The 288,358-nt window shown below is 38.8% G+C and overlaps 15 protein-coding genes, 2 long non-coding RNA genes, 1 other non-coding gene and 2 pseudogenes across 24 annotated transcripts in view; 8 read left to right on the plus strand and 12 right to left on the minus strand.

Annotated features, from left to right (window-relative positions):
- Nucleotides 1–7,404: 7,404 nt before the first annotated feature.
- LOC122658682 (la-related protein 1C) lies at nucleotides 7,405–39,303 on the plus strand. The gene is made up of 6 exons (XM_043853737.1): nucleotides 7,405–8,202; nucleotides 8,306–8,894; nucleotides 8,977–9,133; nucleotides 9,261–9,351; nucleotides 37,780–37,851; nucleotides 38,136–39,303. Exons 1-6 carry the CDS (start codon nucleotides 7,753–7,755, stop codon nucleotides 38,475–38,477), a joined length of 1,701 nt encoding a protein of 566 aa, XP_043709672.1. The 5' UTR covers nucleotides 7,405–7,752; the 3' UTR covers nucleotides 38,478–39,303.
- A 3,446-nt stretch (nucleotides 39,304–42,749) lies between these two features.
- LOC122658341 lies at nucleotides 42,750–47,511 on the minus strand (annotated as a pseudogene).
- Nucleotides 47,512–55,372: 7,861 nt separating this feature from the next.
- Nucleotides 55,373–56,773, plus strand: LOC122659858 (protein FD-like). Its single transcript, XM_043855006.1, has 3 exons — nucleotides 55,373–56,132; nucleotides 56,257–56,352; nucleotides 56,595–56,773. Exons 1-3 carry the CDS (start codon nucleotides 55,389–55,391, stop codon nucleotides 56,673–56,675), a joined length of 921 nt encoding a protein of 306 aa, XP_043710941.1. The 5' UTR covers nucleotides 55,373–55,388; the 3' UTR covers nucleotides 56,676–56,773.
- A 2,530-nt stretch (nucleotides 56,774–59,303) lies between these two features.
- On the plus strand, nucleotides 59,304–61,135 carry LOC122660172. Its single transcript, XR_006332640.1, has 3 exons — nucleotides 59,304–59,392; nucleotides 59,809–59,811; nucleotides 60,997–61,135. It is a non-coding gene; the product is annotated as an uncharacterized LOC122660172 (long non-coding RNA).
- TRNAE-UUC lies at nucleotides 60,673–60,744 on the plus strand. Its single transcript has one exon. It is a non-coding gene; the product is annotated as a tRNA-Glu (tRNA).
- A 3,291-nt stretch (nucleotides 61,136–64,426) lies between the features above and the next one.
- On the minus strand, nucleotides 64,427–65,561 carry LOC122659693 (UPF0434 protein Pmen_1615). The gene is made up of 3 exons (XM_043854792.1): nucleotides 65,253–65,561; nucleotides 65,117–65,171; nucleotides 64,427–64,674 (listed from the first exon to the last, which is right to left on the minus strand). Exons 1-3 carry the CDS (start codon nucleotides 65,351–65,353, stop codon nucleotides 64,513–64,515), a joined length of 318 nt encoding a protein of 105 aa, XP_043710727.1. The 5' UTR covers nucleotides 65,354–65,561; the 3' UTR covers nucleotides 64,427–64,512.
- A 7,098-nt stretch (nucleotides 65,562–72,659) lies between these two features.
- Nucleotides 72,660–107,675, minus strand: LOC122659691 (SKP1-like protein 1B). 2 transcript variants are annotated; one of them, XM_043854791.1, is made up of 5 exons: nucleotides 107,664–107,675; nucleotides 101,675–101,683; nucleotides 88,867–88,890; nucleotides 76,490–76,831; nucleotides 72,660–73,120 (listed from the first exon to the last, which is right to left on the minus strand). In XM_043854791.1, the coding sequence occupies exons 4-5, from the start codon at nucleotides 76,778–76,780 to the stop codon at nucleotides 72,947–72,949; spliced, it is 465 nt and encodes a 154-aa protein (XP_043710726.1). In that variant the 5' UTR covers nucleotides 76,781–76,831; nucleotides 88,867–88,890; nucleotides 101,675–101,683; nucleotides 107,664–107,675; the 3' UTR covers nucleotides 72,660–72,946. The 2 variants fall into 2 exon arrangements, with proteins under 2 accessions (XP_043710726.1, XP_043710725.1); XM_043854790.1 differs by lacking the exons at nucleotides 88,867–88,890; nucleotides 101,675–101,683; nucleotides 107,664–107,675 and having other exon boundaries at nucleotides 76,490–76,875.
- Nucleotides 82,359–85,783, minus strand: LOC122659690 (glycerate dehydrogenase). The gene is made up of 13 exons (XM_043854789.1): nucleotides 85,521–85,783; nucleotides 85,330–85,413; nucleotides 85,085–85,225; nucleotides 84,629–84,750; nucleotides 84,403–84,484; nucleotides 84,047–84,119; nucleotides 83,886–83,977; nucleotides 83,612–83,686; nucleotides 83,415–83,522; nucleotides 83,244–83,321; nucleotides 82,962–83,006; nucleotides 82,726–82,840; nucleotides 82,359–82,637 (listed from the first exon to the last, which is right to left on the minus strand). The coding sequence occupies exons 1-13, from the start codon at nucleotides 85,641–85,643 to the stop codon at nucleotides 82,615–82,617; spliced, it is 1,161 nt and encodes a 386-aa protein (XP_043710724.1). The 5' UTR covers nucleotides 85,644–85,783; the 3' UTR covers nucleotides 82,359–82,614.
- Nucleotides 87,576–104,237, minus strand: LOC122659689 (protein MID1-COMPLEMENTING ACTIVITY 1-like). The gene is made up of 7 exons (XM_043854788.1): nucleotides 103,762–104,237; nucleotides 102,226–102,641; nucleotides 100,659–100,768; nucleotides 90,223–90,294; nucleotides 88,928–89,034; nucleotides 88,164–88,257; nucleotides 87,576–88,035 (listed from the first exon to the last, which is right to left on the minus strand). Exons 1-7 carry the CDS (start codon nucleotides 104,170–104,172, stop codon nucleotides 87,983–87,985), a joined length of 1,263 nt encoding a protein of 420 aa, XP_043710723.1. The 5' UTR covers nucleotides 104,173–104,237; the 3' UTR covers nucleotides 87,576–87,982.
- A 10,231-nt stretch (nucleotides 107,676–117,906) lies between the features above and the next one.
- Nucleotides 117,907–125,686, minus strand: LOC122657483. The gene is made up of 3 exons (XM_043852195.1): nucleotides 125,389–125,686; nucleotides 119,666–120,133; nucleotides 117,907–118,894 (listed from the first exon to the last, which is right to left on the minus strand). Exons 1-3 carry the CDS (start codon nucleotides 125,497–125,499, stop codon nucleotides 118,199–118,201), a joined length of 1,275 nt encoding a protein of 424 aa, XP_043708130.1. The 5' UTR covers nucleotides 125,500–125,686; the 3' UTR covers nucleotides 117,907–118,198.
- Nucleotides 125,687–126,957: 1,271 nt separating this feature from the next.
- Nucleotides 126,958–138,075, plus strand: LOC122660207. The gene is made up of 2 exons (XM_043855422.1): nucleotides 126,958–127,350; nucleotides 136,955–138,075. The coding sequence occupies exons 1-2, from the start codon at nucleotides 127,033–127,035 to the stop codon at nucleotides 137,792–137,794; spliced, it is 1,158 nt and encodes a 385-aa protein (XP_043711357.1). The 5' UTR covers nucleotides 126,958–127,032; the 3' UTR covers nucleotides 137,795–138,075.
- A 1,820-nt stretch (nucleotides 138,076–139,895) lies between these two features.
- Nucleotides 139,896–157,168, minus strand: LOC122658342. The gene is made up of 10 exons (XM_043853260.1): nucleotides 156,865–157,168; nucleotides 154,219–154,349; nucleotides 153,103–153,333; nucleotides 151,160–151,415; nucleotides 150,024–150,198; nucleotides 144,730–145,004; nucleotides 142,921–143,051; nucleotides 141,737–141,967; nucleotides 140,443–140,698; nucleotides 139,896–140,112 (listed from the first exon to the last, which is right to left on the minus strand). The coding sequence occupies exons 1-10, from the start codon at nucleotides 157,166–157,168 to the stop codon at nucleotides 139,919–139,921; spliced, it is 2,184 nt and encodes a 727-aa protein (XP_043709195.1). The 3' UTR covers nucleotides 139,896–139,918.
- Nucleotides 157,169–162,728: 5,560 nt separating this feature from the next.
- On the minus strand, nucleotides 162,729–189,156 carry LOC122658071 (protein FREE1-like). 3 transcript variants are annotated; one of them, XM_043852953.1, is made up of 11 exons: nucleotides 188,073–189,156; nucleotides 184,006–184,092; nucleotides 183,775–183,903; nucleotides 179,476–179,607; nucleotides 176,941–177,006; nucleotides 176,727–176,837; nucleotides 174,626–174,718; nucleotides 173,427–173,460; nucleotides 172,995–173,065; nucleotides 172,773–172,877; nucleotides 162,729–162,741 (listed from the first exon to the last, which is right to left on the minus strand). In XM_043852953.1, exons 1-10 carry the CDS (start codon nucleotides 189,099–189,101, stop codon nucleotides 172,800–172,802), a joined length of 1,830 nt encoding a protein of 609 aa, XP_043708888.1. In that variant the 5' UTR covers nucleotides 189,102–189,156; the 3' UTR covers nucleotides 162,729–162,741; nucleotides 172,773–172,799. The 3 variants fall into 3 exon arrangements, 2 of the variants coding, with proteins under 2 accessions (XP_043708888.1, XP_043708887.1); XM_043852952.1 differs by lacking the exon at nucleotides 162,729–162,741 and having other exon boundaries at nucleotides 172,561–172,877; nucleotides 188,073–189,155; XR_006332408.1 differs by lacking the exons at nucleotides 162,729–162,741; nucleotides 172,773–172,877; nucleotides 172,995–173,065 and having other exon boundaries at nucleotides 173,425–173,460; nucleotides 174,626–174,714; nucleotides 176,723–176,837.
- Nucleotides 189,157–194,400: 5,244 nt separating this feature from the next.
- On the minus strand, nucleotides 194,401–196,722 carry LOC122658072 (probable BOI-related E3 ubiquitin-protein ligase 3). The gene is made up of 3 exons (XM_043852954.1): nucleotides 196,712–196,722; nucleotides 195,290–195,675; nucleotides 194,401–195,182 (listed from the first exon to the last, which is right to left on the minus strand). Exons 2-3 carry the CDS (start codon nucleotides 195,602–195,604, stop codon nucleotides 194,643–194,645), a joined length of 855 nt encoding a protein of 284 aa, XP_043708889.1. The 5' UTR covers nucleotides 195,605–195,675; nucleotides 196,712–196,722; the 3' UTR covers nucleotides 194,401–194,642.
- Nucleotides 196,723–214,531: 17,809 nt separating this feature from the next.
- LOC122658073 (heavy metal-associated isoprenylated plant protein 27-like) lies at nucleotides 214,532–218,379 on the plus strand. 2 transcript variants are annotated; one of them, XM_043852956.1, is made up of 2 exons: nucleotides 214,532–214,663; nucleotides 214,755–215,182. In XM_043852956.1, the coding sequence occupies exons 1-2, from the start codon at nucleotides 214,577–214,579 to the stop codon at nucleotides 215,139–215,141; spliced, it is 474 nt and encodes a 157-aa protein (XP_043708891.1). In that variant the 5' UTR covers nucleotides 214,532–214,576; the 3' UTR covers nucleotides 215,142–215,182. The 2 variants fall into 2 exon arrangements, with proteins under 2 accessions (XP_043708891.1, XP_043708890.1); XM_043852955.1 differs by lacking the exons at nucleotides 214,532–214,663; nucleotides 214,755–215,182 and adding exons at nucleotides 217,777–217,871; nucleotides 217,975–218,379.
- A 2,713-nt stretch (nucleotides 218,380–221,092) lies between these two features.
- LOC122658074 (heavy metal-associated isoprenylated plant protein 27-like) lies at nucleotides 221,093–221,754 on the plus strand. Its single transcript, XM_043852957.1, has 2 exons — nucleotides 221,093–221,245; nucleotides 221,353–221,754. The coding sequence occupies exons 1-2, from the start codon at nucleotides 221,159–221,161 to the stop codon at nucleotides 221,737–221,739; spliced, it is 474 nt and encodes a 157-aa protein (XP_043708892.1). The 5' UTR covers nucleotides 221,093–221,158; the 3' UTR covers nucleotides 221,740–221,754.
- A 3,021-nt stretch (nucleotides 221,755–224,775) lies between these two features.
- Nucleotides 224,776–230,023, plus strand: LOC122658345 (annotated as a pseudogene).
- Nucleotides 230,024–231,192: 1,169 nt separating this feature from the next.
- LOC122657349 (metal transporter Nramp5-like) lies at nucleotides 231,193–247,978 on the minus strand. 2 transcript variants are annotated; one of them, XM_043852022.1, is made up of 13 exons: nucleotides 247,821–247,978; nucleotides 247,145–247,185; nucleotides 246,978–247,056; nucleotides 246,675–246,779; nucleotides 246,061–246,170; nucleotides 244,672–244,853; nucleotides 244,471–244,540; nucleotides 243,975–244,148; nucleotides 243,781–243,885; nucleotides 243,548–243,679; nucleotides 242,758–242,853; nucleotides 242,475–242,653; nucleotides 231,193–231,283 (listed from the first exon to the last, which is right to left on the minus strand). In XM_043852022.1, the coding sequence occupies exons 1-13, from the start codon at nucleotides 247,924–247,926 to the stop codon at nucleotides 231,208–231,210; spliced, it is 1,455 nt and encodes a 484-aa protein (XP_043707957.1). In that variant the 5' UTR covers nucleotides 247,927–247,978; the 3' UTR covers nucleotides 231,193–231,207. The 2 variants fall into 2 exon arrangements, with proteins under 2 accessions (XP_043707957.1, XP_043707956.1); XM_043852021.1 differs by lacking the exon at nucleotides 231,193–231,283 and having other exon boundaries at nucleotides 242,274–242,653.
- A 6,545-nt stretch (nucleotides 247,979–254,523) lies between these two features.
- Nucleotides 254,524–268,411, minus strand: LOC122660198 (prostaglandin E synthase 2-like). 2 transcript variants are annotated; one of them, XM_043855406.1, is made up of 6 exons: nucleotides 268,018–268,411; nucleotides 265,754–265,888; nucleotides 265,539–265,626; nucleotides 265,188–265,282; nucleotides 255,035–255,202; nucleotides 254,524–254,927 (listed from the first exon to the last, which is right to left on the minus strand). In XM_043855406.1, exons 1-6 carry the CDS (start codon nucleotides 268,388–268,390, stop codon nucleotides 254,767–254,769), a joined length of 1,020 nt encoding a protein of 339 aa, XP_043711341.1. In that variant the 5' UTR covers nucleotides 268,391–268,411; the 3' UTR covers nucleotides 254,524–254,766. The 2 variants fall into 2 exon arrangements, with proteins under 2 accessions (XP_043711341.1, XP_043711342.1); XM_043855407.1 differs by lacking the exons at nucleotides 265,539–265,626; nucleotides 265,754–265,888 and having other exon boundaries at nucleotides 265,188–265,304.
- A 19,514-nt stretch (nucleotides 268,412–287,925) lies between these two features.
- Nucleotides 287,926–288,358, minus strand: part of LOC122659872 — a 2,527-nt gene continuing 2,094 nt past the window's right edge. Inside the window, exon 6 of the long non-coding RNA XR_006332569.1 lies at nucleotides 287,926–288,358. This exon is cut by the window's right edge and continues 31 nt beyond it. This is a non-coding gene — a long non-coding RNA (uncharacterized LOC122659872).

Here is a 288,358-nt window from a genome sequence, read left to right on the forward strand (position 1 = left end):
CCACCCTGATGAAGGAAAACTTTATCAAATACGGATCATATACGAATTGGATGTGATCGAATCCAAATATTTCTTACCTGGATAAGGATGCGAATCGAATTTCGATTTTCGACTATCCATTTACTTCCTTGGACTTCCATAGAGAACGACTTGATGATAAACTTCCCCATATAGGTATACTCAAGAACTAAGTTTTGCATCTCTCTTTCTCTTTCTTTGCAAGGGAGAAAGAGCAAAATAAATATTGTAACGAATATAAATTTTTGTTTTTTTTTGGTGAAAATATTGTTACATATAGTTGCAAGAGAGAGAGCGAATCTATATCTAATCCAAACTTTGATTTCAAAACTATGTGTCTCCGATCCAACTATCTTTATTTACTTAACAAAACACTATCAAATATCAAAATAATTCATTTCTCATTTTTCTTTCCTTTTCTTTTTAAAGTTGTAACTTACCCATTGTGCGTTTGCCGTGAGTTGTCTAACTAAAAATTATGGATTTGTTTTTCACAGTTAAGCATGGCATGTTTAAGTTTCATCTTTCTATATTTTTCATTTAGACCGATTTCTCTTCCACCCATGGTTTATCAAAGAGCAAAAAAAAGTATTGGGAGGGTATTTGGGGAGGGTATTTTTAGAAACATACTAAAACCCTATAGGAGTTTGTGAACCATCCTCTATGGGTGGAAGGAGACTTAGTCCTTTCATTTATTGTCCTCATATATCTTTATCTTTTAATATATAATGCCACATAGAAGCCTACGAGTGGGATATGTTGTTTTATTTGGGGGGTTGTTGGGTGAAAGTTGGTACTAGCTTTTATTTTTCAGTGGTGGGGAGAAGGCAAAATTGTACAACTCTTCACTTTTGGATTTTGTTCATTAAATTTTTTTTATAATTGTTTTTCTCTGATGACCCATTATTTAATAATAATTCATAGAAGTGTTTGATTGAATTATAGGTCTGGAATTCAATAGGCTGGCTTACCAAAAAAAAAATCAATAGGCTGGATAAATAGGTTGGTTTAGAATAGAATATTTTGCTTCTTTAAAGAGCATCTTCATTTTGGACCTGTATGGCCCATTATATATGGGGGAGGGGGAAAGGTGCAACGGAAAACAAAAGGAAAAAAGAACTCTGTCCGGGAGTGTGGTCAATACCAGCATTCCCATGAGTCTATCTCTCTCTTCCCTATATGAAAAGACATCTTTGTCCCCTTGTTTTGAGAATGAGAGAGATAGACACATCACACATGGGAGTGTTGGCGTAGTCCACACTCCCGTACATAAAACTACTTTCTGAAACAAAAATAGGGAGGGAGATCATTGCTAGGCTGTGTGGCCATGTGCTGGTATGGCCCTTGCACCAGCGCACTGGCCAATGAGAACGCATGTGGGAACATCCAATAGGGGTGGGATATTTCATTTCATGAGGGTGGGGCAATTATTTTGCCCTTCCTATATTTACGCCACACAGCCTAACAATCTTCTTTTTCCCTAAAAAATATTCCAGTACTGCCTCACCAAGAAGTTGATTAGCACACCCACTAATGATGTTGCTTCTAATTGTTGGATGTTTAGAAAATTATGTGAATGAATATGCCAAATTTAGATCTGTATTCAGTAAATCCTCTCCAAACCCTATAGTGGCAGGAGCCTTGTAAACTTGGTACCTCCTTTTTTATTCAATAAATCCTCTCATATGTATGCATACATACTCATGTATGTCCATGCACCCAATAATAGTTCCTTGGGCTTTACTCCTTTTATCACGGTTCACAAAGCTCTTTCTTTTTTGTTATGATTATATACCTATACAACGAAGATATATTGTTTTCTACATCCATTTTACAAAGATATTGCCATTTTTTTGTGTTGTTATTGTCTAGGGTTTGTTAATGGATAAAATACACGATACATGCTAGCATATTTGAATCTCAATATGATTTTAATTGTGTGATCCAAAATCTAAAGACTCAATAAATGCTAGTTATCCAAATTTTAGTGAGCAATATTCACTTTCGAAAAAAGCAATTAAATTAATTTGATATATAACTATAGGGAAAATGTTCTCTCCATTGGGGGCGTAGGATACACAATTACACATGGGGGTGGGCAAAATGATCGGCCCGACCCCCTGATTGAACAAAATGATGTACACATCCCGTTCCATGTGTCTGGGCACAACCTGCACCTCTGTGTACTCCAGGGCAGAGAACATCACCCCATAACTATATATGCTATAGTATTAAGATTGGTACTATATGTACAATCATGTAAATACTAAATATGCTAATCATACAATACATGGTGTATATGTAATATGTATTATCTATCTAGATCGCATTCAAATCTTAATTAGATCAATTCCCCTTGATCTATTTCATGTCAGTTAATAAATAGATTTGACTGAATCCGATCATACATTAAACAATAGCATAATAGAACTTAGCTTCAACCCATTTTAATTAAGGAGGACTTTGACTTGGTTTTGAATGGAGATCTAGACCATTGACAACTCTGTTTATTGGTTATTTTGTGAGTGGTTGTACAATAATGGATCCAATGAAGTGACCCTTGGGAATTCTTGTCTAAGATTTGGAGATGCTGTAAGTAGGACTGTAAATGGATAATCGAAAATCCGAATTCGATCCGCATCCGTATCCGTTTTGGAGCATCTGGATTCGTTTAGAGATATCCGAAAAAAGATTCGAATACTCTGATAAAAATCCGAATTCGAATACTTAATTATAAAAAATTAAGTAAATAATGATCTTGAGGGTTTTTTAAGATTCTGCAGGTTCTAGAATACGAGGAAAAGAGAATCATGATCTAAAACTATGGATTGAGAGTGAATTGTATCCACTAGGGGGAGGAAGGTTCGGGTTACACAAGGCAGATGTGTAAACAGATGGTCGAAAATCCAAATTCGATCCGCATTCGAATCCGTTTAGAGGTATCCGAATTCGACCAAGAAATATTCAAATCCGATTACATCTGATCCGTATCCGAGCCGTTTACAGGCCTAGCTGTAAGTACTAGTGGTGGTGAATGTCAATTTATTTGTTAATATTGTCACTAACAATAAACTCCTACCATATAGTCTATATTTTCATTGGTAATGCGTCTTTATTTTATCCAACATTAGATTAAGGGAAAAGGTTGGGCACACAGCCCGCATACCACAAGCTAGTGTCCGTTGTGTCTATCCCTCTCGTCCTCCTTTGAAATGCCCACTATCCCTCACCCCTCTTGTTTGATGTCCTATTCTACGCCCCCATTTGTGTCGATGCTAACTTACTGTATGCGGCCAATATGCTTATCCCTATCCCTTAGACTAATTATGAAAAGGGAGAGGGATCACTATCAGGCTGCATGGCCCCTTGCACCAACACAAGGCCAATGAGAGCGCACATTGGCATCCAACAGGGTGAGATTTTTCATTTCACAGGGGCGGAGGTGGGAGTAGGGCGTTCATTTTGCCCTTCCTATGTCTCAGCATAGGTACCACACAACTTGACAACATTCTTTTCCCCTTATGAAAATGTCTCTCTTCAATATATGTAGAAAAATAAAAGCTTGACCTATGTCTTCTTTTAATAATTATTTTTTCTTTATATTTCTAATAATTGTATTAGTCTACATTAAGAAGTAGATTAGCTATGGCATGAACAATTTAATAAGCATTCTTGGTACAATGTACCAACTTCCTTCCTTGCACTGTTGGTTATATGCCTAATTGGATTGTGTATATAGTTAACAGATATCTTAGGGATGCTGTAGTTTTATGTGCATCACATGTGAAACCTTCCCAATACTTTAAATATCTAATACAATATAACACTTTTATTTTGGGTACATTGAAATACAAAAGACATGTTCGGATAATAGATCTAATAAATACAAAGATGAGGTTATCAGAGGATATCAAGTAAGGAAGGCATGTCAATCTTACATGATCATCAAATTTTTTTTATTCATGTTTATATATCCAATAACTTGCTCTGGTCACATATATATTTTTTTCTTTCACCGAGGTTCTTTCTATTTGCTACTAAAGGGAAGGGAAAAGGAAATGAAATCGGATTATAAAAAAATAGAAAAGAAAACCTTATAATTTTGATCGTGTAATTTACTTAAAATTATTTCCATATTTAATAATTAGGAGGGTGTTTTCTGTCTGTAGCCAAAGCTATGCGGTCAGGAAACAATCAATCAAAATCTTCTATTAGTTCAATTAATAGGAGGCAAGGAGGTCATTTCAAAGGGGGGGGGGGGGGGAGGGACAGGTAGAGAGAGGAAGTGCTGGCGGAGGCTATGCCTTCGACATGATTCATTTAATAATTATACTTCTTAGATGTAATTTTTATTTTCCTTTTCACGAAGTAATATAAAATTTAATAACCAAATCTGAATTGTTTTTGAGTTAATTACACAATCAATCTTTTTATTTTTTGTATTAGTTTCACTTCATTTCCCTTTATTTCCATTGCAATCAATGAAACCCTAGATTATATATTGCATTTACCATAAATACGATACACAGAACACGGTGGTATTGCGGAAATAAGTCAATCACTTCTCTACTCTTTTATCTTCCTTATTTATTTTGGCACCTCAATAGTTTTTCTTTTCTCTAAGTGCCCAAAGAACACTAGTTGATCCCACTCATCATCCACTTTTCTACTCTTTGTTCTCAGTTATTTCCACACTTCAATAATTTCTCTAGATGTCCAAAGAAGAACATTAGTTAATCCCACTCAAGATTTAATGTATGACATCTAAAACGAAATCTTTATAACTTTGTGATTTTTTTTTTAACTAAAGATCAATAAAGTTGTATTAATGAAGAATGGAAATATGTACAAATGGCTGAGAATGACTAAAAGATACCAGTAACCCAAGGGAAACTGGCAACCATACAACCTTGAAAATTAATGAAATCTAAAGTTTGGCCGCCCAAGAGCTTCCCAATTGACAACATTAGTGATAATTTTGTGATCAATCATGGGAAAGCATGTTTAGAGGAATCAGAATTGGAATCGAATTGGGGAATCAAACAATTTGAATCAAAATCAATCACATGACCTTGATTTTGATTACATGTTGAACACGTGGCATCACATAATGAGTCAACAAAAATCTTTTAGAAGAACCAAGGGAGGGGGTGGGCAAACAGGACTTCAAATCTACTACACACATGGGGACGGGTGGGGACAGATCTGAACCATCCATGGAGGTGTGAGACCCATACCCCATGGAAGGGTCAGATCTATTCCCGTCCGTCCCCTTGTGAGTAGCTGATCCAAATTCGACAAGGAATTGGAGACGTTGAGGGAGCTAGGGGAGAGAGAGAAGGAGAGGGGAGGAAAGCCAGACATGGTGGCCGACTGGCCGGGGAGAGGGAGAGCCAAAGCAGATAGAGAGAGAGAGCGAGGGAGAGAGATTTTTTTGTTGGATAAATAGAGGGAGAGAGAGTATTGTTCTTAGTTCTTATAAAAAAGAAAAAATAGACATGTATGTGATTGTGAGATCTTTTGTATGCAAAATCCGTTAAGGCGTTGCTTTTTACGACCCTTTATTTTAGCATTTTTTAATAATTTAAAAAAGAAAAAGAAAAAAGAAAGGAAACACCTAACCTTCTCTTATGGGTAAAACTCGTGATTAGTGAAGACACCAAATAAGAGTTAATTTTGTTTTGAGACTAGGTTTCTAACATAATCCCTTCGTTTGCGTGAAACCCTAATGCGTATGGCAATCAGGTGAGAGATACTCTATTCCATATATATGTACCCCTTATTTTGGTGGTGAAAAGACAGACAAGACACTTTCTTTCTCTTTTTCAAAGCTTAAAATGCCAAAATTGTAGAGTATGCGATGGGCTCCTATTTAGTTTTTTTCAATGATAGCCCCAAAAAATAATATTAAAACCAAATATCTGTCCCTTGCAGTACAAAATTCCATTTTTTTTCAAGCCATAAGAAACGACCTTTTTGACTAAGAGAATTACATTTTGAGTCCTTAATAAAATAGAAATTCTATTTAAGCTGTCAGTGATCATCAAAAAATATGTGATGAGAGGCCACGATTATGCTATTTGAGTTGGAGCAGGGAGGAAGCCTGAAATTTCGTTGTTACTGCACCAAAAACTATTTCACTTTGCCACCCAATTGAGAAACATGTACGAAACCTTTCATTACCCTAAGAACCTCAGGCTCAAAAAAAATGACTTGGTCTAAAAAAACCTGCAATAATCAAAATACAATATCGTCTTAATAAAATACAATACGTCCAACCAGAGATGTTTAGGATTGGATTAGAAACTCTTGTGCACATTAAAACAGGGAAATTTAAGTTAAGGTTGCATAGTGGATGATAAGTCATAAATGTAATGGCCAATCAATGTGTGACAAGTGGCCAGTCTAGGAAATGAGTGGAAGAATCTAGTCCGAGGAAGAGCCAAGATGCCGATTTATTGGTGATAGTGGATCCATTGAAGGGCCTCAAAATTTAACACTCTGCGGTCGGACAAGACGAGTCCTCCACGGTCGACAGACATGCCGAGTGCTCCACAGTCGGAAGGCAGGGCGAGTCCTCCATGGTCGGCAGGCAGGACAAGTCCTCCGCAGTCGGCAGGTAGGATGAGCCCACCATGGTTCCTAGGCAGGATGAGTCCTCCACGGCCGGCAGACATGCCGAGTCCTCCACAGTCGACAGACATGCCAAGTCCTCCATAGTCGGACAACAAGTCAATTCTCGGGATTAGCTGAGTCAATCAAATCAGACCGTTATTCGTTGACGAGATCGTGTCACACTCAAATAGGGTCTCTTATCAACCGTAGAGTCATCCTCCCATTATCACTTTGCTCAGAGGACTCCTACAAAAAATAGGACCCTTGCCATATGAGGACTCTTCACCATCGTCCTTTATTGCTCTATAAATACCTAGGTATGAAGCTTAAACACTAGATTACTTTTTTAGGAAGTTGAACTGCTGCTGTTTTGGAGACCTGACTTAGGCAACGGAGAGTCCTTGGTTGGAGTCACATCGACTCTTGTGTTAACTCGGTTGGAGTCACATCGACTCTTGTGCTAACTCAGTTTTTACTGGTTCATCCGTGAGCGGACCGAGCAACGAAGGTTTCTAGACGCAGTAGTGGACAAGGAATGGAAAAGTTTTGTGGCTCCTCTTCAGTTGTTTAGAGGGAATTACAGTCGAGGGTAAAACGGTAACTGTAACAAAAGAATGAAAAGGCCTGGGGGCATTATAGAGAGTGACAAGTGACTGTGGCATCATGGGGGTGGGCCGGTGGGGTATTACCGTCGAGGGTAAAAACGTAAATGTGTAAAATAAGAGACGACTCGTAAAAGAATGAAAATAAGGGGCATTTCAGAGAAATTTAATATCAAAAACCTTGAGACCGAAGGAGTCTTCTGAGAGCTGTGCAAGGAAGTTAAGAATAGGAGGAGAGCGCAGGCTGTGAGAGAGATCCCTCGTCTCGACCGCTGCTCGTGCTGTCACGCGCGTGATCGGATCCTCGGAGAGATCCGTGCCACCAATATTTGGATCAACATGCATTGTTGAGAGAAATCTAAACCCCCTCTTGCCTTTTAATCCCCATTTCTTCTCCATCTCAAAATTTTGTTTATTGAATCTTTTTTATTTTCTTCAGTTCTTCGTTCGTTAATCCATTGTTCAATCGCTGCAATTTGGGGGAAGAAAAAAGAAAAAACCATTATCTTTGTTTTCGATGGCTACAACTGCGGATTCTGCTTCTAGTAATCACTCTCCTCGTTCATCTGGGCTATCTGGGGATGGCCAAAATAGTCCCCAACAAATCCGTCGAAGGAATCTATCATCGCCATGGGCACATGTTGTTCGGGGTGAATCGGAAGCTGTCCCTGCTGCTCCTTCTTCTCCTATGTCTCCGTTGGCGACTTCTACACCGGAGCAAACCCCTGATTGCTCCCCGGCGAAGTCTTCTCCTGAAAATTCTGGATTGGAGGTTCAGTCGGATAACAACAATGCTGCTAGGACTAAGAAACCTGCCTGGAATAAGCCTTCCAATGGCGTAGTCGATATTGGTCCTGTTATGGGAGCTGTCTCTTGGCCTGCTCTCTCCGAGTCTACGAGGGCTTCCCCAAAATCATCATCCGATTCATTGAAGGCTCTCTCTGATGGATCCGCTGCAATCTCTCAGGTTTGATTTCCTTCTTTTCCATAGATTTAATATTTGAATTCCCTGTTTACCATTGTTATTTATGTCTGCATGCATGTCTTTGCATCTCTTCTGTTTGCATTAGGTACCTGTCATTGCATCTTCTCCGCAAAAACAATCTACTAATAATGCAAACCCTAATTCGGCTCCAAACCATGCATTTCCTGCCCGTCAGAAATCAATGAAACGTGGCGGTGGTGGGGGTGGGCCGGCTAATGGCGGCTTTACTCAGCCGCCACCACCACCACCGCCGCCACAACCTGTAGAAATGCCTCCGAACAACTCTGGTAGATTGGCGATAGTGATTCCAGATTCTTCTCCAAGAGAACCCCCGCACAAGAATAGTAATAATTGGGAAACTGGACCTAGGGGAGGAGGTTTTGGTTCACAGCCCGATCACCCTCAGCGTAGTTCATTCAGGAGGGGCAATGGGGGACCCCATCTTCGTGGAGATGGTCCTTACCATAACAACAACAACTTTGGAGGCAGGCGAGACCAAGATCGTGGGAACTATGAGTGGAATCCTCATCGAAGTTTTAACGGTAGAGATGTCCACGTGCAGCACCAGGGAGTTGTTCCAAGGGCGGCCTTCATAAGACCTCCGTCGCCTAGTTCTGCCCCATTTGTTAGTCCCCCGCCAGTTCGACCGTTTGGGAATCCAATGGGTTTCCCTGGTAAGTTGAAATTGTAATGCAGTTATAGTTATATATGTTTATCTGTGGCGTGATTTGCTGATAATATCTCGGTTTCATTCAGACATGACATCTCCAGTATATTATGTTCCTGCGCCGCATCCGGATTCTCTCAGGGGTGTGCCATTTATTGCTCATGTGCCACCTCCTGCAATATTTTTCCCTGCACCAGATCCTCAGTTGCGTGCCGTTCTAGTGAAACAAATAGATTATTATTTCAGGTATTTGTGATTCTTGGTCTGTTTTAAGTGGTAATCTTGTTTATTGAAGCTCTCTCCCCCCTACACGTGTGTTCTGTAGCTTTTTGGGTACTGAGCATACAATGCACCAATTTGCTTATTGTTGCAGTTCCGAGAACTTATGTAAAGATATTTTCTTGCGACAAAATATGGATGAACAGGGTTGGGTTTCTGTTTCTTTAATAGCCGGCTTCAACCGAGTGAGTTGTTTGGGGACAAATGGACCCTTTCTTTTCTTGGTTTTGCTTTTCATGATTAAACATGCAAGAATACCCTGCTTGTTTGTGTTAACACATGAAATTATCTCCGCAGGTGCACAAGCAACTTAAATAAGGTTTAATGGGTTGAGTGCACTGTATACTTATGTTTTGATTATAATCATTTTTTTTTTGAGACGTGTCAATAATTCTAATATTCACACTGGAATGAGGTTTTATTGAGCATCAAAGCTATATGGTGATTCTTAGAAATTTGAGTAATTTATCGAAGTAATAGAAACATGACATTCATATTTTGGCCCATGTAAACTGATTTAGTAGAAATTTTCTGGTTTCTGTTAGATTTACCTTACCCTAGTATGTTATTCCACCCATTTAGGGGCAAAATTATTATAATGGTCTTTGTTTTGCATGCATGCTTGCGAAATGGTAAATTCCTTGCCTTTTTTTTAATATTTGTTAGTGGTGCGAGAAATTTTAGTCTTGACTTGCCAAGAATATATTCTCTTGGCAACACCATGAAGCTCTCTACCTATCTTTTATTGTTATCTACTCTCTCAATTATTATGACTGTTCTAGTGATTCTTTTGCCTGGTCATGAAAATCCACCAGTCAGAATGAGATACTGTAGTCAATTTTAAATATTGGATGCCGAGGCCCATCACATTTTGCTGTTATGGACATCTCATCCTTCTAGAAAAAACAGGCCCAAGTGTAATTAAAATCTGGGAAGCAAAATTTTCTCTTTTAAGTACAATGATAAATTTAAAGAGTTTCTATCCTCCCATATTTGTGATTCAAAAAATATTTTAGTTGGGAAAGTTGTTTTAGTATGCCTTAAGTTCTTGGGTTTTAATTAGAGGGCGTGGCACCATGGCTAGGAAGTATTCATGAATTTATATTCTTGTTAGTTGTATTCTAAAGCTGGAAACAGCCTCTCTGCAAAAGCAGGGGGGTAAGGCTGCGTACATTACGACCCTCCACAGATCCCTCAGTGGCGGGAGCCTCGTGCACTGGGTACACCTTTTTTTTTTTAATTGTATTCTAAAGGACATTTACTAAGTGTTTGGTTGATTTGATGATTGGTTTGTTTGTTGAGGTAGGGAGTTCTCGAGTGTCATCTCCTCTTGTAGCTTATTTTTTCCATGAGAATTCCAGATATTCCTCTCTCAAGCATTTTTTTGGGGTCTTCCTGATGCAGGCTCCATCCAAAAATTGGTCTTATTTTGATATCTATAGGGTATGGGCTTTTAATTTTTTGGGTTTTATTTGTAATGTGCTGGACTATTAGGCCCAAAAGTTTTTTTTTTGGGGGGGGGGGGGTCTAAAAGGGTGTGCGAAAATAGGTATTTAATCGGTAAGGGGGTCCATTAGGTAATGTAATTGGCTTTAGTTTAGTCATTAAAGAGTCCTCTTTTGGCTAGTTGTGTGGGGCCCAAGTTATCTAGAAGACTTAGGCTTCAAAATTCTAATTAGTTAAGTATTTGAGAGCCTTTTTTAGTTTAGTTAGTCTAGCTACCTAAGAGTTTTAAATTTAGGAGTGTTTCTTTTGTTTTTTGTTTTTTAAAATATATGTAACCACCCACCCATGATGATGGTTATTGGTTAATGAAATGGAATACAGAATTTGGATTTGAATTGTGTAGTCAAGAATGCTTCATCTTTTCCCTCACTTCTCCCTTATCTCTCTCTTCTCTCTCATCCTTTTCTTCAGTTACTGTTCATGGGTACTGTTCACAGTCCCATAACAGCTCCTATCTGTTGTCTCTTTCTTTCTCCAAGTCAAGCTACTGAAACAAGGAAATCAGCAAGCCTTTTTCAACCCTATTTTATCAGGAAATAGTTCAGATTTGGTCCTGTGGAGCAGCTGATCTGACCTTTTATTCCTTGACTAGAATCTAGGATTGCCTTGGCTACATCACTTCCTTTTCCTTCTATTTGGCCTAGATACTTATAGAAATCTGGCCTGAATCTCTAAAATTTGATGCAATATATTTGTGTATATAAAATGACTGTTTGCTCTCTTGGTTTGAAGTTGGATTCCGTTGTTTTGTGATCTCTTTGCATCTCTAAACTTCGGAAAATTTTTTAATGTCATAAGAGAATCATACTTTATTACTTTTTCACTTGCACCGAATAGAAAATACATGTAGTGCAAAGGAACTTTTCTAAATTTTCGTGTATACATTTTCCCCCTTTAAAGATGAATGCTTATTTTTATATAATTTTTTTTGAAACATGATCATTCATTCATATTTATCTAACTTATTATCTTTGCCGTAGTTTTCTTTGATGTGTTTCCTTGTTTATGGGAGTGTCTAAGCTTCAACATAGTTGAATTTATGGTTGATGTGAATCTATAGTCATGAATTCTACCTCCCCCCAAACCCCCCCCCCAAAAAAAAAAAAAAAAAAAAAAAAGAATCTATAATCATGAATGATGATATTTATTAAAAAAAGTAATGAATGGTGGAGCTATTTTCTTTTGGACTTGTAAGTTTTAGACTCCCTTCCACTTTCTTCATCCAGTGTATAAGAAAATCTATTACTTGCAGACTTTGTGTAGCATTAAGGGATCAAAAGTACCCAAGACGTACTATATGGTGATCCAAATTTTTTTTATGTTGTGGGGGAACTTCACAGCAGACGAGCAAACTTAATTATTCTTCCCTTCCTTCCTTCCCTCCCACCCCCCACTGACTGAAACTTTTTTTTTTTTTCTTTCTTTTCTAATTAACGTGCCTTTGCTTCCAAGCTGACGAGCAAACTTAATAAGTCTTATATGTTGCTTGCCTTGATGAAGCCCAAATACCTGCCAGGTGGGAGCTCCCTTGGGCTCAAATTTTGCACACATGTTGTCCATGCCACCATTTAGCAGTGTAGATAGTATAAACCAAATCTGATGAAGAGATATAAGGCTTTGGAAATTGGTTTGAATTTCAGCCTTCAGTTCAACCCTTAGGAGTACAAATGTAGGATTTAACATGATGGGCCATACACTGGAGATGGGAGTTGAAACTTGACACTTGACCATTTTCTTAGGAAGGTGGGGGTTGCTTCCCATTCAACGGTTGATTTGACCTGGGGAGACATCCATGTGGCAGATATTAAGTGGAATTGTCAAGGCAAGCTTGCCTTAATAGGTCGGAACTAAAACTCCATATGATACTGAACTTGACGCTTTCCAGGTGCCAGAAATCCAGTTCCTTTGCTATTCTTGTAATCCGATTCAAGGGTTCATTGATTCATTTTATTTGTCCTTCAAAAACACTGTTTGAAAGACGCACAATGTAGCTTCTGGTGGTAAATTCCAAAATCTTGTTTTCCCTACTGTTGAATCTTATTTGTTTCAAGCATTTCAAAAGACATTGTAAATAGAGGCTTTGACCGAATGATGCCAACATCTAAGGAGGTCCATCCTTGCTTCATGGACAGATGAATATGTTAGGATGCTAACAGACTTGCCAGTGTCCAGGCAGAATATGCGCACCTTTGGCAATAGGAATCAGGTGGTCTAGGTTAGCATTGTCTTTCTTGCTGCAGTCCAAACAAAATATTGGACCTTGGTAGGAACCCTTTTACCTGGCTTCCTTGGTGAGGGGGATTCAGGTATTTCTAAATTCCAAATGACCTCATTTTGACTGTGAAGGAGCCTCTGAGCCTTCTAAAACTCAGGTTATTCTGTTTTCTATCTTCCAAAATGATAGCTCTCTCTCTTCTTCTTTTTTTTTAAAAAAAAGGGGGAGGGGGAGGGGGAGAAAAAAAGAAATGGTAGCTCTGTTAAGGACTTTCTAGTAGGTTAACAAACGAATTTGCCTTCAAGTTGTTCAGTTTCCTGCCTAGCACTGGAGTCTCTGATCTCACTGAACCTTGAGAACGCCAGATAGTCCTAATGCATTGCATCCTTGTTTCTGGCTTATGGATACAACTTTTGAATTTGTATTTCTCGAGGCTTATCTGAACAATTCTTCAAGTGAGATGATTCAAAATTTGATCAGATAAGGAGAGTCCACCTTGCAGATATACTGTTACAGTTTAATTTTTATCTTCTTATTTATAGATTAATTTCTGAAAACAACAAGAGTGATATGCTTCCCTTCTCTATAAGAAAGAGAAGAAAAAGGTGGTGGGTGAGAAAGAATCTTGGGTCAGATACATTAGATGTCACTGTACTCTGACTAAATTTGAGATCTTGTAGGTGCATATTCAATTGAATTTGATTACATTCAGATTCAATTCATTTTTCTTTTACCCTATTTTGAAATTATTTCCTTTTTCCCCCTACCATTTCATCATGCTTAGAATGAGGTTAAAGGACATAGTTTCACTTTAGTGGATGAAACTCCATCAGAATTTTATACTTCATTCTTTGCACTGAATTGTAGCATTTTGCAATTAGTGGACGAGCACTTGCTAAATTTCCACCGTCAAATTATGCGCCTCATTTGTTTTTTCCTTAAACCTTTTTAGGTAAAGTTTTTCTATATATATATTTTTCTAAATAATGCTATATGAATGTTCTGTTATTACTATTACTAATTTTAATAAAAAGTTTGCCTATGTGACTGTGTCTTGAACCCTCTATAATCTAGGCAGCTTTGCCTCCTGAAATTAGGTCCTTTGGTGGCTTCTGGTATCAATGCAAGCTTTTGTTTGGGGGTGGGGGGGGGGGAAATGGTGTATGATTTTTATGAAATTTTTGGTTTCTTGGTTTATTCATGATGAGGGAGAGATTGAAGAAGTTGTCACCATAAGAATTAGAGCAGGGTGGATGAAATGAAGAGTGGTACAAGGGCAAGCGGCTCTATTTGATTTGTTGAAGTCATGAACAAAAGCATGAGTCTTTCAAATTAAACGAAGGACAGTGCCTGGACAAAGTGGAATGGCGGAACATGCTTGTTATTAATTGACACCGGGTAGTTGGGATAAGGCTTAGTTGAATTCCATTGAGCAATATTTACTGATGTTTGTCTGAACTTACGGCTTAATTCGTACATGCACAATAGTGGTCAGAGTACCATAGGTATATATTGGGAAGTATTTGATTGAATTTGAGTCAAGTGGGGAGAAAGGAATCATGGCGATGCAGATCAAAAGAAGGATCTGCTATGAGGCTTTAGAGAGAGAATAAAAGGAGAAGAAGGGAAGATAGGGGGCTGTTCCGGGGCTGTGAACAGTACTCGTGAACAGTGACGTGAACATTAATTTTATTATAAGAAAAGAGAGGAAAGAAGAGAGAGAAAGGAGAGGAAATTCCAAGTCGTGGGGGGTGGAAGGAAATAGAGGCGACAACCTCAATTCTCAAAACAAAGTATTTCCCATTCATTCAAAATCGTAGGGCTTGTGAGCCTTTACAATATATTTATGAGGCAGTCGATAAAAGAAAACAAAAAATAATACTAATTGGCTGAGTTGGCAGTCCTTTATTGACTGAAAAACTGACTTTTAATTCCTGCTTTGGAAGATATTTATCTTCACTCAACCGCCAAATAGTAACCTAATAAATAAGGTAACCTCTTGCTAAAAAAAGGAGTAGTCCTAAACTGGAATACAGGCTAACATCTAGACTCTAATTAACAATAAAATATAAGGAAAGAAACTTCTTAAGATAACCCATGGTATGGAGGAGATCTTGAAGCCTCAAGCTGTTCAAACTGGCCCCTACAAGACAAGGTTCTTGCAATTCAGGAAACCTACAACCGCAGGCCATAAAAACCTCTCCAAATAACTCCAAAAGAAATCTAGTATATGGAAAAACCAGATCTGAACCAAGTCTTGAACTGCAAGATTTGGTTTGAGCCATATGAACCGAACCAAACCATTCCTGCATTCTATTGCAGCAGAACAAATTCAACTTGTCTGATCTCTGAAGGTCGATCATGATTGTTTCCGCTTCAACAGACTTTTTTGTAGAAGGCCCTTGATGATGCAATGTTCTAGCCTGGCTGGACAGACATGATCCACTTTGGATGCCTAAACCTTAGTAAGTTCAGGAACGGCAATAAAATGGGGACGGATATATACGGCAATTAAACGGGTTTGACCGTAATATTACTTTTAAAAAATCCGGAGTAATAAAACACGTACGACAATGATACTGTACGTGTTTAATACTGCTGCTCTGTAAGCAAAAATACGGGCATATATTCACTATGTCAGATAAACAAAATAATAGCATATAGATAATGATTTCATTTCTTTGTCTAATCATATTTTCCTAGTGTCCTAATAAATAAATGAATATAAGAAAATGAACATTCTATAATACCTAACCATAAATATAAATGATCAAAACAACAAAATATAGAGTAGGAAAAAAAAAAACTCAAAACAATACGTCAATCTCCAACATGACAATCCAACAAAATATACTAAAATTTTCAATGCGAGATAAAAGTTAAAACAGTTGATGTTGAACAATTCCAGCAATAAAATAAATGAACAATATCCACTTTCAGTTCTTTTCAACCCACATCTTTGTAGGTAAATGGAAAGACTAGTATAACAGCAAGTAGCCAATAAAGAATTGCAGCACAAGTAACCGATAAGGAATAGCAGCATAAGTAACCTTCCAAGATTACATAAACTATTTCAATTTGTTACAGATAACATGGGCTGGTGTAATGAGTAATCAGTTGGATCTGCAGAAGCTCATGATTAAATTTCAGAAGTATCCATTCAACCATTCTACATAAGTGGAAGGTCATGTGATAGTCTACAGTCCTCAATTCGATTAACGCATGCTGTATCCTCACTTGGATTGCCATGCTGATGTTCACCAGGATGTATATGATTCAGGATTAGTTTTTAATCTATACAGAGGTTCTCATTTCATTGACCCATGCTGTATTCTCACAAGGATTATTCATTCCTTGGCAATGGCTCTAGCAATAGTACTCGTAGAACCATCAAATCAATGCCAAGATTTATTCCTTTGGACTAGATGTCCATGCTACGAAAAGTGCAAAACTAAGTGGACTCCATAAAATAAGATCATGTATACTCTAAAATCTGATCAAACAAAGAGAATTCAAAACCATTCTGATATAGAAACAAAACCCTTTAGAGAGATTTATCTGTAAATAATAGATGAGTTCGATTAATTATTTCTGATGAACAACCCTGTGCTTCCCTATACCTTGAAATAGTCTGAGAAATGACTTCCAATGGAGACGGAGAAGAAAGACTTGCTGGCCGAATAGAGATGGAGACGAGAGAGCTCAGATGGAGTGTTCCTGCCACTGGAATTGCTGCTGCAACCGTTCAGCGAACGGAGACGGAGAAGAAGAAAAGGAACAATGCTTGTCCGCCGCTGCAATCGTCCCGCTGCAATTAACTGTGAACGGAGAAGGAGAATAGGAAGGGGGCAGGAGATATTGAGCCTTATAGGAAGTCTCGCGTGCCGCCGTTGAACTAAAATGGGAATGGAGACGAAGAAGATGAATGGGGCTGACGGCGGCTAGGATTCGAAGACAAGAGCTGTTTTTTCCTTTTTGCGAGTTGTGAACTTGTGACTTATGAGGGTTTTTTTCTGTGTTTTTCTTTTTAGTTTTGATTTTTTTTTTACATACACAAGCTTTTAAGTAAAAAGTATTATATGAGTTTAATACGTATTTATACGGGTATTACGGTACCACATAAAATATGCATTTTTACCATATATATGGATATATGGATATATATGGTTAAATAGTTTTTTTTGAATCAAACGTTTGGGTACGTGTATTTACTAACTAAGGCCTAAACCAAGAACCAGTCCTCGTAAACCAGTTTTCTGGTCTGGCAGCCACTACTTCATTCATGGCCTATTGATTTGTTTGATTTATCTCCCTCATTCGACCTGAGGCAAAAGAGAAGTCGTACAAAGAAAGGTTCTATCATGCAATGCATAACGGGCGGGCCTCCTATGGATTCCTCCAACTTAATGAATGACGGGGGAGTATGAGGTAACGTAGTTCTATATGGAGATTCAAAAAGGAAAAGGGTCAAACGATATCGTACTGAAAAGTCAATATTTTTTTTGCAAAGAAAGAGGCACCCTTCTTTTTTGACAAATCTTTCAAAGATGAATTAATAACTCAACTTCTTCTCGATCCTGTGAGAATTGAAAGTTTCGATGGGATCCAGCCCCTCTTCTAAGTTTGCCCGTTGCTCGTCCAAAAAATCTTTTATCGCTTCAACTGGATTTATGTAAAATCTCCGGTAATCTTTAAGGGTTTTTTTTAAAAAAAAAAAATAAAAATATGGGTGGGTATATTATGTAGGGATTACTTTGGTAGTTTCCTTTTCTTAGATATGGCTTAGTTTGTTAGTTTCTTCTTTGAGTTGGTTTCCATTAATATGTTTTTCTTTTTCTTTATATTGTCAATTTAATAAGGTAGGAGGAGATTAGAATGAATTGAAAAGTAAATTGGATTTCATTTACTTGTGTGTGGTTTGTTGGGGGACTTTTTGGCCAACTGTGCGTCTATCATCTTTCCTTTCTCTTCTCAGGTATCTTCTTTTAATCCTTCTCCATTCTTCTTTTCTCCTCTATTTTCGTTACATTCTGTTTTTCCTCTTACTTGGGAGTACCCTGTTCTAGCGGTAATCATTTCCACCCATAACTTGGACCTAATCTCCCGTGTCACGCATCTGTTTTCCCATATTTTGGGTAGTTATCATCACTCTAGAGTGTCCTATATTGTAGAGTTTGAGGTTGAAACACCATCTGAGATGAGAACCGTACATCAGATTTCAAATCTGATTTCTGCTCTTCTGCTGAGGTGAGTTGCAGACTAAATACTTCACCACTGCAATCTGTTGGAGTTCTTACTTGCATTCATGAGAGCCGTGAACTGGGGTACCATATGAAGTTTCAAGTCGGTTGATGCTGGAATGAAGGACTTCATTCGATACATGCCGTGATGCAATATCATTCGACTGGTTGGACCAGCATGATAGGCTTTGGAGACCCAAACCCAGATGGAACCGGTCCAACCTGGGATTTTGGTCTACAAGGGTTGTAAGTAGTTATTTTAGTTATCTAGTAGTTTATTTATTTCCGTCTTTTATTTGTTTGAGTTGCATACGTAGGCATAGTTGTCACGGCGTCACGGCGATCCAAGTTGGCGGAGGGGTGTCTGATTGATATATCGACACGTTGCCCGCCATGGCAACGCCATGGCGATCATGTCGACCATGGCAGAATTGTAATTAAATCCAAAGTTGAATAGCAAAGTTGAATGACAAACTAATAGATAAATCAAGATTTATAAGAGCAATGGCAGAATTGTAATTAATCTGAAGTTGTAAAGGAGTGGCAGAACTGTAATTTAATGGAGTTAAAGAGAAAACTGAATGGACTAAACAGAATAGCAATAGAGAATATAGGGGGTTTTATATAAATAATATAAGTTGTCCTTACTTGCAATTTTAAAGACTTAATATGTCTTCAACCTTGCAATAACACAATAGAAAGAGAGGCGGTGAACTGGAGTAGTTCCAGCAGAGGAAACTCCTCCTTATGAAGGCGATTCTCCCTGCAATTTCTGAAACAAAATCATAGCGCCAAGGTCTGCTGATCCCAACGAGAAATAGCCCCAAAATTCTGTTGGCAACCGAATGGTGAGATCTGAAATCAGATCTGGCGGATGTCTTAGTTGCAGGTTACTTCGAAAATTTGAATCTCATAGAAAGAGAGACTTCTGGATATGAAACTTCCAGTAATGGATCGCCCAAGAGAAAAGAACTTATGGATCAAATCTCAGAACCAGTCGATGTGTGTGTAAGGATCCTATGATGGCTTTCCAGAATCTGGTAGTACCGCCCAGAAAGAAAAACTCAGAAACCAAGGCTAAAATAGGAGATTTAGGGAAACAGGGATGCCATGGCGTTGGTCGATATGCACACTTCTCCAGCGCTAGGACGCCATGGCGACGCCATGACAACTATGTACCTAGGATTAATTTCAGTTTCATAGTGTCTAACTACGAGTCTTGTTATTTCTCTCTTTAAATACTTGCATGTACATTGGAGATAGTGAATTGAATAGAAGTTTATTGGTTTTGCTCCGTGAGAGTGTGATTGTGTGTACTCTTTCCCCTCCACTGCAACTCTGAAATCCTATCTCAGGGTTTTCCCTTCTCCTATCCTGCCCCCCACCAATTTGGTATCTGAGCCCAAAGATCCCTCTCTTCCTTGCCTTGTGATCTCTCTCCCCTTTTCTTTCTGTTCTTCTTCTCATCCCTGTGATTCCCACAACACCATCACCACAACCCCTCCCAACCTCAGCAGGAAACCATCTCTCCCTTCCTTCCCCCGTTGTAACAGGGAACTAAAGAAAAAAAACTCTCCCCACCCCAGCCCTACATTCCCCCCTTTCTCCTCTGAAAACTCGATTGAACCTTTGATCGACCCCCTCCTCTTGCCTAGGGCTCTATCGCTGCAAGCCATCTCTCCCATCTCCCATTGAAACCCTAACCCCAACCCACCGCCCACTGAAACCCAGCCCCATCCTTCCTGATTCCCCTTAGCATATCCCCCCTGCCTTCCATTCCCCTTGTGAACCGATCAAACCTTCCCACCTGATGCAGAATTATCACCAAATTGGGCTTCTTTTATTAGGAATAAGTCTAGGGGTGGAATATATATATGTTGGGCCTTTGATCCCAAGGGTTTTCTATGTAATAGGCCACTTTAATGAGCCTAAACTAGGGGTATATAGGTTGCATACGGGATTAGCCCAATACTTAGTTTATTTTTATGTTTTTTAATTGAACCGGTTCAAATTGTTTGCATCCAATTGGTTCAATTTAAGTGATCATGTGACTTGGTTAAGTGGTCATGTGATGTAAGTTGGGCTGGATTAGGACTCTATAAGTCCAGCCATGTTTTGAGTCTATTTCCTTTAGTATTTTAGTTTCCTAGTTAGTTTAAGTTACCTAATAGGTTAGGGATAGGGTTAGGCCTTTTCTTTTTAGAGTAGAAGTCTAATTTTGAGTCTTTTATATAAGGTTGTAAGGAGGCAAAGCCTTGAACACGAATTTGATTAATAAAAATTAGCTTTATGCTTGCTGCCATTGCTGCTGCTCTTTGTGAGTATATCCTTGTGGATCTCAAGGTGGGTAGGGTGGGTGGACTCTTGCGACTCCTTGCGTCTGTCCAGTACCGGGAGGTTCTTCTTCTTCTTCAATCGAGCTTCTTCAAGCTGCTGCTGCTGCCTTTGAAGGAGATCAAACCAGTAAGTAATTTTAGTTTCCTGCATATATCCTTCCCCTCCATCCATCAAACCCTAACCTCCATTAAACCTGCAACTCATACCTTAACTAGGACTCCCTCATAACTTCAGATCTGTGCATCAGTTTCAAACCAAACTTCCAGTATACAACCCCCACTCCCTACACTCGATCCTAAACCCAGCTCATAACTCCCACTCTATCCCCGCCATTCCTCCACTCCATTAAAACCCAAAACCTGCAACTCAATTCTGTCCTGAATTGCAGAATTTTAAAACCTTCCCAAGTCCTATTATTTATATGCCATAAAAGCACCCTAGACCTGCATATTAAAGCCATATAAGACCCATTCCCAAATTCCCATCCTAAACCGTAGAGAAGCTATACCTGATTCCAACGGCTTATCAAACTCCATCTCTTGCATTAACCTTGCTTGCCAGAGGTCGACTTTGGCACATCTTCCTTCCAGTGGCTTCCTCGGTGTGTTGCCTCACTAGTTCTATACTAACACTCCTAAGTCGCAGGTTTCCCGCACGGTAGAACTCCTCCTTGAAGTTTAATTCCTCCATTCTCCATTATTTGCTGGGAGAATACCACTACGACTCCTCAATTTAGCGATAAGTCTTTTATATTTTAATCCCACTTTTCCCATCTTGCCCCAGTCTTTACACAACTTATATTTGCTTTTTTATTTTGTTATTCCCTATATTACCCCTGTCGGTAGCCTTTATTCTTTTAAAAATTTTTATTTGTTATCCCAAGAGTACCCTCCCGACCATACATGTTATCCCATTGCTATTTGTTTTCTTGGATTTCATTATTTATAGTTGTGGCATTCTCTCCCAAGCTTCTATTTAATTATTGTTTTGCCATTACTCTTTAAGTGCACTCTTGCTTATCTTAACTATGGTACCCAACAGTGAGATTCTCCAGCAGCTCAGCTCTTATAAAGGTAAGACTGATCCAAAGATTGATACTCTCATTGAATGTGTCGATACCCTCACTGCATCTGTAAGTTGCCTCCATACCATGATGACAACCATGCAAGCTTCTATTGATTGGCTAGTGGCTTCTGATAAAGGAAAGAGTCCCATGCGGTTTGGGGATTCTTCCAACTTTGTCCCATAGAACCCATCTCATGATATGCCACCACCATATTTTACACCACTACCACATAATACTCGACCACCGCCACCACTACCACCCTCGTAAGTTGGTCAATATGATGATTATGGAGCTGAAAGAGCAGCAAAACTGGACATCCTCTATTTTTATGGGGATAACAATCCAAAACAATACCTTGACTGGATATGCACAGTTTGGAGACCTTTTTTAGATGGTGCAGATTGACTAAATCCAGAAAAGTCTTGTTTGTAGAGGCCTAGTTGAAAGGTACAGCTTGAGTCTGATGGATCAAGCAACAACAACAAAATCGAACCTGAGTTATTGGTCTAGTCACTACTTGGGCTGAAATGAGTGAAGCCATGAACAAGTGATTCTTGCCTACCGACTACAAGCAGCGCATGCACCTTAGGTTTGCACAGTTGAAACAGGAAAACCTAACAGTTGAGGAGTTTGTTGACAAATTCTATTATTATGCCACTCGATTTGATTTTTCAGTGGGATGAAGAAGAATTGGTGGCATAGTTCTGCAATGGTTTGCACACTCAAATTAGTGTTGCACTTGCATCCAGTCGACTGCCTACAATGGAAGATGCTGTACAGGTTGCATATCAGGTAGAACAAAGTTTGAAACAGCCTTACACTCGAAGGAATTTTCCACACTTTTCCTAGGGGTAATAATTACAGTCAACAACAGTCTTCCCCCCAGGAAAAGGCATTCACCAAACCACAAGCTACTGGTTCATCTATGCCATCTTCACGCCCTAGCTGGCCATATTCTCCGCATTAGCATGGTTTCGACAGACCTCTTGTGATGCAAAAGGCTGCCCATTAGTGTTTCACGTGCAAAGGATATGGACATTTTAGTGCTCAGTGTCCCAATCGCTTGGTAGCTTATATTGACAATAATTTTTTTATACGTTGTGGCCCAGAAGACCGCCTTGGTGTTGAGACACTTGATTTAGCACTAGAGTGTGAACCAGGTGAAGTCAACGACAATGGCAGTGATGAGGAGCGACATACTTGTTATGTTCTTTGTCTTGTTTTGGCCACTCTCAAAGTCACTGAGAATGAATATTGGCGCCACTGTAGTATCTTTCAGACCCGTATAAAGTGCAATGATCAATTATGTAGTCTAGTGATCGCTGGAGGTAGTTGCACTAATGTTGTCTCGGAAGACGCTGTTCGTAAGTTGGAATTGTAGATAGAGTCACACCCACCTCCCTATAAAGTCGCATGGGTGAACTATACTAATCTAAAGGTTATAGATAAGTGTTTACTCACCTACTCAATTGGTGGATTCGTGGATACAATACAGTGTGACGTCCTCCCTCTGAAAGTGTGTCATATTCTTCTTGGTCGACCATGGTTATTTGATAAGAGGAGGCATACTATTGTGGGTATTCGAATGCCTACTCTTTCAAGCACGGCAACAAAACATGAGGTTTCTTCCCGCTAAGGAACTCTCTGACATTAAACTAAAAGAAGTAGCGGCATTGTTCTTCCTCCAGCGTGTTGACTTAGACGGCTTCCTTGGTCCTTTTCCAAACTTGACAGAGTCGAGTTCTTTTCAGAGGAGGAGAATTGATGGAGTATCACTTGACTGTTTGGACCAACATGATAGGCTTTGGAGACGCAAACCCAAACGTAACCGTTCCAACCCAGGATTTTGGTCCAACAAGGGTTGGAAGTAGTTATTTTAGTTATCTAGTGGTTTATTTATTTTTGTCTTTTATTTGTTTGAGTTGCATTCGCGGGATTAGTTTCAGTTTCATAGTCTAACTAGGAGTCTTTTTATTTCTTTCTTTAAATACTTGCATGTAACCCAACATCAGAGACAATGAATTGAATCGAAGTTTATTGGGTTTTGCTCCGTGAGAGTGTGATTGTGTGAACTCTTTCCCCTCCTCTGCAACTCTGAAATCTTATCTCAGGGTTTTCCCTTCTCCTATTCTGCCCCCCACCATGCCGATTCCTTTTTCCTCCTCTGGTTTCGTCTGGAAGTAGAAGACAACCATCCTCCTTCCAATGATTTGACACCCTTTGAATTAAATGACCTAATTGTCCTCCCTCTTTTTTTGTTTTTAATTCCAAGAGTACCCCTACCATTAACCTTGCCACTCTCTTGTGAACTTCAACCTATTAACAGAATTGCCACTCTCTTTGTAAATATTGATTTATTTACTGTTTTGCCACTTAACTTTGGATTTGTGTTTCCTTGTATGGGTGGGCCCACAAGCGACCCAATAAGGGTTATTCCAACCCAGATTTGCACCACTTGATCTTCGATCATTTTATCAATCAATTTATCTTTGATTCTGATCACAGGCTCACTGGGTACAGCCTTTGCTTTTCTGATCACAGGCTCATCTTGAGGAACTTCATCATCAAGGACTTCCTTGGCCAACTGGCCTTCAACTTGTGGTTGATGAACTTCAAGTATAATTTCCAATTTTTTGGTTGAATTCTTCAGAGGCTTGTCATTGATACTCTCTTTGGGCATGCACACTTTCTTTGAGTTTAAGTAATAGATCGTAAATATAAGCATCAACCTGCATGCTGGAAAACTTCTTCAGGTTCGGCTTTGATACCAAACTGATGCAGATCAAAAGAAGGATCTGCTATGGTGGGCTTGAGAGAGAGAATAAAAGGAGGAGAAAGGAAAGATAGGGGCTGTTCCGGGGCTGTGAACAGTACCCGTGAACAGTGATATGAACAGTAATTTTATTAGAAAAGAGAGGAGAGAGAAAGGAGAGGAAATTCCAATCCGTGGGGGGTGGGTGGGAAGGAAATAGAGGCAACAACCTCAATTCTTAAAACAAACTATTTCCCATTCATTCAAAATCGTGGGGCTTGTGAACCTTTACAATATATTCATTAGGCAGTAAATAAAAGAAAATACAAAATAAAACTAATTGGCTGAGTTGGCAGTCCTTTATTGTCTAAAAACCTGACCCTTAATTCCTGCTTGGGAAGGTATTTTATCTTCACTCAGCCACTAAATAGCAATCTAATAGTAAGATAACGTCTTGCTAAAAAAAGAAGTCCTAAACTAGAATAAAGACTAACATCTAGGCTCTAATTAATAATAAAATAGAAGGAAAGAAACTTCTTAAGATAACCCACAATATGGAGAAGATCTTGAAGCCGCAAGCAGGGCCCCACAAGATAAGGTTCTTGAAATTCAGTAAACCTACAACTGCAGGCCATAAAAACTTCTCCAAATAACTTCACGAAATCTGGTATGTAGAATAACCAGATCTTAACCAAGTCTTGAACCACATGAGTTGGTTTGAGCCATTATGAACCAAATTAAACCAACCCAAACCAAACTAATCCTGCATTACATGGCTAGGAAGTTTGTCAACCTTTTATATATATGAGGACATAAAATGTCAAGGGTTGGGGAGGGGCTATTGCCCTTGAATCTGCCTTTGTGGGGAGGTCCATGTGATTGAGATTCCACACCCATCTCATTGGTAAAATTTCAGCCTAATTAAGCAAGGAAAATGGTTCAAAGTTCAACTTGATGTTTAAAATATTATGAAGTTGCCACAAGAAGGAAATATGTATAAAAATTTAAAATGACATCTTTGAAATATGAATCAAATCTTATTTAATCGAGGAATTAGGCACACATGTTCTGTGAGCTCCATGTGAATACATGATTTAAATGCTGGCCAAGGGCCCAAGGTCACTAATTCCTGTAAGATGAGTCTGCTATTTATTTTTGTTGGGATTCTATTCCTCTACAATTAGGTGGTTCTTATGGCATATTGCAAACTTCTTTTGTACTCTTTTTTAAATTTTTTGAAGAAAAAAGTCATTGAGAGAAAAAAATTGTTCATATTAGAAAATAGAAATTTATTGGTTTGATTCAAATTCCTGGTGTTGGGTCGGATCTTGCCTTAGTCGTTTTTCACGACCCAAACCCATAAGGTCTAAGATCGGTGATCTCATTCCTTGAGCCATTATCCCAAAGATTCACATTAATTAAAAACCACAAACCTTCCATGCATAAATCCTCATAATCGAAATTCCAAATTCCAATGTCTAGCGGAAAGCTTGAATAAATCAAAACATCCTCTACTTAAACGGCTACTCAAAACAAACAACAACTCACCCTTATCCTAACTAAATGGGGTCGGCTACATGGATCCTTTCAAAACAAAGTAGGGAAAAACTGAGGTCCTCACAAAGAGAAAGGAAAGTAAGAGGAATGCAGAATAAAAAGAAGAAATGGGATGCGAAAAGTGAGGAATGGAAAATGAAAAATGAAAAATGAAAAATGAAAGATGAAAGTAAGAGGAAAGAGGATAGCCCATGAAATGAGGAAATATCAGCTAAACGGCTACTCAAAACATTAAAACTAAATAAAGTCTCAACCCTACAACAAATAGGAACTTTAGGAAGAAACTGCAACACCGCCGATCTGCCTGTCCTCCACCATTCCTCCCAAAAAAGTCAATTAATCTCTTCTACCGATCTGTAAGATTAGAGGGGTGAGCTATACAGCCCAGCAAGTAGGAACCAAGCACAACCACAAATACATAGGCATGCATGACAATAAAATATTACACATGCATACTTTCCACGAAAACATGAAAATCAATTTTCCATTTATAAACAGCAAGTCCTCATTGAAAAGATTGGGACAAGCTGCCATATGCGCAAAAATAGTGGTGAGAGCACTCCGTTGATCAAATGTTTTCAGCCACATCGCACTAGTCGGCACGTAGCTTCCCAGAATGTTTCAGCCATAGTGCACTAGTCGGCATGTAGCTTCCTAGGCAGCAGTCTAACTAATGTAGTCCTAGGTAGTAGTAATCCCACTAGGAGCCAGGGTAATGGGGTCACACACAAGGGCTGGCCGATTGGGTTAGGGTTTACTAATTTAGGGCAAAACTAGGGTTAGGGTTAGATATTGAGAAAGGGGTTTATAGGGTATTAATGGGCAGGTCTAGAGGGCTATTGTGGTATAAAAAGGTTAGCATTTGGATGAGTTTTGAAATTCTGCAATTTTGGGCAGAATTGAATTTTAGGTCAAAATTAGGGTTAAGTTAGGTTTAGGTTAGGGTTGTCTTTTATGGTAATGATAGGCAGGTGTAGGGAAGTCTAATGGTATAGGTTTTATGATGTTTGAGTGAATGGAAGTAGGTTAGATGAGTTGGACAGCAAGATAAGGTTATTGGAGACAATTCCTAATGGAGGTAGGAGTAGGGGATTCTAGGGTTTAGGGTGGTGGGGGTTTGATGAAACTTGGATCGAGTGTCAATAATGATGTAAGGGACATATGCTGAAAGTTTGGTTTGAAACTAATGGACAGATTTGAAGTTATGGAGGAATCCTAGTTAGGGTAGGAGTGAGAAGAAGAAGGTTTAAACAAAGTTCAGATTCAAACTTACTGGATTTGAAGAGATCTTCAATGGCAGCAGCTTTGAAGATGAACAATGGGGTCTCCCGATCTACAAGATGCAAGGAGATAAGTAGCAGCCCTCTCGATCTTCACGATGCAAGGAGTCAATTGGAGATCCACCAATCCCTTCACCTTGATATTACTCACAATGCACACTCACGATGGAGCAAAGACAGCAACAAAGGCAGCAAGCATAAAACTAAGTTTTATTAATCAAATTCATGTTCAATACTTGGCCCCCTTATAACCTTATATAAAAGACTCAAAATTAGACTTCTATACTAAAAAGGAAAGGCCTAACCTAATCCTTAACCTATTAGGTAACTTAAACTAACTAGGAAACTAAAATACTAAGAAAAATGGACTCAAAACATGGCTGGACTTATAGAGTCCTAATCCAGCCCGACTTACATCACATGACCACTTAGATAAGTCACATGATCACTTAAATTGAACCAATTGGATGCAACCAATTTGAACCGGTTCAATTAAAAAAACATAAAAATAAACAAAGTATTGGGCTAATCCCGTATGCAACCTATGTATCCCTAGTTTAGGCTCATTAAAGTGGCCTAATACATAGAAAAACCTTGAGAACAAAGGCCCAACATGTATATAACCCAACCCTAGTCCTATTTCTAAAGAAATAAGCCAATTTCTATGATGAACCTGCATCACTAACATCACATCCCAATCACTCACACGGGTATCTAACTGGGTAGGCCAGACATCTCGCGGCCAAGTGAGGAACACATAACAGTCATAGTGTGCCTCATCCTGATGCAGGAGCTGTTCCATGGCTGGGCCAAACCCGTTTGAGAACCCAAACCAAGATGAACCGGGTCCGAACCTTGTTCTGGTTCAGTAGGATATTTAGGATTTATTTGTTTTGGGTTTAAGATATGTAATCTTTTATTTTGGGTAGCTATTTGACATGTATGGAAATTTTCAATTTGAGTTTTATTGAATTTCTATTTTTATTACTCTAAGTTTTAGGAAGTAATTAGGATTTAGGAGATGGATTTTAATTCTATTGCTGTTTGAGATTTCAATTAGAAAACTCTTAATTTGTTTCTTATATATATATGCTTGTAACACGATTTGTTGGGCAGATTTGAAAAGATGAATTGGTTGTGCCTGCGTGGCTTGTGGTGTTTGTTCGAGCTTCCTCCCCGGCTCCCCCCCCCTTCTTCCTGCGATCTCTCTCTCTGTCTCTACTTTTCATCCTCCACAGTGAGACCCCTTCCCCTCTTCTCTTTCTTCTTCTGTGCGTGTCCTCTCTCCTTCATTCTTCTTCTTTTTGTCTTCCTCCTTAGTTCTGTCCAGCGGTACCCTAGCCTTCCAGGAGTGTTATCGATATCCCTCCTCCCCCTCTCTATCTTTTAAATACTTTGGGTGTGAGCTCTCCTACTTCAGGCGACCCAAACCCCAGTTTCTTGCCCCTTATTTATTTCCCCATCGTGAGGCTTAAACCAGAGATCAGATTTGATATTGTGTTGCCGCTAAGTTTGACTTTCAGAAATTGTATCTCCGCCTTCACATCCTATTTGGGCAACCAGTGGTAGCGATCGATAGGGCTGAGAGGTACGGTCCTTCGCTTGGAATTACAGGCCAAATCGAAGTCTGTTGAAGGAGTTCAAACAATTTGAAGCCTGCTGGTTTTCCGCCACGGTTATGTTGTGGGAGGTTGAAGACTTCCCTCACGATTCCCCTTTTTTCTCTTACTTTTGTTGCCCTACTTTCCATATTACCCGTCACTTTCTCATTATGTACTACTTACCCTTATGCTACATTTGCTTCCAAGTCTACCCGACCAATAATTATAAGACCCTCTTGTGTCCTCTCCCTCATTAGCTCCAACAGCCCTTTCATATTTGGTTAACTACATCCCTGTCACTTCCCCTTGACAGCCTTAGTTCATTACACACTATTGCCATCACTTCTTTGTAACTTGGGTATTTGTGCTTGGGTGGGCCCACAAGCGATCCAATAAGGGTTAACCCAACCCGGATTGCACCACATCCAACACCTAACCCCTGTTGGAAAGGGTTGCAGACATGTCCAAACCATAAAACATAGAACCTTTTGTCCTTTCATTCCTTTAATCTATTCTCACATAACACAAGAGCAGGCATAAATATTCACCTGAAAATCAACATTTTAGTCTGAAAACATCATTGTTTAAACATGTGCATGTGCATTCAAAACCATCAAAACAGTAAAGAGAAAACATTTACATAGGTGGTTAATGCCAAGTCCCACACAGCTCGATGTCTCGCTCAAAGTAATGCTTCCGTTACCGTTCAAGGGACGACAACCTCAACTACCTATATACACATACATGTATCCAACCTTTGTACTTTCTCTCATAAATTCCTTTATAATTAAATATGCTTCCCCTCTCCAAAAAAAATTCCTATACCATTCCTGCAAAATTCTGCTCATAGGTTCTGCTGTACCAGTCTGGGAATCCTATTAACCAACTCCTATGTCAACCAAAATTTGGAGGGAATCAACATAACCTTACATCATGGTTCTACCAAAAACCATAGTCAAAATCCCTCATCTCAGACTTATTTCATCAACCACAAATCTGAAGTACGGATTCTGTCAGAATCTGTGCGTCAAACGAAAACAGTATGGAAATATCTCTTCTGGCGTCCAAAATGTTCCCAATTTTTTGCAGGATTAAACTAGACTCAAAATTGGTTTTTCAAACCAAATTTCACATCCAAACTCCAAGTCTAGGTATGGTTTTCATCTCCCCTAAGTTCAGGATAAGATTCTGTCCTGACAACAGACCAGACCCGAGCTTGCATATAGTAGGCATACCAAACCAACTTGGATGGAGCCCTAATTTGGTACAGCCATCTATCTACATGCAATTCACGCTCATATTAAATTTGGGGTTCAAAATCCTTCCCCATTAGGAGATCTACATGTTCTTCGATCAGCGGACAGAGTCTGTCCTCGACAATCAAAAGGTTTCAGATACTGATACATGTACCTGAGTTCTTGAATTCTATTCTAACATCAGAAATATAATCATTAATGATAGCTATGGTAACCTCAATATAATGATAATAATCTCAACTTAATCTCAGATTGGCAACTAAATCTGAAATCGGGAACTTCAACTCTATTTACCTGAATTCCTGAACCAAAAATAATAAACTGAACTTCCTTCTTAATCACTGTACTCGACCTGATCTCTTCTTTTTCACATTCAGCAGGGGCAAGCAATGAAGATCTGAAACTGCAACTTTGAATTGTGATCAATTTCTGAACACCACCAACACCTGATCTGTAAAACCAGATTTCTAGAAAGTTGAATTTGAATTTGCTGAACCTAATGCATTCCCTGTGATATGTTCGACCTGAACTCCTGAAACAGTCTGCTCTTCATCCTTTTATTCGTTTCATATTTCTGCAAATTCTTAGAATGGAACTTCATGAACATAGGTATGCAGCTTCAGCATGTCTTTCGTCATTCTTTCTTTTAAATATTCCAGCAAACATCTCAATGACAAGGATACAACCAAACGGAAGTCTCTCGTCTCTAACTCTCTCTACTTCAACCTACCGCAGCACCTCCGAATAGAGAAGTCTTCAGATCATGAGTGCAGTAGGATATAGTGTCTTCTTCCTCTTCCTCAAATCAACATTGATAGCACACAAGGGAATCATGAAGAGGTGCAGCCGGTAAGCTTTCTCTCGCTCTTTTTGCTCTCCTCCCCAGATCTCTCTCTACATTTTCTCCAGGGAGGCAACACGCACAATAACACTCTCTCCCCTTTCTTTCTTTTTTCTCTAGGACTCTGTCTCACATCTCCTTTTCCTCTGTCTTCCTCTCACTTTCTCTCTATCTTTTCTTCTTTTCCTATCTTATCACTCTTTGTTTTTTCAACGTGAGGAGGTTTCTCTCTTGTCAAAACGTCCAACCCCTCCTTTTAACCGTCCAGCCCCTACTCCGTTTCCTATGTTCTCTCCACTTCTATCTTCTCTCCTTAATTAGAGGCTCGCTTATCCCCTTCTTTTTCTCACCTTCTATTTCACAAAAAGAAAAATCCAAAGACTGTTCACGCATAGGAGAAAGTCCTCTCCTACTTTCTCTCAAACCTGGATACTCTCTCTCTCTCTTATATTTTCTTTTAGCTCCTATTTTGTCTCTATTGAAAAGGCTGAATCCTTCTCTCAAAACCGTCCAGACCTTCCCGGCCTTTTCTCTTTTATTTATTTATTTAAAAAAAAAAAACTCTAATTCAATAATTCCACGCATGAGATGAAGAATCCACACAGCTTAGGATTTTAACCATCTCATAGATAAAGCGTCCTAACTGTAGTTGAAGTCACTCATCATTGAATCTGAATCATGAAACAACTTAAGCTTGGACTGCCCAATTTCTTGCTGTCTAATTCAGTTCATGGGTTGTCCATGCATTACTTAAGAGCTTGAGGTTAAGTTGCTGAATCTTTATCCTTCTTTAAATGAAACTCTATCTCAGCAGAATGTGTTGTACACACATGTATCAAAACTCCCATTCCACCTTGACAGTAATTTAAGAGTCCTATATAGTTTTGGATCTTAGTAAACACGCAATATAAGAGTCCCTTCTTAATTGGATGCTGTAACATTAACTCTAATGCTGTCTAATATCGTATTTGATAAATTCTCTTTTCCTCTTCGCTCAAACCTTGTTGAAACATGACTCTTTACTAGTCAATACATCTCTTAAAAACTTGCTGAATTTTTGTTGGTCGTCAATATCTCTCAAGGATGTGTTGGGCTTACGGACTGAAACAATAATGAATTATTATCCATGATAGCTGAATCGGTAACTGATGAGCTGTTATCCTTGTCTTACAAGGACTGAGCCCACAAGAGCTGTTGCTCGAACTCTTAAGAAGACTTGCTGAAATAATATCATTTCCTCCTCTGAGACATCACTAAAGCTGCTCAATCTGTTGGCAGAAACATATCTAAATTGGCTGGGCCTGATCGACATCCTAACCTTTTGAGGTGTTCTAACCATTGTTCACCATTGTCAACTCAAACTTCTTGCTGGCCGAATTAGGCCGAAAATATAATCTACATGGCTATTTTGAAATACCCAAAATTACTGTGATTCTTGGTTGAACCAACCACCTAGTCCCTCAACTCTTGCACTACTCAAGTTGAACAATTCCACCTCTCTTGTATGTAGCCTACATACATGCAAATACTGCCTTTTATAATTTAATAATTTGCCGGATCATATACCAACATTAGGGTCTCTAAGAGTGTGGGGTATTAAATGTTTAGTCCTGTGTTCAGCTTTATTGGGCTTGTAGGTTGTCGGTCTTACAGTCATGAGTTGGGCTTAGGCTGGATCCAGCTAGCATAATCCTGGTCTCTATCCAAGCATAACAATACGGCCAAATCTTTTTATTTACATGTAGGACCTTTAATTATTAATTAGTAAATAATTATTTCTGTCCCAATATTTTTTCTTGGCTTGTGATGATGTCTAAATTTCTCAAGTATTCATCTTGATGCTGCTTATTGTTTGTTTATTAGTGTGCTTTCTTTTATCATCCCCTCTGATGCAGTTCAAGGAAGAACACTATTCACATGGTACTGTTCACGTGGACTTGGTGTGGACCCCATGAAGCCAGTGCGTGTGGGAGAGATTTGGTGTTGCAAAGATCTTTTAGTTACTATTTTGTTTTAGGTTTTATTATTGTAATAGGCTCATAGTCATGAAAAGTAGTAGCAACTAAGAGTCTCTTTTATTTTGTAGTAAGTTTCTAATTTTTGTAATAGCATAGGATCTTCTTTCTAGAATTTCCTAAAGATATTGTGGCCATTGGTTAATATACATAAAGAGGAAGGGGCAGCTAGTGCACAGATGTGATGTTCGAGAAAACTATGCTCTATGTGAGTGTGTACACTGGTGAATCAGTCACAGCCCTTGTGGTGAAGTAAGTAGGAAGTGGCAACTGGCAACCAAGGTGATGCAATTAAATTACCTAAGCCCTGGGTTGGGTTATATATGTGTTGGGTCTTTGATCCCATGTGGTTTCAATGTAATGGGCCACTTTAATGGGCCTATAATATGGGTATAGGCTAGGCATACAAGATCTTAGTTAAGTGTCTTTATTTCTTTATTTCAAGTGTTAAGTGTTTTTTTTTTGAATTGTTATTAAGTGATTTAGTTAGGCTGGGTTAGGATTCTTTAAGTCCAGTCCTGTTTGAGTTAGTTTCTTTATTATTTCAGTTTCCTAACCAGTTTAGGTTACCTTTAATTAGGGATTGGGTTAGGAGTCAGTTTTTGAGTATTCTATATAAGTTTGTGAGGGAGGTTAGCATTGTACACGAATTTTGAGTAATGAAAAGCTTTCGCTGCTCTTCTTCTCCATTGAATACCTCTTTTGTTTGATCAAGGTAGATTGGTGTCTGATCCAATCAAACACATTTTCTATTGCTGGATTTTGTTGATTCTTCTACTTTTTATTCTGTCATTAACAAATAAGATGAGTTCTTGAATTCTCTGCAACTTCAGTTCTATCCAGAATTCATATGCAAGGCTATTTTTTGCACGAATTCTGAATAGAAGAATCCAGCCGTTAGAATTTGCCCATATTTTGACCTAATGCTTTGCAATCCAAAAGAAGAACTCGATTCAATTTTTGCAAGGTGCTGACCTGCCGATCTGGAATTATCTTTGTTCTCCAGTTCCGCCCCTGTTTCTTCTTAAGCTACTGTTTATACCCTGATATGCTGATGTTGATTCTTATTTTCTGTTGTATTTTATTTACTGATGTCAGATTCATATGCAGGGTTGATTGGTAGTTCAAACTCTAAAATTCTGATATCTATTTAACCTCTGAAAGTACTGTTTTACCCTTTTCCTATTATTACTGGGATTACCTCTTTATTTTCTGATTTAACCACCTGATTGATCCCCAACTTTCAGTAACCATTCACCCTCCTAAATGCTGATATCGATAGGAGTTTCAGACTCATCCCACCATCTGATTTTGTTATCTGGAGTTCTCTTAAATATGGAAACTATTATTTGTGAAAAGATCTTGTCTTGGTATTGTTTTGTTCCTTCAATTTCAATACTACATTACAAGGTGGTGAAGCCTCGGAGGGGAGGGTGGTGATGCCCAACCGCGGGTATTAGGTGATGATACCTATTGGTCATATCCGTTTCTTCTTTCCTCCCTTTTTTTTTTTGACGACCATAATCCATTGTTCTCGCAAGCATTCCAGCACTCAAACTCTTACTGTGGGCATCCCTTGGTGAGTTATAATCTTCTTCTTTGTTCTTATTTGATTTCTTAACACTGTTCTGAGTTCCGTCATATTCTGTCAGTTTTTTTCCAGCATTTTTATGATGTCTGTTGTATCCTGTTGCACAACAACCTAGTTTAAACTTCAGCCAATGAATTCTAAGAATCTGTCCATTAGTTAGGGCCTGTACTAAACCATGTTACTATCCTCCATCCCTACTCCAGCAACTACAACACTAACATAGCCTTATCTTAACTAAATGGGGTTGGCCATATGGATCCTTGTTCTCCAATCAGCTCTATTCGAAGTCATACATGATTACATGAAACGAGGCCTAAGCGAAGCATATCTTTCCTCACCACTTCTCCTATGGTTAATTTAGGTTTGCCCCTAGTTCTTTTAGTTCCCTCAATCTGAATCAAATCACTCCTCCGTACTAGGGCATCCCAAGACCATTGTTGGACATGGCCATGCCACCTCAAACGACTCTCTCTAAGCTTATCATGAATCGGAGCTACTGCCAACCTAGTTCTAATATGGTCATTCCTTATTTCATCCTTCCTAGTTTACCCACACATCCATCTCAACATCCTCATCTCCGCTACACATAGTTTATTTATATGATACATCTTTACAGCCCAACATTCTTCACCATACGTCGTAGCTGGTTGAATGACCGTCCTATAAAATTTTCCTTTATTCTTTAAAGGAATACGCTGATCATACAACACTCCGGATGCACCTCTTCACTTCATCCAACCCTATTTTAATCCTTTGGGCAATATCATGTTATATGTTATCTTCTTTATTTACGATAAAACCTAGGTATCTAAGAAAATCACTTTGTGGAATCTCCCTCACATCAATATTCACCACTTCATTATCCGTCCTAGTGTGGCTAAAGTTAACACCATATATTCCATCTTAGTTCTACTTATCTTCAGACCTTTTGAGTCCAAAGTTGATCTCCATAGCTCCAACTTGGCAATAATCCTTGCTTTTGTCTCATCCACCAAAACAATATCATCCGTAAAAGCATACACCTAGGAACCTCATCTTGTATGCCTCTGGTTAGGTCATTCATGTTAGTGCAAACCAATAAGGGCTTAAGGCCGATACATGATGTAACCTAATTGTAATTGGGAATTTGTTGCCTTGACCCCCCTCAATCCTGATGCCAATCACCACACCATCATACATATCTTTAATTATGCCCACATATTTACATGACACCCTTCTCTTCTCTAGTATAATCCTGATTAACTCTCTAGGGACTCTGTCGTAGGCTTTTTCTAGGTCAATAAAGACCATATGGAGATCCCTCTTGCCCTCTCTATATCTTTCCATGAGTCTTCGTTTCACTCTTCTTCCTTCCCTCCACTTGCTGTCTTCCTAGGTCAATAAAGAGTAAAGACCATATGGAGGTCCCTCTTGCCCTCTCTATATCTTTCCACGAGTCTCCTAAGTGCATTTTCTTTGTATCCATAATCCTGTTAAACGACTTGGTTAACCAGGATAAACTTCATATTCTTAAGCTCTTCCACATTTCTATTGAAACTCTGTTTGGGCCTGTTTCCTGTCTACTTTTTTTTCTTAAAGCTTCTTTTACTTCAAACACCCTAATTTTGCGTATATATCTATGACATGTGGTGTCTAGATGAGTACTGCAGCCTTATGGGACAATATTACTCGAAGGGTCTTCATTTAGTAGTCTGTCGAATACTCTTTCCATCTCTCGTTGATGTCTTCATGCTTTATTAGTACTCTACCATCTTCACTTTTTATGCATCTAACATCACTACTCCATTCAACATACATCTTGTGTTCATCAGATGTCTGGTTAGTGAGTTATATCAGTTTACTTACTACTTTTCCGTTTTTGTGACTTATTGTTTCTGTTCATGCCAGTTTTTCATCATCCAACCATTAACTTATTTTGATATTTTTGCCACTTAAGCATCCCCATAGGTTCTCTAGGATATCTTATTTTCACCTTCATCAGGTTCATCGTTTTGGAGTTCTATTTAGTAAAAAATTTTGCTATGTTTTGGATTACTGTGATTCTGTTTTCTGTAAGTTTGTTAGTGTTGATTTATTTCAGCATATCTTACCACATCATCCTTCTTCTCTTTTCAGTTTTTTTCTTGTTGTCTTTCACGTACCTGTAGGGAGAGATAACTTTTTGTTTTTTTTAATGATCTTAACTGTCTATCAAATATAGGTTTTTTATTACGTTTGTGTCTTTGGATGAATTGTTGTCTGTTCATGTCAGTTTAAAGTTGAATATCCATGTTTATGATTTATAAAGCTTTCTTAGACTGAGGAGGAGATATGGCACACTTTTGTAATAATTCTTTTAACATGGTATGCAGCAATTGTTGTATGTGTTTTTCACTTTTTTAAAATTATTATGACTTGTATGTTTTCTTGTTAATGTTTACTTGTGACCATGCTTGTGTTTATGGTTATGGGCTTTTGCGAGTACTTAAACTAAGCAAGATTTTGTCCCCCCCACTCCTTCAAACTGATTCTATGAGTTACATGATGGAATTCCTAGAGCTGCTTGTATGTATTATTGGATTGCTTTTCTTTGGTGCAAATTGGTACTTCCAGAGATGCAGCATTGGCATAGTTAAAGATGACCTGCCAACTATACCCATCTTGAGTTTTTTGTTTGTCATCTCTGTGTACATCATGACATTGCATAGTGGAGCTCCCACTCTTCAAAAGAATGTTAAAGATTTTTGTTCTTACTATGGAGGATTTGATTTGAAGTGCTCCTTTTTTTCCAAGTTGATTTATCATTTACAGCTGGAGTGTTAAGAAGAATAGATGAAAGTCTCTCTCATATGTTTTGGTATAGATTATGTTATGTGCCTAATGGGGCTCGATCTAGTGTATGAGCGTTAGATTGGGTCAGCCTAGTATGGGATAGGTTAGAGGGCTTGATTTAGCGCATTCCATCAGCTCTGGATCTTTTGGCGTATCGGTCAAGTACCTAACATTTGGTATCAGAGACAGGTTCGACGTCACGGAAGGGCTACCTAGGAGAGGGCAACCCATAATAAAGCTATAATGCAATATTTTGGTTGGGTGGGGGGGGGGGGGAGGAGAAACCTTGGGGCAAAGTGGAGCCGCTTGGAAAGGGTACCTACCGTCAGAGTGAGCCACCGAGGACGACGGCTGCCGAAGCATGGTGGTCTGTTATGTGCCTAATGGAGCTCAATCTAGTGTCAAAATGAGAATGTGATCTTTCCACTCTACATAATGCATTATTTGTACTTATTTTGAAGCTTTTTTTTTTTCTTTTTTTTTTTTTGGGAATATGGTTTTATTGATGGGGAGATTAAATTAATTTTTTGTCCATGTTTTTGCAGGTTAAGCAGTTGACAAACAATGTCCCATTTATATTGGATGCAGTACGCAGTTCAACTGTTGTGGAAATACAGGTATTGGTTTACATATACTTGTCCTAGTCTACAATTGCCAATTTAATTTCTTTTTTGAATGGCCTTCTTGGTCCTAGCACTATGGGTCTATATCCAAGTGATTCGATCATGTTGGTGTTAGCATCCCATATGTAATCCATCTCCCTTCAATCATGTGGATGGAGTTCCTATAGGGATACTCAAGTGATGATCTTGTTTCTTTTTATGGGCTACGGTTTTATTTCTTTACATTTATTTACCTCTAGATGTTTACAAGTTTCACATTGCCTTGATTTTTGTTGTAGGGTGACAAAATAAGGAAGCGGAATGATTGGATGAATTGGCCACTCCCACCATCTAGTCAGTTCACCACCACCTCAGGTCCATCATCCCCAGGGATATCTAGTTATGATATGTTAGCAACTCGAATCCAGAGCGTGGGACTCGAGGATGGGAAGACTAGTAACCATTATGGGACAAGAAGTCCTGCAGAAACTCGGAAGGAATCAGTCCTAAGTCGATCGTCATCTGGAGAGTTGAATAGCCAGTCGACGATGTCCGGTGGGGAGCAGACAGGACAAGCCATGGTCCAAGTAGGTTCTGATCGATCATCGGTGGTAAGTACTGGCAAGGGGGAGTCATGCTAGGGCAGGGCCTTTTTTTTTTTTTTAAATTAAGAGGAAGTTGGGGATTGCCATGGGGAGGCTGAGGAAGGCTTTCCCTGGGTCTTCCTGCAGAATATGGTCTTGTCAAAGAATGGCAGTGGCAGGGTTCAAGAGGCCAAAATAGGAAAAAGAATGAAAGCAAAAAAATTAAAAAAAATAAAAAATAAAAAAAGGGTAGAGGGGGAATGGGGTGAAGGGAGACTAGAAGGAAAAAGCTTAGGTTATGAGTGACGAGCCAATACTGATGAGGTTATTGGGATGTATAGTTTATTTGTTATGGACCAATGGTTTTTTTTTTTCCTCATAATTTTATTATGGCTTGGTTGGGGTTTGGAGGGGAGCAAATTTTGAGGGTATTTCCCCAGCCATCCCTCAGCATTTTTGTTGAAAATTTTGAGTTACATTACCTCCATGGGGGGAGGATTGGAAATGGAGCGTCACTGGAAGAAAAAGGGGTGGATATGGCTTGATGATGTTGCTACAACTGCTACTACACTTCCCTAGGCCTCTTCGTTTCTTGTTATTTTGTCATATACACAATATTTCAGTATTTATCCTTATATATACCTTTTTCTTCAAGACCATTGAAGATTTTACAGCATAAAAGTGCCCTTGATATTCAAGGGTTGGTGACAAACCTTATGGTTTGAGTAGTGGATAGAGATGGAAGATTGGAACAGTATGCTAGTTTGGACGTTAAATAACTGGTGGGATTAGTTTCACTGATTCTTGAATATTGGTACCAAACATTTATTTATGATTATTTAGATATTTGACATTTGATTAGAAGTATTAATTTGTTTAGCAATATTGGTATCTTTGGGTGGTGATGTCATGAAGAATGTATTGCCACTGCTTTTTGTTTTCTGTATCTGACCGGATTTTTGTTAGTTATTGCTTTTGGTTTATTTTATTTTTTTTTGTTATTCTTGATTGATTAGTACCTCCTGCATACCTGGAGTTAATGCATCTGCATTATTTCAGGTTTAGGTGGTGAAAGTGGTTTCTTTGTGAGATTTGCAACAACAAAAAATTATGGTGTGTTGTATTGTGGTTCTTGTGGTCACACCTATCGCACATATTAAAGAGTTGTTTTGAAGTTGTACACAACAGCACTGTAGTTTCAGTTTGGTAGGTAGATGTCTGAGACATATATAAAGTTCTTAGCTTGTTAATTATCAGGCACTGTGCTATTGTGAATAAACCAGAAGTTGCTGTTCTACTTGGTAGTTAATATTGGTGTTTTACTTTTTCCAAGTAAATCATTAGTTACTAGGTGTTCTCTTTTGGTTGTGGTAGTTACTGACTTGAAATCTGTCGAGTAAATCAACTACAAATAGCACAGTGCTAAAAAGCTTTGTTGAGGGGCATTTCAACTGGTGTTGAAATAGATAGATCATAGGCAACTAGAGTTTAAACAAGATTCAAAACACTTTACACAGAGTAGCTGGATTGAGGATGTTGAGATTGTCGGCTATGCCTAGTGATGATAGAATGAATGATCAAGAGATTGGTAAGATTAATTAGCTTAGTTGTGGGGAAAGCTAAAACAATGTCTCTTCATTAAGAATTCGACATAGAAATATCTGGACAACTAAAGGATTGTAAGGTGTTCAGTCATCACTTGGTGGTTGGTTGGTAGGTCTGAAAGTATGTCTTTTGATCAGACAGTAAGGGATGTTTGGTAATGTGTCCTAACTTTATTTTACTCATGGATTTCCCCCTCCCCAAAAATTAAGTCTATATTGATGAATACTCGAATCTAGATTTAAACCATTATAGTCGGTTTTGAGATAATGCAAAAAATTAGCAAGTAGGAGAAGATAACGGGCTAAAAATTTAATATATGGCTTATGTTGAATGGATTATGGTCCCCCATGAATTCCAGTAAGGGGGAAAAAAAACTGTATTTTTAAGGTTAGGAAAATTAGGGTCTTATGGTTTTTGTGTTTCCAAATGGTCTGCAAGTGTATGAATTATCAATTTAACAGGTGGATTATATACTTGCATCTTGAAGAATGTCCTGTTGTACAGAATTTGAAATTTGTAATAATTTTGTTACCAAAAAAAAATTGTAATAATTTTGGACAAATCATAAAATTATAAATTTTTATACTATGTAGGATAGGATAGGAGTAAGGGAAAATATCTTCCCTTATTATACGGAGGAGAAAGCACGAATGAGTCATCCAATATTGGGGGTGGGGTGGTCATTTTGCTAACCATGTGCTTAAGTGTAGGCAGCGCAATCAAGCAGCCTTCTTTTTCCCATTTTGTTATTTGATGGCCTAAGGTGGCTAAGTAGCTCAACACTAACTGCGGCTCAACCAATCACTTGTCCTTATGGCTTGGGAGCGCATGCCCAAGCATCCAATATGGGTGGGGGGGGGGGAGAAGGGAGAGTGGCAGGGTGATTATTCGGCACCCATGTGTAGCGTAGGGGCGCAACCAAGCAGCTTTCTTTTTCCTGTTTTGTTATTTGATGCTACAACATAATCAGCAAGCCAATGGTAGATGAGACCTCAAAATTTTTGAAAGAAGGCTGGAGGAAAACCATCCATGCCTGGTGCCTTCAAAGGACTCGTATCAAAAAGAATTTCTTGATTTTATCAAGTTAGAGGGGTTACACAACGCTTCTAAATCAACATCCGATGAAGTAAAATGCATCTTGGAAGTGGTTCTTAATCTCAGTGTGCATTTCCTCTTCATTTACAGTCCAACATCCATCATCAAGCTTCAATTTCATAGTCTTATTTTGTCGTCTGCACTGCATTGTAGCAGCATGGAAATACTTTGTGTTCCTGCTCTGAATCTAGCTGATCCGTGACTTTTGATACCATAACTCTTCCTCTTTATCTATCTCCTCTGTCAGCAATTTATAGATTTCATTCACCTTTCTCTATGAAAAAGCTGAAGCTGGAAGATTTTGTAAACTTGCAAGCTCCACCTTTAAGCTTCTAATTTTAGCCTGGACATTACCAAAGACTTAAGTACTCTATTTGCGGAAGATCTTCTTGCTATTCTCAAGCTTTTGTTGGATGCAATGTGTGGCAACACTTGGTGTGGGTAATGACCAGCCTGCGTCAACTGTTGATCTGCAATTAGGATGTCGAAACCACATAGTTTCGAATCAAAATGGATGCAGGCCTTTCACCCCCATTTGTATCAATCAACGGGGGGGGGGGGGGGGAATGGTCCAACCCAGTCGTCAATCGAACAAATATCGCCGAGTTCTCGTAAGTAGATTGTCAAGCTGCATTTGCGAGAGCCTTATCTAGCTGAATTCTTATGTTTCCTCACTCCAGTCGTTTATTACTCAATGTGAACTTTGCAATACGTTAAGAGATTTTTCGTTGATATCATGAAAAAACTGAACCTTAGAAACTCTAAAATCTGATGGAAGCCCCAAGTATTTTTTCGGGCCATCACCATACGGTGTCTTTAGCACCCGAGAGAACCGACGTTTGAATCGTGCCGCAGTTTTTGGCCGAACATAAGTGAAGATTTCTTTAGATTGAGGGCATAGCTGATCGATGTTTGCCTCTGAAAACATGAGCTAATCATTCGTAAATAGGAGATGTGTGATTGGAATACATCCATTATGCCTTATCCCTAGAGTCACAAACCTTAAAATAGGAGACCAGTTGAGGCCAATAAGTCTATGCAATGTTGGAAACCAAGATCATCACAAAAATCATGGCCACCCGTTTAAAGTTGATCCTTCCGAACATCATAGCTTCTAACCCATCGGTGTTTGTACCTAGGAGAGTTATATCGGATAACTTATGTATGGTTTATGAGGTGATCCATTACATCAAAAATAGGAAGAACGGGAGGAAAATGCTAGTTCCTCTTAAACTAGACATGAAGAAAGCATACGATCGGCTTTAGTGGCAGTTTATTAAGGAGATGCTCCTAAAGCTTTGCTTCTGTGATCGATGGGTTCAGTTGGTTATGGCCTGTGTAACCTCTATCCCCAATGTTTTTTTGGGGTAATTTACACATATCACCTCTGAGGTTTAACGAAAGTATAATTTTATCCCCCAGTTTTGAATAATTCTACGTACCTCCTGAGGTTTACAAACGTTAACATATACACATATTCTGTCAGTTTATGACTAGCAACGTTAAAAAAAACCTTACAAGAAATAAAAAAAAAACCTGCAACTCTCTTAGGGGAAGATGAGTAGCAGGTTTTTTATATCAATTCCTTTAATTGAAATAAAAAAAAAAACCTGCAACTCATTTATCCAAGGACATTTATTATACAAGGGCACAATTTTGGAGAAAGTTACAAGAACTTCCAACAATTACTAGTCATGGATCATTTTCTGATGAGCTTTTAGAATTCAAACTGAAAAGAACATGAACTTATCTTTCATGGCTTCACCCTCAGTCCTATACTCCTTGAATTTATAATCTTCCTGCTTGAATGCAGAAGGTACCTACCTACCTTCCCTTCACAATAGCATTGACTACACAACTGAAATGCAGTTTCATCTCCTTGAAACGAGACCCAATAATAGGGTAGCGGCACAGAGAGCAAGAATAGCGACCATGGCGTGTTCTGTCCCCAGTTTCAAGCTTTAACAGAGTAGACATTGTTCCAAAACCCCAATCTCGGTCATCAAACATCTCGAGGAACTCTGAAAAGGAGACTGGTGAAACATCCGCTTCTCCATGAAGTTCCAGCAGTTTACTGACCCCATTAGAAGGAATATAGATAGCTCTCAGCAATTTGATGTACCTAACTGCGTCTGCTTTCTTGATATAGATTTCATCTTCGTTCACAGGTCGCCACAGGAGTGCATCAAAGACAACCCTCTTGCATCTTTCAGGAAGGCCACTACAAATGGGAGCAAGAACAGCATAGAACTTGCCCAGATCCACCCAACCAGAGCCTGAAACATCCAATACAGAAAGAATCCTCTCATTGATTGCTTTTACAGCTCCTTGGAAGGACTCGGGTTTCTAAAAATTAAGCAATCTACGGCGAATTTCCTCCAAGGTAGCCTTGCGGATTGATTTCTCAGGAATACCGTTACCAGAATAGGACATTGGAACTTCTGTTTCATTCATTTCCTTCTTCAGAAGATCAACATCACAACGATTCAACTTGGTGAGCATCTGGAAAGCCCTGATTTCAAGAGCATCGACCAAGTCCTACCTTAGAGTAGTATTGCTACCCACCTTCAAAGAAAATGAGTTGCAGGTTTTTTTTTTTTTTTTTTTCAATTTCTTTTAAGGGCAACTTTGTTAGTTCACATCATATTTTTAAGGTTGGTAGTCATAAACTGACGGAATGGGTGTATGTGTTAACGTTTGTAAACCTCAAGGGGTACGTAGAATTATCCAAAATTAAGAGGTAAAATTATACTTTCGTTAAACTTCAGTGGTGGCATGTGTAAATGACCCCTTTTTTTTCTTTTTTTTCTTTGGGATAAAAACCTCTACCTCCTACAATGTGCTAATTAGTGGTTCTATGTGCAAGGAGGTCAAATTAACTAGAGGAATTAGGCAAGGCGACTCTCTGTCCCCTGCTCTTTTTATCTTATGTTCACAAGCATTAAGCTCCACCCTGACAGCAACTCAAAGTGAAGGTTTGATTAAAGGTATTAAGGTGAGAAACCGTTGTATTCCAATCACACATCTCCTATTTGAGGATGATTGCCTCGTGTTTTAAACATCGATCAACTATGCTCCATTAAAGATTGCTTGGATACTTACTGCAAGGCAAACCGGGCAGGCCCTCATTCTAAAGAAATCTTCACTAATGTTCAGCCCAAATACTGCAGCACGATTCAAACACTGGTTCTCTCAGGTGCTAAAGATACCTTATGGTCATGGCCCAAAGATATATTTGGGGCTTCCATCAGACTTTGGAGTTTCTAAGGTTTAGGTTTTTCATGATATTAACGAATAATCTCTTAATCTATTGCAGAACTGAAAGCAACATTTTTTATCTCAGACCGGAAAAGAGGTGCTGCTCAAAGCAAAGGCATTATCTATGAATACATTTGTCTCTAGACATTTCAAGCTTCCGAACACTCATCATGACAAGCTCCGATCTGCTGCAGCAAACTTCTTTTGAGGAGAACATGAAGGGAAGAATAAAATCCACTGGCTTTCGTGGAGCAAACTATGTCGATCCAAGCTCCCAGGTGGCTTCGGCTTCCGAGATTCAAAGATGCACAACCAAGCTCTGCTGGCTAAAGTTGCTTAGAGGCTTTTTAAGGATCCAAATTCTCATTGGGCTGTATTCATAAAAAACATCTACTTTCCACGAACTGATTTCCTCCATACTCAAATTGGTCACCTAGCATCGTGGGCCTGGCACAGTATCATCGAAGGCCGTAAGGTGTTGAAAGGAGACCTCATCTGGCAGGTTGAGAAGGGAGATAAAATCAACATTTGGGAGGATAAATGGTGTCTCAATCAACAAAACTGACAATGAAGTAATGGATTTTGGGCAGAGACTCTCTAGTTGGCAATGGAAAGAAGGAATGGAAACAAAATATGACATTGTGCAATTTCCTTCTATGGGGAATTTGGGTGGCTCGTAATGAACTAGTCTTTCAAGGCAAATCCTAATTCAACATGCCTTTAAGTGTTGCTTCAGAGTTTTCTATGGCAATACCACAGAACTCCAGTCTCCGGCCATTCATCAATAAGGCTTGCCCAGCAAGATTGGAAGCCTCCAGCCCCTGGTTACTATAAACTAAACTGCGACGCCTCCTCGTCGGTAGCTCAAAGCAAGGGTGGCTTTAGGTTACATACTCCGGGACTCTACTGGAAAGGCTAAAGATGCAATATATGATAACCAACTTCCTTTATCAGAGTTGTTATGGGGGAAGCTATGGCAATTTGAAATGGATTACTTCAAGCAATCACGGAAGGCTATGACAAGGTTGAAGTGGAATCGGATTGCGAGGATGTAATATCCTATGTGACCAAACGGGATGATTTGAGCCTCCATTAATTTCAACCTATTTTGAATGATATTATTTATCTGGTGCCCTATTTTAAATGGAAAATTATCACCTCCAGTTTGCTGACCGGCCCAGTTCCCCAGTTCCTCTAATAGGGGGATGGTGGACCCCACCCGGGCAGGGTGTTTGGGCATGGGTAGAGAGGTCATTTCAGCCCCCCTTTGTTAGAGGAACTGGGGAACTGGGCCGGTCAGCAAACTGGAGGTGATAAAGATCCATTTTAAACACTGCTCATTCCAACATATCCCCCCGAGTGTGTAACAGTTCGGCCGACTCTCTGGTCCGAAAGGTCTTATCTTTGACAGGTAGGATAGAATGACCACTTTCCATTCCATGGATTCAGGAACTTTGTAATTCTAATTTCATGAGCTTCACTTGTTCCAATGAATAAATTAATTCTTGGCAAAAAAAAAAAAAAAGGTGGACAAACTAGCTCAACACTTTCGAAAATTATCTCCTCCAGTTCCCTGTCCGATTCAATTCCTCAATTTTTCTAATGGGGGGGGGGGGGAGTGGTAGACCTCACACGGGCAGAGTGTTCGAGCAGGGGTAGTCATTCAAGGCCCCCTTGTTAAAGGAATTGAGGATTTGGGCTGGACAGGGAACTGGAGGCTCATCCAGTCACTGCGGCTCATCCAATCAATTGTCCTATTCATCTCTCTTTTTTTCTTTTTGAGAGGGGGGGGGGGAGAAGGGTGGGGCGATATGTAAAAAGTACTATCCATATCTCATCTTAATATACGTAGGAGAAAGTACAAACATGATTTGGTGGATACATATCTCCATTCAAACTGATTTGATAGCAAACCCAGTACAAGGATTACTGTTCAGGTTATTTTTTCACTACTATTGTTAATCTGAACTTCATCAAAAGAATGAATCAGACTTTCTAGTTTCTGTTAAATTCCAGCTTTGTTGACTGTTCTGTTTTTCCTTTAATGACATAAAAAAGATAGCATTTAGAAAATAAGTTTTCATGTACATCTACTTAGAAACCCATGGGTGAAGATAAATAAATAAAAATGGACCTGAAACCCCTGGAAGAAGAAAACATAAACAACTCAACATTTGGTTCTGCAGCCCGGCTACAGAGAAAACTCAAAATTTTGGGGGATAAGAACTATTTCCATTCAAAAGTAGTTCAGATGAGTGAATCTGAGAGCGCGCGTAGGGGGGGGGTTCTCTAGTTCACGGGGGTTGAAAGGTCAAAACACGCAGTCCTGGGCACAGGAGCTACGCACTCGGTTTAGCATTCTTTTTCCCTAATTTGATTTAAGAGTTTGATGGCTGATGAGCTAGATTAGATTAAATTGAGGAATAAAACCCAATAGATGATGAGCCATGCAATTTATTGCAGTTTCCAGATCATAAATGATTTCTACTCCTCCTTTGTTGAGAAGGAAAATATTTTTTAGACCTAAATAAAAAAGTTAAATGATATGTATCTTTACCCGTATGGATAATTATCAATATTGATACCTGTTACGAAAACAACGCACAGAATAACAATTTGCAGAAGAAAAATGAAAAACAAAAAAGAAAAAGAACACACAACACACAACGCAGAGATTTACGTGGTTCACCTCCAATATGGAAGCTACATCCACGGTCGAGTAGTAGAGCAGGTTTCACTATTTCTCTTGAATGTTACAAAACCCTCATCTATCTCTCTCAAAGAGATACAAACAATAAATAAGAAAATCCTAACCCAGAAAATACATAAATGCCTTCAGCCCAAAAATGCCCAAAAACTGGACCAGATCAAAAACATAACACATGGCTCAAAAGGTACTCATTTCGAAGATCTCGACGAGCCTAGCACCACTCCATGCCAGGCTCCATGCCAGCTTTTGGCATTTCAAGATCGTTTTGAGGCCAAAACGGCCCTCCGAAGGTCTCAACCGCACTTTCTGGACCAAATCAGGCTTCACCAACAAGAATACCAATATGATACAGATCGGGCCATATTGACCCCTATCAGGATCATAATACTAATTCATGTTGACCATAAAAGATACCTTATCCATGCTCACAATGGCAAAAATCTTTATTAGAGAGTTATAAGTCCCCCCCCCCCCCCACAAACCTTACAAAATTAAAAGGACAAAGGAAATTGCCTCGCAACATGATGCCTAACTCAGACACAATGAGAGGCATAATGGCCACCTCACCTCCCTGAATGCAAAAAATGATCATCGAACACATAAATGTGAAAAATTCCACACATTTTGAGGCATGCCTCCCCTTGGCACAGGGGCCACGTTGTCAGGCGGATTATCTTTATCCAACAAATATAATATAGACATGGGCTGATGTTTTCTGTGCCGCAACGTAGCCTGTGCCCAAACACATGGGCATTTAGGGGGGCAGAGTGATCATTGTGCCCACTCCCATGCGTCTGGGCGCAAACTACACCTTGACACGGAGAACATTTGACCTATAGATATATTCATAGACGTAACAAAGCTTCGAACTACAGCCTCCGGGTAGTAATACTATAGGGTTAGGGTAGTAGTATCTACGAGGAAGGGGAAAACAAAGAGAGGTATGTTGGAAGTTGGTACCAATGCTTGCCCGTGAAAGAGTATAAAAAATTGTAGAAAAGAGCGAGAGAGAGAGGGGTGTACAGTCTGGGACAAAGGCGTGTTATTAGCACTTTACATCACCCGTAAAGAGGCAATGAGAGGTCTTGTCACTGCTTCTCCTTCATTTCCCGTCCTTATGGGCCTTATTAGAGTAGTGACGGAGTGTAGACTCTAGAGAGTAGAGAGAGATGCTTTTCCAGTTCTCCTCTTTTAGTGGGGAAAGGACATAAAGTAGATTTTGGCACCCCCATGGAGGGTTTAGGTCTTGGGGTTTATGATTAATCTTCGAAATCTTTTAGTGGGTCCAACCAAATGCTGACAATGATATCTCAGCCATCCAATCTAATCAGATTGAGATCATCGTAACAAGGGTACACTTACATGATTCAAGTGGGGTGGTGTTCCACTTCAGAAATGTTTGATGGCTTAATGCCAAAAATAGATGAAAAATGGTGCATTCACGTGAATGACCACTCCACAAGTAGAATGAAAGGGAGAGAGAGGGTGGGGGATAGGCACACCGCCAAGAAGGAGAATGGATCATCTGCACGTATCAACAGATGAACGAACATGTGAGAGTAGGGGTGCAAGTTTAACCGTGATGGCCCGAATCCGTCTTGGCCCACCCTGAGCTCGAATTGGGCTTGGGTTGAGATACCTTGACCCTGAGGGCGGGTCAGGGTCAGGAATTTTTGGCCCTGAGTCAAGGTTAGGTCACGTCAGGGTTCAGGCCTCGAGCTAAGCCCGACTCGGCCCAACCCTACCCTGTCTTCTATTTTTTGTTTTTGTTCTTGTTCTTTCTTCTTTCTTTTCTTCTTCTTCCCAGCCTGACAAGCCCATGCATCTTCCTTTCCCAGCCTAACCAGTCCATTCATCTCCCTTTCCCAGCTTGGCTAGCCCGTACATCTCTCTTTCCCAGCTTGGCCAGCCCGTACATCTCCCTTTCCCAGCTTGACCAGCCCATGCATCTCCATTCCCCCCATGGCTAGGGCCAATCAGGGTTAGCCCGGCCCAACCCCGAGGGCGGGTCAGGGTTGGATTTTCCTGGCCCTGAGTCAGGGCCAGGTCGGGCTTGGGCCCAGGTAAGGGGACTCAGGGTTGGGCTGGGGTTTTAAAAGGCCAGGTCCAACCCGGCCCTGTTGCAGTCCTATGTGAGAGTCAATCACATTTTAATTTTATTTCCATAAACACCCCTCCTCCCCTTGTAAATGGCAAAAATAGGACAGGTGGTTGGCTCTCACATGTACGTTCACCTTTTCCAACCCCCCCCCCCCCAAAAAAAAGGTCACTTGTTGGTATGTCCAGTCCAGAGGAACCGAACTCGCCAAGAAGTACGTAAGCAAGCGGACGACACCAATAAGTTCATGGAATGGGGCCATCATACAAGAGTGTAGAAGGGTCATTTCAAAGGATTGGGCTCCTTTTCTGCAGGGCATGGTGTGCAGCGCACATTGTGCAGCTAGGGAGTCCTCAATCCACACGCCAGCATGTCGGGATGTGAGCTGCTGTGTGGATCGGAGCTCCCCAGCCGCACGATGTGCATTGGAGAGGGAGGAGCCGGATTCTATTTCAAAGAGGGAAGAGAGAGAGAGAGATAGAGAGAGAGAGAGATGGAAGACACTATGCATGTAAGGGTGTCAATTTGGGACCAGAACCAGGAACTGTCCCGCTAAACCTGGTACCAGACCGTCCCATTAATAAACGGGACAGTACTGGGATCTAGTTTTGGTACTGAATGATAAATGGGACGGGATGGTTCTGGGACGGGATTCCCAATGGTACCAGTACCGAAATACCAGTTAGGTACTAGATGGGATCAGAACTATCAATACCCTATCATAGGCTATATTTCATGTTCTTTTATTCAAGTTTTATACTATATTTTGATGTATTTTGGTGGCATTTTTTCTTATGGAGGATTCAGCTGATAGACCTTCAGTTCTATATCTATAAACTTGTTTAGTGATAGCACTAAAATTGCATATGAACTTGTTTATTTCATCCTTATTAATTCTTAGTCATCGTTTTGAGAAGCTAATATGTGATCTTAAGGAAATTGAAGAAGTAAAACCATGAAATTCAATTCATCATGGTTTCATATTTTAAGTTGCTTTCAAAATTAAGGAATGCTTTAGATCTCATAATAGTGAAAAGACCCACATCACTACTAATGAAAACCATCTCGTTGAAAACCATTAAAGTTCTTCTCTTGTTTTTTAACTTGGCCTAGAACAGTTTAGGAATCGGTACCGTCCCGTCCTGTTGATAATCGGGACCGAGACCTAGGTTTGATCCCGCTAACTAAAGGGGACGATACTCGGATTGACACCTTTGGTATTGGTACTGATACAAACCCATCCCGAATACCGAGAACCGTCCCAATTGACACCCTTATATGCATGCGGTGTGCCTAGCTTTGTCCCCCAGTTTGGATAGGGTAGATACTCTTTACTCTGAGTCCAACAGCTTCTTCTCTGGGCTGGAAAGGCCCATGGGTCAACCTGTATGTGCATACGGGCCTTTCATTCTTTAGAAATTAAGAGAAAATTGCTCTAAAGAAAAGGGATTTAATGTTTTTTTCTTTGGGCTAGCCGGATAGGGATCCGGGAAGAAATTTGTATGCCACATCAATGGCTATTTTGAAAAAGGTATCCACATGGGTTAAATAAATTCAGAATAAGAAATAATAATAATAATATAAATTCCATATGAAAGAGAAAATGCACTGTAGTGTCATCGAAAAGTTTTTCCCTTTTCCTTTGTATCATATTTCTAAAAGAAGAATTTTAGGAAGAAGAATATTGTCCAATCGTGTGGCCTTTGCACTAGCAAAGGGGCATGCAATGGCATCCAGTAAGAGGGGCGGGATGGTCATTTCCCCCCCTCTTGTGCATAAGGATGACAATTTAGAATTGAAACCGAAATTGGTCTTATAAAACCGAACCAAAATAAATTTGTTCAGTTTTGATTTCAAAAGCTAGAATCTTTTCTTTGTTTGATTCAATTTCGGTTTCATGTCTAAAACCGTTAATTCAAACCAAATAAGGAGTAAGATACAATTTTTTCTTTTTTAATGTTTCAAACAAATGGGGATGATGAATTCTATTCTTTTCTAGTGTTCGGAAAAGATTTGGTGTATTATGATCCTAACAATAAACATTTTTTTTATTGGTGAAGATGTAAAAACATTGGCTCAAACACTTAAAATAGGACTTAAACTGTATATGAAACCAAATTAAAACCCTCTAAGAAATTGAACTAATAGCATACTTACTTGTGCGTAGTACAAGGGAACACGACTGGGTAGCATTATTTTTTCCAGAAACTTTCATATTTTATAGGATTTATGCATGGAATGCATTATTAAAACGTCAATGCTTGTAGTATCTTTATTTTTCTTCTTGTTTTATATTGTTTTGTTTTGTTTTGTTTGGGTGAGGTGGGGAAAATTTCTACGTGACAATTATGGGATTTTTGCCACATACGTATATTAATTACGCTTTTAATTAACAAATTCCTTCTGTAGGAAAAAAGAATTCTATCATGGGGCGTTGTTCTCTCTATCGCAACGTAGGCTACGCTCAGGCACATGGGGGTGGACACAATGACCATCCTGCCCCCCTGAGTGGCAGACCCATGTGTTTGGACACAGCCTGCGCTGCAGCACAGAGAACATTTGAAAAGAGTTTGGTTTTGGGTGGGAGTGAGGATAGAATGGTCAATGCTCCAATGATGGTATTTTTGTGGTTGGGGTTTCAGTACAGGAAGTTGTTAGACATGAATGTGGCCGTGACTCGTGAATCATGAATCATGAGTGTTGAGTTGTGACTCGTTAGTGAATTAATCGAAAAAGTATGGGTTTGTGTGTGTAATGGATCATGATCGTCTCCTACTACAGTTATTTGGTTCCTCTCATAGAGTTGAAAATGACGACCTAACCCCCTAGCCGTGCCCGGATATGGTTAAGTTGTCATTTCCATCCCCTGTGAGAGGAACCGGACAACCGAACGAGACAGAAAACCTGACCGAAAAAAAAATTCGTATGATTACTTATGACAGCTATTGACAAAAGAAAAGACAGTGGTAAATCTATAACGTGTCCGAGTCTAGGGAAAAGAACAGGAATGGACTTGACTGACTGAGAGAGAAAGAAAGAAAGAAAAGGAAAAGGGAATCTCTGGATTGGATAATAGCGCTGCAGAAGGAGTTGGTGTATGCTTTAGTGGCGGCAGAGGCAGACTAGTAAGTTTTCTGTCTCTCTCTCTCTACAACTCTGAAAAAGTTCTAATTAAAGAACGTACTATCAAATCTATAATCTTTGGAGTCCCTCCAAACTCCAAAGGGTGGACTGGCCAAGACCAGGTGGAGCCACTCGACGTCTTACACTCTTACATTGGTTTTGATTGAATGAAAGATAGAAGAAATTAAGACAGATGGCTCAATGCCATTAAACATGGGTGGGGGGGCGGGGGAGGGGATGGAGCCAATGACGTTTCAATATTTCAACCCCCACCACCACACTGCAACCACCCTTCCAGCTAGTTCCTAATAATAACTTCCTCCTCTTACACATGGCCGAATCTCCATTTAATTTCAGCGTCATCAGCCACTGCAGTGCTCCATCCCTCTCTTTCTCTCTCGAATCACTCTCAAAGGTACAAACGTGGCATCTACATTGAAAAGAAGGAAGAATCGTCTCTGTTCAGATATAAAGAGGAAGTTGACATCTATGATTAGAATAAAAAAATTAAAAGGTCAAAAACCTATGTTAATAAAAGGGAGAATGTTCTCCGTGTCGAGGGCGCAAGCTGCTCCCAAACACATGGGGGTCGGTGGAATAATCACTCTGCCCTCTGAGTGGTAGGTAGATCCTCTGGGCGCAGCTTGCATTGTGGTGCGGAGAACATAAACCTTAATATAAAAAAAAAATACAGCTGTTTAGTTAAACGATTTGAGAAAGAGATTGAATTCGTGGACATTAATTACCTATTTTGAATGCAATGCAATTGAATGGATTCCTATTTATACAACATATGTTTTTTCCCGTAAATGAACAAGATACATGAGATAAAGGAATCATAGTTGGAGAGGATCTGGACTCATGATTAGGGCATGTCTTTTGTTGTTTGGATACTCTACAAAAGAATGCCCCTATTTGATTGCTTTGAGTTTGAGATAGGAATATGGGGAATATTTGGGTTTTCCTTTCCTTTTCACTTATCACTTGGATCCTAAAACATGGTAACATATCAGGCATATCAATCGCACCTAATATCAATGAAACGCCTAAAAAGTGATTTTTGAGATCGAATCAGTTTGATATGCCCAATCCATATCCATATCAGTCGAGATCAATACACGTTGATTCCATGTTTTATAATAACCATGCTCAAAACTACTTGATCCGGATTCTGGAGCTCCTCCAAAAGGTTTCTTTGGTTTTCGTCATAGTTCAATATGTTCTCCTCTCTTCCATCTAGACATGGCCTCCCACAGGCATTTTGTTAGGCCAAGTGGTGCAAATGACATGATGATGGTTTAATACTTTTATCACATATGCTTATGGGAAGTAGTTTAATTTCTGTCTGGGAGTGCGGCCTATGCCAGCACTTTCATGTGTCTATTTCTCTCCTTAAAACAATGAGGCATTTTATATGGGGAGGAGAGAGATAAACTCATGGGAGTGCTGGTGTAGGTCACATTCCAAGATAAAGGTCTTTTTCCCCATACTTATTTAGGAAAATATAGACACACACAGTTGTGATATTTGGAAAAATAAGACCTTTAATGGCATTTTGATAATTTGACTAAATTTGAATCGGACCTAGACCCTCTCATCCGAGTCCCAAACTAGTGAACTAATACAATTATGGATTTGGACTAATAAGGGCCAAAAAAATTAGAGGAAAATATTCTCAAGGAAAAAGTACCGGATACTTTCGCTTGCCAACAAAAAATGGCAGCCTTACATGCTCTCTCTCTCTCTCTTCAATCGCTCGCCCGCCCGCCCGCCCACCCACTATTGTAAAATTTATAACCCAAGCTCCTCCTTTGCCCAAATTAGTGCCACCATCGGAGGAAACCCTTGTCCTAAAAGAGGGTGTCATACAAAGGCAATGTAATAAGGAATCTACACATTATAGTCAATGAAAGATTGAAAAATGACATCATCCATAAGACAGATTCATATGTTATAATATGAGAGAGAAATGTCACTGGGGGTCCAATTGTTTAATACATGACAAAGGTATATATAAAGAAATCAATATAAGGGTAGTGTAACAAATTATTTTTTTTCTTTTCTTATATCCCAAACATAGCTAAAAAGATTTTCACAACCGTGAAAAGCATCCCAAGTCAGTCAGAAGTCAGAGCAACATCTTTTTATATTTTAAAAGGAATGGAACAGTGAAGTGCCACAGGAGATGAAGCTGTCAGTCAGAACTGAGAAGGTGTTCAGTTCAGAAGCCATTGCTTCTTGATAAGAGCGGCTATCCTAAGGGGAGAGCTAGCATAATCTCACGGAACAGGGATTCATTCGTAGATGACCTCGGAGGAATGCAGTGTAGTGTCAATCATGAAAACTGTTTTCTGGGGTAAACCATTCCATGTTGCCTTCATTCCCTGCTTATACAAAAATTGGGGCGGCCATCACGCCACTACCTCATCAATACTTATTGTCATTTGATGAAATACCCTTCTTTTTTGTAACCTAAGGTTTGTTAGCCCCATGGAAATTTGAAGTTATCAAGTGTTTGAGTGGGTGAAACACTTATTACAATCCTAAAAATACTATTCCTGTAGAGGAATAGAGACTAATGGCAATTGCAGGAGAAGAGTGGAAGTAGAAGAAGATGATAAGTTTTCTGTACTCTTATAAGCAAATAAGATTGATAATGTTCTATAACTGTTAACTGAGGAATTTGGAAGTTTTGTTCCCCCTCTCTCTCCCCTGTCCCCCAAATCCACTCTGCCTTCAAGATTTGTTTACTTTTCCAGATACAGAGAGAGAGAGAGAGAGAGAGGGGCTTTTTAAGTTGTAATGTAGCAGAGTCGTCACATCTTGGCCTTAGACAAGAAATTTTTTGCCCTCTCAGAGTTGGAATGGTTGAGGAATTTATATCTCAAATGATGTGTATTTGAAAATCTTTATACCTCAATTGAATATTAGGATATATTTCTAAAATATATTTTTTTCAAGTCCAAAATCCACATCAACTCAGTCTTATTCCATCAAAATAACATTTCTTTTTTTTAAAAAAAAAAAAAAAAAAAAAAAAAGTCCTTTACCGACGAGACTTGCTAGTAGACTATAGTACATGTTCCCTGTCACTGCAACTCTCTCTCTCTCTCTCTTCTCTTCAGTTTCAATGTGGTCGTCATCTGATGGTGAGCAACACTTCATCACCAAGAACAACAACAACAACAACCATCGCAGAAGAGTATCTTCTTCTTCATCGTCCAACTCCTCGACTATGTCCTTACCTTCCGCTCCTCTCTTAACACCAAGAAGGAAAACCATGGAAGAAGTCTGGAAGGACATTAACCTAACCTCCCTCAACGACCACCCCTCTTCTAGAGAAGACCTGCTTCTCTCTCCAAACAACATCAGAACCACTACCACCACCGCCACAAGCAGCTTCGGAGGCAGAAACTTTCAAGACTTCCTTGGTCGACCCTTCAGTAAAGACCCACCTTCAAACTTTGTCTCTGCTGAACCCATCCGAGCCCGTGAAGCCAGTCCTTTTACTTCTCCTCCATCATTACCACTACCCACCACCGCTTTGAGTCTGAGGTCTGTGCCAGAGTTTCATTTCCTTGAAAGCATCGACCCTCTCAGACCTCCCCCACAATTACATATCCCTGTCAATGCACCTTCACCTTTCCTAATGTCTTCCCTCACCTCTTCCTCCTCTCCCCTGGACGCTTTCGCTTCTCCCTCGAGTTTCTTTCCCTCATGCCAGAAAAGGGTTTTGGACCCTGATGATGGTTCCGGCGATCGACGCCATAAGCGTATGATCAAGAACAGAGAGTCTGCCGCACGTTCCAGGGCCAGAAAACAGGAATCTCTCGCTCTGCCCTTTCTCTCTGTATTATTAGAAAGTTTGAAAATTTTCAAATTTTTTTTTCTTCCCAGAATGTTCCAAGTTGGTTATTTTGTTCAAATTTCTGTAAAATTAATTGCAGGCGTATACGAACGAGTTGGAGATAGAAATTGATCACTTGAGGAAAGAGAACGCTAGGCTGAGACAAGAGCGGGAACAGCAAAGACAAAATCAACAGGTAATAAATTTTGACAAACAAACAAAAGAAGAAAGAAATAACAGAAAAAGACCCTTCAACCAGTACCATCCATTGTTGTAGATTCCATAATTGAGCTTGAAAGTGGGAATGAGATTTGTTTATGTTGCTTCCCATATTAGAAGGGAATGAGATTTGATATATATATATAGAGAGAGAGTTAGAGAGATCTGACTGGTTTTTTTTTGTTATGCTTTTGTCTGTCTGTGTTTGTATGCTTATAGGTGCAGTCACCCCTCTTTGGAAGAACTGCTCAACTACCCAAAAAGCACACCATCTATAGAACGTCAACAGCTCCGTTTTGAGAAGCATTTGTGCCAGCCCCTTCTTACTAGGCTTCTCCTTTTGTGTCTTTTTTTTTTCCTTTTACTCTCTATAAAATTACCTTGTGGGGCAAGGTCGCCAATCACCACAGTTACTGTATAATAGGCATAAAGAAAAAAGAGAAGATGAGGTGTGTTTGGTAAGAAAATTATCTAACATGTCCAGCAGTTTGTGGTTGTGTTTATGGCAAAGAAGGTATAGGTGAAGGGAATGAAAGCCATGAAGGTGAAGCTGCGAGGGAGAATGGTTTTGAAAATTCCAGGCAGGCAGGAACTTTGCTTTGGTAGTCTTTTAATTTTTTAGCTTTTGGGTCTTCTTTATTTGTCTTTGTTTATATTATACTCTGCTTTTTAGCTCGTCTGAAGATGGAGGGTTTGGGAAGTAGCAGGATTCGAAAGGAAGACTGGTTGCTTTACCTGTAAATAGATTCACAGTGGGACATATTGGCTATCACAATCATCTTCTTCTTCCTCTCTTTTTTTCTTTTCTATTTTTGTGGTTTCCCTATACCTTCCCCTCCATGCTTCCCTATTATTTGATACAAAACATCTCAAGAATCAAGATCCTATAAGCTGTTTAAAATTTCCTGAAAAGTTTCTGCTGCTACTACACTTCCTCTTCAACCCTTATGAAAAGAAGACAACCTTAGTACCTACCAACAATGTGGGATTTTCTAACTCAACCCACTGTCACATTTAAACAAACACCTAATCTGATTCAATCTGCTGTCCTTGAATCGCACAGTTGCGTGTCATTAGGGTTTATCCTGATACCTGAAGGTCCAATACTCCAATCCCAGTTCCCAACTTCATGCCGAGATGGAATAAATATGATTTTTCTGACATTGATTGGATGGTGAAGTTATTTTCGTTGAAAGTAAACTCTCAGGTCGGCAGTTTCGTATTATAACCTTACTTTATGTAAGTTAGGGAAATTTTTCCTATTCATACGAATTGAATTCATGACTCTCTCTCTATTAAAGATTGTGCCTGGAAATTCTTCTATATACAACCAGAGGATGAATGATTTAAGGGGATCATATAGCAAATCAATATTCTATTTAGAGTAAGGATGCATTTCATCGACAAACTAGGCATGGATCAATTATTCTACACAGTTGATGCCCATATCAAAACTTATCCTTTACAGAACAAAATTCCATTAAGGTAGCTTCCTCGAAACATAGTTTTTTTGGGATTACTCATGACAAAGAAATAAATATTTGAAGAGACCATGAGGAGTGAAATGAGATGGGACTACCTCGTAAGTTTTGATGGAGATGGAGAGAGACAAAAAAAAGATGTTTAAGGGGTAAAACGTAATTAAAAATGGGCAATTGGTTATAGGCTTAGATGGGATGAGTTATTGGGTTATTGTAGAAAAAATGCATGGTTCTAAGTATCAATATCGTATTGCCCGTATCAAATGATATGTATCGATTTTGTATGTAGCTGATTCAGATATTGTGCTGATACCATATCGGTGACATAGTATGGACAAGGGGTAAAATGGTTAGAAAATATATTTTTAAAGGAGATTCAAGGGTAATTTTGTTCGATACAGTGATGTTCATCATATCGGTATCGTATTAGTTTTGCAAATGATCGATATCCGATCCGATACCGTGTACTACAACTATGAAAAAAATATGGTTTGGTAAAATTGCTTACGTTTACAGTGAGATGAGATCTACTTTACTATCAATGGATAATAGAATTACAACGGTTCGTCCTCACACCTCTTTTAGATTGATTACAGAGCAAATACACTCATTACAACTTTATAGTGAAATCTTATACAAGATTTTTACAGAATTACCCACATAGCTTCTTAATGGCCCTTAAGAATCAGCCCACTTACGCAAGCAACAGAATTCAAGACATCAAATCCCCAGTGGTTATATGTACTTCCTCTTTCAAGAATACTAGTAGTCTGGTTCTAATACATATTAAGAGAGTGGAGTCCCTGGAAAGTATTATATTAACCTAAACTTTGCCTTGCTGTTTAGTTTCGTCTCTTCTCATCATTCATTGCATCAATTAGATCAAAAGTTACATGGATCCCTGATGTGGAGTATCACTTGATTGCCAAAGTCTGCATAGGCCTGCACTGTAAACCTGTATCCAAACATTAACTAATTGGGTGCTCCATTGCAATTTCACCATGGATTGTAAGAAAAGAGTTAATTTGGGCACAAAATGGATCTAAGTTGTTGTTGTTGTTGTTTTTTTTATTTTATTTTATGAGAAATGGTTAAAAATAAAATTTAAAATAATTCACCTTCCTTTTGGGTTCACAAATACCCTTCTGGGTTTTAGAATTTTCCTAAATACCCTTTGAGATTCCTTTTCATTGGATGTGAGCTTGGGTAGCAAGAATGTTCCTGCAACCCGGGTAGCAGCAAAATTTCACCTAGCATAAACTGTATTTAAAACATTATAGAACTTCAAATTGCAAGATATCTTATTATCCATAAAAAAAAAAAAAAAAAAAAAAGTACAAATCATGAAAAAAAGAGAAAGCAAATAGTAAATTGTTCTCCTTAGAGGGACAAAAATGCTTTTAGGTCCTACAAACAAAGCAGCAATTTTTATTTATTTATTTATTTATTTTGGGTAAGATATGCTTGGAGAAAAGAGAACATCTTAAACTATGGAGCCTTGCCTTTTCATGACGTTTGTTACCATCCAGTTAATCTGTTAAAAAGAGAAGATCACAGAAGTAATGCAATGGTATATAATTCTTGGGCTGATGTTATCTATGCCACAGTGCACCCTATGTCCAAACACATGAGCTGGGTATTCCTGCCATTCAGGGGGGCAGGGTGATCATTTTGCCTACCCCATGTGTTTGGGCGGAAAATTATCTACTCCATTTCTTGCTCACTTCATTTCCCAAAGTGCCTCTAATAGAGGGGGTGGATTCCACCTGGGCAGTGTGGTTAGGCAAGGGTAGGGTGGTCATTTCTCCCCCTCTATTTGAGGAACTTTGGAAAATAAAGCTACCCGGAAAGTGGAGCCGATAATGATCCATGTCTGGGTGTGCCTTGGGCACATAGAACATTTGGCCATAATTCTTTTCAAAAAGCATATTATGATAAGATGGCGTAGGAAGATCGTATGGATAGAATTTAGAGAAGAACATTGGTATACATGGATGGAGATGGCACAAGAAGATCGTATGGATAGAATTTAGGAAAATCTTTACTTATCTCAATATTTGAAAGAAAATACGAAACTTTTCATGTTTGATGGCCTATCTCCATGGTATGACTCACCATGTGAATTTTATCTATTGATTTGTCAACTATTCTTGTTAAGTTATATGTTTTTTCACTTTCTAAAATTTTCAAACTCAAGTTAGACCTTTCTATAACAACATATTTATTAGATGATGGTGTAAAAAATATATTCACCTGAACTACTATTGGATACACCGAAACTAATTTCGGTTTTTTTTCTTTTTTTTCTTTTTTTTCTTTTGTTTTCCTTTTTGGGTAGTGTGTAAATAATCTAGGGTTCAAACCCCAATCCATCGATAGCCTAAACCCCCACACCCCAATATAAGTTTTTTAAGACCCGGTAGGAGGCGGTAGAATAGAAGGAAGGCGTGCGTGCGGGCGTGCAGTCCAATAGGACACCCAAAACTGAACCCTTATAGGATTCTGCACCAGGGGAAGCTCACTACTTAATTGGAGGATTCAGTTTCCACTTGGGGTAACATGACTACTTCCTTCCTAGAATGGTTTCCACTTCCCACAACTCATATTTAAAAAGAAATAATTGGAGTTGCACCGTCAAGATCCCACCAATCTTTTCAGATAAGTCCACCACTTCACCGTGGTTTGCGGGGAAGAAACATACACAGATTTCGGGAATCCTTTTCTATTGTTTTCATTGGAGCATTTGCTGTCTTCTCGGAGAGAGCAATTACTACTTATAGTACTATATAAACAAAATATCAGTAACCAAACATCAATCCGTTGTCGTCCAGCGGTTAGGATATCTGGCTTTCACCCAGGAGACCCGGGTTCGATTCCCGGCAACGGAAATTTTTTATTTGTTTTGTTTTGTACTAAGTTGGTCTCATCTCATTAACATTTAATAACTCCAATGACAGAATCAAACAAAGACAAAAAGAGAAATGAGATGAAGAACAGATTTAAAAGATCAAATATAGATGGATTATGATAATTGATAAATGAAGCCACTTGTCTTGCTTACTATGTTCCGATCTCGACAAATTGTTTCTTTTCTGTGCGATTTAATCTTCAAAATTTTTTTTTCTTACCCAAGAAATAAGAATTGAGAAATCAGAATCCAGCTACATGGAAGGAGGAGAACCATATAAGCATCTCCTCAGTTAGCTCTTCCTTCTTCATTGAAGCTTTACCTCCATTGAGTGCAAATCTGCATATCGGACAGGTTCTGTGACCCAAACTCAACCATTGATCCACGCACCCTTTATGGAACAGGTGTGAACAAGGAAGCCTGCGTGTTTCATCACTTCCACTTCCACTTCCACTTTCACTTTCGTTTTCTTCTCCCAATCTGACCAGGCACACGCAGCAGCAATATTCTCCTTCATCTCTTGTTCCTGTTTCGTCTTTTGCTTCTGGTGCTAGAGAAGAATTATTAGGCCCAACCCTTTGGATGATCACCCCATTGGACAATTGCTTGGGTCTTCGATGCCTGTGACTGACCAAATGAATCAGGAAAGCTAACAAGTTCTTCATTACCATTAATGCTTTATCGGAACTATCTTTCTTTTTAAGGTCTTAATAGAGTTTTCCAAGAGTGTGTGTTAGTGGGTCTCTATGCAAGGTTGAGTTTTGCTTGCTTTAGAAGCATGGATGGCTTAGAATTTGGAAGAGATCAAAGACGATGTCGCGAGTCCAACCATAGCGGTTGCACCTGCACAAGATTCGTCCTTTCTACTAGAAAGAATAGTGTTAACTATTAAGGCTGATTGATATGTTCCAGATCCAACCAAGCCCAACCCCTTTGGTTTGGTAGGTGATCTTTCCAAGTTGTAATATAATTTCTCAGATTATGTGTATTATACCTTAAGCTATCTATGATACTCATCTAGGATCGATCTAGCACCATTTTAGCTCATCTATGCAGAATGTTTGCCTCATTTAAGAGCTAGAGTGGGATGGTTACCCGCAAGGGAGGGGATCCAGCCTCAGCAAGTCAAACATGAAGATCGCTACATATCAACCGCTGTTATAAGTTTCTTCTCTTTACTTTGAAAAGAAGGGATGATTAATACAAACTAGTTTCTCTTGACCCACGGCCATGAAGAGATTCCATCACTTTATTGTGGTTAGATGGGACTCTTAAGGATAGCATCAACCTTCGTAAGATAACTTAATTTTCTTCACTGTTGATGAAGGGAAACTTTTTCCTAATTTATATATCTCCTCATATGGTTAGTGGCTTTCATATTTGTCACCATTTGTCACATCTCATACATGGATGGAAATATGCCGAATCCATGTGACAGATTGGGCTTGTTTGCAGCTCTGCATGGTGTGCAGCGCACATCCAACTGCTGGGCTGCCACAATGTGCACATCAGCACACATCCCGAGATGCATCGTGGCAGCCCAGCCATTGGATAAAGCATCACTCTGTGACAAGCTCTTCAGTGTTTCCACTTGAGTTTTGCAGATAGTTCATATACTCTCTCTGAACTCTTGAGCCAAGCAAACCCGTGTTTTTAATGGGCCATTAAGCCTACAAGCCTTATATTTCATTGAGTTTCAATCAATAAAATACTCCCTACTAGACTAAATTAGTCAATTTTCCGGTGTTGGAACCGATTAAGGACTGCTGATTCGAACCCGTTAAGAACAGAAGACCGAACTGATTATAAGTTCAGTTTTGGTCCTGACATACATATAGGACTGATTATGTAATCGTTTTGTTTTGGTCTTGGCCAAGGTATGTAGGGGCTTCAGTGTGATAGATATACATATACTCTTGAGAGTCTTCAAATTGACGCACTTTTTTTACTTTTCCTGAAGCAGATTTGTTAGAGGGGTAAAAGGAGAAAGAAAGAAAGGAGGAACCCAAGAAATCATAAGCCAACAGCTAAACCAGCAAAGCAACCCTGAGCATCACAATAGAAAAACAAAAATTAGCAGACTTGATCAGATCTTTCTCACAATACAAAAGTGGATCATATATATATGATCATATTTTTGTCCTACAAAATTCAACTAATTAATATGTGAATTTAAAATTTCAACAGAACTACAATTACAGCTAATCTCTTACTTGGTATCAAGAACAATCCTTACATCTCCAAGGCATAAAAGGATCAGGATCGTCTCCAGGGAGGCGTGCACCCAGGGTGCTGCCAGGGGGCATCCAGTGGCTGAGCTGTGCCACACATATCTCGACGCAAGCCTAGGGATGTGTGCAGCACAGCTCAACGGCTGGCAGCACCCTGGGCGTGCTGGGCTCCCTGGAGACCAGCTAAATTCCTGAAGACACCATGTCAATAGTCATTACAGTCGGTCATCCAGATCCGGAACTCACAAGTCTCAGCTCTGATCCCTGGAAGTAAGTAAATTACAATGAAGCCAGGAAAAGTTGTCCAATTGATGTGGTTTTTTACAGATCACCCATCAAAACATCAGAGTTCAATGAGGCAAAAGTACTATCTTCAGGTATAGTCCAGGTACAGAGCCAATTTCCACTGAATAATGAAAATAGATATGAATGCAAGAATTCATAACAGTCACATGTCAAGTGATAGTCTGTCAAGGATATTCCTGACCTGAATGATTCTAAGGATGGACTAAATGGGGACTCCATTGTACATCACTGGCTGCTAATTCTGCCCATCAGACAGTCTAGTTCATCTAACCTGATTAAATAATCCAATGAGATGAGCAATCCAGGACTTGCTTGCACTTGAAAATATAAATGTTAAATAGATGACACCATGCGTTTACCACTTTTGAAGTCCATATGATTAAAGGCAGCTTTCCACACTTCTGCATGGTGACAAAGCATGTAGCAACAGGAGAAAGCTTACTATCCACTCTGCAACTTAAGCTAAGTTCTTTTCATTGTTATCCTACAATATTTACCTTCAGAGAACTGAGATCAACCAAGTTAACCTGCACCGACAATGAAGGGAACACTACATCCTACTTTCAAACCTAACAATATCATAGCCATCGTTGTCAAAGACAAAAAGAACAAAGTCATGTATGAATGACTTTAATTGCTTCACTGGCCAGCAAAAGATGTGATAGAAAAGAAAGAGAACAAAAAAATTTGCAGGTCAGAGCAGCTATGTATTTCCACCTTCAGAAATGTTTAAACTTTAAATAGATTGCAGAAGTTAATATATGAAATATTAGCTTCTAAACATCATGGAAATCTGATTTTAGGGTTTTGAAGTAAAGGAAAAAAGTTGTTTGTGAAAAAGATAGTATAGCATTGAAGCATAATGTTTCATTGGTAGCTGACACAGCATGGAATCACTTCGACATGTGACTGATAATTTTGCTCTCCAACAAATGTTGCTTACAAGTATTCCAAAATTTTTAAAATGATGTAAATATTAGTGAAGCATTTTGAATTAGTACTTCCATTGCTTAAACAAGAAAAACTGAAACCACAAGAAGTTGAATCCTTGAAGAGGTCATATATGGTTCCAAAGTTTCCTGACTTCCTCCCATGTATAATACACAAAATTGTTATTTCATTCACTGAAACAAGAAAACCAAAATCTCACATAACGTAAATTAAAATGGGAACAAAATATTTCCTCCTACAAAAAGAGAGAGTAAATGAAATTATTGTGAACTCTCTCTGAAGGGAATTCTGTCTTTACCCCCTTGATAACCACCCTCATTGTTCGACAGAGAAGAATCAGCAACATCATCAGTTGCAGATAAGTCGTCTGTCTCAAGCAATTTTCCATCCTTTGGTACCAGGCAAGGGATTCCATCAACAATCTACAAAAGAAGAGAACACGCAAAGCTATTGAACTTAATGAAGGAACAAGAAAAGCTTACAACAAATAAAGTTCAAAGACGGGAGGAAAAAAACAAGCTGGCCAAGGACCACTCCAATTTCCAAGTTACAGAGTGGGGCACATTTAAGCCTCTCACTCAAGACTTCGAGCACAGGAATTATAAGAGAACAACTGAGTAATCGTTTGGTTGAATCTAGAAGATGATTTTTGCAAAAATTTGAGGTTGCTTGAACAGGACTAGGATATTGGAAATGAAGACAGACAATAATAATGTGGAATGCCATATTCATCATCAGGAGGTAAGGATTAGACAAACATGTTCTACTTGTGTCGGCACCAAATTCTGAATTTCAAGCAGGCACCGTGTTCTGATTTCATCAAGTTCAAAAAACTAAAGAATGGGAAATGGAGGAAGAACTCACAGGATAAGAAACTCCAAGCGCGACACTGATTAGGGAATTAGATTCCTCGCACACCCTGAATGTGTAGAATAAACACGAAAACATGAATTTTCTCTCCCGGGTTTTAATATGGGAAAAAATAGGGGGAAATCATTACCTCAAGGGTTGCTTAGTGAGTGGGCAGACAAGAATCTCTGATAAAGTCTTGTTGATGATGGTACTGGCATCCCTAAGAAAGGTTCTACTTGCTTTCACCATTTCATCTGTTTCAGTTTTTCAGTTTCACTGTTGATTCTCTTCTTCGTCGTCTTCTCCTCCTTGTCGCAAGTTTCTCCGGTCGGGACCCTATGTATGGGAGTACCGGGGAAGCAGAAGCTCTTGCCTGTGGAGATATGGATCCCTGCACAACGCCACTCAAAGTTCAAACCCTAGTTCAATCAAATACCCCCAATGCTGATTGTATTGGTATGCATCCCATATTTACTTATATATCCATGCATGCCTACTGGTATTCTACTATGCGGTGCTCAATTTTAGTTTTGATCGATCAAACTCAGTTTTGATTATTAATATTGATTGGCAAATACCAACAACAACAACTCCACCTTATCCCAACTAAATGGGGTTGACTACATGGATCCTAGCAAAGACAAAATATTAAAAATAATAATAGAAAGAAAGGAGCACAACAACATCGACAACTACTCAACAATATCCCACCTAAATGGGGTCGGCTACATGGATCCTAGCTCTCCAATCAGCTCTATTCGAGGTCATACTTGAGACAAGGCCTAAACTATGCATGTCATTCCTCACTACTTCTTAGGTCATTTTAGGCCTGCCCCTAGCTCTTTTGGAACCTTCAATCCGAATCAAATCACTCCTCCATATTGGTGCATCCCAAGGCCTCCATTGGCATGACCATGTCACCTCAAACAATTGTCACAGAGCTTATCCTGTATCAGAGCAACTCCCAAATCAGCTCTAATATAGTCATTCATTACTTTATCCTTCCTAGTTTTGCCACACATCCATCTCAATATCCTCATCTTTGCAACACATAGTTTATCTATATGACGCTTCTTAACTGCCCAACATTCCACCCCATACATTGTAGCCGGTCATACATCTGTCCTATAGAATTTTTCTTTAAGCTTTAATGGGCTGCATCGATCACACAAACTCCAAACGCACCTCTCCACTTCATCCATCCCACTTAGATTCTATATGAAACATCATCCTCTATGTCACCTTCTTTATTTATGATTGATTGGCAAATACCATTACATAAAAATTAAAAAATATAATTGGCATAAGGCTCTGTTACTTTTTCAAACCTCACAAGGCATCTATTATGCCACGTAGACAGATGTTGTGTCCATTTTGACTATTTGATAGCTTTTATCATCACACCAAGCAACTGCATGTATCTATAAATGAGATACTTTATGTATTATTGTGCTCTTCATTTCCTTAATGCGAAGTAGGTGTCTAGCTGTATTGTGTTACCATTACGGCGAATGGCAAACTTAACATATGCAAGAGAAAATTGTCAATATCAATTGTCAAATTACTGATCCTAAAAGACAGCCCAACAATAACAATATTGTAATTAGAAGTATGTATTGTTCTAAGAACTTTTGCTAATCCATTCCAACTCCTAGATACATGTGATATCATTATATGTTCTACAACTTTGTTTCCAACAGTTTCTAGCCCTTCTTTTCCTATGTGAAGCACAGGCATTTCCCTGATTTCATGGAATTGCCATATAAATGGTTTTGGAAGATCCCAATCTTGCAATCTGTGAAGACTTGAAATGAAAATATATACACTTCATCTTTATAACAAGCTGTTAGATCAGGATTTGAACATAGATCGGACATGGGCTCAGGGGTCTCATGTCAACGATGTACATGAAATTTCCGGATCAGAGAACTTGGAGTCACAGATCTGGGACATCCCCCTATCCCAAGTGAACAAACACCCGCCCCCTAAACCAAGTGAACAAACACCCATTACTTCTGCCGTGTGGATGGGGCAAGGACAAACACCCGTTACTTCTGCTGTGTGGATGGGGCAAGGATGGTAAAGGACACGCAAGTGCTTGACTTGGCCTTGGACTAGGGTTTGGTCAGGATCAATACCCGCATGCGGCGGCTATAGTGAATTGACGTTCATGACGGGCTGATGGCTAACAATCAACTGTTTATAGGAGCATACTTTGGCCCTAGACGAACTTAGGTTATGTTTAACTTGGATTCTAATTCTGAGAATTTCCAATGCTGAGCCAATTCTAGGTACAATTCTGAACATTCCAGATTAATGTTTGGAAGCACAAATTCATCATTAATTCTAACAAACAGAATTCAAAGAATCATGTTTTGGATGTGTCAAATTCTGAAAATGGAGAATTGAACAACAAATAACAAATGAATTAACAGCCAGAAATTAATAGAAAATCGCACGAGATTTTAGTCCAGAAATATCATGTGTTTAACATGTTGTTTGCAGAGATTTTATACCCCCCAAAAAAATATAGCCAATCCGGCTGTGAATCCAGTCTGCGAAGAGAGAGTCCACAAACCCGCCTGCATCAGATTCGGAAAATCTGAGTTGCAAAGGTCGAGAATCTAGTCTTACCCGCCTGGGTGGGTACGTGTGGGTGAGAGAGAGAAAGGAAAAAAAGTAGAAGAAATCGGAGTTGCAGAAATTGAGAACTGGTCTTACTTACCGTGTCCGGAATCGCAGAAAATATCGTCTCCGGAGTTGCAGAATTCGGACGTCGAACCTTCCACTCGAATAGTCGAAACCTTTCGCAAGTGACGGAGTAACAAACGGTCACACGTTTCCGCCTGTGTTAGGCTTTAGATAGTCATATGACCATTTTACCCTCACTTAACACACGTTATTTTAAGCTACTGGCGCGAATAAAATTTTGATTTCTAGGCTTAAATCTAATTCGATTCCATAAAATTGAATCAAATTATAGCCATTCAAACATATTTCTGTGTCGGAAGAGTATGAGCGTGTGATTATTGAGTCAGAAAATAAGAGTGATTTTTTATCTTAAAAAAAGAATCACAATGTCTCCCCTTCATTTGAGGTTTATCCTCGAGGACATTGTTCATCTTACTATATTTTTTTATGCTTATAATTTCAACTTAATTCCAAAGAAGTACATCAGTTTGACCGACTCCCTGACAAGAAAAGTCCTATCAATAACGTGTACGATGATGTGGTCTAGTTTTGATCCATGGCTATTTGAGTTATGCAATTTACAACCATCAGCTCTCACAATCTCACGTTCTCAATAAATGATACTAAATCTTTCGCCATTTCTATTAATTCACAACCATAAGCTCTCACAGTCTCACGTTCTTAACAAATGATATTAAATCTTCTGCCATTTCCATCCATTCTTTTGGGTAAGTGAAATAGTAATAAAAATTGCACCCAAAAAAAAATGTAGTACTAAATTCAGTAGGGTTTGTGGAATCGGGATCGGATCAGGAGAATCAATAGATTCAGATAGGAATTGGTTGGCCCCATCTCGATTCTAACCAATCTGAAAACTGTATAGATGACTATTCTAAGGTGACTTTGTGGTTGATTTTAAGGTTATTGTAACTGATTCAATCCAATTCTGATCGATCCCTGACGGAATCAGATCAGAATCGGCGGCATCCGGTTCCAATCTTGATTCCAATCTATTGGACTCTGAAACTTAGCCAAATGTCACAATGCAGAGGTTGAGGTGTTAATAGGTTTCAATTAATCTGTCCTGTTCATAATCATTTAGGACCTTTGAAGCCATGACCAGAATTAACCAATTAACGAATCAGTCCTAGATATGGAAACCATGACTATTTAATAATCGATCTGATCGGTTGCGGTTCTTATATGGTCTCGATTAGATGGTCCTTAATCAGTCCTGAACTCAATCCAAAAGGAGAATTTTTCAGCCCATACATTAGGCCCATAATATATATGATATGGGGCAAGAGATTGTGGTCTCGTCGTATAGTGTCTTCATCAATACGGGGGCCAATAAGAGTACGTGTAGGAGTAATTAACTGAATGAGATTTTTTTAATTCACCGGTACACGAGCCTCCTGCCACTACAGGATGTTGGAACTGTATACCGAGTCAAACCCGCGACCATTAGAGATTTAGAGCAACCTTACTGTTGCGCCAAAATCCACCCTCAAAGATACATCTACAAATCTATCGTCATAATTTTTTTTTTGGGTAATTTACACATACCATTCCTGCGGTTTAACGAAAGTATAATTTTACCCCCCAGTTTTGGATAATTCTGCGTACCCCACTGAGGTTCACAAAAGTTAACGCATGCCCCCATTCTGTTAGTTTATGACTAACAACCTTAAAAACATGAGATGAACAGATGAAATTGCCCTTCAAAAAAAGAAAAAAGAAAAAAACCTGCAACTCATTTTCTCCAAACCGATTGAGGAAGATGAGTTGTAGGTATCCTTGTAGAGAACACCATGGAAGCCATTAAAACTTGGATTTCCAGTAAATTTACTAGAATTGAGTCGAACCATAGACCATCAACCACGAAGAAATTAGAAGCAAATCCATTCAAAACTACAGAGAATGCAAGAATTCGAAACTGGAGTGGGTTTTTTGCAACAATCCCAGCGCCGCATAACTGTTCAATCATATTATTAAAAGACAAGGTTTGTGGCATGCATCTTTTTCTCATCCATTTTCTTGAAAACCTCAATCACATCCTTAAATCTACCCTGCGGATAGAAGCAGAGGAACCCTGCGGATAGAAGCAGAGGATTAGTTGCACCTGTAAGTAAAGAGCGTGGGCAAAGGAGACTGCTTGATGAGAATTTTGAGATCTTGGCGAGGATTGAAATTGTTGAGATAGTCCAACAGATTGCCCCATCTCACTCAACATCTGGTCGACAGATTTCCCTATTACAGGCGAACAAATCAGAGTTTAGGGTTAGGGTTTGATTGTGAGGATCTTGAGGGAGATGGTGATGAGGGTGGAGCAGAGAGTGATGATGAAGATGGTGATGATTCGGTTCAGGCGAAGAGGTTGAAGAGGAGTGATTGAGTGGCAAACTTTTAAAAAACCAAAAGCATTAGGATTCTCTCTCCTCATGCCATTTCCTTCGCCTCTACAACTCTTTCTTTCTTCTTCGTCACAAAACCTCTCTAATACAGAAGAAAAACCGAAATACAAACAAACCCCTAGACTTTCACTAGGAATTCGTGTTGCTTTCTCTCAGGAATCTCATCACAGGCTAGTGAGGTGAGGTAATCAGGATTTCTCAACCAAACTTAATTTGTAAAACTAGACGAACAACAAGAAGAAGAGGTTTGTTAAAGCGGTTTTCCGAATTTTAAAGGTTTGATTGAGGTTTGAAAAAGAGGGCAGGAGAGAATAGGAAATGCCAAGCATTGGGCAAGAAGGCAGTTCTAGGTTTTCCATTGATGGTTCACCCACTTTATTATTAATTTGATTGGTTTCTAGCGAAACTACAGGTGATTCGAAACCCTGAAATGGGTTTAGAGTTTCAGGTTTTGAGGAAACAATTTGGAGAAGATTATTTGCAGGTTTTTTTTTTTTTTTTTTTTTTTCGTAAAAGGCATTTTCATCAGTTCACCCCATGTTTTTAATGTTGCTAGTCATTAACTAACGGAATGGGGACATGTGTTAATTTTTGTGAACCTTTGGGGATACGTAAAATTATCCAAAATTAGGGGATAAAATTATACTTTTTGTTAAACCTCAACATGGTTTCTGTAAATTACCTTTTTTTTAATTTTTTATTTTATGCACATCACCATAGTGGCTAGACCCAAACAGACCAATTAATCCGTGCCAATCCAAGATTGACCAAACTTCCATAGTTCCCTCCAATCACATGCATCCAAAGAAATTTTCGAACTCCAACTTTGAAAGCTTAGTGTCAAACCATTGATGTTACCCATGCCAATGTCTTAGTTGTCCAAATTTGAATTAAGGGAAACAGAATCGAAGAAACACTCAGGAACCGAATCAAACAAACACACTGTAGTGGTAAGCTATACAAAGTTATAAACAGTGGATTTCTACTGTGTAATTTTCGGCTGCCAAATTCATAGAAAGCTTTGCAGTTTGCACCCAAAAAAAAAATTCATAGAAATCTGATTCGATAGAAGACCAAATTTTCTTTCACCCAGCTTCCTACTTATGGGTTCTAAGGTTTAAAAATATAGAATCGATATCCACATCGGTCCTGATTAACTCTAATACGGATTAGATTGGAATTGACCAGCAATCGGTGTTTTAAAATTCTCTAGGACTTTTTCCATGAAAGGATCAGAAAAGTTGGATCAACAGGAATCAGGATTGATCGATCAAATTGAAGACAAGCAATAAACATGTTTCAAGAATCGGGATCGAATAAGCCAATTGTCGGATCCTTGGTAGAGGATATTAAAAACCTATTCCGAGGCCGATCCAGATCAATTCCACACTGATCCTGATTCTTGGCCTAACTTTCAAAAATAATGAATCGGGTGAAGAGAAACAAGAGACATAATGTGACAGACCTCACTCCACCAATCATTGTGCGAATAGAGCTAATCTCCCCTCCTTTGTCCTTACTCCCATCGCCAACCTCCTCATCCGCCATTCACAACGATCCCCAATTTTCTTTGAGATTATGACCATGATGACTCATCATTCATCTGTCAAGATATTAGTGTATCAGATTGGGCTCCTATGGATTTTTTTTTTCTTCTTTTTTTTTTTCAAAATGAAAGGTCTCTATGGAATTTAATTATATGTGGACTTTATCATCACCAACCAGTGCACAATGCACAAAACGTCATCCCTGGCATCATTAGCTGTCCAGATTAGAACCCAACCAACTCATTAGGGTTAAGTGGGGCAAATTCTTTTCAACTGAAACCCATCAAGAATCATGTCAAGAATGGCGTGGACAACCCATCCAAGAACTCTACACCAACTGAAACCCATCAAGAATCATCTCACACGAAAAGGATGATTCAGACGTTCCCATATTATCAACCATCCATGTCTAATGAGTAACGACCAAATTTGAAAAGAAAACTCCACAATACTGTTAATGGAATAATAGAGAACACAATACGACCGGGCAACCCTAACGAGGTTTTAAAACCAGGAATCTGTGAGGGACCTATTCCGAAATCAGATCAGATCATAATCAATGTAAAAATCCCTTTAATAGCCTGAAACAATCTAGAGATTGTTTGGCATTAATATTTCAATTCAAAACAGAAAATTTTGATACCTGTCTTGGCCGATTCGCCGATTTTGAAACCCTTGACGCTAGTAGAAAAGGGAAGGGCAGCAATAACCATCAACCTCAATCCCCAATAAACAACCTCCATGGCTACAGAGAAACAGTACACTATGTCTTCTCGACTCAACAGACCAACATAAAGACAGCACCACCAGGAAATAATACTAAGAAAACCAAAAAAAAAAAAAAAGATAGTATTGCAACCTGAACATCAATGACATATTAATAATGACAGAGAATATCATATCCAAAAGAACAGTAATCACATAAAAGAGTATGCTGAAGGTGGTGGTAGAATGGGGGTTCTGATTGGTTGGTTGATAAAAACATTGGGTGAATACCAATGACCACCACCACCAACAGTATATATACATTTTATGAAAAAAAGGAAGTTCCATTGCATCGAAATAAATAAGTACTAAATGAAGTCTTTCCTAGAAGTAACTATTAGTTTTACTTGAATGACAGAAACATCAATCACCCACCCAATAAAAACCCCTTTTCATTCACACGCAGGATTCCTTTGTCAAATTCTTCATTCAAAGGCCCACTGGTTCTCCCTCCGAACTTCCTCCTCTTCCTCTGGGGTAAAATCATTCTTGATGTTGAATGTCTTCCGGATCTCTTCTGGAGTTTTTCCCTTGATCATATCCGCAACAGTCTGGCATGTCAGATCCAGCAGGCTCTTGATATTTAAATAGTTGGCTGCCTGGAAGAAATAAAGGAGGAAACGCAAATTACCAACATAAAACTGAGAAAAGGGCATAAAATGTATATGCCCCTACCAAATTTCAATAGTAATTGCAGCAACGAACCAGTGTGGTTCCACTGGTTCAGGAAAAACCATCCAGCTATAACGAACCAGTGTGGTTCCAAGTTTCAGATGAAGATTCTAAAATCAAATTTTAATTGTGAAGATTAAGAAACAGAAGGAAAAGGTTTTCCTCCAACAATTCCTATTCACCCACCACTGTTGTCTCATCATCAATCACTCTATTGCAGAAGGTTCAATAACCTTGCCCTTATCACTATTCTAGGAGTCCCATAAAAGCATAAAACTCATAAGTGGAGATTCCCTCTTTATCGCGTGCATTAGAAAGCTCGATAAAAGAAACAATATATTTCTTGAAGCATATATCATGACTATTGTTCTCTATATTCAAATGTTTTGTTCAATGAATATGTTGATGACAAAAGTAGAATTATGTTCAAAACAATTATAGGGCACAATTTTAGGGCAAAGAACAAGAAAAAATGCACCGGCACATATCTTTTGTTAAACAAGTAAATAACTATGTTACTCCCCAATGCTTCGAAAAGACTTGGTGGATGAATATTTCCAATGGAACTTCATAACTTATCAATGATAACCATGATACAAAGGCTAAAATTCTCAATGATTACAAAGAGGTTCAGACTGTAGAAAAAAATACCAGATGGACCAAAGTAGTATTTCAGTTATCACCCAAACCCTTTTTCTGCACGTGTATATGGATGATAAAATAAAACAGAATACAAATAAAGGCAAAACATCAACGAACTCTTGAATATAAACACAACAATACTAGAACTGCATGAGATGGATTTCTGAAAGCCTAAGGTTCTGAAACTCATTTGAAAACCAGAATCGCAGTGAAAGGGAAAAGATCACATTTAGAAGGAATCCAACAAGTAACGATCAAATCCCAGAAGGAAATCCAACAAGTAACGATCATACTCAGAAGTGAATGAAATTACAGTCGATGTCACTTTAATGGCCTAGAATAGCACACGTCAAAAGATGAGTCTGATCTGGAGTTAAAAAGATATCCTATTAGGGATAGGATTCTTTTAAAAAAATTTCCAGAATTGCTTACTATTAAAAACAGTAGTAATCAAAAGCACCTCAAAACACATATTTCAGCAATAATACACGGACACTAATCTGAAATGGAAAAAAACAAACCTGACCATTAAAAATGCCAGAATTAGAAATCCACCAATAATTTGGTTTAAAAATGGTAGAATTAAAAAAACAAACCTGATCATTCTAAGAAAACAACACAAAGATCAAATTTTGGAAACTATGTGTGTTTAAAATATAATCCAATAGCCAAATATGTCATTTGATTTAAAATCCCAAATGTTAATTATAGAGAACTGAAATTCCAGAAAGTAAGTATGCATAAGAACAAAATAGAAACTTGAAAAAAAATAGCCTAGTTTGATTGTGGATAAGATGAAGAAGAATGGAAGAAAGACGGATATTAACCAAGAATTGCACCTGGAACTAGGTTAGAATCCTACCAATCGAACACCTTAGCATCTCACAAAGGGTTGTTGCATCACACAAGAATTCTGCAACTCACAGAACATTGGAGCAAAAAATGCAAGCTTTATTCATCATAAAATTTGTGCCCCTATATATATATATATATATATATATATATAGGTTCATCTTATTGTCACCAAGGTGCTGAAGTTAGAAATTGTAACCTTCTTTTGATTGCCCCTTGTCCTATTCCCAAAAGTTATTTAAATCACGGATAAAAAGGTATTTTCAAAATATCATAATGTGTGTACTCTCTCTCCAAATGTGTCTCCTAACATGATTTGAAACAGCCTAAACCAAATAGTAATCAAGTTGGCTACTTAATTGATTAATAAAAAGCCATAAAACAAGTCCAAAATTGACTCAAGAACTTCTAGCCATGTTTGGAGTCTAAACCAACTAGGTCTTGACGTAAAGAAAATCACTATTTGACTAAAAATGGAATAAAATGATCTTGTTTTGTTCCTCAATTGAAAAGAGATGTCCTGAGCAATCGGAGAAGCACTTTGATAACAGATTTGATCTTGACCAACTCAATTAAGGTATTACTCTTTGTTCTATTAGACAACAAAGATCCCATTTGTTTCACTTCGTTCAAATAAGAGTTGTACCTGTACGGAATTCTTCTGTTTCTCAGTATGATCTCTATCATCATATATATTCCGTTTATTAATTCTTCTATTCCACCTAGGACTATAAATTTCTCTATCAACTCCATTACCTATTCATGAGGTTCTATTGATCCTTAATTGACCTAGGAGTTGTTCCCGGGCATTCTCATAATAAAGGTTCTTAGATAGCCCAAGCCCATCCGTTGGATGGACTTGTAGATTCATAATCCATCCATTAAAACAGCATCTCCAATAGGGAGTAAGGCTGCGTACATTTACCTAACTAGGACACGAGCATAATCTGAACAGGAAAAGAAACTAAAACAGAACTCTACTTATTTAAATAGAACTCCATAGTAGACTAGGATTAGGATTCTCAATGAACACAGTCAGCTGCTTCAAAAGAATTAGAAACCTATTTATAGACAAAGTACTGTACCCAATTACAAAGTTTACTTTAAAAAACTAGACATTAGAAGTCAGTAAAATTTGCAAGAGCTGTTTCAACAACTTGAGAAACCGATTATAAGACATAACAGTACACAACATTGCCAGCTTCTCATAACAAACAAAGTCCTGCAAAAAAAAAATTATGCACTAACCTAGACAATTCACTTCCTCTATGAATGTTTAATTGAACTGGTAAGTGAAGTTCAGAATAACAACATAATTAAAATATTAACCCTAGGATATACTATATTACAGAAGATAAGGGATCCACAGCTCAACAGTGTTTCCTCTTGAAACGATACCAGGCAAGGTCACCAGCGCAATATTTCAAACAGCTAAAGCATGGAATGATTATGTCAACAAAATCGCCAAGAATTAAGAGCCATCACAACGACGTAATGCCGATTGAAGCAAGGAATTATATCATAAATAAATCCCTTATCAGGATAATCTAGTCTATTCAGATATGCATTACGACCAAGGGGTCAAAAGTGGAATAAACAAAAACCAATAACCGAAAAGATTCAGAAGTCTTGACAGAGTTTAGGGATAATAGAAAGATAAACGCATAAATACAAGAAAAGATCAAAACCTAATAAGCCACCAAATAAACCATGAAACCCTATAAAAACCTTATGAGACACCGTCAAACCGCGAAACCCTAAGAAACCAAAAGAAATAGAGAGTTCAGAGGAGAAACCCTAACCAGGATGAGATCGAAGAGAGTGGCCTGGTCAACCTTGACAAACTCAGCATCCCAAGTCTTGAGTTCCTCATCGGCCGTTCGGTCGTCGCTTTTGGGAGTCTCTACGTGCTTCTTACAGTATTCGATCACCTTTGACAAGATCTTACTGGTAACATTAGGCAAAGGGATCCCGTTGTCCGCGCAATCGTCTTCGATCATGTGTTTAATAGTCTGAGACTCAAGGGCGACAGCCTCGTCGACATCGAAGGTCTCACCATCAGAGCTCTTCAGAGTCACCTTCTTGGACGACATGATCGCTAATCTGAGAAACGAAATCAAATCCCCAAAGAAACCCTAGAAAGAGATAGAAAAAGAGAAGCGAAAAAAAGATTACGATTGGAAACGCGTCCAAAATATAAGAGGAAGAAGCCCTAGGCCTCCTATTTATATATCTCTTCGGTTTTGGGAAACTATTATTTTATTTGGTTTTCCGATGTCTCTTCGGTTTGGGAGATTATTAATTTATTTGATTTTTCAATTAGTTTTTTACTTTTTGGGTAAATTTTCAATTTGCCTTTTTTTATACAGAAAAAAAAAAAGGAACCTTTTATCGTTTTACAAAATCCTTATTATTATCCGTTTTAACCTTCATTGTTAACGGGTGCTCTGTTGAGTGTTGACATCAAACACTACTTTGTTTAAACAAATTATTTTCAAACCTCATTAGTATTTAACAAAAAAAAAAAAGAAAAAAAAGAGAACACCACTCACGACCAGCAAATATACTCTTTATCTATAAAAATCATTGTTGCCCAACCAGGTATTAGGGTTGGGTATGTATGTATTTATAATTGAGACGGTTTTTGGTTCATATCATGCACGAGGTAGAATTGTAATTGGGGGGTGGGGGGTGGGGGGTGGGGGGTGGGGGGGGGGGGAATTGGTTTTGGGTTTCTCTGGCTCTACGTGGAAAACCTTAATAATAAGCAAAGAAAACACTTTGTGGGATGGAGAATGGTGTAAAGAGGTTTTTCAGAAAATAGTGGAAAATCTTTAGTTTTCTCGAGTAGATGATTGTTTGCTTGGGTTCTTTCTTGTGGTTGTTCGTTCGTATCCAAACACCAGCTACTCCCGAATTTGAGGAGTAACCCCATCACAAACAATAGCGCGAGTTGAACCGAGTAAAAACTCTTGGTATTAGAGAGCGGCTTACGTGAGTAAGACGAGAGAGAATGAAGTAGCTATTTGGGTTTCAACTTTTTAAGGCCGTACGTCACCGTGTGTGTTCATCTATCCGCCATCGTGCATGTTAATCTGTCTGCCATTAGTGCGTGTTTTCTCTTTTCTTCCACTTCCTCCTCAGCTCTTCCACCATGATAATCGAAACCTCCAACGAAGAAGATGGCGACGACGACAAATCTATGGGGGGACAACGATCTCTCCTGGCCCTTCGGTTCTCCCTGCCGGTGTGTTCATCTAGCTTGCAATGGGAGTTTTTTGAGGATTCCGTTTACGATTTTCTCACCACCTGTACCAGCAAAGTCCTCGATCTCATCTTCGACCTGGTTTTGTGGACCGGCCATGGCTCCCAAGCCTCACAGGAGGTCATCACCAGTGGCAACGGTGGGGGCAGCAGTGTCGAAGACTGGCTTGAGCCAAAAAACCTTGCAGAGGTGAGAATGCCTCATGCCCCTTCTATTTGACAAGGGCAGCATGCATATGGCGTTGTTTTCAACTACCCTTTCTGCAACAGGGGACTTATTGGCGCCTGTTCTAAGGGCTTCCAACTAGCTTCTGGTGGGGGTTCTTTGCAAGAACATAAGGAAGTTCAAGCACCTCGGGCCCATGATGATTTCGACTCACTCTCGAAGAATACAGCGGTTGGGTCTCCCGTCGCCATTGCCTGTCTTCTCAGCTGTGCTAGTGGTACTAGTGATCGGTGTTTGGTCATGCCGATCGTTTTGTACGAATTTGGGAGGTGTTTGAGCTCATACCAGTCCTGTTCAAGGAATCCGCCAGTTGCTCCCGGCTCTCCACCACCATCACCACCGACCGTATGCTCTTGGAAAGCATTGATCAGAGAGAGTGGGGACCACATAAGCTTTCAGCCTTTTGTGGAAATCACATGACCATGTCTGCCATGGACATCCTCTCTTGTCGCCCTGTTCTTTTTGGCACTTTTTTTGCCCCATCTTTCGGCACGTATGTGCATGCACTGAATCTTAGTTGTGTCTAAAGTTGTTTACCTAGGGAACTGGTTATGACCCATCCCCTAGTCTAGACGACCTAGTCAATGGCATGTGAGACCGGGTCGATTTCCACTCTTTGGTTTTGGATACCATATATCCATACCTTATGTTTATCATGTTATCTATCTGTTTTATGTATTTGGTTTTTCTGTCCTTGGTGTTGGGCGCGCATGAATGAATAGTATTCTGTCTACCAAAAAAACCCCTTGGTATTCAATCCATGATAGCAAAGAATCATCATGAAGATGGCATTCTAGTTTAGGATTGAAATAAAGAAGATTAAGGTCCCTTTTACAGATATTCACATTAGTTAAAGTTTGATGAGAATTTGAGGGTTTCCTACTCTTAATGCATTGATTTCAAGCAGACCATACAAAATAACATGTAATAGCAAGGACAAATAAAAAAGAAAGAGAATTCATCCTTACTAATATTGAGTTCATTGGAAATATTTAGCAAAGAATCCATCCATAATATTAGAACCATAGAGGTGTTCAGTCCTTAATCCTAAAAGGTCAACTGTTTGGATTCTTTTAATTATAGAGTAAGAGAGGAATAAATTCCAAATGTTTATCTTTCAATCCCACAGAATTGGCAAGTGACCTCAATAGACATGAGCTTGTGCAGGTTGGCCTTGATACTTAAACCATTCTTTGGAAGTTTCCAAAAGAAAAACTTATTAAAATTTGGATGAATTATCTAAAAGTAATCTAGGAAAAGAGTTCCTCTTGCAGCCTCGCTTTGTGTTACCATATTAGAAAAAAAGAACCAAGAGGTTGTAATCATATATATTAGTTACTAAAATGGGCTGTCATGGACTTTAACTACAACTACAGAGAGAAGGGAGGAGGGATGCCCATGGCAAAAGGTGAAGATAGGAGAATCGAATCCATGACCCCTTGAGAGCATGCACTCTATCGACAAGGCACCAACCAACTACAAAAACAATTGTCTTCATTCACTGATTTGATTAAGGTCTTGGGCATGTGTATTCTTGCCTTCCAGTTTTATCTTGATGGTTTGTGCTCAAAAAGGGGGGTGGAGGGTGGGTTGCTTGTTCTACTTGATGGTTTGATAATTTATATCCAACTTCACCTTTGTTGTTTTAATAATTTATGGGAAAAATAGAATGTTGTTGTCTAGTCGTGTGGTCCTTGCACTTGACATAAAAGTACACAAAATTACCATCCTACCTCTTGTGAAATAAAAAAAATTCATCCATATCGATCCTTCTCCTCGCATACTCCTTGGCCGGTGCTGGTGGAGGGTCATACAATTAGACAAGATCTCTTGCCCATTATTTATGAGAGAGATGGGCACTCTAACCACTTGTATTAGAATCAATTTTTTTTTTTGGGGAGTAAACTTGTATTAGAACCACCTACAACATTGGAGAGAAGTCACTTTCATTGATTGCAAATCATCCGAGGGATCCATGACATTAAATTGGAGAGTGGTGAGAATTACTTCAATAAAGTCATAACTCAGACTCCAACACTATGTACTAATTAGAAGTTAATTATGTTGACCCTAAGGTGGAATAATTGAAAGGCTTCTTTTTGGGGGCATCCCATAATCATATTATAATACATCGATCCATCTATCAGTTTGTGGGATCGAGCTCGTTTGTGGCTTGTGGTTGAGGGATCAAATCCTTTGCAATGCTTAAGCTTGCAGTGCCTTTGCCTTTCGGATCTACGAGCTCAACACATGGAAGATGTCTCATCCAACGGTGTGAGCTCGAGCAGAAAGTAAAAGAAAATAACAACTGGATCTGCTTGAGCTCGCACCGTTGGATGAAACATCTTCCACGTGTTGAGCTCGGTGGCTCGCAAATCCAAATTACTAAGGTACCGCAAGATTAAGCACTGCAGAGGATTTTTATTCGTGGTTGAGCAGCCATCATGCTACACTCAACTCTTACATTGCCATGTGGATTCGATGTTGATCCAATGGTTGGTAGACGAGCCCCTCAGTGGCCTGACATTTTTTGAATTTTGAGCAGCAATTTTGAATTGAGCTCGTCTACCAACCATTGGATCAACATAAAATTCACGTGGCGGTTTGGGTGTTGAGCACAGCAGATGGCAGCTCAACCCCAGGCCATAGACAAGCTCGATCCCAATTTGTAAAGTTTTGTAGGACAGTTCCCCACAACAAACAATTACCCAACTTCGTAACCCCTCCTCCCTTTTGTTGGTCATATCCCTCTTCTCAATTCTCACATTATTTAATACAAAAAAAGGGCATGGTTGAGGGTTCCTACATTATACATCTTCTCACAATCAATGATACACTTTTCTCTCTCTCTCTCTTGAGTAACAATGTGACCGAACTATGAAAATGCACTCTCTCCCTCCCTCCATTGGTTGGCATTTAAGATTGGATCTTGGATCGGAATAGGTCAGCTGAAAATTTGGCTGCAACCTTTCTGCTGCCCCCAATTGCAGGCACCAACTTGGAATAATTCCCTTCTCCTTTGGATTCACAAATACCCCCTTAGGTTTTAGTATTTTCCAAAATACCCTAAGGGATTCCAAATCGGCGCATACGATTGGAGCAGCAGGAACATTGATGCAACACGGGCAGCATCCAAATTTCGTCCGGTGATTGGACTGATTCTCAATTCTTCTTATATTGAGTTGAGAAAGTTAGGTTAATTCCGACCCACTCCAATCGACTCCAGAACAATTCTAGGCAATTTGGTACAATTTAGAATGGAGTTGATGTATAGCGATTCCAAGTTTTTAAACCTTGCCCAGAATGCCTGTGAATTGTTCTATTCACCTTAATGCACATCATATGCCCATTTTCTTTCCAGTAGTTCACATTAAAACAATGGTGTATTTGTTTCAGATTTGATTTTCAATGGTTATTTCAAATATAAAACATCTTTCTTAATGCATTGGTTTCAATTAATGTAGACATCTTATGAGTTTTTCATTTTAAAGAAAAAAAATAAAAGCAGAATTCCTTAGAATAATTTGACATTAAATCAAGCCTCAATCTTGCCTGAGCAAAATCCACAATTCTAGAGCTTTAGAACAGTCAGAATTCAATTGTAACTGGAGAAGAAGTATTTACTTATCCCATTCACAAAGGCAAGATTAATGCAACTTGCAGCTCCCATGAATCCCAAATATCTCAATTATGATGAGGTGAACCCAAAATCCTAGGCTTACATCCAATAAACCTTTAATCATCAGAAAGAGCGACTCAGTGCTTGAGGCTCCTGCTACTGTAAGGGCTGGGAGGGGCAAATGTGCACAGCCTTACTCCCTGCTTCACAGAAGAGGCTGTTTCCAAGTTTTGAACTTGCAACCAACAGGTTGTAATAGTACAACTTAACCGTTGCGTTAAGCTCACTCACTATAAACCTTTCATCATCATCCTTTATATATGGATCTGTTTGGACCATCATCTAGCAGGGTGACAAATGAAGTTACGGTCCAATAGTTTGAGGTCAAAATCATTCCAGAACCACTGAATGGCCATATGGATTCACAGTATTTTTGCCTATAATCCAGAAGAATACGTTGTAAGGAATTTCAGATTTTGTACATCTCATCTGTCACCAGTATATTTCAGATATGTGGGGGTGAAGTCAAACCATACTGAAGCTAAGATACCTTGCAGTAACAAAGACCAAGACCCAAGATACAATTCCTCGTACTGTCATACAAGAAGGATCTTAAAATGATGGAAAATTGGAGTGATCTTATGTTGGACAAGTAAAGAGGCTCTAATATACTTTCAGAAAGCTTCAAAACAAGGCTGATTTGAAGATAATACACATCGCAAGACTCCACCCAAGATACAGAAGAATAACTGAAGTACATGCTACCGACATTGTAGAACAGTCACTATTTGGTATCGAAAAGCTAAGATGTGTCTTGCTTAAAGCTTTGAAGCAGTTAAACCTACAAGAAGAAAAAACTGCAGATCAGATGAAGTCATAAAATCTAAAATATCACTAACAATTATGAATTTCAAAAGTTTAGTTTGCACCTAAGGCCTTTGCGTTTACAATGCTTGGACAAGCAGCTGGTGGTGGGGAGTTCTCATTCATAAATGGTTCTACTCGATTTGGATCTGACCAAACTGGGTATCCTTTAATCTTCCCCTATAATAACACATAAAGAGTGTTTTTCAGAAAATGAATAAAGCAAAAACTAATCGAAGGCCAATTGGGATCAGATAGTTAAACTTGACTAGAGTGTCCAATTGCCATGTTTATAAAATACCAGAACATTCAGAGCAGCTAGAGTTGCCATCCCTTCACGAGTCCACTACAAGAACCAACAATGGAAATGATTATATTTGATAGTTGAGCAGCCAAATAAAGGATTTACACATATATGGTGCGTACATATACATTGATAGAATGGTAGAGAGATATGCAAGTTGGTGCTATGTTCAAGGTCAAGACTAAAGATGCATTGGATAATTATATAGTTCAGCTATAAAAAACTAGGAATATGCGTAGGTGGTCTAATCTGCCAAAGATTTTTAGGAGCTCTTCTTACCTTGGAAGCAGAAGCAATATGAGGTACTACAATGGCGTTTTTCATGTCAGCAAGTCCAGGTTTCATGTAAGGCTCATCCTGTTGAAAGACCATAAATGGGAGGGGAAAATGTAAACCTTGGAAGTTGACTCTACAAAGACCCAAACTCACGGACATGGTGGATTCTGTTACCTCATAGACATCAAGACCAACTCTAAACATGGGATTCTCTTTCAGATGCTCAACCAGAGCCACTTCATCAACCACAGGGCCCCTACTACAATTCACAAGGATTGCTTCCTGTAAAGAAGATCAACTCTCTCAATTTATGTTGCTCATATTTCCTTCCTTGAATAATGTAAAAAAACGTAATCTGCTAGAGAACTCACCTTTTTCATCATTGAAAGCCTCTCTTTGTTAACCAGATGGTATGTAGTTTTGTCCAGTACAGGATGAAGACTTATCTGTAAAGAGCATCAAGAGAACCATTTTATTGAAACCAAGTTATCTGATTTTAGATTAATTTAAGAGCCCTTGAAGTACTATTTGAACACTTCAGCAATCTTGGTTTGTAAGCGTGCATTGATTGTTGATCTAATAGATATCTTGACTATTTGTTTACACTTTAAATGTCACAGTTAAGCATAAGACATTAGATCTCACCACATCGGCCTCGCGAAGCACCTCTTCCATTGTAGCTGCTCTTTTCCAAGTGACAGGTTGTTCACCATTGGATTTCAGGAATTCTCCATAAGCTGCAAAAGAGAAGCAAGTACGCACCATCAAAGATATGTTAGGAGATGAGTAAATCTTAACCTTCATACCTGTAACAAACTTTTCCAGACGGGTTGATTGGTATAGATCATAGTAAATGAGGTTCATTTTGAACCCTTCAACCTGTTAAAGAAAAACATAAAGCTTAAAGCCATCAACTTTAACAACCAATAGATAAGCATATAGACAGGCTGAACATTATAAAACTAATATTTGGAAAAATAGATGAAGATAAGCCTTTTAAAATCACATCTGTTTAATGAGAAGAAAGGAATTGCAGAAATTTGGGACGACAAATTTGGATTTTTTTTTCATATTATCTCAAACTGAGGCGATCTTGGGCATTGCCTACCAATTTAATTAAGGCATCAACTTCTAGTCTTAGTGATTCAATTAGAGAGATTACCATCATTCTAGCATAAGCAGATCCAATACGACCGGCTCCTATGACGCCCACAGTCTGTCCTTTGAGTAAATTCCCCACAAACCTATCAAGAAAAGTTCAAGTTACTCAAATCACAGATTACTACCTATATTCTGTGCTTAGAAATTTGTTTATCCAACAACCTAGTGTAGAAGAGTATGAAGAATAAGAAATGACATGGAGCTGCAGTTGGAGATAGTGATCATACAGATGAGGAAGCCATCCATCATATAAACCAGCTCTCATGAACTCATCTGCTTCAACAATTCTTCTAGCTGCTGAAACAGAAAGTGAAGCTGCTAACTCTGCTGTCGTCTCCGTAAGTACCCCCTAACAAACAGACATGGGATGATCTCAAATTTACAGTTTCATTTCAATGTCAAGACTGCAAATCTGAATGAATCAAAGATGACCATGGATTCCTTTGATCAATCAAGCATGAAAGGAAACTTGGTGATTATGTTTCAGTTGCTTGGATCACAAGATGGTATAGCCTCACATCAGTCATTGGATGCTAATGTCCAATCATAGAAAGCTTGGCAGAACTAAATCACAGTGTTTCAACAATGACAAATTATTTAACTGTATGCTGTCTATGTGTTTTGCCATTCAGTATTACCAAATTATAGAAAATTAAAATAAGAAGAACATGTGGAAGACCTACAGGAGTGTTTCCAACGGCAACTCCATACTTAGTAGCTGCATTAACATTCACGTTGTTGTATCCAACAGCCATGTTGCTGAAAGCTTTCCCTCCTGCTCTGCTCAGTGCAGAGAACAAAACCTCTCCCCAGTCTTCTGTCAGCTGAAACACACAAAGGAAATCAAATAAAAGACAACAAAACCCAAAACCCGCGTGAAATCAATCACGGGACTCAGATAAATCATAACAGGAAGAAAGAATTTAACCTGCCCGATGACTCCATCGCACTTGTCCCCGATGAGAGCAAGAATGTCCTCCACAGACAAGATGGTTTTTTTCTGGGTGCATATCTGAAGGTGAGAGAAGGGCAGTACAGATAAGTTGTTGGAATTTAAAACTAAAAACAACAAGAACAGGAAAACTAGTTGATGAATTGAAGAAGTTGGAAGAAAATTACTTCAACGCGGCAATCTTGATCGGTTAAGAGACGAATCCAGCGGGTACCAGGCATGGGTTTTGTGCTAATGACTCGGTACTTCCCATTTGGGTTCCACAATTCAATTGAAACGGGCGTCGCCATTGGAGCTTGGAATCGAATTTCACAGTTGAGAGTGGCAGAACCGAGTGAGAGAAGAAACCGAGAACAGAGCAGCTCTCTTTAAAATTTCTCCCTATTTCATGCACCCTTTGGGGGGAACGATTTGCTATCATGCCGGCTATCATATAAAATGCCATTTCAAGTATCTAATGCACTGTTTTAGTTGAAAAATTAAGTCAAAGTCGACCTGGGAAATCCAGGTACGTTGATTTAGGGGGAAATGGTATCGAAACAGTAAACAGCAATCTAACAAGTTAGATCGCGGGACACCGAATGGCTTTCTCCGTATCATATGGACGTTGAAAAATAATTTAAAAAAAAAAAAAAAATGGTATTTGCACTTTGCATCGAGGATAAAGAAGAGAGCAGCAGCGCCTTTTGGGCCTCTCGTTCGCTTAATAATAATAAAAGATAAATCGCAGATAGATAAAGTATGGACCGACGGACGGACGGAAATGCGAACCTCTCGCCTCATTTTTTTTCCCCTCTGCGTGAGCTGGGCCTCTCGGGGTCCGTCCTTTTCACAAAAGCAAGAGTTAAGGCTTAGGGGCCTTATGTGCCAATAAATTATCCTCTCCAATTCCCTATAACTTGGCAGTGCCGCAGTATTAGTGTGGATGTTCAACACGTGACAGCTTGGGCATCCAACGGTCTAAGTTCATTGATTATGTTGTGCTCAGACCGTTAGATGTCCGAGCTACCACATGTCAGAGATCCACAGTAGCATTGCCGCACTGCCGAACTATAGGGAATTGGAGAGGATAATTCGTTTTGACATACACCAGTTGATCCAAGTAAGCAATGGACTAGCATAATAGATACCATCATAGACCGATGGATTGGAATCTTCACACCAAGCCATCCAATAAAGGGGACCATAAGATTGATGGCCCGATATTATTCTCTTTGGTAGATGGGTCTCACGGTTTTAAAATGTGTCATATCATAACATATATACACATTCCATGACACATCCCTAAACGATGTGAGATTTTTCGGGGCTCTACAATAAGTGCCACATATACTATCACCCAAACGAAAACATGTGAAGGAGAGTATTGGAAATAATCTCACATCAATTATCTCTAAGACCTTAGGCGAGTTTGCATTAATCTATTAGGTGGAGGGAAGTACTTGTAACGTGTGGGATCCCTGTTTTGACGCAATTAGTATAAGAAATCATCCAAAGTCTTAAAGTCAATATCAGATTATTCCCAACACAAGGTTTCATGCGAGGAAGCCTAAGATATGGAGGGAAGAAAAAGACCTCTTTTGGAGTGTCCCAAGACCATACAAACCATATGGCTTTCATCCATTCTTAATTGTTCTACAAATTTTCCTCGAATAAAGGTTTTAATTGTTAATTTACTCTTTTTGAGGGTGTTTCATACTCTCATTTCAGTTAATTCTTTCTCTATACAATGTGGTTTTTAATGAGATTGAAAAGAATGTAAGGAGAAGTCCCTTGCGGGCTAGGACAGCTATTTCTTTCCTGCAATTCAGTGTATGAGTCACGATTTCTTAGCTGATCTGTGAGCAATTCCAGATTTGAGATTTCAGAAATTCTCTAGACATGGCACTGAACTGACATCCCTTGGCGCATCACTCCCATCGTGGCCGATTGTATGCTTTTGGTTCAGTTTTTTTATGAGATTTACTTCTCTCATACTCTTTGTGAGTGTAACTCTATAGCAGACTGCCTAGCCTCCGCTGGAGCCGAATCACAACGTTCTACTTTCTCTTATTCTCCCCCTCCTTGTATCCTCTCTTGCTTGTACTTTGATTTTGTTGGAACATTGTTCTATCGCTAATAAATTCTGTTTATCAAAAAAAAACTGACACCCAGTGCAGAGATAACTACTCTAAATATAAACCCTATGTAGTTGGGATTGGGCCAAGGTAGAGTCTATGTAATGAAGACAAGGATAAACCATCTGCTTTGAAAATCAATTAATCACACAACCCTCTTCCATATAAGAACTTGACTATGATATATCAAATATAGACTCTCAGCTGTATCGGTATGAAGCAACTTTACATGGCCAAATTAATGCACAAAAGAAGTCCCAAAAGTACAAGGTGAATAGAAATTAATCAAACAGCCCTCTTGTATATAAGAACTCGACTATGATACATGACATATAGACTCACAACCATATCGGTATGAAGAAACTTTACATGACCAAATTAATGCATAAAAGAAGTCCCAAAAGTACAAGGTAAAGCGAGGAACCAGCCGTTACCTCTAGATAAGTGTTGAAACGAATTTGTATATTCTAAATTTCTAACTGAATCATTCCTTTCCATCCTCTAAATATCATTCAAGATTCCATGTGCTGAGAGGTAGGTGGGCTCGTCTTTGTTTTTTCAGGGCCTGCAAGTTGGTTCATGTCAGCAAATCATGATGTATAATTGAGGCCTACTTTACCTTATTTCCCCCCCGCCCCCTCCTCCTTCAAAGAGAGTTAAAACTAGAGAAACAGAACTGCAAGAAGCACATACCATAGACACCACGGATCTCCACTTCTCGCCATTCTTGAACCAAGGCACAGCAGCAACACATTAAATGTGAGAGGAAGTCGTCACAAATCCCTCCCTGCCAAGCCAAGAGTACAATCTGGTGAAACTAGACAGATTTTTGCTACTTGAAAGTAATAATTGCATGGTAAGCAGGGATTAGATTTACATGATTTGAATATATAAAAATCTGCCATAAAATCAATACACATAGCCACCAAACATCACTTATAGAGATCATCCAATGATACGTGCAATTTTTTGTTTATGACGATCACACAAGGTGCAGCAGAGAAAAGGCAAAATATATCATCAGGAAAGGGCAATATCTGATGAAAGTGGAGTTTATTTGCCAAAAATAATTATGGTCCCAGTGAGAAGGATTCACCACCCTTTTTCCATCTACTTTGTTGTTTTTGTTGTTTCTTCTGTGCATGTGTAGAGTTTAAGGTGGACTGAAAGCCCTTGACCTCAAGGTTGAGTTATGCCCTATGTCAATCAACTGAACCAGTATACAAAGCCAGTAGAGACCATAGCCCAGAGCTGAGAGCCCTACACATGGAAGATTTGCCATGGAGGTCTCCACATTTGATGTCCCCAACCTACTACCACCATAAAAAATCACTTTATTGAACCATCATAATATCATAGGCACTAGCTGCTTTGTTTTGGTTGGTTCAGCAATCTTTAGAGAGAGAGAGAGAGAGAGAGCAAGGAAGAAGCAGGAACGAGTATAAGAATTGAGTTACCGTGATGTTGAGCATTTTACGAAGCTTTCTTCGGATGCAGCAAGTATAGCAACAACATGCCAGTATCAATGAATATGCCATGAGCTCATTACAGGCTTCCGCTGAGGCTGATTAACAAAAAAACCAGGCACTTCTCAGTATTAAATCCCAATCAATATCTAAAATCTTTTCCTCCAAAGATTACAACTAACAAAGATAGCATCGCACATCATGTAGTTTAAGGTTGCAGTTGGGATCAATAAAAGATATTGCAGTCATTTATAATCAGGAATCCAAAAGACAGAAAGAACACCACAACTCACTATTCCAATAGCCAACATTATCATCATAATTTAATTAGCAGACCAACTGTAGCCAAGCCCCCCCTCCCCCCCAGATCAGCCACTCTTTGTTTTGGTCATCCAATCCAAAACAATGCAGATAGGTATTGATTGGGATTGAACATCCAACAATATTGATCCTTAAACTCTTTGTGAGGGATGGCAATGTTATTGTGAGTCAGATCTGTCCAACAGTTAAAATATTAGGATGGGGATCATGGGGGGTCTTGGCTACTATGGATCCACTAAGTGGGTATGGATAAATATATATATATATTTATATATTTATATATATTATACTGTAACAACTATATACATTTTCCAGGTAAGCAATCAAATTTATAATTTAAATCCACTCAGTATTTGTACCCAAAAATGAAGCATCTAGCAACAAAAAGTATGCAATTATGAATTTACAACATTAGGAATTTCAAACAAGATAGCATACTAGAACTCTATATCTGTAGAGTGAAAGGGATGGACTTTAATTCAGACCAAGTAATGACTAGATGCCCAATCCCAAAAATATCAGGAAAACAAATTGTCCAAATTTGGACAACCAATGCACATTTGTATGCCCATACCCAATTACCCATGTCATATCATTGTTGGATATCGGCATTTTGGAAAGAACGAAGGCAGGTAACAAATACTCTTTGATATATCATTCATTTGCATCTTTCTAGAGTGAATGGAAAATATAATATTCCAAAACAGCTAGAGATAAGCATGAGACACTTGGCTAAGCATGGTGTATATGTTTGTACATCAGCGTTTTGAATTGTCTATTTGTTAATCATAACAAAGACTTTATAACAAACAATTTCTGGAAACAACTAGACTTTATCTAGGAAGGTAGCGTCAAAAGCAAGAGCTGCCTTATACATCCTATCAATCAATTTACACATTATTGCAAAAGGACAATCAATGGAAAATAAAGAGACAAATGACCAGAAAACCATCTAATTTACTCACACATGTGCCTGTTTGTGGCCACTGTAGCAATCCTAGATAATGTACCACAAGGGTAGAAGCATGTCTTCAGACCTGCAAAATAATTCCAAGACATAAATTTCCTCGTGCAAAAATGACTGCAGATGGTAATCTAAATAATGGATAAATCTCCTCCAACATGAGAACAAAAGAATTTCTGTGTAGCAGGAATCACGGAATCAAAATTTTCATCAGCAACCCAGGTGTCTGGCCCACGACGTAGAATGTGCTGTATCCTCTTTGACTCAAAAAAGGTCAGAAGCAGAATGTAACATGTCACTTCGCAGGAAAATCATGGCCAAGCATATGTCATCATGCATATTGCAAGAGTATATGACAACTCAAGAATGTCATTGATTCAGTAAGCCAAAGGTGAAATTGATATCAGTATCTTGTTCTCCTAAGCATTGGTCATGTGATAACATATAGTTACAACAGGGTTCTGAACCATGATATCCAACTCCATGCAGCAGCTAACATATTCCCTAGTACCATAAACAAGGTTTTGGGGGTGAGGGGGAGTAAACATATTCCATACTCAAACGTTGGAAACCTATTTGTAGTTTGTTTCTGAACAAACCCAGAGCCTAGAACCAATACCTGCAAGTCGAAGAGAGAGCTAAACCAACGATAGGTTCAACATACGTATCATGGTCTGCCAATGAACTATTTATAATAATAAGCAAAATCAGAGTCAGATTCTGAGTAGGTTACAAGACACACAAACACGCACGACCTAATCCAACTTAATTCCAACTAGTAAAACTAAAGGGACACTCCCCTATCTTGACTAAACCCAGTACATATCTTAACACTCCCCCCTCATGCTGGAGTATATATATCAAGGGTTCCAGCTTAGAACAACAAGAATAGACATTAAAAACAACATCAGTCTTGACAATATATAGCAGTCATAGACGCCCGTGAGCACAGAGAACTTCATTTTGGTTGCAATATCAACTCAAGCATATCAATCATTAGCAACAATAGTAGATAAAAATCTCGTGTCGAATAAATCCAACATAATCATCAGCAACGAACAAAATATGCAGTAGAGAACATAAATCCGCCATCCAAAATATGATATCAGCAACAACATCATAAGCTCTTCCCAAGGAAGGCAGGTAGTTAGTAGTGATCTGTACAAAGAAGAAAGATAAAAATGCAACATAGATTGCTGCGAACCACTCGTAAAACTGCAATATAGGTTACTGTAGGCCATAGATAAAAATGCAGTATAGGTTACTGCAGACCACTGATAAAAATGCGGTATAAGATTGTTGGGGACCAAGTAGACGCATCAGATTGTCAGGGACCAAGTAGCAGCATCAGGTTGCTAGAGACCAAATAACTCAACATAAAGTTGCTCGGAACCAAACATTATACGGTTGTTGTAGACTAGATAAATTGTATTTTGCTGAAAATCACAAATAATTATCTTCATAAGATAAAATTGTTGCTGAGGACATGAGTAGATGACACAAAAAACGAAAAACTAAATAATAATAATCTTCAGCTGATGACTTGAGCAGATGATGATGATGATGATGATGATAATAATAATAGTCTCCAATCTCGTCCTCTTGTATAGCATTACACGTGGACAAATAAAGCAAAGGATGGAATAAAACATATTCCACCATCATATGGTAGCAATAACCAGCATCACAAAAACCCATCATCAAGAGCAGCCATGAATAATCTCCAATCTCTCCCTCATGGTAGAAAATAAAATACTAGAAAGGCCAAATTTAAACAAATCTGAGCAAATAATCTCCAATGATAGCAATAACAACCATCATTCCACGCAAATACCAATCTTCACAAAATTGCGATGTGATCAAAGACCCACCAAAGTAATAATATGACAAATATTTAATAAGCTCAATAGCAATTCTGTAAATCCTGGCCACACTTATGAGCCCACTCAAGCAAGAGAAGACTCAAATCAAGAGCTTAGTGACAAAATTGTAAATATATCAAAAGCATTAAGGGAGAAAAGGGTTTGGTGGCAGAATGTAATTACTTGGTATATAAAGAAGAGGGGGACACAAAGGGGTTTTGTAATATTCACCAGGGGTATGCTCGGAAGCAAATAAAATAAGGGATATGAACGGAATTAGAAATTATTGTTGGGGACAGTCTTGGCAATAACCCTAAATATGGATATTGAATGAATTAAAATAAAAGGCAGGAGTATTATTGGGAAACAAAAAAAAATAAAGATAACCAAAAGCAATAATGTGACTAGGGGTTGGGGGTGAGTGGTAATCAAGAGGGAGAGATGGCGGTAGCAAATCCATCGACAATACCATCAGCACCAGAGAATAGTAGCAAACGACACCAGAAAATCTCCTGGAAGCAAGAGAAGGGGTAACCCCATGATGCAGATAAATCACAGATATGGCTTTATTTTATTAAAAATAGGCTTTGAGTTGGGTTATGTACTGAATTATTCTTTGATTAAAAGGTCAAGTTTGGCTACTGTTTTGAGTCTTTCAATTGCAGTCCTACATTATGTGGTATCAGGGCATGGCAAAGAATAGTTCAAGGACTCCAGATCCATCTGATCCTGTGGCTAGGATGATGGAGATGTTACATCAGTTAACTTCTGATCAGAAAGGTAGAATGAATGCTCTATTGACAGCAATGGAGAACTGAATTGCTGCTCCCTATACAAGGCAGTAATGCACTTCCTGAAGGCGAGACAAGATATCCGACACATTCTACAACGCACAACCACAATCAGAGGTCATGGATAGAGGTCTAAGAGGTCTTATGCAGCCCATACGCCTTTTGAAAATCATAGACTTAGTTCAACTGTTAATAATATCATTAGACTTCAAAGAGGGAGTACATGCCTATTCTTTAATTGGTTAGATTCTCTAGAGGAATATTTTGACTAGTATGAAACGTTTGAGGCAAGGAAGCTTCACTTTATTTTCTTGCGATCGACTGGTTGTGCTAGAGAATGGTGGAGATTCCATGAAGATAGGCTTAAGGTTAGAAGACGTGAACCTAGGACTTGGGAAGAGATGAAGCTCGAGTTGAAGAACAAGTACCCACCAGACCATATCCAAAGGAAACTCGCCCTTCGACAAGATTACTACCAAAAGGCCTTTAGAACTGAAGACAACTTGAAGCAACCATCAATGAAATTCAATTAGCAAATTGAGGAATGTTGGAAGTCAAGCACCAACAATGTTATAATATAGACTGAGCTAAACTTTGCACCATCAAAAGAAGAACAAAGGAAGCATTCAAAGAAAAGGAGCATAAAGTAAAAGATATAGTTGAAGTGATCACAATGAATTGTGATGATAAAGAAGAGATAGTGCTTGAAGCTTCAAAGACGGAAGATCAACATGTAGAAGATTCTATTGAACAGGTCTACATTGAAGAGATTAGAGTACACAAAGTTGAGACAATGCGAGATGAGGTAGTGGTTGAGAACACTCCACAAGAAATCACCAACATTCATGATGCTGTTCTTGAAGAGGTAGAGCGTGTGCCTCAAGTCTTCTATGAGAAGGTTACCAAAGCTGAGGATTGCATTACAAGGGTTGATGAAAACATTGTTAAAGCAATAGTACTAGATGGGGTCGTGATTAAGGAAGACTTCGAGTACACTTCGTATGAAGCGGTAACCACCTCTGATGCTATTCTTACCATCGGAGAATTTATTGAGTTTGTGTTTCCACGTCACTACTTTGAAGAGAAACTCCCAAAATTGAAGACTTTATTCTTAATGTCCTTACATCACCAGATTTTTGTTTGGGAATGGTCAAAGCTGCTACTTACATTTGCAAAATTTGAGGTCAATTTTTTTCAAGCTGGGGAGAATTGATGCAGATAAATCACAGATATGGGTTTATTTGATTAGAAATAAGCTTTGGGTTGGGTTATGTATGTGTTGGGTCTTTGATCCCATGTGTTTTCATCATAGTTTGTCAAGGCGCCGCCTAGGCGTCCAGGCGGATCTCAAGGGGCCTAGGCGACTGCCGCCATATTGTAGGGCACACTGGTTTAATTGGTATCAGATCAAGTTTTGGCACTTATTTATGCCAAATATCATTTAAGTAAATGTTAAGATATTATTCATAAATAGGCAAATACCCCCTATTTGAATCCAATAAAAATAGTTAAAAAATCAAATTCCAAAAGGATAAAAAGTCAACCCCCCCAGTTCAAGAACAAAAACTGGATTTTTGGTGACAGGTGAAATTTTCAACTTTCTAATGTTGAGTTTTATCTCATATCTAAAAATTCCATAAATCTTAATATGGTAAAACAATGCTAGAAACCTAAAGTGCGGAAAAAATATTCATTTACTTTGATAATTAAAAAATATATATTTTCATTTAGAGTGATTTTGACAACATTCGTGCACACCAAATAAGGTTTGACCGGAACTTAACTCCTTCAATATAAATCAGATTTAAGCAATCTTGGATTTGTTGGAAAGCTGATTTTGTGTTCTACCTAGTACAAAAAGTCTCATGTAAAAATAAAATCATTTGATCAATCAAACTTCTTAGAGAACAAGAACATTTTTCTAAATCGAGAGCGGTTTAATTACTTATTGATAAGATCATATGTTCTAAGAATAGTATAAATCAAATGTATGTTTTCATTTTTGATGACTTTATATGGCTTAATATTGATTTTTTATTACCTAATGTGACTTAATGTTGATTTTTTATGACTTGATGTTGCTTAATATTGATTTCTATGAATTGATGTGGCTTAATGTTGATTTTTAATGATATAAGGTACATATTGTAGCATACTAAATAATGTTAGAAAAGAGGGGAAATAAAAAAATAACTGATGCAGGTTCATCATAGAAATTGGCATATTTCTTTAGAAATAGGCCTAAGGTTAGGTTATATACATGTTGGGCCTTTGATCCCAAGGGTTTTCTATGTAATAGGCTAGTTTAATGAGCCTAAACTAGGGGTATATAGGTTGCATACGGGATTAGCCCAATACTTAGTTTATTTTTATGTTTTTTCAATGAACCAGTTCAAATTGGTTGCATCCAATTGGTTCAATTTAAGTGATCATGTGACTTGGTTAAGTGGTCATGTGACAACTTAAGTGATCATGTGATGTAAGTTGGGCTGGATTATGACTCTATAAGTCCAGCCATATTTTGAGTCTATTTCCTTAGTATTCTAGTTTCCTAGTCAGTTTAAGTTACCTAGCAGGTTAGGGATAGGGTTAGGCCATTCCTTTTTAGTGTCGAAGTCTATTTTTGAGTCTTCTATATAAGTTTGTAAGGGAGGCCAGCATTGAACACGAATTTGATTAATAAAAAATATTATTTTGTTGCTGCTGCTTCTCTCTTCAGAGACTGTCTTGTGTGTCATATCAAGACCCCCCCTTGTGAGTAATATCAATGTTGAAGGACTGGAATCCCCAGTGACTCCTTGCATCTTGTAGATCGGGAGGTCCTCTCTTAGCTTTTCTTCAATCTGCTACTATTGGAGATCAGTGTTAATTCAAGTACGTAGTTTTATAATTCTGCAATTTCATTCCTCTTCTTAATCCTCCACTTAACCCTAATCGATTCCCATAACCCTAGCCTCACTCTAAATTCTGTCCAGCCTTATCCCTCCACTCGATCTCAGTTGCAGCCCAATCCGTCCATCAAAATCCTAAATCCAATTCTGCCATAAATTGCAGAATTTCGTAACTCATCCAAACCCTAACTTCTTTATACCAAAATAACCCCCTAGACCTGCCCATTAATACCCTATAAACCCCTTTCCCAAAATCCACCCCTAAACCCTAGATCCTGAAAACACTCCATTTTTACAAGGCCTCTAACTCGAAACCCTAGATTTCCAACTTCATCCAAATCAAACCAAACTTACATTAATAGACTCCTTAAAATCTGCACATCATTACCAAATAAAACCCTAGCTCAAAACCCTAACCCTAATTCTGCCCTAATTAGCCTAAGCTGTCCCAATCGTCCAGCCTTGCTTGGTGATCCTATTACCCTGGTTCCTAGTATGACTACTCCTACCTAGGACTACATTAAATTGGTTTCAGAGCTATGGCGGAGGAAAGCTCCAACCAAGCCTCGAAAGACCCACCTCCATTCATTTTTAAGACCCGAGTTCGTCTACCCAATGGGAGCACAGCCATATTAATTGTTGATGAGAGGCGACGTAACAACATTATTTCACAATCTGTGGCGGATATGTTGTCCCAGTCAGGAGAGATTTGCATCATGCCTACAAGTCAAGTCTTTGTTGAATTTGAGTGTTCCTCATACTCTGACAGTGCTTGGTGTAAGCCAGTACCATCTCCAAGGAGCATTATTGCAGTAGGTTGTAATTGGTTGGACGAGCGACAAGGTTGGATTGAACCTGAAAACAACTCGTGTGTCCTACCTGATCGACACCGTCTATACCATTTGTTTACTCTAAAAGGGTTACAACCAAAGGTGACCACATCGACTGTACAGCCATAGGGACTGCCGAACATGTCAACTCAAACGCAAGTGGCATCGACTGTGTTTGAAGTTTCACCAATGGCAGATGTACCAACAGAAGATTCTACTAAGGCAGTTTGTGTTGAAGAGATTCAAAAACCGATAGCTAAAGAAACTCAAGTAAACCAAGCTGCACCAGTAGTTGAGATCATAATTGAGAAACTCGGCCATCAAATTGATGTGGAGGTCCAAAACACAATTGTAGAAGATTCTACTGAAGAGGTATACACTGAAGAGAACAAAGTAGACAAAGCTGAAACAGTAGAAGATGAAAAGTTGATTGAGAGCATTCCAAAGGAAAACAATGACCTTCAAGATGTTGTTCTTGAAGAGGTGGAGCTTATGTCTCATGCATTAGATGAGAAGGTTGCTAACACTGAAGGCTCTATGGACGAGACATTGACAGTTGCTACTGATTCAAAGAAAGAACACATAGAGTTTGTTATGCCACCATGGTTCTTCGAAGAGCAAGCTCCACGCATTGAAGACTTTATCCCCAATGTTCCTGCCTCATCGGAATTTTGTTTGGGGATGGTCAAAGCTGCTGATCACATGTTGATTCCCCCCCCCATCACTGCAAAATTCGAAGACGAATATTTTCAAGTTGGGGAGAGTTGATGCAAGTTCATCATAGAAATTGGCTTATTTCTTTAGAAATAGGCCTAGGGTTAGGTTATATACATGTTGGGCCTTTGATCCCAAGGGTTTTCTATGTAATAGGCCACTTTAATGAGCCTAAACTAGGGGTATATAGGTTGCATACGGGATTAGCCCAATGCTTAGTTTTTTTGTATGTTTTTTAAATGAACCAGTTCAAATTGGTTGCATCCAATTGGTTCAATTTAAGTGATCATGTGACTTGGTTAAGTGGTCATGTGACAACTTAAGTGGTCATGTGATGTAAGTTGGGCTGGATTAGGACTCTATAAGTCCAGCCATATTTTGAGTCTATTTCCTTTAGTATTCCAGATTCCTAGTCAATTTAAGTTACCTAATAGGTTAGGGATAGGGTTAGGCCATTCCTTTTTAGTGTCTAAGTCTATTTTTGAGTCTTCTATATAAGTTTGTAGGGGAGGCCAGCATTGAACACGAATTTGATTAATAAAAAATATTATTTTGCTGTTGTCTTTGCTGCTGCTGCTACTTCTCTCTTCAGAGACTGTCTTGTGTGTCATATCTAGACCCCGCCCCCCTTCTGAGTAATATCAAGGTTGAAGGACTGGAATCCCCAGTGACTCCTTGCATCTTGTAGATCGGGAGGTCATCTCTTAGCTTTTCTTCAATCTGCTACTGTTGGAGATCAATGTTGATTCAAGTAAGTAGTTTTATAATTCTGCAATTTCATTCCTCTTCTTAATCCTCCACTTAACCCTAATCGATTCCCATAACCCTAGCCTCACTCTAAATTCTGTCCAGCCTTATCCCTCCACTCGATCTCAGTTGCAGCCCAATTCGTCCATCAAAACCCTAAATCCAATTCTGCCCTAAATTGCAGAATTTCGTAACTCATCCAAACCCTAACTTCTTTATACCAAAATAACCCCCTAGACCTGCCCATTAATACCCTATAAACCCCTTTCCCAAAGTCCACCCCTAAACCCTAGATCTTGAAAACACTCCATTTTTACAAGGCCTCTAACCCGAAACCCTAGATTTCCAACTTCATCCAAATCAAACCAAACTTACATTAATGGACTCCTAAAATTCTGCACATCGTTACCAAATAAAACCCTAGCTCAAAACCCTAACCCTAACCCTAATTCTGCTCTAATTAGCCTAAGCTGTCCCAATCGGTCAGCCTTGTTTGGTGATCCTATTACCCTGGTTCCTAGTGGGACTACTCCTACCTAGGACTACATTAATAACACTTAGGCGCCTTGCCGCCTAAGCGCTTAGGCACTCCTTCCCGCCTTAGGTCGCCTTGCTGCCTTGACAACTATGGTTTTCATTGTAATGGGCCACTTTAATGGATCTATAATATGGGCAGATACTAGGCATACGGGATTTGTTAGTTACATGCCTTTATTTCTTTATTTTAATTGTTATTAAGTGGAATTCTGTAAGTCCAGTCCAATTTTGAGTTACTTTCCTTTATTAATTCAGTTTTCTAGTCAGTCTATGTCTCCTAATTAGTTAAGGATTGGTTAGGCCTTTCCTTTTTAGTGTAGGAGTTTATTTTTTAGTCTTCTATATAAGCCAGCATTGTACATGAATTTGGTAAAGAAAATTGCAGCTTTTGCTTGCTTCTTCATGCTTGAAGACCTCTTGTGTTTGACCAAGGAGATCGGTGTTTGATCCAATTGAACCACCTTGTGGTGTGAAGCTGGATGTTATTTTGTGCTGTTCTTATTCTAAAGCTGCCAATATACTACTGGATTTCAGATTCTTCTAGTTCTAATTGTCATTAACAAGTGAGTTCAGACCTTGAGTTTTCTGCAAATTAGTATTCAACCTAAGATTTACACGTTACATTTTTTTGAGATTAAGCAATCCAACCATTAGAATGCATCCAAAATTTGACCATTTTTTCCTCAACCCTAAAAAGGAACTAGATTCAATTTGGTACAGATCAGGCCTTCTAATCCATATATTTAGTGAAATATCTAAACTGCCCTTGTTCTTATATTTTACTGTTTTACTGAGATATTCACTGAATCGATTTCTACATTGGTATTAATCTATTTTGGCTGATAATTATCCCAGTGATTAGGATTAAATATCCAATATAATTCTGTTTTCTGATCTTTATTTTGATTGGTCAAATTACTGGCTTGCCCCTATCCTAGATCAACTAAGATTACCTTCTATTTTTTGATCTAACCAGTAGATTGATCCCCGATTTTCAATAGCTGTTCTATTATTGATTTGTTAAACTTGATCCCAGTTTCAGTCTCATTTGACCATTCGACTTTGTTTAATTTGATTTCTCTTAAATCTGGATTTTATTCTCTGTGAAAGGATCTTGTTTTGGTACTGTTTTGATTATTCAATTTCAGTACTACATTACCGCATCTGCAACAGCTTCGTCTTGTCAAAACCAGAAGTAGGAGACAATGCACAAGAACACACCATCTTCAGCAAACGATAGGATCAGAAGACGATAGTAACAGTCAGTAGCAGTAGCAAAATATCATGAAAGCCATTCTTCTTTTCCAAGTGATAAAAATCTCAATCACCAGGGTATCATAATACCAACTCAATCAGCAAGGTAGCAGTAGTAGTCGATACCAGAAATCTTCAGCACAACATTACAGCAGATTCGATTAGCTGTAATCAATGCAGCAGCAAATTGCAGCAATGATACCAGATAAGAGAACCCATGTTGCAAAATAGGATCTTGCTTGGAGCAAGACAGCAGAAGCAATAGCAGTAAACAATACCAGATAAGAAACCCCTTTTTCTCAACTTGAAGAAGAAATCGAAGGGAAAAAACACTTTTTTTTCTCTTGTCTTCATGGCTCTCAAAACAAATGTCAAGTAGAATCAAGTACTGGTTACAGCTTTGATATCATGTAACAAACCAAATACCTGCAAGTTGAAGAGAGAGCTAAACCCACAATAGGTTCAACTTTACCTATCATGGTCTGCTAATGAACTATTTATAGTAATAAGTAAAATCAGAGTCAGACTCTGAGTAGGTTACAAGATACACATGCACAACTTAATCAAACTAGACTCCAACTAGTAAAACTAAAAAGGACCAAACATAACACAATAGGGAGACTCCCCTATCATGACTAAACCCAGCACATATCCTAACAGTTTCCATTCCGAAAGACACATACCTGCAGTGTGATAAGAACTTCATGCGTATAGGTGCGCTAATAGTCAAGAAAAAGAATATTTTCACTTTGCATTTATAAATAACACTAAAATAGGTAAACTAGGCATTAAGGGGTAAAAGAGTATGTACACAAATATGGTTCTGAACAACAGCCCAGTAAATCTGAATGCCATTCTTCATGCCAATGGGATCCTCTATTGGGCAGCAGATCATTTCCTGATGAAACCGAAGAAGTGTTTCTGCACACAAAATTATTATTGTGTCTGTAACCAACCACATACAAAACATAGATCTTACTATAGTAACGAAATAATTCTATTGAATTAGGAACCCAAATTTAAAATTGGAAAAAAAAAAAAAAAAGAAGAAAGAAGAAAGAAGAACATGAGGCAAAGCAAATTACCAGGATAAAGAGGATTTATAGTATTTTGTCAAGCTCATAAACGACGACTGGAAACTTCAAAGTAATACCAAGGAAGAAGTTGTGACAAGAGATCCATAAAAGCATAATAAATTTATCATGACCCTAGTTACCAAAGATCCAAGGACAGCCCAAGGCACCAGACCTTTCTGGTCACCTAGTCACTTAGGTGCTGGACTAATGCAGATGTAAGCACCCAGGAACTAAGCCAACCTGAACTGGTTTAAACTTTGATCTACAAGATCATTAAACATAGGGCTATGCTGGCCTCATAGTCAGCTTCAGACACATGGCCTCTCAGTCCATTCTGAATGGGGCAAACCCGTAAAATAAGGGGGGTCAAGAAAACCAATAGAATGCTTTTGACATCTATTAGAATTTAGACAGTCATACCACATGTCTGACAATGACTGTCAAACATTTTTCTTTAATATATTCTGAATTACTTAGTAGTTAACAATATAACATACACAGCATCTGCAATATGGGAAAAAAAGAAAAAGGTACAACAATGTTACAGATTTTATACATAAAATAAAATAAACTATAAATTATGAATACAATAGATATGCTCATTTTAATTTGGTTTTACATTTTACAATCTCTCCCATGGTTTACTTAGTTAAATCATTTGAAACGGTTGATGATGCACATATACAATAAGATACAGCTGCACCCGCTGAGAGCAAGGGCACAAATCAGCAATTTAAAGATCCAGGACATGTATAGAGGAGTACCCTGGTTTGTTTCTTGGTTAGACAGGAAGGATAATAACCACCTAAGTGCAGAACTAAGACTCCATAGGCAATCCATTTCCCGAGTCTAAGACCTCCATAAATGCATGTGGCCAGAATGCACTCAGGACAAGTTTGGACATATACAGTAAGCATCTTATCCACGGAAATTTAGTAGGCTTGTTGGAATGTCAGGTCTTTCACACTTCCAACATCAGAAGTTAGTGTTTGTTTGACACTGGTACAAGGTTCTCAGACATTGTAACTTATAAGTTAGAACTTAAACAATATGCTGATTAAATACTGTACTGAAGAAAACTAAGTATAATCGTATCAGAAATGCGGACTCTTATTAATTTATTATGATCAACCGAATCTGATAGTTGAATCAGAAAGTGTTTAGCTTTCGGTTAATCTAAATAATCCATCACAAAGGCGGAAAAATGTCATGCAAGATGACTGAATGTTCTAAGAACTCAAATTCTAATCTAGGGTTGTCAACTTTCACAACATGCTTCTCACAAACAAAATGAAAACAAACCTTGAGGTCGTTCGAGTATCATTTCCACTGTAATAACTTCCTTCAAATGAATGTCCTTTCTCATCATTGCCACTCGAATAATTTGGCTCCACTTTCTCGGAACTTGTGAGGGGTGAATATTTCTCCGGTAGAGAACATGCTGCAGTTTCTGTGACTGCAATCAAATGTTGAATTACTTCATATTGTCCAACATCCATGTATGATTGTGATCGTTCTAATTCTAGCTGGAGCTTCTCATTCTCTTTATGGAGCGCTTCATCAAAAGGCAAGTTTGGATACGAACAAGAGAGAGTCTTCTTTAGCACCATGGTTTCATCTCTTGAGTGATCCCGTCTTAGAATAGCATCCTGCACCCTTCTGTCCTCTTCATCCAGGGTGTATTCACGTTGATCCCTTTCAATATCTTCCAATCTTTCCTGCCAATTAGATGGAAAATGGATCAGCATAAATGAGAAACATATACAATATTGTGGAAGTAACCAAGACTGCAAATAAAGTAGATAAATCATCCAAATTGGCTTACTACATTTATGGGGAGAGTATATTTCCCCTAGTTAGGCAGCTCCCAGAGAAACAAAGTGACTAGTACTTATCTAACACACACACACAAAAGCAACTCATTATTCTTCTTTTGCCATGGGGAAAGCAATTGCGTGTTGAAAACGGAAAGAGTTTAATCTTCAAATCACCAATTCATACATCAGTATTTTGCTCCCAAGTTTTGAATGTATTCCCCTAGATCTTTGTTATCCAACAGTTGAAGGATATGGTCAAAAGCAATGGTGAGGAGATGAATTCAAGGTTGCTCCATTATTCCTTCTCTTGGACATTACAAATGATCTTTACCAGAGTTCACTGTTTTTTTTAGAGGAGGGGGGGGGGGTGAGGGGAGGGGTGTCTCTAATAGAGTTGCTCACTGAATATTGACTGCTGATAGTTTGAGTCTTTAAGAGGCATTCCTACAGACTTTAATTATATGTTGACTTATTCTTCTCAATCGGGGCCATCACTCTATATCCCATACAAATTCAAACACCATCAAAGTAAATTTGATGGCTGTTAACTATGAACCCTTGTACCCGTCTCAAACACACACCCCACCAAAAGAAAAAATGGCACCAGATCCATCTGGTAATTAGTAGTGTTTCAGATATCAGATTGGTTCGGTTAAGTTTGCACATTTGGGTTTATTTGGTAAAGAAGATCCTATAAAGAACACTCCCTTCTGTGAATATTGCCATACGAATTCCCATGCTTTCTACTTTGAGAGCTTTCTAATGGAAAGGTGACTCCATTTGTAATTGGCAGGCTGAGGTTCAAGAAGTCGATCTTTTATATACCAGAAATACAAAAATAGGTTCGATTAACTTACAGTGGCTAGATTTGACAATGAAAAATTAGAATAATTAATTAAAACCAGTACCAAGAAGGAAGCCATGAAGTGTCCTTGGAAAAGACAAAAACAGAACGTTATATACCCTAATGCAAATGAAACCAACATAGAAATGTAATATTCATATACAAATGTAAAAATACCTTGACCCTAGCATTATCCACAAGAGTGATGAGGGGAACGATCCGCAAGTACCGATCAATCTCAACCTGAGCCTTCCTGAATTGGTACACAATATTCCATCCCATGGCCAGCAGATATAGATAGCTCCTGTCCTGGCAGCTATTCACCAAAATGTAAGACCTTCGCAGGGCATCCTCAAGCTGTTCCAGTGGCTCTCGGGTTTCAGGATACCTCTTCAGCTCCGAGATTTTCAGCTGCTCTAGTAAGTTACCGATCAGCTTCAAATGCAGAGCAAATTGCCTGCAGTTCTTCTTGTGCATTCTGGCTGTGCTTGCAGCCTTCACAATCATGGCGATTAATTGCACGGCATTCAGACCCGTGAGCTGCGCGACATTAGCGATCTCCCCAAGATTCTCCCAAGCGTACATCATCTTACCTCAATAATAAACTAAACTAAATCCTGCACATCTTAGCAAAGAGCAAGTCTATAATTATTCCACCAAACAGATAATCTCTTCCGACCGAATTCTGGCTTATATCCACTTTGTAGTGTTCTCAACCTCAGAAAATATAATATTTCCCCCGCAACTTTCAAACAGGAGACGGAATTCAGGAATATTTCAATCTCCATTACCCATACGAACTCAATCTTATGTCAGCCATTTTCAGCAGCATTTCATTAGATGATTAGAGCAGGTAGAAGAAGCTGGGCTTGTCAAGGACCAAAGACACTGCCACCGGAACCACAAAACCAGAGGAGCTGGCGACCTGAAAATTGCAGAGATCAAATCGTTGTCTAACAACAAAGCCTCCAAGCTCAAGTCCCAGCGGGGTCAAACACTAGTCAGAAATCCCAGCAGAAGTATCATTTCCCTGCTAGGTCTTCAACGAGACCAGTGAGAAGCGTCCAGCATTCTTTCCCACCTCCAACGAAATTCAGCAACGAAGCCAAGAAAATCTCAACATTTGTCGATTACGCTTCTTCCCTGCTTTCACAGGAAAAAAAAAAAAAAAAAAAACATCACACAGAAAGAAATTGTCTTGAGCGAGAAGAAAGAATAACATCCCAAAAAAAAAAAAAGTGAGGAGAGAGACAATTAACCAAACACTGAAATCGAGAAGTTCGTTTGCTGCCATTTCACGTAATTATCCGCATTCCTATAGATCAACGGCTCTCTCGATCAAACTCCCCGACATGAGAGAGGATTGAACAGAAAAAATGGATAAAAACTAGAGTTGGAGTAGTTGAAAAACCTCGAAAGCATTGAAGAACGGTGAAACTCAAAACAGAGACGAAAGATCGGTGACTAAAGCCAAAAAGATCCGTGAAGATTTCACGTTCTCCAAACTTTACCTTTTCTCTGCGTATGATTTATCTGTCTCGTTTTCTCATCCAAGCGCCAGGCCAGCAGCGTCTTTTTTCGAGAGTTTTTGTTTAATGTTCAAAACGTCAGTCTAAAATAAATAAAGAGAGCTTTGATTTCTGTGAATCTCAGGCATTGCTTTGCGCTAGGACCTTCTTAATTCTTAAATAAGGGGGAGTGGGAGAGAGAGTTCTATGGAGGTTTTGGACGGTTCGTGAAAGCTGAAACACTCCATCAATCTCTCTGTAAACTCTCTCTGTAACTCTGTTGTACCCGTAGCTGGTCTGTAGCAGTCTTGCAGAGACAATCCAGCAAAAAGTGGAGCAGACTCTATATGTACTTAAATAACCCTCGTCTTTTCACATTATTTACGAAAACAACCCCGGTTTTCACGGTAAAACGGATTAGAAAGCTCGCCAACTCCCAAGTCCCGAGATTCCCGTCCCACGTTGATATTTTTAATAGCGGGACATGATTTGAGGTATCAATACAGTATAGGGGCGATCCGAATCAGCATCGCCTTGCCTGAAATTGGCGTTTATCGGAGTAGTTTTGAACAAGGGCATGACCGGATCGACTGAAAACCGGACCATACACTGAACCGGCCAATATTCAAACCAAAAATCGAATCGCAGAAAATCGATAAACAAAATAACTGACTATGAGGTTGAATAGGTGAATTAGTGAAAAGATTTTTGCCTTTAAGGGAAATTGTTATAAATCAATGAGCACGGATTTATGAATAAAAATATTGATTTGTAACAATGTTTCCATTGATGTTGATATATTTAAATATAATCATCCAATGGCATTATGCCATGTCATCAGATCATTGCAATTCATTGATGACTAAAAGTCCTTCGGGTCACACCCATATCTACTCTAATGAGGAGCCCATCCATAATACGGCGCAATGTGCAACGTAGGGATAGAGTGATCTATCCCTACACTAATTCATTCCAATAAGAAAACTATAAGATTAGCGCTCCCGATTCCTATCCATTAGAGATCAATTTCCTAAAAGAACTCCATGAGGAGTCTCCTACCATGAATAGAAGGCTAATAGACTGGGGCTCTCCACCACCGCTTTCACTCACCATGGATACTATATATACTCAGGTATAGCCCTTCACTGGTTTCATCTTCATTATTCTTAACTGTTGCTACGAGAGAACTGACTTAAGTATCGAAGAATCCCCTGCTAGAGCAAACCGACTCTCTTGTGTATACTTTGTACTCATGTGCAGGCTACAATGCAAGGAGACAATCTATGGAGTTTTCTTGATGCAACAGGTCTTCTTGTTCACCATGCAAAATTAGTTTGACAATTAAATGAATAATTTGATAGTAGGGTTCATTTTGTGATTTCAATATGAGTTGTCTTCCTACTAATTAGTTATCATTTGATTTCAATATTATCTATCTTTCATGCGCGAATGTATGAGGGAAGACAACCAATATTGAAATCCTCCTACTAAGGGGAACCATGTTATTTCGCAAAGAATGAGGATCAATGGTTTTCATGCACGGGCATATGAGGGAGGGGCAAGTGACAATGCATTCGACCCCTATTGTGTGAGGAAGGCATGACCATGCAAGCGTTCACAAAACTTTTGACCTTATTTTATTTATCTATTTTGAAAATTTGGGATAAACCACATGAATTGATATCTTTCCAGGCCAAAATGATAACGTTATTCATTAATATTAGTTATATTCTCCTTACAATTAATGATAAATACTGATATGATTTGTAACAATATTTTAACTACAAATTCTTTTTATCCATTGATTTTAATATTAGTTATCTTTTCCTTACAATTTATTCATCTTTGTTTGGATTACAACATGAACACATCAAAGCAATTTTCTTATTGATGGTTGTTTACTTGTTTGGCTTGGAGAAAATGAATTAAAGTGTTTTTATCGAATATTTCCTCACTAAAAGTTATGAATGTAAGATTTTATTGTGGTTTAAACCAAAAAATAAATCGATCCAAACTAACAGTAACTCGATATTGAAAAATAGAAACTAATCGAAAACCGAAGTTTTTTAATATATTGGTTTTGGTTTCACTGATTTTGAGACCAAAATTAATTCAATCCAATTGAAACCGAGTCAAACCGAACTGACTGTTTGACACCCCTAGGTTTACTGAAGTGAAGGGGTGGACCGAGGGGAATATAGAACCCTATAAGTTTCATTAATTACGCCAAATAGAAAGAAATCCTTTATAGTGTGGGCATTTGATGGTGCACTGCAATATAAGTTTGAGAGCTCAACATGTGAAAGATGCGACATCCAACAACGGGCGCTCAAGTTGAAAGAAAAGAATCACCATCCGGTGCTTGAGCCTTGGGGCCATGAGGGACAGGGGTAAGGGCAAATATTCGTAATTCCCAAAGTAGTTCTTGGGGCACACTTTAAATAAATTCCCACGGATATTCCTGTAATTATGAGGTGAGGTAGGCTACGTCAAAAAACAGTTGAACCTCCAGTAGTCCCAGCACGGACAAGCGGGCCCAAGCCCAAACAAAGAAAGGACAAAGACAAAAAGAAAGAAAAAGCTGATAAGCCCATCAGCCCCATGACACGTATAGGGCATCGTTTTCCAAGGTTGAAGAATAGTCCCACTCTTGTGAAGATCTGTTTCTGCCGTCATCGTCGAACCCCACTGTCGTTGCTGACTTGATCGAGATTCTAATCGTAGGTTGAAAAGGTTCCTCCTCTCCTCATATGAGATGACGAGGGAGCCCTCACCGACTCACTCATGAGACATCCTTCACTGTTAGTGTCTGTCTCTGTCTCTGTCTCTCTCTCTCTCTCTCCCATCTGTTATAGCGAACCATAAACCCAGGCGTTAAAAAACCCCAGAATCCGGATGGTTCTGATCTGAGATCTGGAATCGAGCTGAATCGACTTCAGAATCCATATATTCTAAGAATCTAGATTTTTCCATATTGAAGCGATCCAAATTCCAAACCGAACCAAGAGGAATCAGAACAGACCTCGACCTATTCTGATTCGGATAGACCGGATCCGATCAGATTTCAACCTCTTTAGTGGCTAGTCCCACCTGTCAGTCTGTCACAATTCACAACCTTTTATTGGGTCACCTTGTACCTTTCTGGCTTTCTTCCTCCAACTGCTGCAGCAGCAGCAGCTGGCCCAGGCCCACTATCACTTTCCTTACTCGCCAAGCACTCGATATTCCAAACATGCCCCCCTTTTCCTTGGGTGATTTGACCTTTGACTTCGTTTTCCAACAATTATAACGTATAGTTAGGGGTAATTTAGAGACGCGAAAATGAAGACAGTAAAACGTCAAGAGCATCATGAGAAAGAGGAGAGCACCACACAACCTCACCCGAAGCTGATTGCTTATCCACCGTGTCATGCACTCATGCTTTTGGATAATTGAAGAATAATTCGGATACCAGGGAAAAAAATAAATAAATAAATAAAACAGGATTAAGAGAAAGATTGATGTGAAGCGGTGCTTTACAGCTTTATGCTATGTTTGGTTGGTAAGAAATGAAAAGAAAATCTCAATAATCCGATTCCAGAGTAATTAATAAAGTTTAAGAAAGACTACATCAAGAAGACCGTCGGTCAGATCGCAACAGGTGGTGTGTATAAGGACAAAAAGGATATGGTGACATCTAATCGATGTTAAAGGAGAAGAAGCTCTTTTATCTTCTTTTTTTTTTTTTTTTTCCAGGATGGTGATAATTAATAGTGAACAGGGCATAAGCAGCTATGATTCTGTGGTTCATGAAGAGGATACCAATATCATTAGCCTTCACCTGTCATGTCGTCCTTCCCACAAGCACCACTTTTTTTCCATAATTCCATTCTCATCCTGTCCACAAGCATCACCTCGGTACCGTTCTTCTCCAGCCGCCAGGAGGCCCAGGACTATCCGTCACGGACATTTCTATGACACCTCCGGGTTTGGGTCGGGTCAGGTCGGAGTGGATTCGAGGTTCTCAAATTGTTATTGGTATTATTATTATTTTTTTGTCACAAGTATATCTAAGCAAATGGTATAAAAGAGCGCATCAATGAAGTATGACGAAATAATTTCTGTTGCGTCAAGAACTGGTGCCAGAGTGACCTATTCTACAATATGAAATTACCAAGAGAGGTTGGGCTGAGCCGGTTTAACCATTCTGATGCCTAAGTCAATACTCTTAACAACATATAAGAATAATAGAGTTCAGATGATCATGGAAGGAATTTACCCAATTATTTATAGGTGATGAATAAGACTCTGGGGGGCAGAGACGTGCCCTATTAAGAAAGGAGAGTTTGCGGCATGGAGTGAGATAATTTAAGAGTGATTTTAGGGATAAGGTTAACTCCCTTATCCCTTTATGCCTTATTATGTGGCGTATGAGTGACAATCTCGGGCCATCAAGGCCCATCTGGTGATCGTGCTCTTTCTCGATAAGGTGTGGTATCTGGGTCGTCCCACATAGGTCGTCCTCGTACCCGATGTAGGGTGGTTATGGCCTCATTCTGATCGTACCTTTTGGCCTGCTAGGCTTGACGATCTCTTGCTACTCGAGTGTGTTCAGCCTTGCGCCAACGATCTTTGGGGCTTCGTGCATGTACGTGATCTCGCTCTTTCGGACAAGGGCAACCTGCGCTTGTACTGCTCGACCTCGCCCCATTCCCAGTACATGTGTCAGCCTTTCATTAGCTGGGAGCTTTTATGACGTATCAATTTCCTACATGGAACAGCGAATAAAGGTCATTTTACATGAAGAGGAGAGAGCTACAGAAAGAATGCTAACTTACCCTCTCTTGGCGACCTAGATTACTATGTCCCAATGTTTTACTTTATCAAAAAAAAAAAAAATCCCAATGTTTTACTTGGTTTACTATTTGGTTTTTTTTATCATACTTTATTGAGTGGGTGGGCTCATTCCCCTAAGACCCTGCTTCATGTTAATATCAATGTAAATAAAGTCAAGTGATAAAACAAATCATTTCTACCAAAAAAAAAAAACAGTGATAAAACAAATCATTGAAAAATGTGACACTATCAAAAAGGTAAATGAATCATCGAGAATGCATGGACATATATATAAGGAGGTTTTGCCGGGCATTCCCTCATTGGCTTGTGTAAGTATCCAGATCGTCTACGGCCTACCTGCCCTAGCGGTCAGAGCGGTGCACTAATGAGGTGAGGCGATCATGCTCGAGCGCCTTGCCCGAGTGGGGGTAAGGCAATCATTATGCCTCACCTCATTAGTGCACTGCTATGGCCGCTACGGACAGTAGGCCGTAGACGATCACAATCCCTTGTGGAAAGGGTCATTTTCCTTGGAAATTATATGGCACTTTCAAAGATTAAGAAGAAATTTATTACAAAAAAAAATTAAATAAGTGAAAAAAGGAACCTCCTCACATGCATTATAATATTTTTTTCATGACAAAAAAAATTATTGAAAAATAGATGTGATAGGGTGTAGAGTATCTAGCTTGCTTATAGAACTTTCTCCCATTTAAAAAAAAAAGAAAAAAAATGAACCGTTACCAAATATTTTATATAATTCAAGAAAATAAAAAACTCAATCCATATAAAATAAGGACAGGATTATTGAGCAAGCGCGGTAGCCTCCACCCTAGAGATTTTTCTCTTTTAAAACAATTAACAAAAAAAAAACCATGCGAGGAGACGTAGGCTGCTCCATTTGCTCATAGAGATTTTTTCCTTAAAATAAAATTTTCTTACTCATTGATGTTCACAGAAAATCAAAGGGAGTGGGTTTTTGAGCAAGCAACATATATGTCCATGAGGTACGAAGAAATGGTTTCATACATAGGAGGGAAACAAGGTCATTTCTTATGAAGAAGAGAGATATAGAGAAGATGGATGCTGGCATACCCTCCTTCTCGGTGGTACAAAAAACCTTTTGCCTCAAAGTGCAAGAGCAGCCCTATTTGATATCACAAAGCTCAGAAATAATCTAAAATGCCTTTTTGCGCCAGACGTAAAAAGGGCGAAATGACCACCCCACCCCTATGAAATTAAAAAATTCATACACTCATTGATAGGGCCACGCATCTTGGCACCGATCCCCCTCTCATTTTAAAATTAATTAAATTTTTATTAATTTTGAACTTTTAACGGAAATGATAAGGCCTATACATAGGGATGTAAACGGATCAGATTCGGCTCGGATAGTGCTATTTTCGCATTCGCATCCGATTAGCTTTTGGACAGATTCAGATAATGCTAAAAGGATACGGACACAGATATAGATCGGATATTTTATCTGTTTACAAGTAAGTATAGCTTTTCAGATAGCTATAGCCTATCCGTATGTGCATCCGTTTAGCTTTTAGACAGATTCGGATAATTCTAAACGAATACGGAAACAAATTTTGACTATTCATTTACACCCCTATCTATACATGGTGGGTGCCATAGTTCAAATAACCGTTTAAATTTGACATGTGGCTATATAAGGAATACCCCATTTATGTGACAATATGATTTTGACGTTATGGGATCAGATATAGGTTTCTTCTGGATATAGAGAAAGGACCCATTTAGAATGTTAGGCCTCGATGAAATAATTGGTATCCTCAAGGGATTTGACTATGCTATTGTTTTAAGAGAATTTGAGAAGTCTCCTCTAATGGCAAGAATGTTTTGGAAGGAAATTGAGTAATGTTGCAGATAGTGATTAGAGGATCAAAGCTGTCCTTAAAAATATTAAATTAACTATTAACTCTTTCGTCGACATAGAATTAATTATAGGGAAAAGAAACGCCAATCGGTCGTGTGCTGTGTGGCGTGTACTTGCATCTAGAAACAGGTAGGTGCAAAATGATCGGTGCACCCCTGCCTTTCCATGGGGGTACGTGGGACGGTCATTTTATGTACGGATGTGTCTGGGCAAAAGTACATACCACAACACATGACCGGGTGGCGTTCTTTCTCCTATAGAGTTTTCGTTCAAACATTGGAGTAATATTTATCCGGGGGGGACAAAATGACAGCCCCATTCCCATGTAAGGCAGAAATGCCTGAACTTTTGATGCTTGGACGCTTGCTCCCATTGGGCTTCCGTGCATGGAAGAGCAATGCTCCTCCACAAAGAACTCTTCCCCCAAAATTAAACAAGCTAACTATGCAGTTGTTACGTGACTGTCTCGAGCCAAATGGGTGATCGGACAAAAAAATAAAAAAATAGCCTATGGTGAATTAGTAGATCCCTGGAGAGTTGTGAGCAGCAAGACCCATGAGCCACAAAGAGTTTAATTTGCTAAAGACAAAACTACAACGAATCAATCTTCCTAAATCCCACAAAAATTAGGTAAGGTTCATTGTTTTGTTCAATAATCAAAAGAATATCTTATTTAGTTATTGGGCAAGATAACACTAATCTGTCGTGTAGTCCTTACATCAGTGCGGTAATCAATGAACTGCGCATAGAGGCATTGGTTTGAATGCGATTTTTTATTTTACTGGGGGTTGAACAGTCTTTTCACGTACAAAAACATTGATTTATGTCTACGTGTAAAAGCCATGCTAACCACACGATCGATTACCGTTATGTTTCTTTTATTTATTTTAATAAAGAAGATTTTATTAATGAAAAGGGCTTAGCTAGAACGAATAAAGCAAGAGAAAAGTCGTGATACAAAATATGAGAAATAAACTGATCTTTATACCCTGAGGTTCGTTGGCTGGTATGGTTGTGTGGTTCCTCTTATATGGGGGGCAGAAATGATCATTTCACCCTTTGACCGAATACACTGTTCGGGTGGAGTCCACTCCCTTTTATCAGAGGCATTAGGGAATCGTACTGGTTAGGGGAACTGCAAGTGATAAAAATTCGAAATAAACGAGCGATTGTTAATGATATTTGAGAGAGAGAGAGAGAGAGAGAGAGAGAGAGAGAGAGAGAGGGGTAACAACAAATGACATTGCGCAATAATAGGTGTTATCTTCCATGGAGTAAGCTTAAAGGTAAGATTGAGGAAGATTGATAACCATAAGATTATCACCTTCCACCAAGATATATACTCCAATTACTTGATAGTAGGAGCATGGAAAGCCATTTAAAGTGGTTCACGTTGAAGCTAAGAAATCATTTGCTTAAGCTCGATGAGTGACTGAAACAAGCAAAGCTTGTGACTATGGATGTTCACCAATAAAATAAAAATTGGATTTGTGAGACTTCATTGGTGCACTGAAACGAGTCTCTTTCTCTGAATGTCATGGTTTTAAGATTTGGAAATCAGATTGGTAAATTGGCCTGGATCAATCGACCCAGACAGATTCCATTCCTAATTCCCTGTTTTGAAACCTTACTGAATATAAGAAGAATCAAATATTCAAGTGTCAGGGATATATCCATTTTAGCCTTAAAAAATTTAAGAACGAAAAGAAACAGAAGAGGGAGGGGTGTGTGTGGGATCTTTATCTCTTCCAGTTCCCTGGCCCAATTTCTCCGTTCCTCTAACATGGGGGATGAAATGACAACCCTACCCCTACCCAAACACTCTGCTTGGGTGGGATCTACCCCCACCCCCTTATTAGAGGAATTGAGGAACTAGACCGGATAAAAAACTGGAGGAAATAATTTCCGGGGTGTATGCAAGGTTTTAAAGCACAAGTGAGTGATGGGCAACAACTCCTCTCAGAATCTCCTCCTCCCCCTCCAAAATGGCATGTAGCGCACACCTGAGGGGGGAGTGGGGGTTGTGCCCCAGGCTGGAAATCATGGGGATGGTATGTGCTTTGTGGTAATGGAATCGGCCTCTATGGATTTTAATTCTGTTTCGTTTGAAATCCGTGCAACGGTAAGTTTTTTCCATTGCTTGACCAAAAAAAAAAAAAAGTTTCTTCCATTACAATCAAGTGGTTATGGATTTGAATCGAAAATAATCTTTTCATGAAGGGAAGGGAGGGTATGACTCGGCTCCCTCCAACCATGGCGGGAGCTGGAGGATCCAGCCCAGCAAAAACAGGGGTGTTTGGGTCATTTGACTGGTGGGCCCCCCTATGAAATGACTAAAACCCCCTGTTTTTGTTGGACTGGATTCTCCACCTCCCGGGGAAATCAAGTACAATTTGACCAATTTGAATAAGCCGGAACCAGAATGGGACGATCCCATCTTAATCCTCAAACCATGTGGTGGCAAAGGAGCCTATCATTGCCTACGACTACTGTTTTACCAGCAGATGATTGGTAAATGTCTAGATGGAGGGCATCCCAATATGTTGATAGGTCATAGCTTTCTCCAATTTGGATCCTCTACTGTCGAGATACCCGGTAGGACCGTGCTGTCTAGACACGATGAGACGTGCAATGACCACCTTACCCCTGCCGAGTGCCTTGCCCGAGTAGAGGTAAGGTGGTCATTGTGCGCCTCACCATGTCTGGGCAGCACAGTCCTGCCGGGCAGCTCGGCAGTAGAGGATCTGATTCTCTGTTTCTCTAATATTCATAATCATATATCTGTGTGAATGGGCTGAACGGGTCCATGGGCTTAAAGCCAAACAAATTTTAGCAGTTAGCTTGCTCCATGCCCCATCTTCACTTCATCTTTTAGACACAAGTTTTTGTTGGACTGCCAGTGTACAATAAGCCAGTCCAACAGTTGTTAGTAGGGGTGCAATCGAGCCGGGTTTTGTGAACCCCCCCCCCCCCAGCCCAACCCTAGGTCCCTTAATTATATCACAACCCTGTGTGGGAGCATAGTCCCCACGTGCAAGGGGACTAATGAGAGGGCATGTAGAAACATCATGGGGTGGATTTTCGCCTTTCATAGGAGACGGGGTGGTCATTCTGCCCCCCACTGTAGATAACTTTTCTCTATATTATATATGTGGTTTTTTGTCAAATAATTTGTAATCTTACTTTTCTTTTAATATAGCATTCCAAACATAAGAAAACATACAGCCCACATGCCAATCCCAATCCCATGAGCATTTTCAGCTTGGTTAACATAAAACAAAAAGCAAACCTGAAAGCTCCGTTGGATACATCTAATATCATGAATGAGATAAATAGCAATTTCAGAGACGATCCACTGCCCAAGTAGCGTATGAGAGCTTGAGAATCCGAGTGCAAACAAATCCATTGGACTCCAGAAGCCTTTGCCATCTTTAAACCATGATTCAGCGCCAAGGCCGCACCGGCAATTACTCAGGATTGAAACATCTGTTCAGTAGTCATCCTACTGAACCTTGCTCATTGAGCAAGAAGTAGCTCAGCTCTATAGCCCAAGATTTTGTAGAGAAAGTTGCATCAGAATACATATATATAAAGGTTACAAGTGTTAGATGCAGAATACATCTTTTTTGGTAAAGATAGATCTATTGATTACAATGTGTAAAGCTCGTGGGTGGGGGATTATAAGACTCGACCATTGTTGTACACGCCACAGAGCAGGCCTTCCTGGCTAGGGAGTGAACAATAAAGTTGCCTTCTCTAGGATAGAAATGAAAAAAGAGAATGTTCTTTGTGTCGGGGATGTAGGCTGCGTCCAGACACATGGGGGTGGGCATAATGACCACCCTGCCCCCATGAGTGGCAGGCCCATATGTCTGGGCGCAGCCTGCGCTGCGGCACAGAGAACATGAGCCCAAAATTACACTGAAGAGACAGTGTAGCTTAAAAACAGATATCCTCTCTACAATCGATTGAGCAGCTCAGGACATGTGATCCGAGTTTTTGTAGAATATTTTCCACCACATAGTTTACATGTTTGAGACAGGCGAGGAGAATTGAGGTTTTGTTTTTGTTCTTTCTCGATGATGGTGAAGAGAGCGGGGTGGGGGCCACAAAACAAAACCTCAATCACCTGCCATGGGAGCACACACACACACACACAAACAAAAGGGGGAATTTCTTAGATCTACTAGATTAAAAAAAGATTTACAAAAACAATAGCAATAAAATATATTTTACATTCATAAGTTACTTAATTTAAAAAGATTTACAAAACCCCCATGTGAGTAAAAGAAGTCAAATGAATAACTCAAAATGCCCCAACATCCTTCTCTCTCCTTGTTCTTTTTCTCCAACAGAACCAACCACTCTCTCCTGCAACCACTCCCTTGATCCCCCTCCCCTGCAATCCCGCCCCACCTTCTCCTTGCAAACCCGCCCTGCACCAACACCTCCACCGCCAGCCCTCCCTCCCGCAGGAGGAGGGTGTTTTATTTTCTAGGCATCTTATTGGATGCTCAAGCATCCAAACTGCCATGAAATACCTGATTTACATTCATTTGGTGAAAACCAGGAATCACGGAAGATTGTTGTGTTATCACCCTGATTTAGTTCTCATGACCAATAGGTATTCACACCTCCACCTAAAATTGAGGAATTTGAAGTCTTGTGTAGCATGAGAATCGCCATAGGAGTGGAACTCCAAGTTCTTTAAACTGATTGAATTCAATTCTCAGCGTTGAACCAGCTTCTCTCCCTAACTTTAGAAATCTCCAATGTCTTGTTGCAAATAGCTGTTCTTTGGTAAAAATTCAGGGGTAACTCTCCACATCCTCATTTCCAAGTCTTTTTTTTTCCCAATTGAAATAAACATTTATGGGGCCATTGTCACTCAGAAGCAGATCCCACCATCGTTTGAGGACAGAGACAAGAGGACTGAGGGACTGAATTTCAATAGTGGGTTTATTGTTCTTGTTCTTCTTCGGAGGATTTCCTTTGCTACTCTAAACAGAGGAATGAATCGTATCCTAATCACCTAATAGTATGACCAAGAATCAAAAAGAAACCTGAACTGCAGGGTTAGGAGGAACCAGATTTAGAGAGAAAATACGACATTCATAATTTGCTGGTCAGATGGACCAGGTATGCTGGTTGAAGGGTCTATAGGAATAGAAATATAATTTTCAATATTAGGAGACAATCCACTGGTCATATGGTAAGTTACGGTCTGGACAAAAATTAGTAACTTTCTAAAAGAGTGATCCTCAGCTCTATAACTCCTTGCGCAGAACAAAGATAGGGTCTGTTGTGATAAAGAATTTAATATGCTGCTGCGGGAGGAGGGAGGGGTACCTGGCGGTGGAGGTGGTGGTGCAGGGCGGGTTTGCAAGGATAAGGGTGGAGCCGGATTGCAGGGGAGGGGGATTGAGGGAGTGGTTGTAGGAGAGAGTGGTTGGTTCCGTCGGAGAAGAAGGAGAGAGAGAAGGATGTTGGGGTATTTTGGGTATTCATTTAACTTCTTTTACTCACATGGGGATTTGATAAATCTTTTTAAATCAATTAACTTATGAATGTAAAACATAATTTACAGCTACTGGTTTTGCAAATCTTTTTTTAATCTAGTAGATCTAGGAAATTCCCCCGAAAGAAAAAGAATGGAAATAATTTTGACAGTTTTAACTAGATTTATGGAAACCATATTATCAAAAGTCTTCACTTTGGTTACAATGCTGTATTGTGACCACATCAGCACGAAGCACATTGGATATTACAGATCCAACGGTTTCCTGCCGCATAATTTGATAGTATATTAGTATACACAAGAAAACACCCTTTTGAATGATGCAATCGTGCATTCAACACCCTAGTTCAAGCAATTGTATACCATCATCTGAAATAGAGCAATTCATGTACTCCAAGGCCACAACAGAATTTAGAGAATAAAAATTGTTCATACAGAAAAACCTGAGAAATAGAAATAAAACAAGTGCAAACACAACTTACCTATATCAAACTGAAAGTTTTGGCTGAGATTCTTCTATGTTAAATGTTTTTCTTTCATTCGGTAAAAATGAAAAAAATAAATAAATAAATAAAAAATCTCTACTTTCTTTCATTACCCAACTGTTTTCTGTTCCTTTCTTTCAACCAATTTCAACAGTGTTCTCCTTTTTCATTAACCAATTTTAACAGTATTCTCCTCTCCTGACATCAGCCATGTTATGGTGAAGATCTGACAAAATACAAAACCATCAACCTAATTTTACGGGTTGTAAAAGATAAAATGGGCAGAAGATTCACACGCTATGAAGAATGCCCCGTTCATCATTGATTAAACAGGAATTTCATGCACTTCCAGTAGTAACTAGGAGCCCTGGTGTTTCAGTTTGTATCACAGAGACCAACTTGAGCGAAACATAAGAGCGGGAACTCTGTTTGTCCCATCCATAACATACATGAAACCCGGCTGAAAGCTGAATCTCTTTCCTGAATTGAATTTCAAGAAAGCTTCCACCTGGAAATGATCCCAAGCTGATGAGCCTCGGAACAACCCTCCCAAGCTCAAACCCCATCCTAGCTCATCTTCAGGGATATCAGACAGGGCAACAGCCCATTGTAAATATCTTGGGTTTGATTTCTGCATTTCAACCCATCCTCTGATTCTACTGCTCTCATCAAGATCCGACTCAAGCATCAAAGCAATGGATCCAGTAGCTACATTGTCCTCTATGCTGCAGGGAACAGATGGAAGAGATGCTTCAGTAGGCATATCAAGATGCTTATGGCATCTTAAATTACCCACTGGCACAGTAAGGAAACCTAAACCAATCTGCTGACTTAGTGATTTGGGCATTTTGTGAATGCCCAATAGGGTGAGCTTTGTTCCTTTTGAAAGCTGACAGATTACTTGCCCAAAAGTGCTCAAGCAATGTCTAATTCCTGTAGAATCTGGTTGCATTCCCAATCCAGAAACAAACTCCGCCAAACAAGCAGCAACCTTTGATCTTCTAACCAATATTGCAGCGGCAGCATCATAATATTGATTCAAAAGAGGTGGTCCCAAAGAGAAATCAGTAAGGCTTCGCCCCTGTTGACAAGATGAAGAATTCCAGGATGAGCCACACAAGAAAACGCTGAAGCCCACCAAGATGGAGTTCAACAAGGAAACGTAAGGCAGCACTTGGTATTACTTAGGGGTGTAAATGAATAGCCGAAATCCGTTTCCGTATCCGTATCCGTGTCCGTAACCGTTTAACACTATCCGAATCCGTCCGAAAGCTAAACGGATGCGGATATGGATAGGCTATGGCTATCCGAAAAGCTATATTTACATGTAAACGGATAAAATATCCGATCCGTATCCGTTTAGCACTATCCGAATCCATCCGATAGCTAATCGGATGCGGATGCGGATATAGCACTATCCGAGCCGAATCCGATCCGTTTACAGCCCTAGTATTACTATAAACAAACTGATGACATATTAACACCATCACCATCCCTACAGTACGAGACAGTCTGGTCAAACTTATCTGCCTCACCAGTATTTTCTAGCCCCAAATATGGCATGATCAAATGACTCAAACCATCTAACCGATAGAATCTTCCGGATAGTAAAAGTAAACATGAGCAACGATAAGGGAAGATAACTATCTATTCAGCGGGGACAGGACCATTCAATCAGGATTGGTTTCAGTAGAGATTTGAGAATTGTGCCTAATTGGCTGGGTCCTCTATTTGCTTCTGGAGTGGACTCGACAGTGTAGGACTTATACTACTCTATCATTCCCTTCTAACGAAGTAAAGTGGAAACAGTATCCAAAAGTTGTCAAAATACAAATATGATTAAGGTCATTACCTGCTGAAAAAGATTTGAAGCAATTTCAACATCCCTGCATCGGGCCCCCACTGGAACTAAGACTGCGGAACACCAGTCACTAACATTAGCTGTATACATCACTTTTGTCAAAGAAAGCATACTTCCTAAGATGCCACCATTATAGCCCTGGCCTCTCTGACTAGCCATAAACTCTGTTACAAGAGAATCTTTCTGGCGAATAGTTGCTTCGAAAATGAACCTTGAATCAGTTCCAGTCCTAACTCCTGCTCTATCAACAATGTCACAGGTCTGTCGGTTAATATTGTCCACAAGCAGCAATGCGCCGACAACATCTACCTCTCCTTTTAGATGGGTACTGGCTTCCTGAAACGGATTTCCCTTGGAAGATTTATAGAAGGAAAGCATTCTCTCAACCTTGTCCTGTCTGTCCCTCAGTTTCATCAGATCAGAAAATGCTTCTCGTTGCAACCGTTTCAAAATCTCAATCTGTAAATAATATAATGGGAAGAGTTGTAAAGCTCCATCATACAGCTTGTTGCTACCTATGAAAAAACCAAACATGTCAACATAAATTTAAAAATCTAGAGAACCAAGAAGTTTCAAAGTAACACCTTTAGTATTGGCCAGATTATAGTAGAAGATTGTTTGCGATAATTTACCAGAATAAGCATTCAGAAAAACATGTGTTTATATTATTCTTTCCAATTATGAGGGCGGGCATTGGTGCACCAGTAAAGGTAGGGATGTAAACGGATCGGATGTGATCGGATCCGGATATTCCCTGGTCCGATATGGATACCTCTAAACGGATTCGGATGCGGATCGAATTTGGATTTTCAACCATCTGTTTACATCTTTGCCTTGTGCAACCTGGACCTTCCTCCCCCTAGTGGATACAATTCACTCTCAATCCATATCTCTTAGATCATATTCTCTTTTCCTCATATTCTAGAACCTGTTGAATCTTCAAAAACCCTCAAGAATAATTATTTACTTAATTTTTTATTATTATGTATTCGGAATTTTTTTTTTCAGACGGATTTTTATCGGAGTATTTGGATTTTTTTCCGGATATCTCTAAACGAAAAAACGGATATCCCTAAACGAATATGGAGGCGGATCGGATTCGGATTTTCGGATATCCATTTACATCCCTAGGTAAAGGTTGCTCCATTGTGGCCAAGTGGTCATGGGTTTGAGTCTGGAAACAGCCTCTATGCAAAAGCAGGGGTAAGGCTGCGTACATTATGACCCTCCCCAGAACCCTCAATGGCGGGAGCCTCGTGCACTGTGTAAATCCTTATTTTCTCTTTATTTGACCCAGATTTACCCAACTGCCTAAGAAATCAACTCCAGGAGCACATAGATGCAATCACCAATGAAATGGTTCAATAATTGAAATCTGATGCAGGATCTTCTTGGGTTGATTTAGGTTATAAATTAGACCGTATGGGTGTGGAGGTTATGCCTAGGTCATTGATAACCTAATCTGGTCTTTGAAGGTTCAGAGGTATGACTTGGTAACTTCTCTTGGGAGTAACATTTTGGAGTACAAGGCAGAAATGCAATAGTAATATTTGATAATTACAATGAACTAGCTAGAGTCTGGTCTCCAATTTACATGGGAATTTGACAGTAGAGACAGTGGAAAGTACTTTTCTGTTAAAGCTGATTGATATATTCTTTGTATAGGCTGCTAACTGGCCTTGTATGGGGTAGTTGGCCGTCTGATTGATAAAATTTATAGGCATCCAAAAACGTAACAACTAAATAGCCACATATCAATAATGTGTTTAGGATATCCATATACAGTGATCAATAAGTTGGTTAATTGGTATAAAGTATATGGTTGAAACTGAGGAATGAAAGAATGTGCAATATAGACTAATGAAATTTATTGAAGGGAACTTCGAAGTGGCATCCGCAGGTAACAAGATAAGGGAAGGCCAATTGAGATTGTCTACAAACCATGTGCAATATAGGCCAATAGATGTGCTACTGCAGCATGATATGTTGCAAGTTGAAAGATAGAAATCTAAAAGACAAGGGGATTTGGTCACAGACTTGAAAGTGATGAAAAATTACCTGAGTACTTATTGGTTAACAAACAGAAATGAGGATAAGGGTTGTTTGAGTAGAGTTCAATAAAATATAGGAAAAAGAATAGGATAATTCCACCAGGATCAATGCCACTGGATATCTGGGGATTAGCACCAAGAGCCATAGAAAGAATCAGGCACCTTCAGTAAAGAAGCAGGTCCGGTGCCAGGCTAGACAGAGAGAGGGAGCAAACTTAAAGAAACTTCATTCATCAAGCATTGTAGAAAATTGACTACAACACCTAATATATAGGTGCTATTAAATGATCAGAAAGTTTCAAGATTTTTTCCCACAGGTTCTCTACACCGACAGGTGTATACACCAGCAACCAAGTTTTTACCGATTGGAAGATGATGAGGTAATTTAGACCACATGGATATTAAGGTAATGCAAATTGGCCACACATCAAATTTCAGACTCAGATTCAATCATATACCATCCATGTATGACCACGCACCCTCTCCTCAGGGCTTTGGGTAATCTTGAAATTTTCAATGTTTTATTTTGTCACTCCGCAAACACTCCATGGGTTGAAACTTGATATGTGAGCACAGTTCAAGGTTTCACGAATTTTTTCAGTTTCGAAAGATGTAGAAACAAAACCTTGGGCGATATATTCCTTTAGTATAAAATGTACAAACAAAATGGGTTGAAATTTTGATCTCTTTTTTTTTCTAAATCTAAGGGTTCCACTATAATTAGAGAGCCTAAAATAGGGTTTCCTAGAAGTTTTGGGACCTAACCATTTCGGCGTAGAAACCCTCACTTGAAATCATCAGAAGGTTTCGACCAAAATTTCGCAGTTTCATGACACATTTCTGTTTTGACACTGGTTTGAACTATGCGCATGAGCAGGAGATCTTTAGACCTAGCTGTCTAAGAAATTTTAGCCTTATCCAATCTGCACATGGCAGAATTTGGGGTGTGGGTCTATAGATACCCGCTACACCTGCCGGTTCAGAAAAAAGTCAGCCTTTTTTTTTTTGCTTCTCACTCATAAAGTGACCCACATTCTATTCATCTCATATATCAGAGGTACAAGAACTCAAAAGCCAACAGAAATTAATTAAATAGCTCTAAACCAACTCCAACCATCAATAAACTGGGCAGGCTTGAAGTACTCTGGACCCAAGTAAACCACCTAACGTATAACTTAAAAAGACCAAAAAAAAAACCTTGTGTAAAGTAATCTTTTGGAGATCTCCAAGCTATCAAATGAAACAAAATCAATGGCTAATTGGCTACCTCAGCCACATAGCAAAAGTAGGGCCCTACTCTAGAGGCAATCTTAACTTGTGGGACCCATTGAAACAATTGTGAGCTTCACCTACAGGATTTTTCATTCTCTTCTGTTTTTTTCTAGAACCTTTCTATTGTTAGCTCCTATCACAAGTAAACTCACAAAAAGTATCTTCTACTTCAGTTGGATTGTACAATTCGTCTATTTTTATTCAGTGATGTATCAATATCACAAGAAATCTTTTTCATAAAACACTTCCTATTCAAAAATGGTCCATCCAACCATCTACAGGCATCCAACAGGATTGATGACTATCTTATCTACTTGCTCCTCTAGGAGGATGTAAAAAATCCACCCAGAGGGGAAGACAGACATGTCAAAAAGAAACAAAATAAAGCCAAAGATGAAAATAGATGCCAGTCAAGTTTGGTTGTTTGAATGTAGCACACTGTCAGAGAAACCGATTAGTTGTTCATTATCACTTGTTGCTAATTGATGTTTTCTGCTCCTCCACATGCCATTGGCAGTTCTAACATATGTCCTATTATGTATGCCTTCTTTTACTTTGGTTAGGTTATGTTCCTTCATACTTTTCTTCATGGTATGATTTTTAGGGGCGACAAGGCCAAACTGACATTGGTCCACAAGTCAATGCCAAATGTCATCCTCTTGGTATGTTAGGTAACAGATTCATAGCAGCCAATCATAGACTGCTACGTAATTAGGGTAACTGGATTCTAGGTATACACAAACCATAAAAGAGATGCATAGTTGTCAAGGCGGCACCTAATAGTCGCTTAGGCATCCAGGCGCCTTGCTCGCCTACTTGGTGGCCCCTTGTTTTTTACCCTCCAGAAGGCCTTGGGCCACCTAGATGCCGTGATGCAGGTTCATCATAGAAATTGGCTTATTTCTTTAGAAATAGGCCTAGGGTTGGGTTATATACATGTTGGGCCTTTGTTCTCAAGGGTTTTCTATGTATTAGGCTACTTTAATGAACCTAAACTAGGGATACATAGGTTGCATACCGGATTAGCCCAATACTTAGTTTATTTTTATGTTTTTTTAATTGAACCGGTTCAAATTGGTTGCATCCAATTGGTTCAATTTAAGTAATCATGTGACAACTTAAGTGGTCATGTGATGTAAGTTGGGCTGGATTAGGACTCTACAAGTCCAGCCATGTTTTGAGTCTATTTCCTTTAGTATTCTAGTTTCCTAGTCAGTTTAAGTTACCTAATAGGTTAGGGATAAGGTTAGGCCTTTCCTTTTTAGTGTCTAAGTCTATTTTTGAGTCTTTTATATAAGTTTGTAAGGAAGGCCAGCATTGAATACGAATTTGATTAATAAAAAATATTGTTTTGTTGCTGCTGCTTCTCTCTTCAGAGACTGTCTTGTGTGTCATATCAAGACCCCCCCTTGTGACTAATATCAAGGTTGAAGGACTGGAATCCCCAGTGATTCCTTGCATCTTGTAGATCAGGAGGTCCTCTCTTAGCTTTTCTTCAATCTGCTACTGTTGGAGATTAGTGTTAATTCAAGTAAGTAGTTTTATAATTCTGCAATTTCATTCTTCTTTTTAATCCTCCACTTAACCCTAATCGATTCCCATAACCCTAGCCTCACTCTAAAATCTGTCCAGCCTTATCCCTCCATTCAATCTCAGTTGCAGCCCAATCTGTCCATCAAAACCTTAAATCCAATTCTGCCCTAAATTGCAGAATTTCGTAACTCATCCAAACCCTAATTTCTTTATACCAAAATAACCCCCCAGACCTGCCCATTAATACCCTATAAACCCCTTTCCCAAAATCCACCCCTAAACCCTAGATCCTGAAAACACTCCATTTTTACAAGGCCTCTAACCCGAAACCCTAGATTTCCAACTTCATCCAAATCAATCCAAACCTACACCAATAAACTCATAAAAACCTGCACATCATTACCAAATAAAACCCTAGCTCGAAACCCTAACCCTAACCCTAATTCTGCCCTAATTAGCCTAAGCTGTCCCAATCGGCCAGCCTTGTTTGGTGATCCTATTACCCTGGTTCCTAGTGGGACTACTCCTACCTAGGACTACATTACGCTGTGACAACTGTGAAGAGATGTAGTGATGATGGATTCCCAAGAGGCAGTTTCCATGGAAATAGATCACAGAAAATGCGAAAATGCATCTAGCAATCTCATAACCGGAAAAGGATCAAACCCAGCATTATAAATATATGACATAACCATAATTCGTCAGCTCAATAACTCATGATATCATTGGACAGAGTTGAAAATAAGCATGAGCTTAGAAATCATGTAGCCGATCAACTTCCACTTAACATTGCCATTGTTGCAAATAATAAGAAAGACGAAAAAAAAGAGAAGAGAAACACCATAACCCAGAGAGTACCGGATTGTGACGAGCCGAATTATCCCATCTGTGAATCACGACCTGGAAGAACTCTTCGGACGATTTCGCGAACCCCTTAATTGTATCAACGACAGAAGCAACGGGCTCCATTGGGTAACACTAAAGGAACAAAAAAGGGGTCAAATGAAACCCTAGAGCCAAAACCAGATGAACCTTAACTGTGATATTTGCAGAAGGAACTTGACTTTCAAGCGACTTCCATAAAAACAAGAATTTCACGAACAGTTTAAGTAGCGAAGAAAGATATTTCCCAAATTCGAATCAAAGGTCCGTCTTCACTCTTCACTCTTCAGAGAACCTTGCGATTTGAAACCAGAATAGTTAAGATAACAGTGGGAAGCGAAAGTAAGGACTACGGCCCAGTCGAGAACCTGAGAATTGAGAGTCTTCACCGCTTGACCTTGACTTGAAGGCTCGGCAGCGAGGATTGAGGAGTGAGGACTCCCAAGTTCCCAACAGTTTACAAGTGACAGGTGGAGATTTCCAGCTCCAGCGGGTTCTAAAAAACGGAATCGGATTGGGTCAATTGGCCTATATGAATCGTTTGGGCGGAGCCCGATCCCGATCCCGATTCAAGCCGCTTCGAATCAGCCTCCGTCTAATTTTTCATTTTTTAGGGTTCTGCCTGATCCTGGTAGATTCCGAGTTCTGACTGCTTCATCCCGACTGATTCAAGAATCGGCTGGACCCAATTAAGCCCCTGAGAAGTGGGTGTCAATTCGGAGCCAAAACTATTAAACCAGATTTTTAGATTAGGATCGGCCAAGCTTATTAAAACTGGAATAAGGATCTGGATCAGGTCCAGTCAATTTTGATTATGATATAACCGGAATCTGCCTGAACCCTAGAAACCTAGCATGGAACAATTGGAATTTGGATCAAATTTGAATGATTCCTATTCAAGTCAAGGGTGCGACTGGAACCCGGAAATGATCAGGAGTGTGACGGTCAGTTTACCTGCCTCTATATCAGGGTGTAGGGGCAGTCTGTTTGTCGCAAACAGGTGACATTAAAATCTAATATATTTTTTTACATTTTTACCCCTGATCCAATACCGATTTCCAATTCTAGATCGGCCAAGAATCTACGAATATCGATACGGATCGATTCCTGGACTTGTTTGCAGTCAAAGGTTCTGGAGTATACACAATACACTCCAAAGTCCAAACTCTTTACGCATCCCTTTCCTCCTGGATTCTTGAGTCTGGACAAACGGAAATCAAAACGGTGTTGGTAGAGTTTATTTTTACCATCATACCCTTTAGATACCTTTTCCTATCTTGCTATTGAAGAAGCAATTATAAATTCTCCCATTTATGTAGGGAGAAGCAAATATATTCGGCAAACTCTTCCTTCAACAGTGGAACACTATCTTGTGGAACACCACCGAACACATGAGGGGAGAGAGAAAGAGAGAGAGAGAGCCACAGCCACTCGTCGACACTGGATTGGGATCAGTGTGTTTTACTTATTCCAAATCAAAGGCCAGTCTCACTACAAAAGACCTGTCTTATTTGATCAGATGTTTATCTTCTCTTCTCAGGTCTCACTTTTCCTTCCCCATGATATAACAAACTTAACCTCTTGAGCCTCTTTAGGCCTTGAATTTACTGTAGAAAGATTATGGAGAGGCTTATCTATTCTTCTCCTCTACCATCTAAAATCCTTCTAAAATCTTTCCCTTCGTTTCCTCGAGCCGCTCCAGTTGAGTGTGGAAAACTCAATTCTTCGTCTTTTCCGCGAACTGAGCTAAGGCGGTTGGGTTCAATTTTCTTCAAACAGGAACTCTCATCATCTTCGTCTCGTTCCTCTTCAAATTTTATTGTTCAATGTTCAAAAGAATGTTCGAAAGAGGATCCGGAATTACCTGTCCCTGTTCAGTGTACGCCCCATATCCCTTTTCTCGACCAAGTCACCGGGCAAGATTCAAAGCAGCAGAAAGTATGTTCTTTTTTCTCCCTCCAAACCCCTTTCCCTAAATCCAAAAACTGAAAAACCAATCTTCTTTCGTTTTGTTTTGAAAATTTCATCTTTTTATCTTTTCTGGATGAAATACTTCTTTTTTTTTTTTTTGATGAAAATTAAAATATTATAACAAGTTAGAAATGAACAGAGTCTATATGACAAGCATTCTTAGCCATATTCCTAGCTAGAGTTATACAAAACTGGTTACCATCCTTGATAAAAGTCACATCCTCTGTGTGGTCACTGGTTGTCACTCCAAACTTCTTTAATCTTCAACTCAATGCAGGCAGCATAGTCGATACCTTTACGGATCGCAAAAAGGAGCGTTGTCAGCTCGTCCAAAAGATGAAATACTTCTTTTGTTTGCTAAAAAATGTTTTATCTTTCTGGGTCTTTTCTGTAGTTATTTTAATATCAAAAAACAATTTCTAAATACCAGAGCGAATCCTTGAATGGAGACTAAGACGTACTTGACGGCCTTTTTTTCGGTTTGCTTTGACTTAATTTTAGGCCAATCAATGGGATTCTTCCTTGCTTCTTTTTTTTTTTATTTATTTTTTAATAGTGTATCGGTTTCGTTTAAGGATTATTGCTACACATGGATCCTGAGATAATGGAGAGATCTACGTATTGGTTTAATTCCCAAAAAATGAAAACGATGTGAACTTTACCAGCTGTTAGTTATAACATGTCTCCTTATCTGTGTACTGTGTAGTCTTTTATGCCCTTTTCCTCCAATTTCAAGCATTCAGTAATTATAGTGTTACTGCGCTAGTTTTAATTTAGTAATACAAGTTTCTATTAAATGGATTGATTTTCCCCCTACCACCCCTTTTATATCATCCTGTTTCAAAGGAAATCTTAAGTGAATTAATGAGCCCAGAGGAGAGAACTTCATAAGGGATGTGATTGAATCACAAGGGAAAAAGAAGCAAAATTTTAGACTCTGGTATGTGATTGCACAACACCATCTCTTTTTTTAACAGATAACAAAGAGATTTTATTGGTAATAGAATGAGACTGTTCAGAACTTAATCTGCAACACCACCAATGGAAGGCGAGGTCTAACAACTCATGTAAGGTACTAAGTGATGGCATACAAAGCCAAAATGATAACTTCCTGCTAACCCCCCTCTCCCAAAGCCAATTCATAAGCTAATGAATTGGCAGACTGCATTCTCTAGGAAAAGGAGAAGTTTCCTTGAGATTGTGGGGATTTAGCTTTCCTGATCAAGTACATATATCTAATTTGTTGAGATTGCATAACACCTTTTAGGTATATGGTTAACTGTGAACACATATTTAGGCTACTCCAAAACATCATGATGATAGATGTAGAGGAAGTTTCTAGGCTGTTATCTTCTGTTCATAGTTTTAAGAAATTTTCTCTCTTTTTGGCCCAGGTTAGACCTAAACTTGATTGGGTTATAATTTGGAGGTGGATCAGTTTGAAGTCATATTCCAGCTAGATTAGGATGATCTTTGGAGATGTTGGGAAAATTATTTGTTTGCTTTTACTAGACTTCTAAGTTATCTGTGAGTACTTTTCCCATTCTTTTTTCAATTGAACCAAAGGACACGATTGGGTGCGGACGAAAGTGAAGGCCATCTTGAATTTGATTTCCTCAATATTCACATCCTAGAGTGTTGAAGCACCATTAAGTGCCCGGTTTGAAAGCTTTTGTTATTGTACTTAGAGATGCATTGTTCATTGTGAACTCCATTCCTAGTAAACTTCTTTTATCATTTCTTATTGTTGGCCCCTAACTTTATTCTCGTTATCCATGAAGAGGGTTCAGATTTTAATTTTAGCATATCAGTGAGTTGTTGTAGTTCTCCAGTCTCAGCCAGCCTTTGTTTTAAACTTTTAAAAGGGAGAGGGGGGGATGTCTTTGCCATTAATTACAATGTCATACCTTTCGCTATCGCCCTTTCCCTCTCTCACACACATTTCCCTCCCTCTGCCGCCCGTGGCTGAAATATGTGCTTGTTTTCCTAGCCAACTCAGTGGTAATGCAGACCCAGTTTAAATTTGGGTCAGGTTTTAGTAATGGTTTGAGTTGGGCCTTAGTTTTTTGTCTTTATTATTATAATGGGATTAAAGCCTAAAAATGAGCGTAAAAATTAATTTTTTTATTAGTGGATTCCATGGCTAGAGTCGTCCTGTTTTAGCTGTCCTAGAATCCTATTGGTAGTAATGTTAGACAACTAGAATACTTATTAGAGAACTTGATAAAGTTGATTAGCTGTCCTAGAATCCTATTGTTAGTAATCTATACTTATTTAATACACATAGATGAAACCCCCTACGATTACGGGAGCCTCGTGCACTGGGTACACCTTTTTTTTGTAATGGATATGTATCTCCTCTCTTCTCCTTCCTCTCGGTTTGGAAAAGATTCTCTGGTTCCTCCATTTTCTTCTCTCTCTCTCTCTGTCTCACTCTTTCATTAACTCCTCTCTTCCCCTCCTACGGCTGTCAGTTTCCCCCCTCTTTTTCTCCTACTCCTTGTTTTCCATACTTTCCATACTTTATCTTCTTCTACCACTGATCTAGGCCTGTTGGTGAGAAATCAAAGGTTATATCCTTCTTCTCTATGCTCTGTTTTCTTCAAGTAAGTAATGTTATCAACTGTTCCTTGTGTGCTTGCTGGATTTTTTTGTTTTTTTAATTTAAATTTGGGTGGGATCAGCGTCTACTATTATTGCTATTTACATGCTGTTAGTACTGAAATTTAAAACACAACAAGATACCATCAGGATGAAGTTGGCATCAGCCCTGTTTTAGGGCCTATTTGGCTGAGATTGATATCTACTGTGGAGAGGAATCTAGCTAACAGATTCCCTCCATATTTTGTGGCATTGAAGACCTTCCTGGAAGCGACATTCGACCAAGGTTTCAGCCAGATCAGATATGCTGATCTGCTGATACATGAATTCTCTCAATTTTGGATTACAGGTTTCATATTTTTACTGTTGACTCAAATCTGACTGTTAGAACATTGTGGTATATTGGAGATTATCTATTCTAGCAGTTTGTGATTGTTGGTCAAAATCTGACCTTCATCAGAAAAGGTTGACCTAAATTCTGTTTGACGGTTTGCTTGAGGTCCTGTTAAAAGGGGCATGTAATCTGAACCTAAGATTCATCCTACCTATACCCCGCCAACCATACCCATTAATCGCCTTCTCTCTCATCAATCTACCCTTGATCCCTCTAATTCTGGTTGGATATTTCTTAATTTGAATTTGGAATTTCGGATAGTAAATTTGTTGTCACCTTCCAATAATTCTACTTGTTAGATCTAAGATCAGATTTAGTAACTTAACCATCGGATCTGTTTGATAGATCTAGGCATTATCAGCCCTTGAAACAGAATCTTAGTAAGCTTAACCATGGGATATGTTTGGTAGGTCTAGGCATTATCAATCCTTGAAACAGAATCTTAGAAGTTGGCCCATCACCTGCAGATCCATCTTGAGTGATCTGCATCAAGTGTCCAATCCCAAATATTCTGTAACATCAGTGGTCTGACATGGATGCTTGTGCTGTTAAACTTGGTTGAGATACTTCTGTATAAAAAGCAGTACACACTTGTTGGAGATTGAGTGCAAGTTTATCCTCGAACTCTATGAGAAATAAGCTTCTGTGAGCTAGGGTGGAAAGCTTTTCATATTTTTATTTAACTGTATTTTGGCAGCTTCTGTTTTGAATTCTAACAGTGTTGAAAGCTTTTGCTTATGCAAAACTATAATCTATTATTTGTGGGAATTTGTTGAAATTTTTTTATAATTTGTGAGAGTTATAATTTATTTATTTATTTTGTAACTACATACTAGGTTCTATTTAGATGGTCAGGATTCATGGGAATGATTTTATTTTCCTGATCCCATTCCTGTGACTGATGGGAGTTCAGACATCCACCAGAACTTGTGATACATGCTCTCATGAAAATTGGGAACCATTATCTTAGTTGGAATCTTCTTCAGTAGATGAAGAGTGGACCTTTAACTAAAGGGAATTTCAATTGAGCCCTTTTTGGTGTTCTGCTTGCTAATATGCTTTTTGTTGGGGGGGGGGTTGTTTAGTTCTACAGCTTCTGCTCTGTGGCCTTTTACGGCATTGCATGGCCCTTTTTTTTCGTGGGAAGAGGGGTGGGGGATGGAGTTCTCTTACACAATCTTCCTCACAGATAACTTTAAATAGAACATTTAACTTCTGAAGGCAGTTTCTGATGTTGTACATGTTGTTTTGTGGTGTCTATTACTCCTCATGATCTGAGTTACTCCATAACTCCCAAATACAGGTGAAAGAAATTTGTTGTTAATTATTATTTTCATTAGCTATTCAATTGTGATGTTAACTTTTATACATTATCCTACATTTCAATTGTATTTTGTTTTTTAGCTGACTGATTGAAGTTATTTAATTCATTTTTATCTAGCAATGCAGCATGTAGCGCTACATTGTAGTTGCAGCTGAAATTGTTTTGACATGGATGATAACAACCTTTTAATTGACGGAGGTTTTGAGGCATTTCTTTACTTAATAATAGTCTAGGTAGGACCTCTTAGGCTCTTACACATTGTAGTCTTGTATTTCTTCTTATATGAACAAGTGGAGTTTACCACTAGTGATGCAGGAGGATATAAATAAACCAATGGTGCTCCTCTCCCCCCCCAAAAAAAAAGAAGAGTAAATAAATAAATAATAAAAAAGAATAAATTGGAAAGAAAATTGAAGAAGAAATAGGGTAGACAATTATGTATACAATCTTTTTCAGAAGAAAAACAATGAATTTTTGTTGGATTCAATTCTAGAGGAATCCAAACACTCCAACAGGGATCTATGTGAGAGGAACCCTAAGATGCAGGTGGATAAACCCTGACCCTAAGATGCAGTTATATATATATGGGAAAAAGAACGCTGCCTGGTCGCGTGACTCGTGCGACCAGACGTAGGAGCACGCGAATTTACTGCCCTGCCCCTTATGAAATAAAAATCCCATCCATATTGATGCCCCTGCATGCTCTCTCATTGGCGCCCGTGCTGGTGCAGGGGCCAAATGACCAGGCAGTGATCTGTTACCCTATATATATATATATAGGGAGAGGATTGGGCACGCTGCCCGCTCCGGGTAAGCGGGCGGCCTTGCCCAATGGGAGGGGTGGGATGGGAGGGGAAGGGTGGTCCTTTCCCATAGGGAGGGGACAGAGATAGACATAGGGTGGGCACACCGCCATATATATATATAGTGCATCTTGTTGTAAGTTGTAACCAAAGTGGTGAAGTGAGAAGTTGTAACCTTCTTTTGGCCCCTTCTCTTATTCTCAAAAGTTCTTTTAAGTCGGATAAAAAAGGATTTTTAAAATAATTTGAAAGTGACTTTCCATTACGTCATTCTCAAGAGCTGTCATTGTCTTGCACATTTTTCAAGTAAACATGTGAAATTATAGGATTTTTTCCTCATTGAAAGAAGAAGTGCGTTTAAGTTAAGGCTATATTAGAGATAACCTAACCCAAGAATACCCATAAAACAATGAAATTCAAACAACAACTAATTCCCAAACAGCAGACACAGTCAAAGCTAAATCTCTGAATTAGAAGGTGTAGCAGAACCTCGATGTTCAGCCAAGTGATGGACCTTAAACTCAGGTTGAGTGTGGATCTAAACAAGGCAAAATATCCCTCCAAAGTAGAGCTAATTCTGATCGCCCAATAGGAAGATAAGGGCTGAGTACAGAATTAGAAGGTTAAGACTAAAAATAAAAAGTAAAGCTATAGCTAGCAAACCAGCAACAGTGAAGGCTCCAAACTGGGATCGAAGGTAGGCCTTGATGACAGGATTCAGCCCTCCAAATCTCAGTTAAATCTGATCTGCAGTTGCAGAGATATCAAGGCTTGAAGTTGCAGCGGGACTAGGACTGGAATTCCGAATCTCAGAGGTGTTTCAGACCTTCTATGATTTTATGCAGCAGCAGCAATACTTGGGGATGATTGTGGGTCGATTCAAGTCTTCAAAGAGTTCTCCAGCAGCAGTTTGTTGCAGTCACAAAGCCGTAACAGCAATAGAGATCGATTGGAAGAAGAAGAAGAAAATATAGGATAGGGATAGAAGGGGGATAGGGTTGGCTCTCTCAGCCTCTCAAGATTCAAAGTTGCATAAAAGCAATTTCATTCATCAACATAAAATCGTGGGGGTGCCTCTATGGGCAGTACAATATATAAGCTCAAGTGTTGAGCCCTAAAAATAGCAACAAATAAAATAGAAAGTCCCTTTTAGAGTTGAGACTTGAGTTACAACTACAAGTAATTGAACAAATTAGAAAGTAACTAAAGATAGAAACTCAAGGTTCCCAAAATAGAAACTTTTAATTGGAAACAAATAACCAACAAAAATAGAATTTAAACAACTTAGTCTTCAATCTTCTAGAAGTCTTCATGAGTCTTGAAAATTTTGGACCCCACTTTTAAGCAACTCCATCGGAGCTAGAAGTGTTGAAGAAAAAGAACAAAACTGCCCCACCCCCATGATTTGGGTTTGAGAGACCCAAAACTCCCTGCCCATGTGGGTGGGCCCAGCTAGTCTGGTTGGCCCTATGGCCCCTTGGGTTAGTCCACCATTGATCAAGTGAACCAGCCCTCTTGTGCAGCTTGCGGCTAGCATATTCTTTGCCTAAGAATTTGTCTGCATCAGTGTTATACTAAAGGGCTACAAAGTAAGGTTACAACTTTTTCACCGACTTTGGTTGCAAGGGGGTGCAGTTTTTAAAAAATTTTCAGAAAACAGGAAACTCGAATTAAAGATTTCTAATGATTAAGGGGGTGCAGTTTTGCTGAGAGTTGACCTTAACAACAACTAAGATATCTGACTAAATAAGGCAATATTCGAATCTTCAGTGAAATTTTGCCGAAATATTTCATCTCGGCAGAGGGCAAAATGGCCTAAAAAATTTGAAATTTCAAACCTTGTGAGGAAAGGCAAACATAGCTTAGGACTTCTAACAAGTATGGCTTTGAATATAGTTGATTGGGAAAGAGGATCCATGTTTTAAAAAAAAAAGATAAAAAATTAAAGAAGTCTTGTTACCAAGAAAATCAAAGAACCAAAGCAACAACAACAAACTCAGCCTTATCCCAACTTAATGGAGTCAGCTACATGGATCCAAACCAAACAAAGTTAGGAAAATTAACCCAATAAAAAGGGAAAGAAAATATGGGAAAAGAGGGATGGGGAAAGAGGAGAAATGAAAGATGGAAGATAGTAAAAGGAAAGAGGCACAACCCAACACGTCAGGAGAATCTCAGCTAAATGGGGTCTGCTACATGGATCCTTGCCCTCCAATAGGCTCTATCTGAGGTCATACTTGGTACAAGACCTAGACTATGCATGTCCTTCCTCACCGCTTCTCCTATGGTCATTTTAGGCCTACTCCTTAGCTCTTTTAGCTCCTTCAATCGGAATCATATCACCCCTCCTTACTAGGGTTTCCCTAGGCCTCCGTTGAATATGACCATACCACCTTAAACGACTCTCTCAGAGCTTGTCCATGATCGAGGTGACTCCCAAGTCCGCTCAAATATGTTCATTCCGTACTTTATCCTTCCTTGTTTTTCCACACATCTATCTTAACATCCTCATCTCTGCTACACATAGCTTATCAATATGACACTTCTTAATTGCCCAACATTTTGGCCTATACATCATAGCCGGTCGTACAACAATCCTGTAGAACTTTTCTTTAAGTTTTAAAGGAATACGTCGATCACACAGCACTCCAGACTCACCTCTTTATTTCATCCACCCCACTTTAATTCTCTATGAAACATCATCCTCTATGTCACCTTCTTTACTTATGATTGTCCCCAGATATCTAAAATAGTCACTTTGTGGTATCTCTCTTTCCTTAATTTACACCATATCACTTTCCATCATAGTGTGACTAAAATTATACATCGTATAATCTGTCTTCGTTCTACTAATCTTAAAGCCTCTTGTTTCCAAGGTTGGCCTCCAAAGCTCTAACTTAGAGTTAATCCCTTCTTTTATCTCATCCACTAAAACAATATCATCAGCAAAGAACATACACCACGGAACCTCGTCTTGAATGTTCTTGGTTAGATCGTCCATGATAAGCACAAATAGGTAAGGGCTTAGGGTTGATCCGTAGTGTAACCCAATCATAATTGGAATTCCTTTACCTAACCTCCCACAGATTTCACACTAGTCACCACGCCCTCATTCATATCTTTAATTACATCCACATATTTACTCGAAACTCCTCTCCTCACTAAAACATGCCGAATTAAATCTCTAGGGACTCGGTCATAAGCTTTTTCCAGGTCAATAAAGACCATATGGAGATCGTTCTTACTATCTCTATATCTTTCCATGACCCTCCTCAGTAAATAAATAGCTTCTGTCATGGATCTACCTGCCATAAAACCAAATTGGTTCACCAAGATATGAGTCTCTCTTCTCGAATGGGTTTCAATAACCTTCTCCCAAAGTTGCATAGTGTGACTCATAAGCTTCATGCTTCTATAGTTATTGCAGCTTTGGATATATAACTCGATGCAAAGCTCACTTTGGCTTAAATTAGACCTTTTCTGTGATTTTCCTGCATCAAACCTGAACGGCCCCCAATTGGTTCACTTTAAGGGGAAGCCATTTCCAACCTCTTCTCCTCAAAGAAGGTGGATCAATTCAAACTCCCCCTTTCGTAATGCAACCTTCTTCTTAAATCCAAGATGCAAACACAACCGATGTAATAACTTACATAACTGCTCTATCTTTAACTGCTACAACATAACTACTTGACACGTGTCCCTTGCATATAAAATTCAACTATTAGACACTTGTCATCCTTGATCAATCTTGTCCTCAAAATTGGAAAGGGAAACTGTAACATACCTGGTCCATCCCCTTCTATTTTTGGATAAATGATCCCAATTGCATGGATGTTAGGCACTTTATGATAAAATCTCTTGCTGCAATTTTGTCCAAGTCCACCCATTCATGCATTCTTGGATAATTTTTTTCATGTTCCCATGCACTAGTGAAGAACTTTCAAGTATCATACCTTCAAAGCAATCCGACAAGTGGGGGCCTCCACATCAGTAGTTGGAACGTTCATTTTTGGATTGTGCAAAACAGATAAGTTTTAACCATCTGAAATGAAGCCCTTGGAAAGCGACAGAAAAAACCAATTTCCTGTAATACAATGTTCCTAATCACCAATGACCAATCAAACCGTAAGAATTCTTCTCTAGGAGGGCCCTGCATCAACTGGTTTACAAGTTGTACCCTGGTGAATATCAATTAGCTCTTCATGGATGTTTATGCTTGCATAAAGCATGGGAAACAATGTTTTGATGCCGAAGAAATGCTTGATATTTTATTTCTGTTTTCTGTCTCCTGTCATTTGACAAAGTCCCATATGCATGCCAAAATCTTTTAATGAAGAGGGGTAAGTGTATATAGTGGCACTGGACTATGGAACTTATTTCTATTTCTTTTGTTTTCTCCTTAAAGCTTGATAATTCTTAAATGATTTATTTGTTGTCTAAATGTCTCAGAGAATCCCAGTCGGAGCAGTTATACTGTTGTCAGCTCTAGTAGTGTTCATAATCCATCCAGTTCTTGCTCCTCTGGCCTTTGCTACTGTACAAACTGCTACTAAAACTGGGGGCTCTGCTGCTGCTGCAGTAGGAGGAAGACTTGTTCAGACTGAACTGCTAAGTAGTGCTTGGACTGGCTTCTTTGCTGGTTGTCTACACACTTTATCAGGGCCTGATCACCTAGCTGCTTTGGCACCACTCTCAATTGGACGTACACGGTTGGAGAGTGCTGCTGTGGGAGCTCTATGGGGTTGTGGCCATGATGCAGGCCAGGTCATTTTTGGTTTGCTTTTTTTATTGCTGAAGGACCGTCTCCACATTGAGGTTCTCCGCACGTGGGGTACGAGAGTAGTTGGCATAACTCTACTGATCATCGGTGCTATGGGAATCAGGGAAGCATCAGAAGTCCCTACCCCATGTGTCGCTTTAGAAAATGGGGAATGTGATGTTAGTGTCCTTGAATCTCTTGAAACGCCTACGGCTGGGAAAAAGAAGATTGGGTTTGCAACATTTGCTACAGGGATTGTCCATGGACTACAACCAGATGCACTGATGATGGTATTGCCTGCACTGGCACTTCCGTCACGCATGGCTGGTGCTGCCTTTCTAGGTATGTTCTTGCTTGGAACTGTGTTGGCCATGGGAAGTTACACGGTGTTTATAGGTTCTTGTAGTCAGGCACTGAAAGAAAGGGTCCCTAGAATAACTGAAAAACTAACATGGGCTTCTTCTCTTATAGCAATTGCTCTTGGATTTGCCATTCTCATTAGCCAGTTCTTTGGTTTTAGCCTGTATTAATTCAAGTCTTGTCTAAATTGTCTATTTTTTTCGCATCCTTGTAGTTTAGGGGGGGGGGGGGGAGAAAGAGGGTCTTCAGACGGATGGATAAGTTCTCTGCACAATCTTCCTGTATCACACTTCACTCAACAAGAATCTTTCTTTACTGTCTTCTTTTTCTCTTCAAAGTTTGTAGACTTTATATACAGGGAAGCCCTATCTTCCAGTTTTTGCTGGCTTAAACCTTGGATAACCTTATTTATGGTGAAGTTTCAGATTGATTTGCTGATTTCTTATACTCATATTTGTTTGTGCTCAAATGATCATGAAAGCTGGTGCCTATTACCATATTTTAACTAATTCTTCTTTTTTATTTTATTTTATGCTGTTATGGTAATTGTTACCATATACATATGAAAGAAAGGGTTTTATTTGCTGTCATTTCATACATATGAATGAAAGGTCTTCTAGTTCACCACCTCCGTCCTAGATAGTTGTCACCATATACATATGAAATGACAGCAATGGAGTGCCAATCCTCGGGTTTTATTTTTAAGTTTCTATTCCTTGGTAATCAAAGCTCAAAATCTATGAACTAGCCAGGCATAAAAAGGAACCTGAATCTTCCCTCGCACTGTTGTATTGACTATACCTATCAAGACAAATCTCTAGGTGATAAACATTATTTTCATAATTATTTAGGGTGTGTCTTCCCAGTAAGTCACTTAAGGTAGACTTTACATGGCTTTCTAGCCACATCAGAAGTAATGGTCATAGCCAGAAGCCATCTGATTTATTGGTGTTTTTGAGTAGGTCTCTGTAAGTGAGGTGCTTGAATGACATGTCTCATCTTCCCTTGGTTTGTGCATGAGTGGGCTCCTGTTTCAAGAGGTCTTTCAGATTTTGGAAAAAAAGAAAAAAAAAACCAGTCCAGTAAAAGTGATTATAATGATCCAATTCATGAAACACATGTATCTCCTGTACTGTCTCTGTATTTGGTAGGTTTTATGATCTTTGCTTACACTCTTTTCCAGCTCTGTCTTCTGAGGTAGGCAACACCTTTAGAGTTGGGGGTTTGGCCCCTTTAATGCAAACGGTGGAGGAAAAACTGAAGTCATGGTAGTACTACTTATTGATTAACAATTCACAAATCTATAAAGACTCCAATGATAGATGATGAGACAGACAAAAGAACGTGGAAAAAAAGTATGGCAAGTGAGTTGGGCCTTTCAAGTTTCACCAAACAGAAAGTTGGTTGGCTTCTCTTTAAATTCATAACCCCCAACTGCTACACTTAAACTCCTAAATAACATCCAACTCCAACGACCATTGCGCAGTTATGGTAGCATGACACCATGGAAGGATGAAAACGTTGTTCTCTTTGTTTATAAACAACTTATAATGAGTTGGCCTAGCTAAAACTGTATAGTGTTCCAGTAGATCTCACACTCAGTTGAGCTGTTTATGGTCTAAACACCAATGGACCGACCAATTAAGCCATTTTTTGTCTAGGATAGATTAATAGTTCCTCTTAATTATTTGATATCCAATGGTTTTAAATGAAATTTGATCCTCCATGAAGCAGAATGATAGGTTTCGCCCACATGCATAATACACTATTAACAATTGATCGTCTGCTTCAGGCCATTCTGTTGTGTCTTCCATTTTTGGTCTAGGATAGATTAATATTTCCTCTTAATTATTTGATATTTAAATGAAATTTGATCCTCTATGAAGCAGAGTGATAGGTTTCGCCCACATTCATAATACACTATTAACAATTGATCGTCTGCTTCAGGCGATTCTATTGCGTCTTATTTGAAGTCATGTAATTTTTCTTTTATTCCAATGGAAAGAAACAGCTTGGCTGATTCCCTTTAGAAGGGTCGGTCCTAGGCCTATATACACTCCATGAATTTTTGATATTTGTAATTCAGAAACAATGTGCTCAACACGTTCTTATCAATAAATTTCTTATTACCAAAGCAAAAAATTACAATGACATGCGATTTTCGTCCCTACTTCAATAGAGAGATAAAACCCAAATAAGCAAAAACTTTAAGAAAAAGAATGTGAGCTTTGTCACTTTAGGGCATCAAAGACTATAATGTAGTAAGCTCGATGATGGCAAGACAGTAGTAGAATTTAGATTAAGCGATTGATTAATTTTTGAAGGACAATGGTGGTGAGTACGCGGTAGCCATGCTCAGTGGGATGATAGCTATCCCAGAATAGGTACTTTGTGTCATCTGGGCAAGTCACCGGTACCAAATCGTTGCATAGTATTGAAACCTCAATTTTTCCAGTGCCGCAGCATCCAACTCTCGACTCTTCAAAGCCTGAGAAAATTAAAGCAAATCTTTTCAGGGTTCTTCAATACTAGCTAGCCAAGAAAGAGAGATTGAGCCTCAGATCCAATTGGGTTTTTCTTCTCCAATGGTCCAAGGAGGGTGGACCTTGGTGCAACGGTAATGTTGCTCCATTGTGATCAAGTGCTTAAGGATTGAGTCTTTGGAAACAGCCTCTCCGCCAAAAAGGAGGGGGGGTTAAGGCTATGTACATTATGACTCCCTCCAGACCCCACAGTAGTAGGAGCCTTATGCACTAGGTACGTCTTTTTTTCTTAATAATAATCAAATTGCAATGGTGATGATGGGTTTGAAGATTACCATAGGAATTAGGGTTTTGGATGATATCAAATAGGGGTTTGTAGATTTCCACCGCGACAATCTTGGACCGTGGGAGCTTCTTGTCGAGGGATTCGATCTGGGAAGACAGCTTAGAGTTAAAGAGTAAAGCTGCCTGGTTGTATTTCTCTGCACAATTTCTTTCTTTCCCTCCTGCTAAGGTTCTCTGCGATGGCACACATCCTATAGGTGGGGCGTTCAGAACAGCGATCCTTCTTGCTCCCAAATTATACAGTTCCTACCAAATATTGCCTTTGTTTTATTAAACCACAATCTATACAAGCGCACTTGTATTTCTAAGCCATGACGAAATTATTCACAAAATTTCAACTTATCTATTGTGTGACATAGGCATGTCTACTGATGGTCAATTATCCGGATTCAATTCACATCCATATCCGTTTAGGGGAACCCTCAAGGGATATTCGAATCTGATCACATCCGATCCGTTTACATTTCTAGTGTCACATGGCAGGTTTTTGGGTCATCTATGGGTTCCAAAATGGATGTGACCCTCCAAGAAAACTGCTCCTTTCTTTTTCCTTTCATGATACAAGATTTTCTAAATCAAAATGTCTAAGGGGTATATGTCAATATTTTAAAACTCGTATTCAGTCATATACCCTTTCATATAATGACAAGCACCTTATTAGTAGTTTTGGATTTTCAAAATTTTATTTTATTAATTGGATAAATCTATTACGATATGTCAAATCTAGTGCTTCTCTAGAGAAGCCAATTTTTTTTTTAACCTTTTCCTAGATTAACAAGTTTAGAGGGTATGGTTAGTCTGGCACCAAGTTTTGCCATGTAGAAAAAAGATGATATGCCAAATTTGATTATATAGAAATTTAGGAAAAAGTCTCTACTGGCCACATGTTTAATTCTCAAACTTAACTCTTTAATCATATACCCTGCCATCTATTTGTGTATTCCCTTATATTTTTTGCCATCCATTTGAATTTTCATTGGATTTTCAAAGCTCTCCCCCCCCCCCCCCACTTGGTGAATTAAGAATAGAGACATTGTGTCTATTCATTCACAAAATTTCAATTCTATCCAACTTGGTATACAACAAATAATATTGACCCTTCAGACCTACAAGACTTAAAAAACTTCTTTTGGAGATATTTTTAATGGATTGAGTTTCCCTCCACCCAGAGTGGATGAGATCCCATTCACTGCGCGGTGATAGCGGGCGAGAAAGGGTATCAGGAGGGTATTTTGGGATTTTTTATGTTTCATTTAGGCAAGATGAGCACTGAGATTGACTGACCTGAATGAAATTTAATGCTGAACGGAGCATAAGATCAGTATAGGAAGGGATATTGTAGTTTTTCCTGAAAGGAGTAGAAAAATACGTATTGGCGATGTCGTCACTCCCTGCAATTAAAACATATAAGCTCTCAGCTATGATGGTCCTTGCTCTCTCTTCTCCAGTGATCATCTTTAGCTTCTCTTTGTACTCCTCGGACAGCTTCAATTGATCCGACAACGACAACACTGACTGATTGTTTACAAGTAAATACGAATAGAAATTAAGTTTCTTTCATGAGTATGGATAATCTACATAAAGAGAAAGTTTATTCTGCATTTATGATAATATTTTTTACATTTAATTTGGTATTTTATCTAGGATTATGATAATCCAAGAATATATTTGGAAAACCAGGTTTTTTTCTTTGACTTGCCCTTTTCAAAACCTACTGAGTATGACAAGTGAAACTTGATAAGGGCGAATCATGTTTTTTTTTTTTTTTTTAATCTTATTTCTTTTCTGTCTCCGAGTGAGGAGGACGAAAAATATGGTTGCTTCACAAGTAAGAAGAAAGAAAGGACAAATATTGAAGACAACAAACAAAAATTCTAGGGTTTTGTTTAGTTGTAGACTAAACTTATGGTTTATGAATAATATATGACTCAATCAAAATAAAAAAGACTTGAAAAAAAACATCGAGTGAATAAAAACTTAGACTAACTCGAACTTAATATGATTATTTCTTAAACGTAGGCAAGTCTTCATGATTCTTAACCAATTTTTTTTAAAACTCAAGTCAAGGGTTTTGCCTGAATCAAAACCTGATTTTCCAACTATATACAGGATTCATTTTCATGTTCAGATAAGAATGTGATGAACATACCTATGAGATGATGTGCTTGATGAGATTGGCAACAACCCAAAAGTTGTATGGCTTTTATGGCTTGTCCCCCCACAAGCCATGTCACAGAAGTAGTTACATTAATTAATGGAGAACACAATTAAGAAAATACTTTTGGTCTGTGTGTCCGAAATGAGTGGAAGGTGCTTTGATCCTACGAGGACCCAACTAGTGTGATACTACTGTGACATGCATGGCTAACGAAAATGCCAACTAGAAGAAATTGACCAGAGAGAGAGAGAGAGAGAGAGAGGGGTTGAAAATAATGAAGAAAGAGGAGGCAGGAGAGTAGGATGGATACCGCAATCTGAGATGTGAGTGGATCATATCCAGCACCACCGGAGGCAAAGCTTACTCCCGTAAGGAGGTCTTGAGGTCCCAAAGTCGGGTCGAGATACGCAGGCAAATACTCCTTGATTCCTAAATCTCCAACTGCACCCAAACAAACAAACACAAATAGACATGATTGAAAATTCTTCATAACCGTTGAATGCCTGTGACCTGTGATGGTGATATCGATTTGCCCTTCAAGGCCGACCATGGCATCAATGGGCAGTTCTTGATCTGAAATGTAGTTAATTTTATGTTTCCCAGGTAACTCATCAATGGGTTTTGGAATTTTGAAAAATTATTTAAAATCCCCTGGGAGAAATAAAAAATGGGGTCATCTTTCCCCAGTCTCCACCCCTTTGGAAAAGACCCTTGTCGGATTTTTGTTTTCTCCCGTTCTCTGCCCAGCCCAGCCCAATTCCCCCCAGTGCTTCTAATAAAAGGAGGGGGGGGGGGGGTGGCTGACCCCACCTGGACCCGGACAGGGGTAGGATTGTCATTGCATCCCTTCCACACACCCCTATTAGAGGCACTAGGGAACTGGGCCAGGGAGGGAACTGGAGGAGATAATTTTCTAACTCCTGCCCTCCTATACCGTGCTCCTTATTGGTGCACATCGCTAGCACCCACAGCCAGAAGGCCGCAAGTGACTAAGTGAGTGGTGTCCCCATCCTTCGCCTTTTTGTTTTTAATCTATAAAATAGTAGAAAATCAATGAAACTTAATTACTTCTTCTAACAATAGCTACATGTTTTTTTTGGCAAAGGTTTTTCATCACTGTTGGCGAAGAGAATCTCGTTCCCTATACTTTCTATTGAACAAAAGCCCAAATTACTCAACATTAAAAAAAAAAAGCCCGAAATACTATTGGCACTGTTCTAGGAGTCTCATCTAACAACCAGAACCTTACCAACAACTGCTTAGCTCAGTTGGTGAGCCGTGGTGAGCTTCATGCCCATGCTCACCAAGAGGTCTCGAGTTCGAGTCTCTTGGTTGGTATCTTATCCCCTCTCCAATTCGATCCCCCCCACCCCCTTCTATCAAATATATATGTATAAGCTCCTAATTACCAAAAAAAACAACCAGAACCTTGGATTAATAGATTCTCTCTTCACTATGGTTTTAGGAAAACTTGGTCTAAATTCTTTATTCACCAGAACCTTGGATTGTCAAGCTGTGTGGTACCTGCGCCTACACACAAGAAGGATGAAATAAACCTTGGATAAACCCTCTCCTCCCGAAATAAAAAATCTCACCCCTGTTGGATGCCCCTGCCCTCACTTTTATTCACCCCGTTGGTGCCAGTGATTCCCCCCTGCCATATTATTATGAGAAAGAATTAATTTGAGGCTGTGTAGCATACGTTAACGCCTTCTTGTGTCTACCTCTCTCCTCACTCATATGAAATGACATATCTGCCCCCTACTGTGGGTGGAGAAAGGTAGACATAGGAGGCGCATAGCAGTTGAACAACATTCTTTTTCCTATTATTGTTATTACTATCAATTGCCAAGAAAAAAAATATTCCAAAGGAAGGTCTAAAGGAGAGAAAGAGAGAGAGAGAGAGAGAGAGAGAAGGTTTTATATATATATATATTTGGACTATCCTACTCAAGGGCCCATAGGCCAACTACAAGCTAAGGGGAAGGCTTTTTTTGACACAATATGCAATCCAGGAGAATTGATCCCTTGACCTCCTGGGGGGCATGCACCAACTTGCAATGCCACCAACCAACTGAGCTAGCAGTTGTTTCCAGAAGGTTTTATATATAGTACGTACCAAAGAAGTCAGTTGGGACCTTTCCATTGCAAAACCTTCCGGTGGGGATCCCTCCCATGAAGTCTTTGCCATAGGGATGGAAGTTGCACTTCACCACCGTTCCAATGTTATTATTGTTGCCTGGGTCTAGGATCGAATCTCCGAACCCGAACACGGCAGGAATCGTAAGGTTCTTAGGTAGAGTGATGACCGCTTGGTTGATTTGAAAGAGGAAGCATGAAGCAATGATAAATACTATGAGAACAGCAAAGGTTGAAGAAGAAGAAGAATTAGCAGCACCACCATGTATTACAACTGGAGAGTGCATTCCTGAAATTCAAGTTTTTCTCTTTCTTTTTCTTTCAAGAAGGGGGTGATCTTATCTACTGAACTTCTCCAAATAAGGGTGGAGATACATATATAGAAGGTTTAGTTTTGTCTCCTGTTGTGTTGTGCGTGTTTATAAGGGTTTCTTTTACTACTATTTTGGGTCCATAAATTTATGGGATAAAGGTTATGAATTCGATGTGGTAGTTGGACATTAAAATCTTCACCTAGAATTGGCGTCACTGCACACTTTTTAAGGAATTTGCGAAAATTATTTTACGTGATAACCAATACTTGAAATAAAACCTTTATTTTAATCTCTATTAACAATGGTTTGACTTCCACACCTGGGTTGTTTGGATTCACACAGATGATATGAAAATGCGATCAAATTAGTCATCTATACATTAAAGTTCGTATAATTACTTAAAGCTCGACTCCTAAGATCAACTAGGTTGACCCATTTGCGTATGACCATCCTGGTGTATATTGTTGGGGTTTTATACGAAAAACAATTATCCAACATGAGATGTGAATAGCTTGATGTGGAGACATATTAGGATTTGGAGGATTTGGGCACTCTCTCCTTAATTGATAATTTTTAAAAATGAGTTCTAGTCTTACCAAAGAAAAAAAACATTGAATTCTAACTCGTTTTTGTAGATTCTACATTTATTAGGATTTGGAGGACTTGGGTTTCCATTAATTTTGGTCTCTTTCTTGTAGAAGAAATTTTTAACTTTCAGGGTTACCTAAATTTTATAAGATAAAATTCTTTGCACGGAGGACTCTGCATCCAAACACATGGGGTAGGCCAAATGACCACCCCCCTTAATGACCCAAAGCCCGCCCCACAACCCACACCCCACGCCCCATATGTATTGCCTTTAATGATGAAAATCACCTGACCTTTTGGGTCGAGAGTTGGTAATTCATTGTCCCGCCCCATGTGCACCTCAGGAGTGACAACTTCTACAAAATTACCCAAAGCCCGCCCCACAACCCACACCCCACGCCCCATACGTACCTCAGGAGTGACAACTTCTACAAAAATTACCCAAAGCCCGCCCCACAACCCACACCCCACGCCCCATACGTACCTCAGGAGTGACAACTTCTACAAAATTACCCAAAGCCCGCCCCACAACCCACACCCCACACCCCATATGTATTGCCTTTAATGATGAAAATCACCTGACCTTTTGGGTCGAGAGTTGGTAATTCATTGTCCCGCCCCATGTGTACCTCAGGAGTGACAACTTCTACAAAATTGTTGGAATTGGTTCGTTCGACCTTTTGATCTCTCAAAAAACAAAGGTGGTAAAAAGGCTTCCTTTTGTGGTTCGTATAAAATCTCCACTACTAACATAAATAAACTAGAGAAAGTAAAAGAATTATATTACTTATCCTACTTTAGATCTGTCCTTAGGCTATGAAATAGGGATTCAGATCCTCTACTGCGGAGCTGCTTGGGAGGACCTTACTGCCAAGACGCAGTAAGGCATGGAATGACCGCCTTACCTTTGCCTGAACGCCTTGCCCGAGTCAGGGTAAGACGGTCATTTACCGTCTTACTATGTCTCGACAATAGGGTCCTACTGGGCAGTTCGGCAGTAGAAGATCCAAATTGTTAAAATAGAGAACCCCACGGTAAGATTGTAAGTAAGGGTGCCAAATTGGAATTGGAATCGAAATCAAACTGTATAATTCAAACTGAATCGATAAAATTGGTTCCCATTCAATTCTAGAATGTAGGAACCAGATTCGATTTGGTTCGGTTTCAGTTCCAACGTAGGAACTGTTGGTCAAATCAAATTGGGATACTAATATATTATAGTATATTAATAAATTATAATATTAAAATATTATAGTATATATAGGCACAATGATTTTGTGCACAGCTATACACGATGCCTTTGGGTGGGAAAAATGAGGGTCAAAATGACCAAACCCCTATTTTACGAATCGTTGTGTGCCGATTATATACGGTCATGCATGAAAACCTCCCCCTAGTACATATTACTAATATTAATATAAGATTTCATAATACTACTACATTATAATGTAGGAATCGAGTACATGAACCAAACTGAAACATGTAAAACCCGAGCCAAAAGGTTCAATTTGACTATCAATTTTTAAAACCGATTTGATTATTGGTTTGGTTTCGATTCACACTAACATTTTTTAGAACGAACTGATTTACACCCTTAATTGTAAGATTTTACAACCCTTTGTATAGTTAGGATTGTATGGGAAAATTTCTCTGGGATAGCCTTTTGTGCCTATCTTTCTCCTCGTACGAAATGACTTCATTGCCTTCTGACTTATGATACCATTTTGTCACACCTTATTGGCACATTTTCATATGTTTTTTGTCCTAAAAGGTAAATATGGGTTTTGCTAATTTGAATCCTGTGATTCAAAATCTCCATGGACCCACATGAAAATTAGAAGATAAAAATGAGACTACGTTGGATTACAGTTCTTTTTATTTCATGCGAATTTATTGCATTGGGAGTTCATGAATTTTCATGACACCAATGGATCCACGGTGTCATTTACTCATTTTCCTTCAAGAATTTAAGATGCGTTGCTAAAGTAGTTGAGATTATTGTACTATTGATTGTTAACCTTTTTCTTAAAAAAAAAAAAAAAAAAGATTGTAACTTTCTTATTAATTATGCAGAAATTTTTTTTTGGTAGAAATTTATGCGGGAATTACAGCTTTTGTCCCCGCGACAACAACGTTTCACATCCAAAATCACATTAATTGCATAGTTGGAATACTTTTAGGAAAACTGTTGACTTGCTGGTCAAACATGATCGAAGTGAGATACTGTCTTATAATTTTTTTTTTAACAGAAAGAAGATTATTCATTCATGGGCGTCCAACACGCAAAACAAAGCAAAACAAAATATATAAAACAGATAGAGAACATAATAAACGCAAGGTATTGCACATTTTGTGAAAATCTTAATGCAATAAATGTGAGTAAATTAGTAAAAAATAAAAAAAATAATAATCAAGGAATCAAATATGAATGCATTTTGAGTTTATACCATTGAACAAGAGAAAGGCGTTGAAGAGTTGAGGGTTTCATATGTTTTAGAATATGGATATATACTATTTTACTGTTTTAGAATATGGATATATACTATTTTACTCAACTCAGTTACTAACTCAACTGGCTTTATGATTTTTTAAAAATGACTAAGCTCGTCAAATTTGTCATAACTTGAGTAAAAATACCGAATCTTATTTCACTTGGATAGTTTATGACTTAGTCTCATTATTTTTTACCATGACCTATTCTACACGATTCTTGACCAAAATTTCCAAAATTACTCATCCCAGTCAAAACCTGGTTTTCCAATTCTGATTAATTGCTCTATGACAGAGAATGGACTTCACTATCAACTTTTTGTCCTTCAGTTTTTTAGGTAACAATTTTTGTTTTTACAATAATAGCATAATTAGAGAGTAGATTAGAGCTTTACTTAAAAACATAATAAAAAATAAAAAAAATAAGCATTTCATTAATTTTTTGTTAAATTTAAAATTTTCTCAAAATACTGTAATTTTATGGTAGCCAACTAGGTTTCACAATTTTGTTGGGCCTGGCCTAGCATAGGGTGGTATTGGGGGCCATTTTCTAGACCTGAACTTGTGGCCCAGGAGTATATGCATTGTAAGTTGGACCGGACCCTGAAACAAGCATTTGGGCAATTGGGCTCTCTCGAGTCTCAAGCATGATTTGAGGTATCGGTGTCGAATGTATCGCTAACCATTGATCCCAACAACTGGCTGACCCCGTATCAGTGGAACAGTACAGAACAGGGGCAAAATTGTCAATAAACTCAATTTTTAGGAAAACCAGGGGTAAAACTATCCAATAAACATATATCTGTATTGGTATCGTATTCCGATCTGATACTGTTCACTAAATCCATGGTCTCAAGTTGTAGACATAATTATAGTTATAATTTCGTTTGAATTATATTTAATCATAAATGGTCAGTCTGTCATGTAAAGTGAACCCAGTAAAAAAGAAGTATAAACAGCACCCAAAATCACAGGCCCAGGCCCACCCCAAAATCAGATTAAAAAGACACCCTCAAGCTATAAAAAGACAATTTGGATCCCTTGCTCGAGTCGGGGTAAGGCGGTCATTTACCACCTTACTGTGTCTTAGCAATAGGATCCTGTCGGGCAGCTCTACAGTAGAGGATCAGAGTCTATAAAAAGATCGGTTTCTCCTACATTCGTGATGCACAATTAACAATTGATCGTATGCTTAAGGCAATCGTAGATGGTCAAGATCACATTATTATGAATCAGATAATAGGGATCGGCCGGAGCGAGAGTGGGCGCCTTGTGGGCCAAGGGGTAGGGGTAGCTAGACAGTGGTGCATGGCAAGCACTGGCGTCTTGTGAGGATTTAAATCAAGTGACCAAACCTCGAGCATGCCATCAAACAGGCAATGCCAAACTGCTAGGCCAAAGCCCAAGTGTGCTAGCTAGCCCCTTTAATTCATAACATCATCCATGTAGCGTCTTATTTGAGGTTATATAATTTTTCTTTTATTCCAAAGGAAAGAGACAGCTTTGCCGATTCCCTTAGGAAGGGCCGGTCCCAGGCCTATATACACTCAATGGATTTTTGATATTTGTAATTCAGAAGCCATGTGCTCAACACGTTCTTATCAATAAATTTCTTATTACCAAAGAAAAAAAAATTACAATGACATGCGCCGAAATCGATCTTCATCCCGGATGAGGGATCAAAAAGAGGAAATTTGGAAGACTTAACAAGAATAACGAGACCTAATTCAATACAGAATAAAACCCAGATAAGAAAAAACTTCAAGAAAAAGAATGTGAGCTTTGTCACTTTATGGATTGAGTAAAGAGGGCATCAGAGACTATAATATGGTAAGCTCGATTATGGGAAGACAGTAGTAGAATTTAGAGTAAGCGATTGATGTATTTTTGGAGGATACTGGTGGTGAGTACACGGTAGCCACTCTGAGTGGGATGATAGCTATCCCAGAATAGGTACTTGGTGTCATCTGGGCAAGTCACTGGTACCAAGTCGTTACATAGTATTGAAACCTCAATTTTTCCGGTGCCACAGCATCCATCTCTCACCTCCTCAAAGCCTGAGAAAAAGCAATTCTTCAATACTAGCCAAGAAACAGAGATTGAGACTCAAATCCATTTGGGTTTTTCTTCTCCAATGGTCCAAGGAGTGTGGACCTTGGTGTATCAGTAATGTTGCTCCATTGTGATCAAGTGCTCAAGGGTTCGAATCTCTGGAAACAGTTTCTCCGTGAAGAGGGGGTAAGGCAATAGGGTCGGGTTGGGCTGGGTTTTATAAAACCCTAGCCTAACCCTGAGTCTTCTTAGGTCAACCCAAGTCCAACCCAGCCCTAGGTCAGGCTGAGATATCTCAGTCCAGGCCCAACCTTGCAGGGCTCAGCCTAGCCCAACCCAGCCCTGACTGATCTTAATCGGACCAGACTAGGCCGGGTTGGCCTTGATTGACCCTGATTTTTGCTAGGGCTTGGTTGGCCCTGACTTGCCCTGTATTTTTTTGCGATTTACGTCATTCTATAAATTAAAAAAATGAGACACATGTGACTGGGTGTTGGTTTGTTTCATACTCGATTGACTATTAGATTTTTATTTGGGTTAAAAAAAATTCAACCTAATCTTAAAATTGTAAATATTTTCGTTCAATAGATAATTAACATTTTTTTTGGGTAAACCAATAGATAATTAGATACTAAACAAAAATCGCAAGTTGTAAAGCATAACCTAATGCAGGGCCAGGCCAGACTGGGAGTAGACCAAACAAGGCCTCAACCCTGACCCAGGGTTTGAAAATTTCTACCCTAACCCATCCTCAAGGTTGAAAAATCCAGCTCAGACCTTGTTCAAGCTCAGGGCGGGCTCGGGCCGATAGGGCCAAACTTACACCCCTAATTATGACCCTCCTAAAACCACACGGTGGTGGGAGCCTTGTGCACTGGGTACGTTTTTTTTTTCTTCTTAGTTTAAAAATGTATCTTTGTCAAATAATAATCAAATTGCGGTGGTGATAATGGGTTTGAGGATTACCGTAGGAATTAGGATTTTGGATGATATCAAGTAGGGGTTTGTAGATTTCCACTGCAACAATCTTGGATCGTGGAAGCTTCTTGTCGAGGGAGTCGATCTGGGAAGACAGCTTAGAGTTGAAGAGCAAAGCTGCCTGGTTGTATTTCTCTGCACAATTTCTTTCTGTCCCTCCTGCTATGGTTCTCTGCGATGGCACACATCCTATTGGTGGGACGTCCAGAACAGCCATCGTTCTTGCCCCCAAATTATAAAGTTCCTACCAAATATTGAGAAGTGAGAAAATTTTCTTGTAAAATATCATTTGGGGGGAAAATCTTACAATGGATTTTGGTCGAATACAATAATATACCTTCCATGCGTACGCATTTTCTTTTTGTATTGTCAATCATCAATTTTCTTTTTAATTAGTTTCATTTTTCCATTGAGTTTAGAAATGAAATTTGGGTAGGGTTTTGGGAGACCCTATCTGGAATTATCTTTGTTGCTCTTCTTCTTTCTTATGGGCTTCATTGCTCTTGTTTTAAGCCCATGTGGGCTTTTGTGTTGCATTGGTCATGCTTGTGCGTCACTTTGTTTCTTAATACCCATATGGGCTTATGTTGTAGTTCATAATGGACTTTTATTCCCCTTTATGAGGCTTTAATACATTTTATACTCATCCAAAAAAAAAAAAATTGGATAGGAACCTTTGAGGGTCTATCTATTCATAAAATTTCAACTTGTATAGCATGTGACATAGGCATGTAACGGATGGTCAATATCTGGATTCGATCACATCCATATCCATGTAAAGGAACCCTCAAGGGATATTCGGATCCGATCACATCCAACCCGTTAACATCTCTAGTGTTACATGGCAGGTTTTCGGGTCATCCATGGGGTTCCAAAATGGGATGTGAGTCATGTGACTGTCCCAAAAAAAAAAAAAACTGCTCCTTTCTTTTTCTCCTTTTCATGGTATAAGTTTTTCTAAATGGATATCACATAAATGTGCCACATGGGAGGGTGATGCAACAATTTCAATAGTTGGATATTTAGAATGGTTTTGAATTGAATATATGTCAATAATTTTAAACTCGAAATTTTATTTTATTGCTTGGGCAACTGTATTTGGGGTTGAAGGTTGACATGTGAGAAAGGAGCTATGGATCTACTATTTCAGCTCCATACAACTTACCATATGTCAAATGTAGTGTTTCACAAGAGAAGCCTAAACTTTCTTTTATTAATTGGAAATCCTAGATTAACAAGTTTAGAGGGTATAGCTACACTGGCACCAAGTTTTGCCACGTAGAAAAAATATGATATGCCACATATGACTATATAGAAATTTAGGAAAAAGTCTGTACTGGCCACATGTATAATTGTCAAACTTTACTTTAATCATATACCCTTCCATCTAAATTTGTATTCCCTTATATTTTTGGCCATCCATTTTATAAAAATTTAGAATTTTCATAGGATTTTCAAAGCTCCCCACTCCCCCACTTGGTGAACTATCAGTAGAGAAATTGTTTCTATTCATTCGTAAAATTTTAATCCTTTATCCAACTTGGCATACAACGGATAATAGTAAAATCCTCTCCAATTCCCTAAAAGTGTAGTGCGGTGCAATTCTTCGAGCTCAGACCATTGGATATCGTACCTGCCAGGTGGCGACATACAACCACAAACTACACCGCACCGCATTGCACTTTTTGGGAATTGCAGAGGATTTTTAAACCTCCTACAAGACTTATGAAAATTCTTCTAGAGATATTTTTAATAGTTTAACTTGCTGACTCCAACAAAATCAAACCTTCGTATCCATTAGGTGCCTAACTCTATTAAATTAAGGCTGGAACTTGGGCATACGAGCAAGAGACAATAAGCCACAGCTGTGAACTATCCATAAGATTTTTTATGTTTTCAGTTAGGTAAGATGAGCACTAAAACTGACTTACCTGAATGAAATTTAAAGCTGAACGGAGCATAAGATCAGTATAGGAAGAAACATCGTAGTTTTTCCTGAAAGGAGTAGGAAAATACGTATTGGCGATGTCGTCACTCCCTGCAACTATAATATATAAGCTCTTAGCTATGATGGTCTTTGCTCTCTCTTCTCCAGCGATCATCTTCAGCTTCTCTATGTACTCCTTGAACAGCTTCAATTGATCCGAAAACGACAACACTGACTGATTGTTTACAAGTAAATGCGAATAGAAATTAAGTCTCTTTAATGAATATGGATAATCTACATAAAGATAAAGTTTATTCTGCATTTACGATAATATAGTTAAAAAATCAGGTTTTCTTCCTCGACTTGCCCTTTTCATAACTTAATGAGTCGGGCAAGTCAAACTTGATAAGGGAAATTTTTCATGTTTTTATTTTTTTATTTTTTATTAACATCTTATTTCTTCTCAGTGAGGAGGACAAAAGATATGATTGCTTCACAGGAAAGGAAAGAAAAAAAAAAAAAAAAAACTAATATTAAAGACAATAAATAACAATTCTAAGGTTTTGTTTAATTATAGACTAAATTGAAGGTCTATGAATAATATATGACTCAATAACAAAAAACACTCGAAAATAACATCGAATCAATAAAAACTTAGATTCACTCGAACTTAGTAAATGATTCTTAAAAGGCAAATCTTCATGATTCTTAGGCAATTTCATAGATTTTTTTTGAAAAATTCAAGTCAAGTGATTTGCCTGAATCAAAATCTTATTGTTCAGATAAGAATCTGATGAGCTACCTATGAGAGAATGTGATTGATGAGATTGACCACAACCCAAAAGTTGTATGGCTTTTATGGCTTGTCCCCCCCACCCCGAAGCCATGGTAGAGAAGTAGTTGCATTAATTATTGGCGAACACAAGTAAGAAAATGCTTCTGGGCTATGTGTCCGAAATGAGTGGAAGGTGCTCTGATCCTACGTGTACCCAACTAGTGTGATACTGCAAGAAGAAAATGCCAACTAGAAGAAATTGACCAGACAGAGAGAGAGAGAGAGAGAGAGAGAGAGGGTTTGAAAATAATGAAGAAAGAGGAGGTAGGAGAGTAAGATGGATACCGCAATCTTAGATGTGAGTGGATCATATCCAGCACCACCGGAGGCAAAGCTTACTCCTGTAAGGAGGTCTTGAGGTCCCAAGGTCGGGTCGAGATATGCAGGCAAATACTCCTTAATTCCCAAATCTCCAACTGCACCCAAAAACAAACATAAATAGACATGATTTCTCTTTTTCTCCATTTCAGATTGAAGAAATAAATCTAATAGATACATTAATAGATTTGAAATTCACAGTTAATGACTATTGATCGATCACGGCTGTGTTTTTCTGGGAAATCCAGGAGAGTTCATCATAAACGTTGCATGCCTGTGACCTGTGATGGTGATATCGATTTGCCCTTGAAGGCTAGAGCACCAATGCGTAGTTCTTGATCTGAAATGTTATGGCAGTATTTGGAATGCATTCTAGGTGGATTTTGCATTCTTGTGGGGACGATAAAAAAAACTAATTTTATTAGGGCTGCATCAGGGTCGGCTTTTCACCCAAAAAAAAAATAGGGTCGGATTGAGCCGGGCTTTTTAAAACCCCAATCCAATACTGAGTCACCATAGCTGGGCCCAGGCCCGGCCTGACCCTGACTCAAGGCCTAAAAAATTCAACCTTGATCCGCCCTCAGGGTCGGGCCAGGCTGACCCTGATTCGCCCTGATCATGGATTAGGGGAAGGGAGAGATGCATGGATTAGACTAAGTTTGGCTGGGTTGAGAAGAAAATTATCAATTTTATATAAAATAATATTATAATAAAATATATTATCACTTCTTATTTTCATATGTAATATATTATATAACAAAATATGTTTGACATTTAAAATTTGTAATATATGTAATATATCAATATAAATTTTATAATATAACTTAAAACAGGATCGGATAGGGCTCATCCAGAGGCCTCAACTATGGCCCGATCTAACCCTAACTCAGGGTCAGAAATTTTTAACCCTGACCCGCTTTCAAGGCCAGGAGGTATCTCAGTCCAAGCCCTATTCGGGCTCAGGACGGGCCAAGGTGGATTCAGGTCAACAGAACCAAATTTATACCCCTAATTTTTATCATCCAAAAATGTAAAATCCACCTAGAATACTGAATGCATACTAAACACAATAGTAGTCTTATGTCACTCAGGTAACTCATCAATGAACTTGAAAACAAAAAAAAACTTCAAAATCCCCGGGAGAAATAAGATTCAAAAAAATAAATGGTGTCATGGTTAACGTTAAATTACTTTCCACTTTTCAATCAGAATTGGTCAAACCTGATTTTGATTTATGCCTATTCTACAACTTTATTTTGGTATGTTTTTTTTTTTTTTTTTGGGTATGGCTATGAATACCTGTTTTTTTATCATCATTTTTCGGAAAAAGTTGGGCAACACTAGCGCATCTGCGAAGCCATGTGTATCAATGTATGTATCTTCCCCACCCCTTTGGAAAAGACCCCTTCTTTCCTGTTCCGCGCTCTTTATTGGTGCACACCACAACCACCCACAAGGCTGCAAGTGACTGACGTCCCCATCCTTTCTCGTTTTCTTTTAATCACTAAGGCGATACTTTCCGCAACGCCTATGTGAGGGCGCACCACAGTACAGGCAGACGGAAATAAAGGAGTCTGATCCATTGACATTTATCTTCATTTTTTTTTGTCATTTTATTTTGGGAAAAGACCTGGCACACTAGCACATGCTTCCAGCCATGTGTATCAGTGTATGTATCTTTCCCCCACCCCCATGAAAGGACCCCTGCCCTCCTGTTCTGCGCTCTTTATTGGTGCACACCATTGGCACTCAGAAGGCCGCAATGCGTGGTGTTCTCCTCTTGTTTTTTTTTTTTTTTTTTTTTTTTTTTTTTTTAAGTAAAATAGTCGAAAATCAATGAAACTTATTCAGTGAAAATCAGAAGTCTTTTTTCTGATTTCAATCATTAGGGGCAGGGATGGAGCCAATTGGTACTGTCCTAAGAGTCTCATGTAACAATCAGAATCTTGGATTAAGAGATTCTCTCTGCACTATGGTTAAAGGAAGACTCGATGTAAATTTTTTATTCACCATTTAATTAAGAAGATCTTCTAGCAATTGTGAATGAAAATCCCACAAGCCATATATGGGGTTGAATCACATTTTCCCTTCATTGAATATAAATACAATGTGTATTCACCCGGTAACTCTATTGGAGGGTTTTACTCTATCATATTATTAGGGAAAAAGAAGGTTGTCAAGCTGTGTGGTGCTTGTGCCTAGACATAGGAACGGTGAAATAACCCCCTCTCTTCCCCCCCCCCCCCAAAAAAAAAGGAAAATCTCACCTAGTTGGATGCCCTTGCCCTCACTTTCATTGACCCCTGTCAGTGCATGAAATAAACACCCTGACAATGATCCCCCTGCCATATTATTACGAGAAAGAATGTTGTGAGACTGTAGTGTACGTTAACGCCTTTTTGTGTCTATCTCTCTCCTCCCAGGCACATGGGCAACCTGTGGGCAGGGTGGTCATTCCGCCCACCCCCATGTGCCTGGGCGCACAGCCTGCACTAGCTGCGGCACAAAGAACAGCACCCCTTATTATTATTATTACTATCAATTGCCAAGGAAAAAAATTCCAAAAGAAGGTCTCAAGGAGAGAGAGAGAGAGGTTTTATATATAGTACGTACCAAAGAAGTCAGTTGGGACCTTTCCATTGCAAAACCTTCCAGTGGGGATCCCTCCCACGAAGTCTTTGCCATAGGGATGGAAGTTGCACTTCACCACCGTGCCAATGTTATTATTGTTGCCTGGGTCTATGATCGAATCTCCAAATCCAAACACAGCAGGAATCGTATGGTTCTTAGGTATAGTGACGACCGCTTGGTTGATTTGGAAGAGAGAGCATGAAGCAATTATAAATGCTAAGAGAACACCAAAATTTGAAGAGAAAAAAGAAGAATTGGCAGCAGCAGCACCACCTGGAGACTGCATTCCTGAAAGTTAAAAGTCTTTCGATATCTTTCTTTCAAGAAGGCAGGTGATCTTGTTGACTGCTTCTCTTAATAATGCATGGTGGAGATCTATATATATATATTGAAGGGAGGAGACTCACAAGAAAGTTTAGTTTTGTCTCCTATTGTGTTCGATATATCATCGTATTTATATGGGATCCTGTCTTCTTTAACTATTATTACTCTTTTGGGTCCATAAATTTATGGGATGTAGTTGAGGAATCGGATGTGGTAGTTGAACATTAAAATTTGTTTGATAATGTTACAAGAAACTGATAACCCATACTTGAAACAGACCCTTTTATTTAAATCCGTGACGTCATCTCCTAATATGTAAGATTTCTACATCGTTTACTTCCAAATCTTTATTACTTAAGCCTCTAATTAAATCTTTTTTTTTGTTTTTCTGTTGGTAAAAGGAAGATTCATTGAAAGATAATATGTGTACTACAGTATAAAGATCATGAAGCCAATGAAAGGAATTTGGCCAATTTGTCCTACGCAAGCATAATAGACAAAGCCTTCCTAGTCAGGGTATCTAAAATACCATTCATAGTCCGTGGAAATTAAGTTTCTAATTAACAATGGTTCGACACTTGGGTTGTTTGGGTTCACCTAGATGATATGAAAAGGCGATCAAATTAATCATCTATACATCAAAGTTCGTATTAATTACTTAAGGCTCGACTCCTGAGCTCAACTAGGTCGAAGCATGCAAAGGGAGTCAAGGCTCAAGACTACAGTTTTCCTTATTTCTACATTAATGGGGAGGGGGGGGGAGATCAAAAGTTGACCATCTTGGCGTGTATTGTTGGGGTTTCATATGAAAAATAATTATCCAACATCGGATGTGAATAGCTTGATGTGGAGACATATAAGGATTTGAACACCTTCTCCACAATTGCTAATTTTTGAAAATAAATTCAACTCTTACCAAAGATTAAAAAAAAAAATAGAATTCTATCCAAAACTCCCTAACATGCACAATAGGGATTCCATAATTTGATGGCTAAGAACTCCATCATGCAAACCCAAATAATAATAATTAATTTTGGTCTCTTTGTTTAAGAAGAGTCAATTTATTTTATTTACGGTGGGACGGGTAAAAAGTACTGGTAGATTGCCTTTAATGATGAAAATCACCAGACCTTTGGGGTCGACACTCGAGAGTTGGCAAGTCACTGTTCCTATCAAGTCAACAGTACTTCACGAGTGTCCATTTCTCAAAAGTTCTACCCAAAAAAAAAAAAGTCCACTTCTCAAAAGTTTTTTTTTTCGCACCCCTCCTCCCCCCCGCCTTTTTCAAAAGTTAGAGGTGTCAATGGGTCGGTTCGGTCTGGTTTTGATTCGGGTTGATTTCAGTGTGACTTTTAGAAAAATCGAAATCAATCCAATAAGAATTTTTCAATTTCAGCTCGGTTTCAATTTCGGTGCGATTTGGTTTTGTGCCGGTTTCAATTTATGATAACGGGTTGATATCGATTTGGATTTGGTTCGGTATCGGGTTTTTTCAAACAAGTTGGGTTCGGTTTATCCTATTTTCTTATCTTTCTCTTTTCAACTACATAAAATATTTCATTAGCCCCACACTTAAAAAGGAGATCAATGGAACAAGTATTGTTACAAATCAATTTCCCTATTTTCATAACCTCATATTCATTGATTTGTAACAATTTATCTTACAACCATAAATTTGTTCACTAATATTGAAATCAATTCAATGATTCATAACCTTATACTCATTATTTTCTTATCGGTTTAATTCGATTCGATTTTCAGTTTATTATCGGTCGGTCCGGTGCGATCCGATTTTCAACCGGTCCGATCATACCCCAATCCAAAACCAATCCTTGTTCTGTTCGGTCTCGGGTTTTTTCAATCGGTCTTAACGGTTCGGGCTAGGTTTTGACACCCCTATCAAAAGTTATTGGAAATGGCTCCTTTGACCTTTGTATATCTTTCCAAAAATGGATCATGATCCTCTTCGGCCGACCAACCATTATGCGGCCACACACAGGCAAGGGCAAAATATCGCTCCACCCACTGCCCGAGACATTGTGTCCATCTCTTGACTCAAACCCTTGACATTGTGTCCATCTCTAATACCAAATGTTAAGTATTTGACTAATATGCCAAAAGCTCCGAAACTGATGGAACGCATTAAATCAAACCCTTTAACCTATCACATACTAGGCTGGCCCAATCTAGCCACCCCATACACTAGAGTGGGTTCCATTAGGCAAATAGCATACCTTGCCCAGGTGGGGTCCACTCGGACAGGGCTTGCACCCTTTTATAGTTTTATGTCTATCTCTCTCTCCTTCTCATATGAAATGACTTCGTTATTATCCAATTTATGATGCCATTTTCTCATACCTTATCGATGCACTTTCATATGCCGCTTATCAAGAGAACCCTCTCCCTAGTTGTATGTAGTAAAAATTTCACTTGTTCTTTTACTTTTACTCATTTTACAGGTTATATTTTTTTCAAAAAAAATATTATGGGTTTTGCTAACGTGAATCCTGTGATACAAAATCTCCATGGACCTCCCACATGAAAATTAGAAGAAAAAAACTAAGATTGCATTGGACGAGAGTCAATTTTAATTCCTGAGAAATTAATGCATTGGGAGTTAATGAAACTCCATGACACCAGTGGTTCATGGTGTCATTTTCCTTCAAGAATTTAAGATGCGTCGCCTAAGCAGGTGAGGTTATTATAATATCGATCGTTAACTATCGTATTAATTAATTTATGCAGGATATTTACCAAAAATAAATAAAAATACAATTTTTTGCAGGATTTGTGACAGCCTTTGTTGTCCCTGCGATCGCATTTGCCCACTTTTTGTCCTTTCGTATTTTAGGTAACAATTTTTGTCCTTGCTACAATAGCATATTAGAGAGTAGATTAGAGCCTTCATTAAAAACATAATAGAAAATTAAAAAGAGTAAGCATTTCATTAATTTTTTTGTTAAACTAAAAGTTTTCCCATAATACTGTAATTTTATGGTAGCCAACTAGGTTTCACAATTTTGTTGGGCCTGGTTTGCTAGACCTGAACTTGAAGCCTAGAGTATATGAATTGTAAGTTGGACCGGACCCTGAAACAAGCATTTGGCCAGTTGGGCTCTCTCTCGAGTCTCAAGCATGGTTTGAGGTATCTGTATCGGATGTATTGCGAATCACTGATCCTAACACCTGGCCAATCCCGTATCAATGGAACGCTATAGATCAGGGGATCAGATCTTGCTGATTCCGATTGAATCAGAATCAGAATCGGTTGAGAGTTGGTCGGAATTGGCAAGAACCCTAGAAACCCAGCATGGATCGACGGTTCCGGATACGACCCAATCTAATTCTGATTCTTGAAACTCTGGGTAGGGGGAGAAAGAAAGAAAAAGGCTAATTTAGTCAAGTAAGATTTGAGTGCAAAATGAAGTATTTATGAAGTATACCTTTAAACTATAAAACATGTGGTTCTCTTTTCGTGAGGGATTTAAATCAATCTTTTTCTCTGTCACGTTAAATCAGTAATTATCATTTAATGCAGCCAAAAGGGCCAAACACATCTACCTGAAATAATAATATAAGAAGTGTTTGGTGGAAAAAAGTATTTATTTAACTAAAGGGAGATTGGGAAAGTTGACAGCCCAAAACACAACCAAATTTGCAAATGGTTCAAATAATGAGCTAATTAGGGACACAAGTCTCATGTTAGTGTGGATTGTTTACCAACCCAATTTCAGTTTTCCCACTATAAGGCCCACAATCAAGCCCAGTTGTTTTTTTTTATTTTATTCTGAAACTTGACCAGTCCATCCATCCATCCATATAATACAGCAAGTATTTATATGGCATCATCAATAAATCAAAGTACTATTTGTGTTTCATAAAAAAGGGTACTATTTCAGTCTCTCACTCATAAAAACCAAAAAACAAAACGTTTGGTAGTGGTTAGGGGTAAGGAACCCAACCACTAACACCCCAACCCCCCCTCTCCCCCACCACCCCACCCCCCAAAAAAATAATAACTATAATAAATAAATAAAAGTAATTCTGATGTTAGCCACGTGTCAAGGTTGGAGAACAACCATAAAAGTGTCCAAGTCAGCACATTGACATTAAATTGATAGCCAGTTGTCAAATAGTTTGATAACATGTATGTCTCAATTAATGAATTGCGAGAAATTACATTATCTCTAGATACCACCTGGCAAATTTCTTTCTATACGTTTTGGATGGAAAGGTATCGTGCTTGAATGATCGAACACGACCTTTGGATGGGACAAGAGAGAGTTGAAATGACCAAAACCCCCCTCCCTCTTCATTCCCTTGTAATCAGATGGTGCTTTCATATGATATAGACATATAGTGTTTCTCATTTTTATTTTAATATAAATTTTTTTTTTTCTTTTGTCGATTGTGTTTAGTTTTCCATAACCAATCAATCAAAGAAACCCAGTCGGACTGGGCGATATCAGGTCCGAATTGGGTGAAAAATTAAAAAATAGTCACTTTTTGGTTGATACTTCTAATACATATTGGAATTTGGTATTAGGTACCGACGATACCGATACATAAAGGTTGTAATTGATACAAATGATATATAATGCCGATAACTTGATCCATGGACCACAATGCTAGGCCTCATTGGGGTTGGGCTGGACCAGCATAAGTTGCACCACATTCATTTATCACCCCTTATGTGCGGCCAAAGGTGTCGTGGAGACGTGGATGATCTATATATATATACCACATGAATTGTTGATCTAACAATTCTAACCATCATCAATGAGTAAATTTTAAATAGATCACATGTCAAATTTTAGTCTTATTTTTTTCCAGATAAGGACAACATTTGTTAATATCCATCTTTAATATATGACAAATATTGTCAAGGGTTGTTCCTCCAAAATAAAAAAATAAAAAAAAAAAGTCAAGGGTTGCATACTTGTAATTTGCAAATGCATTAGTGAATTATAAAAACATGATTAGGGTTGGTATATTATATAAGGATATAGCTATTAGTTAATATGTATGTAGGTAACTAATTTTAAAGCCTTGCAAGTAAAGGTAGTATATGGGTCAGCTTCGAAGGCCTAAGTATTACCTATATTTATTGTCAAAAATGGAATAGTTCTTGATTTGCTTATATTATCTTCAGTAATAACCACATGAAGGGACAAATCTAAGTATAAAGGCATTGGTGCTTGTCTCTACTTAGTTTTTTTCAGATTTCTCTAGAAAATACCTCAAAGCTAACATTGACTCCAAGTTGCCTCAATTATGAATGTGAATTTTAACTTAACCATTTGTTAAGAAGTCCATATCAAACCCTCTCACCTCCCCAAGTAAAGTTCTATTATAAATTTGATGTTTTTTTCTTCTATTTATAGATTTGTAGAATCTTTCTTTAACTTTAATGTATCTTGTCGAAAAAATAATGGGAATGAAAATGACACTTATTAATTTTTGTTATATATAGTGCATGCATGGTTGGTTACCAATGTAAAGAGAGATTGATGATCTAAAAATGACATTAAATACCTATAAAAAAAAGCTTTTTTAATTATACTTGCAAGAGGGGTCTCTCGAACCGATGGAGATATTAAGTCTTCACTACTTACCAGTTTTCCATAAAAAAAATCCTCACCAATGTTTTAATGGACTGTCGAATGTTTTGTGGAAACATGCACCGAGTTTTTCTTCACTCAAAATGAAGAGAGAACCTCTTAATTAATAAGTTCGATCTAGTGGTTGTGGATAAGAAGAGAATCTCTTGATCAATAAGCTCCGGTGGTTGTGCATGAGATTATGTAGAGAAGATTTTTGAAAAATCTATGGATCAATAAAAGTCCATCTGATTGGGTCGAAAATATTAATTTGTCAGTTAAACTTCCGAGGATCATAATTTTTTGCAAGGATGGACTTACGAAAACCATAATACTTTTTCAAAAACAACAGCCACAAGTTTTGGGATTAAATTCACATGTTTATGGGGTTGTTCCAAGCCTCTAAAATTTTGCGCGTGATTTAAGGATATTACTTTTTATTTTATTTTTCTATATTATTTTGTTTCCTATTTTATTTAGGTTTCTTTTTCCTTTGTAATCTGATCTTCTTATATAAGAGTGGCTTTGGAAAAAATAAGATCATTTTGAGTTTATGAATTAGATTGTTTTGTTTTCTCTACTTCCTTGTTGGAATTAGGGTTTTCGTTACCTTGAGGATTTGAAGATCATGAGCAATAGAACAAGATCTAGCATCCTATACTTCCTTTATAATCCGACCCATCATTTCAAAAAAAAATAAGTTCATTTTCAATTTTGTTTTCTCTACTTCCTTGTTGGAAGTAGGGTTTTCATTACTTTGAGGAATTGAAGGTCATGAGTGATAGAACAAGATCTAGCATCCCAAACCTCTTATTACGTCATAAGACTTCCTAGGATTGTATAAAAGGCATTTCAGACTTGGTATGATAAGAAGCAAAAGAAATAATGGCATCCCAATGGCATTTTCTCCTCACCCATGATAGAGAAACTTTCACCCAATAACATTGAACCTTTCCTTGTTATTATCATTTTGGGAGAGGATTTCCTACAAGCCAAAAGAACAAATGAAAATTTCAAATAGGAGTTTCAATCAATCGAATTGATTTGTTTTGGTCAATTGAATTGGATTAGATTCGGTATTAAACCAAGTCAAAGCCAAACCGATAAATAAAGTTTGGATTCGGTCCAATTCCGATTTCTATCATTTTTCCTTAATGAGTTATTATGAAGCAATATTGGCTTCAGTTCAATTCGATTCCATTGTTCATATATATATTTAATAAAAGTTTTTTTTCTTTTTCGATTTGTCATCTTTTTTTGTTTTTTTTTTTGTCGGATTCAATTTTTTTATTTTAATAATTTCATATATACTCTTTTAAAACCCAAATAAAATCTAAATCAATAGCCATTTGTGTTGTAAAAGTAAAAACTATTGACATTTGAGCATAAACATCCCCTAATGGTGCAGTCGAGCAAATGTATTTTAGAAACAAAATTGCACAGACAAAGAAAGTTTATGTATGAGACATCACTTGAACATCATATACAAGTGACCTGGAATGTGCTTTATTTATATATAGACATGTAAAGCACCCACCTGACACATTGGAGGAGAGATACTTCCCTTCTATCAATTTTAAGTTGATTATATTTTAATTGGCTAAATGTTCTTTGTGTCGGGGGCATAGGCTACGCCCAGACACATAGGGGTAGGCGAAATGATTATCCTAACCCCTGAATGGTAGACCCACGTGTCTGGACACAAGCTACGTTACGACACAGAGAAGAAAATCAGCCCATTTTAATTATACAAAAAATTCTGTTTTATTTATTTATTTATTTATTTTGGATACATTTTACTTTTTCATTCCAGATGGAGCTTTCATATGATATAGTGTTTCTCATTTTATTTTAATATAAATTATTTTTGTTTGTTTAAAATTGATTTTTTTTTTGTTTCTTTTGTCGATTGAGTTTAGTTTGCCATAAGCAATCAATCCTAGAAATCTAGTCGGACTGCGCCATAGCAGGTCCAAATTGGGTGAAAAATAAAAAAATCAATCACTTTTTGGTTGATACTTCTAATCTATATATTTGGTATTAAGTATCGACGATATCGATACGTAAAGGTTGTAACCGATACCTTGATCCATGGATCACAAGGTTAGGCCTCATTGGGGTCGGGCTTGACCAGCATAAGTTGCACCGCCTTGATTTATCACCCCTTATGATCGGGCAAAGGTGTCGTGGAGACGTGGATGATCTATATACACCACGTGAATTGCTGATCTTACAATTCTAACTATGGATCATCAATTAATAAATTTTAAATAAATCACATGTCAAATTTCATAGTCTAATTTATTTATAAACTTTTATTATTATTATAGACAACATTTTTTTTTTTTTGGGGATAAAGTCAACATTTGTTAATATCCATCTCTAATATATGATAAATATTGTCAAGGGTTGCATATTTGTAATTTACAAATGCATTAGTGACTTATAAAAATGTGATTAGGAAAGGTATATGAGGATATAACTATTAGTTAATATGTATGTAGGTAACTAATGTAAATCCTTGCAAGTAAAGGTAGTATATGGGTTAGCCTCCAAGGCCTAAGTATCATCACTAATGATAACCACATGAAGGGAGAAATCTAAGTATCAAGGCATTGGTGGTTTGTCTCTATTTAGTTTGTAAGATTTTTCAAGAAAATGCCTCAAAGCTAACAATGACTCCAAGTTGCCTCTATTATGTATGTGAAATTTAACTTGAGATATCAAACCCTCTCCCCTCCCCAAGTAAAGTTTTATTATAGATTTGATGTTTTTTTCTTCTATTTATAGATTTGTAGAATCTTTCTTTAACTTTAGTGTATCTTGTTGGGAAGATGATGTGAATGAAAATGACCCTTATTAATTTTTGCTATATATAACGTATGGTTGGTTACCAATTTAAAGAGAGATTGATGATCCAAAAATGGCATTAAATACCTATAAAAAAAGTGTTTTTAAAAAGTTTTTTTTAATGATACTTGCAAGAGGGGTCTCCCCGAACCAATGGAGATATTAAGTCCTCACCACTCACCAGTTTTCCATAAAAAAATCCTCACCAATGTTTTAAACTTTTAATGGGCTGTCAAATGTTTCGTAAAAACATGCATCGAGTTTTTCTTCACTCAAAATGAAGAGAGAATCTCTTAATCGATAAGGTCTAGCAGTTGTGGATGAAAAGAGAATCTCCTAATCGATAAGTTCTGGTGATTGTGCATGAGATGATGTAGAGAAGATTTTCAAAAAAATCTATAGATCGATAAAAATCCATTCAATTGGGTCGAAAGTATAAATTTGTTAGTTTAACTTTTGAGAATCATAATTTTTTTTGTGAGGAATGAGTTACGAAAACCATAATACATTTTCAGAAACGGCAGCCACAAGTTTTGAGATTAAATTCACGTGTTTATGGGGGTGTACCGGATCTCTAAAGTTTTACGTGTGATTTAGAGATATTAGTTTCTATTTTATTTTCCTATATTATTTTGTTTTCCATTTTATTTAGGTTTCATTTTCTTTTGTAATCCGACCTTTTTATATAAGAGTCATTTTGAAAAAAGTATGATCATTTTGAATTTATAAATCAAATTGCTTTGTTTTCTCTACTTCCTTATTGGAATTAGGGTTTTCATTATTTTGAGGAATTGAAGGTCAGCAGTGATAGAACAAGATCAAGCATCCCATACTTCCTACTACGTCATGAGACTCCCTAGGATAGTATAAAAGGCATTCAGACTTCATATGACAATGAGCAAAGAAAATAATGGCATCCCAATGGCAGATTCTCTCACTACGATGGAGAAACTTTCACCCAATAATATTGATCCTTTCCTTGTTATTATCATTTTGGGAGAGGGTTTCCTACAAGCCACAAGGACAAATGACAATTTCAAACAGGAGTTTCAATCGGTTGGTTTGATTTGTTTTTGGTCAATTGAATTGGCTCAGATTCAATATTAGACATAGTCGAAGCCAAATCGATAAGATAAAGTTTGATGAGTTCTTATGGAGCAATATTGGCTTTAGTTCAATTCGATTCCCTTGTTCATATATATATAAAGTAAATGAAAATTTTGTTTTTTTTTTTTTTCTCTTTTCGATCTGTCATCTATTTTATTTTATTTTATTCGGATTTGATGTTTTGATTTTGATCATTTCATTTATACTGTTTTAAAACTCAAATCAAATCTAAACCAATAACCATTTGTGTTGTAAAAGTAAAGACTATTGAGATTTGAAATTATCTGTTGGAAGAAAAGTGAATGTGTCATCTAAAAGATGTTGTAGGTTTGAGTGTACAACAAACCAAGTAGAATGACGTAGACTGACGTGGACCAATAGACACTTTCAATTCCTTTAAAGCATAAACACCCTCTAATGGCGCAGTCAAGCAAATGTATTTTAGAAACAAAATTGCATAGACAAGGAGGGTTTATGTAAGAGATGTCACTTGGTCATCATATACAAGTGATTTGGAAAGTACTCTATTTACTTACAGACATGTAAAACACCCCAAACCCACCCGGCACACTAGAAGAGGGATACTTCCCTTCAAGAGGTCTTGTCCCTTATAATTCTCAAAACTATATATATATATACCCCCTCTTTTATTTCTTCCACTTTCTATGTAGGATTAAATTTTCCACAGAAAATCATCTTTCTCAAAAGCAATAAAAAGCCAAAAAAGAACATGTGAGAGAAAAAACTCAAAATAGCAAAAATTTTGAAAACATAAAGGTAATTTTTGAAACTTTAATAAAACATTTCTAAGCACTTCAATTTGATTTCAATATTTTTTTATCGGTTTCAATTTATCCTACAAGCCCAAATTAAAAGTTTTTTTTTTTGTTTTTGAAAGTGTTTTACATGAATTTATTTTTTTTTTTTGGAGGGGGAGAGATGGAGTTTGGGGATATATGATTTTTGTTTAGAGAAAAATTTTCATGCATGTACATTAAATGCAATTAGATTGTTTGTTGGCCGTGCATTTGCACAATCGACATTAATTGCAATTAGATTGTTCATTCAAAATGACAACGACCGCTGCCCCTATTTGAAAGAGTTGAGAGAATCTCCCGTGTCCCAATACTATCCCTTTATGGGTTTTTTAATTTTTTATTTTTTATGATACCCTTATGTTTATTTATAATTTATTTTTAGATGAAAGTTGGGGTCAAGTGATTGGAGGACACATGTGAGATATCAAATGTACTTTCATCTTTTGCTTCAATTATTGATATCTTTGAAGCGATTCCGTCAAATAATAGTCTCCTGAGTCATGAAGAGCTAGCAAGCTTCTTTTTTTTTTTCTTTTTTTTTTTAAGTTTTTAGGTAAAAGAAGAGCTAGCAAGCTACCTGTAACTAACTTGGAAACTTGGCTATTAAAGTCAGTTATGAGGGCTCCAGTCCCCTATCGCACGGTCCGCAATCAAATCTTAATTCCCAGCAGTGCAGCACCTTTGGTAGTGCCGGACAATAAATAAATGAGAATTCGGTTCCATTTAATAGCAGCGTTCTAATTTTCGATTTCGCCGTTTTTTTGTTGAGGAGGTGGTAGCGGTACGACAAGCATTTTTCCTTAAGCGCGATACTAAACGCAACGCTTGAATCTGAGTCGTTAATTTTTTTAACTTTTAATTGTAGTCGTTGAATAAAAAAAACCATTAACCGGTTCACCCTCAAAGCAGGTTTCATTTTGTTTTTCTATTCTTCTTCTTCTTCTGTCTTCTTCTCCGTTCACAGAAGCCCCCTTCTATCCAATACTACTGTAGTGAGTCCTCCATTAACAAAAAAAAAAAAAAAACTTCTAATCCAACACTTTTGTTTCACCCAAAGGACTCAACGATTGCAAGTTGCAACAGCTACTCAACGATGACCATTTTTCTTCAAAAGAAAAAAAAAAAGTTGGGTTTTGATGAGAAGAATGGTTGTTAGTGAACATCTAAACAATTTCGTCTAAAGAACAATTGAGAGATATGTGAACCTTACAGTCATTCTATTGAACCTTGTGGCCAGAAACCTATTTTTGAGGTGGGAGGAGACAACACACAGGGAGGGCGGAGGTGAGAGGAGCGATGGGGGCCACTGTGAACAAAGAAGAAGAAGGCGGCGGCTAACCTAAACTCCATTTTCCCTTTCATAAATATAAAGAATAAAATTTTAAAAAAAATAAAAAAAACCCCTCCATCTTCCCACCGACAATACACAGGGAGGGCAGAGGTGAGAGGAGCGGTGGGGCCACTGTGAATGGAGAAGGAGAGGGTTTTGAGAAAGAAAAAAAAAAAAAAATCAAAACAGAGAGAAAATCAAGGATGAGAAAAATGAGAGGGGAGGAATGAGGCTCAGATCGGTAAAAAAAAGGGATGGAATCTAGAACTCTTCAACATCTCCCATCACTGATCGAAACCCTTAAAGATCTAAAGATTGGCGCTGCGTTTTTCTCCCTTTGATTGGTTTTGATCGCTGCTGCAAGATCAATCTCTCGTCCTATTTTCTCCATATTACCACAAAGCTTAAGACAGTCATTAAGGGGATGGAGAGTTCTGTGGCAATCGATTGGATCTGAGGCGTCTTCTCCGAGAAAGGGGTTGCAGAGGATTGTCTCTGGAGATGGGTTTTGGGTTGCAGGTCCGTAGCTGAGGAAGAAGATGTGGGAGAGCCGGTTGCAGGTTAAAAACTCAACGGTTAAGATCGATTGATTAAATCTCAACGGCTGAGATTTAAGCGGTGCGTTTAGTGTTGCGCTTAACCGACTTTCGCTGCCGCGCTGCCACATTTTTTTTTTTTTTTTTGGTAAACCAAATTTCATTTAGAAGAGTGGGGAAAGCACAAAGGTGTCAGAATTACATAACTCCAACAACCAAGGAGAGGAAATAGGCCAGTCTGTCCTACCCGTTAGGGAGACAGTTTTTCGAGACAGAGAGTCAGTCACATTGTTAATCTCCCTGGGAATGTAAGAAAAGATACAAGAACTGAAATAAAAAGCAAGATAGTTGATATCAGAGATGATGTTGAGCAGCAAAAAGGATGGAGGGGAATCAGAGTTCATGATCCGCATAAGGGACTGGCAGTCAGATTCGACATGAAGGAGTTCTATGCCATCTGATAGACTCTGTAGCATTCCTTCCCTAATCGCCAAGGCTTCCCCTTGGATAGGAGGGGAGAAACTCGCAGGCTTTGAGATAGTGGCAATGGGCTTCCCTGAGGCATTACGAATAATGAAACCCATACCACATTTTGTACCTGTGAGAGCGGCATCAAAATTCAGCTTGAATGAGTTAGGGGGGGTGATGCAGGTTCATCATAAATATTGGCTTATTTCCTTAAAAATAGGCTTAGGGTTGGGTTATATACATGTTGGGCCTTTGTTCCCAAGGGTTTTCTATGTATTAGGCCACTTTAATGAGCCTAAACTAGGGGTACATAGGTTGCATACGGGATTAGCCAAATACTTAGTTTATTTTTATGTTTTCTAATTGAATCAGTTCAAATTAGTTGCATCCAATTGGTTCAATTTAAGTGATCATGTGACTTGGTTAAGTGGTCATGTGACAACTTAAGTGGTCATGTGATGTAAGTTGGGCTGGATTAGGACTCTATAAGTCCAGCCATGTTTTGTGTCTATTTCCTTTAGTATTTTAGTTTCCTAGTCAATTTAAATTACCTAATAGGTTAGGAATAAGATTAGGCCATTCCTTTTTAGTGGCTAAGTCTATTTTTGAGTCTTTTATATAAGTTTGTAAGGGAGGTCAGCATTGGACACGGATTTGATTAATGAAAAAAGCTTTTGCTTGTTGGCTGCCATTGTTGCTGCTCCTGTGCTCCTTGTGAGTGTGCATCCTTGTGGTTCTATCAAGGTGGAAAGGGACTGGTGGAATCCGGTTGACTCCTTACGCCGTGATGGCTGGGAGGATCTTCTTCAAATTCGAAGGTGGCTTTATCACTCACAACTGTCGAAGCTTACTGCCAGTGGAATCTCCAGTAAGTTTGACGCCAAAATTCTTCTTCTAATCCTCTAATCCTTTCCCCCAATTGATCCCCTTTATTTTTTGTTTGAAACCCATAAACCCTAACTCCATTAAAACCCAAAACCTACAACTCAATTCTGTCCAGAATTACAGAATTTCAATACTCATCCAAACCCTAACATTTTTATACTATATTGACCCCGTAGACCTGCCCATTAATACCCTATAAACCCCTTTCCCAATATCCAACTCAAACCCTAGGAATTGACCTAAATCCTAGTGCTGTCCATTCGAACCAGCAGCCCTTTTTGTTATTTGATCCGGTTGTTTGGCTCCTAATAGGTCTCCTACCTATCTAGGACTACATTAGGGGGGAGGAGACCAAGTTGCTGCACATGAGTAAAGGGATCCCTGGAGGAAGCTATGGAGTTATTTTGAGGCTGCCGCAAGGCTGTTTCAACAAGCTCTACTTGACTGACAGATTGCTCGGTGGAGCACTTCCACAGGCGACCCAGTACTACCATTGAAAATTAGCTCATTTCTCGCCTTCCACAAGTCTGTTTTACTTACATGCATTAGTTTCGATTTTGAAAAGAGATGGATTTCAAGAAGTAAAAAAATTAAAATTTCTAAAATATATCAACATCATTTCTCGTATAGGATTGATGGGTTAGAATAATTTTAAGAGGACAAAATTTTCCTCCACCTATAGAGACGGTTCACCTACCATCCTTTGGTTCACAAACCCTCCCTAATTAATATTGTATTTAGAAATCTGTATTTAGAAATCTATGTAGTCTACTGTGCCATCTTGAAAGAAGTGGGTTTGTGTTAAAAAGCAGTGCCATAAGGTCAAGTTTTTCTAGTGCCTTTGGGCTGCTCACGTGTGTGAGCTCACTCCAGAAACTTCCTACTTGTAGGGTTGTAAAAGGATAATCAAAAACCCAAATTCTATCACATCCGTATCCATATCCGTTTGGAGACTTCATATTCGTTTAGAGATACCCAGGGAAAAAAATCCGAATATTCAGATAAAAATCTATCTAGAAAAAAATTCAAATACTTAATAATAATAAATTAAATAACTAATGATCTTGACGGTTTTTGAAGATTCAACATGTTCTAGAATATGAGGTAAATAAAATCATGATCTAAGAGATATGGATTGAGAGTGAATTGTAATTGCTACGAGAATAAAAGTCTGGGTTATACAAGGAAGAAATGTCAACGGTTGATCAAAAATCCAACTTCAATTAACATCAAAATCCATCCGAATCCATTTATAAGTATCCATATTCGGTCAGAAAATATCTAAATCCGATCACAACCGATCTGTTTACTAGCCTACATAGTACATACTAGACAGTAGACACTAATCTCTTCATCCACAGGATCTGATGTCATTGCACTGGGGAGACAGAGAGAGAGAGGTAGAAGGGTCTTGGTTTAAGACCACTTTCTCTCAAAAAGACTGGCACATTCCAAATCCTAAACTTCCAGGGGACATGTTTCTACAATTCCAGTTGGTCAAACTAGTGGCTCATGCCAAACAATCGCCACGCTAAGAGGACTGTTGACCTAAATACTCTCCTCTTACATAACTAATACCCCTTACCAGAGGAATATCCAAGTTCTACAGACCAGGACCAAAACCCAGAGACTCTCATATACCTCTTTTCCTGCAGATCATTAACAGCACGGACCTACAGGATACCAAAAAATATAAATAATGAAAAGCACCGAGTCAGTAAAAAAATGCGTCGCAGATTTAGGTGTTTGTGGGGGGAGGGTTTACTACATGAAATTCGCATAATACATACATCAACGGATCTAAAATGCTCAACAGAGATATATATATAACTGGAGATAATATATACATACTCCACAAATTAGTGGCTTGGCTTATAAATATGAGACGCAACAAGAGTCCAAACAAATTAGAATGGAAAGTTAAAATCAAGAAGATTATCGCTTGTGTCAATTTTAATGCTGCTGCTGGGACTTTATAATAGTGTGTGTCTGAGGCAGCTCAGTGAGCATTAACAAGAAATGGGTGCTGGCAAACCCCACATTCGATGGTCTCAGAACCGGAGCTTGGAACTTGGACCTGCAAAGATAATCAAAGTAGCTTATAGATTTATTTGAGAAAGAAACCAAAACTTGAACATTGATGGCAACTAGAATGTGTTAAATTTAGTTAAATATGCCGAGGTAGACTTCAAACCTGTAGATGCACCGTACAAGTAGGACAAGCAACTTCCCTCATCCGCCTCCCAGATCCGTCAGACTTTGAACCTGTAAAATTCATTTAAATGAACAGTGTCATGTACTCCTTCCCCTTCCCACACCCCCACCGCCCCAAAAAAAATTAATAATAATACAGGAAAAGGTTCAACTGCCTTGGGTAAGACAGTAAAGTGTTTGTCATGGCCATTGGGAAAACATGAACACTTCACACATTTTATGCATTCCACAGGTAAATTTGGAAGAATATAACAGATGGGGTGAAGTGGAGCATCTCATCACCCGTACAATAAATTCGCCACAGATAGTTACGGTACCTCAATTCTCAATCTAATTATCATTCTGAAGAGGACTAAAAGAGATCAAATCTCAAACACTTTTAACTGGTATGTCTTTCAGCAGTGATAACTACCTGATGATGTCTTGCGGTTTCGTTCCATTTCCTCCTGTTAAAACCACCAGAAACAATAGAAACGTAATATATATCAGACAACTATCCCCTGTAAAGATTAAAGATGAATATCACAATACTACCCTGAAGAAAAGAGATTCCAGGAGGGTCGTAAAATACAAGAAAAATAATTAAAAACAGCTTTTGTGTGAGTGTGTATGTATATGAGAGAGAGGAGGCAACACGACAATGAATTATGAGCCATTGTTCTGTGATAAGGTCAGGATCCCTTTAGGATGCATCTACTAACAATTAAAAATTGGAATTTAATGTATTCATTTAGTTGTTAGGGTCCATGAATAAATGTTCTGTAGTTTAATCAAATTCTTTAGTTCAAATGCCAAATAGTCTGTCTCCAAAGTATTTACTCGCCAAATTCTGGATCAGTCTCTTGACTGCACGAGTTCAATCTGAATTGGTTCATCATCCAAGTTGAGTTATTTTCTGCAGAGTTCTTGTACATCCATTAATTTGGGTCCAGTCTAGTCACAAACATGAGAGAGCTGGTCATTTGGAAAAATCCCATTTTAAGATTAATAACTAACTCTTTTTCAAAAACTTTGCTTTACTTGTTTCTGATGTTGTAGATAACTCAGCCTAGGCGGAAGCTTTCAGTCCTCATGGAAATTTTTATCTTCTTAATCTCCCCCCCCCCCCTCCCGAAAAAAAAATCCCCTTTCTATTTCACATTCTTCCATCATAACTTCAGATTTGGCAACGGTAGATAACCTGGTCTTGGGATTAGATAGGATAAACTGCACAAGCATATCCAAGAAATTTAAAGTACATAAATTATCAAAAGAAAACTGGTAAAATTACAGAGAGCATCCTTGTTGCATAAAAAGTTACCAGTACTCACAAAAAAGAAGCTACTTCAATGACTTCTTACTGATTTAAATATGTTGATGAAGATCATACTATTTTTCTCATGAATCTAGAACCATTCAGCATCACCCTGAAATGGTGATGATGGCAAAACTACTGAACTCTAAATAATTTCCCAGCATTGTTAAACTTTTATTGCAAAATAACTCAAAGTCACACTCAGATGATTTCTGAAACTCATATTGCATTATCCCAGTGTAGACTCTCAAAACTTTTGGAAATAAACAACATTAAGCTATACAAAACTTAAACATGAATTGCAAATATGCAGTCACCTGAAGCTTCTTTGCAAGATCCTCGTGACTCTCCAGTACAGCAGGCTTGCTGGCTGATTCTTTTGCACTACTCAGCCTTTCAGTAACTTCTGCCTGTAAACGAATTTTGATCTCAACTCTTTTAGTATTCTGCAATTTGGACTCAGATACTCACATGTACACATTTGGAAAATAGAAAAATATAGAAAGGCCATAAAAGTAAAGAAACTCCATAACGAAAAAGAAGTGAATAGAATCTACTAAGTTCTCCCTTGGCAATAAGAGGGTTTGCCTAAAAAAAAAATCCACCAACACTCTGTAATCATCAAATGTTTCTACTAGAACTCAACTTCTTGCACTAAACAATATAAATTACACCTTTTGCCCCCATTGTAATAAAAAGCAGATGTAGTGTCCAGAGAAACAAAGGAGTCTCATTTTACCTTCTTCTTCCTCTCTATCCTAAATATTTTGCAACCCAAACCTCGGTCAGAATTCTTATAAATTCCTATTCATCTTCCACCTTTATCCTTCACCTAATAAACCCGAATCACACTATGATTCATGTTAACACCTCGCTCAAAAGAAATTTAGACACTGAAAATCCGAACTTTAAACCCCAGTTATGCAAACCCAATGAGGGCACAACTCCAAGGAAGAGGATATCACAACTGGTTGAAGGCTGTATGCCTACATGATCAAGTTCACTTTTGAGGCAGGAATAGTTTTTCTATCCTCATCTCCTACCTATCATGAAGAAGGTAATGGAACATTGCACAATAAAGGCGTGATTAGGAGGTCACCAACCCTCGTCTCTAAAGAGAGAATTAAGGTAATATCGTTCATAATCTTCCCATCACAGTACACGGTATATGTAAGTGATTACTATAACTGATACGATAACTTCCCATAACTACTACTGCCCACTACTAATAACCAACCCTTGACTAATACCCACTAACCAGTACAAGACTGATCACTAACATGTAGTTATTCTAACTCCTAGTAACCACGCATACTAGCTTCTAACTTCCCTTACTTCCCTTCCAATGTCATCTGTACTCATGCACAAACCTTACAAAAGACAGCCTCTACGTAACCCGTGTATGGCTCATGCATGCCTTGCTGTAGGATCATAACAGCTTCATATTCCATATCTGATGCAAAACAGAACAATTTCAATTTTAATCATAGAGATGTCTTTTCTAGTCTCTCTTTTTCTATTTATCATTATACAATAATAGAGAAAAAAGGGGAGGTTTATGATGATTTTGAAATCTTTTCTACTAGGTAATCTATTATCCTTATGCATGAAGATAATCAATTCAGCCATTATGGTTGGACTCTATTATGGATTTCTGACCACATTCTCCATAGGGCCTTCTTATCTCTTCCTTCTCCGAGCTCAGGTTATGGAAGAAAGAACCAAGAAGAAGGTATCAGCGACATCTGGTTTTATTACGGGACAGCTCACGATGTTCATATCAATCAATTATGCACCTCTGCATCTAGCATTTTCTTGCAAACAATAAGTTTGAGCCATTGTGCATATTTGGACGTACTGTACTTGCATACAAATCAATCATAGAGGGACCAAAATTTTTTTTTTTCCCTTTTATAAAAAAAATCGTCATTTTGGTAATCAAATCAAATGAACATGCCTTCTCAGAAATACAAGAAATGTGACATATGGATACAATAAGATGTATCCAGTGAATATGGAAAGAACAGAAAACAGGTACGAATTTATAGGCAAGAAAAAAATAATAACAAACCAATATAGCCAGGCTGACAATTAGGATGGGATACATGAGAAAATTTACAGAAACATTGATCAATCAAAATGAGAATTTTTCCACTTCATTAAACTTTTCAAAATTTTAACGGGGAAAAAAAAAGATAGGCGTATTACTCGAAGTTATGTATTTTCCTTATGAAATACAAGCAATTATTTTTAAATCTTATATATTCATATTCCAATTTCTAAGGAAATTTTTTTATCAATCTTACAACTAGAATACTGTAAACTCCAATGGTTTTCTGATCCATTTCGACTATGGAACATAATGGGAGACAAATAGAACAAGCATAAACATACTCCACACGAGTAGAAAGTACACACCATGCAGTGATCACAAACTCTAACAGGCTGAGCATTCTCTTCCGCAGTGAGAGCAATTCTACCACTGGTGCACTTATCACAGAAAATATCCCCACAGTTTCGGCAGTGATGCTGAAGATTGAAACCAAATCAAAGTTTTATCCAATGTAAAAGAATGTAAATTCATTGCATTCCAAACAAGCATGTAATAAATAGCAGATATATTAGTAAATACCTTCCTCACAAAAGCTCCAAAATCTGTTCCACAAGCTGTACATTTGGCAACTGCATCATCTGGGACCTGGGGGGAGAAAAGAAAACAAAAGCAGACATGGACACAGCAAAAATTAGCACGTGATCAACCATAACTTTAAACCCTAAACCCCTTCAGTTTCAACCCCACTTGATATTAGCTCCTAATGAATCAGCTCTTTAAATCTTATATCCTTAGTTTCAATCCAACTACCTTCGAGACAACTTCCACCCCCCGAAGTACCTAACCATCAAGGCATTAACTCCTCAAAACTCTCTTCTTTCCTACTAGTTAGTTGCTGCACTATGTGAGAAGCAACATTTTACAAAATGTAAAAATCTATCATTACCTTCTTAATTCCACAGACAGCTTTCAAAAGGATCAGAAGGAAATATATAGTAAGTGGAATTGGAAGAGGACAACATGCAAAGAATGAACATGGTCTCTTTTGAATCACCATTAGTGATCTTTAGGACAAACTTTATAATGCAACCCCGGGTTACAAAACCGTGCTTTTGGGTTGCTAAGGGCCCACCCAAATGAAAAAGAACTCTAGTATAAGGACAAGTGGCAATTTCATAAATATTAGAAGTTCTGGACCCCCTTGGGTAATATATTAGGAACTAGGACAAACTAGGAATTAAAATTAAAGTGAAGGGACTATTATGGGATTTTAAAACTAGAATGAGATAGAATGAAATTAAACTATGGAAATTGGAAAGAAGGGAATGGATGTGAACAACAGGACTCTGTCCTTACTTGCAAATAAAGGACGTTGGTGTCTACTTTCTTTAAAATAGAACAGAAACACTGTCGAATTAGGAGCAGAAAATCCAATCGGACTCTCTCCCCTTGAGACCAAATTAGACGAAACCTATAGACGGGGTTTGTAATCCCTTACCCTTTTGATTCAAACTAATACCATATCCAAACGATGAGGATTAAGGAAGGAATAAATTCTATAACTCAGTCTGCGATAAGACAAGGAGCCAGATTTGAAATTTTGGTCAGAACTACCAGCAGAGATCAAATCACAACTCTAAACTGCACAAGATGAGCAGATTCTAGCACAGGGATGACCTCTTAAATTTTCAAACTGATCTGAAGAGTATCAATAGAGACTGACGTCAACAAGTGGGGTGCAACTAATGTTAGAACAGAGCAGGGAGAAAAGAAGAAGAAACAAGGAAGAAAGAGAGAACTGAACAAAGAACAGGAGGAAGAAGAGATCGACCAACCTTGTGGCACGTTACTTCACAGCCGCAAGGCTAAGGCCTGATTTGGTATGATTACTATTTCAATTTCAGAGGGTGATTTTTATATCAGAAATTGTTTGGTTTGATTTTTGCACCTTATTTCAATGAAATAGAAATCAAGTGGAATTGAAATTCTGAAATAGCTAAGAAGCTGTTTCAGAATTTCTATTGCACTTGATTTCGCTCTTGCTCTTTAATGAGCACATGGTTAATTTGATGGGCAAAGTAGTAATTCCATGTTAAAAGTAAAACACCTCTCTTCTCCTCCTAATGGTCTCACCACCATTGCCACCGCCACCCCTTGTCACTTCTACACCACTGCCACCACCACCGCCACTACCAGCACCACCCCCACCCTACCCAAAGTATATAGAGAATTCTCAGAAATTGAACTACCAAAATTAATTTTTTTTTATTCTTTAAATATTTCATATTGATACAACCAAACAATTTCAACTTTTTTGACCAAAAATCTATTCCTTGATTATTTCATGAAATCAATCCGAAATTGAAATAGAAATCATACCAAATCTGGCCTACCTCAACTCAAATTTTATTCTAATATTCAAGTCTCTTATCTATTCTTCAATTACATGCATATATAGAGACTCAAGACTAACAGAACCACTCCTATACTATCTAAAACATGTTTGGAAAGTAAGATATAATTAGAAGCAATTTGGACTCAACCTCCAACTCTACCAACACTAGAACTCCCATATAAAATTGAGGTGAAAATTACAAGAAAAACTGAAACAATTAAACGAATTACTAAGTATCCAACTGGACTGAAACCAGATCTTCCCCTGGTTCGTCTAGGACTGGACTGAGCTTCCAAATGGATTCATACCAGTCCAAGAAAGTGCCATTGCATCACTTTAGGTCGCATATTGAGACTACCACATAACTAAGTATTGCAGAGCTCTAGAATGTTTGCTTAGTCGAATTTCAATCTCCAATGAATAAAAGGATCAACAAGGAATATACATATAATTTAAGTGAGAAAATCAATAAAAAGGGACGTATCCAGTGCACGAGGCTCCCACCATTGCGGGGTCTGGGGAGGCTCATAATGTACGCAGCCTTACCCCTGCTTTCGAAGAGAGGTTATTTCCAGATTCGAACGCGTGACAACTTGGTCACAATGGAGCAACCTTACCGTTGCACCAAGGCCCACCCTCTGAGTGAGAAAAAACAATGTAGGAGCAAAATATTATCCAAAATTCAAAGGAAATTAAGGTTATGGAACTTGAAGTCTTACCCAATGATCTTTCTCCTCATTACCAGGCTTTATCAAGTTCATCCAATCAGCAAGACCTTTCTTCCTGTCAGTAGATTGTTCAGACGTCTTTACAGAATCAGAAGTTTTAAATCTTCCACTCATCTCCTTCAGCTGACCAAAGTAAAATCGTTGGCTATCATTAGCATTAAACACAAGATTACAAGCGACCACCCAACAGGGGGTGGGGGGAAGACAATAATTCAACGACCATACTATTTTACCACTTCTAGGTTTTCACAACTTAGCATAGCCACATCCACAAACAACTATAATGGAAAATAAAGTTGCAGGATTCACACAATATATTTAAAAAAGATACAATATATTAAACTGTGGGTCGACGTTCTCTGTTGGGGCGAATGGCCCACGCACACAAGAGTGCGCGAGGTGGCATCATGGGGGGAAGGCGATCATTTTGCGCCCCCCTCCCCCCGGTGTCTAGAAGTGGGCGGTACACTCCCCCCCACAGAATTTTTCTCCAAAAACTGCAGTCATCAAAAGCATGTTTCCAATTTTAGGCCATTGAAACAGATGCAGCCTTAAAATTAGGCAACACAGCACTTAAAAACAACCTCAAGCTTTCAAGAGGCAGTCTTGTGTGCTATGGAGACTATAGAACACATGATATGACATCATCTTAAAACAAAGTATACTGATCAAAGTGAATAGCACTAATGTTAAGGGTATTTTCTAAAAGGAAGAGGTATAAAAAGAATTGCCCATTGTCGGCTGCAACATACGAAAGAAAGAAAAGAAAAAGAATAAATTATTCAGACCTCCCCTGACCTTTCTGACAAATACGCGAACCTCCCCAGCGTTTCTGACAATTACTCGAACCTCCCCTACTTTACAAGCTTCGTATCACTCAGCCCAGTCTATTAGTGTTTTAACTTTTAAGGTTAGGTAACGGCTTAATTTGAAAATCGATTTTTTATTGACCATACTACCCTTGATGAGGTTGATGCTACCTATTTGCCCCTTACGGAATTTACCTTTTTGCCCTTAGTCTTTCTTCTTCCACCTTCTTCAAGTGCTCTACGGCGGCGACAGCATTAGCAGAACAAAGCACTCTGTATGTGGATTCAACTCTGCTATAGCCCGCTGCTGGAACAATCACTCCAACTGGAGCTTCTCCGCTGCTTCTCCAATCTCAATCTCAATCTTACCCCAGCAAGCAACCGCACTCCTACGCCCAATTCCCCAACAAACTCCATTAACGTTAACCCTCAAAACTCCTCACCCATTTGTTGAATCTGTTCTCGTCTCTGTTTAGTTGGTTGGTCCTTTGTAGCTTTCTCTCCTCGATTTGATTCAAAAATTTGAGATGGTTTGAGTTTTTCTCGGGTGGATACAGCTGCTGGGCTCTGAAGAAGATGCCAAAACTCAGTGTCGGCAGAATACACTTCCAAAATGCCGACTTGCAGGTCCAAATCAGCCATAAGTGGCGGCCTCAAGGGCTGACGCCGTCCTATACCAGCAACAGTGAATGCTCTGCAAACTCCGGCAACTCTCTAATGAGGATCCCATAGGCTGGAAAAAAGAATATATACACCCACCGTTTTCCGATTTCATAAGTCCAAAACCGCAAAAACAAGTGGCCAGAATGGTCACTGCCAGCCACAAAGATAATCGCCGATACCTCGGATGAGTCCGGAGGCGACCCTCTTGCGAGGATCCAACAGGCCAGAATCAATCCAATTTCAGATCTAAGTCCTCCACTGGTGGTAGTCCACAGGGACGTCACCCCCAAGATTTTGCAGCCTACAGCATCACTGGCCTTCGGCGTCCTTCTGATCAGGGTCCTGAGGCCGGAACTCAAAGCCAGTGAACCCATTGTAAACCCAGATTTTACACTGGACCTCTTTACTATAATCCAAAAGCCCAGCCAGAGACCACCGGTTATTAAAAAAATGCTCTCTCAAAATAGTGATTGCCAGCGGAGCTAGAAGCGTCAGTGATCAACAGGCCATAGTATGTAGGCTGAGATTTTAAAAAAAAAAAGAAAAATTAATCCAAACCAGCATTACCGTGACCCTGCTCCATCTCAGGTTCTTGGCTTTTCCATTGTTAAATGTCCAGAAGGCTATTAAAATGAAAACCATTACACGTGAACTCCACTTTTCCAGAGACCAGAAAACATGCACAAAAAAAAAAAAGGAGTGAACAGAGCATACTATGCTCTATTCTATCAAGAAACCAAATTCGACCCCTTAACCCTCTCCCATGCTGCTCAATTTTCAGATCAAAGGAAGCAGGTTGACGGTGTTGTCGTCATCAGTGTTGTTAAGGTCCTCGGCGTCGGCGTCGTCATCACCGTTAGATTTGATTGGGAAAGGAGGTTGACGATGTTGGAGTTGTTGTTAGTACACATGGATAGCCTGGACAAGTAGTGGGGTGGTCGGAGGTTGCAGCGGTAGGGTGCACAGTGGAGCGGTGGTTGAAGAAGGGAGAAGAAGAAAGAAAGAAAAAGAGGAAGGCGTAGTGGTGGGTCCCACTTTTTTATATTAGAAAAATAAAAAACATAGTTTGATGAAAGAAACACCAAGTTTTGGACCTTTATAAGTGGTCACAGCAGGTTTTTTACTAACACCGTTAACGGACTGGGGTTAAGTGCAAAAAAGTTTGAAAGTAGGGGAGGTATGAGTAATTCTCAGAAACGCAGGGGAGGATCGCATATTTGTGAGAAAGGTTAGGGGAGGTCTGAGTAATTTACTCAAAAAAAATATGAAAAAAATAAATAAATAACTGGTGAGATGGGCAAGTTTGTTCAAAGTAAGCAAACTAGGGGACCCAGCAGTAAAATCTGTGCCACCATTCCACTGGAAACTGAAGTAGAAATGGGTTACAACCCGTTATACCCTCAAGCAGTTATGAAGTACAAAATAAGCATATCACTAAGCCCCCGACAAAAACTGTGCCGAATAAGTACCAGAACACCTCTAACTCCTGATGACTGATACCCAGGGCAACAACAGATCCCCAGAGACCATACACTACCTTCTTGGGAAGGCATTAAATGCAACAACCCAAACACACGTATGCACGCTGCACGCACACGCACACAGAGTGGTATAACTAAATCATCACATAGCAACGGCTAAGCCGAAACATTCTTCTTAAGCTACCTATAAACAACCAGCAACTGCTATGCTGAGTCATTCTTCTTCTTGTTAAGCTACCTATAATCAAGTCCCATAATTAAGCTTAAGACACCTATTCACCAAAAAAAATATCTTAAGACACCCACTCGGGTCAGCACCCCAGTGCCTTGACTCAAACTTCAAAGCCATGTTTCTCAGTTGTTCACAGCCTACTATAACATGTGCTTTCTACCAAAATTAAGGGAGGGGGGGCCTTGACCATTCATGTTCTTTAGTAACTTATATATATATATATATATATATATACAGGGTTGTATATTTCTCATTTTAAATGGAGGGTCCATATTAGTGGAGCAATCCAATGGCTAGAAATTGAGGAGTTTAGGTAGTAGTAGCAATATAACTTCTTTATATAAAAAAATGCTCATGGTGGAGTGCTATTTTAAATACTTAGTCATTGCCTTGGCTTTTATTCAACCCCGTGTGTCCTCTTCCTCCATTGGCCACATTATAAAGCCACCATCATCATCATCCAACCCCTGGCCCAAATTTTTGGGGTTGGCTACACGAATCATCAGCTATTCCAGTCCATTTAGACCTCTGTCAGTCCGTCTCCTTTATGGCATAAATAACTTCTCGATGTCATGAATATATTCTCTTCAGATGTTTGAGCTTTCTCTCTGGTGCTGTAATCAGGATTCAAATGTAACAGAATTAAGGTAATTAATTGGCACTTCTTAATGTGTACGTAAGTCCATCTCTATTTCTTGGATTTCCAATGGCAAAATATTTGAGGACAACTTCATGCTTGCTTATCTCCTGGTAGTGCTAGGAGAACAACACAACAACAACTCAGCCTTATCTCAACTAAATGGGATCCGTAAGGTTCTAGAATCCATGTAAAAAGGTTTGCTAATCTCCTAGTAGCGCTAGTAGAACAAATCAAATATTGTACTCCCACTTTGATAGAGAACAAGATATAAGGGAAAAAACCATAAAGCAGTGAAGGTTGAGTTTTGGAGGTGTAGGTTAAAGTCTCAGTAACTAATCACATTTGAAAGCATCAGCCTACCAACATATACCTCAAAAAGAAAGCTAAAGGGGATTAAAAAAAAGAAAATTAAAAAGAGGAATCCTTCAAAGTATAAGAGTCAGTTTGTGTAGATGAGGGTGGAACCTGAACAGTTGCAGCTGTCACTGTGTCAAGAATGGTGTTGGTAGTGTAGTTGTTTGACTGCAGCCTTATGCGTCTTGGTTCAATGTCAACAGAGCTTTTGGACCAAAAAGTAAAGATTGACGAGTTGCCCTAAATGAGAAGAAATAAATGTCAAAATCTTGATAAGAAAAATAATTGGTTATGTAAAAAAAAAATTCAAAAATACAAAAAAAAATCATAATAGAAACTTACTTCCCAGCTTGTCACAGTCTCAAGTGGGTATATTCTCAATGTCCGACTAGTATTGGGATCAAGCATACGAATCCCATCCAAACCAATCTGAAGAACAAGTCAAACACATAATTTTAAAGATAAGGATCCAATATATCCAAAAAGAAAATGGAAAAGTAAACGAAAAAGGTATACTAGAAAAATCTCTTGGGGGGAAAAAAAAAACTTAACAGAGAATATAACTGACAAATCATAACTTTTCACTTTCTTTTAGAAAGCACGGTTCCTACACGCCCGTGGTAGGAACCTTTCCTACGTGCCAATTTTAAATGCTAACTGTCATGTGGCAGATCAGATGGGACCCGAATTTTATGGACAGGCCTAGGTCCTCAACTCACATGTCAAGTTTCAACCCTATTGAATTTGCCATGTGGCAGAGCAAAGCTTTGAAAATCCGGGGCTATGGGAGAGGGCACAGTAGTTCTCGGCGTACCGTAGGCATGCATGGATATACATGGGATGCATCCCAATACACAGGTGGGTATTTGTTCGAATGAAGCTCTGAAATTTGACACGTAGCTAATCCAGCGCATAAGCTCTCTATCCAATGGTTAGAATAGCCACATAACTATCCATGCGGCATTGCGTGAAGGAAAAGTTCCTATAACTGGCATGTCAGAAGACTCAGAACCGTTTTCCCTTTATTTGATTGAAATTAGGAATAATATTAGCATAACAAGGGTCTGTGAATTTACCAATGATCACAAGACTGAATTTATCCCTCATTGTATATAAAACAAGAATTTATGCATAAAACTGTCATTTAGCACAATTCTTCTTCTCCTCCTTCCCAATCTTTCCTTTTTCACTGCCCCTCCATCTCTGCTACAACTTCGGGGTTCAAGCATTGTTGCGACTGCGTGGCTGTGATGGCCACCATGACAACAATCTTTGCCGACAACAATTGTGACGGTGACGACAGCAACAGCTATGCCAGTGGTAGTGGTATCTCCACCAAACAGTCCCTATTCTTCTCTATCTCAAGTAAATCTCTTTTTTCTTGGCCTCTGATGATCTATGCAACTCCAGCAACTATTGATGATATGTTTTCAACTTTGGATACTATTTAATGATATGTTTTCACATTTGGGGTTTTACAATCGTCAATCGCCACATTTCATCATTATTTAACATTTAGGCCTTTAGGGTAAAGATAGAGTTTCCTGGTTAAAGATTTAAGTTTTTAAAGTTTCATGGTACTCTCCACCAAAATAGGACCTTTTCTCAGAGATTAAAAATCCAGAATTATGAGAAATCAAATAGAATAAAATGAGATGGTTAGAATAAACCCAAATTCCAAACGAATTTAACAAATAGGGGCTGGAACAATTGCTGAAAACCTGAAATCAATCCAATTATTGGATCAGCTGAAATAGCCCAATACTAGTTGAATGAGGGGAAGGGTATAATTGTAATTTCACACAGCAGAATAGAAATCAGAAACAGAACACTCAATCAGTCAATTGATTCTGATCATAAACAGGTAATCTCAGCAGAAACAGATTACTGAAACCCAGATTCAATACTGATATACAGAACAGTTTTAAAGAAAAGGATAAAATAGAGATTTCACTATAACTCAAGGCATTAACCCTAATTGTGTCCCCCTTTCAGGATGAGAAGCAACTGGTCAAAATCTGAGAAGATTTTAATGGCTAGATTTCTCTAATTGAAATTCATGCAAAAAAAAGAATGCTTGTTATATGAATCCAGATTTAGAACAGGAGTTGCAGGAAATTTCGGAAAATTACTTACTTGTTTAGGGAGGAATGGTGATGGAAGAAGAATAAACAAAAATTAAACACTCAGGCTTCATACTGCAAGGTGGTTTGATTGGATCAGACACCAACTTAATCCTTGATCATACACAAGGGGTTTCTTGATCAAACACAAGAGGTCTTCAATGGAGAAGAAGCAAGCAAAGCTGCGAGTTTTCTTTCTAAAAATCGTTGGCTATGGATTGAGCAATCAATTACTTTTTATTGACAGCTAAACATAGAGTCAGAGTGTGATTAGGAAAGGCCTAACTGACTCTAGCTTGAAACAACCTAGTTAGACTTAAAGTCCTAACATGACTATGACTTTAAGTTAGCTAAGAAATAACTAAAGATAGAGTTAGAGTTAGAATGGGCGATCCCATAACCAAACTCAGCTAATAATAAATAAAAGATACACAACTTAAATTGAACCACATAGAACCGGTTCAATTGAATTAACACAAAACAACTTAATGATAAACTAAGCATAAGAAACTAAGTCTTAATAAAGGAAATCCCAGCAATCTTACTACCCATGTTTTAGGCCCACAAAAGGGGCCTATTAAATTTAATACCAATTGGACCAAAGGCCCAAGATGTATAGAACCGAACCCTAGACTCATTCCTAATAAAACAAGCCCAATTTTGGTGCTGAATCTGCTTCAGTAGGGACGACTTGGTTGATCAAACCGCTAAGCAGAGAGTAGCTACAGAGCTAAATGGGGCAGGCCTCATCTCATCGACAGAATCTGGAAGTTTCTGAAGCCCATGATCCAAAGCCCTAACCAAATCTAGCAACAGGTGATTGGAACTGATAAAAACTATCATAGTTTGACTGTCTATAATCTGCAAGCATGTGCCACATGTTGAAATCCAAAGCAGTTTGGGTTCCTCAAGTAATAGGATACTGTTGAATTGAGGAAGAAACTCATGAAGAAAAAAATATCCTATTTGAGTGTTTCTCCTGCAGACATATTTTAGCGAACTTTTACAAAAATGACAGGACCAGATCATCACAGTACACGATCTAAGAACTAATACTGCTCCCATGTACACAACACCTGAATATGCAATTGCTTCAATTCTAGAAATTATTTAGACATGGGAACTTTGTTCCCTACTAATAACACATACCAAGACATACACATAACCCCCACACAGCACCAAAAACTCTTAAGGCCACAAAATTGCACATATACGTATATCTTAGGGCTCACTTGAGGCACTCTCAACTCTAGGACAAAAAAGAATTTGGTGCTTTCACTTTTTCAATGCTAATCTCAGTCTCACTTTGTGTTTGGCACATATAAAATGACTTTGTTACAAACCGAGCCTTAAATGGAACCATACTTGACCAACAACAACAATACCCCAACTTCTCTCTCTCTCTCTCTCAAAACCATTGATTCGATATACCCTCCAAGTTAGATTTAGATAAAGCTGACATCTTTTTCCTGATTTACGGCTATAATTACCATTGTTTAGACTCCAGATTGTAGGAATAAAGCATCTAGCCATTACCCATCCACAGTGAGACGAACTGGATGGTTTTCGAATGGCGCAGAAGACAGCAAAATTGACTTCTACAACAATTTATGTTTCACCCTGCCAAGGTTTCCTAGCTTTGTAAGCAGAACTAGAGACACTACATAAATAACATGCATGAACTCCTTAAGTCACATCTCTAGAAGTTTACTTTCAAAATTTTCTGTTTGGAATGTCATGGTTTCTAACGGTCAAGCCTTGGCTTAACAATTAAGATGCACTAATGCAACCTCTAAATTGCGGGTTCAAAACTTGGAAAGTGGAAACAGCCTCTACTGTAAAGTAGAGGGTAAGGCTGCTTACATTTGCCCCTCCTAGACCCTGCAGTAGCGGGAGCCTTGCGCACTAGGACGCTGTTATTTTTTAAATGTCATGGTTTTTTGGTTCTGGTAATTGTGCTGGATTCACAATCCTTTAACCCAATTCCACTATCTTTGAAGCATACCAGCTTCAGATTAGTGGTTTTCACAGATTTGCTCGAGTAAGAAAACCCAAAAAGAATCCCAAAAGAGATACAACATCTAGTTAAACATCAAACAAAGAACTAACCGTAATGCTAGGACATAAAAATGTTATCTTTGAAAATCGGTCCAACCTAATTACCCGTAAGTTGTAATCAAATTCTGACACCTACAGAGACGCCGCCAACCCAGCAAAAAAATCAAGCAATAACTTCTAATAACCCCTAACAAGTCGCAAGTACAGATGGGTTTTTTGCTTACGAACCTGGCAAAGAACATCCATGGTCCCCTGACTCGAGCCTTCGGGGAGAAGCTTAACCCGGTATTTCAGCACTCCGTTCTTGACGTCCTGCTGCGTCTCTGCCTTTGGAACAGCTCTCACAATCTTAGCAGAACCAGAAGTCACCTGGTCCTTTCCAGGCGAGGGGAAGCTCACGGATCTCCCATAATCATCAATAGCCGACCAAGTTGATGACTTGGGGCCAGTGCCTCGAGCACCGTATGGCTCCACCCTCCCTCCATCATAGGCATAGACACCATCTCCAAGCCCGGCATCATCACGTAGGCCACCTCGATCGTAATGAGTCGCGCTTTCGGGTCTCTTGTCGTAGAGATCCGACCCCAAATCAGAACGGCTTCCACTATACAGGCCTTGACCACCATACCGTGCGGAATTGTCATCGAGAAAACCACCACCACCAACGCCATGCTCGAATTTCACGCCGCCATCATAAGAATTATCGTACATGTGGGGCGGCATCGAAGAACCGAGTTGTGTATAGGAGGAGGTCGAGTAAGGCACAGAGAACGAGGGATTGGTATTGGGAATGGGAGCTGGGGTCGGAGGAATCGAAGAGGGTGGAGAAGGGCCATAATTCGGAGCACCCTGATGCTGATCGTACGCTGGGTAATACGAAGGTTGCTGTGGCGGAGGTGGATAAGGCGGCTGAGGCTCCGGTGCCGGAACCGATGCCGCAGGGAAAGCAGGATAGGGAGAAGAAGGCTGAGGGGAGGGATTGAAGGACTGGAAGTTGGGGGTTTGAGCGTAGGAAGGAGCAGTGGAAGGGAGGGTGGAGACAGGATCGGAGTTCTGGGAATAAGGAGGGTAAGGAGAGGAAAAGCCAGGGTAATCAGATGATGAAGAGTAATTGTAGGAGAAAGGAGGTGCAGAGGCGTAGGTCGCCGGCAAAGAATTGGGCTGCGGATCAATTGGGCTAGGGCTAGGGTTTTGAAGGTGAGGTTGTGGATGGTACTGTTGGTAATAAGGAGAGCTGAAATCTCCCTGTTGCATCATCTCTGAACTTTCGGATTCTTCTCTCCCGTTTACGGAGGCGAGGTAGAAAGATAGATAGGTAGATCGGTGGGGTTTGGTCGCTCTGAGTCCTGAGATGAACAAAGCACTCCAATTGTTTGAGAATTGAGAGAGAGAGAAAAAGAAAGAAGAGGACACGCATGGAATATGTCGGACTATAGTGGTATAGACAACCCAAAAAATCCGGGGGCTCCACCCGTGGTCCCCTCCAAAATGGACTTTACACCTCTCAAGTTCCCTGCCCGGTCAGGCTCGTAGGTTCCTCTCATAGGAGACCAGAAATGACGACCTCACCCCTTGCCCGAACACACTATCCAGGTGGGGTGAGGTCGTCATTTCCGCCCTCCCTATGAGAAGAACCTACGAACCTGACCGGGCAAGGAACCTGAGAGGAGAAATATTCCTCCAGATTACGTCTCAAAAAAGGAACCGGTATGGAATTTTTTTCGTGTACAGTTCCCTGACCGGTGCGGTTCTCTAGTTCCTCTCACAAGAAGAGGGTGGACCCCACCTAGGGCAGACTGTTCGGTCAGAGCTCTGGGTGGGTCCCACCCCCCTCTTGTGAGAGGAACTAGGGAACCACACCAGTCAAGGAACCGTAGACGATAACGACTCTACCTCCATGGGCTTTGTGTGAGCAGTGTCAGATAATGAATGGGCTTAGTTTGATAAGGAGAGCCCATTGACCGGTTACATCTCGACTTGTCCCCCTTACCTTAAAGCAACTATTAGGTGGGCCGTTACGGCTCATGTAGCAAACCTTGTGGCTTCGTGCCCTCAAACTGCCATTTCTCTGGGATCAGGATCATCTCCAGGGAGCCCAACACCTAGGGTGTTGCCAGAGGGAATCCAGCGTTGAGCTGTGCCACACACATTTCGGTGCACGCCTAGGGATGTGTACAGCACAGCCCAACGGTTGGCAGCACCCTAGGCATGCTGGGCTCCCTAGAGACGAGCTAAATTCATTTCTCTTGGGAAAAAAATATGATTGAAAATATGGAATAAAACAAGTCCTCTCCTTTTATGGATTACACATCAACAAGACAACAACTCATGTTTGCCACATCACATGTGATATAATCGGATATCCAAATTATAGTACTAATAGCAAATTTACCTTTTGGATGCCTCTTGAGGTTGCGATGCCAAACAAAATTTTGAAATTGTATTTGATATACATTCCTGAAACAAATTCTGGGTATAGAATGTATTCTGAGTATAGAATGTATTCTGAAACATAAAAGTTATGTTTGGTATACATTCCAGGTTGATTTTGAATTTTCGGGCGATAAAAACAAATATTTTTATCATCTGAGAATGCAAAATTAACTTAGAATGTACTCCAATAACGTATACCAAACAATGCCAAAAATAAAGAAGAATAAGGTATCAGAATTAGTACTTAACACAGAATCTATTCCAAGAAGGCTTAACAAACACAAACCAAGATTATTGTAGAGCTAAAAGCAACTTTACCTTTTGTGCTTTGGACCGCACTGGGCTATTACGTTACTTTTCACATTGGAAACGTAGTCGAAAAGAAACACAAAAGCATAGAAAAGTGGCCCATTCCATCTTCTTTTTTTTCCATCTTAAATGATTGGTAAGGAGTAAGTTTTGGGGGTATGATGTGTTGCATTTTTGGCGCTATTATATTCCGGTAATATATGCTTATATACGATTTCGCTATATATAAATAATGAGATGATTTTCTCTATAATCTGAGAGAGGTGTGAGGACGATCAGCTATAACCAATCTCCATTGACAGTGAAACAAGTCTCATCTCACTATAAAATGAAAGTCATTTTATCGAACCATGTAAATCCTTTTGGGCATTGTGTAATTTTTTGTTTGCGACTTCCATTTACATCATCATTTAATGTTCTCATTTTTTTTTTCTACAATAAGGACCAATTATAGTAACTAAGGTATAAGTCCAAATGCCAATATTCTATAACCAGGCAGATCAGAATGAAGCTCTTTTAGTTAATTTCAATTCTAATACTACCCCACTTAAGGGCGAGGCCCAACTTTTGTGGAATAGTACTACACCCCTCTCCTCACCCCTGCCCCACCCCCAACCAACCCAACCCCCCAAAAAAGAGAAAATTTCTTCACAACTCAAGTTTCACTCTTGATAGGGTTGTACCCCTCTCCCTCTAATCGCTTTTTTCTCGACTTTAGACTATAGGACCACGGCTTAAGGTTTCATAGGATATAAAGTTGGCCCAGCCCATAAACTTTAAATATGTGAGCCAGTTCATGAAGCAATCTTCACCCCTTGCGTTGCAAAATTTTGGATTTGTTACATTTCATGCTGAAAGCTTCCTCAACTCCTTGCAGGAATGTGATTCACCCACTCACAAATCACGATCCATGCCATCTTATGGGCCCATTATTTTCTTCATGGGTCTCAAGTCCCAACCAGACGATTGTTCTGTAAAATAATCGAGAATGTAAGGTCAAGATCAGCCCAGACCCAACTACTATAAATTTTACATTTGGACATTTAGGGTAGATTGGGCTTGGGAAGGTGACGATGGTCTAGGTATGAGTTATCTCGGGCTGGGCCTTCAATAACCATAACAATCTTTATTAAGCATTTCATAGAACTGTAAAAGGTAAATCAATTTGCTCACCCACAGGTAAAGTTTTTAGATGGCATTTTTATAAGCCTCCATGTCGGGTGAAGTAAAAGTAAATTCATCTAGGGTCAATATTAACCCCATATTGTATGAAGTTGATGATACCTCGCTTTTTTCCTAGCCCATCACCCATTTGTGAAGGAATTTCTCCGCTCGATTAAGGGAAACTGCCTCCTTTCTATAATAACCCTTACCCATGCCCATCTATATATTATCATAAACGTCCACAGACACAAAACAATATTCAAAATAATAATTTATAATTGGTTCTCTGACTTGAGAGGTCCTTATCATTGCAATTAAATATTATTTGTTTCACCGTAGTAACGGTTGAAGTCTCTTGGCTATATATCTGTACATTGGATCCATGGTGTGTATCACTTTATCTATAAATGAAAAAATATATACATCAATAAGAAATTCACTTACCATATTTAAATAGACTATCAAGAGAAATATTTGATTATGGTTGGAAAAAAAATTCTACGTCCAGTGGTATGTATTGTAAATTATTTGCAAAATAATTTAAGGTAGAAATTTTCATGCATGGCCGCGCATGTCCATGGCCTACATTGAGGCCAGCTGGATGGGCATGTGAAATGACCAAAAACACTCACACCCCTTATGGGGCAGGCTTGATGGGAGGAATCTCCCGTGCATGAGTCCTATTCTCATAATTTAAATATGGGAGTGTTTAAATGACACCTCTATATGTGCATTTAGAACTTGACAGTTTCTTTACCAAAAAATAGAACCTAGCACTCTCTTTTAATTGTCCATTGTCTTACCCTTAAAAGGTTTTTAAGGTAGGGGTATAAAAGGGTTTTTAAAAAAATAAGTTGAAAGTGACATCATTAATATCATTATCAAAAGATGTTATTGTCATGCACATTTTTCGAGTATGCATATGAAATAACGCTATTACCCTCATTGGAAAAAAAATGTGTCATACCAAAAAGGCAAAAAAAAAAATTAAAGCTACAAACTATTTGATACCTTAGGGGTGTCAATAAGAAAATCCTTTTAAATATTTTAAAATTATTTTATATTCAATTAGTTATTGAATTTCTCTATATGACAAAGAATAAGGTGGTGACAATAATTATTTCAATACTTGTAAGAATAGATATTAACGGAACTATTAGTATTGAACTTAATTGTTATTTTTCAGTTTTAGTTGTACTTGAGAGTAAATCACTTTAAGAAAATAAATTTGACGCATCATATAAGGAAACTCAATGGAGCCATGCAATAAACCTCACCACTTCACAATCTGAACAACATAAGAATAAGGCCAAATTAAAAGATGTATAAGGAAAAAACGAGAGATACCTTACTTGGATTGGGAGATGTGTCCTATTATTTGGCTTTATTCTTCTCTCTCCTCACAACCTTTCATTGACTAGGATTTTGTTCTACCTAAAAAAAAGTTCTTGGGTTTTGAAGGTTTGATCAAGGAATTAAAATTGTAATTTGACATTACATTACCCATCAAAATGTCTAAGGAGCAATCACCAGGTGCTCTCAAAGTTGCAACTAGTATTGGCAGGTTTTTTTTTTTGTTTTTGAATGAAAGTGTAATCACACAAACCACACATCAATTCCAAAAGGTTATTTGACTTTTAAGATCGTAGAATGGCGGATACACACAACACTTTTTTTTTAATAAGAACGGATATACACAACACACAACACACTCACACAGACTTGGATCCTGTCAATCCGGGCAGTGTGCAACAATGTGCAGCACCTGGGATTGAACAGGCATTTTTATCGCCTTACCCCCTGCCCAACGCCCTGCCCAAGCAGGGGTAAGGCGGTCAAAGCGCCTGCTCAATCCCAGGCACTGCACAAGTGCTGCACGCTGCACAGATTGACAGGATCTTTTTCCCACTCACACACCCCTTCTTTTTTTGATGATAGTGTAATCAAACAAACCACACACCAATCTCAATCAAAGGGGGCAGTATTGGCAGGTTTGGTTCCTTCTAGTAGGGTTCTATCCCCGATACTAATGTTTGGAAAATGCAACATCCATGTTGTACAAGAACTCAAGAGTTGGGGTCAATGAGGATAGAGATCAGTACTTAGTGGTTAGCGCATGGCTTGGCCCATGGGCCATGGAATAGCCATTTACCAACAAATTCGTAATCCACCACAGTTTACCAAAAAAAAAAAAAGGTAATCCACCACAGCTACAGAACGACACACGATTCCAAATCTCATCCTCAGCTTTAATAATTATGTCAGAATCCTTAATCACAGCCGTCCATTACGGTAATCCTGTACCTGGCGGGAACCGGTGGGAAAATAAGAATCAATCTCCCGTCAAAACCCCCAAAATATAAGAAAAAAAATTATCGATTCGCTTTTATAGCGAGAAAACCTCTCTTCCTTCTTACAGATTTCCATCGTTTCAACTAATCAAATATCTTTCTTGGTATTTCCCCTTTAAAAATTCTGAACTGGAAAATCTCAATCCCCTCCTTATTCCTTCCTTTCTCCTTCAGATTTAATTTTGTTTTTACTGCAAATCTTTTCAGTCTGTGTAACAGTAGTACGAACGAACAATCGTATCTCAGACATTAAAAACAATTTTATGTGAAAAAAAATGGCAAAATCAAATCAGTCAAAAGAGAAAATAACCAAACAATTGAATTGAATAGTCCAACCTAAAAGAAGCAAAAATAACTACACCCGAAATGATTCTCTCTCTCTCTCTGTGCTCTGCAATTCTGTTCAAAGTTAATGGATGATGTTGTCGTTCATTTCTTGTTAAAGTAAAAGAAAAGAAAAAGATGAACTCATTTCCCCAAGTAAAGGACGAGTTGAGAAGAAAGAAAGAAAGGAAAAGATTTGAATGACCTTTTTTGTTTCCTATAACAAGAAGACCTCCATGCTTGCATTTTTTAAAGAATTGCAGACAGGGCAAGAATCGAGGAAGGCTTCGCAAGACTTGCACGAACACAGATGCCTACAAGGGAGGAAAAGGACGCACGACCTTCGAGAATTGCAGACCTTACAAGCCATCTTTCTCATTGGTTCCTGTTCTTCATTGTATCTGGCTTCTTCTCTTCCTTTCTCTTCCCTGTTATGCTCCGGAGAGACATCGCAACATGACTCTGCGTCCTCTGCTCCGGCAGAAGGAAAGCAGCAGGCGTTCTCTTTCACCTGTTCCAGTGTGTTATTCAGAGCCACCACCATGGCCTCGTTCTCTTTAGCGACTTTCTGCCAAGCTTGGTTCTCCATTTCTATCCTTCTCAAGCATTCTTCCAGCTCCATTGTTCTTTTGGCCGCTCTTGCAATGTCTTCATCCTTCCGTCTCAGTAAGCTCAACGCCTTTGATTCCATCTTCTTTAGAAGGATCGCCATTTGTTGCTTCCTTTGCTCATGTAAAGCTGATCTGAGTCTCTCATTCTGTGTTTTTTCCCACCAAATAAACAGAACAGAAACATCAAAATAAGATACTAAATCAATCATATACAGAACAATCAATAAAAATAATAGATGCAGTTCCTCTTTACCTGTAATAGAATAAAACGATCAATCTCCAATGCTTGCTTATCAATCTGAGCAGCTAAAGACTCGGAGAAAGCCATTGAAACAAGAGTACCATTGGAAGAAGAAGAAACCACCGGACTATTTTCGAAACCCAAGTTGTGATTTCTCTGGATATTGAGATTCTGTAACTGCTGCATCTGTTCTTGCTGTTGAGGATTGAAAAATAAATCATTAAACCCAACACCACCACCACCACCACAGGAATCCATCCATTCCTGCAATCCGAACAAAGGAAAACCCAGATTCTCCGGATACTGCTGCGCTTGAACAGCCATCATGAGAACAAAATTAGAACTGAATCACCAAAACTCACTCTCTTTTCTTCCTTTCGCTCCAGGGAAAAAAGAAACTCAAAGAGGTGGTTAGGACTAGTTAGGGGTACTGGGTACAAGGGGATATCAGTTGTTGTTGTTGTTGTTGTTGTTGTTGTTGTAGTAGTAGTGCAGTTGGATGGATCAGAAGACACGCGTGATTTCCATATCTCCAACCAAAATTTTCTTTTTTTCCCCTCTTTTTCCTTGTGGTTGTTCGCTTTCGTTCTGGTTTTGATTTGTGTGAAGAAACCGAAAAAAACCCAAGAGGGAAAGAAAGGTGGTGGGATCCCTTTTATAAGTAACCTCCTTAGTCCCTACTTCGTCGCTGTTTTTTTTCTGATTTGATAATCGATGATACGTAGCAGTAGAATCCAAATTCCAAACTCCTTTATAAGAAAATACAAAAAAAAAATCTCATAAGAAAAAATAATTATTAAAGAAAGGGTCCGGTATGGCTTAGGATTCTCTCACTTTCTCGGTGAAGCATTGAAATAGGAGTGAGTAATGGTGGGATTGAGCGGTGGGGGCCAAAGCAACAACGACTGCAACTTACACATGCAGATTTTGTGACAAAACTATCGGTCAGAGATATAAAAGGCGCTGTCCAGATAGAGAGAGAAAGAGAGAGAAAATTGAATTTTAATTAGTAGTGTTGGGGTGTGAAAGGGTCAGATGTGTCAGTTTGGTCATTGGAAATAGCTGAAGAATAGGATTTCTATTTTCCTTTTTTAATGTGTTTTGTTTTTTTCTCTTTCTTTATTCGATTCTTTTCCCACTTTTATAGATGAGCATTTAAAAACAAAATCACCGGAAACAATAACGGTACGGACGTTACAGTAAAATGAATATTGAACAAGCATCTTTTTACGTGCCCCGCTCCCTCAGGAAAAAGGCAAGCATCTTTTATTTATTTATTTATTTATTTTATTTTGATTAAAAAAAAAAAAGTATCTTTTAGACGGCAGAGTTTATGCAATTTGTTGTTTACTTTAGCATAGCCCTATGATGTCAAAAAACTGAACTGGTCAAACCAGTTCGATTCAACCCGATTGACCCAAAGCCAAACTGAACCAGGATCTTATAAATTTGCAATTTAAAGTCTCACATTCAATTAAAACACAAACTCACACATCAGTTAAAGAAGTAGTTACAAATATAAATCTTCATAATATTTTTAGAAATAACATGTACCACTAGTTATTAACTCACTTACCTTAGAAAATGAAGGGTGAGGAGATTTTACATCCATTCGAAAACACACCAATAGTCTACACACTAAAAGAACTCTCACTTTCTATCCATCCTCACTTAACCAAGCCAAAGTCAAATCATAAGCAACAAACGCGGGTTTAACGGTTCAGGCTACCCATCATCATCAAAATGCCTGAAGTAGGGGCATCAAAATCCTAATCATCAGATGCAAAATATCAAAATTAACCAACCAAACTTTGTATCAATTAGGTATCGAGTTTAAAACTAAACATACCGATCATAGTTTAGAATAATTTTGGTTTAAGTAGAAGTGAGTTTATTCAATAATGTTTGCTAAGCTATGAAAGGGTGTTTGGGGCCTTTCAATCCACCCAAAGTTTTTAAAATATTTTTATGAAAGTATTTAAATAAAAGTTTGTCTACAAAAATCCAAGTTTTCTAGATTTTTTTCGATTCATACTAATTATTAGTTTTGTAAAACAAGATAAAGATATTTATTGACATATCTTGTTGTCTTGTGATTTTAGTAAACATTTGTGGGTAGCAGGTCCATTGGAATTTCACACGGAGTATCTATGCAATTCTTTCTTATTACGACTGTTCTATGACTCTATGAATTTTTTAACTTTTGATAGAAAATGAGTTGGTTTATCCTATGTGTTCATTTGGTATACTAGATAATTTTCAAAATCATAAGCCAAATCCAAGATCTACACTTCAACTGATTTTTTATTATATTTCTAATTCTAATATCTATCCTTGCCCCTTGCTCCGTAACCTTCGGATCATATCCTTTTCTAATGATGGCTTGATGTATTCTGATTCTATATTTACAGTTGAGCTTTATCATGATATATGACTTGTGATTCAAGGTTGGGATTTGTTCTTCCGCTTTAACTCTCATTAGTTGTAGCTTTTTGAAAATATAGATTTGTAGAGAGCGCACATGATGTGGAAGGCTGAGCCATCTTACAAGGATTATCAGAAACACAAACAAAAGGGTGCACCGAGATAGATGTTTAGACTGATTGTTCAAATGCACCGAGGATGGTTGGTCACGGGAACTTTTTGTTATTTTAGCTAATAGTATTAATAGTGCTAAACTCTTTTAGAAATGTTCTTATTGGGAAGGTTGAGATGGATTTTATGTATATACCTCATGGTTTAGCTGGATTAATTAGGAGAGGATATATGAAGTGTACTGTGAATGATGTATATTACTTTTTACATACAAACAACAATGGAAAGAAATCTTAGAATCTTAGATAGCGGCATAGGTGATCCACCCTGATTTTGATTTAATTACTATGATAAACTATAGGAGATATATGATTATAATATTTTTTTACTAAAGATCAGCAAATATGTATTAAAAATTGAGGATAAAATACAAGAAAGAATTACAGAAGAGATAACGAAAACAGCTATTGCAGCATGAGGCTCAACCAGCTAAAAAGAAACAGAAATGTTATCGAAGATTAATCAAAACGAAAGTATAAGGTACCCAAGACTTCCTATGTAATTGAATGAAAAATGAAGGTAGGCGTTCCATTCCAAATCTCTGAAGTTTTGTGCATGCTGCCCTACTTGCAAGCACATTATCTTCTCTATAACAATGAATGATGCGTCACTGAATGGTGGTTAGGTGTTTTTGAGCCGCCCACCACAAATGGAGAAAATCCCAAGGGATATTTACAAGGGAAAAGGTTGGCTGCATCCTACATGACTTGCTAGCTTATTCACTAAAAGACAAAAAAATCAAGTCACGTGGCATCTTAATTGACACTCTAATGGGGTCCATTATTTGGCCGCTCCACTTTTTCTCATGTGATTTCATTTCATCATCACTTTTACCATGAGGTGGTACGGTAATTTATGTACACTGTTTTTTGTCAAAATTTACCATGAGGGGATGGTACGGTAATTTTATTCCCAATGTGTATGAACTATAAACAATGGAAGAAAATTTATTTTCATCGAACCAAGTAACGTATAATTGGTAATTCACGGGTGTAGGTTGTACCTAGACATATGAGGTGAAATTGATGCTTTATTTCTATTATTTAGGGGGTGGGTCAATCATTTCACCCATCCCCAATGTATCCAACGCAAAGATATTATGCCATGGAGAGATTGATTTTCTTGAGGTAGCTCTCTTTCCCATTAGAATAGATTTCATAGCATGGTATTTATATCTGTGTGGAAGTTCATTCATATTTGATACCCACGTATGTTCCATCATTTCCATTTGCTATCAAAATTTTAGTTTAATTCAAATCTTATATATGTCGAAGGTTTTGTGTATAATTGTACATAAAACATGAGATCAAGACCATAGGGGTTGAAATGACCAACAACCCCCTTATTTGATGAATGGTTGGTTTCCCATATTTGACAATGCATGAACCTCTTATCCTTTTATATATCAAGATATAAGTTTTTTTTTTTTTTCGGTAAATATCAAGATATAAGTCAATATCAACTAAAACGTCAAGATATTAATAATATAAGTTGGACATTGAACATACTTAGAAGGAATAATTCAATACAAATAAATTTATGATAGGGTCAGACCATCAAATTAGACACATGGTCATTCCAAAGTGAACCCTAGTTATCCACATGGCTGTCATGTTGATGCAAGTAAGACAGTGTGACCCAATTAATTCTACCCCTTGACTCTTGATCTTTGTAATTAAGATACTTCGTGTTCTTCTTGCTCCATTTGTGAATAAGATTTTTCTTTACCAAAAAAAAATAAAAAATCAGATCAAAATGAGATCAAAACATTATAAGATACTGGTATCAAACACGACTGATAATGATATGAACAGACCGATATAATCAATCCAATACCTATACCTAAAATCATGGATTCAAATAAGTGGACTAAGCAAGAAGATTAGAGTCCGGCAATTTTGGTTCCAAATCAATCTCATCGAGTTAAGTCCGGAGTCTGAACCCTAGAAATCCGCTACTGATTTGGATCTGCGTCCTCAAACCATGTTTGACATATGTAAGTTTCAAGTTCCATGTATTGACCAAATCAGCACTACGCGTGGCTGTATTTACACGGTTTTAACTTTTAAGACTCTTTAATCTTTATTGTTAAAAGTAATAACAAATAAATAAATTTCTCAAGTGGATAATTTCTTCTCGAAGGACTGAAGGATTCAGCAAAAGCCATTTACCCAAAAAAAAAAAAAAAAAAAAACTCAGCAAAAGCCATAGCCGCATAGGGTTATAGGGTCCACAACTCCATGTGGCGTGAGTCTACACGAGAGTCTGAGACTCAAAAAACAGAAACAGAAAAAGAAAGGGAAAAGTGATAATTTGATAGGTGAGTGTGAGGTTTTTAAAGGGCATGGAGCCGTGCACAGTGGAGTATCAGCAGTAGATGTGACTGATAGAGTAGACTTGACTTTATCGATGGCGTCTTTGCAACACTGTATTGAGATTTGAGAAGAAGTTCATCAATATCTGGGCTTGGGTTTTGGGTCTGCGTGTGCCGTGTGGAATCTGGAAAAGTAAGAAGCAACATATCCAATTTTTGCCACACAACCTTTTCTTTTTTATTCTCTGCAATTCTCTATCTATCTATCTTTCCCAGTTGTTAGGGGGCAAATCGGGTGTCTTTAGCCTAGCCTGTTTGGGCTAGTGAGTCTACTACTATACGCCTCTTACGGTCTCTTACTTCTACCATTGCTCGAATTTTCTATTTTTTTTTTGTTTGACAGACTAGCTACCATTGTCAGAATAGATTAAAATCAAAATCAACAAGTATCTGACGAAGTTAATGAGGGTTGTTGGGGTTGAATTGTTCATTTAATTTATTTTCAATATGTTGGAAACTGAAATCTTAACATCAAAAGATTTTTTTAAATAATCTATTAAGTTACGTATGCCCAAATCCCAATCGAGTTCTGTGTCCAAATATATGACTTTAATAGTGGTTAAAGATTTAATTAATCTCCTCTTCATTGAACCCAAAGCAACATTTTCTTCCCTTATCTCTATAATTTACCTATTTAACACAATGGGTGGATCTAATCTTTTCGTAATCATTTCTAGAATTTGGATCCAACAAGTCAAGCTCAATTACAAAGAAAAGTAATAAAAAATGGTAAGAGAATCCCTTCATCTTAGAAGAATAGACATTCACAAGAAAAGTATTTTTGACTTCGTCTAGAAGGACAAATAATAATGATCTTAGATGAGTGGATGAACCCTTCTCGACGATAGAAGAAAACTTTTTCCAACATTTTATGTCACATGTCAATTTAATTGGTTTTTTAGTTGGTTTTCAATCTGTGTTGACATGTATGTCTTATTTTCCACTCGACCCATAAAATAGGTTAAATTTTCGATCAAAAGTTTTTAACCATGATTTCAGCGAGATTGTAGATGCAAGTAAGAAGATTGGAATATTCGTAAATGAGTAAAATACATTATTAGTCTTCTAGTAATTTTACTATTAAAAATAACAAGGGGAAGAAGATATTTTATTACATGCTAAGACATATAATTTTGAGAATGATCAATAATAGTATTATTAATTACCTAGTCAAAACAGAAATAAAATTGTTAGGGAGAGTGAAACTTTGAAGAAGCTAGGGAGACACATATGGGGGGACCCAGCAGAAGAAGTTACCATCGTAGCTGTTTCAAGAAGTTTCAGACCCACCAGACATGAAATTGAAATCTGATTTGCTTTGAAAGGCGCATAAATTAATTAATAGAAGAGTCACTATCGCAATTGGTAAGAGGTGTGATTCAAGAGAATAACCAATAAGTAATGAATGGGGTTTTTCTGTAGAAATCTGAGTCAATTCTGGTGCTATAGAAGAAAGACCCTTGGGTTGCTCCAAGGCACAAATTTTTTTGACTCATTCATCTATGGAGAAAAGTTGCAGTGTTTGCAGTGCAGAAGAACCACCAACCTCCAACCATCTATCAATGTGTGGAAATTTGGAACGATGATGGGAACAGCTTTGATCGAGTTGGTGGACCACTTGAATTGGATGCAAGAAATTCTGAAAAAAATAAATAAGACTCATAATGCTAGCCATCTTCTTCATCATTATTATTATTATTATTACTTAGTAGAAGTCCAACCATGAATGATGGAGTGGCCCATGAAAGGGAAGCAAGGAAGGGAAAGGACAATTGAAGACAGGGTTTTGAATAAAGGGAGGGTGTATGGGTCCTACAATAGGAAAGATACCTTTCCAATGGAAATGAAGACAAATCTGAGCTTATCCAAAAAGAAATTTCCCAATATGAGTTAAAATAGGGAACTTAACTGATTAATAAGTTTTCTTTTGCTGAGGGTGAAGGGAGAATCTCTTCACTAATGATGGTTATGTAATATGATTAAACTCATGACACATTCATCGTTAACTCCTACCTTCGATTGTTCATTGTTCATGATAAAGAATACTATTTTCTAGATCAATCAAAAGGGTTAAATGAGGTGGACGAAGAGATTCTCTCTCCACCTATGACACAGAAATAAGGAATGGGAGAATGGGACACAATCACACAAAACAAAAATCCAAAAGACTTTAAGTGTCTCAGCTCAGAGGGTCTGGTCTCTTATTCAATCTTCACCTAAAACTGTCAAAACAGTATTAGAGGCTGCTGTGGCTGCAAGTCTGCAACCCCATTTGTATATAACAATACAAAAAAAGAGGGCCATGATGCCACATAAGGACGAGGAAGGGTGGTGGCAGCATCAAGCTAGGCATTGGAGGTTGATATAATTGAGCCATGAGGTTGCATTTCCTTGTCTCCTTCCACCTTTCCTCAGCTGGCTAAGTAATTAGATTCTACACTCATCTAGAGGCAGTCATCTTTGAATTGGGCTCGTTTGGTTGGCATCTAGAATCAGACTTATTTGGTAAGCAATATATATAGAAGACCCATCATCTATAACCCACCAGAAAGGCCACAAGAACTCTTGTTTCCAAACGCTGTCCCACATGTCCTCCTCTTTCTTCTTTTGCTGACGCCTCTCACCATTTTGGATGAAAACTTAAAACGTTCACACTTCACAGTCTCTCCACCTTTTCGGGTGAAGGTCCAATGGTACCTACCTTTCCACAGTTTTTCTATATTTCTCAATTATTTGTTCTATGCATTTTGTTAAAGGGGCATTATTGTTGAAGTATTGGAGTCATAGAGTTATAATTTCACATCAATTACCTGGTACAGTACTTTGGTTACGTCTTAGTATACCCTTAGGTGGCCCAAGGTTATAGGTATTGGTATTGAAGTTGATTGGGCATACATAAATTAAAAAAAGAAACACTTTTTAGTCGATACAATTGATACGACATCGATATGTATTGGAAAATATGCCAATAGGATACCAATACCTTATGTACACCATGCTTGGACCATCTCCACCTAATGCCTTCAGGTTTTTAATTGACCCTTAAATGGTATTTCATGAGTTATTCAATTTTAACATTTCTTTTCACATATGGTAATTTTCACCGTTTATCCACTTTGAGACATTGGATATAAGGTGATATAGAGTACTTTGCAGTGTTGGAAACAGCCTCTCTGGAAACAGATATAAGGCTGCGTACATTTGACCATTCCTTAGACCCTACTAAACGCAAGAGTCTTGTGCACTAGGTACGGCCTTTATAGAGTACTTTGCAGTCTTTAGGGCATTGAGATTTCAATTTTCAAGTCTCCTTTTCCCATTATGCATAATGCAATGGACGAAAGTCAGATCCATAGAAGGGTCTCTTCAATTTCAATTTTAGTTCCCTCTTTTTGCATCTAAGGCGAAATTTTTCCTTCATTGTGCAGGAAGGATTCAGACACCATCCAAGAGTCTTAAAATATCTCCCCCTATTTGTCAATGGTCGAAATATTCCCTGATTGTGTGATATCCTTTTAAGCCCATACAAAAGTTGCGATCAAGGGATTGCCTTTCACCGTGGCTTAAGAAAAACTTGGTCATGACTCGAAACTAGCCGCCTTCCCATGGTTTCTAGTTTCTAAGCTTTTACAGGTTTACGGGCTCAGGGTTCAAGTGTAACCCGGATTATTAGTATGATTCTTTTCCAATTTGTCAATGAAGAATTTGAGAATGAAGTATTAGCCACCACCCCAACCCAAAACAATTTTGTTTTCGGAACGAAGAAATGTAAACAATAATGGAAGAAGGAAAATAGTGGCGTTACTTTTAAGTTCCGCTGCCCAACTTCCAATCACTTTCTTCAACTTAACTAGTTTATTTATATAATTAAGTTAAGGTTAGTGCTTTAGTTGATGGTGATCGTGCTCATCTTTTATTATTATTTTTTTAAAAATGGAAGATTACCATCACCTAATTATCCAAATTTTATTTATCATAGTCATTGAAAATATAAAAATTAATTAAATATTTAAAAAAAAATAGAAAATTCTAACTATATATTCCATTGGATCAACTAACAATTAATAAGGTATACTAATAAGATAATATTAATAATATATAACACTAATAACTCATAATACAACTTATATGTATATATATAATATTTTTTTTCATAATTTGTTTAATATAATTAAAATGAAAAGTCTTTCATGGGAGGATGACTATGTCACTATAGACTATTTTCCTACTTATTTTCATTATTCAATATCAATATTTTTGGTCGTATGACATAGATAGAATATCTACCTAATTTCAATTAGGATTCGCTAAATATTCCTCCTTTATCTCTTATTCCAATCTAATCAATTTTTATTTTTATTTTTATTTTTATGTATTAATATATTCATAAGATCACAAATTTTTATTTGGATGTGGGTAGACTAAATCTTTGCATATTTTCCTTCTTTCTGTGTGTATATAATGGGAGGGGGTTTTGATATATTTAGTACATGTGATTACATGACTCACCAAGAGTAAGAAACCGTGCCATTAATTAGAGAGATGGTTATTTGTACGTGAAAAATCAGGACTATGGGAGAGTGCAGAGTACTATTAAGAGAATTGTAGACATGAATTGACATACATAAGAATACATACCAATGTAAAAATGGGAAGTTGGCTTTGAAATTTGACATGTGATTAATTAAAATTATGTATTTTTTTGCTTTTTGCTAATGGTCAGCAATGTATTGATAATAAAAAAGAAAGATGGTAAATATTACAAAGAGAGTGCAGCCAATAGCTGAGACTCTTTCAATTCAGAATCACTCAAATCTATAATGTGGCCGGCCCAATGCCTCACATACAACTAATTGTAGAATGAAGCTTGGTGTTGTGTCCCAGGATCACTCAAATTAAAATTATGTATTATTATAATTGTTATACCATCATTGCACATGTCAAAATGAGAATGGATTGCTTGGATAAGCTTATCAAAGGTGTGCTATTCAAATTAATTTTTCCCATTTAGAAATCTTACACTTTGGTTAAGGACTTTGTTTTAATTTTTTTTGTGTTCCACACCCATTACATCATATGATTACTCAGACTACTTATATGGTTGCTTACTTGCAAAGAAGTAGAGAAAGTCATTCCCAAAATTTTTGATTGAGCACCTTGATTGCCTTGAGGAAAAAGAAAAGCCATGGTAGAGAATTTTGGGATAATGTCTCCAATAAAACATATCCACCTCCCAATCCAATGTATAAAAGTCATACACTACGGTAAGTATTGAATGCATGGGCTGATGGGCCCAGCCCAGTGGTCCACTTTGGGTTTGGCTTTGGGTTGCGTGCAGGATTCCAATTCCATTGAGATTAATGCGTTGGGATGTGAACAGGCAACCGCTGTTGGTTGGCGGGTCCGATAAGGAAGGATCCGCTAAAGCCATTTGGAGGGAATAAAAAAAATGGAGAAGAAGTTTCATCTAATGGTGCAATTCGATGCAAGACATTTTTCTCACATTGCAAGATTAAGACATTGTAGAAGATTTTTTTCAAATAATTAAGGGGTTTTCGTAATTGGACATGAATAATTTGTATTATTTGATAATGGGCCTCCACGATTATCTTTTCATTAACCTAGATTACTTTAATCATTAATACCACAATGAGATAACTCAGTAGGTTCGATGTTACTACTTACTACACTGTTCATTCCATCTTTTCCGATAAATATGACTGAAAGAAAGAGAGAGAAACGTAGGAGGGGGGGAGGGGGCTGAAGGGTCGGTTAACCCCACAAGAACAAGCCACATGCATGCATTGGGTGCAACCAAGTGATGGACAAGTAGGATCAGTTCAATGTTCTTGGCTTTTCTGGTCTTCCTTCCTCTCTTGGTTTTCAAGTCTGATGGGACAAAAGAAATGGAATGAAAATCCTCTCTCCCCCCTACTCCCCGCAAAAAAAAAAAACAAAAAACTGCCGTGGTAGCCCAATTTTCAAGGATCAAACCTTGTACATATATATGGAATCTAATCAATCTACCATCTTATTATTAAGAAAAGCTTAAATATAAAACAAATGGAGCCCCTCCATCCTTTAATGAATCAACTTTCGTCAATAATTTTGTCAGGTACGTGCACCTATAGCATTCATATTGGATGACTGCGCAACCACGGGAAAGGATAACATATAATCAACAATTGGCGAAAAGAGCGTGCCTCCAGCTTAGACACAGTTTGGCACTGCCCCCATCGAAAGGGCTGCCTACTTCCACGAAAAGGCAGAAAACCCACTTAGGTGCATGCTTGCACTTCCATTAGCCATCACACGGATGCAAGTTCTAGAGGCCCAAGTAGCGTTCTCTTACTCCGAACAATTATACACGAATATTAAAATATGATATTATTTAGAAGTATACCTATAACTATGGGTGTCCAATGTTGGCCTAAACAGATTAAAATCGGTTTGGACCAAAATCGATATGAGATTATTGAATCATGTCTCCGATCTCAAACCCAACCCGTTATAACGGATAAGAAAGTGATACAAGTCTGAAATTCTCAAACAAAAAAAAGAAAAAACACACATTTTTCCCCACAAAAAAAGGGATCCAGCTTCTCTCCAGTGCATTTGTGCATCGGACGATGTCCCATGCACATCATGTGGCTGGAGAGCTCCGATCCATATTGTCGCATGCATCCCGATATACTGGCATGTGGATCGAAACATTCTCCCGTGCGGAAAAGGAACAACTAATCGTATGTGTAGATACCCAACAATTCAAAAGGAGAAGATAGAAACTGCGATGCGACACCTCATGACTCCATGAGCCATTCAATTCTTCAGCCTCATCTAATGCTGACTCCGATGGTCAATTGATCTCTGTCTTCACAAAAAAAAAAAAAAAAAAAAAAAATTAAATATATGTGAACGTGTATGTGTACATAACGTGTTATGCAAGAGAGAAAGGGAGGGGTACTCTAGTTTTGATTTGAGGTTATAGGAGGAGACACGAAGGTGTGAAGCCTGTTGGAGTTGTTTCCGTGCCCAATATATATGCTTGGGTTTTTTCCTTTTCTTTTAGTATTAGTCGTTAACATCATTCTCAGAATCTCTCCATCAGTCGTTTAACTAATTAAGCAAGCTCTGATACAGAAAACATTGAGCATTGAACCTTGACCCGGCCCATAATTTATCTTTTTTTGTTCTTTTTACTGGAGAATGATTGATGTGACTTTAATTAAATCAATTTGTTTGAATTTTTCGCCGTTTCTAAGAAGCTCCATCCAGATTAGTCTCTTCCTGCCCTTTTCCAAAGTCACAACCCTCGAAACTGGAAAAACTGGAAAACCAAATTTAAAAGATTCTGATTATTATTATTATTTCTTCTCGTGGTGCAAATGTGCAATTGCGTGGTTTAATATTTGCTTGAGTATCTTTTGAATAGAGAATTTGGCCTTTTGACCATCTATCCCCCTACACTGATAATTAATTGTCTGCTTTTCAGCCCCTCAGCTCCCTCAAGAAATGAAAACCCTTTTTCTTCTACTTGTTCTTCCACACAATGAGACAAAGAAAATGGCGTAAGGTCTACGTAGTACGCGTTGTAGGAACAATTAATGCAGTTGTATATATATCCATGCAATATCGATGCATGGACCGATGGAGGGATGGAATTCGAGAAGTCAATTCAATTCTGCCTGTGGGCTTTCCAATTTCAATACTGAGTAGTTTAACGTTTGGACGACTTGGGAGTGGGACTCCCTCCCTTGAGTCTCAGAGTAGGGTTGACGAACTTCAACATATTAAAACCCAATCAAATAGGGGAAGGAGCATGGTTTGAGGAATCCGTATCGGATTGATCAGATCAGGTGATTCGTATCAGAATTGGTAGATGGTGATACCAATTCCAGGGTGATTGGTACGGACCAAATGTTAAAAAATTAAAATTTTGATTTTTGATTCTTTTTTTTTAATTTTAAAAAACCAAAGGTAAATCCATCCTATCTATCCCGATTCAAGGTGATCAAAATTGGTATTGGCATTGGCGGAGACCGATTTCTGATACCGACAAGTAAAACTGTGGCGAGGAGGGTAACTATTTTAACAGGTGGGAGGGTTCCTAGTCCTAGAGTTAGGGCAAGTATCACCTCCTCATTTATCCGTAGCTTTTTAGTTATGGGTATTTAATTGTATAATATAATTATAATAATGTATCAACCCATAGACTTATGGCCCAGTCCATCCCATTCACAAATAGCTATAACCCATAAATAAAAGCCCATTGTCGAGAGCCCAAGGCCCACTCATAGTCCCTCCTCTAAAGATCTATTAGAATTAGAATTTGAAATACCTTTAAATCCATGGTAATTAAATTCAAGTAAAATAAAATTATGAGGCAAAATAAGGTGAAAAATTAATTTCTTTTTAGAGGAGTATGGCTAAAATCCACTGTTATCTTTTTATTTATTTTTTATTTTTTTATGTACATTTTAATGAAACTTCAATTAAAATATATGAGCCATATTTCTTCTTTTTATTAACTCATCAATTATGTATTTAGTTTATTTTTCTTTCCCTCCTCCCCCACCCAAGGAAATTGTAGTCCTACAAATACAACCTTCAGTAAATATATAAGTGTTGCAACAACAACAACCACAAAAAAAAATAATAATAAAAAATTACAAATCAATTTATTTTCCCAATTTAATGGGCTTCAGTTGAAATACAAGCACCCTTTTCTTTTCTCTATTTCATAAAAGTTACACTCATATAATTAGGTCTTTTGCTAAACTATAGGCCTCCCCCCCCCCCCCCTCTCTCACCCTAAGAACGTTCCCATATTGGTTTGGTTTCTGATTCACCCATTCTCACATTAAAACCGATTCAGCACGACCGAATCGATCAATCGACACCCCTGAATAATGGTATTGCATATAGCATGAGAAAACCATTAGTTTTAGGGTTAAGTTATCCTTCACCGAGGGTAAAATAAGAATCTCACCCCTATCGCTCATGGTCTGAAATATCGTTCTTCAGTCCAATCAAAGGGTCAGATAGGGTGGATAAAGAGATTCTCTCTTCACCTTCACCATGGGTGGACAGAAACGTGATCTATAATTTTAAATGCAAGATCTTTTTTTTTTGGTAGAAAAATGCAAGATCAAATAAGTACAAAAACCATAGGGATCCACATGTAATTCTTTGTTAGATACCAGAGGTATAACGCCAGTGATTCAAAAAGTGCATGGACAGTTGCTGTCGATTGGGTTTAGGGTTGCAAATTTGGCGGGTTGGGTTTGGGCTTGGGAAAACCTTGGCCCACAAATATAGGACCTCTAAACACTTATTTCATGATCAATTACAATCAAAAGATTGAAAACCGGCATATTCCAGGGTAGTTTTCACACTTCAAGTGAAAGGTTTTTTTGGCCCCAAAATTTGTGTGGATTTTTCATGATTGTGAGTTTGCAGATCCCTATATGAAATTGTTGCGCCAACCCCACTTGTGAATCGGTTTCTCATTGCATGGTGGATGGTAAAACAGGTTCAAAGGTGTGGACTTATTTTTCAAGAGTATTTGATGTGGAGATCATTGCTTCACAGGACATAAGAAGTCGTATTTTATTCTGGCATGAGCATACTAAGGGAAAGGGTTTATGTGGGGTGATTACTAAACTGATTCCCTTTCTCATCATTTGGGAATTGTGGAAAGAGAGAAATAACAGGAAACATGGGGGGAGAACTTGCTCAGCTAATTTCATTGCGGAGGTGATTAAAAATTGGGTGAAGGACATCCCTTACTATGACTCTTTTAAAAAACCCCTTTCATTTAAAGAAAAACTTGTTCTTCAAATCTTTAATATTTTCCCTTCTCCTGTTCGGTGAAAGCCTCCTATTGCTATTTTTTGGTGCCCCCCTTTCAATACTGTAAAACTTAATGTTGATGGGGCGTGTAAAGGGAACCCCGGACTGGGTGGAGGAGGAGGAATTATAAGAGATGAGAATGGTCATGTTTTGGCAGCCTTTGCAAACTTTTATGGTGATTGTACTAATTCCATCGCGGAATTTATAGCCTTAAGGGATGGTCTAAAGCTTTGCGCTGAAATGAGATTTTCGGAATTCCACGTTAATTTGGATTCGGCCTTGGTGGAGCACTGTATTTCCAAGAAGGAGTGCAATGTTTGGAAGGGATGGTACTGGTTCTGCGGAATTTTGCTCTTTGTTCAAGATGTTTGCCCGATGATTTCCTTCTCCTTTAGAGAGGGTAATAGAGCAGCAGACTGGTTAGCAAATTATGCTTGTGCTTCGGCGTCCAACACGCTATTTAATTATTTTGCTAATCCTCCTCCTGATCTTAAGCAGATTATTCGGAAGGAGGTAGCTGGTTTCTCGATTGTGCAAAACAATGCTGTTTTTTCTTTTGGGTTTGTATAGGGTGGTAATTAAGCTCCCCTCTCGAGTGCGAGAGAGTAATAGATCTTTTCAAGCTGGTGTAAGGAGGGAAAGTCCCCCCTGTGTATTCTTTTCTTCATAGCTGATTTGATCATTAATAAAATTTTAGCCGCCAGGCCGGGTCCTAGATAACATCTGGGTTAAAGAAAAAAAAACAGATCCCTATATGAAATGAATGGAAACTAAGTTCTTCAATAATTAATAGTGTAGAAAGTATTAGGCCTAATAGTTACTTAATACCTTGAAACTCTTTTAGATTAACGAGGTAAATATGATTGCAATTTGAACTAAGGGATCGATAACTGTACATTGTTCTAGGCCATCGCAATTCCCATGCCCAGTCTAATGTGTTCTTGATTTCCTCAATCCTTCTCTATTTTGTTCTGTAATCAATTTTCCATGGAGAATCAGTTAAGAGAACCTAAAAACCCCTTGGGTTTACTCATCATTATTAAAATATAAAATCAACAATTGGGTTACAAAGAGTTTCTTCATTAATTCCTTGGGTTTACTCATCATTTATATAAAGCCCATATATGGACTCCTTCCCTCCTTAAGTCCAAGAAAGACGAGAAGTCCAAACACTTGGGCTCTTCAAAGGGGGTAGTAACCATGGCAGCTTCAAAACCCAGTGTGAAGCTTTTAGTTGACAAGAAAACCCAGAATTAAGGTCATATTTGCAGAGGCAGGCAAGGAGTTTGTCGACTTCCTCTTCAACATTTTGACCTTCCCTTTAGGAACTGTTGTCAAGCTCCTCACCAAGGACAGTATGGTGGGCTCTTTGGGCAATCTTTATAATAGTGTAGAAAACATAAGTGTAGCCTACATAGAACCAAACAAAACCAAAGCCTCCCTTCTGGAACCTAAACATCTTACTTCTGTGTCCCAACTTCCTCCCCTTTTAGCCATGAAACCTAAACTTCCTACTTCTGTTTCCCGACTTCCTCTCCATTTATCCTTTCAACCCATACCTCGTCCTCCTCCTCCTCCTAGCTATTACAGGTGCAGCAACAATCATAACCATATAAGCAATAACAAAAGAACTCTCTGTCCTCAATGTCAACATCATATGTCAAGTCGGATGAGTTATGTTGGTACAAGCAGAGATGGAGGAGGAGGCATTGTGAGAGGACCGGTTACTTATATGATAATGGATGATTTGTCTGTGACTCCCATGTCCACCATTTCTAGTATTACTCTACTAAAGAAGTTCAGTATCAGGGAAATAGATCATCTTGAAGAGAAGGTAGTTGATTTGGGAATGAAAGAGATAAGTAACAACTTCTTCTATTATCTCTCTTCATATTAATTATTATTAGGATAAATTACACATCACCCCTTAGTTTTCAAACGAAACTCAGATCATACCCTGGTTTTTTTAAAAACTCAAATCATACCCTGTGTTAGTCTGTTGCTAGTTATTTTACCCTTGTACTAAAACATTAGAATTAAATTTACAATACTCCCCTATGTTCATCTTCAACATTGGTCAAGGGTAGTTTAGGGATTTAAATTTATTTTAATTGGTTGACATCATCACTTAACAGTATAAAACTAACGATAGAGATTAATTTGTTATGGAGTTTCGTTTGAAAATCTGAGGGTGACATGTAATTTACCCTTATTATTATTATTATTATTATTATGTTTATAAAGAAAGATATTGACAACATCTTTTGTCATTCTTTTTCCATTGGTTATATATGAGAATGTAGGGTCTGGCACTTCTAAAAGCTTCCTTACAGTCAAAGACAGTTCTAACAGATGTCTTTCTTAGGAAGAAGAGGAAACAGCCCTGCATCTAAGTTCTGCTCAATGATTGTTGTTGAAAGCCCTCAATGCTGTGCTTAAGGATTGTTGTTTAAACTTTTTGACTCTATAGTGATTCTTTTGTTTGGTAACTTTTTAATTTACATTTTGATTAATGCTCTTAAATATTTGGTTGTTGTTGTTAGATTTATTATATTTTGTGTCATGTTTTTTTTTTGGTTTAATGTTATCCCCTAATGTCAAAAATTACGATTTAGCTCTTTCTCTTTGCAGTTGTATTTGTTGATTGTTATGCCAATTTGGAAAGGTTTTCCTGAAAAAATTATCATTTATTTTTGCAAGGCAAATAACTTATTTGGAAAGCAGAAAAGAGCTAGTTTCAATACTGCTACTCACAGGACTGGAGGAACGACTTTGGACTACCCTTTTAAGTTTCCTTCAAAAGGGACTGGTCCTTGGTATGAATTGTTATCCTCTTCTATTACTGCACGGTGCAGTAATGCATCGTGCGGCAGCTGTAGAGGCCTTGTGCACCATATGGGGCCCACTGTGTCACATGGCCTCTGCAGCACCGTACGGCGTAGTACTGCATCGTGCAGTAACAGGAGAGGATAAAATTTCTCCTTGGTATTTGCTCATCTACGTTGATAATTTTTCAGATATCGCCTTGTACTGACTTCTCATTGATGTAATTCAATGTATATATATATATATATTTTTAAAAAGGCATCAAAATTATATTGAACCAATAATTTGACATCCCCTGCCTGGAATGGTTCGATATTCTATTGCACCATTTTCGAAGAAGACTACAAAGAGTGCTGAACATATGTACGTCCATATACATGGTTTTAAAAACCCGGAATCGGATTGGTGAATCAACCGACACCGATTTCGATTTTCACTGATCCTAAACATTGCTTCTTTGAATCAGAATAGGATCCAAATCACCCAATTCATAATCATTTTCTTTGTAATCCAACTTAAATTGGGGCATTTCATAATTCCTTCCGCGATTCAATTTACACGATAAATAGCTTAGATCACAGATTGCTGAACCTATTCAGATGTGATTCGAATCGGAATCCTCTCTGACCGAATTCCGAGTTTTAAAACCAAACCTTTTCCATATACGCACGACAGAGGAAAAATGAGTTGGACAGTTTGATATAATGAGTTGTGACAATTTGATATTTGCTGTTTCGTTTTAGGAGGTCTGGGGCCTTGGTCTCGATTTCTAGTCCTCTCCATCACATTTGCAATGTTAGTTTTTGTCATAGCTGACCGACATCTCATCGAACACGTTTCATAAAATGTTGGCATTTGGCAGTCGCACTCCCCACTACCACCCCCAACCCCACCCTCAACCCCCACCACCACCACCACCGCCACCGCCACCGCCGTTGCCGTCACAATCCCTAATTTCCTTCCTTCCTTCCCAAGTTAAGTTTGCCCACAGTGATTATTGTTGTGGAATATTCCTTTTCTTTACTTTATCCGAGTCCAGACTCCTGACCATCCTATCGGACCCAGTTTCATCCTTTTTCTTTAGTTCGTTCGGTGTTGGGTTTGGATTTTGGACTGATCTAATGTGAACACTTCTGCGTTGGCCCTTTTTCTCGACTTTTCTCGTCCCTCCCACCGTAAAGGAGAGAAAACTCTAATAAGACATGTGGCAGAACGATAGCCGCTACCACATATAAATCTTAGGAACCGACAATCATATACACTCTTGACTCTTGCTAGTTGACACACTAAACCCAGTCACTACAGTGCAGTAGTCAGTACAAGGGCCGATATCTGATAAAAACAAAAGAAGAAGATATAACTAACATTACCTTACCTTCTACGAAATGTCCCACCCCAACCGGCCACAACGTGTCGAAATCATAAGGGGGACGCGTGTCCCCTAGTTACACGCGTCAACTAATCGTGAAGGCAGGGTCCTACCACAGTCTCATTGGGCAGACACTAAACGCTTGAGCTCCGCGATACATAAATAGGGGGAGTGTGAGTTTCACTCATCCACAATACCATCTCCGTTTTCCAAAAAAAAAAAAGAAAATTTCCTTCTCAAACTCAAACTTCCATCTTTATTAAGCAAAGAAAGAAAGATCGAAATGGGTGCTCTGGATCATATCTCTGAAATCTTTGATTTCTCTCACAGGAGTAATAGTAAGAAGCTCAAGAAGAACAAGCAGTTGCAGGTAAACAACTAAATTAGCTATTCTCCTTTCTTCTTCTTCATTCTTTCTCCTACTTTGGTGTATAACTTAACAAACTCTGGTTTCATAACAGACGGTGGAGATAAAGGTGAGGATAGACTGTGAAGGGTGTGAAAAGAAAGTGAAGAAATCAGTAGAAGGGATGAAGGGAGTGACGCAAGTGGATGTGGATCCGAAGCAGAACAAGCTGACGGTGATTGGGTACGTGGATCCAAAGAAGGTGTTGCACAGGGTTCAGCACCGGACCGGGAAGAAGGCGGAGTTCTGGCCTTACATCCCATACGAAATGGTGGCCCATCCATACGCTCCAGGTGCGTACGATAAGAAGGCCCCACCTGGGTACGTGCGCAACGTTCTTGTGGACCCAGAGTCCTCCCATCTTGCACGTGCCAGTTCTCTGGAGCAGAAATACGCTTCTGCCTTCAGCGACGATAACCCCAACGCCTGTTCCGTCATGTGACACACAGCCCACATGCTTCTCTCTCTCTCTCTCTCTCTCTTTCGTGGTTGCTTGCTCTCTAGTTGTAGCTGCTGTTGGATCCCCTTCCTTTCTTCTCTGTGTACATAAAATATGATTCTTCCCATATTAGTTCGAGAGAGAGCTGAGAGGTCTCTGATGTAAAGATATTTTTAAAAAAATTAGTGAAGGATTGTTTGTTTTTTCTTTAAATCTGGATTTATTGATTTTTGTTTTTTGTTTTTAATTACTAACATATTTTTCTTGGGAAAACATTGAACATAATTCAGTTCCTCTGCAATTCATTGAACATTGACATTCTGACATTTATTGGGAGTTGTAACTTCCAATTAGATATGGGTAAGGATCATGGAGCCTCCCCATTCTCCGGAGAAGAAACAGTGCCCGTCCGAGGATTGCGGCTCTTCTCCCCCTTGCTGGGATCCCTTGCTGCCCCCTCTCTTAGTTTCTCTCGCCAGTCATTGAAGAGGAACTAGGTACCTTAAAAAAGGGAACTTGCAAATGGAGGAGAAAGGTTGAGGTAAGTAAAGCTAGGACAAAATTTGGCTGCCCCGGTTGCAGCCAGGTTCTTTCTGCACCAATCATATACGCTAACTTGAAATTCCACTGGATAATTTGGAAAATATGAAAACAGGCATATTTATGAACCCGAAGGAAAAAAGGAATTATTTCAAATTTGAACTTGCAAATGGGCGTAGCAGGAATATGTTGCAGCAAATTTTTTTCCCTATAAAGCTATAACTGAGGATGTAAATTGGCCTTGATCTGGTTCTTCTGGTCTTGGTTCTAATGTTTTAGATTGCTTAAGACAGGCCAGATCATAACATTAACATCTATATATCTGCCTATTAACGGGAGGGAAAATTCTGGTCCCCAATACTATAGTGTCAAAAAAAAATTAAATGAGAGCAAGAGATTGCTGTCTAGTCATGTAGAGTCTGCACTGGCATGGGGTCAATGAGAACCGCATGTAGAGACATCAACACAAAATCAATTTTGATGTCATGGGGGATGGGCCGATGGGGATGGTAAGTATTGATGCAATTTTTTATTTTATGGGGGGCAGGTTGGTACTTTCACGTGCTCCCATGTGTACACGCAGAATCCATGCTATCAGGTAAGGATATGTTTTCCTATTATTAATAAACCTGTCCAATGACACCCCATACGCACAACACTGCTCTGAAACAGCAGAGGTGCGGCCAAGAAATGTGTTGGCCGACCTCTCATCGAGAGATGCTATGCTCTCCAACTCGGGCTCCACAGTCCAATCGAATCTTGTAGTCAAAGTTTTCAGATTCGGATCTGTTGCGTCAAGAACAGGGAGGGGGTTGGAGCTTGTTGTTTCTGCAATAGAGGACTGGGCTGAGCCGGTTTGATTACTCCGATGCCTAAGTCAGAACTCTCTAACAATAGGTGATAGTGATTCAAAATCAAATGATCATGGAAGGAGATTACCCAGTTATTTATAGGTAATTGGGAGAGTCTTGCAGGCGGTGACATGACTTAATAGGAAAAGGAGTGTTCCCGGCACGAGTTTAGGTAGTTTAAAGTTTTTTCAGGGCTGGGGATAAGCTTTTTAGCCCATCAAGCCATGTTAGGCTAGATTGGTGCGTTGATTTAGGGCCGTTATGGCCATCCAGTGCTATTTTCGGGGTATGATTCTATTGCCCTATCTGGATTTAGCGCCAAGGCGAGGTCGGCCCTTCATAGAGTTGCTATCTACTCCAGATCGGGTGTTCCTCGCCTCGTCCTCGATGGTCGGCCCCTGTCAAGATTGGATCGCTACCTGCTCCAGGTCAGTCCACCTTACCTCGTCCACAGTGAGACCAATGATCATCACGGGAATGCCCCGTCCTCACTCACGTGGGGTTCAACGTGTTGAAACCCTATTGGGTGCCGGTCCTATGACGTATCAGGATCTATTCAAATTTCTAGTTTTGATATTCTTTTTTATTTATCTGAATCATCATATCGGACCCAGTTTCTCCCTGTTTCCTTTGTTCGTGATGAGTTTGGACTTTGGATCTAATGTGAAGTAGGAACACATCTGCCCTGGCCTTTCTCACTGAGTCTGCTCCGGCCTGTGGGACGACACGATAAAGAAAAAAATAAAACCCAGAGAAAAATTAAAAAAAATCTAATAAGACACGTGGCAGTCTGGAGCCCCTGTCACAAATAAAACTTTGGAACCGACCCCTATTCCCTTGACTGTTGACTCTTGAGTCTTGTTCGCTGTTACACTAAACCTCGTCAGTACAGTACTCAGTAGAGCAAATTAAGACAAAGATAAAGATTTCTTAAAAAAGGGCGGGAGAGGGAGAGATAGAAGAAAGTTACCTTCTACGAAATATCCCACCGCAACCCACGACCTCAACGTGTCCATATCGTAAGGGGACGCGTGTCCCATGTAACACGCGTCAAACTATAAATCTATAATGAAGACAAAAGCTTATCCGTTACCTTGGGCGGCATTCGGCCGTATGCGTTTGAGCTCCGCGATAAATAAATATGGGAAGTGTGAGTTCCACTGATCCACAACCCTTTCTTCGTTTTCAAGTTTTTTTCAAACCTCAAATTTCCATCTTTAGTAATCGAAGAAAGAAAGAAAGATCGATCGAAATGGGTGCTTTGGATCAAATCTCCGAAATCTTTGATTTCTCTCACAGGAGTGGTAGTAGCAAGAAGTTCAAGAAGAACAAGCAATTGCAGGTAAACTAATGTAATTGATTAGCTACTCTACTTTTTTTTTCTTTTTTTTTGGTCTCTATAAGTTGGTTTTTAATTAAAAGAGAACTATTCTGTTGTGTAACAGACGGTGGAGATAAAGGTGATAATAGACTGTGAAGGATGTGAGAGGAGAGTGAAGAAATCAGTGAAAGGGATGAAGGGAGTGACACAAGTAGATGTGCATCCGAAAAAGAATAAGCTGACGGTGATTGGATACGTAGATCCAAAGAAGGTATTGCATCGGGTACAGCATCGGACGGGAAAGAAGGCGGAGTTCTGGCCTTACGTCCCATACGAAATGGTGGCCCACCCATATGCTCCAGGTGCGTACGATAAAAAGGCCCCACCTGGATACGTGAAGAATGTTCTTGTGGAACCGGAGTCCTCCAAGTTGGCACGTGCCAGCTCTGTCGAGGAGAAATACGTCTCCGCCTTCAGCGACGATAACCCCAACGCCTGTTCCGTCATGTGACACACACAAACTTTTTTCTTTCTCTCTCTCTCACAGTCGCCTGCTAGCAGCTTCTGCTTGTTTTTCTGTTTGGGGCGTTGTAGCTGCTTTCCTTCCTTCTCATACTTGTACATAAAATCTGATTTTGTTTTTTTCCTTTGTTCTTTACAAATTGGTTGTTCTGTGAGCTGTGAAATTTCGTCTCTTCGTAAAGACAATCACAAATAGTAATGTACTCTCAGAAAAAAAGGGGGTAATCTATGTAAAGTTTTCCCTATGAAAAAAGAAGTGTTATTTGTTTTTTTCTGTAAATCCAAATACTCTTTGTTTCCGTTTGGTTCTGTGGGAATTTTTTTCTTTCTCTGGAAATTCCAACATTTTCTTCTTGGGAAAACATATTAAATATTTCGGTTCCTATGGAATTCATGAATTTTAAGTAGCATTTGATTTAGGTATCAATTAATTAACCTAATTCATGAATGACACTGATGAATCGCTGGAGCTCGTATTGATGATCAACTAAATCCTATCAGTAATTACTTTAATTTATTATTAGCTATTAAAAATCACCCATTTCTCACTCGATGGGGTTCCTACAACGTACCGATCCGCAGCCCAAAACTTCATCTGTGTGTTGGGTTGCGTGCCCGTGCATATTCGGGCATGCAGCCCAACACTCTTCTCACTCTTACAACTTGTCTCCAGGAGCCCATAATCTGAATAACATATTTTATCTCATACCCCATAATCGTCATTGTCCTTAAAAACAATGAAATTAAGAAAAATAAAAGCCAACAAAAAAACTCACCCATACGGCATGACATCACCTTTTTGTTAATTCCTTCTTCATGGACATTCATCCCTTTCTATGTTGCGGTTTAGTTTGATCGTAAATGGTTGGTTTCGAAATTTGATTGCATATCTATTTGGACACCCTTAGGCCTAAGGGTATGTACAGTTTATAACTAAGGGTGTGACTTGATCTAGGTCTGGTTCTGGTCGTTGTTGTAATGTTTTTAATCGCTTAAGACTGGTCAAATCATAACATCAACAAGCGTATTAATGGGTAGGACAAAGGTCGTTAAACAGTCCAGTTTTGATTAAATGGTTCAGTTTAATTTGTTTTAGAATGCCTATGGATACATAGAAACCGAAATCAAACCGTTTAGTTTAACAATTTAAAAATGAAACCTGAAGTGTTTATTAAACGACTTTATAGTTTTTTTGTACTTTTTTATTTTAACGGATTTTTTTCTCTTTCAATGATTATAAAATTATAGTTGTTTATATGTTTTTAATAAATATAAAATTGTAGTAGTTGTTACCAACAACTGCTAGCTCAGTTGGTGAGTCGTGGTACGCTTCATGCCCATGCTCAGTAGGAGATCTCGGGGTTGCTACCTTATCCCTTCTTCGGTTCGATCCCCCCTCTATACAAAATATATATATATATATAAAGCTTCCAATTCCCAAAAAAAAAATAAAAAAAATTGTAGTTGTTTATTGTTTATTTTGACCATGAATGGATAATTTACTATGTAGATATTAATCGATTTTAAACTGTTTGATTTGCTTTAAATTATTTAACTAAACGGTTAATGGTCGATTTTTATTTAAACAGTTCGATCCTGTTTTAGTAAATGGTTTCAGTTTGGTTTTGACACCCTTAAGTTAGATAGTCTTTGTTAGCAATACACCCATAACTATGTCCTCCCTATTATATCTGCTTTGCGGTGTCATGCATGTAACATAATCCTTCCTGTTTCATTAAACACCTCTTTCTTGTCCACTTGATCGTCATGGTTTTCCTGATCTAGAACTCAGATTGACTTGGAGGAGGAACAGTAGTGAACAGAAGAAAATAAAATTTAAGAGAGGGAGAGTTTCTTGAGTAGTGCTTTAGCTTCTGCTGTTGAACTCTACACTAACTACATTACAAGTTCTAGAATGAAAATTTGAAGAGCTAAAAGCAGGTCTCCCAAGCAAGAAGTTGATGGATTTGAGGGGAAGAACTTGGCAGGGGTGGAATCGGGTACACAACTATACTATTGTAGTCTGCTTGTAATATTCCTGCTAGAATCTGGTACAACTCAGCTCCCAAGGTTCACTATACTATTATGGCCATGACTGGATCGGGTCCCATTTGATCTGGTACAATCTAGCCCGAACTCAGCTCCCAAGGTCCAATCGGTAGCTACACAGTGATTGTTTCTGGAATATTCCTTTCTTTGTCCGAGTCATGACCATAATATCAAATCGGACCCAGTTTCTCCCTCTGTTTCTTTTGTTCGGTGATGGGTTTGGTATTTGGACTGGTCTAATTTGAACACTTCCCTTCTCTTATGCACTGGGCCCTGCCCTCTCTCTCTCTCTCTCTCTCTCACTTACTAGAGTCTGCTACGGCTCTCCTTTGACCAATGACCTTAAGTAAAATATGTACTAATAAAGACACGTGGCAGAAGGAGATCTAGCTGTTAGATATAAATCCTAAGAACCAGGCTAATAATAATAAGATAAAAGATGCAAATCTGAAAAAAGGCAGATATAACTAACTTACCTTCCACAAAATATCCCACGGCTACCGAGATCACACGTGTCGATATCGTAAGGGAACTCGTGTCCCGAGTAACACGCGTCAAATTATGATGAAGCTAGTGGCCTATTCCATTACTTAGGGGCGATAGAGCTCCGCGATACATAAATATGGGAGTGTGATCGAGTTCCTCAGATCCACAACTTCATCTGCCTTTTTCAACTTTTTTTCTCAAATCTCAAACTTCCATCTTTTTAGTAAGCGAAGAAAGATCGATCGACTGAAATGGGTGCTCTGGATCATATCTCTGAACTCTTTGATTTCTCCCACAGGAGTAGTAGTAGGAAGCTCAAGAAGAACAAGCAATTGCAGGTATAATAAACTACTTAATTAATTAGCTTCTACTCTCCTTTCTTCTTATTCTTCTTTGCTCTCTATATCTTGGTTGTTTTAATTAAAACTACTGTGGTTTATGACAGACGGTGGAGATAAAGGTGAGGATTGACTGTGAAGGGTGTGAAAAGAAAGTGAAGAAATCAGTGGAAGGGATGAAGGGAGTGACGCAAGTGGATGTGGATCCGAAGAAGAACAAGCTGACGGTGATTGGGTACGTGGATCCAAAGAAGGTGTTGCACAGGGTTCAGCACCGGACGGGAAAGAAGGCGGAGTTCTGGCCTTACATACCATACGAAATGGTGGCCCATCCATACGCTCCAGGTGCGTACGATAAGAAGGCCCCACCTGGGTACGTGCGCAACGTTCTTGTGGACCCAGAGTCCTTCAATCTTGCACGTGCCAGCTCTCTGGAGCAGAAATACTCCTCCGCCTTCAGCGACGAAAACCCCAACGCCTGTTCCGTCATGTGACCAGACTTCTCTTTGTCTCTCACACACAGTGGACTACTCTGCTTGTTTTTTATGCGATGTAGCTGCTGTTGCTTTCTTCCATATAAAATCTGAATATTTACCTTTTTCTTGTAAATATAATCTGAATATTTTTTTCAGATGTTTTTTTACTTTATATTGTTTAGTTCTGTATTGGTTCGAGTGTGAGATGTGAAATTTTCTTCGCTTTGTAACCACAAACACAATAGTAATTTAATTTGATGTAGATCCTCCAAGAAAAAAAGAGAGTTCTGTTTGGTAAAGTTATGAAAAATTCTGGTTCTGTGCAACTTTTTTTTTTTCCGTTTGGGACTTCCAACATTTTCTTCTTGGGTAAGCATTTTAAATATCTGAGTTCCTTTGCAATTTTATGAATTTTAGGTAGTCTTAGTCTTGGAGAATGAATTTTAAGTAGAATTTAATTTAGGATCTCAAATTCTTTCCTATCATTAACTGGGTCATTCGATCGAACACATTATCTGCAGACTGCAGCAGAGGGTAGAAGTGAATTAAATCATACAGCAGTGAGTCACTTCTGCCAATGACCATGCAAGTGAGAGAAGAACTTGATTTGTCAATCATGAATCAACCACAGTCCCTAGCTTCTCTGGCTTGTAAGAGAAGAACTTGATTTGTCGAAGGGTTTCTAAAATTAAAAATCTTGGGAGAGACGGAAATTAAGATCTAATTCTTGAAACAGTACGTTTGTAAGGAGCTTTCAAGTTAAAAAGTGTAAGCTTCTCTTCAAACCATATTTGTTGGCGGTTGTTCGATAAAAAAATAAATCTTTAAGCAATAAGCAGCATCAATTGTTTTGTACGTATTGATCAAGAAGACTCTTCTAGTAGTGGTATTATTTAGTTCAGGTCACTAACCAGAGTTGCAGTCTTCCACCATCCAGCAACGAAGGAAGAAACTAAAGGTAACGTCCAACGTTGAAATTCTGACATTGTTTGGGGAGTTGTAATTTACAAATGGGATCTGGGAGGTAACGTGCAACGTTCACTTTCTGACACTTTTTGAGAGTTGGAATTTGCAAAGAGTAACTGAACTCCTCTGGGTTAGAGTCAACGAGCTTCCACATTCTCCGGAGAAGAAACAGGAATCGTTATCGTCTACGGGCTGCAATGGGCCCACCCGAGGATTGCATGCGGACAGGTGGTTGTAATGGGCCCACCCGAGGATTGCGGGCGGCACCCCAGACCACTAATTTTCTCTCGCCATTCACTGGAGAGGAGACGTGTACTTTGAATTTCAAGGGAACTTGCAACTGGAGGGTAAAGTGAGAACCAAGTGTTGAACGGCCATCGTATTGCTCTCAACTCACATGATGCCACGTAGATTCCATGCCAATTAAATGGTTGGTAGATGAGGTCCTTGGTATTCATGAAAAAAATAAAAAAAAGACGAGTTCCTTTGAATTTGAATTCAGCTTATCAACATGGAATCCATGTGACATGTCCCTAGCATTTTTCATCTTAAAAAACACTTAGTTTCCATGTGAAGGACATAAAAGGAAGGAAAAAGATTATGTCCAAGTGGGGCGGAAGTTAGACCATTCAACCCCGCTAAATGACAGTAAAATCAAGGGTGAGGTGGTCATTTCATAGGTGGATCCCACCTGGGTCCTTCATGTGAAATGATCACCCCACCCGTGATTTTACAGTCGTCTAGTGGGTTGGATTGTCCAACTCACACCATGGCTAGACAAGAGCCAGGTCCTAAAAGGAATTTCAAACTACTACTATAAAGTTAGAAAAAAAATTTCTTCCATAGTGGGTGAAGGAACAACGAAGATCTAGTTTTCATTATTATTCTACATTCTAATTAAAGATAAATAATTGACAAAAACAATAAGCTCATTAGGGCACGTGGAAAAGGAAAGCCGCTGTTAAAAATAAGACCGGATTGTATCCTTGTACAAGTACTAATACATCCAATATTCACAGGGCCAATCAACGACCGCCACGTGTCATAGACGACCCGCCCCATAGCCAAGGGGAACGAACCGGAGTCCCAGCACCATTCGGGGGCGGCCACTACTCGGGCGCGGCCACACATCCGGGGCGCGGCCTCCTCACCAGGACGCAGCCTCCTCACAGCCTCACCCAGGCACGACCTCACCCAGGCGCGGCCTCCTCACGGCCTCACCTAGGCGCGGCCTCACCCAGGCGCGGCCTCCTCACCAGGGGTGCGGCCTCACCCAGGCGCGGCCTCCTCACAGCCTCACCAGGCGCGGCCTCCTCACCAGGGGCGCGGCCTCACCCAGGCGCGGCCTCATGGGCACCTGAGGTGGGGGCCACCCATCTACGACCCCGATCGTATCGCTAAGACTCATGTCACTACCAGGACTCTAGACCCTTAAAGGTCACGTCATCCAGACGGATTCAAGCACCAAGGACGTTATCACCACACGCGGATATCTATCCACCAAGGATCCTGATACCACCAGGACACTCCCTCCCGCGGGGAGATGGCCAATCAGGATAGAGCCCCGTTACCCAGGGCCTCTATCCACTCAACGGCACAATCGTCAATCAAACGGGGACTCTCCACACCGCCATATGCTACTATAAAAGGCAAAGGTACACAACCCCATAGGGGACATCTAAACTCATACTGAATAATCACTATTCATCTATTTGCGCTAGGAGATCTAACTTTGGCATCGGAGAGCCCTAGGCCGGGACCACACCGGTTCTCTCTGATTGACCCCTTTGGTCCACTTGCAGGTGACGGCACTCGCAGGACCGCTCGACGATTTCTTGACGCAACAAGTACCATCCAAGGTCCTCGAATGTCTTGGAGGACCTTGGATGGTATTTGCACAAGAGGCTAACATCTGAAAAAGTTATCTTCCACGAAACATCCCATCAAAACCTACGAAAATGAGAATGGATCATCTGCACGTACCAACAAATGAACGTATATATCAGAGCCAATCACATTTTAAATTTGTTTTCATAAAAACCCTTCCCCCTGCAAATGGCAAAAATAAAATAAGTGGTTGGCTCTCACATGTACGGTAAGCTATTGTTATGTGCAATGGAATCGAATTCAAAGAAAACAACGTGTTGGCGTTAAACAGTGACACGTTTCATAATGACACATGTCAAACTGTAGTGAAGACAGAAGAAGCATATCCCGTCACGAGTGCGGCGATTACAATGTTTATCAGTCCTGCGGTTCCTGCCGTTCCCATTATCTTCTTCTTTTTTTTCTCAATTCTCATAAGTTCCATCTTCAGCCAAGAAATAGTTAAAGAGTGATTCAATTAATTCTCTTCAACAACTTTCGTTTTGTTTTTTTAGGGTCAGCGGAAGGAAAAGCGACAGAAATTGTTCCTTTGGACCATCTATCGGAACTCTTTGAGTTCTCGCACAGTAATAGTAGTAATAGTAGTAGTAAGAAGCTCAAGAAGCGCAAGCAAGTGGCGGAGGTAATAAAAGTTTTTATTTTGACAGTTCGCACTTAGCACACTCTGTTTCTACCGAAACTCAACATTTAAATAGATAAAATCCAAAGGTTGTTTACTCACATATCAACATTAGTTTCAAGTGAAACTAAATAGGATGTCTTCTTTAACCTCTTAAATAAAGTTTTGAAAATCGAATGGAAGGAAGGAAACATTTCTTCAAAAGAAATGGGAAATTTTTTTTATTTGGGTGGGGAGAGGGAGGGGGGGCGGGCTCGAACACAAGACGGGCCACTTCTCAATAAGGGTGTTAAATTGCATCCAAAATGGAACTAAAATCGTACCGAACTAAATAAATTCAGTTTTAGAATATACGTTTTAAGGGCATGAGAATACTAATCGGTCATTTTACCAATGTAGAAACCAATAAAAGTACATGCAAGAGCTTTTTTAGTTTTTTGGTACAAAAGCATTTAAGTGAATGCGATATTTCAATTCGTTGGAGAGAGACTGGAGAGTGTCGGTGCAATTCCACTATTTATTATGTGAGAAATGTATACAGAAATCTATATAAAGCGTAATTTTTTGAATTTTTTCTATATAACAACATTGCCAACCAATAAAAACCTATAGATTTGTCATATAAAAAAGATGGAGAAAGTTTTCCTCTCTCCACACTATCTTAAGATTGACAAACTTTATAGCATTGTAGTACGTTTTCTCAAAATACCCTCTTGATGTCCTCCTGTGTGCATATGAAGTTCCACGACGAATGAATTTCTATCCATCGTGGCTGAAGGCTACATGGAAAATACAGCCCTAGAAAATTTGTCATAAGGGTGAAGTATTTTTTGGTAGAGCCATAAACATAATCATTTATAGATACGCTTCGATCTTAGCCATTGAAACAGCGGGGTCGACATCTCTACATGAATCGATCTCATCGTTCCAGTGGTCGGGATCTCGTGCATGAAGAAGCTTCCTTTTTAAGCTACATCAGTCAACAATCTTCTTAGGATATTCCAATCCAACCATAGGCCATCAAAGGGGAAACTGTCGTGTGTGTAAACGGCCTCACTGCAATTGGATCAAACGATTCCAGCCAAACGGTCTACGCATTTTGGCGGGAGAGGTTTAAGAATTTGAATTGGTGGGCGAGGGCCTTTTTGGCGAGCGAGAGAGAGAGAGAGAGAGGGAGATGGGGGAGGAGGGATGGAGAATTAGGTGGCGGAGGATTACCCAGTGTGGAAGAAGAACACACTATTCTTATAGGTTCTAGTCGTCTACCCTCGTTATCATCATAATGCTTCGACGTCCACCATCGAACCCTCCACTTCTGATCTCTCAATCTTTCCTAGCGAATCTGTCTTCTCTATTATTATTATTATTATTATTATTATTTTTGTTTTCAGTTGTTACAATTGTCTGATTTTAAAGCTACCTGGAGGGGTATCAATAAGAAAAACCCTAATTAATATATCAGTTGGAGATAGCACAGGAGATACATGTTGGTGGAGAACTTAATCGGGCTCGATACATGCCCCAAAAGCCATCTGTGATTGCCGCCAAGACTAATGGTTCCGAGGTTCATGTCTTTGATTCCTCGAAGCGCCCTTTGAAACAACAAGGCGGTCCTTGCAATCCCGATGTGCGATTAAGGGGTCATGATAAAGAAGGGTACGGTCTATCATGGAGCCTTTTTAAGGAGGGTTATCTTCTGAGTGGTTCCAATGACTCCAAAATATGCTTGTGGGATATATCTGCTATGCCCCAAGATAAAGTGCTTGAGGCCATGAATGTTTACGAGGTATTTTTGGTGCTATTGTAATTCTGACAGTTCTGTATGTTTTAGTTGACAAGTTTTTGACATATTTTGCCCCATTGTGTTAATGAATGTTGGTTTAGGTCCATGAAGATGCGGTGGAACACGTATCTTGGTATTTTAAGAATGAAAATTTGTTTGGATCAGTTGGGGATGATTTGGGATTTGCGCTCCTCGAAGTCAAACAAGCCACAACATTCAATTATAGCCCATGAGAAGGAGGTGAAGCAATTCTTTAACTGGTTCTACTAATTTTCTTAAAGTGTGCCACTTCTTGGATTAACATCATTGAAAAAAGAATAATTTAGCTCTTAGGGGGGAAGGTGAGCTATATATCTTGCTAAGAACTTCTTGGGGTACCAGGAAATTTTAATTTCCAGTAAATTTTCATTTAAAGGGAGAATGTTAGGAATTCAATTAGATTAGTCCCGTGTGGGATCACCACCTATACATTCATCATATTGGAGTTTAAGTGTAGTAATTGTTTTCATAGATTCTATCCATAGTTCCTCCTTTATCGATCTTCCTTTTTGATGAAGAATTCCTCTGTAGTGAGCACTAGTTCTACGGTCGAAGTTACAAGTGTAAAAGATGGTCAAGTAGTTGTATGTAGCAGTGATAATGGATGCATTACATATTTCAAGAGTGTGAATGTCTCAGGTCTCTAATAAGAAAAGATAAAAGGGGTGGCATTACTTTCTGTTTTGATGAAGAATTCCTCTGTAGTGAGCACTAGTTCTACGGTCGAAGTTATAAGTGTAAAAGATGGTCAAGTAGTTGTATGTAGCAGTGATAATGGATGCATTACATATTTCAAGAGTGTGAATGTCTCTAGCTCTCTAATAAGAAAAGATAAAAGTGGTGGTATTACTTTCTGTTTTGAGGTGCCTTATGTTTACTGTAAATATTCCAATTAACATTATCTGTTTGGTGGGTTCTGTTCTACCCTCCCCCTTCCCTCCCTTTCAAAATAAAGATCCTATGTTTCTTCATACATTTACAGGACTACCTCTAGTAACAGTTTCTTCTTGCGCCAGGTGAATTATCTCTCTTTCAATCCATTTAATGAGTGGATTCTGGCTACAGCATCTTCAGATGCAACTATTAATCTGTTCGATCTACGGAAGCTAACAACAGCATTGCATAGTTTTTCCGGTCACATGTATGTATTTTATCTATTATGGGTTTTTTTACATTACCAATGATACTAATCATGATTTCTCATTGGGTGGGAAAACTACTTGGTGAATGTCAAAGCTATATAGAGTTTTATTCAATATTGAGGTCATTTTTTGTATGTTTTCTAGTGTTTGATTTCATGTTTTCCTGCTAATGTGCTACATCACCAAGCAATACCAAACTTCCCTTCAAGAAGCAGCTTTCATCATAAGGTACCAGGCAATGGGCATTGTTGAAACCATTGCCCGTCTTTGGCATGGGGCTATTAATCTTTGTTATCATGCCATTAAAAAGGAGATGGGAAAAAGAGATGAATTGATCTCACTTAACGTTACAGAAGTTGCTACATTCATTTCCATCTTTCTTCTTTTCATGCTTGAGTAGTGAGGGTCATAAGGTTAGTTTCTTTGGGTATCTTTTACTTTGATTTCCCTTTCCTTTCATTGTAATACCATGGACATTAAGAAGGAAAGAGCTCCTTTTGAAGGCCTTCAATATAAAAGAGGAACCCAAGGTATTCATTCTTTGCTATTCTCTCTCTCTCTTTCTTCTCGGCAAGATTTTCTCTGGAACAATAAAACTTCAGAAATCATTGATTTTTGAGCTTTATTTCTGTTTCCAACTGGGATTTGGTTTATCTTTTCTGGTTTGTATTTGTTTCTTGTTGGCCTATTGGATTGATTTCATGTCAACATCATCTTTTCTCTGAGTATGTTCTATGTTGAATCTGGAGGAGTTTAGGAATTAGAGGAGAAACAAACTACTAATTTTAGATTGATCCCTTTGACAATTATGCCTTAATATCACTACCTCTCCTAAACATTATTCCTAGTGTAGGACAGAGAGTAGTCACCTACATAACAAACATAAAAGAGACCGTCAATATTTGGGAATTTGGTAAAAGGTCCAAGTTTTCCTTCACCCCTGGAGTAGAGAAACCTCATCCCCACTAGTGATATGATCATGTGATTGTTCTTGGGTAGTCATTACACTCCCACCCTCTATTGATGAAGTTGAAATTACCTTTTGAATGCAATCTAATGGTACCAATGGGAGTGGAAGTGGAGATTCCCTCTTCACCATGGCATATAGAAAGTCTCTCCTTGGTAAAATTAGGTTAAGCTATTGGAGTTAACTGCAGATCATTCAAATATATTAAGTCATGTCTTTTTCCCTAAATTTTATTTTCTTCAAATTTCATCAATCAGTATTATTTTTTTTTTCTGGTGTTCAAGTAATGATACTGTTCTCAGCTCATTTTGGAGTTAAGTTCTCACTGTGCTGTGTTTCGTTCAGAGAGGGGGTATTCCTGGTAGAGTGGAGCCCTAACCATTAAACCGTATTAGCATCCGCTGCTAGTGACCGAAGGATAATGATTTGGGACCTTAGCAGGTATGTCACCTTAGGAAGTCTCATTTCTCCTAAACATTACACCATTCCCAATTGTCTCTAGTTTTCAATTTCATTGTTCTCTCTTAAATCAATTATAGTCTAATTTGATGGGTGATACCTTCAGGATTGGTGCTGAGCAGTCAGAAGAAGATGCTGAGGATGGGCCTCCTGAACTTCTCTTTTCTTATGGGGGCCACAGTGCCAAGATATCAGGTTTTTCATGGAATGAAAATGAACCATGGGTCATCTAAAGTGTGGCCGAGGACAACTTCCTTCAGATCTGGCAGATGGCACAGTATTATGACATGCAAGTTGATGAATATGTTGAAGTTCATTGCGGGATTATATGCATTTGCATGAAAATGAAGATTCGAAACGATCGATTCATGGACCAATACCTTAGAATAGTTGAAATTCCAAATCTGCAGGCTGATCCTTTTGGATCGATTCCATCCTGATTCCACATTTTATAACCTCAAGGGAAACAAAAGGGCAAATGCATAGCTTGTTATATAGCTTCCTACAGATGGTGCTTGTCGTTCCTCTCTCCTTCCTCAAGTGTGTAACTTGGGTTGTTGCTTATATGACAATGCGCCACTGGGCTATATGTCCTGGTTTTTTGTGTAATTGGTGAAGGATCATAGAAGAGTTGGGGTCGAATTAGGGTTTAGGGTTTAAGGGTTTTAGGGTTTTAGGGTTTTTTCACATCTCCTCTATGTAATCTCACCAATAATGTTGTTCCAATGTCTGTCGTTTATCCAATTATTATGAGCAGGTCACCTTGTTAGCTTGTTTTCCATTGGTAGCTCCTTGTAATTGAAGGCGAGTGATCCCCTACAGAGAAGGTTCAGAGTTCATTAATAGTTGGATGTTGCTGACGAAACTTCTCTTTCCTTGTGGGACAACGTGTGCCGGGTTTGGGACAGCAAGTAAGAGTCTCTTCCTTACCTATATTAACCATAATCTGTTCTCAAATGAAGATCAAGTACGATGGGCACCCGTTGAACAGCCTGCTTCGAGTCTTTGAGTTTCTTAACTCGGTTTGGTGATGTTGGAAAAAGGATAAAAGTGTTTGGATTCCACGCAGAAGGTGGAAGTAATAATACCATATTGGATGTGAGTAGCCATAGAGACTTATAGGTACTTGGTCACGTAGCCAGTTTTTAAGGATGAGTTCTACCCAAACCTTTATCAAGTGCTATTGAACCAAACTCAAAGATGTGGGGATGTGGGTGGAAAGATCTCATCCCACATCTGGATGTGAAAAGCCCAATGTCGGTACTTGGCACCCTCTCCTTAATGGCTCCTTGAGGATGAGTTTTCGACAGGTACAGGAACCAATAGGAACCATAACCCAAGGCATTCCCAGTTACGAACCAGTTATGAGAGTGGCACTTTAATTATACTTGACGAAAATCAAATTACAATGGAAATGAAATCTTCTCAAGGAATGAAAGAAAAATGACATGGACTCGGATCTTGGAACAATATTGGATCTCACATCGCAAAAGAGCAGATCAGTTTCTTCTTCTTCCATTTGGATGAACAAACTAATGAATGGTATGAGTTATGTAGGAACAATATGATCAGCCACCTTCACCTCGTAGACCAGTTTGGGGCTCATAGCATGGGTTCCTTTCTGTTATTCAGTTTCGTTAGTCCCATCGGTGTATGCCGCCCAACGTGGGGACTCTGCTGGAGCAGTCTCCCTTTTTAATGTCAAGTAGGCCAGCATTCTCATATAAGCCATCATTATAGGGAAAATCAGAACCCCTGTGAAGATGGATCCCATTTTACTCATGTGATTGCTCGTCATCCAGCCCATAATGCTTGCACATAAGAAATATAGATTGATCCCAGTTAAGCACACCCCTAGGAACCATGAAGTTAGGTTTACCTGTTATAGAACCATGGAAGGGTTCATATTTAAACTATCAGAACGAACGTAGAATTTAAAAGAGAAGAAGTTCTTGGGAGCACCATCAGAGAGCTCATGTGATGACCCATCTTGGTTTTGCTGCTAGTGAACCGAAGTAGTGGAATCAACACAAATGGTAGTTCAAATGATAAGATCAACTGCAACAGCAATGGACAATATTAATGATAGGTTTCTATATCATCTCAGATGAGCAAAGTTTATCTCTGTTTTCAAGCGCTTGTTGGTATAAAGACCGAAGCAAAGATAATTAGCTTTCCTGCTCCAGATGAGCCACCAACAATAGAAGCTACTAGGCTTGGCACAATTGCAATACATCGAGTAAGCAAGTTTCTTAACCAGAGCTTCATCTTTAAATCCAAAAATCCCTGCAAACAAAACAAGTGCATGGCTCTCCTTAATTATATTATTCCTAATAAAACCATTACTCTGAATTGATTAATTACATTTCTAAGCCCACCTCCATAACATACTGGCCTGCATAGGTTCCTGTGACAGTGGAACTCTGACCTGAAGCAAGCAATGACAGGGCGTATAGTTTTGAACTCCAATTCCCAAGTGCATTCTATAAGAATTTCCAAAAGTTAAAAGAGTTACTTGTTGAAAAAAAAAAAGGAGAAATCAAAATTTGAGAAGAAGCTTCAATGGTGGAGGAGATGCTGTGAGACCTTGAGCAAGAAATCCGCGGAATCGAGGGAAATGTTCTTGCAATGGGCTTTGTTATGGAAGGAGAGATCAGGATTTGAGCAGACGCTACCACTAACCGAGACAACTGCCACATTGATCAGGAATGCTAGGAACAAAGCTAGACCACTTTCAATCAAGAAGTACTTACGTGCACTCTGCCAGATATCGAATTCGAAAGAAAACGAGGTTAGTAGAGGTTATTAATGAAATGAGAATAAACTGATCGATGTGGGAATGAATTTATTTATTACTCACATTGATGCCGTGGGAAGAGTGAGTGACTTTCCTTGAGATAACTAAGGCTGAATGAAGAAAGAGGTTATGCCTGCAATTTGTTTGTAAATAAGCCAATTTGATTGAATCGAATATAACAATATGGATTCTTTATGTTAAGCACTTCAAATCGAAATGGGTTTTAAGAAAACAGTTGCAGTATATGCTCATTAGAGGAAATTATTAAGCAGGGGTTAGGGACTTACGGCATGATTAGAGCTCCTAATAGCGCAACTGCATCTCGGGTGGCTCGATTACCCATCAATTTGGGGACAAACATACCAATGGCGATCTCCCTTGGAGAGGGCTTGGCATGAACCATCACTCCCAGGAAGCAGGTTCCCACCACCATTAACAGGATACCTATTGCCATCTCCAGCTTCCTTATCTATATCATTTAGTTCAGAAGACATTAAATCTTAATATTATCCAAGAAAGCAGGTGTTTGTATAAATTACTTAAACTTCTTACTATATTTAGTATTGATGTTTTTTAGATGTAATTTTTATAGAAGAAAGAATATCGTCACTCTGTGTAGGTTATGCTATTGTCTCCATGTGTCTATCTCTTCTCCCATAATAGGGGTAGATATATAATTTCATAACACGGAAGAGAGAGAGAGAGATAGACATAAGGAGCTGATAGCATTACGCATTAGCATTCTTTCTCTCAATTTGTATTTTACTTTTCAAATCAAAGGGATTTAAATCCAAAGTAAAGTAAAAATAAATCACCAAGTATGGAATGATTTGGAATAATTAAAATTTTTTTTTCGGAGTAGAAATTTAGAATTAATAATAAATTCATGATTCTAAAAGTTTCTTTTTTAGGTTTAAAATTTTCACTTCTCTTTGAATCTCTCTTGCTTGGAGAGCTAAAACAGGTAAAAACATTCCATTCAAGTTCAAAGTACAGAACTGTTTGATATTTTACTGAAAAATAAAATATATTTTAAAGAGAAAGATACCTTTAGAGTTTGATTACAAGGAAAATGCAAAATTTCCTTAAGAAGATGCAGCGTTTTCTTTACACATCTAAATGGGCCGGGCCTTCTATTTTTAGGCTCACCAAGAGCCTAGGCTTCCAAAATCCACAGGCTTGCTAGAATTTTAGAACGGAACGAAATTAGCCAAATTGAACCAGAATCGATGAGGGTGCATAATTACTTTTAGGGAAGATGAATATTGCCTGGTGTTTTTTTTTTTTTGGTTAGAATGCAAACTTCATTAAACAAGAACGGAAAAACTCCTATCGTCTACCACATGAGAGGTAGTTAGATAGGGATCGAAAATGGGCCAAACAATCCTCTCCGTAATTTTACTTTTTTACCCTTTTAGTTTAACATTTTATTTAATGAATTTAAATCATATTGTTTCACATAAGATTTGCCTTATAGAACTTTAAACTTTTTAAAAATCTTTTTTTACCCAAACATTAAATGCAACATTAATATACTTTCAATAATAAGAAAATGGGCAATTAGAAAACAAAAATTATAACTTCTTAGTTCATCACTTTGGTGACAACAAGTTAATCCTTAGCTGATTGTAGGTTTGAGCTTCGTAATTAGGCCTTGTAGAGGCAATTGGTAAACCTCACTTGTTTTTGTAAACACACGAAACAACCTAGCTGACCATCCAGGTCAGGGTTTTAGGTATCGATATCGGGTACCTGTGCCTGTATCATTGGTGACCGATGCGGATCAGCTGGTATCCTCCGTGACTGGCCAGGATTGGACACAAATTAAAAAACAAACCTCTTTTTGACTGAAACTTTTGATTAGTACCAGCTGGTACCGATGCCTAAATCTGTGATCCGGGTAGGGTAGTGTAAGTTGTAACCACTCACACCATATTTTTGCAGGCCGAAGAGAAGAAGGGTATTAAGTCCGGCAAGGAGCACCCCAACCCAGATAGGTACTTTGAGAAGTATGTTGAGAGCAATGGCGATTCCTATCACTGCATATCATCAATTGATTAAGCATCAATTTAATTGAATAAGTTTCATTAAAAAAAAAAATTAAAAAATTAGGTGAATCAGAAACTATATAGCATGGTAGTCTAGACACTATAGTCTTAGAATGATCTTAAGGGGGGAAGTGTGATTTTATAAATTATGTATATAGTTAAGCACAGACCTTCAGGGATGTCGACGGCGATAATGGCGATCTCAGCGAGGATCCAAAGGCAGTAATTCACCTTCTTTGGGTATTCGGCCTTACACTGCTCAGCCAGATGTTTCCCTATTTATGAAAACAATAGATTGAACCATTTATAACTTAGTAACTATAAATTTGTATCCTCTCAAGTGCAGTGCTCAATCAGTGCACCTTTTAAATACGTGCATCAGTCGATGCATTGCTCTTGAGATCGACTTGAATTATTATCCTCTCAAATGCAGTGGTCACCGTCCAATACACTTTAAAGGACAGTACACCGATAATCTCTAATAACTACTAAAGCTACGTACTGTGTAAAATGGTATGGGCCATGGGGTAACTATATATCATGCATGCATGAGAAATATCGATAGATAGATAGATAGATAGATGGATAGATAGTGATTGTGATGCATGTGGTGATAGAGATCGAAAGAGAATTTATAACCTGTGACGACTCCTAGATTTGCAGAGCGAGATTGAATTATCAAGGCGAAGGTCAGCCCAATAAGAACGATCCACAACAACTGCTCTCACAGTGACCAGTTGAATTAGTAGTGTACTTAATTTGAAGGAGAGAAGGAGAGAGAGAGAGAGAGAGAGAGAGAGGTGATAACCTTGAATTTGTGGTCAGCTCCGGCTTGTAAATCTGTCTGCACTGTTCCATATATGAAATTATGAATTGCTCATTGTTATTAAACGGGAGAAATTAAATTAAAATTTCCATACAATCAAAATATAATTAATGCCAAGAATTGAAACTATTAATTCCACTCTTCTTGACTTTAATTTGAACACCAGATGATAGCGAGTCCGGATCATCAGCTCCCCACGTGGGGAGAAGAACTACGTACCCTCCCCAAATGGGATCCAACCATCCATATGGGATCAGAGCCCCCTTGACTCATGCATGGTCAGACGACACTCAGACCCCATGGATGGATGGTTGGATCCCAGTTGGGGAGGATCCAGACTCGATGATAGCTATAGTCTCCCTAGCTGGAGGGGGAGGGGGAGTGACACTGGTAGGTGATGCCATGGATCGGGTAAGCACAGAATGCTCCGGCGAGGGTTTCTACTTTCTATATAACTTGTAATTATTATTCACTGGATTGATTTGCAGAGTTTTGGTCCCTAACCCTCTCAGTATAACCCAGCTTAATATTGAAATGTTAATGGGTACTGCTAAAAGTGAGTAACAAAGACAACCAGGGCCTCAGGACAAGGAATGCTAAAGAGAAAGAAGAAGAAGAAAGAGGAGTGAGTGAGAATATGGTTGATTACAGTTTCCAGGGTCGAGGTAAGACACGGAAACTAGAAAACCAGGGCCTACATAACCTAATAGCTTCTTCCATGTTGGGCTCTCTTGTATTTGAACAAGAGTCGCCATTCCTTATCTCTTCTCTCTCTCTCTCTCTCTCTCTCTCTCTGCCTTCGATGAATGCAGGAGCCTTAGTTGTAGTAAGTCGAATTTATAGACTGATATCTGTTATCATGGGGAGGTAGATTAATTGAATTGATGGTGCATGGTACATGGTGCAGCCAAAGGGTCAGGGGAAGCAAGTGGATCGTTGCAGCTGGTTCATGTTGGATCAAATCCGGGTCGAGCTTTCAGACCATAACTTGGTTGGTTGGAATTTATCAATGGTACCCACTACCCACCACTGCAATTTGCAATTGGATCTCTCTCTGTGGCTGTCCACAAGTTGGGAAATAAAAAATGGTTTGTTGTTCCCTTCTTGGCCACCCGTTGATCAATCCAAATCCTCTACTTCCGCCTTTCCCTATTGCCGTGTGCGCGTTCTGTTCCACACACAATAAGGCGCACAAAGACCGCCGTACCTCTGTCTGAGCATCTTGCCCAAGCCAGGGTAAGACAGTCTTTACGCACCTTGTTGTGTGTGGAACGCACACGACAGTAGGGGCAGACAGAAGCAAAGGATCCGGATCTTTCATTGGGATTTGGGAGTACAAAAACAAAAAATGGAATAAATTTCTTCCACCCAGCCATAGAGATACTTCACCTAACATCTTAGGGTACAAAGATTCCTACAGGGTTTTAGTATTTTTTCAAAACACACCTGTGAGTCCATCACATACCCCCGCATAGAGGGAGAAAACTTGGTTCAAAAAAGAAAAGGACAAAGTTTTCCTTCATCCATGGATGACAGTTCACCAACTATCTTAAGGTTCACAAATCCCTCCTAGGATTTTAGTATGTTCCAAAATACTTTCCTGATACCCATTTCCATCCTCTCCCACCTCTCGATGATGGGCATGGGTGGAGGAAAAAAAAAATCATAATTAATGATAAGAGAAAAATTTTCCTTCCACAACAGTGGCGAGAATTAGAGAACATCTGCTACCCATTACACAACTCTTTCTTATCCCCGGAGTAACTTCTGATGAAGATAAGGAAAATTGTATAAACTATGAAGCATCAATTAACATGCCATATATCTTCGACACATTTAAAGGATCGATCTGAACCATTCAAGTAGTAGGTCCGTCCGACTTTGATGATAATCAAACAAAAATAAATAAATAAAAAAATAGTATAAACTATGAATCACCGGCCAATTTAATTTCTAAGATTGAATTCACCAAACAACACTAGGTCCACTCTTGAATAAAATATTCAAACACATTAAAATTCAAATCGAATCCTATCAATGGCGGCCGACAGAATTCGGTAGTTCAATGGAAAACCATGGTGGTGCTTAGATAATATTGAACATCTTAATTCACTTTTTTGGGACATACAGTTCTGGTTTTTTAGTACAACGTTACAGTGAAGTTTTTTGATAAACAATAGTATTGCTTATAAGAGATTCATTAGGATCTAGGTTTATGAGAATGTAAATCTCCTATTTTACATCAGCAGTAATACAATACTCATTTCTTCCTCAAAATAATAATAATAATAATATTATGGGGAAGAGTTTTCTATCTGAGTGTGTGGCATGGGGACTAATGGGAATGTACACGAAAGCATAAAAAAGGATAGGATTTTCACTTTTCATGCGTGTATGGTGATCATTTTGCTCCATCTTGTGTCTAAGTGCAGGAGCCACGCTCTTGGACAGAGTCTTCTTTTTTCCCTAATAATAATAACAGAAGAAAGAGAGATGGTTTCATAGATGCATGCACATTGTAAGAAAGGATCTGCATGCATAAACCAATGAGGGATTGAAAAATGATATCTTCTATATGAGGCGCATATGGTCAGAATAGGGGAGGGAAAATGTTAGTGTGGGTTCCACTGTTTATTACGTGAGGAAGGTATAAAGGGATCTGTCCTAGGACGGTGAAGCAATATTTTTCCCTAAAAATCAGAGAGAAAAAAAACTATGTCCGAGAGCGTGGCCCTGCGCCCAAACACAAGATGGGGCGAAATGTATGCCTCCACCCCCCCGGCCCTCCACAAAAGGCGAAAATCTCGCCCCTGTCGTTGTTTCCCCATACACTCTCATTGACCCCAATCGTAGAGGCCACACTCTCGGACAGAGAACGCGTTCCCATAAAAAAAATTTCCAATTGAATTCCAATTTGGACTGCATTTACATATCTAATGCAGACCTCTAAGGAATCGGAATCGAATCGGACATATCGATGGATTCATATAAGTATGGATTGTACTTGATATTGATACTTGATTAATACAATTTCGATGAGTCAGTTTAAACCTTAGCTAAACAATAAGGGACAAAGAACGCTACATGGTCGCGTGGCTAGTGTCACTGCTACACCCAGACACAGAACCATCTTGCCCCAATGAAAAGATGGAAATCCCGCCTAGATCAATGGTTGTGTGCGATCCCCTTGGCCAGCGGGCGTGCAAACTCTAGAGAACCAGGCAGCGTTTTCTAACCCAAACAATAATTTCTTGATCTAATATCAGCCCAATACACATTGTATCAATTTCACCCGCGACCGATATCGTGAACAGTGAACTACATCAATCTAATGCCAAAGCTTTTTCCATACGCAAAGTATGAATCAGAATGAGTGCATGACTGCATTGACGGGGTAAACCACGCTTCAGCATGAAACGGGTCGGATATATCCATGTGCCCAAGTTCAAATTTTCATAGAAGGCCAATTCGATATAAAATGCGGATCCGTATGTATATGAACGGAGCAGACAATCACATTACGATAGGGCTGTAAATAGATCGGATTCGGTTCGGATAGTGTTATATCCGCATCTGCATTCGATTAGCTATCGGACGGATTTGGATAGTGCCAAACGGAAACGAACAGTCTGGCAATATTAAATACTTCCAAGCTGGACGGATATCCGACATCAGGCGGAATCCAGGTCTGGATCAGGTCCATCCAATTTCGATTTGGATTGGTCGGGAATCTGCCTGATTCTACCCTAATCCTAGTTTTGTAATGTGGATCTGTCACTCACTCCAGCTTAGCCAGAAATTGTGATCTGCCATGGACAATCCGATCCTGCTTCTTTTGTTTTTTGTTTTTTGTTTTTTGCCTCTTAAACTTTATTAAGATAAAAAGGTAATAAGAACAAAAGGGGGACATAACCCGCCTAACCCCACTCATGGAGAAAAAATAAATCTCCACTCGAAACCAAGTCACCTCATTCTTTCCCATAGATACATCCTCCTCAGACATACTTACCGAATTCTTCGTTTTTTTAAATAGGGTTTTCTTTAACCCTTTTTATATAAGAACAACCATCTTTCGAACTTGTCATAAACTGAAACTGATGTCATCAAACCTATCAATGCTGTATTTCGTTGATGTAGAAGTCATGGATGCAAAATATGCAATGACTGAAGCAACATTCCAATTCATTAACGCAAATACCAAGAAACACGAATAAACAAAATAGATTTAAGCAAGGATGACAAAGATTTAACATGGTTCACAGACCAATTTGATGACCTACATCCATGGGCAAAGCTTAAGATGATTCATTATGTGATGGAAGAAAAATACAATGGAAGTCTCTCAAGAACACTCAAAAGTCGTAGCAAGAACTCTCTCCAGAAAACCCTAACATGACAAATGTCCAAATCCCACTCTTTTTCTTGCTTACACGAGAAGACAATAAACAAAGGAAATACTCATCCAAATGCGGGGCCTTCGCCGCCACACTCCCATACGAGATCAGTGATGATGACAAAGGACTTGGGCTGATACAAAATTTCTGGAACAATGCAAACTTTGAAACGGATTACAAGAATTCAAGACACACACACACATAACACATCAACATCAACGGAATTTCCACCTTTCATGGGGGGCACGATGGTCATTTCACCCCATCATATGTCTGGCCACAGGAGCCATGCTCCCAGAGAGAGTCCTTTTTTTTCTTTTTTTCATTTCTTGACTTCCAAACATAGCCTTAACAAGAGGGTTGGATCCTTTGGTCGAAAAAAGAGTGTAGAAGTGAGGATTATTGAGGAAACAACATGAAATCTACGTGTAGACGTACTAGGGAGACAATTACTAGGTGTGATACTCATCGTCTTTATGACATTTGTTAATTATATGTACCGAATGGTACATAGTATTGTAACTTGATAGGAGGGGAGTCTTCCTCTATCGAGATTTGAGTGTTGGAATCCTATTATGTTTAGGTGTCTTAGAATCAGCTGTCTTGAGTGTTGGAGTCCTATTATGTTTAGGTGTCTTAAGAGTCAGTGCCCCTTTCCATCGAACTTCGTCTTTGTCTTTCAACCTTCTTCTTCACCAATTCTGGTTCTCAAGTTCTTAAATTGTCGCAACTCCCCCATCAAGTTACAATAATATGTATCATTGGAACACTTAACTGGATCATAGACCAGGATCTTCTGCAATACCGGTGGGGTGGCGGTGCATATCCGATGGTACAATAGAGACCAGGTGGTACATATGACACACATGACCTCTGCCGTGCCGGATATGCACCGCCACCCCATGCCGAGGATTTTAATTCCTGGATCATCTGCTGGTAGTACCAGGCTAAGCTGTAGGCCTGTTGGTCCCTCAGGCTAAGCCCTTTTCATTATCAGCCTTTCAGCATCTCCTTTTCAGTGTGGGTACATATTTGATAATACTGAACTGGGACCACCACTACTTGGACAACTTTTGCACCTTTTCTTATATATTTCACCACCACCAATAATGTAGTAGAACCAGTGTCTCTCTGTCGTTTATCCAATTATTATGACCACACCTTGTTTGCCATTGGTGGCTTCTTGTGAATGAATGCAAAGTTTCCCCATCAGTTCAGAGAATAAGGGAAGAAAAGTTATCACTTTATCTTTAAAACAAAAAAAAAAAAAAGTTGCTGTGGAAACTTCTCTTCCCTAGTGGGATGATTTTTTGTTTTTTGAGTAGGAAGAAACTTTAGCAATGCTCTTTTTGACTTTATGATTTAACGATTTCAAAATGATTAGGGCAAGTGGGATTAAGAAATAAAAGTGCTTTAGGTAGGTTGATGAAATGATTTATGGGCATATAGGTTAGGCCTTGAGTTAAAGTAAACATTTAAGGGGAAGATTGTTTTTGCATGGCCACATTTAGAAAGTTTTCTTATAAGCATTCCACCATTTTGAGTCAAGTGAACAAACAATATATCACAATTTCAACTATTGAGTAGAGAGGATATGGTTAAAAATTGACTAGCAAACGGCATAGAGAAGTGCAGTAAAAAGGTATCATACATTGGAGGGCAGTTAAATAATTTCACATTAGGAGGAAGAGAGAGACATTGAGATGCTAGCATACCCTAACCCAACAGTTTGGAGAACCATTTATTTAAAGAAAATAGAGGAGGTGCACCCATAAGGTGTGGTAAAACAGTATCATACATTAGAGGTCGGCGAGGTCATTTCATAATAGGAGGAAAGAGATAGACACAAAGATGCTAGCATGCCCTATCTCAGCAGCTTAGAGTACTCCTTCCCTCAACTTTAGAGAGAGGATTCTCCGAGCAAACAGCATCGAGGAGCACACCAATAATTAAGATGTGACAAAACAGTATCATACATTGGAGGGCAGCGATGTCACAAAGTATTTTTATTGCGTGATGGGGTCTTCGATTATGGTAAGCAAAGAGCACAATACTAATTTGGTCCTGGGAAGAAAGAATTGCAGTTTCCGCGCTCTCGCCTTCATTGCGAAGACCTTCACCAAGGCCTGTAAAACCAATTTTGAATTATTTTGCCTACAATATAGATTGATACACCACACTGGTATATATTGATATTGTATCTACATCGAGTATCAGGGTAAGGCAGATCATTATGTCCCCCCTTTGTTCTTATTGGTTCTATATCTTAATAAAATTTAGGGGTTTCCCCAGGTCCCAGATAATATTCGGACTAAAAAAAAAAAAAAAGTATCAAGTGATACCAGAACCCTGATTGTACCTGATCGTAGTGTGTCTAACTTTATAATGGTTTCAAATATTAGAAGCAATATTATTTAGGGAAGATTATTAATTACTTCAAGCTGTGTTTATGGGTTTCAAGCTGCGATACCAGTTATGAAGGCTGACACTTAAATTAATTTAATCCACAGATGCCATTATATATACTTCATGAAATTAAGTCAAATTACAGTAGTGGAAATAAAATCCCCCAGATATCTCACAACCCAAAAGATCGATCGAGAAGAACCTCTGATCTAATCTTCCTTTTTTGATGAGTACAAACAACCAAATAGGTTTATGAGTTATAATTATGTAGAAACAATATCATCCACCTCCACTTCGTCAACCATTTTAGGGCTCATCATAGCAGGGCTTCCTCTCTGTAATTCAGTTTCATTAATAGTCCCAACTGTGTATGTCGCCCACCGTGGAGTCTCAGTCGGAGCAGTAGTCTCCCCTTTTAATGTCAAGTAGGCCAACATTGCCATATAAACCATCATTATTGGGAAAATCAGAATCCCTGTGAAGAAGGAACCCAATTTGCTCATCTGGTTGCTCATCATCCAATCCATCAAACTTGCACCTACAAAGTATAAGTTGATCCCAATCGAACACAACCCTAAGCACCATGAAGCTAAGGTTACCTGTAAACCAACATTAATGTCAAAACACAAAGGACAACTATGTTAGCATTTATTATTAGAAGAAGAAGAGCAGATGAACAAGGTATGGTTCTTGGGGCACCTACCATTAGAGAGCTCTTGTGGTAACCCATCTTGGTTTTGCTGCTAGTGAACCGAAGGAGTGGAATCAACACAAACGGTAGTTCAAATGATAAGATCAACTGCACCAGCAATATTGGACAATATTAATGATGTCTTATAATTTCAAAATGAGCAAAGTTATCTTTGTAATCATGTATGGGTTATGCATTAGTTATTGAGTGGGGTTGGATTAGTGGATGGATGTTGATTGGCAGGCCTAATTGGAATGATCTCCACAATAGGTTAATGAGCTTCAGTTAACCATGTTAAGTTGTAAGGACTTGAGTAAATCTATTTACAACTGGGCCTTATTATTATGAGAGAGTCTCAATTGTAATATACAAGTTTCAGGGTTAGTCTATGCCCCGTCTATATAAAAGAAGGGACGTAGTTTTCTGTTTGGGAGTGTGGCCTACACTAGTACTCTCATGTGTGTATCTCTCTCCTCCTTAAAACAAGGGGGTAGAGGTGTATTTTCACATAGGGAGGAGAAAGATAGACTCATGGGTGTGCTAGCGTAGGCCACACTCCCTAACAGAGTTCTTTTTTCCTTATATAAAAGAAACACTACATACCCATTAATTGTTATCAATTCCCAATTTACATAGTGAGGGGAGCATTTGAGGAGATCTTCTAAAAGCAATATGGATCTGAGTACGATTTCAATTGAATCTCTATTATTGTATATTATTTATGTTTTTTGATCCTGTCATATTGATCTTATAATTATTCTATCAATTTTTGTTTATTTCAAGGGTTTGGTGGTATAAATACCGAAGCAAAGATAATTAGGCTTCCAGCTCCAGATGAGCCACCAACAATAGAAGCTACTAGGCTTGGCACAATTGCAATACATCGAGTAAGCAGGTTTCTTGACCAAACCTGCATCTTTAGATCCAAAAATCCCTGCAAACAAAACAAGTGCATGGCTCTCCTTAATTATATTACTCCTAATAAAACGAACATATATTACTCTGAATTGATTAATTAAATTTCTAAGCCCCCACCTCCATAACATACTGGCCTGCATAGGTTCCTGTGACAGTAGAACTCTGACCTGAAGCAAGCAATGACAGGGCGTATAGTTTTGAACTCCAATTCCCAAGTCCATCCTATAAGATTTCCAAAAGTTAAAACGGTAATAAAAGGAGAAATAAAAAATTGTGAAGAAGCTTCAATGGTGGAGGAGATGTTGTGAGACCTTGAGCAAGAAAGCCGCGGAATCGAGGGTAATGTTGTTGCAATGTGCTTTGTTTTGGAAAGACAGATCAGGCTTTGAGCAGACGCTACCACTAACCGAGACAACTGCCACATTGATCAGAAATGCGAGGAACAAAGCTAGACCACTTTCTATCAAGAAGTACTTGCATGCACTCTGCGAGATATCGAATTCGAAAGAAAACGAGGTGGGTAACAAACAATTAAACCAATTAGAGTAAATTGATCGATATGAGAATGAATGAATGAAATCTTAGGGTTTAGAATTTAAACACAAGGTTGCTTAAAGCAATACACTCTGCATATCAAGTTTGGAATAACCAGTTTGCTGCTTCTAGTTAGTATTTATAGAAAAAAATAGAGTTTTAGGTTAGATGGGTTTTATCCGATGGAACCCATCATAGTCTTATTCTTTATTCAAGTAGATTATATTAAAACATATAAAAGAATTATAGAATATACCAACATGAAATACTCACATTGATGCCGTGGAAGGAGTGAGGGACTTTCCTTGAGATAACTAAGGCTGAATGAAGAAAGAGGTTGTGCCTGCAATTTGTTGAAACACAAATGGGAAAAGTCTAAACAAATGATCGAAGTGTGTCTGTGTCTTCATTTCCTTTCATACTCAAGATTGCTTATATTTGTTTGTAAATTATTAAGCGAGATTAGGGAATTACGGCATGATGAGAGCTCCCAACAGTGCAACTGCGTCTCGGGCTGCTCGATTACCCATCAATTTGGGGACAAACATTCCAATGGCGATCTCTCTAGGATCGGGCTTGGCATGTACCATCACTCCCAAGAAGCAACTTCCCACCACCATTAGAAGAACTCCTATTGCCATCTCCAGCTTCCTTATCTATATCATACAGTTCAGAAACCATTAAATCTTAATATTACCCAACAAAACATATAATAAAAAATAATAAAAAAATCTTGGGTGAAGAAAGAACCTCTTAATCCATTGGATCTGACCCTCCACCTTGGGCGGAGTTAATGATGGATTCTGATCCTCCACGGCCGGGCAGGAGCTGCCATTGTGCTGCCTATACCAAGACAGGGGCCAAATGATCGCCTTACCCACTGCCCGAACATCCTACCTAAGTGGGGTCCATGCCCCTATCTAGGTGTAGGCAGCACAATGGCCACTACCTGCCCGGCCGTAGAGGATCCAAATTGAGTTAATGATAATCTACGGTTTTCCAGACTTTCGGGACTCCGATCATAATTTCATCCCTCATGGGAAGAAAAAAAATTTGGCTGCTACCTAAGTTGCAACAATGTTCCTGCTATCTGGGCTTGCAGCCAGAGAAATGAAATAATTCACCTCCTCTTAGGATTTACAAATACCCTCTGAGGTTATATTATTTTCCAAAAGACCTTTTTTTGATTCCATATCTCTATGGATATGAACCAGGTAGCAGGAATATTCCTGTAACCTGGGTAGTAGCAAAATTTCCTCCATAACTCAAATCACTTGGATGAAGATAGTCTTTTACCCTGGGACAGAAATGGGTTGTGCTTCCATTTTTTGACCCACAGAGAGCCTAAATGGGTTGTTGCAGGAATGAAATATATCTTCCTAATTTTTTGTATTTTCTAAAATATCCTTTTAGATTTCATTTTTAGAAATTTTTATAGTACAAATATAACAACAAAATTTCGTCCAAATAAAATACATGTAAAAAGCATATAACTTAACTATTATTGGCCAGTACTATTAATGATGCTCAGATCAGACCCACGAAAGAAAAGGAGAGTGGGGCCACCAGTACGTCAAAGAAGTACCGGGGGGTCTCTACGAACCTTCCTCAAACTTTCCTCTTGAGCCCACTTAGTCAGTGAGGGTCTGTTCTGTATGGTTAGTAGCCCTACAAGGCCCAATCCCAATTGTTTGTTTTGTGGTCTCAACTCTTGCTAGTATCTAAATTTGCTTTATCACTGTCTGTTAATGACAAGAACAAACCCTGATGCTTGCATGTTCGATCCTTGTAATTGGTTATTTTAGAAGCAAGTGGTAAACCTCATATGCCTAAATGGGTAATGTTAAGTTGTAAACTACTCACCCCATATTTTTGTAGGCCCAGGAGAAGAAGAGTGTTTAGTCCAGCAAGGAGCACTCCAGCCCAGATGGGTATTTTCATAAGTATGTTGAGAGCAAAGGCGGTGCCTATCACTGCATATCAATCAAGCATTTACTTTTCAGTGAATCAGAAACCATATAACATATCAATAATCTAGCATTACTTTTCGTATAGGCTTATCGGTATTGTCAGAGCCCGATACTGATATGGATCGGGTGTATTGACCAAATATTGTGGATCCTTTTTTAAATTGTGCCTGATACTAACAGCCCGATTCCAATCAATCCTCATGTGTATCGGTCGATACATACACGGACACTAATATTGATACCCATAACCTTAATCTATACGAATCCTAGGGCTGGTGATATTTATATATGGTACTACTATACCTTCTTTTAATTGCCCTTTGTTTATTTTAGAAAAGCATTTTCAAAAATAATTTAGAAGTGACATATCATTATGTCATTATATACATGTAAAATGAAACTATATTATATTAAAAGGACAAAAAAAAATAAGGTTACAAATTATTTGACACAGTTTGAAGGTGTCAATAAGAAAATCTCGTTAGACATATATGCACACGGACATACCTTCAGGGATGTCGGCGGCGATGATGGCAATTTCGGCGAGGATCCAGAGGCAGTAATTTACCTTCTTTGGGTATTCAGCCTTACAGTGCTCAGATAGATGTTTCCCTATGTATGAAACAATAGATTAAACCATATATGTATATAGCTTAGTACGTAACTACAGTGTACGTACGTACCCGTACGTGTAAAATGGTATGGGTCATGCATTATGAGAAAGACAGATACATGTATATAGATAGTGATAGTGATAGTGGGTGTGATGCATGGTGATGATAAGTTTGATAGAGAATTAGAATTTAAAACCTGTGGCGACTCCCAGGTTTGCTGAGCGAGATTGAATTATCAAGGCGAAGGTCAGTCCAACAAGAACGATCCACAACAACTGCTCTCACTCACTCACTCACAGTGACCAAGTTAGAGAAAACAAGCTTTAATTAAGGTACACTAGGCACAGAGACAGAGATGATTACCTCGAATTTGTGGTCAGCTCCGGCTTGTAAATCCGTCTGCACTGTTCGCTCCACGTAGCCCCACCCAAGCAGGAAATTAAGGAAGAAACATTTATGTATAAGTTCATGTATTATTTCAAAACAAGAAGTAAAGCAATAGTATATATGTCTGTGTGTGTGTTTTGTGGTTGCAAGTTTGAAAACATTTCCATGCATGGTTTTCTTCTTCATAAATTCTTTATAATTAATTTGAAAAGAATGTGTGTCTCCGGCCATGATCATTATTATTAAATGGAAGGAAATAAATAAATAAATATTTCCCATGCAATCAAACATATATAACACCAAAAATTGAAACTATTTCACCCTTATTTTAAAATTGGACACTTCTCCGTTCTCTTTCTTGACTTTCAGAACACAGATGATAGCTATACTCCCTCTCTTGTTGCATCTCAAGCTGAGCAGGTTTGGAAGAGGGAGTACTGAGTGGCACCGGTAGCTAGGTTATGCCGCCGGTTAAGCACACAGTTCTCCGGCGAGGGTTAATTTCTGCTTTAATTAATTATAATTTCTAATCATCACCTTGAAATGGTAATGGGTAGTGCTAAAAATGAGCAACAAAAACAACCAAACCATAGATGCACCTAAATAATAAAAAGACCTGCAGGACAAGGAAAGCAAAAGAGAAATTGTTTACAGTTTCCAGGGTCGAGGTAAGCCACGGAAACTAGAAAACCAGGGCCTACATAACCTAATAGCTTCTTCCATGTTGGGGTCTCTTGTATTTGAACAAGAGAAGCCATTCCTTATCTCTTCTCTCTTTCTCTGTGTGGCTTCTCCTGCCTTCAATGGATGGAAAGAAAGCAAATAAGTCGAATATAAATAGAGTGATTGGAGAATTGAATTCATGATCGATGGTACTACGTACGGTAGTGCACCCAAAGGGGTTAGGCCCGTTAGGGGAAGTGGGTCGATATTACGTGGTTTAGGTTTGGATCAAATTCGGGTCGGTTTCTGACCATAACTCGGGTAGTTGGCATTTATCAATCGTACCAGTGTTTCGTACCTTTCAGATGATCAATATGGGACCCTCTCCATGTGGATTATGGATTGTGGCATATATATATATATATATAAAAGATGCTCTTTTGTCACAAATGAAAGATTTTTGTAAATGTTAGATTGATTGATTGTCATCGCTCCAATTGGATCAAAGCGTCTCCTGTTTATACTCTTCTATCCATCTGTATTTCACCTTGTATCTTGAACAAGAAACTGTCTTCTATAAATAAAACAAGGGAGAAAGTTCTCTGTCCGGGAGTGTGGCCTATGCCAGCACTCCCATGAGTCTATCTCTCTCCTCTCCATTTGAAAAGACATCACTGCCCCCTTACTTTGAGGGGGAGAGAGATAGACACATGGGAGTGCTGGCATAGGCCACACTCCCGGATAGAAAATTACTTAACAATTACAAAAAAAAAGCCAAATATTCTCTGTGCCGAGGGCGCAAGCTGCACCCAGACACATGGGGATGGGCAAAATGATCATCTTGTCCTCCTAAATGACAGGCCCATGTGTCTAGGCGCAGGATGTGCTGCAGCATAAAGAATATCAACCCCAAAAAAAATTAGGTTTGCTGATGCTACATGTCCCCTTGTTTTCATAAATATCTTCTTAAGCACTCTTAGTGGCAATATGGAGGGGCATTTATGAAAACATAAGGATGTGTGTCATCAGGAAATAATATATTTGAAGCAATCACATACAGGTAGGTGATGAACTAGACTCAATATAACGGTTTGTCGGTACCTTTGATGGTTACCTTTATTTTCATTTTAATTAGTATCGAACATGAATACAAACAAGACGCAAAAATGCCTTCATAATCTTAGGGGAAAGCTTTTGAGTCATAGCGACGGACATATGTCCCATCCCTTATCATTTAGGGCACAAAAGGGATATTTTTTGGAGCACAAAATAAAAGGACATGCATCCTCCGTTGAGTGTATATATGCACATACATGCAGTGAAGCTTTCAAAGTTTTCCTTCACCCACAGAGAAAGAGAATAAAAAAGCATCTTTTTCTTTCTTATTGTACGAAGTTTTTCTCTACTCCTAGAGTCACATTTGATGAAGATAGGGATTCTCTTGTTGTGGGGAAGAGAAATCCGTCCTAAAAATAATAAAGGATTGCAATTTATAGGCCTTATAATATAAAGTTTTGGGGAAAATTTTCATACACGGTTCATAGCTGTGTATGTGAGAGGGTCTCTCACAAAGAGTTGGAAAAGTCATAAATCCCCACCCATTAATTAATGCCTTGAAACTCCCACCCTCTCACATTCACAGTTTACACGACCGTGTATAAAAACTTTTCTCGTAAATTTTTGAATAATTGAATGTTAAGCATTAGTTAGGTAATAATTTCTCAACTTATGTCTATAATGCCCTTTTTTTAGTACTATACTTGAAAAAATCTAAATGTTTAAAAATGCTTACCATCCATTTTCACTTTTTTCCATTCTTGAAATATTTTACCTTTTTTTTTTTTTACCGTTCCATTTAATTTTTAAACCATTTTAAACTCACCATCCTGAACAAAGTTATTTTGTCGTTCCTGCTTTAACTAACTATGCTCAAAACTCACCACTTAATACATGAATCATTTTTTACGTAGACTCAAAGATTCCATGAAAATTCTTTTTGACCATTCAATTTGATACAAGAAACATACATGGCATTATCTGTTCAAGTTGATGTTTGGTCTAAATAAATTCTTGGAGAAAAATTTCTTTCACCCACGTTCAAGGGAGAATTCCTTAATCGAGGAGTTCAAACAATGTGGATTGGGTATTTAGAACAATATAGGGGAATTATCGACTTTGTATTATAAAGCTAGACAAGACATTTTTTACCCATGATGTAGGAAAACTTTCTCCTAAATTCATAGTTAGGGTTCTTTTGACACTAAAGTTGCTCTTGTTCCATTTTTACTTGAATTACCTGGATAAATATTAGCCTCTCAGGGCTTTAGATTGTGTAGCAATATATAGACCATGGTGAAATTTTGATTATTGTAGCCATCTATCATTTCTATTGCATGATAAATCATATCGGGCTGAGAGTGAGTTTAGCTTGTCACATCATTGTGAAATTTGATTATTGTAGTCATCTATGTTTTCTTTCACATGATAATTCATATCGGGCCAAAAACTTTATGGAAAAGTGCGTTCCATAGTTCTTAGTACATGTGTCAAGTTTTGGATCAGTCAGAGTTGGGCAAATGAGAAGAAAAAATATTAATAATTTAAGGCTATAATAAGGGTAAATGACTGAATTTGAGGTTGAAATCTTGATATGTGGATATGAGATCATTGTAATAATACATTTCTCACTGCGCAGATTGATTCCCAAGAAAAGGTAAAAATATTTCTACATGAGCCTATTTTGAGAGCTTAGCTTTTCTTTGTAAGCCATTTTTTAATACCACGTAGAAAGGTGATGTTGTAATTCATATTGAAATTTAAGGAATAATCTAGATTGATCATGTGTCAAATTTTAAATTTATAATTATTCAAATACTTATGTTATTGACGTTGTGTTTGCCAACCATCATTTTTATGCATGGATTCTCTTTGTAGTTGTTACTTTTTTAGTCTTGATTTTAGTATTTGATCAATTTTGGTTGGAATAGACTTTAATATGCGAATGAAAAACATTGGGGTCGACATGTTCACAAAATTACGGTCCCATCTGATATACTACATGGAGCCCATTTTAGTCCTGGACCGAGATTGGACTTGTCACGGGTGGGTCCAAGCTCAAAACTGGCCTGATTGGTTCTAAGAGAAACCAACCTTCCAGAGGAACAACAAGCCGGGGGATAAAAACTTCAAGGACGAACCACATATTTGCAGTTGAGTAGTCGACATATGACGTTTGTACCCATTACTAGAGCAATAATTCCATTGTAATGGTTTCTAACGCATATGGAATAAATGACATTGATGGAGAACACGAAGAAGAAGGCCATGTCCTGCGACAGGTAAGTTAGCTCCTCTGTGATTTATAGGGCTTGGGGATCAAAGGTAATTGATTTGATTGTGGGCCCAACACACAGGTCAGGTCAGTCTAATAAAGGTGAAAATCTGCCCAAACCGGTGAGGTCCACCATCTCCTATTATACCCGAGGTGATAATTTCCACCTAGATCTTTATCACCCAGTTCTGAAGGGTAACTAATAAAGTGAAAACCTCTACCCATGCCCAAACACCGCGGTGGGGTCACCATCTCCCTATTAGAGGAACTGGAGAACTGGGCCGGTCAGCAAACTGGAGGTGATAATTTTCCACCAAATTGATGTAACAGCCCCAGGGCCCACAATCAAGACAATGTGGACCCCAGCCCTTATCCACCGGTCACCACCCAAGTTTACCTTTGTTTTTTTTTGGGTTTTTGGCTGTCTCAATCTAGTGTACGTGTACCCTGCCAAAGTAACAATGGAGTGAAGTGACGTAGTAACCCTAGGGCCCACAATGTCGATCCCTGCCCAAATCCACAATTCGAGATTGTTTCCAGGGGGAAAGTAATGATAGGATAGACAAGCTGTGTAGGGAGAACAGTACAACCTCTTTGCATAACTCCTATCGATAAGTTTTATCTCTGTCACCAAACATTGATGCCATGATGGTTCGATCAGAAATGTTAGAGCATTCCACGTGGCTCAGATCATGAGGACTACCATCAAAGAATGGGCTCTCTATGGGCTTTTAGGCTCAAGCCCATGTGTAGTGGGACTCTGAGAAGTCAAGAACAAAACGCACCACATGAGGCATGAGCCATGGCAATTCCAAAAAACAACACCAGACAAACGGAAAAGGCTCTGCTGGCCCGCTCGCCATTATTGGTGTCCAAAATTTTGGAGGACTGACAGAAAGTGCCAAAAAAAAAAAAACCCGCCCCGTGAACCCACCCCTCCTTTTTCCCTTGTTTTTTTTTTTATTATTAATTTGCTGGTATCAATCCTACCTAATTCCCTGATAGATATTCTGATCCATCCGAAAAAGGACATAGTAAGGACCGTCAATTAAGCAAGCATCAATTAACCTATCCTAATATCTTTGGCCAGCCAAATACTGATCGATTAAAGACTAATTAAGATGCTTAGCCAAAACCCATTTGAGACCAATAATTAATCGACTTATTATTAATTAGTTCATAAATATCTTCCTTTTCTTTGGAATATCTGGATTGCGAGGTGTGATTATGTTTTTGGTTAACGAATCTGGCGTCCTCGAGAAGTGATATGTTCGGATACTCAAGCCCAGATCTTTATCCTCTCAAATCCGGTGCACTGCCTGGTGCATTGGACGGTGCATCTATACACTTGGAAGGATAAAAATCAAAAGCAATTTATAGGTGCACGGTCAGATGCACCACGTAGAAGCACTGGTTAGTGCACCGGACTTGAGACGATAAAAATTCCTCAAGCCCATGCAGAATATCGAGGTTCCTTTTTGAAGGTGATAGTGTTTCTATGACTGATCCTCGGCCTCCATGGCATTCTCTATGGATTGCACCTCCTACTGGATATGTGAACGTTAATTGTGATATATACGTTTACAATCTGTTGATCAAAAGGGAAGGGGGGGTAGGTTTGTCTTCAGGAACTCATAAGCGGATTCGCTACTTGCTATCTCAATGTTGACTTCATTTAGTACTATTATGGTGGACGAAACTTTGGCTATCCGTTCGGCATTACTGGAAGGTGTTTCGGAAGGACATGCCAATTTGCTGGTGGAATCAGATCATAAGGATGAATCATATCCTATTTACAGCAAAGAGAATCCTCACCGATGGAGATAAAACCTATCTTAGATGATGCTATTTATCTATCATCCTGTTTTACTTCATGTATTTTCCCTTATGTTCCAAACAAACAAAGCAGCTTTGTTGACTCTCTGGCAAGGAAGGCACTATTGGTAACGTGTACAACAGTTTGACAAAATTCCAATCCATGAATTATGGAGATGCGTTCTTCTCCACCCATGTGTAATACACAGTAATGTTAATAAAGCTTCTCTTATTACCAAAAAAAAAACGTATTTATTAGTCTTTAATCTAGGCTTTGAGAACCAATTTACATAATGAGTTCATTTCAGTCCTAGCCCTCAAAGGTGCAGGACTAATTGAGCCCGACCGAAACCGACTAATTTGGTATTCTTTTTTGTGGTTTTGCATAGTACGGAATTGGCAAGAAAACATGGAATTTTTATCTCCTACAATTCTGACACCCTTCAATTCCCCTACAATCCCTCACATGGGAGCTAAAATGACCACTTACCCACTGCCTAAACACATTTCTCAAGATAATGGGCAAGTGGTCATTTCACTCCCATGTGAGGGATTGTAAAGAATTGTAGGGTGTCAGATTGTAGGGATAGGGAAAACATGATTGTTTGCATCTTCACCCCTCACTGGGCTGCAATTTAAACGCTGCAGGCCAAGGCACATGTTCCCCCAGCAATTGTGGGTAAGGCCTGCTGTGACAACGACAAGGCCTTTGTGGGCCAGGCCGCCTGCAACGCTCGCAGAGTTCACAATGGGCTTAGGTAGGACCAGAGGTTCCTTCTTCTCGTGCTGTCTGTGCAATTCTTCTTCTCTCTATCTCTCTCTCCGGTTACAGTAACGGACCTCACAGTTGCAAAATACTCTCTCTCCATAGCTCTAGCAATAGCTGCCAGCAAAACTAGATACCCATCCATACAAACCATTAACGTGATTCAAAAAAATAAACTACTTACCATGCATTTTGAAAAATAAAGATATATGGGTATTTCTCATCTTAAGGGTTAACGAATTTTGCCTTCCATCATAATTTGCCACAAGACAAACATGAATGAATCAATGTGATGCCTAAATATTTGCATAAATAGTTAACTACTGCTGCACCATACCCTAGTCAAACCACCAAATATTAATCCATCAATCTGGACTATCAAACCACCCAGAAAGGTCAGCAGACCCAAAACCACATTAGTGGGTAGCCAAAGTCCTCCAGTCCAGTGACAGAGACATTAATGGCTATGGACGAGTGAGTCCATTAATGGGCATCTAAATGTGTCAGCTAGGTTTTGATTACTTTCAAGAGCTAACAGGCAGATAGAACAATCCAAACTGAATCACCAAACTACAACCTTAAAGCCTGAGCAGGGCATACATATATCCCATGTTCAGGCTTACCAAGTCCTCAACCCAAGCAAGCCTCAAGCAGATTAACCCAGTTGAGTTCAGGTCCAAGAAATTTAAGCAGAAACCTATGATTTCAACACTAAACCTCTTCTCAAACTAACCCATTTGTCTTTTGGAACCACCATGCAACTTGGGTACAATGGAACTCCACAACAGTATCGTAGTCATTTTTTATTAGAATCCAGACCTCCAATTCAACAAATAGTGAATAATATTTTGTGATAGCAAAATTTCATATATAAACAATAGGAGAAATTCCGATCAAAACTGAAACTATATATGCTCCAAATTTTTTCCGCTTTTGTCCTTGCCGTACAATGCAAAGAGCAAACTGTTACCTCAAGGTTTAAGCATAGGGCACCACCATGGACTAACCAGGAAAAGCTTCACCCTAGGCTTTGATCCTTGTAGACTCACCAACAGCTCTTTCCATTCTTGTGTACCAATCACCAATGCGTGTGTTCTCTATCATGTCTCTACCAGATCTCAAATGTCTGATGGGTCTTAAAACACCAAAGACGGCAAGATCAGCTAAATTAGGCTTTGAGCCCCCTATCAACATAAGCAATGCACAACAAAAGCTAGTCAGCAGTAGAACGAGGAGGCAGGTCTATTGATGTCAGCATCCCTCATTTAACTAAAAGATGAGATGTTCATACCTAGAAAATCCCGGCCATTTAGAGCATCCACCCAAGTCTCTGCAGCATTGTACAGTGCAGCACGTTCATCAGTGATATTATATTTCTTCTTCAGCTTCTTAGACACAAAATACATAGCTGCAGCTCCCGCATATTTCGCTGTTATTTTCTCGGTAAAGCTGAAATTGCCTGCAGTTATGGAACAGAAATGAGAATATACAAGATTAGCTAAATTTGATATTAAGCTTTTTTTCTTAATTTATTGGGCTTTTTTTTCAGGCTGGGAGGGGTTATTGAGGACTGGAGTGTGGATCCAACTTCAATGCATGTCAGGGTTGTAATGCAAGGAATAAATCATTTACCAATGTGCTATAACCCATTTCTTTTAAATGTGACGATAATAATAGTTTATAGATGGATGAGAATTAAATTTTCATTACACCAAAATATTAGGAAAAAAATGTATAGACGGATGAGACAGAAAAGAATGTAATTGCAAATAGAAGCATATTTCCAAGAAAGTAATTGCAAGCTAGAGCAAAACATGTTTTCATGTGCATATATGTATCCTTCACGGACATGGGGGCAGACATTTTTTCTTGGTCACTTGTTTTGCCACGTGGCATAATCAGATGCGGCCCAAATTATGTCGACAGGTAGACCCCTAGGACCTCTACTCACACACATCAAGTTTCAGCCCAAACCGAGTAATAAAGCATCAAAAAATCCAGGAAATGGGAGAGTGCCCAGTACTGGCTGAGTACAGTACACATGCATACATGCATGGGAACACATGCCAATACAAAGAGTTGTATGGTTGAATAAATTTGATACATAGGCTACCCAAACCATTCACTGTATATCCAGCTGTCAAAATTGCCAAATCATCCTGCCACGCAGCAGAAATAGGGGTCCCATGGAGAGAAGGCTCTCTACACTGGACCGTGTAAAGGCACAAATGCCTATATATACTTTTTTTTTGGTAAAAAGATTTTCATTCAGATAACGAACATGGGCTACACAAGGTTTCAATACACCGTATTAGAAACTGAGGAATGGAATATGGTCTAGCTGTCTTGCATGTCATTGACAGGACCTTCCGAGCTAGGAAATGGTTAAAACCAGTAACTTTCCTAGAAATACAGCTGTTCAAACAGTCAAAATGAGAAACCCTCAACATAGTAGGCAACACAGAGTGGACACGTGCCGAAAGCCAGTCCGGTCCCCACAAAACTCTTTGGCCATTTGCCACCTGTACTGCACTAACAACCCGTACTGTAGGTGGGTTCGACCAAGAGTCTCTCTCGGCAACACTTCCAACTCCGGCACCGACAAAGGCAACAACTCTTCCAACTTCTACATTGACAATGGCAGCACAGATCTTCAAGAAAGATAGTTTTCGGCATAATACTATGGATGTCATGACCGAACTAACATGAATGGAGGGACAAATGATGAGTTCCATCGAGCATCCCAAGCAGATCTGTGAAGCAATGTCGCAAGGCGGTGAGGAAAGCTTAGATCTAGTGACATAGATCTCCCATATCGGAGATGCAGAGAAGGACGCCGGCCTTCGACTGATTCGCGCAAGGGGTGAAGTCCTCCATCGATGGAACTTCGATGGTGCTGACGATGCTTTCACCAAGACATCAAACCTCTGCCAGTGGTGATGGAGCTGCGGAGCAGAACTCCGGGCAACGACAGTTAAACTGCTGCTGCAACGACCTTCGATTGTGGTATGATGGGGCTGAACGCAACCACAGGTCTTATCGACAATGGCTCTTGCCATTTCCATGAACAGGAGATTCGTGAAGCGGCCGTGTCTAAGGAGATTGGCGGCAAGGACGACGAAGTTGATGTAGATCTTCTGGAGAAGCCAGCCGGTATCGAAGCCAAAGCCACAGATCAAGAAGACGGTGGCCATAATGGGGAGATCAAAGGGCAAGAAAGGACTGGATGAAGATCTGAGATGAGTCAAGTGGAAGGAGAAAGAAAGAAAGGGAAAGAGGAAAAAGAGAAAAAAAAACACGCCACTGGGCGGAGAGGATTCACGCCACAAAGGCGGAAGTGCTACATCTTGAATCGGAGACCATGAAAGGGGTTCGGCAGAGCTGAAATGAAGTTGCAGAGCGGTTCCTGTTTCCTATATATACATAGTAGCAAATCAATTTCATATATATCCATGGACATCTCTCTGTCTTCCCTAATTTCTCAAGGGATTTGACAAGCTGTTGTAGAATACACATATTGGCAATGAAAAGTTAGTTGAACCCAGCACGTGATCCACTGAAATAAAAGTTCAAAGCTCTGCAACTATTGTGCTCTGGTAAAAAATTATAATTTGCTAAAGGATCCTTGTTGAGTTCCAATTCAACAACAAAGAATGAGATTATAAGATTCAAGACAGGACATCCCCACCCATTGCAAGTGATGGACTGTTAGTGATTGAAGATATAGAGGTGATGCTGCTGCAGCGCAGAGACTCTCTGCAACTTGGAAGTGAGTGAGCACCCAGATTCCAAGAAGATGTTTGAGGGACACCACTAATGGTACAACCGTGCGACTTGGAGCTTCACTATTCTGAGAAGCATAAGAGGGACAAGAGAGAAATGAGATTCCTGGTATGCTGGAGCCGATTGCAGCATTGTGCTGTTCCCTGTTTCTGTGGGAGTGTGGGAAAGATTTTTGCTGCAAGACAGATTGTTGGGGGAAGAAGAAACTACAATAACAGAAGTACCCCTTAATGAGTTAAAACACAAGGGGAAAAAGTGTATTGCAGTGATAGTCGGATCAAGTCTATTCCAGTATAATAGGACTTGTAGAACAGCTTAAAGGTAGAATCCCATAAATATAGTGCAGGTTCCTAGACCACCAGAGGTACATTTATTGTCACAATAAATCATATAAATAGGCATTGGATTGGGTGGTCAGACTGGCTACCTCATGATCAGGCAATCCATCCTTTTACTCATTCCAAAACCTAATAGAGACAGAAGGAGGAAAAACACAAATGTCCCACTGGGCTTTAATTGGCTTATAATGAATTCACATGGCTTTCCCTTTTGAAGTTATGAAATCTTTACTAACAAGAGAGTACTTTTTCCACCCTCTTTTTCATATTTCGTATTGTAAACTCCGGGGCTTGAAGTTTATTTCGTTGAGAGAAAGCAGAGAGAAATCAAAGAGAAACAAGAACGAGAGAAAAAAAAAGGGAAGTTTTAATAATGAACGGAATAATATTGCTCTTTGTTAATTCCATACCATGTGCTAGGGAGGTCAATAATCTGTTTCTCACTTATCTTTGCTGTATTGGAAACAGAACAAGCACACCTGTCAGTAAGCCTAACCCTTCAGGCTGACAGCTCGAAGTGTAAAGAACATGTGACTGATGGCTCTTTTATTTTAAGTTCTTCGACTATCAACAATTGACACTGTTAAAGATTGTACCGTGGGGGTACCACTTTGTATGGGTAGCTAACCACAATAGGGGGAGTGTCCCTAACATGGTATATCTTGTTTCCTTTAATGTTGTCGGTTGTTTCTATGATTGGTAACAAGACTTAGACTTGTACTCAAAGTAGGATTTCTACTTAGACTCTGATTTGTATTTTCAGCAAGGTTATAAATACAGATTGAGAGGAACACAATAGACACATTGCATCTATTGTGGTTCAGCTTCTCCTTCCTCCAACGTCGTCTTCTTCTTTTCTTCGTCTCTCCTTCAAGCTCTTGTGCTGACTGGTTATTACCTTCTTCTCCGTTACATGATGTCAGGGCTCTTTGATGCAAATAGGCGTTGGATAAATTAGAAATTATTTATTTTATTTTCTTTATTTAAGCCATAGGTAAAAGTAGCATTGAGTCGAAATAAATAAATAATTTCTAATTTATCCAACACCTATCTTCATCATAATATCTCAAAAGGAGTACGCTCTGCTGTCCGGTTCACTGAACTGTTGTAAGCAAACTTGGCAATGTTATGTCAAGGATCGATGGTCATGTCTTTTCATAATCTTTGACTAAGCACCTCAACAAATTCCCCAAAATTTTGTTCACTACTTCTGTCTGTCCATCGGTTTATGGATGGAATGCAGTTGAAAACTGCAACTTTGTGCTAGTTTTCAGCCACAATGTCTTCTAGAAGTAACTCATGAACTTGACGTCATGATCAAAGAAGATGGTATTTGGCAACCCATACAGTTGCACAACTTCCTTGAAGAATAATTTTGAAATATGAGATGCATCGAAGGTCTTGCGAAATGGCAGAAAATGAACCATCTTAGAGAAACGATCTACTACAACCATGATGGAATCATATCGTTCTCTGGTAGGAGGCAGCCCAAGCACGAAGTCCGTGACAAGATGCTGGAACTTGTGAAATTTTCTCCCATGCTCTGCAGCATGAGTGATTCCAAGCAAACCTTAGAGTGAATCCAAGTTTATGTGAAGCCAACCCCCCCCCCCCCCTTTCTCTTCCCCAATTCTTCGCTCATAGGCAGTATCTCCCTGTCCCCCGTTCCTTTTCTCGTTGAGCTAGAATAGGACTGGTTTGTGGTTTCATGTGATTCCAACACCTGTTTCACCATCTTTTGACTTAAAAACTTTAAAAAATTCAACTTTCCCCACCAACCTAAACTTGATTTACATCAACTTTCATACCAGTCCCAGTCTTTCCCACTTTTGGCTTACATTACAGCCCCAAACACTATTAGGATTCATCAATTAACAGCAAGGAGGCACTGAGGACACATTCTGTGAAGTTCGGCAGCGACTTAGCACTTGATCACAGCACTCCAACTCGCAGGACAGCAAAGGAAGGTACTGACCTATCATGTATCCTTTATTAAATTTCCATGAACCCTTAGAATGAATTTTCTGCTATTATAATTGGAAGTTTTTATCTTTATGGCTACTGTAAGACCTGATTTTCTGCATGTATGCTGTGAATTTTGTGTTAGTGAACCTTCCCAAACCCAAATTTTCTCAATCCTTGGACTTGTATTAGATTTCGCAAACCTGTCCTGCACCACAAACTCTTCCAAAATCCTGTCTTTTGATATGATTTCTTAAATCTTTATTTCATAATACTGTTCTGGTTCTATTACTGAATAGTTTCTGTTAATCATGTTCTGAATCATAAAGTTTCTGCCATAGAGTCAGCAATCTATTTCAGGTCTGCTTTCTAAAAACTTCAGTTTTCTGAATCTGGTTTATTATTCTGTTTCTGCTTTCCGTTACTGGTTTCTTCAACTTTAAAGCTCTTAACTGAATTCTAAGTAGAACCCTAATCTGCCCTGCGATTCTGTATAACTTGAACAATCCTACTCCCAGTAGGCTAACTCAATATTTATGGATCTTTTCATCAGAATCAAACCAAACTTTACAGGATTAATCTTCTCTACGATCAGATCCTTCGACTAAGGCTTGTGCTTAATCAGACTGACCCTAATTGACAAATTCAATTTTCTCTTGAATCTGACTGTGTTCCTTTAACTGCAATCCTTTCGCAAACTGATCTCGCACTAGATCTCACTGGTTTTGGATTAGCACTGCATTATTAGTGGCTCCGTCTCCACAGGACTTATCCACTCAATTTTGAAGGGTGACAGCATGGCCTGCGCCACAGCCTCAGCAAAGGCACAATATAAAAGCAAATGATCGATTGAACCATCAAAATTTGGAGCGTCAGTAGGGGATTGAGAGATTCTGATTGATGCATCTTGTGATATAGGTGTATTATCCAAATTCCATAGTCAGCAACATCTCCAAAGGAAATTTACTATGATAAGGAGCACAACGAAATTTCAGATCTACCTTCCTAGGTAAAATACACCCTGGGTTGAATAACCATAAAAAAGAGCATCCCAGTGCATGATGATCCTGTTACTGCAGGGTCTGGGAGGGCAAATGTACGCAGCCTTACACCCTTACCCAAGGTTTAAAGTATCGGTATCGGGTATCGTATCGGTCGGGTGATTTTAAGAGACATATCGTATCGTATCGTATTGTTTCGGAGATACGTATCGAACAATACAGATACGCATAAAAATGATCAAAATACACATGGAAATACACTTTTGGAACCAAAAACAATATAAACAAACAATATATAATAAGTGTCATGCATAAAACCTAAAATGGTGAATAATGTATAACCAAACAAGTGCATTAAATTGAAATTGTTATAAAAGATGAGGTTCCTTACATGTTGTAATCGTCTATAGCCATGAAGAGTATTGGATGATGTTGTAGCACTCTTTGTTCATTTTTTTAGTTTAAAAGTGTGAAAAACCAAGATTAAATGCAAGATTTTAGACTCTTGGTTGAGAGTTTTCCTTTATTTTTTCGTAAGATTAAGAGTTGTATCGAGTCTGTGAGTGAAAATGACTTTTTTATGGAATGTATCGATGGTATTGGTGTGTATCGGTACGTATCGGTAATGTATCGGTATGTATCGAGCCGTATCAACCGATACGTATTGATACGTATTAAACCACCCACAGAACCCTTTACTGGACGTATCGATGGTATCGTATCGTATCGGCCCGTATCGGTCGATACAATTCGAGACAGTTCATTTTTTTAAAAAGGAGATGTATCGGTATCGAATTCAAGACAGTTCATTTTTAAAAAAAGGAGACGTATCGGTGCGTATCATATCGTATCGGTCGATACTTTAAACCATGCCCTTACCCCCTGCTTCGCAGGAGAAGCTGTTTCCAAGTTTTGAACCCACAACCAACAGGTTGCAATAGCGCAACTTAACCATTGCGCCAAGACTCGCCCAGGGTTGAATAACCTTAAAATGCTTAAAAATATAACAGTGTATCTCCCTTATCATTACTGGATCACACACTTCTATCAACTACCTTGCATCCCTTTAATCTCAAATCATCCAATCAATAGTCGTTCCACCTGCTCCACTCTCTCGTCATCTAAGGATCCCCTTGAAACAAGGGACCATGCCCAATTATTACTCACCATCTCCACAAGGTTTTCCACAAAAGCCTGATGCAGATACTTGGCTGGACCGGTTTGACCCGTTGGGATTCTTGGACCACAAGGAATCGATTCCAAACCAAGTTGTTGGTTCAATAGGACATTTAGGGAGATATGTTTTATTTGGGAGAATACAGTGTAGTCTTTTATTTTGGACAGGATACGTATGAAGTTCGCAAGTTTTTGGAGTTTTTTTTGTTAGAAATCTTAGTAGAGTTGTTTCCTTATTGGAGTTTTTTCTTTTCTTATTTATATGCATGTAATCGATGGAGATTAGTAGAATGGAATATTGAATGAGTTTGAGTTGACCTGTTCACGCCTCACGGTGGTGAGCTGTGCATTCATGTATTCTCCTACCTCCTTTACCCTCTCTTTCTTCCACTACATTAGAGATTCTTCTCTTTGATGAGATCTATCCCTTCCCTTATTCAGCTCTTCATCCTCTTCCTCTTCCTTCTCCTATTCTTCCTCCAGGTTTCCTTCAATCTCAAGTACATCCCATCTGATGCAGTAGCACTGTCTTGGACTGTTACGAACCCATTTGGTTCAGTAGAATATTTAGGTAGCTTTATTTGGGAAAATATTATGTAATCTAGAAGGATACATAGGAAGAGTTTAGCAACTTTTCGAGTTGTATTTAGTTAAGAATCTTAATAAGAGTTGTTTTTTTATTGAAGTCTTTTTCTTATTTATATGCTTATAATCCAACAAATTAGAATTGATTGAATTAAAGAATTGGTTTGAGTTGTCGTGGAGTGGTGTGGGCCTGCTGGCCATCGTGTTCATCTTTTATCTTCTTCCTTCCATCTTCCTTCTTCTTTTTCCGGCAAGTCTCCTAGCTCTTTCCTCTGGTTTCCCTTCCTTCTCTTCTTCTGTTCATTACTCTATTCTTCTTCCTCTTCCTTCTTGTGTCTTCATCTTCTTTTCTTCTCTCGTTTTTCTGTTCTGGGCGATAATCTCAGCCCACTTGATTTGAGTTGACTCCCATCAATTCAACCCCTTTTGTTGTGAAACATATTGGATTGTTCGTAAACCATTGGGCGGTTCCATTTGCAAAACCCCATCAAGGAATATTGCTGGAATATAGAGTTTCAAACTACTCAGTTTACTTCAGAAAAGTTCATTGATCATTGGGTTGCTGTTTGAATGATTGCTACATGGGTTCAGAGGATTGAAGGATGGGAACCTACCCTGAAATCTCGTTTCAATCAGATATCATAGGTGGGAGATCTCCCATTCGAAAACAAACATGTCCTTTTTTCCGTCTTTACTGTTTTTAGTGTAAGGAAGAAGAGGATACGGAGATCTTACTTTATATGCCACCATATCTCTCCCTTTCCTCAAAATACCCCTCCTCTTTACTTTGTGTGATTTCCTAGTCTGTCCTTGAGAAATAATACCAATTCCTTTGGTATCCCTTCCCTTTTCATTTCCCTTAGTAGCCCTTTCAATTTCTGTTAATTACAAATTTGCCTCTCCCCTTATAAACTTAGAGATATTTACAGAAGTTGCCATCAACCCAGAGGGCGGACCGCGACACAACGGTAAGGTTGCTCCATTGCGACATAGTGGTTGTGGATTCGAGTCAGGAAACAGCCTCTCCGCAAACCGGGGGTAAGGCTGTGTACATTATGACCCTCCCTAGACCCTGCAGTGGCGGGAGCCCCGTGCACTGGGTACGTCCTTTCTGCCATCAACCCTATTATTTGAGTTGTCTATCACTTGGTGGGCCCATAGCGACCTAAATCTAGGGTTTTCGAACCTGTGATTGCACCACCATCCCTGTTTCTATCTTTTATTTCTTCTTCTTTATATTGAACTCCAGTTTTCTTCTTTCTATTCTTCTCTTGAACTCTTTAATCCCATACATATAACTCCCTGTTTCAGTGGTACTAACACTCCCACCTTTTGGGATCGATCTCCCCCACCTTCATTCCTTTCTCCCTCATACTTAAGGCGTGAGTCCCCCTACCTTAGGCAACTCAAGTCTGGGATTTTGAGTCGCTCGAATCAACCCTGTTGGTAGAACCTCTGCTGAAATCTAACCAAGGCTCTGTTGTACCACCAGATTTGGTTCAACCAATTCCTTTGATCTTCAACTTGCTGACTCCTTTGGTTGCTAGTTGAGGTTAAGAGGGTTGGGGATCAGCAACCTACTACTGCAATCTCATGTCAATCAGATCACCCTTGAGTAGATTTTCTCTCTTGCAAACCAGTAACCTCCGCTGGTTATCTTCTCTCTGTCGTGAGGTTGAAGACAATCCATGGTGACTGTATTTTAAATGTTACCATATCCCCTCCTTTTCCTAAATACCCTTACTTTTTACCTTAATTCTGTTATATTCTTATTTTTTGGTCAATGCCCAGTCTATCCTTATTCTCTAATTGCTAATTCCTAACTTATCTCTTCCCTCTTTATCTTCCCAAGTAGACCTTAAAAACTCTGGTTAATTACAGAACTGCCGTCAGCCTCATTGTTTGAGTTGTTTAACACTTGGGTGGGCCCATAAGCGATCCAAAACCAGGAATTTTGAATCCCAAATTGCATCAAAGCCTCGTCTGCTTAGATGTTATAAAGCTATGGCAATTAACCATTAGGTGGGAATTACAACATCAAATGCTTCCCAAAATCTAATATTCTTTTCAAACAGCAACCGAACACTGGAAGTACCTTTTTTCACAACCCAACACCATAATACTCGGACCTTTGGCAGATTCCCAACAAAACATTGCTATAGCGTCCACATACGCATGTAACGTGAAATCTAAATTCAGATTCAACATGTCATATATTAGCAAACCCATATATAAGACCTACAGTGATAAAATCTTTTGATATATAACTGATTTTTTTATATAGTTGCTACCTTATACAATACATACCTTTCATGGTCTTTTTCTGATCATTAAAAATACAGTTGCATATTATTAACATGTAAAGAATTTATTAGTATTTTGAATACAATTCACGGAAGCCACATTTTGACTATGTTGTTGCAGCTTTCTGAACTTGGAATGAATGGGATAATCGAACAAAATTTTCCTAGAACTTATATCATGCCCCTGTTTTATAGAAAGTATAACAAACTTAATCGAAAGAAATGAGAAAGTTCTAGGCTAGCTCAGAAGAAAAAATCTTTTTCGGTGGACTGTTTTGAAAGAGAACATATCTTACCATTGCTTGTGATATAGTCAAAGGACTCAAGAGCCTCTGAAGCAGTTCGGTAAATGTTTGGGGATAGGACATGCACCAACTCACTATCAACCCACCTACAAGGTGAAAAAAAAAACACTACAGCTTATTGATTATTTCAAATTATAAGTGGTTGTTCAAAATCTTAGATGTATTCAGGAACAAAATTTTGATGCTATTACTCTAAATAAAGCAGCCAAAAACATGCAAGGAACATCAGGGTGGACTACATTCAGAAAATTCAATTATACAAAAAGCGTCTTTATAGGTACTAAAGTTTTGAAGACACAAGCTGTCAGAACTGTTAGCCTGAAAAGAAAAGAGAAAGCATACCTACGCCACTTCTTCTCTTCATCGTCATCCGGAAGAGAATCAACTGATTTCTCAGGATGAATCTTGCGACTTAACTTGTCAATTATATCTACAAAATCACCACATGCAAGCCTCAAAAAAATAATACAACAAATTTTAAAGACTCAAGAATTGGCATATACATTTCACTGACAACCTAATAGATTTCTTGGACAAACAGGAGGGGGAAAACTGACCTGATGAATCGACCAGCTGTTCACCATCCACAGTCAATATAGGAACCTTCTTATAATCAGACCACTTGATTTCCCTTTTACTGATGGGGTTCACCTCCACGACATTGTATGGTATATCATAATAGTCTAGGAACGCTGGAACAAAAAGAGAGAGAGAGAGAGAGAAATAAAACCCAATGGAGAAAAAAGATTCCATTCCACACACACAAAAGGGTTAAACAGTTTATCACATTTTTCAAAGATTAAGAGTTCATTTTTACTACTTTTTGGTTACTGTTTCCTTATTGATAATTCAAGCGATCTTTATTAAAGCGAAAAGAGCGGGTCCAGTTTACTTCACATGCCCATGATGAGAAATTTACAAAACTTACAGATAAGACCAACTATTCAAAAAATTGTCTCCAGTTTCTTCAAATTTCTACACCATTCCTGAGTTATTAATGCCCAAGTTCTTCTCCAGTCTATGCCCGACTTGCACAAACCAAACTGTATTTTTGGACCTTGATCGTATCACCTAGTAATGGTGCTAACAACAACACTCATACTGATACAACTACAACACAGCCTTATCCCAACTAAATGGGGTCGGCTACATGGATCCTTGCCCTCCACTTAGCTCTATTTGAGGTCATACTTGATACAAGGCCTAAACTATGCACATCTTTTCTCACCACTTCTACCAAAGTCATTGTAGATCTGCCCCTAGATCTTTTAGCTCCTTCAATCTGAATCAAATCACTCCTCCGTACTAAAAGTGGGTTAACCTTTTGGGATTGGTGTGTGGTTTGTGTGATTACACTTTAATCAAAAAAAAAATCACTCCTCCGTACTAGAGTATCTAAAGGCCTCCATTGAACATGGCCATGCCACCTCAAACAACTTTCTCCTAGCTTATCATGTATCGGAGCTACTCACAAATCAGCTCTAATTTGATCATTCCTTACTTTACCCTTCCTAGTTTTGCCACTCAACCATCTCAACATCCTCATCTCAGCTACACTGAGTATATCTATATAATGCTTCATACATCATAGCCGGTCGTATGCATGTCCTACAAAATTTTCTTTTAAAAGTTTAAAATGAATACGTCCATCACACAACACTCTGGACGCACCTCTCCACTTCATCCATCCTATTTTAATTCTCTGTGAAACATCATCCTCTATATCACCTTCTTTAATTATGACAGCGACAACAATTGCATTCTATTTAAACTTCACTTCCTCTATCATATATTCGTCGTCAACTGGTCAAACTAATTAAGAAAAAGAAATCACCCAGATGACTCTTCCTTTTACATATATTAAACAAGCACATTTCTGTCCCATGGTTACAAAGCAACAAGAAAGCAGGAAGCTCCAGGTGTGTTACAAATGGCTGATCAGTAAAGTAGATGGGAATAGATGAACAGTAGAGTTCTTTCAGACACAACTCAAACCAATCCATTCAAGAAGTCAAGGAACTAGCTACAATTCAATTTGCTAATGGGGTTTCCACTACTAGCGTATTTAACTAGCATGCCTACTGTTTTCATACCAATAAGCATCAGTCCTTACTGGAATCCCCTGTTCAAGACACCATTTAATCCAGCACCTCCAGCCGCAAGGAATTGTCCCAGGATAGGCATTGAGGCATTACTTACAGCTGTTTAGATCCTGCAGGAGAGGCGATGCTGTTCAATTATGCAAACTTAGACCTTGATGGCAGAAGTATACAATTAATTGCTCATCCATGGCCCAAAGTACTGCTAATGAGATACCTGATTCAGGAGGGCATTCTATCGGGCAATGAACATCGAACGAGGATTTTTACAAGATCAATTTAGCATTATTTTTTTTTTAGTTTTATTTTCTTCTCTTGAGCTCTACATAGCTGTATCCCTTTCCTCCATACTTACATCAAAAACAACAAAAAAACTCAGCCTTATCCCAACTAAATGGGGTCGGCTACATGGATCCTTGCCATCATCCAATCAGCTCTATTCGAGGTCATACTTGATACAAGGGCTAAGCTATGCATGTCTTTCATCACCACTTCTCCTAAGGTCATTTTAAGTCTAACCCTGGCTCTTTTAGATCCTTCAATCTGAATCAAATCATTCCTCCCTACTGTGGCATCCAAATGCCTCCGTTGAACACGGCAAATGCAGAGATATCCAATACAAGAAGAACTAAAAACTTGAAAATCAAATTTAAAAATAAATAAATAAACGCTGATTCAAGTAATAGAAATAGTAGAAGTAATTGGTGGGTGGGTATGAGCACCTTTAACCTTGTTGCAGAAGGGGCAAGCTTCGTACTGGTAAAGGACGGCATCCTTGGGAAGGTACTCCGAAGCGAGTGGCTCCTTGGCGTATACATCAGGAACAATAGAAGAAGCGGCAACGGAGAAGGAAACGACTCCGGCGACCCCAAGAGATAAGACTCTCGTAGATCGTCCAACGTAGGCAGAGAACAACCGCGAACGACCCGACGAGCCGCTACTACTAGTATTGTATAACGCCACCTGGAGAAGCCTACGCTGAACACTAATAGAAGTGGCAGAGGAGGAAGGTGAGGATGCAGCGGCGCATCCCTCAAGGACTGGGACCAGAGCTCTCCCCAGTATTGAAGAGGCCAGATTCTGAGCCCTTCTCATTGTGTCCAAAGCCAACACAAGCAAATGTTCTCACCAATCTCTCCCTCTCTCTGTTATGTAGGTGTTAGCTCTCTGCCTCTCTCTCTCAACGAGTCTGAGAGAATTTCTTTCCAGTTATTATATTCAAGGACGGTTCCGAGAGATCGAGATCTAGTCCTTGGCATTCCAAGCTCCAACTCTAATGAATAACGATGCTCCACAGAAACTCTAGGATTGGCATCTTGTAATCCAATGAATGGGATGACGCCGTACAACATCAGCCTATCCCAAATATAGCCCCCATTGGTCATGGTAGTTTATACCAAGTGCCAACTAGAACCAGGGACGGCAATGGTCAATGGGGTTGGTACGGCACCATGGCCAATGGAGCGGGTTAAACGGCCCCAATGACCCGGAATGGTACATCTAATACCCAGTCTACGTCTTCTCCATATTCTTGAAAACCTGAGGGAGTGTGGTATACATCAGCACTCCCATGAGTCTATCTCTCTCCTCTTCATATGAAAAGATACATTTGCCCCCTTGTTTTGAAAAGGAGAAAGATAGACACATAGGAGTGCTGGTGTAGGCCACACTCCTGAATAGAAAACAACTTATTTTTTTTTAAAAGAGGAATTTTATTGAAAAGGGCATGAGGAGATCAAAGCTTTTTGATTACATAAATCTTTGTAATATTATAAACCCAATGCTTATGTTCCCCATCCCCCCTCCCCCCCCCCCCCCCCCAAAAAAAAAAAGTATAGTGTTATTTATTGAACAATGTTTTGAATAGATTAGCATATATCTTTCAACCCTTCTCACAATGTCAATATTCCATGGAACCTATTACCTTTTTATCTTGATTGGACTTAACATCTAATTTCTCTTTAAGTCATTTTAAGCTATGTGAGGATGACTATCTAGTTCAGTTGTTAGAACATCTTGCTTTCAAATCCATTGAGGATCACCCCTCTACTTCTTATTGTACATATTTCTAATCTTTAATAAAATTATTTTCTTTCATAAAAAATAAAAAAAAAAAAGATCGCGTCTGCGGACAATCGACTTGGTCGATTGGTTGTGCCTTTTCACATTGTCGTTTTTTTTTTTTTTTGGGTGAATAATATCTTTATTGCAAAGGACGGGAAACACTCCTCGAAGCCGAAGCAACATCTTCAGACAATGAAGGATCGGAATTAGGCCAAACCATCATTCCCGAAACGGATAGGGCCCTCCTGGCAAGGCAGTCTGCTAAGGAATTAGCAGCCCTTGGAATATAAGAGAAAATACATTCATCAAAGTAGGAGGAGATATGTCTAATATCCTCCACAATAGGCAAAATACTAAAATCAGCAAGTTTCGAAGGGTCCAAAAGGGAAGAGACAACGCCAAGGTTATCACTCTCCACCGTGATGGTAAGGGTTCCTTCAAAAACAGCTTCCAACAGCCCCTCTCTAATCGCCATCGCCTCTCCAATCAAAATATCATCAAAGGGAATGGGATGAGAAACTGCAATGCAACACCTACTCAGATGGTCCTTGATCACGAAACCAATACCACTTCTCTTCGAACCTGGTCCAAATGAGGCATCACAATTCAGTTTAAACGCACCAGGAGGAGGAGGAGACCAAACCGCCTACGCAGGAATCCGAGAAGAGACTTGAGCGGGCTGGGAACTATTATTGGCTTTCAAGAATTCATCACACACCCTATGAGCAGCCTGAATGACCTCCTCCCCAGACCAGACTTTTGCACAAAAAAGAAGGCCATTCCTAGATTTCCACAAATACCAAAGCACAAAACAACAGAGGGCAGTTATCTCCTTGAAGGTAGCCTTTCCGCAGTCCACAAGGGATCTCCAACCTTGAAGGAATTGGAATAAACAAAGATCATCACCACCACAAGCCAAAAGAGGATGCAAGTTATAGCCTAACCAAATTGCTCTCGCAAACGTGCAGTGGAGGAGGATATGGTCAACAATTTTCTCATGAGCACCACATCTTCGACAACAAGTATCAACCTGGATTTGACGGTGGTGGAGAGCCACAACTGAAGCCAAACCCCCTGCACACGCCCTCCAGAGAAAGGCTTTAATCTTGGGAAGGGTATTACTCGACCAAATCAACTTCCAAACTGTTTTCGGCACCAAGTCCCAAGAATGAACTTTTGCATAAGAGGGCTTGGAAGAGTCTCTTTCCTCTCTTTGGTTGGAGAGGAGGTGATAAGCGCTCTTCACTGAGAATTGCCCATTCTTCGCTGCTCCCCATTGCAAGCAATCACTTCTAGGAAAAAGACTCAACTTAATTCTTTTAATAGCTTCTCTATCACTAGGATGAAAGAATTTAGAGAGAACGTCCTCTTTCCACTTCCTACATGAGTGATCAATCAGCTCCCCAACCAGCTTAGGCGGATCTGTCTCAATAGGGGGTACTGGAGACGAAAATTAGGAAGCGAAGGTACCCAATTATCCGACCAGATTTGGATATTTTCACCTCCATCGATTTTCCAAATCAAACCATCCAATAAGACCTTGCGCCCCTCTAGTAAACTCCTCCAAGCCCAAGACGGTTGTGCCCCCAATCTAGCTGAAAGGAAATCTCCTTTGGGAAAATAAATTACCTTCAAGAACCTCCCCCACATCGAATCTGGTTCCCTCCATAATCTCCAAGCCATCCTTGAAAGAAGAGCTTTATTCTGAAGATCTAGATCTCTAAGCCCCAAACCACCCTGATCTTTAGGTCTACATAATCTGCACCAAGCAATCCACCTAATCTTCTGTTTATTTGAACCATCCCCCCAATAGAAACTCGTGGCCTCCTTACAAATCTGAGAATGGTGAGAAGCTGGTAGCTTAAAGTGCGAATTAGCATAGTTCCCCATAGAGAGGGCCACAAACTTCAGCATGATCTCCTTCCTTGCATGCGATAACAGACGGTTCTTCCAACCTGAGAAACGGCTCCCCACCTTATCTGCAAGCTCTTGGAAGAGTGCTGCCTTTGACACCCCAAAGTCTGTAGGCAAACCAAGATATCTAGAAGGGCCTTTAGTGTAAAAAAACTTGAGGATGCGAGAAAACCATCTTCTAAACCGCATAGCCACATTAGGACTAAAGGAAACTGAAGATTTTTTTAGGTTCACAGCTTGACCACTCGCCTTGCAATAGAGATCCACACAGTCTTTCAAGTTGCACACTTCCTCAAGCTTCATTTCTGAGAAGAGACAGCAGTAATCTGCAAAGAGCAGGTGTGTCATTGGCTCAGTTCTATCCTTGACCCTGATTCCTCTAACCAGACCCTGACGCTCTGACTGGGGTATCACTGCACTTAAAGCCTACGAACACAAAATAAAGAGAGCTGGGGAGAGAGGATCATCTTGACGGATTCCTCTAGAGGGGACCACCTTCTCCCTGACCGCCCCATTGATAATAAGGCTATAAGAAACTGTTTTAAGGTAGGCCAGAACCATATTCACCCATTGAGTTCGAAACCAAGTTTCAAGAGAGGCGCTTTAGAAAATTCCACTCTACTGGTCATAAGCTTTCTTCATATCTAGCTTGGCGAGAAATCTCTGCTTCCCCTTCTTTTTCGATTTATGTAGCTGAAAAGTTCATGTGCCATGAGAATGTTGTCCGAGATGACCGGCTTAGGATTGTTGGGAGCCACAATGCGGAGCCCCCGGGGGCCCCCGCCGCCCCCCCGCCGCCCCCGCCCGCCGCCCCCCCCCCCCCCCCCCCCCCCCCCCCCCCCCCCCCCCCCCCCCCCCCCCCCCCCCCCCCCCCCCCCCCCCCCCCCCCCCCCCCCCCCCCCCCCCCCCCCCCCCCCCCCCCCCCCCCCCCCCCCCCCCCAGCCCCCCCCCCCCCCCCCCCCCCCCCCCCCGGCCCCGGCCCGGCCCCCCCCCCCCCCCCCCCCCCCGGCCCCCGGGGCCCCCCCCCCCCCCCCCCCCGCCCCCCCCCGACCGCGGGGCCCCCCCCACCGGCCCCAGCCCCGGCCCCCCCCCCCCCCCCCCCCCCCCCCCCCCCCCCCCCCCCCCCCCCCCCCCCCCCCACCCCCCCCCCGCCCCCCCCCCCCCCCCCCCCCCCCCCCCCCCCCCCCCCCCCCCCCCCCCCGCCCAAACGGTTCCGGACACCTTTCAATCTAGTAGCCATAATCTGTGTGATGACCTTAACAACCACAAGGCACAGGCTAATAGGTCTAAACTGATCTGCACAAGCAAAGCAGTGTTTTATTACATTCTTGCTGGGAGCACCCCACTATTAAAAAAATCGCAGACAAAGGATTGCACCTCTGGATGAGTAAAACCCCAAAATTTATGAAAGAAAGCCAGGGGAAGCCCATCCGGACCAGGGGATTTTAAAGGGGACATGGCAAATAAAGCTTCCTTAATCTCATCTAAAGAGGGAGGGGCACAAAGAAAAGAGTTCATGGTCGCATCTACCTGAGGCTGCATAGTAGAAAGGACATGATCGAGAGCCACAGAGTCCAACCCTTCAGACGTGTAGATATCATGGTAGTACTCAGTGATCAGATCATAGATTCTATTCTCATCATGAGTCCAGCACCCATTCTCATCCTTGAGTTTCAAGATCCTATTGTGGGTTCTCCGTTGAATGGTGGACATATGGAAGAATCTGGTATTCCGATCGCCTTGTTGCAACCAACTAATGCGAGACTTCTGGCGCCAGAGCTCCTCCTCTCTCTCCAATTCTTCATTTAGAAGAGCAATGAGTCTCTCCTCTTGAATATGGTAATCATCACTGATCGGACCCTCTTGCAACTTGGTAAGAGCCACCGGCAGATCCTTTATTTTAGACTGAATATGACCGAAGACCTCCCTGTTCCACCGTTTGAAAGTTGGCTGAATACTATGCATTTTATGATATAAGGGGGGAAGGGGTGTACACAGCACAGGCGTACCCCAGGCTGCATTAGCTGTCCTTTCACAATCAAGGTGGCGAAACCAAGCTGACTCAAAACGAAAGATGTGCTTCCCTTTAAACCTACCCCCCACCGAATCAATAAGGAGAGGAGCATGATCAGAAGAGAGTGTGGACTTGACAAAAATAGCAGCATCAGGATGCTAGGACCTCCACGCATCATTAGCCAACGCCCTATCCAGTTTGATTCTAATGCTGGCCTCACCTTTCCTTCTATTACTCCAAGTGAAGCATGGGCCATGAGAGCCAATGTCCTCCAACGCACAAGTCATGGTCATATCCCTAAACCCCTCAATATCCCTTTGCCCTGCCCGATTACCTCCCTCCTTCTCATGCCACGCCAAAAAAGAGTTGAAATCCCCGTAACAAAGCCACTTCCCCTGCCTACCACTCCCAATATGAGTTAAGCGATCCCAAACTTCTTTCCTTTTGCTCTTAACAGGTGCCCCATAGACTGAAGTCATATAAAAAAATGAACCATTATTATTGCAAACCTTGGAATCAATCACATGGCTATCAGAGTACATTACATCTATAGAGTAATTGTGGGACCACAACAGTGCCAAGCCCCCCGATGTCCCTCTAGCATCCATTGAAAATCAGGAATGCATGCCTAATTTCCTGCACAGCCGAATAATAGAATCCTTCACAGCCTTTGTTTCAATCAAAAAAATTATCTCTGGTTTCTCCACATAAGAGAGGTGGACTAGGTAACGAATTGTCGCAGCCCTCCCCAGTCCACGACAATTCCAGCTCAAAATTTTCATTGATTCCCACGGTGCTGAGCCTCCCCAGCAACCGCAGGTTCCAACGATAAAAAATGGCCCACTGCAAGTGTTTTTGTCTGGGCAGCCTCATCCGGTTCTTGCATCCCTCCTGTTGAATCCAATATGGGTCGCTTCTGTTTTTCATGACCCAAACCCGAGGCAATATCTGGCTCAGAATGGTCCAACGCAAGCTGTCCTTGGTGCACATACGTTTCAGCTGTATCCATAGGTGAAACGTGGGTGACATGGTTCAGGTGAGGTGGGGGTAATAAAGGAATATAGGGTGGGTGGGCATATGTTCTCGGATAGGTGAGGTGAAGATGGTTAGAGTCTGAGATGGTAAGTTTTGGTTTCCAATAAGGGAAGGCTGATTGAGGGAAAAATTGGATAGATGTGGAATTAAATTAGAAAGGAGAGTTGCCACATCAGGATGCTTGAAAATTGGGTTATTGGCTAGGATTTGGTTTAGGTCAGTGGGTGGGTAATTGATATGGTTTTGGTTTAAATTTGGCGGATTCTGTGGAGGTAAAGAAGGAATGTTGTGAGGCTGGTTCGGTAATCCAGAATTGGAAGGCAATATAGCACCCTTGGACATCTCCGACAGTTTCATACCTGCCATATTTGTATTCCCAATATGAACTCCTCCAGTAGAGCTTGTCGCCAGACTCTTAGAACCAGCCATGAATCCGTCCTGTGCCTAGTTGAGAAGCTGAGATAGCATGCCTTCCAGGAGCCTAGGATCAGGAGGAGTGGCTCGCAAGGATGACCATATCACAGTGCAGGGAAGGCGGGGCAGCTCGAGTCCTTGGAATAGCCATGCTCCATGCAGTGTTTATGTTCGGCATCGAAAAGAGAAACACATCTCTTGACTTCATGGTCGAACAAGCCACAGTAATAACAAAAGCTATGTAGTCTTTCTTATCTAACCACAACCGTAGTTCTATTCCCCGCCCTTCGTTTAACTGTAATATTCTGCCGCAAAGGTTTAACAACACTAATGTGGATACATGCTCTAACATACATAACTCTTACCCCAAATTGAGTACCTTGAACCAGAATCACCTGCTTGGGAATACCCACCTTCGTTGCTAACTGAGAAGCAACCTCTAGGTTAAACAGCTCCAAAGGAACATCATGTATCTGCACCCAAAAGTCTGTACTCTGAAACTCCCAAGTTTGAGGCGTATACTTGAGTTCGGGTCTCTCCTATCCTACACTTGGGTGCTCAATTTAGGCACCCCCTTTTCTTGCTATCCCACCCCCTAGGTCCCATTGGGCACCCAATCCCCCTCCAGGCCCTCATTGTGGTGGGCCTACCTTGACCCTAGAAAAAAATATGAAAATATAGAGTTAAAACCTAGAATTGGGATTGGATTAGCCTGAATCGACCTCGGAATCAGCATATTCTTGGTATTTATAAAAAAAAAATTTGGGTACATGATCGATGTAGATAGACTACATCTTCATAGACATGCCTAATTCACTAAGCCTCTCTCCTAGACAATGCCCAAATCGTTGCGCCTTTTGTGCGGGTCAAAACTTACCCAATAAAAAATTCACTACCTTAGGACCTTATTATAGTTATGATTGTCGTTCACCGAGGCTTCGATTGCCAGCTCCATTGTCATCAAGTCACCAACTTCCTTAACCTTCTGGCACTAGCAAGCACTTGGCCAGATCAGGATAAATTGGAACCGATTTTGACCGATCCAGTCCAATTCTTAAAACCTTGATGGGATCCAAACATTTGGTTTCATTGGCTCTCATTATTTATGCAAATGGCCTTTTTAAGGGAGGGGGGGGGAGGGGGTCTTCTTGGCTGGCATTGTGATAGTGTTCAAAACTTAGTACAATTGGGGATATTTTGGCTATTCAAAATGGCACAGAATTTTATGGACACATTAACATGTTGGGGAGGAACCAATTCTTCTTTTGTTCACTTCTTGTTTTATTCTTAAAAGTTTTTTAAATCGAAAAAAAAATAATTTGAAAGTTAATTATGATTATGTTATTATAAAAAATTATCATTGTCTTATACATTTTTTGGGGTCTATTTGTAAATTACATGATTTATCTTTCTTAAAAAAATATGCTATACTAATAGAACAAAAATGAATTATGATTATGTTATCATCAAAAGTTGTTATTGATCCTTGTTTATTTTATAAAAAAAAAAAAAAAAAGAATTTTCAAAACTTGAAAATCAATTAATGCAACATTGTATGCAATCCATATGTAAAATGACAATTATACTCTTATTAGAAAAAATTACATTAAATGCTTTTGTGAATAAGGCATAAGTCAATTAAATGAAGGTGACAAGTTCTAAACACACTGTATGTATATATATATATATGTCATTCAGACACTCTGTTGTTTACCAAAATAAAATTTCAAGACTCCATGTAACTAAAGAGAAAATCTTATTGTAACCAAGGTTGGTGGATGAAGATAAAAAAATGTAACGTTTCTTTTGGCCCTCTTAGTATAACATCTTTTTTTTTCCACTAAAGAGAATTCAAATCCTATCATTTCACATGCTCACTCGAAAAATGTGTCTTTCAATAATGAGATAATCTTACCCAAAAAAAATAAATAATGAGATACTAATAAATCACTGTTAAATTATTTTGAAAACCATTTTTATCCATTAAATTAAGGGATAGGGTGGAGCATGTCACTCGCTTTCCTGGAGCTAGCAGTTGTGCCCAATGGAAAAGGGTGGGAAGGAGAAGCAGGTGGTCATTTCATAGGGGATGGGAGAGGCAAGCTCAGGCTAGGCATAGTGCCGATGTCCCCAATCTTTACATTTAAATTACTTTTGAGAATAAAACGAGAGAGAATCAAAAGAAGGTTATAACTTTTCATTTAATCATTTTCCAACAACAAGATGTAACTTTAATTAAAAGTTTAGGTCGGAATAATTATGTTCCATTACTAAACTAGCTAATAAATCCTACTTGATTGCACTAAAATAAATAAATCTCATTCTTTACTATTAATTGCAAATTTTGTGTGTTTCATGAAAACTAAAATTATTTACCCAAAAAAAATGTAAACTAAAACAAGAAGAGGCAAAAACGTTTAGGTTTATACTAAAAATAGGGGCAAATGAATTTAACAAACAATTATGTATATCATTAGATATACCTAATTCTCTTCGATGCAACAATTAAAAAAAAAAAAAGATTTTTATAAGTGATTTTGCTTTTTATAATATTTAATAAGTTATTTTGATAAGAAAAAATCTCGTTTGAGCAAGCGGCCTTGATAATGTTATAAAGGCAACCTATCTTATTGTGCTACGTGGATAATGATGTGAAAATTCTAACCATTTGATAATTAGAACATGCTTTAGATCACCCGTGTGTTAAAATTTAGGTTATAATTCAATTGAATACACCCATGTATTGTTTTGCATCCCAATCACCTCATATGCATGTTCATACAAAGTTATGATATTTTCACCACTACTGTGCACTATACTGTAGTCCTGATTTTTCAAATTTCAATATTTCCACTTGGCAAGCTTTTTTTAAGCTGAACTTGTACATGTGAACAGAGACCTTGGGGTCTATTTGTTAACAAAATTTGGGCCCTTCAATTTTGCCATGTGGTAAAATATTTAAGCTCTTGTGATAGAGCTTATCAAGGCAAGGTATTCTGATAAGTTTGATCATTTTGATGATTACAATATTTCCTTGTGTCATAAGATTGTCCTATCAATTTAAAAAATACACCGGCCTTGAGATGATTTTACTCATTGTGATTGGTTGCCAAGGTAAATTCCATGTAAAATACTCAATAAGATATTTCTTAGTACTACCCAGCTAGCCAAAGACGAAGCTAGTATTAGAGTTTTGGTGCATGCTAATCGGCACCAGTATTAGTCATTGACGATATCGATACAGATTGACTGTGTCAGGTTGGATTAGAGCGTTTTATTCATCAAATATTGATACAGGGATTTCATGACCATTTTGTCATCCCCTGTTCTGATACTACCGATACAGTATCAATCAGGTATTGATATCAATCGTAATACATAAAACCATCAAACATTTATTTAGCAAAAAAAAGTACATCAAAGATTAGGGGAAGGAATTGAACTTAGGCTGAATTTGACAACTCACAACTCTATGACATGGTGCTCTCAACTTTTATACATTTAATAAAAATTCATTGCAACAAATAACTCCATTGGAAATAAAGTGAAGAAAAGAGAAATGAAACAAAATTACATGGAAGCTTAGATATATATTTGTAAACGAAACTTATATAATCATTAATAATAATAATAATGATTATGTAACTAACTCAAATGCCTTTTAGATATAGTACTTTTCTATTCAAATAATAAAATCTCTTTGATTTGAATAGAAAAATATTCTAGAACTAAAGTGTCTATTTGGAAATTTTAATTACTATGTTTGATAAGTTCTAAGTTAGTTATATAGTTGTGATAATGAAAGTCCCCTTTTTTTTGAGTTAATTTTATTTTTCTTCATTTGACTTTTTTATTAATATTTTGAAATCCTAACAAAAGTTTATTAGAGAAATGATAAATACTAAGGAAATGTTTATGTCCGAAAGCGTAGCCTATGCTAGACTCCATGTGTCTATCTCTCTCCTCCCTCCCTAGGAAATGGCATCTCTGCCCTTATTGAGGGAGGAGACAGATAGCTACGCCAACGCTCCCAAATTAAGAATACTTTCCCATTAATATTGTAAGATTGTATAGTAAATCGAAAACTGTAATGTAATTGCTTTTATTATTTTTTATGGACAGCTTTTAATATATATTATTATGGTAATATTTATGAGTATATGTTGTAATCATGATGATGAGCATTTAATGCATACATTTTTTTTGGTAAATTAATGCACACTTCACTTTCTCCTCTTTCAATACTGTCTTAATCAACAATTATTTTCTCAAATGTAATATTTTCAAGATATTTTCAGTAATTATATTACGATGGCTCTTTTATATATATATATATATATATATGTGTGTGTGTGTGTGTGTGTCCAAGAAAAGCCAGAGTTAAATGATCTTCTTTGACTCTTGTTATCTTGTACTTTTCTTCATTTTTTATCTTATTAATATTTTTTCGTTTTCTTTTTTCCTTTTCTTTTTGCTACGTCAATTTGGTATCAGAGCAAATTTAGATTTTTGTGGCAAGCAAGTCTACAAAGTCAATCTGAAAATCAAGAAGCACATTTGACAAAGAAAAACATGGTTAACTATCGAATCACCGCTGTGGTCGTTATTTTAAACTTAAAGACGAGTTTTTTTTCAAAATGGTGAAAAATGATGTGATCATTATGATGAGCATTTAACGTTCACTCCACTTTCTCTTTCTCAAGAATGACTCTTTTTTTCAAATGCACTCTTTCCAAAATATTTCCAGTGGATTTTTTTCAATTTCCCTTCTCCCTTATATATATGGGAAAATCTTTGTTGTCACCAAGGTTGGTTATTACAAGATTGTAAACTTATTTTTTAAGTAATTCTCTCTAACCTTTATTATCATATTACTTTTTTCATTTTTATCTTATCAACATTTTTTTAAGGTATACCACTATACCTCCTCCCCCCCCCCCCCCCAAAGAAAAAAGGAAAAATGTTCTGTATTTATAGTAAATTTTTTGCATATTCATATATTATTTGTTGTTGTTCAAGTGCGTACATGTAGTAAATCTTATCAGTTGACTTATTTATCACACCCAACTTTTATAGTCTATTGTTATCGCGATCAAATGATGCATCAAATAGTAAATTGTTAGATAATAAAATATTTAAAATATATATATAAATATGTGTATTATCAAGCACAGGAGCTAAGCAAGTTTTGGGACACTATTCCCTTAACAAATGAAAAAAAAATCTTTAGGAATAGTTTAAAACATGGATAAAGGTTGGGTACGTCGACACTGTGCCCAGCCTAAGTCTGTCTCTCTCCCACCCTATATGGAAATGACCCCCTACCCTCTCTATCCCACCCTCTCCATCGGGCACAGTCGGTAGCTCTAGGAAAGTTAGCGACATGCCCAATCCTCTCCCTTAAAACATTTAATTTTTTTGGAGGGAAATAGTTTAACACATTCATAGGTTGTTTCATGGAGTAAAATAAATTATAATAAAACGAAAATCTTATTGTAACCAAAATAGTGAACTAAGAAATTATACTTTTACCCTTTTGCCCTTTAAGATAATGCTTTTTTTTCTATGAAGGTAAATCTTGTCATTTCGTGCAAATACTAAATTAAATAACTTTTAATTTTTTAAAACCCTTTTTTAATTTATCCCTACTATAAATAAATTTTCAGAATAAAACAAGGAGCAACTAAAAGTTTGTTAACCTTTAGGGATTGGAGTGTGGTTTGTGTGACGACCAAAAAAAATAAATAAAAGAAGGTTCCAATGTCTCAATTCACCACTTTGGTGACAATAAGTTGCACCTTATACTGAATTATGGGTTACTGAGAGAATGTGTAAAACATTTTATGTCCCAAATTCATGTTGTCTCAAACACTTAAGATGTGACTCCTTCATGTGACATAGAAGGTTTTCTAGACTAGCCACATGATCTGTACAAGTCACTAAAAGGTGATTTGTCTGATAAAAGGATTATAAACTATTATTCTATGAAATTTTGACCATTCATATTGTTGGGTGACGGATTGTCCCACTAAAGGGGATGGTGGTTCAAAAATTATTTACAACATCGGAGAAGGGAAAGAGGTTACCTAAAGGTTCAAAAGCGCAAACCTTTCATGCGATCTTAGTCCTTTCTCAATCAGTTCTTCCCACTATAGTAGCTTTTCGTTCTTGTCAATGTTGACCACCAACATAGACTAGGGTTTTTCACAAAACCTTTGTCCTTTACCTCACACACTCACACAAGGTAAAAAGAGGAGCTCTAATGGTGGTTCTTTAAGGAGAGAGGAGAATGAATTGATGTGTGCAATTGCTATTTGAAAGGCCCACTATATTTTATAAGCAATCTTATCAATTATTTATTTTATAAAACTCTTTTAGAATAACATGAGATTTGACTTTCCTAATTGGAGCCAATCACAAGATCTCCCAAATCATATCTTTTTATTTATTTTTTTTTTTTTTTTTTTTTTTTTTTTTATCAATTACAATAAATGTCGTTATAGTTGTTTTAAGTAATGGCATTTAGTTGTTATGTTGTTACTATTGTTGTTTGACACTCCTTTTTTGAGGTCTAGAGCTGAATGTTGGGCAATTAAGATGTGGTACATAGCTGATAAGGTCCGATGCCCTAGAGTTTGTATTGATGTTGATTGTCACTTCTCTTTATTTCTATATTTTTAATAGTTTGTCTCTTTTGGATCCATGTAGCTGATCCCATTAAGTTGGAATAAGGCTAAATTATTGTTATTGTACAATAAATGCATCATTTAGTTGTCATTAGCAAAGGCAACTCAAAAAGTGTAGACAAAGATTCTCTCCCATATCAGATGCTCACATAATAGATATAATCCAAAAGACTATGCCCAATAATAAACATGCTACATAAATGGGTTGAACCAATAAGGAATGGGTAGGATCCCGTTGGGATTCCATCCAACTTGCCACGTGTCAGGTTAAAGCCACTTTCTCTAATGTGGTATTTACCAACATGTAAACAGATAAACAGTTATAACCAAAATTTCTCAATTTAAGTAGATTATAGCGCATCAGTCCCCGCGAGGTAAGACTACAAGGGTAAGGCTGCATACATTATGATCTTCCCTAGACCCTACGGTGGCAGGATTTTCGTGCACTGGGTATGCCCTTTTTTATAACGCATCGGTCTCCTATCGTGCAATATCGCATTATAGACTATAGGATAGTGTGTTCTGTCATAACCTCAGTCTATAGAAAAAAAAATTCTAGAGATTTTATAATTCTAATTGGACCAATAAAAACATTTTTCAAAATTATTTGTGAAAATAAATAATATTAATTTTGAAAACTTTACAAACAATTTACCTAAATGCCACTAGATCTGGATTTGTGTCCAATCAGTTACAGGCATTCAACCTCTTCGATCTTCTCCAATTAGGACAGTGGATCCCATGTTGGGCATCTCTTTCGAATATGGTCAAATACTACGAATCCACTACACCAATTAATGAGACATCAACCGTTGATGTGCCAAAACTCACTTTGCGTAACGACATCGATAAGGACCCCTCAGGTCAAAGGATCTACCGTAGACTATTGACAAGAATTTCTTTACAATTCAACTGATAGTAAAACACATGTGATGTGAAATTCTCGTATGTTCTAGTTCAATATACACACTATATGTATACTCGTACTTGTTATGTGTGTCTCGAATTCTTGTACCTGTTTTGAAGATAGACCTATTTCGACATTTTTGGTAGCGACTCAAATGGGATTTTTTTTGAGGTCTGTGATAGTAGAGGATTGAGGGCTTGGGATCGACCCAACTTGAAAGGAGTATTTACCATAAGCAATAAATAAGTCAGAATTAGGGGTTTTTTGTGTTAAGGTTTTGAGAAGAGAGAGCTTGTTGCGCCGTTTAGGTGTTCTTGAGAGATCTCCATTACATAATGAATCATCTTCAGCTTTGTCCATGAATATAGCACATCACATTGGTGTGTGAACCACGTTAAATTTGTATGTCATCTTTGCTCTGTTTTGTTTTTTATTTGTGTTTCTTTGGTGTTTAATTTTAACACATTTTAAGGGTCGAAAATGATCCCTATTGAGAACCCACAGGGCCATGAAGTTCTACGAGCTCCCAATACAGTAAATCCTATTGAATCAGAGGATCACAGCATCATATTCACGTGTATGACTTTCTTTGAGAGATTTATAGATATTTCGTGCCACAGTGAATCCAGTCTAGCAAAAGCTGTAGAACTAGAACCAATTTTGTGGTTTAGAAATTCTTTCTGTGTTTCCGCATTTCATCAATGAATTAGAGCTTATGTATGACATTAATGGTGGACTCACAGAAATGTTAAGGGAAATGAACCGGTGATGTTTCATTTGTTTTTCCAAAGTTGCAAATCTAAATAAAGGAAGGAGGGAGGGAGGCAGACAGGAAGAGACAGAGTCACTCACACATGTACCCATTCCGCTAACATGTGAAACTACAGTGTCCCATGCACCAATTCCATCTCTTTAATATGACTGTCTTTTGATAAACATTTTCTTTCATTTCCTTCATCATGCATTAATGGATTGGCTTTATTTACTCAGAATCAGTCAGGGAAGGGCTAGAGGATTTGTCCTCTTGTTCTTGTTTCTTGTACCCTAAACGACCCCCACTCAACCCCATCCTCCAAGTTTTGTTTTGTTGAGGAGGCTTTATCTTTATGGGAAAAAGGCTGGCACACTGCTGGTGCATCGTAGGTTAGCACCCACTCTGTTTATCTCTATTTTCCCTTTGAAATGATCCCATGTCTTTCCTGTATGACACCCATCCCGTACTGTACAAGTTTAGATCTGCTATCCACATGGAGACAGGTAGGGAGAGATCTGAACCCATGTGGGACCCACGTGGCCATGCCCCATGGAGGGATCAGATCTGTCCCCACCCATCCCCATGTGGGTAGTTGATCTGGATTCCGTACCCTATTGGTGTTGTCTGTCAATTTACCGCACATGGGCAGTGTGCCTATCTTCTCCCCTTATTATAGATGGATCAAGAAAATCTTGAGTCAATCCTTGCAACCCACATAAGATCCGTGAGAATTGTGAAACTTTTTCCATGTGGGTGGCCCTAGGGGGGTGTAGGAGAGTCGAACTCAAGATCTCTACTCCCTTGAGCATGATCCTTTATCAATTTAGCTATACCCTTGGGATTACCCATCCCCAACTTCGCGCCACGAGATAGAGAGATAGAGAGAGGATGATATCGACCGCTTGATGCAGAGAATGTGATCATCTAATTGAAAGTAGGGTGATCTAGGGGTCAACTACAATGTCCTATATGGCTCCATGTATGAGTATTAATCTAATGTAATATATGTATCTTTTTCCCCTTGGAAAGTATATGAATTAGGTTTAAGAGCAACATTTGGAACATACCTTCCTCTTAAGCAATTATTGGAGAGAGAGGGAGAGAGATTATTAGATATCTTAGCTTTCAAGGGAAAACTTAATAAAAGAAGAGGCACTATTGTAAGTAAGTTGAGTTGGTCAGCACCGCTAGGGGCAAGGATATGGCCCAATAACTAACCCATTTGTTATGCTTATGCTATGGTTGACCTTTATACAAGAAGAGAAGCTTCATTATTAATAGTATGGAGTGGATCTTAGAGACCATGGACCAATCTCAAGGCTCTAATTACCATATCCCTAAAGCCCACTAAATTGCAAAAGAAAGGACTGTTTAGTGTGTTTGGAATTTGGATTTAGGGAAAGAGGTGGTGGTTAGATGAGGTTAAGTAGTTGGTAAACAGTCCATGGCTTATGGGCCCCACCACACGTATCTAATTGGCCATTAGAAACCCATCTTTACTCCAATGTCCAACCCCTCTTAACCCTCTCAATTCTCAAGTCTCCTTTTGGCTTTTTCCCTTTTATCTTTTTAACTAAAATTTCATCTAAACAAGACGTGGCCACCAACAAGACTTGCATCACCCAATATTTCCAAAAAAAAAGACAAGACCATTGACCACGTCTAGCCCAATGCCCATGCCCATGCCCATGCCCATGCCCACACACAATCCTCATCTCTACTCCACTCCCATTATACTATCAAAATCCATACCTATAGTCCTGCAATAACCATAATTTCCATATATGCCTTTCAGTTGTTAAAACACAGCCATCAAAGTTATCTTAAAAACCTTTTCGTCCTCTCTCTCCCAACCATGTTCTTGTCTATTTCCTCATAACCTCTCTCAGTGCCTGCAATGGAACTTATTATGTTCTTTGAGCTCAATGTTGCTTTCAAAGCTTTTATTGAGTCTGTAACTCCAACCTTACAACTACCCTGTTTTTGTTAGGTATTTGATCAATACGTCAAACAAATCATCACAATTCCGTAGTCGTTGTTCTCGGTAACTCTCACTCTAGGTAGCTTTCATTCTGATAATAGATAGTCTTTTTCAAGCAGCTCCACTTTGTTTTAAGATTTTTGTCTGGCAACAGATAACCTTTTCCATGACTCGAACCTATGACGTAGTGTCTGACTTTGATACCAAATATTAGGTACTTGATTGATACGTCAAAAGTTTCAGAATTGATGGACACGTTAAATCAAGCCCTTTACTCGCATGTCAAATTTTCAGTTATATCAGAGTTCTCCACATAACAAAACATAGCTTTGAAGTTCCAAGGTCATAGAAAAGTGAAAAGTAGTTGTAGAGTACCATAGGCATGTGTGGACATACAAGGAGTAACATTGATAGTCAAACCAAACCGAATTTAAACGGTTCATTGGAGAACCATATCAAACTAGAACTGGATAGGTGTGTAAGAACATACAAGGTCAGGAGCAATGCTGTTAGCTGTATTGTGCTTGCAAGGCAGCTCAAATCAGTTATAGATGAACCAAACCAATTTCAAAATTGGAGACCCAAACCGAACAAAAATCAAATAAACGCGGATGGTAGAATCAGGAAAACTGGAACAGGATATCATAATGTTTTGATTTCAAAAACTGTAATTGAATATAATTCAGTTCGGTTCTGATGGTCTTTGTTTGACATGAACCGATACCAAAATGAACCATATAGCCAAAACCAACCGGTTGACACCCTTGGATATAACTTCCTATTGACCTTATAACCATGTTTCAAGGTTCAAGTTTTATGAATTGAAGAATTTATCCCAAAAAAAAAGTGAGATTTTTTTTTGTTTTTTGTTGTGGGTGTTAAGCCATGAATTAAATAACACACAATCCAAATGTAGAGCCGAATTGGCAATGCTACAAAAATCCTAAACCGCTAATCAAGGGAGATGTCCCAAAATAGGGGGGCAAATGGGAACGCTACACCAACCCCATGTGCCCATAACAAACCCCTCCTACTACCACCATACTAAATTCAATTTTTATTCTTTAAGGCGATAGGGTTGAGAGCAGAGATTCCATGGCTTCTCTACATGAGAACAAAAAAAAAAGAAGGAAGAATCTTCCATTTTCTACTCTGTTTCATTTGGTCCCACTCAGAGAAACTGTGCAATGGCCCATACTGGATAACTGCATCTTTCCCCTGCCTATTGGGCTCCCACCTCGAGAGTCTGTAAAACGACAAGAGATATAGAGAGAGAGTCACCTGTTGAAAGAAACTCTCACCCAAAAAACAAAAAAGGAAAAAGAAAAAGATGATTCTTATAGCTTCTTACATCAGAAGTTGAGCCTTGATTGCTGAAATTAAATGAAATAGAGAAAAGATGAATAAAGAGAACTTTGGGTGGAAGAACTTGTGAAGTGGAAAGAAAATACAATCTGGTCTTGTTAACTTGACAGTAGAGGGGCACTATGTCAGGTGGAAAGTGATAGTCAGCACATCTGGACAAGTCATTGCCAAAATTTGCCTTACAATACAATTCGGCTCTACTCCAGCTGTTGTAGGAGCTGTAGGAGCTGTAGGATCCAGCCCAGCAAAAAAAAGGGGGGGTGGGGGGGTGGGGCCAGGTCCCCCTCCAAAAAAAAAAAAAGTCCCAACTGAAGTAGCTTAACAAGTTGACACAGCCCAAGGTCTTGTGAAAATTCTGTATCAGATAGAAGTACCTCCACTAAGAGGGTGGGCCTCGGCACAACAGTAAGGTTGTTTCACTGTAACTATTGGTCATGGGTTTAAGTTGGGAGCCAGTCTCTTTGCTACGCATGAAGAAGGCTACATACATTATTAATTACACTCCCCAAACCCTGCAGTGGTGGGAGTCTCGTGCACTGGGTACACCCTTTATGGAGGTACCTCCTCTAGCATATGTAAAATTTCCAGCTGCAACATCCCCACCCCCCCAATATTACAATGGTACTCTGATAAAGTGGTCTAGCCAATATTTATGCAACAAAATTTCAGCTCTTCACAATGTTATTTTTTGTCATGAATTAGTATGCTCACAAAACAGTTTGAAACCAAATGCTTAGCACAGAAACTCAATTTGCTTTGAAGAAACCAAAGCCAAAATGATCAACATGTTAAGCACCATAGACTTAATGCTGGTCATAATGAAGGGTGGCCTTTATACCATATCAGAACAGGATTCAAAACAACCCCCCCCCCCCCCCAACACACACACACGCAAGTGTGCATAACCATATACATGAGGTATAACAAAGTTGTGGAGAGGTTACTAAAATATTTTAGGGAGATGGTTGTCTGCCTGGCAACATGGCCCCTGTGCCAGCACAGGAGCAATAAAAGGGGCGAGATTTTTCACATGCATGGGACAGTCATTTCGCATCCCTTTGTGTCTGGGCACAGGCACCACACTGCCAGTCAGTTCTTTTTCCCTATATTTTATTAGTAACATTGTAATTACACATGCATGCCTGTAGTCCCGCAGGATGGCATAATTGTTGAGCCTCATCACTTAAATCAATTTCATTTTCACTTGACAAAATAGAGATGCTATTTCAGAGTCAGACACAATGGAAGAATCATGTAGGCACATGACATTGATTTTCTCATAAGAGAAAAATATTGATATTGTTCTTCACATTAAGTAGTGGAAATACATTGAATCTCTTGTCAAAAAAATGAAATCAATCGGTTCATGGACCACAAAGTGTTTCGATCACTAGTGAACAAGCAAAGAAATATTATTGGGGGAAAAACTAAGAAATTATCTACTACCATGCCTTTTAAGAACACTTGTAATATGCATTTTCACTATTCATGTAAAAGTTATAATAAGCACTTCAATAGAGAGATTTCCCCAACAGTAACAAAGTTTAGTCAGAGAATCCTATGCTAACTGTCCAGAACAAGGTCAAAAAAATAGTGAAGGCAAATCTCTCCCACCAAGGAAAATTCAGGTGTCTGAGAAGAAAACCACTTGAGTCAGAACAAAGTTCAATTCCTTGGAAATTAAACCAATGATGAGGCACTAGTATTGGTTTCCTGCCCTTTGAATTCAATTGGAGAAATGTTGCCCAACAAAGGACAAGCCACCAAAGGATGCATGCAGGAATGAATTTGGCACAATTATCAGTAGTCGATAAGAACAGGTGCCTCTCAATCTTCTTCTGAACTAATAATATCCAATTCAATCATCTTTTCTGAAGCCTGCTCTGTTTTCTTTCTCTTTGTCTCTGGTTGTTGATTCTTTACAACGAT

Source organism: Telopea speciosissima, chromosome 4 (genome assembly GCF_018873765.1).
Source record: "Telopea speciosissima isolate NSW1024214 ecotype Mountain lineage chromosome 4, Tspe_v1, whole genome shotgun sequence".
Lineage (NCBI taxonomy): Eukaryota > Viridiplantae > Streptophyta > Magnoliopsida > Proteales > Proteaceae > Telopea > Telopea speciosissima.

Bases quoted from the DNA above. Each gene is read 5' to 3' on its own strand.
- LOC122658071 (XM_043852953.1), bottom strand. From the start codon at position 189,101: ATGATGCAACAGGGAGATTTCAGCTCTCCTTATTACCAACAGTACCAT. The intron at 184,093-188,072 runs GTTCGTAAGCAA...CTTGTTCTTCAG, and splicing joins CCATGGATGTTCTTTGCCAG to ATTGGTTTGGATGGGATTCG. The intron at 179,608-183,774 runs GTTCCACCCTCA...TACTTTGGTCAG, and splicing joins TGACAGCTGCAACTGTTCAG to CTGAAGGAGATGAGTGGAAG.
- LOC122659691 (XM_043854791.1), bottom strand. From the start codon at position 76,780: ATGTCGTCCAAGAAGGTGACTCTGAAGAGCTCTGATGGTGAGACCTTC. The intron at 73,121-76,489 runs GTTAGGGTTTCT...TATTTCTTCCAG, and splicing joins CTCTCTTCGATCTCATCCTG to GCAGCCAACTATTTAAATAT.
- LOC122657349 (XM_043852021.1), bottom strand. From the start codon at position 247,926: ATGGCTTCTCTTGTTCAAATACAAGAGACCCCAACATGGAAGAAGCTA. The intron at 246,171-246,674 runs GTATGTCCGTGT...ATTGATATGCAG, and splicing joins CGCCGCCGACATCCCTGAAG to TGATAGGCACCGCCTTTGCT. The intron at 242,854-243,547 runs GTATTTATACCA...TTGCTGGTGCAG, and splicing joins GCCTAATTATCTTTGCTTCG to TTGATCTTATCATTTGAACT.
- LOC122658073 (XM_043852955.1), top strand. From the start codon at position 217,782: ATGGGTGCTTTGGATCAAATCTCCGAAATCTTTGATTTCTCTCACAGG. The intron at 217,872-217,974 runs GTAAACTAATGT...GTTGTGTAACAG, and splicing joins AGAAGAACAAGCAATTGCAG to ACGGTGGAGATAAAGGTGAT.
- LOC122660198 (XM_043855406.1), bottom strand. From the start codon at position 268,390: ATGAGAAGGGCTCAGAATCTGGCCTCTTCAATACTGGGGAGAGCTCTG. The intron at 265,889-268,017 runs GTGCTCATACCC...TTTTTGTTCCAG, and splicing joins CTTCTGCAACAAGGTTAAAG to CGTTCCTAGACTATTATGAT. The intron at 255,203-265,187 runs GTAAGATATGTT...CCATAACTGCAG, and splicing joins TGACTATATCACAAGCAATG to GCAATTTCAGCTTTACCGAG.
- LOC122658682 (XM_043853737.1), top strand. From the start codon at position 7,753: ATGGCTACAACTGCGGATTCTGCTTCTAGTAATCACTCTCCTCGTTCA. The intron at 9,352-37,779 runs GTGAGTTGTTTG...ATGTTTTTGCAG, and splicing joins TAATAGCCGGCTTCAACCGA to GTTAAGCAGTTGACAAACAA. The intron at 37,852-38,135 runs GTATTGGTTTAC...TTTTTGTTGTAG, and splicing joins CAACTGTTGTGGAAATACAG to GGTGACAAAATAAGGAAGCG.
- LOC122659690 (XM_043854789.1), bottom strand. From the start codon at position 85,643: ATGGCGACGCCCGTTTCAATTGAATTGTGGAACCCAAATGGGAAGTAC. The intron at 83,523-83,611 runs GTGAGTTCTCTA...TCTTCTTTACAG, and splicing joins GGCTTTCAATGATGAAAAAG to GAAGCAATCCTTGTGAATTG. The intron at 82,638-82,725 runs GTGCAAACTAAA...TTCTTCTTGTAG, and splicing joins TGTAAACGCAAAGGCCTTAG to GTTTAACTGCTTCAAAGCTT.
- LOC122660207 (XM_043855422.1), top strand. From the start codon at position 127,033: ATGGAGAGGCTTATCTATTCTTCTCCTCTACCATCTAAAATCCTTCTA. The intron at 127,351-136,954 runs GTATGTTCTTTT...TAAATGTCTCAG, and splicing joins AAGATTCAAAGCAGCAGAAA to AGAATCCCAGTCGGAGCAGT.
- LOC122657483 (XM_043852195.1), bottom strand. From the start codon at position 125,499: ATGGAGCCCGTTGCTTCTGTCGTTGATACAATTAAGGGGTTCGCGAAA. The intron at 120,134-125,388 runs GTACTCTCTGGG...TATTATTTACAG, and splicing joins ATTCGGCTCGTCACAATCCG to ATTGAGATTTTGAAACGGTT. The intron at 118,895-119,665 runs GTAATGACCTTA...TCTTGTCAACAG, and splicing joins CTTCAAATCTTTTTCAGCAG to GGGCGAAGCCTTACTGATTT.
- LOC122658074 (XM_043852957.1), top strand. From the start codon at position 221,159: ATGGGTGCTCTGGATCATATCTCTGAACTCTTTGATTTCTCCCACAGG. The intron at 221,246-221,352 runs GTATAATAAACT...GGTTTATGACAG, and splicing joins AGAAGAACAAGCAATTGCAG to ACGGTGGAGATAAAGGTGAG.
- LOC122659689 (XM_043854788.1), bottom strand. From the start codon at position 104,172: ATGATGTACGCTTGGGAGAATCTTGGGGAGATCGCTAATGTCGCGCAG. The intron at 90,295-100,658 runs GTACATACTCTT...ATTATTTTGCAG, and splicing joins TTGTTCAGAACCATATTTGT to GTCTGAAGACATGCTTCTAC. The intron at 88,036-88,163 runs GTATGTGCTTCT...ACCAACTTGCAG, and splicing joins GGAGATCCGTGGTGTCTATG to GCCCTGAAAAAACAAAGACG.
- LOC122658072 (XM_043852954.1), bottom strand. From the start codon at position 195,604: ATGATGGCTGTTCAAGCGCAGCAGTATCCGGAGAATCTGGGTTTTCCT. The intron at 195,183-195,289 runs GTAAAGAGGAAC...GAAAAAACACAG, and splicing joins ATCGTTTTATTCTATTACAG to AATGAGAGACTCAGATCAGC.
- LOC122659693 (XM_043854792.1), bottom strand. From the start codon at position 65,353: ATGGTGAAAGCAAGTAGAACCTTTCTTAGGGATGCCAGTACCATCATC. The intron at 65,172-65,252 runs GTAATGATTTCC...CTACACATTCAG, and splicing joins CTCACTAAGCAACCCTTGAG to GGTGTGCGAGGAATCTAATT. The intron at 64,675-65,116 runs GTGAGTTCTTCC...CTTCTTTTGTAG, and splicing joins CGCTTGGAGTTTCTTATCCT to ATTGTTGATGGAATCCCTTG.
- LOC122659858 (XM_043855006.1), top strand. From the start codon at position 55,389: ATGTTCCCTGTCACTGCAACTCTCTCTCTCTCTCTCTTCTCTTCAGTT. The intron at 56,133-56,256 runs GAATCTCTCGCT...AATTAATTGCAG, and splicing joins GTTCCAGGGCCAGAAAACAG to GCGTATACGAACGAGTTGGA. The intron at 56,353-56,594 runs GTAATAAATTTT...GTATGCTTATAG, and splicing joins AGCAAAGACAAAATCAACAG to GTGCAGTCACCCCTCTTTGG.
- LOC122658342 (XM_043853260.1), bottom strand. From the start codon at position 157,168: ATGCAGTCTCCAGGTGGTGCTGCTGCTGCCAATTCTTCTTTTTTCTCT. The intron at 153,334-154,218 runs GTATCCATCTTA...GTAAACAATCAG, and splicing joins CACTCACATCTAAGATTGCG to TCAGTGTTGTCGTTTTCGGA. The intron at 150,199-151,159 runs GTAATCCTCAAA...GCTTTTTCTCAG, and splicing joins CCAAAATCCTAATTCCTACG to GCTTTGAGGAGGTGAGAGAT.